Here is a 250,344-nt window from a genome sequence, read left to right as displayed (position 1 = left end):
ACCTATATAAAATATACACAAAGCACTCCGAGAGAGCAGACCTCCGCGCCAAGCCGCCATGATTAAAATAGGCTATTACCAACACAAACATAGAGGTATACGGACATCAAATGTATTTGGTGAAAATCCGATCATCAATTATTGAGTTACTAGAAGATACATTGTAATTCAGTTTATTTTATATCCTTTATGACCCCATGACGTCAAATTTTGACGTCAGAGTCGACCCCATGACCCCAAATTAGTGTTTCTTTATAGGCTACTAGTATACTTCATTAGGCCTATGGAGACATCCCGAGGACATATCCTGCAAAGTGGTGAAAATCAGATCTTGAGTTCTTGAGATTTGCCTATCTTGTACACAAACACACAGACAGACAGGAAAACAAACATTTATGGCCTAGGACCTACACGGAACCGAAAACAGATGGTAGGCCTAATAAAAAAAAAATAAAAAAAAATACGATTTTGTAATATTGTGTGATCCTGCTGAATGAAAACGCCTATAGGCCCTATGTGAGATAAAAGAACGTTTCATGAAGGATTTCAAATTTTCGACGTTGTCACAGTGCCATCAGAAACTTCGTTTGCCCCTTAGGCCTATTTACGAGGTGTGAGAACAAGACCAAAACTGTTTTTTTATTAGAACATGCAACTTTGTTGATGTAGTCAAGACGAAGATGAAATATAGGAAGACTCTGAAAATGCCCGTTATAAGTGCGTCATAAAGAAATGTTGCATTTATCATGTTCCTCTCAGAAAACATGCAGAGTGGAATTTATGGAGCACAGCCACCCATCTAACCCTTCGCGTATATGCTCCTAGGTATATTCCTTTCAACCAAAGACAGATTGTGGAAACGGTATACAATGCCTAGAAAGGTGAGTATGAGAGCGCAGAACTCCAGGGTGCATGTATAGGCCTATTATGTGAATGGTATTTTGAGATACAAGCAGTGGTTCTAGGTGGTCCTTAAGTCTGATTTCATATTTACGTCTCTTTTTTTTTTTCTTTTCAAACCTTATGCAAACACATTATCGACACGAACTACACAGACTTACACATACAGTTTGGCATATTATTCAGATACATACACACATGCACAATGTGTCAGAAACAGGAGCACTCTTCAAATGCTCACTTTTATTCTGTTTTCTATATAATTTCTTTACTGAATTGTTTCTTCAAGCTGATTAAAGTTCATTAATAATGATATTCTTCTTCAAATTTGCATTTCTCATGAGATGAGAAAATGCTTATGATTTATTGCATATGACAAAGTGAAGCGCTTTATGCAGTAGCAAATATATCTCTTAAACACTTTTTTTCTTATGGAATTTGGAAAACTGTCAATCCCAGAAAACTGTACTGTACTGTACTGTACTGGTTTACACCATTCGTCAATCACAGCAAACATAGCGAGCAGTACTTCGCTGTCCTTTTCTATACAGGGGCCGCGGAACGTTTTTCAGTGTGTGTGTGTGTGGGGGGGGGGGGGGGAGGCTGCCGGACCGGGGTGTCAAGGTCAAGCCCCCCCCCCCCCCCCCTTCGCGCTTCGCGACCGGGCCCGAGCGAGCGGAGCGAGCGAGAGGGGGAGGGTGTGTGGGAGGGGGATTTCCCCCCTCCCACGGTGAGAACTCTTTGCATTTTTATGTTGTAAATGGTGCAATTGATGCATGTTTTTGAGTGTTTTATCGACTTGAAACGGCCCCACTTGTTTAAGGTAGTAGGATATTTTGATGTGGATTATTATTGAACAATTTGCCTATAAAGTTGTACCATTTCAATAAACTTCTTGTATTAATTCTTACAATTAATTTCATGGATGCTGTCTGTTAAGCAATCAAACGGAAAAGGCATGTATACACGAGGGTGTAGGCCTACATAAGGGATATTTCTCCTCCCACACGAAGGTGATTTTACATTTTCAGACCTGAAATTCAGCAATCTGATGCAAACTTTTGGTGCAATACTAGGAATTTTTTCTAGCTCCCCCCCCCCCCAAAGGAAATAATTACGGCTTTTTTTTTTCAGGGAAGTGTTAATAGCAAAATCACGACATTTAGCTCTTATTCCGCTTTGTACATCATGTGTGTGTATGTACAAAGTCTAATGAGGTAGAGGGGGAGGGTGTGGGAGGGGGATGCCCCCTCCCGCTCGACGGAGCTTTTGCTTTTTTTTAAATTGAAATAAAGCGATCTGAAGCACACTTTTTGTGGGAAACTCGGATATTGTCATTCCCCAAAGCGTATAGTCTATAGAGGGGACTAATCAATGGGAGGGTGGCAAGATACCTCTCCCACATTCGAGGGAGTTTTTTTTATTTTTTTTTTTATTTTTAGAACTGAAATTCAACAATCTGGCGCACATTTTTCTGTTGGAATATCTGAAAATATTTAAATCAGAGAAGTGCAAGTCTGTGGAAGGAGACAAAGCAAGATGATGCGGGAGGGGATAAGCCCTATTCCCCCTCCTACATGAGGGAGATTTTGTATTTTCTGATTGCAGTTGAACGTTTTGGTGCACACAGATTTTTGTGGCATATCTTTGGAAAACTCGTGTAGCCATAGTCTACTTGTATAGTATATGCAGGGGGGGGGGGGCTGCGAACAGGGAGAAAGCATGGGAGAGTGCTATCCCCACTCCTCCCGTACGAGGGAGCTTTTGCCTTTTTAAAGTTGAAATTGAGATATCTCGTATACGCATATTTGATGGAATATTTGGGAAATTATCCAAACAAAAAAAAAAATGATGGGGGAACTGAGAGAGGAAAGGGTTGATCAAAAGGGAATATTCCCCTTGTACATGAGGGAACTATTGATTTTTCATAATGTAAGTGATAAGTCTTGTGCACTCAGAATTATTCAGAATCTTAAGGGGGCGACCGCCCCCATCACCTCCCCCCCCCCCCCCCCTTGCTACGCCGGTGTCAGACGGGAACTTTATGTAAGGGCAGAATCTTTGGAAATTCAAATTTATGGGTGTTGTGATTTTTTTCTCCGATTTTCCTCTTTTTTTCTTCATTTCTTTTCTCTTTTTTGTTGTTGCGTGAACCAAACGTGTGGGGGCTTTTGTCTTTTTAAAGTTGAAATTGAGATATCTCGTTTGTTATACTCATATTTGATGGAATATTTGGGAAATTGTCAAAAAAAAAAATGATCGGGGGAACTGAGAGAGGAAAAGGTTGATTAAAGGGGATATTCCCCTTGTACATGAGAGAACAATTGATTTTTCGGAATGTAAGTGATAAGTCTTGTGCACTCAGAATTATTCAGAATCTTAAGGGGGCGACCGCCCCCATCACCTCCCCCCCCCCCCCCCCCCCCTTTGCTACGCCGGTGCTTAGACGGGAACTTTATGCAAGGGCGGAATCTTTGAAAATTCAAATTCATGGGTGTTGTGATTTCTCCCCCGATGTTTTCCTTTTTTTTTTTCTTTTTTTTTTCACGAACTAAAAGTGTGTGTGTGTGTGTGTGTGGGGGGGGGGGGGGCAGGCTGCAGCCCCCTCAGCCCCCCCCCCCCCCCCCGGTTCCGCGGCCGGTGCTATACATGTATTTTCAGTAGCAGTTGTTTAGTGGGCGGTTGAAAGAAATGTACCATACTTCTTTAAGTGCAAAATGCCACTAAATCCGAAGAAATACGCATTAGCCAATTAATCAGAAAGATGTAACATTCAAGGGCTATACCTATGGCGAACAAATTTACACAAATTTACTGTGCGCTATACCGCTGCAACTCCTGGTTCTAATAATCATGTCTTTTCATTTAGTCTTGAAATATTAGTATTTTTAATTTTTGGAAAATAAAAACAAACCCAAAATAGAACTGGTAGGATTAGTTCCTCACCGTTGATTATTACCGCTAAGTTTCATATGATTTTCAATATGTTCACTTAAACACAGCTTAAATTTGTTAAAATCAAGAACCTCTTCTTTGGTCTCCATATCCAAACTCTGTTGAAGAGTGGCATAGAGCATGAAGCGGCAAAGCGAGAGAAAATGCTACACATATTTTCATGCTATAGCGGCTTCGTATAAATTTGCACAAACGTATAATAGCGAAGAGATACCACTCACCTCCCTGCGCCACTGGGTGAGGTTAGCATTTCTTTAGTCAAGTTAATCCTTTCGAAAGCTGAATTCTATTCAAGTGCATGCAAACTCTGACCATCTGTTGTGTGTGAGACAAGCTACGGCGAAATTACAAAGTAGCAAAATATCTGCTCTCTGCCTCCGGAACAAAGTTCCTTCTTTTCTTCAGTGATAACAAACCAAAAGACTCGTTAGCATTACGCAACTAAGACAGCTTAAATGACTACATGTGTGTGACATGGGGCCTGTCTAATGAATCCTGCGAAAAATCCAATTCTATGATTATTAGGGCTAAGCGAAGGAATTTTCGGCACCCGTTGCCTTTTAGCTGATATGAGGCACGCTTAAAAATTAGGCAAAAAGAACCAAAGGGACAAGATGTAGACCTATAACATATTCCTTGCCCTCATCTGGCTCATGCAAAAATCATTGTCCTCATCAATTCAAGCAAATGCAGCAGTTTTCCACTTTATCATCTATCATGTGACCCAAACTGTCAGCAGTTATCATTTCAAGTAAATTCGGAAGTTGATTTTCATGCAAATGCATACAGACTCTCGGCGATTATTATCTCACCGGGCTTGAAACTAGTTCGCGACTATAGTTCGCGACTCCAGATTTTGCTAGTTGCAGAGACGTCTCCGCAACGTCTCTGAGACGTCTCCTGAAAATTACAGTCTCCGATTAGTAGCAAGAAATTTAAACATGTTCGATTTTTCGCGAAGTCTCCGCGACGTCTCCGAGACGTCTCCATCAGTTGCGGAGACGTCGCGGAGACTAATCATAATTATCAGCGACTGCTGAGACGTCTCCGCGACGTATCCGCGATGTCTCAGAGACGTCTCAGAGACGTCGCCAAGACCTGCTGGAGACCAGAAAAACTGGTGAGAGGTCGCGGAGACGTCTCCACGACTCTATTTGACGCTGTTTGACCTACTTTAGAAACCACGTGACCCGCATCTGCGTGCTGACATCCTGCCTAGATCAAGTCAGGTGATCCTGCAACGGCTCCCTCATATTTGAAATTTTTTGACACCTGCCATAACTCGTCTCAGTAGACGTCTCCTTAGTGAGACCGCAAGACATTTTTATGTTGGAGACGTCTCCGCGACTGCTGCGACTTCTTAGTTGGAGACGTCGCGGAGACGTCTCCGTTGGTGAGATACTAGCTTTAAGAGGCCTAAGTTGGGCGAGCAATTTGAGTGGAACAAGAAAGTCCATTCCTTTCCCTCATGACTATAAATCCCTTTTCTGTCTTGCTGCAAACATGTGAATCTTTCGAAATCTGTATGTGACAGCAGAAATTCACACAACTGCCTGCAAAATCTCGGCGCCTATTGTACCATTATGGTATTCGAGGCATGGCCTTGGAGTGGTTCAGGAGCTACCTTACTAATCGCAAACAATTTGTTTATATTAATGGTCATAAATCTGTTATGCATGATATCACTTGTGGTGTACCGCAAGGGAGTTTACTTGGTCCACTTTTATTTGTTCTTTACATCAATGATATTGAACATTCATCAAGTATTCTTTCCTTTCTATTATTTGCTGATAATACAAATGTGTTCTTTTCTAGTTCTGATCCTGTGTTATTGATTGATACTATGAATATTGAGATAAAAAAGTTACTTTACTGGACTAGAGCCAACAAATTATCAATTAATTTTCAAAAAACTAAATGTATGCTTTTTAGTAATTCTTTGGAAAAGTTATCTCAGAACATTTATTTGGATAATGTAGTTGTAGAAGAAGTTTCTTCAATTCGATTTTTAGGTTTGATCCTTGATAATAAGCTCACTTGGAATTTGCATATTGATTCAATTTGCCGTACAATTTCTAGAAATGTCGGCGTAATCAATAAAGTTAAATTTTATTTTCCCCAAAATGTTTTATTAATGTTATATTCATCTTTAATTTTACCCTATCTGAACTATGGCATTCTCGCCTGGGGCAACACTTACTCCTCATATCTAGAAAGAATATTATTATTGCAGAAAAAAGCTCTTCGTATTATTTGTAGAGAGTCGTGGAGATGTCATACAAACGATTTGTTTTATCAAAATAATATTTTAAAAATTAAGGATTTGTATTGTTTGAATTTAGGTCAGTTTATGTACAAATTGATAAATAATTCCCTTCCTTTTGCGTTTGATTCCATGTTTATTCAAAATAAAACTGTACATTCATACCCCACGAGACAAATCAATGAATTCCATTTACCACTCTCTAGGACGATTTTTGCAAAGTCTATATTCTCCTCCGCTGGACCTAAATTTTGGAACTCCCTTGACAGAAGCATAAAAGAATCTCTAAGTTTTAACACTTTTACTTTGAAATTAAAGAAAATGTTTATCAATTCTTATATCACTGGGGATTTGCATTTCGAAAGTTGCTAATTGATTTCTTTGCTGTTAAAGTCTTTACTTTGTTTAATCTATTTCATAACTGTTATATATATTACTTATAGATAGTCCACTTCTTGGTAAGACCAAAGTCTCATGTGCCCTGGCGTTGACCCTTGAACTCTTCCTCCTTTGTCCTTTTCTCTCTCTTCCTCTGTCTTCCTGTCCCCCTCTGGCCTTTGACCTCCTATTTATTCTTTCCACGCGTATGTAGGAGAGCAGCTTTGTTTTTGTCTGTGTGTGCGTTTTGTGTGCGTACTTGTTTTATTCTCTGTTTCCCGAGGACTATGTCAAATTGTCTTGCTACATTATTACTATAATTTTCACGACTCACGAGGGGACTGCATTCTACAAGCTTGGCTTTTTAGCAGTCCCCTCCATTTCCGACCTTTTCTTTCTTATGATTCAGTCACATTTTGCCCATGTACTTTTTCAACTAGTATGTTTATTGAGTCATGTAAACAAATGACGTGTATCTAAATTTCATTTGGAAATGTAATAGTTACATTGTACTTAATTTGCTTATATGAAATTGTCATATTGTATGTTTTGGCCGGAAATGAAATAAAAATGAAAAAAAAAATGAAATGAAATGTGAGGCGAGCTGTATACGGCAAACGGGACATGAATAAGTAGTTGTCTCTGTTGCTGCGTAGAGGAACGATGGTGTCTTCACTGATATTGTAACTTTTCATGCCACCTGGTGTTTAGCTATAGGCCTACCCTAAGTTCATTGTAACGAGACATGTGCCTTGTGATTTCAGTCTTAGCATACATTTCCAACATCATGCATGAATACGATTTCTTTAACGTTTATAACATGCGTGCTATATACCATACTCGGTACCCTAGATTCCAGACATGAGGAGTCTGCAAAAACATTAGATTTAAGCAAACACATTCTAATTCTATTCGTCCGTTTTGTTGGCAAACTTTTTAAAGTTCATATTAGTGAATGAATATGCATGTTTCATTAGAGCTAACAAATCATTAATTTCGTTATATTTTCCATTAACAGCCCAAACTGCGCGTATACTATCACAATGATATCAGATAAACCCGTGTAATGTCGAATGTCATGCAAAATCAATGCTCGCTAATAGGCCGTTTTCGTAATATGTGTTCAAATTCATTGATGTTTCGTTCCCGGGAACACAAAGACAAGTGATCCATTAATATGTTAACCTGCTCTTCTTCAGAGGCCGATCCAGGAGTTCCGGAAAGTTAAGAAAAAAACAAAGGGGGGGGGGGGGCGCCTGGTGCACCTCTCCTGGATTCGCCACTGCTTCTTGAACGAAATTCCGTCGCTGGAATCCAGTTTGCATATGTGTATATCGTTGCTATGTCGGACAAGCCTCGGACAAGCTTTCAGGTTGTCAAGAACAACCTCGATCCGTTTTGACGGTGTGCAACATAAAAAAGAGAGAATATGTTACGAAAAACCGCCTATTCTCGATGGCTATGGGATAATGAGGAATTCGGGTGAAAGGAATAAAAAACACTTGCATGGGAACAACGTACAGATACCTCGGCTTGCCTGGGAGGACTTAAATGAATTGCTATACACTCTGTGTTCGGAGTAGCCTAAAAATGTTAAACAAAAATGTAAGACTAAGCAAGCAGGTATTGTATTAGCAGAAATTGAATCCAGAAATTTATGTCGTATTGAAAGGTATTGCATTTTCAAAAACTGCACTGGCCGAAACAAACGATGTCTTCATAGCACTAAATTAAATTAGCTCTATCTAGGGGCCTATTAGGTTCCGTTCTAGTGAATTACGTTATAAAATAATGATAGGAAAAAAAAAAAACTCATAGATTTAGGACTTTGAGCCTCCCCGCGGGAGGGGTGGGGAGGGTGCTCATGAAAAACTTCTTCATGCTTCCTACAAGTTTTTTCAAAATCTGTCAAGGGGTCAATACGTGATGATTGGGATTTCCTAATTATTTTGTTTCTTCACTTCTTCCTCTTCCTCTTGAATCTCTCTCCTCACTGATGACAGAATCATGCATCTCAGACGTAGATGCAGAGACTCCAACCCAAAGCACCTTCTGATCTGGAGATTCTCCCGCCTGAAACCCCTAGCAAACGGGAGACTCCAACTTGATGTGTGCGAAGCGCGAAGTTCCTAGGGTTCTAGATGCTCTCTTGTGCTATCTAAAGGCTTATTTTTTCAACATACGACAGAAATAAGTAAGAAATCCCTTCCAACGGGAGACAAAGAGCCAGGGCGGGAGAAATTAGATCTCAAACGGGAGAACGGGAGATTTTGCAAAAATTGGTTTTCGGCGGGAGATCTCCCGTCGAAAATGGGAGAGTTGGAGTCTCTGTAGATGTAGTGCGACCATTGTCAAAACTTTGAAAATGCTCAACAAATCAGTGAAATATTAGTAGAGGGCCTCTGCTTTGATATCTTTCACATTCAAGGCGTTGGTATATGGCTAGTAGGCCTACTGTTTTGTGTGCCCACGTACATAATGACGTACGTCTCGTACATTTGTTATACTAGTACACCAACTAGTGTGTACGGAGAATCTTTACACGTACCACACACACACGTACACACAGATTCGATAGGGTGTGTGACCACAGTATACGTCAGTATAATTTTTGAGAGTTCAGTTTCTCGAAATTGGTGAGTGAATAGACAAGCAATAATACTTTTATGTGTTTTAAATGCTGTATAAAAAGATTATTCTCAATTTCATCTAAAAGCCAGCGATCATATTGCAGAGTATGGATGTTTCGTGACAAATAACGGTGTACGAGGCGTACTAACCCATTTCAGCGCTGGCTACAGTTTAGTCCCATACGTTTACATTCGTGTTACACACTGCTATAGCTGTCCCAGAGCCACAGGAGGGTTCATGGCAATATATGGCAATCATGCATAGGTCCTACAGCAGTAAATTTACGTCATGGAATATAAAATGCAATGAGTAGGTCCTGAGCTGAGGGATCATCTATCCAAATTATGTATACTTGACGACATGAATCTGAATGTATTTGTTTTTGTATGCTGTGTATTTTCTCTGTTTGTTTAAAATATATGGTTTTATGAAGTATTGAATAACGAGTCGTGTCCTTCAAAACTCACACTGAAAAAGACAGTAAGTGGTCTAGCGCCTAACTTCCTAAGTCAGTAGACAGAAAGATCCGTCTGTCCGGAGGAGTCTTTTATTTTTTTGACGTTATCGCTCTCCTCCGGAGGGGATCCGTGAAGCCAGATGCAGTCTCTGCAGAACATATCCCCAATGACCATCGACCAGATGCAGATCGATCTTTCGGTCAACTAAGTCGGTAGAGTTTGAATAGACTTTTTAGTCTATGATGATTTGAAAGGATGAACTTTTACAATCTAGTGACAATGCAGTGTTCTGATCTGTCAAATCTATCACTTCAAATGTTCCTCCCTGAATGACTAGGTCTTGCTAGTTTTCATGTTATCATTTTGTTTTCCGTGTACTGTAGATTGTCAAACCAATTCCCAATAGCAGCCCTGTGTATGAAGCAGCTGGCAGCCTTTAAACAATCTCTGTAAAAATAATGCTTTTCAGCCTTTTGGGGGAAAAACAAAAACAAAAAACATGTGTAACATCCTGGAAGAAGGAGGCCCTGTATATTTATTTTTAAAATTCTTTTATTTATTTATTCATTATCATCATCATCATCATCATCATCATCATCATCATCATCATCTGGTACAGGAAGAAGGCGTTGGCCTGTCATTCCCGATCACTGCTTCTTGTTTGGCCTGTACTTTACTGAGTACGACATGCGCAGGAGTGGAGTCATGGGAGATCAAAATGATGCTCCCACCAATATTTGTCAATATACATGTATCTTTTAAATTTTTCAGTTGTTGACAAGACCACTATATGTTCCGGCAAGCTGTTCCAGTCCTGTATAGTAAATACGTTTGCTGAAAGACTTGCTTCGAACATCCAATCTGCAATGCTCTCTCTGGATCTTGAAACAGTGCCCTCTTGTGGTTCTACTTGTAGGTTGGGAGAAGAAGTGGTCCTGTGAGATGTTGACAAGTCCGTGCATGATTTGATGAACAGCAATCATGTCTCCTCTTCTTCTTCTGTAGAACAGAGAGTACATATTCAGATGCTTAAGTCTTTCTTGGTATGGGAGGTCCTTGATTTCGCGAACCAATTTGGTTGCCTTCCGCTGGACTCTTTCAATTTTCATTGCATCTTCTTTGTACCTGTTGTGCCATAGAACACGAGTTCCCATATTCTAGGTGTGGTCGAATCATTTATTTATTCATTGGATTATTTGTTTGTTTATATTTAATTGTTATTATTATTATTATTATTATCATTATTATTATTACTATTACTATTACTATTACTACATTGTATTACTATTATTATCATCATCATTATTACAAAAGGACTGCCTGACACATTTTGGTCCTTCTTGGACTTCTTGGATATTTTATAAGTTTATTGATCTATTGATCTAAAGTATGAAATGTGATCTTTTCCTAAAAAGATATAGTATTTTTTTTTTTGTTTACAGTTTTTGCCAATTGAAAAAAAAAGAAGGATGCTAACCCTAAAACACGTATTTTCCCCCCTTGCCATACATAGAGTACGGGGACAACACCTACATTTGCCAGTGCCAGTGGCCACCTAACTTTTCTCAGTATTTCACTTTGTTTAGTTGCCACAGAGGCTAGACTCCATTCGAGATCTCTCTACCAGTGTCTATCTGTGCTCTCTTTTCAGTGAATATATTTGAATATATATCATTATGGGCTTTTTAGGGCTGACAAAAATGATAACTACAGTTAGCAGAGAAATTATTTTAAAAAGTATTATTGTGCACAGGGTAATTTTAGCAATTTTATGATGATGTGACCTCTTTGAATACCAGGAATATGCATGTGTTTGTTATATGTATTGCAGGCATGTACACTGGTTGTTGTGTCTTTATAAGTACACATACAGTAATACATCTCATTCTGCAGCAAACTTTCTGTTGTGGTCTGCTGTCCATATAAAGACCACTAAATTTAGCTGAGTTCATGAATGGGATCTACGTGTACATGTCACTGACTGATGCATCTCTGATAAATTCATCCAATTCTTCATTGTTAAGTAAAGAATGCAAAACTTGTGAGTTGTCATTGCTTAGGAAATGACCACTAAATTAGGCATTGTATTTTTTGAATGTGCATGATAAATGATGCTGTCAGTCATGAAACTTCTTCATGTAATTGCACAGGTTTATAAAAGCATTAGCCTGACCTGGAATATGAGTATTACAGCCCTCTATTTGTCTGTTTGTGTGTGGCAGGATGTTTGAAATATTTATGGGTCAGGTAATTGAATTATATTGAATTTCATATCATATTTTAGTCTAGTATGAATTTTATTTATCATACAGTATTGTATTTGCTTGTCATATTCAAGTTGGCAAACTGCAATTTTGAAAGAAGCACTTAAAGGTAGGGGATACCTTTTACAGACCTCCCAAAATGCAGCAAAACATTAAATATGAACCTCAGGGGACTTGTTTAGACCACTGCTGAGAAATTTGGAAGTCAACAGTTATCTACAATTTGAATAATGCACAAAACTCAACTACTCAGTAGTTTTGTGTGTCAGCCACACTTAAGCCTTTTTGTTGCAGTCTTCTGTATCTTTTATCTGTAAACACAAATCTAAAAGTATAAGAGCTGATGTAATATCATATAGAGTGTGTGGCAAGAATGTGTATAGAAATGTTTGTAATTTTTGATGAACTTTCTTCACAAAATATACATGATGGACACACATGCAGTGCATGGGTCTGCAAAGGTAGCCTAGTAATGTACTGGAATTTACGGTGAGCCCCGAAAAAAATTCAATGCAAAATCTAACGGTCAATAAAAATGTACTAAATGTTACCTTCCACTTTCAATACTTTATGGGAGTTTCTAAAATGATACTCTCTTCAACATACCACTGTATTTATACAACTCTTCATTTAAGGCATGCAAATGGGATTCCCTACCTTTAATGCTCTGTAGCCAACATGTGACAGTAGTGTTTTCAGTTTGATTTGATTTGCAGTATAACGTGTTGTAAATGCCATTTTGCAGTGTTGAGTGGGAAAATCCCAGCAATCGGAGCACCATGGCTGACAAACCAGTGAAGACTGGCTCTCGGGTCGAGATTGTGGGAAAGGGCTGGGTTGGAAAAGTCGGCTTCATTGGAACAACCCATTTTGCCCCGTAAGTACACCTTCTGGACATGATATCCAGACATTTTGAAAGGATTGTGTATGGATAATCTTTCGACACCACAGTTTCTCGTTATCCTAAAACATTTCCTATGTATGCTAACCAGAGCATCTCCATTAGACGTCATTTGCTTGTACAGGATGCCAAAATAGTCATCATTATTTACTAGCAACATAGATTTGAACACTGCTGTAAGATTAAATCTTGAAATCCTCATGCATTTGAGAAACCACTTAATTGTAATGTAGTGAATGATTATTTCTTGTGTCTATCACTCATTTGAATGAAGGACATGTGAAACTGCAAGTGTATCTAACTTGTTACATAAGGCATTCTATTGCCATTCTAACACACCATGATTATACTTATTATGGTGGCAGTTAGATGCTAACCAAATCTAAGCATTTCAGTTGTTCCTAGGGCAATCACCATCATATAGGTAACTGACAACAATTCCAAATGAAGCTGTTTTGATACAGGTCTGTGCTTGTACATTACAGTAGATTAATCTTATTCTTACTTGCAACCAAACAGCATGATATACAGTCAGTGGTAATTTCTAAGGTAGTGTTCCTATGATCAAGATACAGTCATGTAGATGTGCTCTCTCACTTTACCTGATATACAATTGTATGACAGAGGGGGGGGGGGGGGGGGTTGTATTTTCTTCATCATTCACACGCTTTCTCACCACAACTTCAGTCACATGTGTGGTCTGTTGTTTAGAGATATTATTCAAATCTTCAAAGTGAAAAGCTTATACATGGAGTGCATGACATTAAGCTGTATATGATATATATGGAATACATTAGGGCAGCAACATATTCATATATTTTACCATTTACAAATAGCCTATTTGCCACTACCACATGTCCTTGTTTTTCATTCTTTGTGCGCCAGTGGTAAATGGATCGGTGTCATCTTAGACGAGCCCAAGGGGAAGAACAATGGAATTGTGCAGGGCAAGAAATACTTCTCCTGTCCAGACAACCATGGCATACTCATCAGACAGTCCCAGGTAATGTTCTTGGTAGAGACCTGCTAGTATTGTGATCATAACCCAAACACCTCATTCCCCTGAAGACATCCAAGCTGAAAATGCTGCAGACAAGGTGCTTTGGCTGTTTGAATTGGACGTAGGTCAGAAAGAAAAACAATTTCATTGTTTCACATGTTTTCATGAATTTTAATGTTGGTCAAAACCACATATGGAAATTGACTGTTCCGGAGAAGTCAGTGTTTACTTCCTGCATCTCAAGGAATGTATTTTGCAATGATTGAATTAATATGGAGTGCGTAAGACCAACTTGAACTCCAAATAAAGTATGGCCTTGTACACTGTAGGGCAGACTCCTGCACATGGAGTGTGAGAAGTACAATTATTTTTCCCTCTCTTGAAAAAGGTCAATGTCTTGGATGACGGTGATAGGACCCCATCTCCTGTGGCATCACCTGCACCAGCGAGCAGCATCCCAAAGCCATCTGCAAGCAAGGCAAAGGGAGATGTAAGTAGATTGCCCTCTATGTGCCACGAATTGCCTGTCCCTAAGTCCCTCTAACTCCAGCCCAACCCCCTTCCTACAATCCAAAATGACAGCGTATTAACATGCTTCTGAGAAATGACTTACATCCTCCGCAGGTATCTTGCCTACTTTTCTCCCCTGTTTTTATATTAATTTTTTTTTTTTAATTCTCTGAGCAAAACTTGTTGTCATCAAGTGAAATGTTACATGCTTCTGTCTTCAGTTTATTTGTATGCCAAATGCATGAGTGTTTTTCTTGGCTTTCATTGTTGACGAAGCCTTTGTGTGTGTGTGTGTGTGTGCGTGCGTGTGTGTTCATGTACTCGGTCTTTCGTTTTTGTTTTCTTTTGTGGCATTCAGCGAAAATGAAGCAAATGACATACAGTTTGAATGGCATTTTGGATATTTCCAAAGCATTTCATTCATGTGATGATAACAGTGGAATCTTTATTTTTGTACTTGTAGTGGGACTGTTGACCAGCCATTACAAGTAAGGTTGATCATGAACTGTTGACTTCTTGGTGATGAAATAAGTGTTTTAGTTTAAAAAGTGACAGGTTTGCATTATACTCACTCATGCTCCTCTTCAAAGCTTTGTTGTTTGGATGAGAACTGTACCTGCTGCAACTAGCAAAGAAACTGTGTCAAGTTTTCAGTTTTGATTTAAAAAAAAAAAATATAATTCTACATGTCAGCTACAAGGAGTCCTGTTTTACTGCCAAAGTTTCAATCCAGGCACACCAATCCTAAACCAAGTGTGTAATCCTGTCACTGATAATATCTACTTGTCATATGACTACAGACTGTGAAAAGGCAAGAATGGTCTGCTCTAATGTGTGTTATAAAAGCTGGTGGAAATGTTATGCTTTTCTACAATGATGTCTATGTAGAATTGTTAGTTTTATAAAAACGATGAGGCTTAAATGAATACTTTGAAATGTGTTTGTATATGTCACAAACAGAAAGATTATCAGTGATATTTCTGTTCCCCTTTCTTTGGAGGGATGTTTCATATAGGTACATTAATAGTTAAGCTTAATGCAGATCATATTCTGGGTATCTCTTTACCTTTGTTACTGCTCCTGCAAAATGTGTTCATGGATTGTTTTATCGTGGAGAATTCCATTTTGTGTGCTTTTGTTCATGTGTGATACATTGTGTGTTCATTGATTTAGCAAAACTGTCTGAAAGCATATCAGAAAAAAAAAAAGTGTTCTTGCTCCACTGCTTTATTTGCAGCAAAAAAGCGGAAAAATAAAATGTGACTAGGGATCTGAAATATACAGTTAAATTCACATGTAATAATCAGTGAAGGTTTTACATTGGCAACATGGAAAATTATAACGTCAGACAAGTGTTAAAAATTTCCAGTCCATTAGCTCTGGTGGGAAAAAAAAATGCAACTTAGAATATGCATTGTTTCAGTGTAGCTATCACTACGCAGTTAAGAGTTTATGTGGTACAGTTGAACCTCTATTATCCGGCCTCCCTTTATCCGGATCTCTCTATTATCTGGATGCAATCTCGCCATGATTTTTTTAAATCTTTTTTAAAGAATTACGGGAGGAAAGGGGGATTCCCAACTCCTTGAGAACTCCTACACAAACACACATGAATTACATATACTTGATACATTTCTTGATAATGATTTAGGTAAATCATCCCAAGAATTTATAAAAGAAAATTATTTCATTCTTGCAAACACGAATCTCTATTTTGGGGTCTGTTACTGAGTGTAACAATGAAAAGGTTGCGGTATACACATTACTACATGTGGTACTACAATGGGCTACATGAGTCTCCCGTATCCGGCCAAATCCCTTATCCGGATGAGCCCCGGTCCCGACTTGTCCGGATACGAGAGGTTCAACTGTATCTTATTCTTATACTTTCAATTTCCTTAAATCCCACTGAGGATGTGATGGCATTTAGACTTGAACTTAAGTGCCACTACTCACAACAGTGTCATCTAAATTGGCAAATTGTGGCAAGCACTACTTGCTAGCAATAAATGACACTTCGATGATTTATCTTATTAATGATGGCCAGTCAACATACACAGCATGTATGATCTGTTGGAAAGTAAAATCATCATCTAAATGTGTATAGTGTTTGATTTAGTCAACATTTCTTCTCCCAATGATATTATCACAGTGAACTCTTGCCAAACTTTTGAATAGAAAAAAAAAAATGCTTCCTGCTTTCATGATAATACATGAGAATGTTGGTTATTTTTATTTTTATTTTTAAATTTGGTCCGTGAGTGAATTCAATAATGAAATGTTATAGTCACTCAGGAAATTAGTATTTTGAGTATTTGGAGATTTTTAATCGAGTGTGATGCCATATTTCTTCCTCTAAATACCTCCACCCAACCTTCCTAGCTCATAATGCTGTGTGATCAAAAGCTTCTTGATTTGATAGAGTTGCTTGTTCAACCTCCTTCATATTTGGAGAAGAAATGAATCGTTCTAACCAAACTTTTTCACAGAGCGCTCTGGCTTCCAAGCAAGCCAGGGCGAGTTTGTATGCCAGAAAGTTGACGGAGCGTAATCTAGAGAAACAAGTGAGTGGCTCGCTGAATGTGGCACGTGATCAGCAGCATGCCCAGAACCATATGCTCTTTGCATCTCATGGAAAACATGAATTTAACCTTTGACCTTTCACGATAGGTCACTAACATTTGACTGCGCACGTCCACGCAAGTCTCACCTGAAATCACCAGTTGATCATCATACTGTATATTATAATTTACTGTCACTTTTAATTCAGAATCAAGACACTTGTACATTCTACTTTGTAGGTTTATCTTCACTTATTTCCTTCACATGTACAGTGTGATAGATTTTTTTCCACTTCTCTAGCCCAAACCTTTGTCACTGCTTCTAGAAGGCATATGATATCAAAGATTTTAGGTGAGATTAAGAAGTTGTTACCTCTGAACTTGGTACATTGTATGTGTAGCATACCTCAGACTCTTCTTTTAAAAAAAAACCCAAAGAAAACAACAGCAGCAACAGCAAAACAGTTTTAGGATTTTAGAGCTGATACTGACTGTATAGATCAATCATGTATTTATTTGGAAAGTATTGCTGCCATACAATCATTGATATATATATATATATATATATATATATATATATATTTTTTTTTTTAGAATCTTACCTCAAATATATTTTATCCACATTCATGATGTTTATTTCCATATATCATAGTCATCTGTTATAATTGATATTGAAAGGTTTTAGAAAGAAAAAAATAATCATACAGATACATATTTTTATGTATTTCATTTGAAACTATTGCGTATTGGAACCCAGTGTGTCTTGTATACACCCATTAAGATTCCAATATATCTCATGTGGTTTAAACGAGCTCTTGTTGAGCACTTCCAGGAGAAAGAAAATGTCCTCACAAGTAGAAACTGCTACCTGTCATGAAGAAAACATCACAGTGGCAAATTCATGCAATCCATTCATCATGCACAGAGCTTTGAATTTAGTTTTTATAAATTAGCATTGTACTTTTTTTTTTATTCTCAGAAAGTATGATGTGTGCAGCATCCTCAGAGTAAAAAGGAATTGATCTATTTCCCAAAAGAAAGGGAAGTACTATAAATTTTCTATGCAAAAACAAACAAATAAAAAACAAAACAAAACAAACACAAAACAAACATACTTCCAGTATGTATCTATTAAACATGATCTAAAAGAGACTCCAATCGAGGAATTTTCTATGTGTATGAAGTTTAAAAAAAGAAGAAGTAATGAATCAATTAAAATGAAGAATTTGGGAGACTAGAGCTAGATGCGAGATTCATTTATTCGTCCGGACACTTTCCTGATGTCCCTATTCACATGCTTGCAGTCATTTTCTCAGAATCATGCAACCTAATCTGCACAACCACATACAATAATGTCACCTGCAAGTGAGATGCTATTAAAGAAAACATGAAGGTGAATTTATTGATTTATAATATCAGCAATACCATGTTATTCTATTTCATTCTTTGATGAACTTTTGTAATACAGCAAATTGACAAAAACAGGAATACCTTGTGATTTCAACAAAATAAAAACTCCAAGAAAAAAAAAAATGCTTGTACCTGTAATAATACACTGTGTATGTTCACCTTGGCAGCATGTGTTAACAAAGCATTAAAAAAAATATTATTGTTACAAAGCAGTCATAAAGCCATCAGCCATAGTGTTTGCCAATATTATAAAGGTACATAAATGACACCAGCAGTTAGTGTCCACTCTTGGTAACTATGGATATCAAATTTGAACACTTAAAAGAAATAGAGACATATCTCGTGAGCTTGTGGTTAAATGCAAAAATTCCTTCAGTACATCGTAGGTGTTTGAACGTGCTGATGATTCTACAACATTGAGCAATGTTCTGTGCATACATGTACATGTATATGAGTCATATTTATTTGTTCATAACGTACTCCACCATTTATTTGAGAATTAAAGACACCTGCACTGCGCAAGGCAACAGCTCCAGTAGGTTACTAACATTTGTCTGAAAAATCAACAATAAAACATTGCATGCTGCTTGCAGAATGCCATTTTTATTTCTTCTGTTGTTTGGCTTAATTTATCCTCCCAGAATTTGTAATGAAGCATGCTTTTTCATTCTTGTTGATTAATAAGTTAATTAATAAGTTACATTCTTTTTTTTTTCAGTTTGCTAACTGTATGTAAAGGCATCTTTTGTAACCACAGTCAATTTAATAATTATAGTAGTGTGTATAAAATTTTGACATGATATATTGTACATTTGATTTGTCATTGTTTTAAAAAATGTATACTTTGAATATGAGCAAAGGGTAATTGCAGGTAGTATTTAGCCTGTGTACACTTAACTTTATGAAACAGTGGATGTCATTTTAGAAACATTATTTATAACATTTCTCTTCAGACAAAATATGCCCAAGTTGACTCTACAGCATGAATCAAATGTTTATTTCTGTGGAATGGGCTATACATATAGTTTGAAAATTCCTGAGAATACTCCTTTGCTGGCTTCATGCACATTTTTGAGGGGGCATGGGTGTTCCTGTTGGTATTTACAATGTATCCTGCAGAATGATGTATTTCATGTAGATGAAAATAGGGTGGACGGAGTTAACTGTACCCCAAGAAACTTTACTTGGAGTTAGGGCATGAAATTTTAAAGCAATGTTTTCTAAAAACTTGTGAAATATTGAGTGTTGGAGATAAGCAGAATGGTGAGGTGGACGAAATGGGCTGTCATTTGTATGGCTTAAAAATATTCAGATGTCCTCAGTAAGCAACATCATTACCAAATCAATAAATGGAAAATGTATCTTTTGCTGCACAGAGAGCATGAAGATGTCTGTTTATATAATATGCAAACTGGTTCTGTACAGCTCAAACACACTTACCAATCTTAACACATCTTTTTGTTGTAGCATTACGCAGAATGATATGTCTGCAAGTTTACATGTGTACTGAAATCATCTTCTTCATGTGTTGCTATCCAGTTAGGGATCAGTAACGATTAGACACCGTGTGTGTTGTTCTGCACACAATGGCAAAATGATACACAGAGATGTACAATTGTACGACTAGGTGTCACTTTGTTCTGGGTGGGATGGCATGGCTCATCATTTTGGATGTCGTTGCATCGTCGATTGGCATGGGTTTTTTTCCCCCCTTTTTCCTTTCCATACATTCATGTGATCCGTTAGTCATAGACGTAGATGTAGCCTTTGAATGTGATTTTTCTTGTGTGTGCACACCAAACTCCACTAAAACATAAACAGACAGGTGGCGGCGCCCGAAAATCTTCCATTCCATCCTTTGGTCGCAGAACCAGTGAGGCCACAACGCCGAAGAGAGTGAGTTTTCTTTTTACCCCATCTCCCAAACCTCTTATCCTTGACTAACCACCATCACTAATGCCTCAAACGTTAGATATTATGCGAGCCAACGGCTCATGTACATTTGTAATCACTTTATATATTTCAATTTTCATGCAATTAATTTATTGTAACTGTTGCCATTATATTCTTTCATGCTATGATTAAGCACAATTGTACAAGTTAAAGGAGTTATGTTTCGACGAAACATGCTTTTTAATGCAAGTAGTTCAATTATGTGGTGCTAACATGTTCATTTTGGTTCCATATTCTTATTTTTTGGGGGGTCAAAAATTGGATCTACACCGTAGATAGATGCAATATGCAGAGCATTGAGCAGCTTTAGGGTGTTATTGAAAGTTTAATCTGCTTATTTTCTTTGCACTGCCGCTTTAGGAAGAAAGATAAAAAGATGAATTGTTATGATTTCGTGTAATTGAGAGAATGTTGTTTTGTGCAAAACTTTTTGTCAGTGAATTCAGTTGCTTGTTTAATTATTTGTTAATATCATCCATGAATTTGTCAATAAGTTTTTAATGTCCAGTTAATGAAAATGTCAAATTATCCTCTGCAAAAACAGTAAAGACAAAGCATTTTCATGTTGTTTTCTTTTGTCTACTTAGTGCTTACCAGTATGGTGTACCCGAACCATTACTGTAGAACCAGGAATTTTCATGTGCATTTTGATTTCCTGGAATTTCACGAGAGCCAATATTTGCAAAATTAAAATGCACACGAAAGTTCATATCTACACTATTGTGTACATGCATAGAATACCATTAAATGTAGCAATTGGCGAAAATTTCATGCCGCGAAGAAGACCGTCGGCTCCAACTCGCAAAAATGTCTTGATTTAGAGTATGCTGTCACACGTTCTAGTGCAGTTGGACTGAGTCATCAAAATGTCGTATAAATTGCAGTGGAATGATGCATGTACACTGTACTTGTCATATGACTCCTATATTCATATCTGACTACTGTGTTTTAGAGGACTCATAATTGTAGGCCCACAGTTTTCTGCACCATTTGTCACAGAAAGGATTAATCAGGCAGTATGTTTTCTCTAAAAATAAAAAAATATATACGTACATGGTTTTCTTATTTCCTTAAACTTGATGTTGACAACCATTTTTCCAGGCTTACTATATCATACATACATGTAAGACAAGGCCCAAAGTGACTGAAATAGCAATATAACAATAAGACAAGATTAAATGCAAAGTGACGTTGCACAGTTAATTCAGGACTGTGATGTAGTAGATTATATATATCCAGGCAAAAGTTACAAAATTTCTTGATGCGCAATGTAATTATGCTTGGACATTGATAAAGAATTCTAAAACAATGCTAATGAAGTCTTTGGCACAAGTGGTGAATATCAGAGTGCAATGATAGAATGGATCTGAACATCTAGCTGTTTTGTGATCTAGAATGTGATGTGTGATGTCATCTGCTTAGCTCATCCCTAGTCATCTACACGTGTAGGTGGCATATATGCTGTGTTGAAGGTGATGCGTGTTATTCTGAAAGTTTGTTGATCTGAAAATGAAATATGGGTATTCATTTTGAATCACACAAATTCCTTGTTCCTGTAGATGTTTGTTAATCCAAAATAAGATATCAAATGTTTCTCTGAAAATTTGTGGTGTTATTCCAAAGGCTTATTATTTTGAAGGTTTGTCATTATGAATATGAAATAAGATTTGTTATTCCGAAGGTTTGTTAATCCAAAAATGAATTAAGATTACAGTAGTTAGATTCCAAACATTTGTTAATCCGAAAATGAAAAAAAAAAGTTTGTTATTCTGAAGGTTCATCAATCCAATAATGAAATGAGGTTCAATTATCAAAAAAAAAAAATAAACAAAAAGAAAAAGAAAAAAAAAAGGCTCATACTAATGAACCTTCGGAATTATGAACGTTTTTTTTTTTTTTCATTTCCAGATTAATGAATCATGAACCCTCAGAACAATGGACCTTATTTCATTTTCGGAATAATGAACCTTCGGAATAATGAACTGCAACCTTTTGGAGCAGTGGGACTGTGTGCTGGGTGGTGGTACAATGTAGATGCATACAAAATGTAGCTTGTAGAAAATATGACACATAACGCATGCTGCGTACACAGTATGCCATTATACTTCTGCTATTGTTTAGAGTAGGCTTCACTGAATCTGTGTTTGTCTAGATGTATGAATGGACTGTCTTCCTAGGTTCCATAATTTGGTATTGAGGGCATTGATATCTAATAATATGCTATAATTCATTGTAGATCTGATCAATTACTGCAGAAGTGGATATTTTCGTGTGAGTAATTGTTTGTACTCGGCCGGGTTAAGTGAATTTTGCATGCTTTTAATGATAATAATAATATAATCATCAAATTTATAAACTGCAAAACCTATAGGCATATATTCTGCTGCACTGCAAAAGCTTCTGATGTACTTGATAATAATAGACAGTTAAATGAAGAGATGTGTTTTGAGTTGTGATTTAAAGACTGCCACAGTTGGGGATTTTTCTAACTTCTAATGGTAGGTCATTCCACACGTTTGGAGCTGCACAGGCAAATGCTGGGTCTCCCAATGTTTTTTTTGTTTTGCATGTTGGAATTTGTAAAAGAAGAGTGTCCTTAAAACTGTGCAGGTTGTGAGTGTGTTTGTGAGATTTAAGCACTAATAATTCAGAAATGTAACTGGAGGATTGACCAATGAGTGACTTGTATACAATCAACAGAATCTTAAACAATAATTCCGCAGAATCAAAATATGAACTAGTATCACATGTAGGCAGCAAAAGTCTCCACACCATGAAAATTTCCACTTTTCCAGTAAGCATTAATTACAAGTTGTATGAAACAACTTAGAGCTCTCTCCACACTGTCATTTGACATTAATTCTGCCGTTTGCTGTAAATATCAACTGTGCCTGCAAGCTGTAAATATCAACTGTGCCTGCAAGTGTAAAGTACAATAATGATATTAAGTATTTCAAATTGGCCTCTTCGCAGAAAATCAAATTAATCAAACTCTCTTGTCAGTGAAACATTTTTACATTTCTTTGCTGTTTGATATGCACTTGTTACAAAACTTTTGATACCAACATGTATACATGTTTCTGTGTGTTTGTGTGTGTGTGTGTGTGTGTGTTTGGTCTTATGTGCACTTTTATGGGTTTGTGTGTTTTTGCTATTTTCTTTTATATGAATTGAGTAGAAAATAATGTATGGAGTACCATTTGAATTTCCCATGAACTACGCAACATGTCCTCCATGAAATAATCATTACATCACAGATGCTTATCCAAGTGAATTTAAAAACCAACATGCCTGTTGGCATGAATTACTTTTTGCCTATTCATGCCCAACGTTGAACTGCGCACTGGCTTATTGAGTGTCAGGAATTGTATCAAGACATACACAAGTAATGAAGAGACAAATATATGAATATGTACTTGCTTGTATTGCCATCATTGTTTCATTTCATCATTTTGACTACACTAACCTACAAAGGTAGTTAATTAATGTCAGTTTGATACATAAAGTGGAAATTTTATTGATGTGAAAAGAAGCAAGCGGTCATAATCTATAGATAATACAAACATGAGTCATTTTCATTCAAATGTATATTCTTTCACTTTTCATTTTCAGCACTGCTTGTATTATTTGCATAATCCTAGAAGCACAGTTATTGATGTTTTATCGAAGAAGCGGAGCATATGTTTTGCCGGTTATGATTTCTTATTTGTTTGTGTTTTTGAAATGTACAATGTAATTCTTTAGATATGTTGTCACCTGTTTACTTCATAATGCATTTCACTTACAGTTTAGATTTCATCAACTGAGGACTAAAATGCTGGTACACCTGCTTAAAATTCTTGGATTAAATACCCATATGTCTCACAAGATAACAGTGTCTGTACATTTCATTTGATTATTGATTAACTCTTAATTTGTTTTGTTTTTTTCCTTTGAAACTTGTGTTAACAAGATTGTCCAGCAGTTGATTGGCACTGCAGAACAAATGTGACGTTGCAGAAAGGGACTCAGGGAAACCTGTTTCAGAGTTTAATCTGAACAGATCTTATCTAATTGAATTTAATCTACAAACTTGTAGTCATGTTTATTTCTCAAAGACTGGTCATATGTTTTGTGCTAAAGCACACTACAGTATCTGCAGGTTCTCTTAGAACATGCAGCAAGCATCTCTGTAAAGTGAAGTATTATTTGTGTCACACAGCAAAATCTGTGCCCAACCAAGGTCTTTATTGCCATAATGGCATGGTCACATCAGCAGAGAACTAAATTTGGTTTACTGAAATTTACTGTTATATTAAAACCTTGTTTTCTTTTATTTAATGAGCCCTTTAACCATTATCTTTTGTGAACTGTTGTTAAGTGTCATCACTTTATGTTTTGATTTGAATAGATATTGTTTGGTTTACAAAATACTTCACTGCAATGTTCAGCAAATGTTGTAATTGACAGAGACTAGTGTTTAATGACTACATTTACACCATTTGGCATGAATATTTTGTAGCTGTCTGATGATTGCACTATCATGTAATAGCATCTACTTTTCATATCTTCAAAAATATTAAATCAGATTATATACATTCTCCTTTTATTGTTAGAGTAAAGTAAACATTCATATCAGAATCACCATATACTGTAAGATAGCAATAATCCAAATTTATTACATGTAAGCTACAAACATCATTGCTCATATGTCAGTTCTGATTTCTCTGTTCTCGCTTAGTTAGCATTGCTATGATAAATTTTCAGCAACACGTGAACTTTATTAATATTCATTAAAAACTTAAATTTCAGTCTCATGTACAGTGTACATGTAGTCTGATATTTTCTGCTCTAGATCAAAATGAGAGAATACAATGTCCTTACTTTCCAGTAAGAGTTGTTTCAGGATAGTTTGAAAGAGTTTTTGAAAATACATTTTTGTATCTCTTCTGGTCATCATATCATTAGTAACCATGATCAGGTTGATTAACTCCCTTTTTTTTTTTCCTCCAGGGTGACAGAATCACAGTATTAATGACTCGAAAACAAAGACAGAAAGCAGACAGAAAAAAACACGCCTGGTAATATGAAGTCTTGATTCATTACACACACTCCATTTCAGAGCTCCTCTCCGTCGAGCATCCAGCCGCCAAAGTCCATCGGTCGCCCAGCCAAGCCGGGCACCAAGATCGGCAAACCAGCTTCCCCCGCCTCCAAAGACCCATCTCCCGGCTCCGCCCCGGCCCCGTCTCCGCCCGCCGCCAGTGCCGCAGAGCCAGTGGCGGCGGTGTCCGGCGGTAGCTACAGCGAGGAGGCCTCGTCCGAGGAGATTGAAGGGATGAGACTGGAGATCAAAGACCTGCAGGAGAAACTGGAGACGCTGAAGCTGAAACGGCAAGAGGACCGCGCCAAGCTGAAGGAAGGGGAGAAGATGCGTATCCAGCTCCAGCAGGTGAGTGGGATGCGGTCCCAAACACCGGAAGACTTCTACCTAGTTATGTGGAGTTTGGGTCTAAGGTTTTTGAATGGCCAACTCAGTTGAAAAGCTGACTGCTAAAAATAGGTGCAATCATGGATGAAACGCATACTATATGAAGTGTTTGATCGCAAAATGAGTTAACTTCATATAATGCAAGTTAAGCTGCTAAAAAAAACAAAGAAAATGATCAGAAAATATGGGATGTTTTTATCCATCACTTTGAGACAATTCCATGTTTGGATGGGCGTAATGTTAGACACATAACTATCTCCATCAGGCAAGGTGTGATCAATTGTAAAGACTCTTGCAAATATTGTGTATGAATCCTGTGACGTAGTGAGTATATTGAATGACTGGATGAATTCACTGATTGATGTATGTTGAAGGGGTGAAGATACAACTGCGGTGTATCCGACCGTAGATATATTGTATGTAGATGCTATGTCAATTATGGAGACTTCCGTGTCTTAGTGTCCTGGTAAGAATGTATTGTTGCATAAAAGGCACTCCAAATGATTCTTCCTTTTAACAGTTCTTGGCCTCATAATCAATCAGTCATGCCTATTCTCTCTCTGTGTCTGACTCTCTTTTCTTCTTTGTTATCTTTTTCTGGGGACTCTCTCCCATCTCTCTCTGTCTGTCTGTGTTAAACCAATTTCTTTCCTCCTATCTCTGTTTCCCTCATTTTTTTTTCACCCTGTCTCTTGTCTTGTTCATCCTCTCTCCAACCTTTTCCCCTCTTATGTTCGTATGTTTTATTCTTATGTTTCATATGCTCTATTCTTTTGTTGCATATGTTCTATTCTTGTATTTCTTAGGGCGAGTATGTTCTATTCGTATGTTTTATATGTTCTATTCTTATATTTCATATGTTCTATTCTTATGTAGAATATTTTCTCTTCTTATATTTCATGTTTTTATATTTCATATTTTATATTCTAATGTTTGGTATGTTCTATTCTTATGTTTCATAATTTTCTTCCCCCTCCCTCTCTCTGTGCTTCACCTCTTCCACTCCATCAGCTCCAAGAGTTCAAGACCAAGATGATGGAAGCCAAGGTGGACCTGGAGCGCCAGCTGCAGGAGGCTAAGAAGGAGGCTCGGGAGGCGGTGGAGGAGAAGGAGCGCTACCAGGAGGAGATGGCGGGCGTGGCAGAGACCATCGAGATGGCCACCCTGGACAAGGAGATGGCTGAAGAAAAGGTGAAGAATCGATTGTCATCTCTGGGGCAATCATGTCTCAGAAAAGTTCTTCAAGCCAATCTAGTCAGTGACATTGTGTGCTCTGTAGATCTCTCCCTGTCAGTCTTTAATGTTCAGACTCTTGAGAATGTCGTGCATACCACGTATCAATGACGAAACTAAGATATATCTGGTATAGATTTTCTTTAAGTAAGTATTCAGGTCATTTTGTGCTTTAAGAATGATTAATGCATGTCTGTGTATATGGCATCAAGAATGCACTGAATGATACCCTTGTCATACCTTGACTTGTTTGAGGCATGAGCAACAGCTTGCAAAATTGTATGCAGCTGTTTTGTATAATGACAATGTCTTAGTTTGTATGTTGTCCCATTTCCATTCTATTTTCTCATGTCTGTTTGTTTGTTTGTATGTCTGTTGCAGTCTGACTCTTTGCAGCAGGAAGTTGACACCCTCAAGGAGAGGGTGGAGGAGTTGACCCTTGACCTTGAGCTCCTACGCAGTGAAATCGAAGAAGGAGGTAATGAAATCTATGGGTGGTGTTAATTGTAGTTAGTCTCAGGAGTTGATCATTATCAACATTGAATTTAGATGATCTACATTTTCCCTTGTTTTGTTGTTATTTGAAAGGACTTGATGACTCAGTGTATTTAGTTTTAATCACAGTAGATGTAGCATGAGGTGAATACTGAATTCAAATTCAAATTCAAAGTAACATTGATTTTCTTTAATGCCAAATCATTATAATGAATGAGCAAAGATATGTTTGTGACATTCCAGTACTATCGTGGTAGAGCCCTGTTGGTATAAAAAATTTCAGCTATGCACCTGTCTTTGTCCTTCTATACTAGTTCATGCTCAAATGCTTTGATTTAAGAAATATATTGAAGGTTGCAGCAATATGAAGTAATTCAATTGAGGGAAGGGACATCTTTGTGTAGTCAAGTATCATCACTCTATGACAAGGTAGGAAAAAAATGCCATAAAAGTTTTTCCTGTGGTTTTACGTCTTGTTGCTGATAGGCACGGAGGGGGCATCCGCCAACTACCAGTTGAAGCAGCTTGAGCAGCAGAATGGACGTTTGAAGGAGGCCCTCGTCAAGTGAGTACTGCTCAGACTTTTGTGGAAAGTAACATATGCACATTAACAAACCTGCTCATTTGTATGTGCTGCACATTGGTGTGGTGAAATCTGAGATATGAAGATAGAATTATAGATAGAATTGTAGATAGATAAATAGATAGATAGATAGATAGATAGATAGATAGATAGATAGATAGATAGATAGATAGATAGATAGATTTGTATGTGTGGCACATTGGTCTGGTGTAATCTGAGATATGAAGATAAAATTATAAAGATAGATAGAGATATAGATAGGTAGGTAGATAGATAGATAGATTTGTATGTGTGGCACAGTGGTCTGGTGTAATCTGAGATATGAAGATAGAATTATGAAGATAGATGGATAGATGGATGGATAGATGGATGGATAGATAGATAGATGGATAGATAGATGGATGGATAGATAGATGGATGGATAGATAAATACATTGATGGATACACACAGTAGATAGATGGATAGATAGATTGATTGATAGATGGATAGATGGATAGAGATAGTCAGGAAGATTCAGGTAGACATATTAGTAGAAAAATAGACTAACAGACAGGTACACAAAATTCATGTAACAGCAAGAGCAAGAGAACAAGATAGAGATTCAGAGTGAGAAAGCACCTGAAATGTAACTCATAGTGGAATAAATATGTGTTTTTAGATTTTCATTCTTTAAAGATAATAAAAAGTTTCGGTACCTCAAAAGTTTCCCTGAATTTCCGTGTGTCAGGTTAAAGTACCTTTCAAATAACTAACACTGTGAGACTTACTCGCCCCAAAGTGCTCACATTTCTTAGTAATCATGCAATTAACTGCGACCAACAACCCCATACGCATAGCGACCAGCAGCCCCATACGCATAGCGTAATGGGGCTTCGCATTGTAGCATTCATTATCATGACAGATTTAGTATTGCGGGTAAATATCAACTTAAAATCCAAAAATTCTTCAATTTGAAGACTTACCAATTAAGTTGAAGTCTTGTAAACAGGCTTCGGGCAACGTTTGGTTCTGCCAATAGTCCCTTTCTGTTCGAATTGATGACTGAATGTGACTCTGTCGAGAGGACCTTGGGAGAGCTACATAATACACTGATTACTACGGCCAGCGCATACGCACACATCACATGCGAACAGATTTCAAATCCACGAACGGATAAGATGTTTGTGTGCGCATGCGCTGGCCGTCAATTCAGTGTAGCTCTCCCAAGGTCCTCTCGACCGAGTCACATTCAGTCATCAATTCGAACAGAAAGGGACTATTAGCAGAACCAAACGTTGCTCGAAGCCTATTTTCAAGACTTCAACTTAATTGGTAAGTCTTCAAATTGAAGATTTTTTTGGATTTTAAGGTGATATTTACCCGTGATACTAAATCTGTCATGATCCTGTAAGCTACAATGCGAAGCCCCATTTAGCTATGCGTATGGGGCTGCTGGTCGCAGTTAGCTACTCAGTATGCGTATGGGGCTGCACGCTGCTGGTCGCAGTTACCATGCAATAATGGTTTCGTACAATACGTGTGCTACTTCGCCGCCGTACGGCGGCGGTTCTGGTACGAAACCATTATTGCATGATTACTAAGACATGAGAGCACTTTGGGGCGAGTAAGTCTCACACTGTTAGTTATATGAAAGGTACTTTAACCTGAAACACAAACTAAGACAAGGAAGTTTAGGGAAACTTTTGAGGTAATACCAAAACTTTATATTATCTTTAATCCTTCTTTTGCCAATGTGTCTTTTGTCCACAAATTTTACACACAAACCTATGGACAGTAAATTAATGTGGTATGCAAAGGGTTAATTGCCTTCTTTTCTCTCTACCCCTTTCTCTGTCCCTCCCGTTTTCTCTGTCTCATTTTCTGTCTCTCTGTCTGTCTGTCTGCCTGCCTGTCTGTCTGTCTGTCTGTCAGGCTCCGTGATCTGTCCAACACAGAGAAGCAGGAGCACCAGAAGGCAGAGAAAGACAAGGAGAAGCTGACCATGGAGCTCAAGGACATCAAGGCACAGAAGGACAGTACCAACAAGGCACTCAAGGTTAGAGGTCACACCCCTTACTTATATGTGACCTCTACACATTAACAACATGTGTCACATACTCTTTTTTGGGGGCGGGGGTCCTCTATAAATGCTTATATTTTTCATCAATACCACATTTTACTGGCTAATTCATTTAAAAGGGTTTGTTCGACAAAACGGAACACACACACACACACACACACAAAAAAAAAAAAGTGACTGTATGACAATATTCTTCCAGTTGAATTGTAAAGAGTAAATCTAAAATGTTCATGTCAATTCATACAGTTTTGTTGTAGTTAGTCAAGAACATGCCCCCATAATAACACGTGTCCTGATCTACTTTGCCTATATTGTTCATGCTTCATTTTTTCTTCGGGAGTATTTCATATACAAGAGTGTATGACTGCATTAGGAGATTCATTAATCATTTAATTTTGTGGATGTACTATCATGCAGGGTTCGACATTAGTGATGGCCCATTGGCCTGGGGCCATCAAAATAGATGTTGGGCCACCACATTTTAAGGAAAAGTATGTTTTTGTGGCCCGATCAGGCCCACCAAATTTAATTCTCTGGCCACTAGAAGAAAAAAGTTAGTGTACAGCCTTGCATTATGCATTTCCTCTCATTTTTTTTCCTACCCTTTCTACTTTGCCCATAGGATGCTGAGAATACCATCATCGAACTCAAGGAGCAGGTAGGCTTCCGTGTATTCATGACTTTTCTTGAATAATAATAATAACAATAATAATATGAATTTATATTGTGCCAAATCCACTCTGTATAAGAATGCTCAAAGTGCATACATATTTACTTCTATTATCGCGATCTCCGGATACATTATTTTCTACCAGCACTGACAGTTCTCACTCTCCACTCCATTAGGAGCATTCCAGCCAGTTGCCATTTCACATGTATGATATGAGATAATCAAATATGAACATGTACTAGAAAATCATAGTTCAGTAGCATTTTGCTTGTTACATTGCTGATGGACCTGCAGTTCTGGATCTGAATGTTCCAAGGAGTTGCTTTTCCTGCCACAGTACAGGCTTTATTTATATCAGGGGTTATCATTGTGGTTTGTCAGTAATCAATTAACAGAGATGCCAGAGTACTTTCGTGCAATATTTTGTACTGTTTTTTGCCAAAAATATGGCAGGTTTAATGGAAAATACTAATATTCCCAAATAGTATTACTACACATATTTATGGCAGGTATATACCTTTTCAGCCCTCAGAATACTGCACTGCTGATTATAAGGTTGGCATCCCTGCATTCTGCATTTGTAGAAAATATGTAGAAAATGTAGTAGACGTACACTGTATCAAGAGTTTCATGTGGTATGATCTGTCAACAGTCACTTAATCCGTTGAAGACTAGTCCCAAGTATACTCAGGCAGGTCTCTATGGGAAATGTGTGTTATAGCGAAATTAGCTCGTCCTCAATGGGTTAATAATCAGCTGCTGTGATTGTTAATTATTGACTCCTCGAAGGTGGATGCTGCCCTCGGAGCTGAGGAGATGGTGGAGACTCTCACGGAGAAGAACCTGGAGCTGGAGGAGAAGATCGTTGACATAGAAACGACCATGGCTGACCTGGTGAGCTGCGTCAAAAAAATAGGCATGACGCCTACATCGGCACATTGTCTGTTTGCTCATGAGTGGCCTCCAATGAGCAAGCCTGTCTAATTTATGCCAGGGGAAATGTTTAACTTGTTGGGATATGTCCCACGAACTGTATACTCCGAATATTTTGCGAGGTTTTTATTTTCGCGAATTTTGCGAGTCAGGTTCTTTTCGCGAATTTAAAAACACATGAAAATATTGACTCTTATCCTGATATGAATGGGATGTGCACATTTACATTTCTCCGTTTGGTCCAGTACTGTATGATCGCGAATTTAACCACTTGTGAAATCGTCAGGAAGTCCCAATTGGCGAAAATTTAGATGATATGGCGTATACAGTATATGTCAGCAAACAGCCTCCTAGTATATTCATAAGCTATGCTTCTATTTTTAGCAAGTTAGCAACTCACAAACATATGGTCTCGATAGTGGGAATTGCTACATTTTCTCACAAGAAGGGGTAATAATTCTTTCTTTCTCATTCTTCAATTTGGTTCTCAATTGTGAATTCAACACCCTCATAATTGTCAAACAAGTCCCAATGGCGAAACAGATGGTTGTATACACAAAGTCAGATTTAAAACACTGTAATTCATGTTGCCATAACTGGGGAGTTACAACATGAGAAAAAAAAGATGATTCAGTTGGTTGTGCGTTGGGTGCATTGCTATGTCAGTGCATAAATTCACAATTATTAGTTAAGCCTCCCCCCCCCCCCACCAATCCCCATTATGGCTGAAACAAACATAAATGTAAAAAACAGCCCCCAAAATGAATCGGTCTATACAGTACTTCCCTGTGCTTATACCTTCCCTCAAGATACTTAATTCATCAAATGCCAGAAAATGGTGGGTGCTATGCATATAAAGGGAACAGGTTAAAGCAGTAACGCTCAACATCTTTTCATTTTCTGTGTCTGTGTGTGTGTGGCGCCCTCACAGGAAGCCTTGAACGACATGAACGAGGAGCTGCAAGAGAACGCCAGGGAGACGGAGCTGGAGCTGCGAGAGGAGCTGGACATGAGCAAGAGCCAGATCGCCCAGTACCAGCTGAAGCTGTCCCAGGCCCAGGACAACCTGTCTGACCATCAGGAGACCATCGCCAAGTTCAGGCAGCTGACCGCTACCCTCCAGGTGCTGTGATGCTGTTCTGTCTCTTTTTGTGTCTGTGTCTGTGTGTCTCTCTCTCTCTGTCTATGTGTGTGTGTGTGTGTGTCTTTATTTTATCTTTACATGTATATAATGATCTGCTGCCTACTCTTTTTCTTCATGTGTTCTCTCATTTGTCATGTTTTGTTAATAGTTACTCATGAGTTGCGCCTTTTCACTTCTTCCTGTAGAAATGTCACCCTTGTTATCTTGTTAGAACTTTTTTGTGATAATTCTCTCAATTCTTTTGAATATGAGAGTGGCTCATGCCTTTTGCCTGTGTATACCTGTTGGTTTAAATTTTTTTCCTGGAGGTTTTGTCCTCTGTCTGTACTTCTTGATGGTTAAACTGATTTTGTTTTATCATTTTCTGCTTGGTATTCTATTTGGGCATTTTTGCTTCCTTTTCTTGTAATGGTACTCTTGTCTTCAACAATACTGTCTAATATAGTTTTGTCCATTGCCTGATTTTACCTGATATACATTGACTTTTCTTTTAAAGTTTACAAATGTCATCAGCTTAATTCCCTTTTTCTGAAAAAGTTCTTTAAACAATTCCTTCTACCATCCATCGTCTGAAGTTTGTTTAGTTTGGCTGCTCTTAGCAGTCTTTGATCTTGAAGTGCTTATATACATGGCTTTTTTCTGCAAAATTTGATTCTGTTTATAACGTGGCACCTGTGCCTTTTCATCATTAAACATCCCCTTAATCTTTTAAGCTGTCTTCCATGGTATCCTTTTTTTACTTTAACGTATCACTGTTGAGATAACAAAACCTTGTATCTCAAAAATGCCAACTGTTCGAGAGAGTGAAAAAATGTGGCAGCCAAAGGATTGGCTGCTATGGGATCACCTTTCCTTTGACACACCGTGGTGGCTTCATATTACAGTTACTCCAAAAAAGTGGTTTTCACCCAAATTTAGGACATAAGGTCTTGTCATTCCACCAACGATATGCCATTTCAGGCTTTGTAGAGGTACTTGCTGTATTCTACGAATTAAACTGCCATCTGTCAGCGAAATAAGCTCTTCTTTGTCTCTTCTGTTCCCATGAACTTTGCAGGAGAAGAACCGTGACCTGATCAATGAACAGCAGTCAGGTGAGGCATCATCCTCTCCATCCGAGGTCCCTGCATACGACTTCAGCACCAAGTTTGCCGAGGCTAAGGCTCAGTCCAAGGTGAATACTTTGACTCTGGGATTCTTTTCCTGATATTTGTGAATATTTTTCTCAATGAAATTCATTATGCTGTCTGTGTGTGTCTTACTTTTCTTTCATTCCTTCTTTTTTGCTTTTCCTCTGTTTCTATTTCCTGTCTTTTTTCTTTTTTTTTCTCTCTCTTTCTTTCTTTGTCTGTAACTTTCTTTTGCTCATTCTATGTGCTTAAAAGATTCATGATTATCATTTCTGTCACCAGATTAGTGTAATCCTTTGTATTTTCTTAGTGATCACTCAAAAAAAAAAAAAGAAATCAAGAAGTAAAACTGTAATTGTGATATGCAGTCTTGCCGAAAGCTGTACCAAAGACATGTCAGTTTCTCCACATGCTATACATTTGCACAGGCGCTGATGTTATGCAAAGTAAAGTGGACTAGCTCATGTTGGCATGGATGCTTTTCTAGTAAATGAAGTTTATTTGTTAGTGAACATGAGACTGTTTTAACTGGGCTTTCTTTTTCTTTGATTAATTTTGCTCTCCATTTTTGTTTGTTGGTTTTATTTTATCTTTCTTTTTCACCAGGCCATTGAGGTAGAGCTTCATAAGCTGGAGGTAAACCAGGCCAATGAACATATCCAGCTACTGACAGCATTCATGCCCGATTCTTTCCTACGTAGAGGAGGTAAGTCAGGGAATATCAGACCTGCTTAGTCTCCTGACTCTGATGTGGCCTAGCAATCATGGGCCAGAAAGGCCATTGAGGAACATAGATCCCTACACATTGATAGGAGTCAATATCAACATTGGTCAGGGGAAACACTGAATCACTGTGAATAGCAAATTTTTACTGTTTTGCTGACTCCCAGTATTTACCACATAATTTAATTTAAATTCATTTATTACAATTTTTGCCCCAGCTGTTGGAAATGTAACAATTTGTTTTCATAGAGCAAGGTAGAAGGTAGCCAGTTGGGTCCAAAGTTTGGCAGTGTACCTGATCTTATATGTTTGCCTATTGTTTTGCCAACAAATTTCCAGAATTTAGGGGTTTATGTTTATTGATTTGGATTTAGGTTAGGGCGTGGGAAAAGTTTTAAGCCTCAGGATTCTGATTTTGGTCATAGAATGTTAAAGGAGGCCTCCGGATGATTTTCAGCCTTTTACATTTGAACAACTATAAATTAGTTATACCGAGTACAGAGTTTCAGAATTTATTGTTATTGGGTTGAGGAATGAGAATGTTTTCAAAATTTACAACAAATTGAATGAACAAGGATCATGACATGGCAGCCTCACCAAAGAATGCAAAGAAGCAGAACAAAAGAAGATGCCATGCATATATTCTACACAGGTGAACTTGTTAAGCAAGTGGTATCGTAATGGAATTACACTGCTACATTTCTGAAATATGTGAGGCTCCTATGTCATCAACACTGTTCAGTGTAATATGAGATTTTTCAGGGTATTGTTCCTCTGCTCAAGGACCACAATAAATTCCACACATCTATACATGGAGCTGTCGATTTATGTACTTCATGATTTGAAATTGTGAAAATTGTCTGGAATATGAATGTTAGGAATGATATCTGATAGAAAAAATTGAGAAGACATCTTTTTAATCATGCATTGTTATATTGTTGGACATGTGTGCTCAGCACAGCATTTTGCCTTTTAACTGTCAGGTGACCATGACTGCATTCATGTGATCATGCTGGTCTCCAGGATGTTGGCCAAGGCCCAGCTGTTGGTCAACCACATCAAGGACAAGGTGAGTGTTGATACCACATGATCTTTGACACTGGAGGTTACTGAAGAGAGGGGGGGGGGGGGGGGGGGTAAGGGATCCTCTAGAGGTTGACTTCAATATGAGTGGCCCAGAACTTTGCAAAGCACCTGCAGGTTTGTGGAATTAAAGACCTTCGAAAGCAATTTCATCATAAAGCTTTGTAAAACAGAGATTTGCTCACCATTGCATTCTGATGCTTTAGATAGGTGTTGTATTGCTGAGTACGAGTGAGGGGTGTAACAATTATCTCACAGAAATTGCTATTTGTGTGTGCCCTATTTGCTTGTAATTATTCACTGCCATATGAACAAATATCTGTGGTTTATGGTAATCAAAACAACAAGGTATTTATTACAATAAAAAATACAGATGCATCAATGTTCAATCAACAAACTCCACCATTGTGATATGATCAGTGACCTTAAGATGAATGACTGGCAATATTTTACCAAAAATGAAGAAATTTACAATGAGTACATTATGTTTTTTACATCTCAGTGAAAAGGTCCAAAGACAAACTTAGTAGAATTTGTCAGAATGCATTTAGTTCCACCTGCACTGGTATGCAAAACAGACCAAGACAAAACCGTGGAAAGTGTAGTGTGATATTTGTTCATTTCATTTTCATTCAAATTCAACACGGTGGTAAAAGGAACTTGCTCTGCCATTGGCTGTTATTGTGCAAGTCCGTGCATACATTACAATATAGCAGAAAAAAACATAGATTCAGTAGATTCAGTGTATAATGATGATAAAAACCAGCAGACACCTTTTTTTTTATTGCAAGGCAGTTTAATCAACATCTTCAAACATCTTGCTCCCTCAAAGGCTGACATTCCGGAGAACCTGGACCGGGATCAGGTGCTTCGTCACAACCATGGGGAGCAGCTGTCCTTCTTCAACGCCCTTACCTTCCACATGCACAGGCTGCGCACCATCCTCAACAAGTACAACACGTGAGTTGCTCATCTCCATCTTTTTCGCTCTCGTATTTCCAGGCTCTGCATTCAAGTCCAGAGAAGCTTGTCTCAGGCTGACTTCCTCACCGAAATGACATATTGTATATGCTGTTATTTTTGCGTACAGATATTTTTGCGAATGATGGAAGTCATAGACATTTTCGTGAGATATTGTTTTTTGCAAATTGATGCCAACACTACCGTTAATGCAATATTACCAAAGCGCATGGAGACATTTTCGCATGATGTTAAATTCACGATCCAACTGTGATTTGCAAAATTCGCGATAATTAAACCCTTTGCAAAAATAGCAGCTTACACAGTATCAAAACCTTTGCTTTGGAAAAAATTGTTTTGCTTATTGCATCCACTGACTCTCGATATGGATATTTGATATGTGCTCTTGACTTTGAATTGTGGCTTTCTGACAGCAAGAAAATGCTTTCAAATCATTTCTTTCCTAAAATGTCAAATATTGTCACTGTTTGATTGCAGTGCATTAGATCAAATTAGAGAGCAGAGAGGTTTATAGTTTGTATTTTTAGTGAAGTGCACAGTCGGATGAAATTCATTGCCGAGTAGTGGTATTGGCACTGAAACAACTGCCGGTGTAGTGGTCATAGTAGGTTTAGTAAAAGGCAATACTCTGCGATTCCTAATAGTAGATGTTGTTTCTCACAAAAAGAAAAAAAATGTTGTACCATGCATTCTTCTACAGTCTTCATCCCACATGGTTGCAAAATAGCCTTGTTTTCCTCAGGAGCAGGTATTAGATCAATATGTAATCAAGCAGAAAACTACATCTTAATGTGTACAAATTTTATCTGTGGGTGTAGAATGAATTAAACATGTTGAATCAAGTATTACAAATGATAGTGAGTTTGGTTTATGCATTAAGTTTCTTATTGAATGTAGTTTGGGCCTCCTGTGTCTAAATGTAGTGCCTGTGTTTAAGATGTGTGTATTTTGTTTCACATAGTGCACTGAGCACTTGCAGTGTGGAGCTGTTCTGCAAGATTGGTACCCTGTTTCCGGAGATAGCTCCACATGAGCGCTGTGTGGACCACATGCTGGATCTGCTGAAAAAGGATCAGGTCAGTTGCACCAGTCTTGTCTCAGATCAGATCCATGCAAGTTTGGGAGGGTTCCAGGACCATCGTTATGGTTTTTGCGCCTGAGATACAGTTTGTATGGGTAATCTAAATTAGATTGCCTAAAAGCTTGTCGCAAATGCAAGAAAGTTTGGAGAGTTTAAAGTGATTACCTTAGAAAGACCACTTTGTGTGTGCTCCTAGCCCTCTGTCATTCAACACCCCCCCCCCCCCTTGTGTACCACCATCCACCATACTGACCATGCACACAGACCTGTACTGTGTGTATAGACCGATTCAAGCGACTGTTCATGGAAGTGCGCCCTCTTAAGGCGACGCCATAACTGGGGGCCAAACAGGCCGGGTCGGCAAGCGCCCTGCGTGCATGGCAAGGGTGCCAGCGGCAGCCAGTGCTTTTACCACCCGGCGCCAGCCGGCCAGCTAGCTATCTCTGGCGCTGGCAGCGATCGACGCATCTGGATTTGTGACAACTAGAGTCTACATTTTTTTTTTTTTTTTTTTTTTGCGCAAGCTAATAAAAAAAAATAAACAACTTAAATACACCGACTATGAGCGAATGGGTAGATGACATACGGCTGCAGCCAAAACTTGAATTTCAAGGTAAATATCGGTACGATCCGTGAATGTTTGTAGACTGGATTTCTTTGGCGATGACTTGGGTACTCGCGTGTAAGCCCCGTATATTCACATTTGTGTATTAAAAGAGAATAACAACCGCTGGCGAGAATTATTGCTAGGCGCAGGCAGACGTCTTGCTAATAAGCCTAGGCTGTTGACAAGTTAACTGATATAATTAAATACAAATAATGAATCTTGAGCTAGATATGGTGCAATAAATTGCAAGCTATCAACTAACTTAACCTTTTTAGGGCACGCTTTTGCCTTTGTACTCGGGAGTGTCGGGCCAGCAGGGTAGAATCTGTCTAACGTTAGATCTTGTCTAGAAATCTAGGCAAGAGTCCAGACTAGATGTAGACCTATTGACTTCTAGAACCCTACATCCTATATCATTTTCGGTCGTCGATAACTTCAGGCAAGCCTAACTAAGTAAACCAAACGGAATATAAATCTAGGCGTTGCTAGGCCGTATATGCCTACGACTACAACCAAAACTTCGACTGTTTTAGGTCTAAGTTACCTTGCATAACATCACGCTAACGCCTAATACATTGTATTATAATCTACAAAAGTGATTTCTAAATCATACTTTCTTAGTATGATTATGAAACGGATGTTTGTCACCATCCATGGTTTAATATTTATAAGTATCACTTTATCAAAAGTCAAATTCAGAGTTCCAGGCCAAAATTGAATATGCCTATGGTCAATTCAGTGCTGAACATTGAAGAAGTGAAAACAATATAAGAATTTAATGCATCTTGAAACATTTTATTTAGCTGTAGTGTAGGCTGTAAAATGTTTGTCATAATAATAAAGTCTAGCCAGGAAGAGTATTCTAACTTTGGCAAGTAGGACACCAAGGATAAAAAAAAAGTAAATTTTCAAATTCTTTGATCTAAACTTGTCTTCTAAGATGAACAACATATTTTACGAATAATACATTATGCAGTGATAACCTAATTAAACGGAGAATCTAGTAGACATAGTTTGTTTCGAAATCTCTAAATTTTTATACCGTTGTATTTCACTTAATTGTCTTTAATTTTGCCTTAATTTATCATGCGTCAGCGGTGTCTGAATTTCACACACTGCAGCTTCCATTTCCGTTTTTTTTTCTGTTATTTGTGCACCCAACAACTGCACAATGTGTTTTGCTGATCCTTCCTTTGAAGCTTTCAAAGTAGATCAATATGTCTGAATCACTCAATTTGTCCAAAAGAAAGGCATTAAAAGCCGCTGAATGACTTTTCCACAGTGAGTAAACAATCACAATATTAGCGCGGCGCCGGCGGTCGCCGGCCGCGGCGCAGCGGCCGCGCCCGGCTAACTATGCGCGATGGGTACGCTAGGCTGCTGAGCTGCAAGTGCAACTCGCTGGGTAGCTAGCTCGCTGGGAGCTAGCCCCCGCTGGCCCCCAGTTATGGCGACCGTTATAGCGCCGCTAGCGGCGGTAGGTGAATAGGCCATCGAAATTGAATCGGTCTATAGCATGAATGACAAAAGCTGCTTTGAATGGCTCATCTGAGTTGGATAATTCCACTTCTTGAAATTCTCCAAAACTAGGAAAAGATATCTTTATAGAAGACCCACATACGTACATGTATGTAGGCCTGTTGTTTACTGATTAGTTATCTCCAATTCCTCCCTTATCTGCCACATCTGCATCCCCCCCCTAAAAAAAAGAAAAGAAAAATGAAAAAGAACGAGACATGAAAACTCGTCACATTGAGGACGAGTTAGGTGATACGCTTGTGGTCATCAGATGACAGTCATCTGTGATCGACAAAGAAAAGAATGTGATATAGGCACCTTGAAGTTATATTGAGCGTGCATGCGAAACCGTTTCTGTAACCACTCGGCCACGGGTCATCCACGGAAATGGTAAGACAAAAAAACAACAACAATGTATAGATATAACAGGGGGAAAGTCAATGCCCACTCAACTAACGTGGCCGTGTGAACATCTATTGCATTGCTAGACGGAAAAGCGGCCTTGTAACGACTGAGGTCGCTATGCCATTTCTGGCAACTTGGGAAAAATACGTCCCGCAGACATAAAACCTATAATCGGGTGGTTTTGATACCTTGCCTTTAATCACAATTTTCAATGTAATGACGTCATCAAATTACAAAACAATGACATCGTCTTGAAAGACAATTGTTCAAAGTACAACACCTCAGTCGTCGTCATTACATACTATGATCGCTTTGACAAAGTCAACCTGCAAAATTTGCTGCAGTCGAAGCAATGTGGTCTCCAACACACAAAAAAGAGGGATATGGCGTGTGTGTGTATCTCTGTGTGTGTATAGGTGCGTTTATATACGAACGTGATTTCTACATGGACGAATATGTAATACAAAATTGAAGAAAAAAAAAAACAGTAAAGTATCTAAGTATTTTGTTTCGTGATCTTGTGGGGTTCGAACCCGCAACCTCACGTCTCTGAGAAGTCGCCTTTAACCACTCGGCCACACGTCTCGACGGGAAAATATGGGGAACGTTATGGACTTGAAAGACAGTTGTTCAATGTATAACACATTCATCGTACGTTGTCAGTTTGCTACTGACACGACAATCTACCACATGAACATGAGGCAGGTATTAGTACCTGTATGAAATTATTATAGGCATGGTTATCAAATTGCCCTAAAATTTCCTTATAATTGCCTTATTTTTACACACAGTTATGCTATCCCTTTAAACTCGTCACAGTTTAATTAGAATCATTAACATCATACATTAGTACCTTATTCAGTTCCATAGCTGATCACGTTTGCTAATCAATTAAGATTAATTGTCTAGAATGTGTTATATGGCCAACCTGTATACACACGTATATACACACACACAATGCTAAATGTATGTATCAAACATCTGTAACACAACTTTGAACTAACTGTAGGAATTATCGCTGCACTTTAATATCATCCATACTTTTTATCACTATCTGAAACTCCACAAAAACCACTAAATGACAAATAATCATCAATACAGAAGACTGAATACCTTTTTAAAAATGTATAGCTTGTTACATGTATAAATCAGCACAAAGTAACCACGACTACATTGTGTTACTGAATTGATATGAACAAATTTCACTTTGTTAAATATACTATATCAGTTTGAAAAGCCCAGCCTGCAAAATTTTGCAGCAGTCGAAGTAATGCAGTCTCCAACGCAAAACAAAGGTGTACTGTGTGAGTGTGTGCGTATAGGTGTGTTTACATGCAAACGTGATTTCTACATGGACGAAGGTGTAGTACTCCATTGAAGAAAAAAAGTAAAAAAAAAAAAATTATTTTCTTTCGTGCTCTTGTGAGGATCGAACCCGTACGTGTGCAACCTCACGTTTCTAAGACGACGCCTCTAACCACTCGGCCATACGTCTCGACGAGAAAAGTAGAGGAACGTAAACTTATGTACGTGAAAGATGAATCAGGAATCGTTTGGTCCGCATTCCATTCTCATTTTCAGTTTTAAACTGCAAAATTGTCAACCTCATGAGAAGATTTCAAAGAACAAAATGCATGATTACTGCAGCTTATTGTCTCAGCTACAACATACTTAAATTTCAGAGGAAATGAAGCAAAATCAGCTGAGATAAAGGTGCTTAAACGTTGTCAAGTCAATGGATGGTTTTAAAAAAAATCACCTCCCATAGACATAACACGTAAACTTGTCCGATTTTGCATCTTTACTTTCAATCACAATTTAAAGTATGATGACGTCATCAAATTTCAAAACCATGACATAGACTTGAAAGGCAAATGTTTAAAGTACAACATATGTGAATTTGGGATAATATTGAGCTTAAACAACAGAGATACGAGCAAATGAATGTCAGAAACAGTACCTCAAAAAAATCAATTCCACTTTTTTGATTTAAAATGACGATATGATGACGTCATCGCGTTTTCCTGGCAATATTGATACTAGCAATGTTATTTACAATTCACATACTTTTGTAATATGCAATAGAAATATAGGGTCAACGGACGATTTAAAGAGCTATGGCTAAATAAACAAAGACATGTTTTTTCACTATATTTGCAGAAAGACGCGCACGTGGAATTTCAACTTTGACGCCAGTGCATTCCTTTGTTATAGGTCGAAATCGATCGAAAATCAATGGATGTTGTTACTCAAAGTATCAGGAATCCAAATCAGTCAAAAAAATTGCATTTTCATGTTGCTTACGCCCTCTGCGCGCGAAATTGCGCGGACGGACGCGCACGCGAGAAAATGTTTGAAACGCTTAAAATTGTCTGAAACTTCGAGATTTCCCATTGGGAAGTCGTTTTGAGCCTTTTAAAATTTTGACGCGCGCGTACGCGCGCGTAATGAAGACCTGGGTAACTAGCGTTAAAAGGTAAGATAGAGCGTGACCTGAACTTCATGTCCACCGAAAATGATACAGAAATGACATCTAGTTATGAAGTTATGATCGATCATGTGACAAGGTCCGAAAATCACAAAATGGCGCCTAGATGACGTCATAGATATGTTACTGTCATGAAAACCTTATTGTGGCTAGATTTTGTCATGAGACATGTTGACTGAAAATTTCATGTCATTCCGTAATGTCATTGTTGAGATATTGACGACACAAAATTGTCCAGAAAGAAAGAAGAATAAAAAAAAATAAAGAGAGATTTTGACAATCACAATAGGTGATACGCTGATAGCGTATCACCTAACAAGGAATTACCATTTGCACAGACTTATTGTATACATGTGTATGTGGTGTAAAAGTGAAACACATTTACACTAGTTGGTTTGAAGAATTCTTTTGATATTAAAGATGCTTTCATTTCTCCACCAATCTCCCACAGCTGGATGAGAACGTTTCCATGGAGAACCTCCAGAGGGCCATCGAGTACTTTGAGCATCTCTACAGCGTGCACCTCCTCCAGGAAGAGATCGACAACACCGCCCTCATGTCCGACCACATCGCCATTATGTCTTCCGCATCGGACTGCGTCGCCCTGGAGATCAGGAAACTTCGGGTGCTCATGCAGGTACATGTATGACAGGATGGGAAAGTGTGTCTTTCCCAGTCAAAAGCCTGATGGTGATATGGACATTGCATGTGTGGACTTCTTGCTTGGGTCTTCTTATGTGTGAAAAGTAAACAATTTCAGTATTTCTTGACCATTTATTCCAGAGTCTTCTTTCACAAAAGACTACTAAGGAATGTAAATATATCATAATTATCATAATTTATAAACTGTCAGCTGTGTGGATTGACTGGTTACCATTGTATAAATATTTCCCAAACCCTTGATGTGCGCCTGATACCATTTACCTGTGACCTCAATTTGAATTTGTACATTTTCTATTCAGATTTGAAAAAACAACAAAACAAACCCCACCCCACCCCCCAAAAAAAAACACACCAAAACAACAAAAAACAAACCATTGGCTGGCATATTTTATTTCAGTTATTACTAGCCAATCATACTTAAACTCGGCTGATACATTCATTTTTTTTGCCCATTGATATCAAAGTTTTCAAAGTACCTTCTGTACAAGAAATAGTTTCAGTGGCTTCATATCACAGTCCTGCTTTCACCTCTTGATCCTAATAAAGGAGATAAAGAGTGGTATGTGTGTTGAGAAATAATTCAGTCATACAAGAATAATGTTTGAGCATTGTGCATTTTTTGAATAGGCCAATCAGGAGACAGCCGATTTCTCCATCCTTCTCCGTGACATGGACAGCACCAACACTGACCTCAAGCAGTTTGCTAGGATGGTGAGTTTGCATAATGCCAGTTTTGTCTTCTTAAAGGGGAAGTTTCCCCAAGTGTATGTGGGGATTGATTGAATGCAGCAATATTAGTAGAACACATCAGTGAAGTTTACTCATTCAGAAGTTATGAATTTGTGAAGTTTCAATACTGCCATTGCCGGATAAGGAGAGTACGGCAATCATGCTTTTTTATTCATTTATTTATTTTTTCAGTAGGGCAATGATACTGAAACAACAAAAAGGACAATCCAACATATTTTGATATTTCTAGCAAAATGCAAGAGCACTTAACTAACCTCTTTCAAAAGGCAGGGGGAATATGACAGTATTACAGTGGAAGTAATGGTGTGTATTTTTCATAGAACCTGAAGTTTGCATGCTTAATATCCAGCATGAAAACTAGTGCATACTGCGGAAAGATGTGGAATAATTTACATTGTGTATGTTGGGTAAATCCCACATGTTGAGGTAATTTTCAAAGGAATAGACAAGAGACTGCCCCATACGACAAACATTGCATTATATACATGTACATGAGATTCAGTTCAGCAAGTATGTCAGATAATCCAATTCAGTGAATTTTCATTTAAAATCAGGAAAATCGCTTAGCTTGAAAATTTATTTTTAATAAATATGAAAGAAAATGAACCCAGATATCAAATATAATCCATTCAAACTAACAATCAGTTTCAGTATTCAAACTGAGACCCAACATGATTTTAAATGACATGGGACTATTAGAAGTATGGCACAACAAGAGGGAGTAGCATGTTGTACTTACCAATGCACTCTCGTGTTTCATGCTTTCTCCCAAGATCCGGCGACGCCTTCCCAACCAGTCAGCTGAATCCTCCATGGAGGGCCCCACCCCCGGCCCAACCTCCATCTCGTTCGGAGTCGATGTAAGTCGAAATCTGGTGGAGATGTCCCGTCATCATAGCTCTCATCAGCTTCTGTCATGATCACCGCAGCACTTTCATCAAAAAATGGGAAAAAGCCACCACCAAATCATGCTCATTTGGTCACGATAAAAAAAAAAAAAAATACTCCATTGTTTCCCTTGGAATCACTTGATCTTACGAATTTTCCCTTTTTTTTTTTGCTTCCACCTATTACAGCAAGCCCCTCCCATCTCTTTTGGAGTCGACGTAAGTCTTGCCCTACTTTAAGTTTGTTGTATGTTAGTGGTCAGCCAACAATGGTAAGCATTTTTAATTTCATAACAGTGAGAGCTGTCTTCCCAATTCATAAAAAACAAAAGAAAAGTTTGTCACTCTTATTATTCTCTGTGCTATTGCTCCAAATTTTTTCAGCTGGCCACAGTAATGTGAGTTGCTATAAAACTTGTGGGAAAGGTACCGGTCAAAATTATACCAATTTGAGAGCCTTTTTGGTGGCAATGTCTTGATAGAGTTAACATTTGCACATTCATAACTAACAAAATATGCTTTCTGCATAACTAACACCCTTCTCAGTTGTAACTAACCAGTTGATAAAATGCAACAGATGATAATAATGATAGTAATAAATGCGACAATACAAATCAAAAAGATATTTCTTCAATCCATTCGAAGCAGTATTTTCTCTCCCATTACATACCTTCTTAATATTTTGTCAATCCAGTTGATCATAAAAAAAAAAAAAGAGAAGAAATGTTCGTAAATTGTGAAGCAAAACAAAAGCACATCATCAAAATTTCACACTTAATGAAAAATAGCAAAAATTCTGCCATGGCCTATTGATTAAGAGACTTGCTTAGATACAGACTTTCAGTGATAATAGAATGTCAGGTCAGGCAAGTTGTGGTGTACAGATATTCAGGAAAATGTTTTTGTTGTGATACAGACTCTCAGTCTGAGAGGTTTGTTGTAATGTAGATGTTCAGGGTGAGAATGTTGCTGTAATATAGAAATCAGGTTAAGACTTTGCTGTAATGTAAAGTAACAGGATGAAAGGATATTAGTTGTTATTTAGCCTTTGAGATTAGGAGATTTGGTTGTAATACAGATATTAAGATAAACCTTATAAGAATTTTGTTGTAATGTAGATACTCAAGGTTTGTTATGATACCAATATGCCAGTGAAGATTTTGTTTGGTTTTTTTATTTGTTATGTAGAGAGTCATGTTAAGAGTTTTGATTCATATAAATTAATGGTTAGAAGTAGTTTTTGTAATAACAGATTTTCAGGTTAATGGTTTTGCTGTAATATAGAAAGAGGAGTTTTGGTGTTTCTTGTAACAGTATGTATTTGGGTCATGAGTTATGTTGTAATGAGGATGTTCAGGTCTCGTAATTGATGGTTGGATGCAATTGAGCAATTTCACACAAGTGTTATTACTTATCATGCAGATGCAGAACGTATCACAAAGGATAGTATTTGCAGAGCTTTTAACATTGGATCAAACACTAGTTAACTGTCAAAGATGTGTGTGCTGAGCAAGGAGGGGTAATTATGATGCCGTGATGCTATAGCTCAGTCAGTTACCATGGAAACCGAGCCAGAGTGTGACCTCTGCATCTGCCCTTCCCCTCTCCTTTGCAGGTCCAGAACTCGCTGGTCGAGAGTTCTGAACACGTCAAAAAGATTGTGGCGGCTCTGAAGGACCTCGGTCACCACGCCATGAAGCAAGCCAGTTCCCTTGCAGGTCAGGACCGCCTTCTTCTGTTTTCTCTTAACCTACCCAGGAAATTTGCAGTTTAGCATTTGATCTTTACCCCCCTTTACTGCAGTACCATACTAGTCAAATGTCTTCTTAGGTAGGAAGGATGATTAACCCTGTTTGTGCCACATTACAGTTGAACCTCTCTTATCCGGCCTCCCTTTATCCGGATCTCTCTATTATACGGACGCAATCTCGCCGTGATTTTTTTTAATTTACGGGAGGAAAGGGGGATTCCCAACTCAATCTAACAATGGCGACCTACAGTCGACTTTGCCGAGTATGGTTTATTTTCAAGATCTACTTGATACATTTCTTAATAATTATTTAGGTAAATCATTCCAAGAATTTATAAAAGAAAATGATTTCATTCTTGCAAACACGAACCTCTATTTTGGGGTCTGTTACTGAGTGTAACAATGAAAAGGTTGCAGTATACACATTACTACATGTGGTACTACAATGGGCTACATCAGTACATGTGTATGTATATGTACATGTCTAAAGCATTGAGTCTCCCGTATCCGGCCAAATCCCTTATCCGGATGAGCCCCGGTCCCGACTTGTCCGGATACGAGAGGTTCAACTGTAATTCGTTGTCCATAGTTCTGTGTTTGAAATTTGTGCACATTTGACTGATTGGCACAGAAAAAGTTCATAAGTCAGATGTGTAGTTGGACGGGGATGAAACGGTGACATTGTACGAAAGGCTGAAATAGTAGGTCTATCACAATATCTTCATGATGAGGTGCATGTGATTTTCATGTCTACCACCTTGCTGTATGTGATAAAGGTATCAAGATTATTCTGAAGCCAATCTTACTGATGGCAAATTTTGCATCAGTTTTTATTTTGAATACGAGAGCTGATCAGTATGAAGTGTTGGCCTTGTATTCGGCTCTCGAGATTGGCACAAGAAGAGTGAACTCCCAACAACAATAAAGTTTTGTCTGCAAAATATACCCTATGGCTATGCATCTCTGATCATCTCAAAATTTTCATGTTGATTTTTGTGAGGACAACAGTCATATCCATTTTGTCACCCAAAACATGTGTGAAATTCTTTCTCTTTCTTTTTTTTTGGTTTTTTTGTAAGAGTTCTTTTCATGTTTTACGTGAATACACTGCACAAATTATACACATTGTTCAAAGTGTGTAGATTCATGATTTGTCAATGCATACATCCACTACCATATGTCCCCCCAAAAAATTACATCGGTACCTTCCGCAACGATAACTTTAAAAATAGTGAATCAATCCAAACACAATTTCAGGATATGAAACTATATCTCATTGCCCATAATCTTACAGAAAACCCCATTCAATTTGCTTCAGTAGTCAAAGAGAAATGAGGAATTTTGTAGAGCATGTCAGGAATCTCTTCCCTCCAAGTTCTGTCTATTGTGTTCACACATAAAAAAAAAAAAAACAGTTCCAAGAGCATCCAAGTGCTAAACTTGGAAGAATCAGACTCATGACATGCTTTACAACAATCCACATTTTTCTGTGACTGCTAAACCAAATTGAATGGGGTTTTCTGCAAAGTAGAACTAAGATGTTATATTTTAAGACCCTGAAGTAGCATTAAGATATTTTAACCATACTGGGTGTTATCAGTGCGAAAATCCGATTGTAATTTTTTTTGGGACATACTGTACAGGCTTTTTTTTTCAGAGCTCCCGTTGTCATTCCATTCGGTGTGTTTGATGGCATTTTTTTTTTCATTCCCCCCAGCAAGAAATCAAATTTTCGCACATTTTGTATCTGTGTGCTTCAGTTTGGTGACATGTCAACACTTATTTTAAGCGCAATACATGACTCTCAGTGCAGAAGGTGCCAAATTATTTTGCTTGCCGCTGTTTCGGGTACTTTTGAGTGTTTTTTTAAAAGTGATTTTGAAGGTGTGTTTTAATGCTTTAGCTAAAACTGACTTGAATCTGAAACAGACGAGGCCGTGAAGAACCAAGACAAGACGGCGGAGGAGAAGGCCAAAGGTCGGTGACGTAGCAGCCCAACCCAAAAAGCATTCTTTGCATCACGGAATGAATACAGCATGCCTGCCAAAAACTAACCAATCACCATCCACGTACCATGCAGCAAATACAATGGCGAGGGCCACTAACACTAACCAAGATGCGATTTGATTCGATCGTGAATTGCATCTGTTCTTGTTAGACTTTTACAAGGAGATGTCAAATCTATTGGCCAAATGTTTTTCACTCTTTACAAGGACAAAAGAAATATATATCATATAATATATTTATGGAGTGTCCATCCAGGTTACCTAACTATGACCAGCTTGGGCCCATTCCACGCATTCTGTGGTTAATCTCTGCAGCGGTTCTGAACGGATGATGATTTTGTAGGCTGACATGTTTTGTGATGTCGATGAGTTGGTGTAGTATTTATAAATGTGTACGTATGTTGTGCCGATGCTATACCCCTATTTGCTTTTTGACTCTCCCTATTTCCAAGCATGAATCATAAATGCGTGCCCTCTTTTCCCCCCACTGAAAGCTGGAGTAGTGAAAGATTTAAGTGTTTCCCTTCATACATAGAAAAACAGGTACATGCAGGTTATATGTTATTGTTTGTTTGTGTATGTGTGTGTACATGTGTGTATGTGTATGTGTATACGTGTATGTGTATGTGTATGTGTATATGTACGTGTACATGTATGTGTATGTGTATGTGTATGTGTGTGAAATAAAGAGAGAAAGGAGGAAAAAAAATGCTGATAACATGGACACTACCACATCACTATGCTAACCTAGTTACAGAGCATGGGTGTGCTTAGGGTAAAATTTAGATTAGATTTAAAATTCAAGATTACGGTTAGAACTTACCATCAATGACTATTGCAATAGTGGCATCCAACAATCTATATCTTTATGCTAGGCCACCCCCGCCCCCCCCCCCCCCCTCCAGCAAGCAGGAACTTTCGTCAACCATGGATATTTAAACAACCCTTAACTCTTCCATTCCCACAGCCATCCATCCTGAATAAGAAAGCAATCACCTTTTCAATGTACTGGTCCTTTAAGGGTTACTGTATACAATCGTCATGATGCCTCCTACATAACCCACAAAGTCTTCCATGTAGCCTCAGGATCATTTTCTGAGCTTCTTCTCAATTCAAATAAGTAATATGATCAAGACAAAATGGCAATTTCTTGGTTCAACGATCTAACAACACTGAGCTATCGCCCCAGTGATTAGAACCATACTGTGTATATTTCCACAATGCATGTAATTGAGGACATTACCATGGTTCGACAAATGCATAATAATGTTTGTGCTAGATAATAGTCTCAGTGAAACCAGACTTGGGTGCTTTGAGAATGAGAGTGGTAGTAGAAGAGTTTGCAGTCATACAGTGAAATCGAATAATATGAATGAAATGCTGTATGAAAAATTTTGAAAATGATGAGGAGCATGTGTAGAATATTCAATTTTTATGTGCATTTTGCTTTTGATTTGTCAAGTTTGTAAGTTAGAATACTCCTATAAGCTTCATTTGTGATCTTCTTTTGGACTTCCTTTCACTGACAAGCATTGCAGCCTATTGAGGCACTAGTTCTAGTTTGATGACAGTGTTGCGATGCCTATATATTTCAGTCTTCGAATCCTGTGAAGAGTGTGTATGACTTCTGCGAGACTTGTGTAGTATAGATGCTACAACGTAGTGCTCTAAATAGACTACATGTGTTACCCGTATTCACGAAGGTGATTTAAATTTTAGTCCATGGTTTATGTTCTGCATAAATTCGCAGACATATCTGGTACATCAACAGACATCCCGATCCTTTGATAATCACGAATTGATCTCGTGTTTGTGTAAGGTACGCCTTCTTCGTGCTATTTTAGTCCATGGACTAACTTTACACCATGGTTTTGACTATTGACCGATTCTGTGACGCGCTATGTGTATTTTTGGCATGGGCGCAGCCATAGTGGGTGTATCATCCGACCCCCCCTCCGCACTCCCCCACCCCTCTCCCGACATTAGCACGCGCGCAGAATGAAAAACTGCTTTAGCCAATGGGCGTCTCGTACTGAGTGCGCGAATGCTTGCTTAGTGCGCGAACCTTTGTTACAAGTGCGTGTAAACATGTTGCCCCGGGGTGGGGGAGAGCAGGGGGGGTCGGCTGATACACCCACTATGGCTGCGCCCTGTGCTGTAAAATGTCTACTGCCCTCAACGAACCCGATTCGGTCAATACTTAATACAGCATATATTTTGCAAGGTTTTTATTTTCATGAGTTTTGCATGAATTTTTAACAACGCGCGAAAATTAAATCCGAACCTGTCATGATGCAAAGTGCAGGCTCACATTTCTCTGTTCAGTACTGTACTCCACGATTGCGAATTCAACCACTCACGAAATTGTTTGGAAGTCCCAAATCGCAAAAAAACTAGACTCACAAGATATGTGGTGTATACAGTATACCGCCTTCGTGAACGCTGGCCTTTGTGTGTGTGTATCCCCTATCCTGTGTGTGCTACATAATAGGCAATTGCCGCTGCTCAGTCTCGGTGGCTGATTTGAGAATGCAATGAAATCTAGTGTCTTTTGAGAACTTGGCCACTATGTGATGCAAACACAGCATTGCCAAAGCCTAGAGTAGTGAGATGTCTCTGTCATGCTTGTGGAGAATGATGTTAAAATTTTTGTGCGTTTTTGTGTCAAACTTGTCTTGCCAGTTCTACTGTGTACTGTTGTTTGTTGTGTCAGCTTATTGAATTAAGAGACGGTGCCAAAATTTCACTGCTAGCTGTGCTGCCCTGGTCCATTTCGTCATGAATTTGGAAACTGAACGTTAGACTGAGAGATCAGTGGCCATACTTAAAACGATGGTAGTGATGGTGCTGATGTTTTTGTGTCAGATGTTGATGGTAATGACAATGTAAATGTTTATTTTGATCATAATGTTATTGATAGTTATGCTGCTGATGATAATGAAAACAATGATAGAAGAGGAGGTAAAAAAAAAACAACAAAAGTAATGTCTATGACAGTAATTACCACAAAATTTTTGAGGCCCTACTGACATCATCACAGTGTACATTGTCAAACCTGTCTATAGCGGCCCTGTCTATACTGGCCACATGTCTACAATGGCCACTTTTTTCATCTCACTTGGGGTGGCTGCTATAGACGGGTTTGACTGTATTATATTGAGGTCTGGACTACAGACTACAGCCAGCAGGGCGCAAACAGACTGTCTTCATTTCACTTCTTGATCGACATTTCTCTCGCATTCTGGGGGGATTTGTCACACTCCTAATTAGTTTGTCTGATGGGAAAAATGATAGGTGAATGCTTTGAACGGATTGCACTAGAGGGAGACAGGATGCATCTTGTTCCTTTTGCAGCGCAAATAAAAATACTCTGCTTGATTTGTGCAAATATTTCTGTAATTATTACCTTGCAGTACATGATCCCAGGAAGCTCGTTAGATTCTGGGAATGTGTTTTCCAATTAGGTGATTTACCATTCTTTCTGTCTGTCTGTCTGTTTGTCTGTCTGTCTGTCTGTTTGTTTGTCTGTCTGTCTATCCATCTGTCTTTCTTTCTCTTTCCTTGTTTGTATTGTGAAGACTGCCCTCTACAGTTCTGCATTGTCTAATACAGTGCCTTATTTTAGGAAAGGTTGAAGAGCACTCTCTGGGGAGTGCACATGTGCAGCGCACTGTATAATATGCAGGGATATTGGTGGCAGCCTGTCGCTGTCTACAGGCACTGATAGAATCCCAACAGGATGATGCAAGCATCAATTTATGAGCAGAAGCAGTCACATGCATTGTGCGACGAGTGAATACAAACAGCATGACATTTGAAAGTTCTTTACAATGCGTTTGTGTGTTGATGAATGCAATCTGTGTGAATGATATTCTATGAAAAGAGCTGTTACTACGTTGTACTGTGTGATTTACAGGAGAGCATCAGCCATTTTCTGTTTGTTTATTTGTATTTTGACGGGAAGAATCTTTGGGCAAAGAAGACAATCCTCGAATTTCCACGGGTGCTGCTAAGTTGATCTGTGATAACAGCAAGCGGGGCGATTTTAAAGTCCCATTCCATGGACCGGCTCCTCAGCTCAGGTGTTAGGAGGGGATGGCCATGGGTAGAAGAGGGTGCAAAAGAAGAAAGGAGAAAATAGTAAAGTTCTTTCTTTTTTGACTACTAAAAACGCGGCGAAAATAATATGAATAAATTCAAAAAAATATGAGGCCCTCAGACCCGTGGATTTCCACGGGTGCTGCTAGTTATAGTGTAATTCCAGTAGCTGGTGTTGGATCTGGTGTTGAATGCCATCTACAGCACGGATGCTCCACTGTTCTTCGTTGATTTACACACTTATTTTCCCCATTTGGTTAACACTAGCCCCTAGGATTTATCAAATGTGTGATTTCAAGCTCGCTGTTGCTGTTAGTATTGCTATATGGACATCCTACATGTACATATATGTTATTTAAAGTTATGCCTGTATTTGAATTTTCTATTAAACTGCTCACTTTAAAGGACAAGTTCACCTTCATTAACATAAGGATTGAGAGAATGTAGCAATATTAGTAGAACACATCATTGAAAGTTTGAGAAAAATCAGACAATCACCGCTGGATGAGAAGACTACTGCAGTGTATGATGTCAAATGCGTACAACAATATAAGGAAAATATAAAGAGAATTTCACAAAATTTCATCTTTTGAAAAAAGTACACATTCTCTTTACTCGTTACTGACATATGTTATGGGTAATATTGTTCCCATTGCCTTTAGAAAGAGGCAAGTCAAGTGCTCTTTTATCATGCGAAAAAAGTGAAAATATGTTGAATTTTCTTTATATTTTCTTCATACTGTTGTACTCATATGACATCACGAGCCTTAGTAGTCTCCTCATCCAGCGGTTCCAACACAAAAATTTTAAGAATTCATAACTTTTGCATCGATTGTCCAATTTTCCTCAAACTTTCACTGATGTGTTCTACTAATATTGCTGCATTCTCTCAATCCTTATGTTAATGAAGGTGAACTTGTCCTTTAAAGAATATTTACATTAACGACAAACTTATTTCTGATTGAAATGCTTGTGTGGAGCGCAGTTAGAAATGAGGAAAATGCTGATTTTTGTTTCTTTCAAAGTCAGATGTTTTCTCCTTGTTTTTGTGAGTTTGGAGTGGGAAACTAAAGCAAGGAACACAGAGTGGCCGGCCAGTCTTGGAAATGGGTCAAGTTGTGGTTCAATGAATATAATATTCCCCGTGCTATCGTTCCCTCAGGCCACCTTGGCTTTGGAGAGTGGAGAGAGAGAGAGAACGAATGAATGAGTGGATGGAGAGAAGAGGAAACAAACGGAGACAGGCAGGAGCAGCAGTGTGAGAGGAGAGATAGATAGAGGGGGGGGGGGGTAGCAGAGAGAGTGAGAGAGGGAGAGAATATATGTGTGTGTCTGTGTGTTGAGGGAAGGAATGAAAATTGGATGATTAAAACCAGCTCTGAGGTTCCCACACTTCCAATACATTTATTCAGCAGCACACTCCGGAGAGTCAGGTTTCAAGCACCCCTACAGGTCGCAATGGTCATGACCGAGTTTTCCACAGCCTCCCTTTCCAAACAGACAGCTACATTTTATACTGAAGGGGTTGCTCTCAAGTCATTTTGTGCGGAGGGACTTACTAAAGAAGGTAATGACCTGCAACATTATTTTCCCCTCTTCAGTTGGCGTCTAAAATTGATCTTCTGTCTCGGCATTCCTTAAGGGTGTCAAAAATGTCACAGTGCCTCTTTTGCTAGTATCGTATGACAATAATGTTCATCCTAAGGGGTGCTGAAGAAAGTGACAGTTAATTAAAGCCAACTACAACAAGAATTCTTCAAAAACATTTTCGTACTAGTACAGACTTTTGCAGCTACAAATCAGAAACAAAAGAACACGGAAGAGAGCAGCAGATTAGTGGAAGGATCCAAATGTGTCATGGGGATTTTTCTGCTTTGAAAATCATATGCTGTCAATGAACAGAAATTCTTCACAGGTTGTTAAAGTTTTTTTGAACCCTTGATAATCAGAATTAGAATGACGATATGCCAGCAAAAACGAGTGTATACAGTTCAACCATCCCATGTGTGATGACTAGCTGAGGCTGTTCTTGTGAATCTAGAGTACCACTGGTGTCTACTTTTGGCTGAGGATCTTTTTACCTGCTTAGATGAGCACTTGTATCTGTACCTGTCTTACATTTATTTATAATGCCATAGACACATGTAATGACATGAAAAGTGTGATCGCAAAATTGGTTAAACGCTATTTTTAAACATATTTTAACGAAAGTCCATTGTGAGATAGAGCCAAACCAGTGATACCCCACTACATAAAAATGAATTGGATTAAAAGTATCCAATATCTTTTGTCATTTTCTTTATTTTTTTTTTCTTTAGGAGCCCTTATCCCAAATGTCTCAAGTCATCATAAATGAAGTTGAATCCTTTTGCATTCAAACTCTTAACATAGTTTATGAGTAGAATCAATGGAGGTTAGAATGTCACTTTACACACTTGGCTGGATGAAAGCCTTTCCAATGCCCATGCACAAATTTACATGTCCACACATTTACCACCCATCTACCAATTTCCTTATGAGTTCAAATCATAGATATCATATCTTCAGAAGGGTGAGCAATGATCCATTCAGTTTGCCTAGAATTCTATTTGCTGTATTGCAACACTTTGTATTAGGTTTGAAGGTGTTATTTATTGCTATGTCAGGCAAACATCAAACAAGCTCTCTGGTTGTTGTGAACAATATTTCACCTGTCCAAGCCAGCAGGATGTAATCACTGAATTTGTTCGTTACAAACTTGGTATCAGTTCTTTATCTATATGTCTGAGCAATTTGATCTTAGAATGTCATGAAAATACCACTCCAAATATATTGTTTGTTTTTTTTAATCAACTTACTGCCTATTGATGAATTCAAATGTTTTTTTTTTTTTAAATGGTTATTTCTTTTTCTCCTTTTATTGGCGATGTCTTTGAGGTTATGAGATGTTTGACAGTCAACTTACATGAGAAACATTTACATGTGCAATTCAAGTCAGTGAACCATAAAACTCTTTTATTTGTTAAATACTGTATCTATTTCAAATACTAATACAAATACAAATTGAAGGAGAAACTTTTGTATTTGACCGGGAGGATACATTTAGTAAAGCAGAAATGAAGATGGAAATAAAGAAAAGAACAGATGTAAAATGGGGCTCTTTGATTTCTGTGGATTATATTGAAGAAAATGCAGGCATCCCTGACTGTGATCCTCAAATTGCTCTAATTTTCATGTTGCAATGTTTCAACCCCCCCCCCCCCCTTTTACTACAGCTGTAAAAAAAAATGTATGTCACTCTGAAGTAAAATGACGATATACTGCTCCATTTTTTACATTTATGCAATGCTGAGTGCAAAACGGGGGCTTCTATAGGTGTTGCAGGTAATAATTGTCCATATAATTGACAATCTCAGTGGGATCGTTTTCCCTCGTACAATCTTTTTTTTTTCTCGAAAATAATTCATTTCTACCTGACATACATGTCGGTTGTTAACAAAAATCACTGAGTGATAAAGACCTTGACATTGTTGAGTAGTGAATTATAAGAAGAGAGCTCTGCTTTGATTTTCCTCCTTATCTCCGCACCTCGCTCCTCTTGGTCGTCCACGAGATTGATTTAATCTGTTTCCAATAAATATTTATGGGGTTATCTGTCTGACATTTCGTCCCTCGCTTATTGATGGCACCCCACACGAGATTCGGCTTGAGACTGTTGGGTACTTGCGAGAAAAAAGCAATTAGAATGATCGATGTGAACAATTCAGACATATAGTTTTGGTAAAGACCTCCCCCAGTTTACAATGGATTGATCCACTCTGTCACTACCCAGTGCATTAAATAATGTGATAGGGGTCCAACACCTCCAGTTGTAGGGGGAGGCACAACATTCTTCAAAGCAAAGTCACAGCAGTGTGTTTTGTCAAAAAAGTATGAAATTATATCAGTTTTAGCTTATCTACAGAGAACTGAATAAAATGAAGTGAATTCTCCGTGTTATAGATCACAAGTGCAATGCAAACGTCAGCATCTATGGTGCAATAGCTACAGTGTAAAGCCTGTAGATAAGAATACCCCTGAACTTTGTTGTGTGGGCTATCTCTTATATATGCTGCATGCAGTCGATAGCCAAATTATGCAGTGATAGAGCCATCGGCACCTCTCGTAATTACCTACCACTGACATGATTGACTCTGGATATTAGTTGGTATATTCAGGGAGGTGGACCTCCCTGGTATATTCCTGTCTCATATAATGGAATGAACCGGTATCCTGTGCCTAGCTACATTGGCTAAGTCTCTTGTACATGCTTGACTGGTGTTTAACCTCTAGGAATGGAAGTTTCCTCTCAGTTATGTGTGTTTTTTTTTCCACCTTCCATAATAATGTCTAGGGTCTCTTGTAAATTTCATGCAAGGAAGTCTCGTGAATGTCGCAGTCGTGCAACACGATTTAACTTGCAATTGACATCACCCTCAGCCCAGCAATGCTTCTCTCTCCCCCCCCCCCACATCAGCAATGGAACAGTCTGCTTTTGTCACGTCTCTGTAAGGTTTGTTTTGCATCATCCCTGAAAAACATGCATGCAAGGGCAGTTCTAACAATACGGAGGTGTGAACTTAACCCCTTCTCTCTCTCTCTATGCCTGACTGTGTATGTCTGCATTTATCTGCGAATAGATATTTTTTTTGCTTTCCACTCATCAACTGAGAGAGAGAGAGAGATAAAGCTTTTGCATTTTGAGAAGTCTGTGCATGGTCTCATTGTACAGATGCTGCTTTCAAAGGTTAGATCCTTGCATCTAAAATCTTGCGAACCAGGGGTATGATTCTAGCATTTGTAGCGAAAAGGGACCAATGAGTAGTTTCACTAAGCCCAAGTACTGGGATGAGCTTTACTTCCCCAACATGGAAGGCAGTTTTGTCGGTCAAATTTTGGTTTGCACCTCATCTTCCTTCATAGCCTTGAACATCTCCTTTTCCATTACCTTACCCCACCCCCAGCACCACAACCCATGACCCCCTTCCCCCTTCCTTTGATGTTCTCCAATTTAAAGACGGTTAAGGATAGTTTTTTTTTTTTTTTAAATCAACCTTTCATTAGCAGAAGCACACTGGAAAAAAAAGCCAAAACAACAAAGGCATCATTGATATGACTTTCTGTATGTAAGATATTGACTTTTTATTTCTGAAAGAAGTTCAGGATAGAGTATTTAGCCCAGGTAATGTAGATACCTGTTTTGTGTCAGTCGTTTTTGTGTGTTTTGTTTAAACTTTTGATAGTTATCTTATCAAGTGATGTTTGCAGATGGGAATACCACGTACACGAAAAAGCATCTCTTTTAACTTGTGAGAGGACTTAGAGCATTTGAAGTCCTTTAGCGATGGGTGCGTGTCCTCACTCCTCCGAGAAGCGAGAAACAAAGTTTTTGATTGCATGTGGCCTGCTCCACTTTGTGACAAGTCCCCAGAATAATAGAAGAGGCAACGGTGTAAAGTTTCACCGTCCGTCGACCGGCACCGCCAGCAAACTGTGGCTGTGGCCACAGCTGAGAGAAAAAACATCCCTACAACATCACCGCATAGAAAACAACAAAGTCAAAAAATGGAGTAATAAAAATATGAGGGAAAAAAGAGAGGAAAATTAGTAGTAGTTAGAAAGAGTGAAAGGAGGGGGGGGGGGGATGGTGGGAGGTCTGGTAGGGACCGAGCTTTTCTTTCTGGCCCCCGTGATCCGTTGTGGTTTCATGCACCCTGGGAGTTTTGTCTCGCAGCCGGCGTTACTCCATGTCACGCCGGGCTGCCGCTCCGGTTCTTTGAACTCGGCCAGAGTGCAAGCGCCGGACGTTCATTCCTCGGCCGGTGGAGGAACCCGGGGATGTGGCGGACATGTCGGTTCACTGTTCTCTGACGGGGAGTCAACGCACCGTCCGCGGAGATCCTTGCACTCTCATCAGCTCACTCCTCTCTTTCTCTCTCCTTCTCTCTTCCCCAAGCCTTTCTCTCGCTCCCTCTATCACATTTTATGGGGAGCATAAGTGTTTAAGGTGATTAATGCTGGAGGCACAGATGTATACATCTCTCCCGTCACAACAGGATTTATTGCCCGTACACTTCCTCTGCCTGTATATATGCCTGCAGATATTTTTCCTGCCTGTATTGTTCCAGAAATTTGAAAGGCTTCTGCCCCTCCGTGCGAGACCATTCACAAATTAGCAGCCGCAGAGTTTAGCTTTCCATCCTCAATTTTGTCGGAATTGTTGAGAATTTTTCGTGTTGGGGTTCTAAATTTTTGATTGCATGCTTTATGACATTAGAAATATAATGCACTATAGTACTTTAAGGAGTCACCCCTCCACGCATGCACACACACACGTGTACACGTATGTGCAAATAGAAATTGTCCTGCAACTGTGCACTTATGCGATAAGTGATGAATTGATATGCCTTAAATTCTGACTTTAATGTAATATATTTGTCTTCTAAACTATTGTCTGCCATAATTCAAAGGAAATTAAGAAATAAAGTGACATATATGATACATTTTTTTTAGCATGTGCAAGAGTCCATGACTACAACAAAAAAAAAAAATCTCTAAAAAGATTGCAAGTTACGTGCCCCAGTGGATGTCAGCTGGTGTAAGACTTGAATCAAATTGATTGATTGTGTTCAGCCCAGATATTCTTTTTTCCCAGATCATTTAACAGATGTTAAGCAGAACAGCTAGACGTTTGCACTGTTGTTAAAAAAAGAAAGTGGATTATCACACAGAGTGCACTCTTTGTTTGTTTGGTTTTTTTTCGAAGAAGGAAAAAAGTCTTAGAAATTGATTCAAGATAATAAAAAACACCAATGTATTGAAAAACCCAAAATGAATCCCCCACCAAAAAAAAAAACGAAAAAAAAAAACAAAACAAACAAAAAAAACACCCCAGAATTTGAATACCCTTCAAATTGCAAAAAACAAAACAAAACAAAACAAGCTTCAGTGGGATGAAGGAGACAAAAAAATAAAAAGTCAATGAAAAAAAAACACACAAAAAAACAGGCATTGAAGATCTCCTCCAAGATTGCTGTAGTGAATGGTCATGCTTGAACCCAGAACCTGTTTGAAAAAAAGATAACGGTACCAACTCATGAATCACTGGACCATGAACTACCTGTCATTCAAGGGAGGTGCAGGTGACATTATTGGAACTGTTATTCACTTGAGATGCATACATGTATGTATATCAGTAGAAAATAATTTCTGAAATCCTGACAGACAGTGCTTTCATTTCAATTGGAATGTGCTTTCAGTGTCCCTGCCGAACGAGTTCGAGCAGGGGACTATGAAACGGGCTCCGTACGTGTGTGTGTCCGTCCGTCTGTCTGTCCGTCTGTCCGTCCGTCTGTCCGTCTGTCTGTCCGTCCGTCTGTGCGTCCGTGTGTGATCAAAATGTTCAATTTGCTACTTCTCTGTCATTTATGAGCCAATTTTGATTCTGTTTGCTTTATATGATAGCACTACATGGGAGCTTTGAAACTTTTACACAGAATTTCAGTTGTGACCTTTGACCTTGACCTTTGACCTACATTGTACATTTTGCTTCAAAATGCTACTCCTTCGCCATTTCTAACCCGATTTTGATTCCGTTTGCTTTATGTGATGGCACTAGGTGAGGGCTTCAAAACTTCTACACAGAATTTTGACCTTTGACTTCTTTGACCTTTGACCTTGATTTTTGACCTATATTGTACATTGGCTACAAAATGCTACTCCTTCGCCATTTCTAACCCGATTTCGATTCCGTTTGCTTTATGTGATGGCACTAGGTGAGGGCTTCAAAACTTCTACACAGAATTTTGACCTTTGACTTCTTTGACCTTTGACCCTGATTTTTGACGTATATTGTACATTTTGCTACAAAATGCTACTCCTTCGCCATTTCTAACCCAATTTCACTTCCATTTGCTTTATGTGATGGCACTAGGTGAGGGCTTCAAAACTTCTACACAGAATTTTGACCTTTGACTTCTTTGACCTTTGACCTTGATTTTTGACCTGCATTGTACATTTTGCTACAAAATGCTACTCCTTCGCCATTTCTAACCCAATTTCACTTCCATTTGCTTTATGTGACGGCACTAGGTGAGGGCTTCAAAACTTCTACACAGAATTTTGACCCTTGACTTCTTTGACCTTTGACCTTGATTTTTGACCTATATTGTACATTGGCTACAAAATGCTACTCCTTCGCCATTTCTAACCCGATTTTGATTCCGTTTGCTTTTTATGATGGCACTAGGTGAGGGCTTCAAAACCTCTACACAGAATTTTGACCTTTGACTTCTTTGACCTTTGACCTTGATTTTTTCAAGTTTCAAGTTTCAAGTTTTATTCAAAGTTTCCACAATACAAAAATTTACATAAAAACAATAATATGTAACAAGGAATACATTGTTGAATATATGCATTCAAAACAATTTGCAGAATATTTGAATGTAAATTGACAATGCATGTAGATGCATTATACAAATGTAGATGTAAAGTGGAGGGGTCTTAGAAAAGCAAGCTTGTATAATAAGACCCCTGAAAGGCAAGTTAAGACATGTGATATAACAACTCACAAATATATACAAATATATTAAAGCCACAGAATAATTTTAGTGGAATCCCTCAAGAAGCGCAGCAACCACACCCCAGAGACCAAAAAAATTGACACCAAATTTATTGCCCCCCCCCCCCTCGAGTCAATTTAAAAATTTATTTTATCGGTTAGTGATATATGACCACAAGATATGACCGATATTGTACATTTTGCTACTAAATGCTACTTCCGGCGGGGACATATTTTACGCACCGCGTAATTTCTACTTTTCCTTGTTTCACTTGGAATTGCAAGTATTTAACTCGTTCAGCCACAGAAAAAAATAGTTCATGCTCTTATATCATCCCAACTTGACTTTGGTAATGCACTCCTATTTCAGCTACCACAATCTCAACTTTCACGGTTACAAAAATTGCAAAATTCAGCAGCCCGCATTGTTACCCTTACCAGGAGAAATACTCACATTACCCCTGTTTTGTCCTCATTGCATTGGTTACCTGTTGAAACTCGCATTGTATTTAAACTATTACTATTTGTTTTTCATTGCATACACGGATCTGCCCCATAGTACAATGTTAATTTGCTGACATTTTATTATTCTCCCAGATGTTTAAGGTCATCCGATTGTAGATAGCTTGTTGTTCCAAAAATGAAGAAATCATGGGGGGATCGGTCATTTGCACATGCTGGACCTTACCTGTGGAATCAGTTGCCTCAAGCTATCCGTTACATTTCGAATGTTGACTCCTTTAAAGTTACCCTCAAGACTCATTTGATGTAACCATTTTCCAGTAGAATTGTATATTATGATTTTTTTTTCATTATCATTATTGCGTCATTCATTTTCATGTGCATGTTTGTGTAAGGATTTTTGCATTTCATAAGTTACTTCTTCTACTGCGCCTTGAGCATGTTAGCTATGTGGAATTGCGCATTATAAGTACCATGCATTATTATTCATTAATTGGAAATGGGTGAGTTTAAATAAATTCAGAAATAAAATCAGAATCAGAATCACCTTACTGTATGTGTAAAACCAGAAATTTTTGCTAGCATGGAACTTTCCTGAATTTTGTGAGGAGCCAAGATTCGCAAAAGTAAAATGTGAAAAAATGTGAGTGCACTGTAAAACAGAAATTTGTGCATGCTTGAAACTTTCATGAATTTCGCAAGGGGCCAAGATTCGCAAAAACTGAAATGCAAGCAAAAGTGTCTGTTTTGAATACACAATGCATTTCATGCAATTGGCGATTTGCGAGAACTACATGCCACGCATGTTTCTGGTTTTCAGAGTAGTCCCTTTAAAAGAGATCTTCGAGCTATGCGCTGAGAAGAAAGAAGCTAGCGTGATGACTTTAAAATGGTCCCAATACCATCTGCCCTGGCAGTTTTGCGGTGGCGAATTTTGGAGACCCACACACATGACATGCTCGTCTGTTCATTCACTTAGCTGTAGTTGTATGAATCTCTTCCTAATAAAAGTTCACTGACCTCAGTTCCCCCCCCCCCCCGACACCACCACATTCCTATAATTGGAGCTTTCATGTGAATTGTTATGCATTGAAATTCTGTCCTTGTAAGTGGGAAAATTTAACTTACATGAAATTTAACAAAAAGTGTGACAAAGAGGGAAAATATGTGATAAAAAAGTAAAATGGGAGAGTTACAATTCTTTTGTGCCTTGGAAACTGTGCCCAGAAAGATTCCAGTGAATCACATTCCACCCCTATAACACTCTAATATTATCTCGCATGTCACCAAAATTGAGAACAATATTGATTCCCCATTGCTTTAAAAGTAGATAATTGATCATCTGGCAGTTACATACATGGTACATACATTTCCATTGCTTGTCTCCATTGTATGATATCGGCAAAAATTGCGACACACGATGGACTCACATTTCCTGTATCAATCAGGATTTTCAACTTACTTTTTGTCCCTCTGCACACCTTTTGTGAAATCCAAGTGCAGTATATTAAACATCTGTGATGAGGTGCGTGTCTCCTCTGAACCAGGGGGGAATGGGATGTGTGGACACGAAGTGATAACCGTCGTTTAGTCTATGACAGGGCCAATTTATCAGGGTAATTATGATGGGTTAAGCAGGTCAGTGGGTGGTATAATAACAGCTGCTTTGCTTCAGAAAGATCTTACGTGCCCGTTTGATACTCCGCCGCTTGAAGTGGCACTCACCACCCCTCCGACAGCAAATGGAACATCCCGAGGAAGAAGAAATACAATAACAACAAGAGAAGAATCTCAAATTTTGTGTTGCCTAGTCTCAGTACCTAGTCTGTGGTTTCTATCTTGTTTGTGTAGACAGGAAGTTTATCTCACATTGCTGTCAGCATTAGCTATCATTGTTACTGACATTTATATAATATTGACTGGCCTCGAGGGAGATACCAGAAATATTGCCCAAACTGAAAGAATATTGCCCGAGTCGAAGACGAGGGCAATATTCTTTTAGTGCGGGCAATATTTATCTGGTATCTCCCTCAAGGCCAGTCAATATCATAATTATTACCTATCCCCTAGGTAAATTAAGAAAATATGTGAATACAGCTATACACTATGATATAGGTCAAGCCACATTTGACTACCTGTAGATCATCACCAACATGTCGAATAATTGAAAAATTGTTCATCAATGTATATCATTCAACTCCAACTTCAAAGATACATATGTAGTTGTAACAGGCGAACTTCAAACATCTGAACGCTTTTACACTTTATTTTTGCTTCTGTTTCAATTTGGAGAGTTGTAATAACTGATGGTCACTGTGCAGTTTGTCATTGTTTGACGCGTCGTGCTGCTGGAACTTGTGGAAGTGGTCGACCTTGTATGAGTTGATTTATCGGCGTTCTTCTGCGGTGCGTGTAATCGACACGCAGCGAATTCCTTGAATGTTTTCTCTTCGCGGTCGATCGGAATGTTTACATGAGGTGGGAAGAGAAGGAGTGGAATCTCTCTTCCCATCTCCCTGTTTTACAGTTCACTCCCGTTATAACGAACACGCGGTTATAACAAAAATCTGGTTATAACAAAGTAAAAATTTGGGCTGCAATGTCATACACTCTATGTATTTCTATCGTTTATTTGTTCGGTTATAACAAAATTCCGATATGACGAAAGAATAACTGCTGGTCCCGAGAATTTCGTTATAACGGGAGCCCACTGTATATGTAAAACCCCGGATGCTCGTAATATGCTCTAATATCGCCCGCTGAACTCCCGACCCTGCAAAATAACAACTGTAATTGCCTCGCAAAACTACCTCGTATAGGTAATAATTATTGTTATCATGCTAATACAATTTGGCACAAGCATCTGGGGAAACAGCCTATTCATTTTCCAGTCTCTGATGTCCAGAATGCAGCATGTGTGTGTGTGTGTGTGTGTGTGTGTGTGTGTATGTATGTGTTTACATTTTACCTATGAGCTGTCTACTGCTGTGAAATGTTTTTATTTTCTTCCTCCAATATTGGATGTCTGTTATCCAGTCAGCTGGCTAAGATATTTTGTCAGACCAGATTCTTGGTTGTTTTTGTTAGGCTTGTTTGCTTTCTATCATTTCACAGATATATATTGGGGGGGGGGGGGTTTGGAGAGTGTGGTGCAAAGCCCTCTAGAGTTGCGAATATGCTTCGGACGATGAGTATCAGTATCAACCTCTGACTTGCTGTTGTTCTGTCCGACGAAAGATGTTGATGTCTTCAAGCTGAATTGTTTCAGTGAATGTGACTGCCTATTCATAAAAACACATCATATAGAATATAAAATGTAGCAGCATTTTCTCTTTTTTTGGGGGGGGGGTGGGGGAAGAAAAATATTGTGAGTTGATATGCAGACCTGTCACTTCATAATCAAGAACAGGAAATCAAGCAGTTACAAGTATCTCTTATGAGTGCAGACTTCAAAGCTTGTACCAAGATCTTAATCTCCCCTACGCTATTATTCATACAAATGTGTATATTTATTTTGTAAACTTATCATTTTATTTATGTATTTGTTTCTCAATTTCTTTGTTTCTTTGTTATAATCAGCATTATTGTTATTAATTATCATTATTTGGAGTCAAATTGTTCTTTTTCTGTTCTTGTTCTTATTTCTATCATTATTATCATTGCAATTATTATGATTATTATCATTATACCACTTATTGTAGTTCCTAGTTGTTTACTTATTTGTATCCATGGTCAATCTGCATGTTGTAGCCATGAGGAACATAATCAGCTGAAACTGCTGTAACCGTCTATGCTAAGCAAATTGTGCACATATACACGATGCAAATTAACAGAATATTCATATGCAGGGTATATAATAATAAGCAATTTTACTGCAATATTTATTCAAAGTAATACCATTTAAATGGTACTTTTCTGCACAGGGTGTTTAGCAGATGAGGAACAAAATTTACATAAAACAGGGAAGTCCTTTTTTTTTCTGCAGTACAGCAAACTACCCGACTGTGTCAGTATTGTAGAATATGTTTACCTTGCAAACTTTCATTTTGTTGGTAAATGGCTATTTCTGTTTGGCCCATTTAAGCCCATCTTGAAAATGAAAGAAATGGAGTAAAAAGTTCAGATAATTCTCTGAAAAGTATTTATGCTTATCATTTTAGTCTTATTCATGACCAGTGGTAAATATTCAGCATTGTTTTATAGGTTTGCTAACAAGACACTTGAATTTAGAAATGCATTTACATAGTATATTAACATTTGCACAGCAGACTTTATGGTGTATTTGGGTTTTCACATACCACCATAACTTGATCTTGCACACATCTAATTGCAATATGATGTTCCACATACTGGGGAACAGATGATATTAGAAAAACCAAAGCAAAACAAAAACTGCTGATATTTGTACCCCTGTACAATGCAGTAAGTCGCTCATTTCAGCATGAAATATTAACGTGACACTTCTTCTTTACAGTACTTCTCAGTATTCAATATTACATTTATTGTACAATATATTATGCACTAATACCAGAAGACTTAAATCATATTACAATGGTATCCTGCCAGGGATCTATAGAGAGTCATGTATACGTATTTGTATATTAAAAAAAAAAAAAAAAAAATCTTTATTTCTTTTCCCCTTATTCAATTTTGCTGTTCCATAGATGCTTGTAGATGAGACTTATTAAAGGACAAGTTCACCTTCATACACATGTGGATTGAGTGAATGCATCAATAGGGACTTTTCGATTGCGTGGATGTGGCCGCCAGTCTCGTACGAAATCAGCTCGAAATGGCCGCAGTCCACTCAGCACGTCCGCGGTGTTATAACACATTTCAATTTCAGTGCACGCCGTTCGTGACATACTGCTATGACGTCATGGCCCCTGTCTCCTCTAGCGGGCTGGCAATTGGTTGCGCCATGTGATGATGTCATCGCGTCATAAATCTCGGGTGGACGTGAAGTCCCTCGAACACGCGTTAGCGATTCTGGCGTTGGACGTGCTGGAGAACCTTGAGCATGCGCAGTTCCTTAAAATGACGTCATTTCCTCGATGGCCCCGTCCATGGGGTGAAATCGAAAAGTCCCTAATATTAGTAGAACACATCAGTGAACCTTTGGGGAAAATCTGACAATCCATTCAAAAGTTATGAATTTTTAAAGTATCTGTGCAGTCACTGCTGGATGACAAGACTACTTCAGTGCATGATGTCACATGTGTTCAACGATATAAGGAAAATATAAAGAGAATTTCACAAAATTTTACTTTTTGAAAAAAGTGTACATTTCCTCGACTTGTTACTGATGTATGTTAGGGGTAATATTATTCCCCTTGCCTTCTGAAAGAGGCAAAGTCAGGCGACCTTTTGTTTAGTGAGAAATGTGAAAATATGTTGAATTTTCTTTATATTTTCTTTATATTGTTGTACACATGTGACATCACAAGCTGTAGTAGTTTTCTTATCCAGCAGTGACTGTGCAGAAACTTCAAAAATGTATAACTTTTGAACGGATTCTCCGATTTTCCTCAAATTCTCAATGATGTGTTCTACTAATATTGCTGCATTCACTCAATCCACATGTCTATGAAGGTGGACATGTCCTTTAACTAACTCAGGATGGTTAACAAAAATCAAAAACAAAATAAGACCTTCACAATTCTGTACTGTTCATGATTGATTATTATTTTATATTCTATTGACTTCTGTTCTGTATTTGGGTTACAATAAAAAAAAAAATCATAGCACAAGTGACACTGGGTATCATGTGTCAGTATTAGAGAAAGATACTACAACTGGAAAGGATTTATACTGGTAATTCCTTCATCTTTTTTTTTTTTCATTTTATTTAGCGTGTTCATATTTGTTGTATTTCATTTTCATGCTGCTTGAATGCAACGTTTTGATATTCCTTGGCTGTATTTAAGTTGCTCTATTTTCGTTCGCTTGTTTTATTTTGCATGGTTATGTAGTTCATGTTTTTTTTGTTTTATCATGTAAAATGACAATGTTGGACATTGTTGCAAATCAGGCCACCTAAGCTTTTAGGTGAGAAGAGTGGATTTGAAGGTCGAAGGTAATATTTTGGGCACAGTTTTGAGGAGCAATGATCACATCTGTATACCAGTGATGCCTAACCCAGGGGGCTGAATGTATACTTTGCAACATTCAGGCTTTGTACTACACCTCATTTAACACCTTTTTACTTGGAGGCCATGGCAGGTTCAGATGGTTGCAGGCTTATCCACATTTAATTGGCTAAAAGATAAAATGACAAATCCATCCTTCCCTCTGTAACAAATACAAAATACAAAATACAAAAAAGAAAAAAGTTAAACTGATCAGATGGTTTGTGATCAGATGGCTTGTGATTTACATGATAAACACCGAAATGTACTTTGTAAGTATTTAAAAATTGAACATCATGCCAGATGTAAAGAGTTAAGATTTGCTTAGCGTTCCAAATGATACTGAGCCAAAACTAATTGCTGTCTGGGAAGCGGCGCATAAACTTTGCCATGGAGACATTGTGAAGTTTTAGTAAATTATTGATGTTGCCATTGCTACAGGAGTCATGCCCATTCAAGAATGCACCATCCCTAGGCCATGTGAGTTGGTCTCATGAGAGAAGAGGCAAAATGTAGCACATAATAGTAACATTTTCCTTCTTACAGTCCTTATAGTTTAACTTTTGGAAACCAATGTAGTTGCAAGTACAATGTATTTACATATCCAAAGGTACAGTATCAAAGCCTAGTTGATAATTAGATTCTTTTTTTTTTTAATGCTGTGACTCCAAAAGTCAAGCTTACTTTACAAGTTTTCATCGGTATTCCTGATTACTGCTACAACCTCTATTACTTACGCTGCAAATGCATCAATACAACGCTTGTGGAAGTTTGAAAATATTTCACGACAGCCATTGCCTTTTGTAGCACATTCAGAATTATCAATTAAATGCTATGTACCCATGTGAATTCACTAATAAGCATGAGAACCTACACTGTATAAAATCTTTTTTCTTTTTGCATGTTACAAATTCCTCTCCAGGATAGATCAGTTGCATATTGTGATAAGTTAGATCTGATGTTTTAACCGAGTGAGTATTCCGTCAAGTGTCTTCATTTCTCACCCCTTCCTTCACTTTTCCGCTTTCTCTCATCAGACACAGAAGGTGTGCCCATCAAGAAGTTGGAGCAGTTTGCGGACAAGTCCTCCGAGATGGCGTTTGGAAAAGGCGACAAGGGACCATATCAGAGCTTCAGGTACTAATGAGAAATTCCATTCCAGCAGAGTATTATGAATACACTATATACAGTGCACTCCTGTTGATAACAAATATGTGATACCAAAACTCTTGTTACAACAAAGTAAAAATTCAAGTCCTGAAATTATCGTTGATATACATGTACCTTTATGTACAATTGTACTCTGTTGTTCGGCTATAACCAAATTTCGGTATTGTGAAAAAACAAAAACAGCTGTTCTTGTGGTCTTCAATATTTCTTTATATCTGGATGATAGAGTATACAAATCTCCCTGATTTTGGGAAATTATTTTTGCCCATTGAGTTGCATGTAACACACATGTATCTCCCTCATTGCTCTTTGGAATCTCCCTGATGTCGATGGGTGAATGTTTGCAACCCTGGAATAATGTCCACAACCTGTATTATTTGCAGGGAATCTCTGGTGAAGTCCATGGTGGTTCTCAGCAAGATCAGCACGGCCATGCAGGAGGGAGAGTATGATGCCAACCTCCCTCAGGATAAGGTAACAATCATGGGGGCTAAAGTTGAGAAACCTTTCATCTCTTTAAGCAACCTCCACCCCCACCCCCTTTGGAAAAACAAGTAGTGAAATAATGATAATGAACAATTTTGAAAATCCAGCAAAAAGTGGAAAAAAAAAATCAGTAATAGACAACAAATATCTTAAGTTCCTCCCCCCCCCCGAAAGAACGAATGCTAATAATTATAATGAAAATTTGAAGAAAATCAATCAATTGTAACATTAACAATATTAGGAACTATTCATCCCAACCCACTGCCATGTCCAAACAGCAAAAGAAAACAAACAAATAAACCCAAATAATAATGATGGATGCATTTTTTTTTTTCAATCCAATCAAATTTAGCTATATCAGTATTTGGAAAACATTCATTCCATATTTCTCCTTGAAAAGAATAAAAGGTAAGATGATAAATAGATAGATACTATGATGACATTGAAAGCTTTTTTTAAAATGTACTGGTAGTCAAATTCACAATGCCAAGTGAGTGACTGAATGAAACCTGCCCTCTTTGTTTGATCAGATCCAAGCCCCTGTGGAGCGGCGTGCCGTCAAAGTCAAGTCAGAGATCTGTGACGCGGAGGGACTGGGCCACAAGCTGGAGGCCAAGGAAGGAGAGTTGAAGGAGCTGAAGAGACAGCTGAAACAGAAAGTAAGAGTTTAGTGGGAGGAGGAGAAAGAAAAGGAGGAAGAGAGAGAGGTGGCAGCTTGTAGAACTGTGTAGGAAAATGGGAGTGAGCTTGAGAAATTACTGAAATGGTACAATGTAGGTGACAATGGAAGGAAACGATAAGAAAGAAGAGGAAAAAGAAGAGGGGATTGCACGAAGAACTTTGCATGAAATTGGGGGGAATTTGGAACGAACTGGTTGGCCAAATGAGGTAACTTTGTTGGTTGAATGAGTTAACTTGGTTTGTTGAATGACGTGAACTTGGTTGGTTGAATGAAGTAACTTGGTTGGTTGAATGAGGTAACTTGGTTGGTTTAATGAGATAACTACTTGGGCGGTTGAATAAGGTAACTTAATTGGTTGAATGAGGTAACTTGGTTAGTTAAAGGTGCATGGTCCCGGAGTTTTAGTCAAATGCGTACGTGGGCGCACGGCGCAAGTTTCCTATAGAGACCTACGTTATCGACTCCTCTTTGGCGCTTATGCTTTGGCCCACTTCCCCGAGTCCGAAGAAGTCCGATCCACTGTAGTCAGTGGTCCGATCACAGTTCGGCTCATGATTCGGCTGAAGGGGATGACAGCTTTAGCAAACTTCTTTTGTGATGTCATAATAACAAGCACATATGCACGCACCCTGGCATTACTACAGACTGCGCGATGCGCAGAGAAGACAATGAAGGCAACATTTCTTAGCGACACCTACGCACTTTACTCTTGATGACAGCTCAACTTCGGTAATCTCGTATCAATGCTAATGGTGATCGGCAGTATCATCAACAGCGCCCTCTACACTACCGGGACTATGCCCCTTTAAAAGAGGTATCTTGGTTTGTTCAATGAGGTAACTTGGTTTGTCCAATGAAGTAACTTTGTTGTTGAATGAGGTAACTTCAACAATCCCAATCCCATTTCCCTCCTCCCTGTGTGCAGCAAGATGAGGTGAGCACCAGTCAAGTGAGGCTTGGCCTGGTAGAGAAGAAGCTTGAGAATGCTACCAGGGATGCTGAGGACAAGACCAGGAAGGTGGAGCAGAAGCTAGCCGCCAGCCAGGAGGCCATGAAGAAGAAAGAGAAGTGAGATGCTAAGATTTTGTTTATTTTTATTTTTCTGGATGGGGGAAGGGGAGGGGACGGTTATCTAAATACATGAAACTATTAATTTTACCTGTGTGACACCACATGTAGGTGAATGTAGAATTATTAGTATGACTTGAAAACATTTGTCTTTGAATGTTGCTACTAAGAATTCGTATACACCATGTTTAGTGAATTCAGTGTGTATTTTAACAGCCATTTAACATTATAGTGTTGAAAGTGGTGCAGATCCTGATTGTAGAACTCCATTGTTTCAATCAAAAGTCTTGTGAGTGTATATGAAGGGATTTCCGTCATGAAAGCCAGCATTATTCATCTTCCTCCTTGTCTGTTACCATACGTGTTTTCATATTCTCTACATTCATATAATTGTTCTCACCACGTAAAATATCCTGAGAGTTCATTATTGTTTTCATCTTTCCACCTTGTTTGTAGCATTGACTCCTGAGAGAAAAAAAAGTAAATTGAAATAAAAGTAAGTATAAGAGAATTGACATTTTACAGAGTATTTTTTGACCCATTACCCCCATTCCCCATCATTCTCCATTCACGCTTGTCCTCATCAACCCATTACCCCTCCCCATTTCCCCCCGTTCTGCTTGCATCCAGGGAGTTTGAGGCCACCCTGGACCACATGCAGATTGACATCGATTCCCTGGAGCAGGAGAAGAGTGAGCTGAAGCAGCGACTGACCCAGATCTCCAAGAAGACGCTCTTTGAGAGCGTCACCCGCACGACGGCCCCCTCGGGCATCGCCGCCGTCGTCGCTGGAGCCTCTGGCCACGGTTTGTACAAGCATCACTATTGTCACTTTAGAAAGCAGAAGAGCGTTCACTGCCTAGGCATCATTCTGCATCATTGCTCTTTCGTTGTACCCCATTTGGCAATCATACGGTTTGATGACGATACTCTAGCATTCCAGTTTTCCCGACATTGAGTATTTCAATGTTCAGCTACTGTTCTTGAGACTGTTCAATTTGACAGCAGTGTGTGAATAGTAGGATGACAAGTCAAACTGTGTTTAAACCACTGTCATGATTTGGAATGTTTCTTTCTTAATTCACTGTCATCAGAATTAAACCCATCAAGATCTTTTCTCACTAATAATTAATAACACTTTTCTTTTAAATGCCATGTAGTTTTGTTTTGTTTTGTTTTGTTTTTTTTTCAAAATTTCATTTCAGTTTTGAGTAGACCTATGAAGTAAATATTTTTCTCTCCCCCCCCCCCCTTCTGATATGTAGGATCCCCAACCAGTCCCACTGGAGGTGTTGGAGGAGCAGTCATGGTCAAGGACTCTCCCATGTTGCTGCAGCAGGTGAGATTTTTTGACAGATTTTTTGGAGGGACTGAAGGCAGAGGAAAAGTATCTGCGGAGCAATTTGCTGAATTTGATAACATGGCAATGCCGAACAAAGTTATTCGTAGACCTGACCTCTTTCTAATCTGCAAAGGCCATTGTAGCAGGCATTGTGTATACCTTATATGATAAAGATGTCTGAGTCTATTAATGTCCTGCACTCTGCCAGGCTTTACTATTTCTAGGTCAGAGAGAAAAATCTATACATTATTGGAAACAACATGATCATACCATGCAATGTTAGCAATTAGCATTCAAAAAAAAAATTCAAAAAAATCATGATAAACAGGGAATTTACCTACTTTCTGCAAACTGATTTTTTCCCCGTAAAAGTATATATATTTCTGATCTTTTGGTAATGTTTACCCTATGTTTATTCATGTTGTCATATCCGTATATGTTTTGCTCTGCCCCTTATATTTCTTATTTCTGAGGCAGCTTTGCCGTCATTTGGTGAAGTATATAATAATGCCTAGCAACTGCATGAATATTGTATTCACACTATGTTTCCCTTTTGTTCATGCTTTGTCGAAGGAGGGAAGAAATGATATCAAGCGACAGTGAAAAGTTATGTGATACCATGATATCTGGCAAATCCCAGAAAAAGTATGGTGTGTTCATTTAATGTCTCAGTTCCACTTGTTCTCCCCTTTACAGCTGGATACACTCCGCCACGCCCTCCGTCATGTCAAGACAGAAAACAGCCGATTGAAAGCTCAGAAGATGAAGGTGAGATTACAGAGTGCCTTCCTGCCATGAAAATAGAGAAGATGGTGATGATTCATGATAATGATGATGATGATGGTGATGATGGTGATGATGATGGTGATGATGATGATGATGATGGTGATGATGATGATGATGATGATGATGATGATGGTGATGATGGTGATGATGATGATGGTGATGATGATGATGATGATGATGATGATGATGGTGATGATGGTGATGATGATGATGATGGTGATGGTGATGATGGTGATGATGATGAAGATGATGATGAAGTAGGTGGTGATGATGATTAAGATGTTTGTGATGAACAGCATTTATATACAGCCACTTACGTGTGGAATATTCAAAGGCACCTGGCGGCTCCCACAGTATGTCACATATTATTCACAAGCTGCAGAAAGAATTAGGTCTTTAGTTCAGATTTGAAGGCTTGAAGTTTGTTACAATTTTGAAGTGGGATTAGTGGAGAGTTCCACAGATGTGGAGCAACTGAAGAGAAGGCTCAATCCCTGTAAGTTTTCAGATGGGTATTGGGCAGTTGAGGAAGAACACTAGGAATATTAACCCTTCCAAGGCTGCCCATCTTTAAATGTTATAGACTTTGTTCACAGGGAGTGGTTCCTTGGTACTGACTGAGTTAAATTGGTGGGGAGGGAGGGGTTGCATTCTTGACATTGCAATGCCTTGGTCCATACATTATCTCTATTCAGTGTACTGTTCTGTGGAGGATTTAATGCCAAGCTGTCTTTGTGTTTCATTTCTAAATCACTTTCAATTTTTACCTCTGAGTCTGGACTCTGAGTCTGTACACTTTTTGAATTTCATTTGTTAACCATTCTGAGGTCTGGTGACCTGTAGAGATGTTTCATGTTTCCCGAGTTGAGAAAGAAATTGTAGGATGAATTGAAAAAAAAAATATTTGGGTCAAAAACTTTTAACATTCGAATCAGAGTATTCTTTTCCTGACAAAAATATATGCACAGAGAATGCAATACACTTTTGCTTTTGTTTTTTGTTTGTTTGTTTGTTTTTTGTTTTAGCCGACTTGAAGATTTCATATTAAACAGGCAACCAACAGTAAAAACAAACCAGTACAGTCAGTTTGTCAGTAATTTTTGATGAGATAGTAAGATGATGATGTTGGATAACACCTGCATGACATTGGAAATGTACAGGGATTTTGATATTCAGTAATGTATGCATTACATACAGTGTACATACAGCTATGGCAATTCTTTGAGATTGTGTAAATGAAGAATTGTCCTCATTGCAGGCTCTTTATTCCAGATTAAATCCTGGGGCATTTGTGATGAGGTTTTGAATAACGATTAAAAGATGCAAAGTACTGGAACAAGATGAGTATTTGAGAAATGCACATTTTTTTTTTTTGTGTGTGTAGTACTGTAGCACTGTGCCTTTCAGCCTGAGAGGAATATGACCGAAAGTAGTCAAATATTCCTTTGTAATTAGAATCAAGAGAAATGTAAAAATTGGAGTTTGCATGTACCTTGGAACTTTCATTCTCATTTGCTCTCAGGCCATCATGGATGAGCTGCCCCCTCTGACGGTGCCCAACAAGCCAGTGGGTTTGGCCAGCCCTACGGGCTTCATCGCGCTGGAGGCGGGGGAGAGCGGTCAGCAGGCTGACCAGCAGCCGGACGCCAGCAAACTGCCCCAGAAGGAGGTGGCGCACCTGACCAGGAACATGCGGAAACTGTCACAAGTGAGTCCAGTGATATGCATAGGTGGGACTACATTCACTATCATGGTAACGGCATGTAGTTAACACACCATGCAGTAATACTTCCATGAAATGCAGTAACTCCAATTTAGTATTGTTTTGTGTGAGTAAAAGTGTGATCATTTACATTTACCTATACATATACCTTCATCAGTCAGAAAGAGTCATGTGATCAGCCGTGCAAACGATTCAGCTACTCCTTTCTCTCTCTTCCCTTGTCATTGTTGTCATTCCTATATGAGAGTCAAAGAGTAGATCTTTACTGGACAGAGAGTTGTTGCTGTTATCAATTTCACAGCCATTACTTGCAGTTAAAATCAAAATCATCCCTATAATCCAATATGTCAGTATGACGTGATATGAGTGGTTCGTTTCTCAATTGAATTTTGTGATTTGTGGATTTTTCAAAAATTCATTTGTGATTCGAGGAGGAATTGCACCATCCAGTAGCCTGCCTTTGTGCGGTGGATTTCAACCATCGCAAACAAATATCAGGTATACAGCGTGTATATGTTAGTATGTAGCAGAATTAGCAATTTGTTTCTAGATTACGTTTTGTGTTTTATGAGTATTTTGTTTATTCAAACAAAAAAATGTATTTTTGATTTGAGCAGGAATTGCACCATCTGGTAGCCTGCCCTCGTGTGGTGGATATCAGCCACCGCAAGCCTGGTGTCGTGCCCGCCCTGGACAAGGCTACACCCCAGCATCAGCTGGTTGACAGGAGCTGCCAAATTAGGGACGTGACCAATAACTTGGCTCAGGTGAGAAAAGATGAACTCTTAAAGAGGAAATCCACCTCGAAAATAAATGAACTTTCAAAAGAAAGAGAAAAATATTCCCTACAGAACGATACAGAAATGACAAAAATTGGATGAGAAGGTAGGATATTTTGAAGTTTCACATTTCTTGATTCGTCCTAATATGAATATTCAAGTGAGCAACTTGATGATGTCATACCCTCACTATTGTTTATGTTTGTTAAATATCAAATTCAGAAAAATTGTTATTTTTAGCTAATAAAGTAAAGACATGTTTTTATGCCAAGATATATCAGAGTAAACATTTGTTCATTTTTATTTTGGGTGGTTTCAAGACAAATTTTATATTTATACAGCTGAAATATGAGATTTTTGTCATTTCTGAATACGAAATGCATAAGAAATTGTGAGAACATGACATCGTCAACTTGCTGATCTGAATATTTGTAAGGACGTCTCCACCAATACTTTACCTTCCCTTTAACTACACATGAATATATTAACCCTGATCTCCACATGATTGCGATGTGCATGCATACATTTCTCTGTTCATTACTGTACTATGCTAATTAAATCACTCATGAAATTGTCGGGTAGTCCTGAAGTGGGAAAAATCAAGAATCACAAAATATAATAGTGTATACAATTATTCTTCAAATGAGACTCCTTGCATTGGAATACTTGGCCATATAGATACACATCCCAACATCTTGTCTGGTAGAGACCGTTTTGGAGGTTAGCTTGTGATGCGACTGAACACCTGTATGCTTCTGTTAATTTATTTTTTTTTTAATGAAGAATTGATAAAATATAACAACAGCGATTTTGAGGTTTGCTGTTTTTAAGTCAGCTGATATAATTTTTTGTTTCTTCTGAAATCAATATTAATGGAGAAAAGACTTTCCAACATTCACTTGATATAAATTGTGTAATCATTTCATTCATGTCCTTCATTGATACTTCAAATACCATATTTCAACACACTACCAGTATAAATGTTTGCTAGATTTTCTATTTAATCCAGCCTGTTGTTATAATTCTAATCTGTATTTTTGGTCTACCTTATTGTATCTTGCCACTAGTGCGACCTGCACTAAGTGCTCATGTCACAAGGACACATAGTGCATTTATCTGATCCACTGATAATTCAAGTCTATGGATTGTTTGTTTGTTTTTGATGTATGTGTGTGATAGTTGCGACGAGAGGTGCAGAATCTGACGTCATCTCAGAGACCGGGGGCCAAGGTGTCGTCTGCTTTCAGCCAGTTCACCTCCACAGAGTTCTCCAAGGTATTTGAAAACTCTTTAATCTCTACAGTCAGTGTTTGTGTATAGACAGACACATTTTAGGCAAAGTAAATTCATGTTATGGGTGGACAAACCTGGGGGGGGGGGGGGGGGGGGGTGGTGGGGGGTTGCATGATAGTGAACAGCCCAGAATTTTGAAGTGCCCCCTAAAAAAAACGTGTTGATTAAAATGAAAAAAAGATCTAATTTGCTGAGTGCAGCTTTAATCTCATCTTCATATCTTGAATAGCAAGTATTTTAGTGTTCTCTCTATCCATTACTATCCTCTTCTAGGTCCAACAGGAGAAAGTGGAAGCTCCTAGCCTTGGACGGGTCTACATTCCACTGGTTGCCGGGCAACAGGCAGCGTCCTACGACATATGTCTCCAACCCTCGCAATTACGGCAGCTGTATGCCAGAGTTGTAGCCACATAAAAATCTTAAGACTATCTCATCTGCATGATTAATGAAGTCACAATGTTAAACAGTAATTCATACTAGTATCTTATGCTACAACCTGTATGTGCTTTGGAATCATATTATATGAGTGCATGCTTTGTGTTAAGTGCAGTGTAAGATGAGTATTTAAACTGAATTGTTAAACCTTTTCAGTGTAGATGTATTGTGTATGAAAGGTGTAAACTGTTGGTACTGAAGTTTCCCACAGAGTCACTCTCACGCTATTCCCACGTACAATGTATGTCTGAGAAGATCACATAATCATACAATGCTTGGGTTCACATACATTTAACACTATAAACAGCAGAAGGAATCCTACGCTGATAGTGATAGTTGATATCATGTTGGTTTAATAGTGTTTTCTGTCAAAATGAAGATGACATACCCCTTCTGTACAATATATTGTCGGTGTAGTGTTGCTCTACACTTTATGGTTGAAAAAAAAAAAGACCTAGAAAAAGAGAGGAAAACTGTATACACAATATATTGCTTGGTACTTGTATATCTGTTACCACGATTTCTGCAGGTCAAGCTATAATTTGTGAAATTAACAATTTGCTAAAAAATTGCTTCCAATACCAGAAATAATTGTATATGATCCTCTCCAAGATGAGAAAAATGCTAACATTTCTTGTGAAAAGTGATATTTCTTTCTCATTCTATCATTGGGCAATCACAAATTCTGCCACTCATGAAATTGTTTTACAAGTCTTAATTTGCAAAATACAAAACTAATGCAATATATGGTATATGTGACCGTGCACCTCAAAACGAACATAAAGTCGCACACACTGATTTTGCGTGAGGACTGAAAACAAGTGAAATGGGTCAACCTAGCCGAACTTGACTTTTTCATATTTTCTAAAAGAGCAGGTCGTCGTTTACATTATGCTAAAATTTGGTGTCATAAAACGGGCAGGAAAGTGTGTTTTTTAGCAGTTTATCTCGAACATTTTTGATAGAATAGTGTGATTAGGTGTGTCTTCAGAATCCCTTTTTCATTTCTGAAAAACCTTGTCCACACTCTTCACTTTCAACTCTAATGACTTTTGAAAGGATAGTGCTACTGCTTTGAAAGTTGGCATCAATTATGGACAGAATGTGTTAATGAGGCATGCTTAATTTCAGTTTAATCTGATAATCCCTTCATTGTTGTTACTCCAGTGGTTTACTTCCTGTTTTTTGTCCCATTCATCGCATAGCCAGCACGGTTTGGTAAAGATTAAGCGCTTGAATAGACACTGTACTTCAGAGCCTCGTTTCTCAGTTCACACTTTTTCTGAGGTTGTGCTTTCTTTCCAATGTTTAGATAGGTTAGGAGAGTCCATTTGATTTGAGTTATACATCATTTTAAAGCTTAAAGTCTGCTCTTTTAGAATATGGTCTTAACTTAAAATTCATGTCTGGCGACTTTTTGTTTGTTTTGAGGTGCACTGTCACATATATAGTATGCACATCCAAGTAACAAAAAACAATGTCAACAACACAGTTCTGTTGATTAGAATATAAGTTGATTAGAACAGTTTCTCATCTCCTACAAAATTGACTTGGCCCTACAAAATATTGTGGTGTAAGCATCACAACGCCATATTCACTTGGAGGCTGAAATCATTTGATAGATAAAAAAAAACGTCGGCATTTTAGGGAATCTATCATGAAATACAATTGTACGTTGATGTTAGTGTGAATGCCCACTACCCGTACTTGCCTCTGTGTAAATCTGCTATGTACTGAAAAGGTATGTGTATGTGTCTAAAACAAAACTGCTGTTCAAAGTGGTAATATAAGAGCCGATATAAAGGATCTGCATGCTTTAGAATAGTCACTTTATGGCATAATTTAAAATGCGTTTATGTGATAAGAAATGAACAATTGTTAAAAGACACTTCTATATGATATATAAGAGCTAATATAAAGGATCTGCATGCTTTAGAATAGTCACTTTATAGCTGCACAATTTAAAACAGGTTTATGTGATAAGAAATGAATTGTTGTTAAAAGAGACTTCCATGTGAACTTTTGACAGAAATTGTAAGTAAATGAGGCAATGTTGTTTACATAGAGAAGATTTAGAGACAAATGCTTAAACATTATCACTAGTAAAGTACAACTTGCTTAGTGTTTAATTTTTTTTTTCTCCACTCTACAAAGAAGGCAGTTTCACTATAAACTTAGTGATTTGTGTATAATTAATCACAGCAGTCTTTTAGAAAAGCTAACCAGATAATGCTTTCTGTGTTTTGAGGGTGTGAAAAATCCCCCACAGGCAACAGCCAGATCAGTTTGAGACATCTTTGCGTATGCCTAAAAAATGTGCAAAGGTATGATTTATTTTGGTTTTGAAGTTTGAATTGTGCATGTCAAACATATCTATCAATACATGTGTTGTTGAGGTGTAAGAAATATGAAATACACCGTACATGCACATTACATGTCTTGCCACAGAAGAAGAAAGTCTTCTAGGAGTATGGCATTCAAATATGTATTGTTAAGACACATGGTAAGTGTTAAATCGGTAATGCTTGATACCAAGTCAACTTTCATCTATTCACAGTACATTCCAGGGGCGGATCCAGGAATTCCGTAAAGAGGGGGCGCGTTTACAAAATTAAAGGGGCGGCGCACGCTCCCCTCCCCCCATTTTTTTCTTTTTATTTCTTCTGTTTCAACAAAAAAATAAAGGGGGGCGTGCGCCGGTTGCAGTCCTCCCTGGATCCGCCACTGCATTCTGTTATTTGCAGAATGGGTCTAACTTTATCTCTTTCTAAGAGGGAAATATTCTGATCAAGTTGATTACAGTGCAAGGTTGGTTGTTAGGTGCATGAGTGTAACATAAAAATCTAACAGTGTCATGACAGTACATGTAGTTTGGCCCCTAAATATTAGGGCTATTCACACTGCTGTACAAGTCTAGATGTACAGCTGTATTTAACAACCCACCCCTTCCAGGAATATATCATGTGGTTTATAACTTGTGATGTCATCCTATTTATAAGATTATGTCGTCCTGTTGAGTCGCATCTGCAGCGACTCCAACCCAAAGCACCTTCTGATCTGGAGATTCTCCCGCCTGAAACCCCTAGCAAACGGGAGACTCCAACTTGATGTGTGCGAAGTTCCTAGGATTCTAGATGCTCTCTTGTGCTATCTAAGGCTTATTTTTTCAACATATGATAGAAATAAGTAAGAAATCCCTTCCAACGGGAGACAAAGAGCCAGGGCGGGAGAAATTAGATCTCAAACGGGAGAATGGGAGATTTTGCAAAAATGGGTTTTCGGCAGGAGATCTCCCGTCGAAAACGGGAGAGTTGGAGTCTCTGCATCTGTAATGGAGATTACGCAGTGTAACTTGAAATAGACATGTGACCCTATCAATCGCATTGTTTACCCTGTGCCATGAACTGCATTAAAGTGTGACTGCCTACAGTCAGTGCTATAAGTCCAATGCGTACTGTGTACTTGCATTGCTTCTGAAATGTCTGTGATAAAATGAAGGAAACTACATTTGTATGTAAGGTCTCCTGACATTTGGTACATGTTCACTTTTGCTGACATGAATACATGAATAGGTCTACAAATCACATGACTGATAATATTTTGATCAAGATATGTATTACCAAATTTGTATAATTTAATTTTTTATTTTCTCTGCACCCACTAATGCTCTGCCCCTACAATAACAACCCTCTTGCTTTTGTGATGTCATCAACAGTAAAGTCGGGTGAAATAAGCATTGCGATGCATAATGTTACACACCTTCGCTTGTTAATGTACAATCTCACAATAGAAAGACATGTCCCATAGAAGAACCTCTCATGTAGGATAGTCATTGCTACCTAGAAAATTTTCCAGGATTGAGTGTGGCAAGAAAAGGTGTGGAAGTGTATTGTATGAAACTTGTCTTGCTATTGTGAGCTGGTACACCATGGTTAAAGCAAGGTGCACACTGTTAGGTACTATTCTGCTTTACTTCACCTGACTTTCCTGTTGATGACATCACAAGAGGCGAGAAAGATTTTTGAGGGGTGGAGCATAATCAGTATGTGCAGAAAAGTGATTAAAGACATTTGATGCATATACATCTGTATTTCAATTGAACAATTTCTAAATTTGTGATGTGAAAATCTAATCACATCAGCAGAAGCCATCATGGACACAGGACCAGAATTAGATTCCAGGGGGGCCTTTAAGGGTGTAGTAGAACCCTCTGGTTCAATTCATGTGCCACATGTGTGCTATTAAAAACTGAATGCCTATTTCACGTTTACCTCCTAAGTTGGCAACCTGTTGGAGGTTTAGAGGTTTGTGACTCCTGGAAAAGATGCAGACTACTGAATACTGTAAAAGTGGCTATATTTGCGCGATTAATTTTTCGCGCTTGGCAGGGTGAGAAGAGTTTTGTGTGTTTTTAATTCCGCGGAATCAAGACACCAAGTACAGGAACATACGGCAAGCAAAGATATTCGCGTGCTTTTATTTTCGCGCTGGTTTCTGGTTGCGCGAAAATTTCAACACCGCGAAAATTTCCACTTTTACAGTAGCAGGTGAAATATTGACACTACGTATATCCCTTCTCGCATTAAACTTTTTTTTTGTTTTATATTATTTTTTATTTGAGTTTCATTCAATATCAAATCCATATTAACAATGAAATTAATCTTACCAACAACAAACAAGAGACCCGCGGGTCTAGCGCTCACCTGAGTATCGCAAGTTCACATTTCAAGCAGTCACTAATCTAAATTATTCACAGCTCTACTAAAATTTCACCAGGCATTCTCAAGTAGAAGATGAAAATGTATAATAAAAAAAAAGGGCCCCAATTTTTTAAGATTCCTTAATTTGGGGGGGGGGGGGGAATTGGGGCCCCCTGGGGCCCTCTGGGTGGGACATGGTGCCCATTTTGATAAATTGAGATCCTGACCCCCTAGGGATGCTACATGTACCTGCCAAGTTTGACAAAAAATCCATCATGAGGTTTTCAGGAAGAAGATGAAAATGTACAATTCAGGCCCCCATTTGGACCTTCCCAACCCCCCCCCCCCCACCCCCAAGAGGGGCACCCCTGGATCTGCTATGAACAAACTTGAAACTACAGGCATTAATGTACACACTCATAGTATTATCTTAGCTCTATAACTTCTGATTCTAGAGAAGATTTTTAAAGATTTCTTCATTTTGGGGGGTTTCGGGCCCCCTGGGGGCCCCCTGGGTGGGGCATGGTGCCCATTTTAACAAATTGAGATCCTAACCCCCTAGGGATGCTACCTGCCAAGTTTGGTGAAAATGGGTCATGGGGTTCTCAAGAAGATGAAAATGTACAATTTAGGCCCCATTAGGACCACTCCCCACCCCCCTCCCCTGGGTCCCAAGGGGGACACCCCTGATTCTGCCATGAACAAACTTGAAACTACAGTCATCAATGTACTAACTCATAGTATTAACTTAGCTCTATCACTTCTGGTTCTAGAGAAGAAGATTTTTACAGATTCCTTAATTTTGGGGGGTTTGGGCCCCCCTGGGGGCCCCCTGGGTGGGGCATGGTGCCCATTTTAACAAATTGAGTTCCTAACCCCCTAGGGATGCTACCTGCCAAGTTTGATGGAAATCGGTCTTGGGGTTTTCAAGAAGAAGATGAAAATGTAAAAAGTTTACGCACGACGGACGACGCACGACGCACGCCGGACGAAGGGCGATCGCAATAGCTCACTTGAGCCTTTGGCTCAGGTGAGCTAAAAAAAGCTGTATTCTTCTTTCTTGTGCTGCTGAATCATTTTTCAAGCATACAGTACAATATATTTGGTTTTTTTTCCAAATCATACCATGTTTTTATAAGAAAAATGACATGAAATTCTGCATAACTCTCAGAAAAAAGCTATTTTGATCAGCCTAATCAAGCCAATCCAAATGTGCCTTATTACACACCTACCCAAAAAGAAATTGTGCTACTAAATCACTTTTTTTTTAACATAGCTTCCTTATTTTCTTTTCTTTTTTTTGCAGAGCACACGCTATATACATAAATATATCAGATTAAATAAATATATCAAATTAAACACACACACACACACACACACACACACACACACACACATACATACACACAAACACAGAGGAATGTGCATAATAGGTATCAAGAGATGACGAAAAAGGTAAAATAAAAAGACAAACAAAACACTGATTGGTCTCTTAATCTTTGTATCTCCGGTGTTTGTGTTTTTTGTTTTCCTGTTTATTTACAAATGACAATATTTACACATGGAACACTTTGTACAAAGAAGTTATTGATTCTCTCTACAAGGACAGAAGTCATGAAATACATGCACCTCTGCAACATCTTTGTTCGCTTGAATTTTCAGCCAAACTAGTCCTAAAAGTTTTCTGTACATGCATACAATTCACGCGAAACCCTAAGCTACGCAGGGTAATGCAACCATTTGTATTATTTTGCTCTTTCCTATGATTGATACAGATCTAGTCCACTATTACATATCTCTCATACACCTTCTCAATCATACAAAAGCTATGGACAAATAAATTGTACCAAACCTAGGAAAATTGTGACATTCAGATCACAGCACATGATTCGCCATCAACAAGTATAAATACAAAAAAAAAAAAAATGTTCAGGAAAAGAAAAAAGATAAACATCTAAAATACTGCAGAAAAGTACTGAAAACTCTTCATTGAATACAACACATGATCCTTTTGAAAATGGGATAGGTCAAAAGAAGTCTTTGAATTACCCTAGAATGGAAAACATTTTGCTGCTTGACAGATCGTCTTTTCACAAGTCCAATTTAGACATACAGACATAATTCTCTAGAATCCACATCAAATTTTTTGTTCCTTTCCTTTTAAAGTTCCAAAGGCTTTCCTTATTCAACCCTTGCACCTATTTACTCTTGATATTTTGAAGGGACATTCCAGATGATTTATATAACTTCATATCAGGTAGTACATAGATAGTGCCATGTATAGATTTGCAGAATTTATTGTGGTCCTTGAGTAGATAAACCAATACCCTAAAAACTGAAAACGATATGCACTGAACAAGGATATGATATAGGAGGCACATATTCCAGTCATGTAGCAATGCAATTCCATCACAATACCACTTGCTCAACAAGTCTGCCTGTGTGGAATACATGCTAGACAGAAAAATCTGTCTGTCTAGAGGAGTCTTTTACCATATTCTTTTTTTTCTTTTTTTTACTTTTATGGCTCTCCTCCGTAGAGGATGGGATTACGTGAAGCCAGACGCAGTCTCCGCGGAACATACCTCCGACGGCCAGATACGGACTGATCTTCTGGTCAAAATTCATGCATACTTTCTTCTTTTGCTCTGCCTCCTTAAGCACCCAATCATGCCACATTCCATTCACTAAAAAGTCTGAATCTCTGTACCCAGTTTAACCAATTTATAGATGTTAAATTGCAAAAGTCTGAAAATCACCTGGAAGTCTCTTTAAGGCTACTGGAAAACCCTCTTACTCAGTAGACAATGATTAGAAAGTAAATGAGCATTTTCATTTCATTTTCAATTGTTATGTTTCTGCTCATCTTTATAATCTGATGGTTGTTTGAGCAGAACTCTGACCATACACCATTATTTGAACATCTCATGGGACATCTTCAGATATTATAACATTTTGCTGGACTATGGGAGGGATTTTTGAATGGGAACTACCACCTGTACTTGGCATAACCCTAGACCACTGTGGCAGTAAAAATGGCCATATGCTACCGAGTTCACCTCCGCTACCTAATGCAATCTACTCAGACTACAAGGGAATACACACTGTATCTGTAGACTGGGGAAATCATCACTTATGCTCTACTCTTTCAATAAGGTATTACAATTTGAATACCAAGAATACAAAACTGAGAGACTACTATGACTGGTACAAAAAAGTTTGATGTCTCACTTGAAATGAGTGTATAAAAAACGAAAACACAAGCTTTACATATATTCACGACCAAACAAATAAAAACCTGAGTGATGTCAAGTATAGAAGTATAGACAACTGGATGAAATAAAACTGATTTAAAAAAAAAAAATTCTTCAAATAATGGAGTTTCTTTTCTAAAACTGTTGAAGACATTTGACAGAAGACATTGCAGATGCTTATGAAGACCCTTTTTTTCAGAAAACTCAAAAAGTATATGGAGACCAGAAGGTTTTTTTAAAGGATTTCTAACACTAGACAAACTACGCTGCTCCGGTTTGCATTTTCCACAGGGGTGCTCCAAAATTATCCCAGCGTTGCCAGGCACCCCTTCACTCATAAACCTGGGTCACAAGAGGGATGCAAGTCAGTTATTATATGAACCTGTGATATCCTGCCTAGACTCTAGAACCGACACGTAATCCACTAGGCCACGGTGATCCAAAAGATAGTGTGCTCCAAAAGATAGCCAATCTGTATGTCTTTATCCGTACTGTGGGATAGTGCATCACATTTTCCAAGCAAAGCTGGAATAAGATTGTGAGTAATCCCTCAATTAAACAGAAATTACAATCAGACAATACAACTGTATAATGAATTACGTTGGAAAAAAAAATACAATCATGATAGTAATAATGATGGCGATGATGATGATTATGATGAAAATAACATTAATGATAATAATAATAATAATAATAATAATAATAATAATAATAATAATAATAATAATAATAATAATAATAATAATAATAATAATAATAATAATAATAATAATAATGATAATAATGATAATAATAATAATAATAATAATAATAATAATAATAATAATAATGATAATAATAATAATAATAATAATAACAATAATACTACTACTACTACTACTACTACTACTAATAATAATAATAATGATAATAATAATGACAATAACAATTATAATAATAATGATAATAATAATTATAATTATAACAATAATAATAATAATAACAACAACAACAACAACAATAATAATAAGAGTAATAATAATAATATCAATAATAATGCTACAAAATGTAGATGCTCTCAGTAAAGGAAAGAAAGGCTATTTGGCATATCTCCACACCACATTCTTCAAAGGTTTACAGACATCACAACAAACATGCAATTGGTCTAATACTACTGTTTGTATTATGTACATTTGACGCTTATGCACTGCACATTTTGTTTTGTTTTTTGTGGCACCAAAGAAGATACCCTGGTGTACAAAAAAAAAATATGGACATAGTATGATGACAATTTTCTCCTTTATAATAGGTGCTCACACATCCTATACTATACACATCACATACACAAAAAAATTGTCATTCTTCTCTATTATACTCTTGAAATGTGATGCACAGAATGACGTGGTAACGTTATTTACAAAGGCAAATCAAATCTTGGCAAACGAAAAGAGCACCTATCCACACATATGTCCAGTCACTGACAGAGAACATGAATGTAAAGTGTATGCGGACATGCATAACATGTCACGCTTTGATGCTTACTGCACTGTACGATAAAAGCTGTCATTTGGCAAAATTTACAACTGGCAGTAACAGTTTGGTTTTGTGTTTGTCTGCAAATTTTCAGACTAAAAATTTCTGAAGAGTCAATGGAAAAATCTAGTACTTGGTAATAAAAAGCTCATAGCACAGTAAAAAAAAAAAAAAAAAAAGTTGTGAATAAAAAGGAGTGCAAACAAAGTACAACCTGCACAAAGTAGTCACTGTTTGAATTTGAATACTGAAAACATTTGAAGTGTACATAGAGATATAACCTATCAATGGGGCAAGTACATTTTAGTCATATCTGCTGCAGATTGTTCACACTTTGCAGACGATTGAGCAAAGGAAGTTACACTGTGACCAAGAGAAAGAAATGGTGCTTTACTGAGTGAATGCTATCAGGTTCACAAAAGTGTACCAGTCTGTTTTGTTTTGTTTTTATTTCATACAGTCCACATTACAACATCACTTCTCTGAAGCTGCATGATTGTTTGTTTGCGTTTTGATAAAAAAAAATTCAAAATTCAAGGCTTAACTTCTTTTTCTTTTTCTTACAATTATGTGAAAGAAGACATCAACGTAATATTAAAACCAAGAGAAGTTAGGTAATAGGCAAGAGAACCAAGCGAGCACTAATATTGACACAGCTCTACTGATATAGCGTAGCAATAACCACAAAACATAAATGTTGACATTAAATAAGTTGCAAGATTGTGTGCTTTTTGTCACATTCACTACTCAAAATGATCGAGAATACAAGTCCAACCAGTCAGAATACAAACGAAACAAGGTTTAATCCCAAAATACTGTTTTCATGGTCAACACTCTACTGGTACTTTTACAACTACTGCCTAACATACACTCTCTGTACACATTTGGCCCCTTTGCATTGAAAACAAAAACAAAACGTTTGTTTTTTGTGCACTTCAAACTCTGTGTTCCATTAACACAACTACATCAATACATACACACGTTAGCATGCCAGGTCACTATACAATTATGTAAAACGTGCCGTTCTGACATGAGCATTGAATACACAATATCAATATCATACTTTTTACTGTGGTGCTAAAACAGAGATATTGAGGTGAAAAAAATAAAATTGCACTTTTTACCCTGAAATTTCACAAAAGGAAATTTTTGGAAAACACGGGGCAGTTTCTTATGACTGCAAAGCTGATATTCACCCCTTACTGTGCCAGGGACTTTGGACAGTTTATTATGTACAACACTATGATGTCTGATGTGCTAATCAGCACTCAAAGCACCCAAGGGATTAATAGCTACAAGCTAATAGCTCTCAGAGTATCAGGAAGGATCATAACAAGGTCCCAGTGACCTATACTTGTTGCGCTCTCTTTCTTTTCATCCTTTTGAACAAATGCCTGTAAAATGGGAGTGCAGTGTGATCTCTTTTTTCTTTTCTTTTTTCCAATCTAAAACATCAGAGGTTTACAATGTATTCTCTATGTTTGGTGTAAACATTTGAATGTATACCAGAGTACTGTCCAACATGGAGAGCTCCACTAACCAGTAATATCGTACAAGCAATACAATTTTTATCTTTTTCTCTTTCTCCTTCTGGTGTATTTCCTTCACATAGAGTTTTATTTTTGCAAGTTCAATCAGCTATCAAGATGTGAATGTGACTACCCTTCCTCTAAAAAGAAAGAGAAAATACTCTACAGGAAGAGACTTTGCAGGAAGAGGCAGGGAAGTTTGGTATCAGAATAGTTGTAAACTTGAAAGCGCAGTGAGTGCATATGGAAACTACAGTATTTGAAGTATACAGTGGATAAACTCTCCTCAACCAAACATAAATAAGGCCCTCGCTCTCTCTTAAGGATAGGGAAAAGAACATGTACTTTGCTATAGAACTGGTTCATTATTTTATCTTTGTTTTGTTCTACTGCGTTTTATTCTTTGAATTGTAACTGACAGGCACAAACATACATTATCACGATGGATTCGGAATGATTTGTACCAAGACAAAAAGAGAAAGACAATTCGTCTCATCTAAAGGGCATTAGCACATTCCCCTGCCTTGTACAAAGTGGATCTCTCACAATACATGGCCAAAACAGTCGTTGCGTTGAGTTGTTCATAAAATCAGACCAAAAACATGAGTAGCACAAAAATGCTGCATACTGTATACACTGATTATTTTCACAAGGTTTTTATTTTCGTGATTTGTGCGAGTCGGGGGCTATTTGCGAATTTAAAACGAGTGAAAATATTGACTCTCATCCTGACATGAATGTGACATACACACATACATTTCTCTGTTCATTACTGTACTACACAATCCTGAATTTTACTACATGCCAAATTGTCGGGAAGTCCCGATTCACAAAAAATTGTACTCGCTAAATATATGGCGCGTGCAGTAAAAGCTGTCAATAGAATACCGTATGTGTTCATACTCTAATGATTTTGAATACTGCTTATATTCAAGGCATACTCCTTTTGCACAAGCAGCAGCTTTCCTTAGCTTTATTCAGGTAAAACGACTGGCACAAAAGACTAAACTCTTGCGCTGGGAGCAAACTACCCATGTGAATACAACCTAAATTCCTGCAGGCAATTGTAGGTGTGTACATGTACACTCATGCCAATAGTCTGTAAAACGAGGCGTAACACAGGTAATGGACGGTATAGTGAGCCGAAAACAGGAATAGTTCTTTGGGAAATTATCGATCAAACCAATTCCCAGGGCATTGCAAGCACACGATCTCAGAGGAAGAATTATGCAATGATTCACTTCTGTCAATGTCAGCTAGCTCAAATAAATTGAAACATTTTCTAATAGGATATGTCTGAATCTCTTTTTTCTTCAGCTGTATCATGCATGATGGAGATGTCCTGTGATAATGAAATTACTGTACCCAGCTGTCAATTAAGTTCAGCAGATTGCAATGCACACATTCTATGAGTAAAAGAAAGTGATAATTTTGTCCGTACCTTACATAAATCATCTACCATGATGATGCTCCTGTAGGATTCATCTCCTCCAGTTTTTGTGTTTGTTGACCATCCTGTACCACCACAACAGGTTGCACAATCAATAATTGAGGCTAGTTACCATGCCAATAGTGTTTGGTGCACACAGAATGAATGTTGAACCCTCTTGATTCAAGATTTTTTGGCATTCACAGTTGACATTATTCGACAATGGACTATTCAACAAGAAGTAAATACTTTAGCAGCTCATGAGAACAATGAGCCTTTAATATATCATTTATGATACATATCATTCATAAATCACAATTTGTCTCACAGCTCAATTCTTCATGATAATGAGTGAGTCATGCTGAAGAATCATTACATAAAGCAATATCAATTTCGATCAGAACATGATTGAACAAAATTATTTTCCCTTCAATTTTTTGTTGTTGTTCACCACATGAGTCATGTACCAGCGCACTGAAAGTTTTTGAAGGACAAGTTGGCCAGGGAAGAATCAAACACTTGTTTCCCGCTTGTCACCCCCCAGCGCACTCTGTGACACCTGGAAGTCTTTGGAGGAGAGCACTCTGCTATGTTCTGATTCGCTGCAATTGGCAGTCTCCTCCCCAAACTGTCTGCTTCCGCCAATCAGAGACTGGTTCTCAGGCAGGGTGGAAGCCTCCTCATAGGTGGGAGGCTTTGGAGTCCTTTCCAAGAGAGGGTTGGCTTCCGCAGTGGGGTACTCTGCAATGTCCTCGTGACGCGGGGGTCTGTCACGGCCCGAACTCTTTGACAGCGACCCCTTCCGCGACTCGTCTCGCGACATCTGCTTCCTGCGACTTATGCTGCCGTCTTGGGGGCAGTCTATGTAATGATGCTTGACAGGCTGCGGTTGGACGAACCCTGTCCTGTCTCGCGAAAAGCGGTCACTGGACGCCGTGCTCCGTGGAAGCGAGTTCTCCCTGAGGGCGTCCCACGACTGCGTGGTGCAGAGCGCCTCCGGCTGCGAGTTGATCCCCAGCCCAGAGTGGCTGCTGTGGAGTTCTTGGGCGAGGGGCACTGGGCGGGGGTGGCCGCCCATGTAGTGCATGTGTTGAGGTAAGTAGGGATTGCTGGAGGAGGGACTGTGGAGGGCGTGGTCCACATGATGGGTGTGGCTAATAGGAAAGCTGGAGGAACTCCCCGTACGCCCCGCTCCGTTGGCCAGGACTGGCATCATCTGCTGGCTGGACCCTGCCTCCTGGCCATCCCGCGAGAGTTGCGAGTATCGCGAATGTTTGTGGTTCTTCTGCCGGCTCCTGCCTTGCTTGTGGTACCTGTGCGGAGGGTAGCCATTGCTCCGGTGCTTGTCATATGTGTGCACCCTACCAGCATTGTCCTGGGTGCTACTGTCTATTGAGGCATCGGTGCCAGTGTTTGTGTGTGATGGCACATAGTTGCACTTGGAGGTAGTCTTTCGCGAGCCTGAAACGACAGATGGGTAAGAGTGATTGGTATTGTTGGATCGGTTGGTGACGTTGGAGTCCACACTACTGGCAGACTGTCTCCGCTGGACCACGTGCCCATTGTTCTGTGGTGCCGTAACCTGGGTTGACGTCACCGCCACCGTGTACTGGTCCTTGTGGATGCACCCACACGTTTTTTTCCAGTTGTATTTCACGTCGCTCCGCATCCCACAGTTGTAGACAAAGATGAAGAGGCCAAGCCCGACTGCTGAGCCACCGTACAAATAGCAGAAGAGAAGCATCAAGAAGCCATCCTGCGTGACGGCCAGAGCACCAAACGTCCACGTTCCCACAAACCCGAGGAGCATGAGCACCGCTGCCGTGATCTGTTTGGCAAACGTGTACTCGGAGTCCATCAGGCTGGACAGGCCCGACACGCCCGTCCGGTGGGTCATCACAGATTCGTTGTCCGTCCCTGGCTGTCGGTCGATGCCATTCTCCCCGCGGTGGCTCGATCCATCCTTCTGCTCTGAGGCGTGGTCGCGTAGCTCCAGGGCTTGCAGCTGGGCCAGCGAGGGCGCCCTGTTGATGTGCATGGAGGCCCACACAAACATCCCGCAGGTGAGGATCACCATGGCTGCAGCTATGCCAAAGAAGGCTGCGAGGCTCACTTTGAAGTCCACAATCCAGCAGCTGTCAGATAAAGAACACGAAATTTGTTTTTCAGTCCGCCAACTCCTTTACTTTGGTGCATCATTGCTTTTTGCTCCTTTTCATATTTACATGTTTCCAAGAATGGGCACTATTTAGATGAAAATTCTCTCACTAATAACTTTCACACACTTATATTTTGCTAATTCAATCCATGCAACTCTCATACACTATGTACATCTGGACCCTATTAAAGTGTTATGCAGTTACTGATCTCAATATTTTATTCCATGTAAAATACTGTTGAACAATAGGTTCATTCCAAAGTCAAACTGATGGGCAATTAAAAGCACTGCTCTTTTCCAAAATGGTGTCATGTACTTCAGATAGTCAACGAAGTCAAGGTCAACTGTCTGTATTGGTGCTTGGGAAACAAAACAAAAACTAGAAATGTCGCTATGGCGACTGATGCCTCCGCCATAATGCATGATTCTCCCAATAGGTGTATGGTACAATGCCTTCACAATGTGTTATGACAGTTTCACAAAATATTGAAATTACAGGTTTGTCAGAATTATCTTGAATTTTCACTTTCCTTGAACTAGGTTTGCTATAATTGTCTAAGAGTGCAGGTACCTGTATTTGGGGAATTGAGAATTTTTACTTGACTTCTGACCGACCCTTTTATAAGTTTATCCTTTGAGTAATTTTCAAGGTATGAAGAAAGAGTGTAATTACAGTATAAAACATATATTTTTTTTTTGCATTTAAATGTGGCCTTTGACCCTTAACCTTTGACCTTTGACCTTCTGGCTGGAAATTTCCCAGAGAATCTCCATTAGGGAATACATGTATATATCAAGTTTTAGTTTTAAAAATAATAATGCAAGCATTGCATATAATAGTATATGAGGGAAATAGTAAAATTTTGAGGAGTTGACCTTGACCTTTGACCCCCCCCTGACTATTGACCCATGACCCCTACATTCCCTAGAAAATCCCTGCCAGTCAGTACATGCGTATGTACCAAGTTCCATGAAGATACATTGAACCATTTGCAAGAAAAGTGAAATTGTGACATATTCACTTAACCTTTGACCTTACGACATGAAACTCTCTCTGGAGAATCTTCATGCAGTAGTACATGTCTACACTAAGTTTCAAGAAAATACCTTTGGGCATTGCATGGATATGGGGGAAATAGCAACATTTTTAGCATTTGACCTTGACCTTTTGACCTTTGACCTCTTGCCAATGTCACTAAAATCTACTCAACTAATTGCCCCACCATACATCATCCTTGGACCAAGTTTGGTGAAAGCTGCTTCATCCAGTTTTGAGTTATCACGTAAACAGATAAATTTTAGGATTTGACCTTGATTTTTGACCTTTGACCTCTGTCCAATTTCACTCAAAAACCAATCAAGTAATTGTCCTATCATACATCATCCTCAGACAAAGTTTGGTGAAATTTGCTGAATCTAGTCTTGAGTTATCACGTAAACAGATACAATTTAATGATTTGACCTCGACCTTTGACCTTTGACCTTTGGCCGATTTCACTCAAAATCTAATCAAGCAATTGCCCCATTATACTTTATACTTGACCAAGTTTGGTAAAATTCCAGTCAATATTACTCAAGTTATTGCGTAAACGAATGCGGACGGACGTACGGACGTACGGACGTACGTACGGACGGACAGACAACCCGAAAACATAATGCCTCCGGCACCACTTCGTGGCGGAGGCATAAAAAAGGGAAAGGAAAAGGAGAAAAGAAAGGAAATGAGAGTGAACTCACAATTCCTCTCCTCCATAGTTGCTCATGTCTTGAGATGCAGCGGCTGTAATTCCAACAATAATCATGGGAATACCTGTAATGTCAAAAGAAAGCAGTTTGAGTGTGGAGATGTGATTCTTGTACAAGAATTTGATAAGCAAACAAACCCAAATTACCTAAAAATCGCAACATCTCTGGTGCTGGAAAATGGGTACGCAAAAAGAGAGTACATCACGTACCTCACAGTCTTTCATCTTATTTCAGATCCTGTCTATTCATTCCATACAAAGAACACACAGACATCCAGTGAATGGAAGTTGATCCAGAGTAGGTCTTTTTTTATTTATGACAGGGCTTAAAGGGAATGGCTAGTAACTGATCAGTGGGAATCAGTGGGAATGCCGGGGGATGATTGTTCCAATCCTTGTGGGATTCATTCAAGAGTTGTGCTGAAAATTATTTGCTTCAGAATGGTCTCATATTCAAGTAATGTGCAGTTTAATGTTTCCAGGTTGGCATGCCTGTACAGTGACGGGGCGATCGTTAACGGCAGGTTAACATTAAACTGCACATTACTTGAATATGAGACCATTCTGAAGCAAATAATTTTCACACAACAATAGACATATAATGTACTCTTAAATGAATCCCACAAGGATTGGAACAATCATCCCCCAGCATTCCCACTGATCAGTTACTAGCCATCCCCTTTAATCATGTTTGCGCACTTATGACACTCCAAATCAACCCAAAGAAGCTCAACAATTTGATATTGAGTGCAATACAAGTTTGTATCTTTACTTGCAATCCTTCATTGAATTAATAAACCAATGAATCATGTTATATTACTAATTGAATAACGTAAATTAAAAACTCCTTATAACTCATCATACTACATTAAAAAGTAAATGCAGTGTTATCTAGATAACACTGATCTTATTCTTCGTCAACACCCTCTCCTTCAAAAACTCCTCCCCAAAGGGAAACTTGAAAAGAAAAACAATGCCTCCGTTACCCTTCAGGCGGAGGCATAAAAAAATAGATGTATATAAAGTACCAACCCTATTACAGACCAATACTTGAAAGAGCCATTACAAAGTACACACAACATTGGGTAACAGCCCACTTCAAACAATAAATGTAACTCACCCCAGCCGACAAAGTAGAACCGGAGGATGGGGCGGGGCGGAGGGGGCGTCTCACCGGGCGGCAAGGGGGGCCGGTTGCGGCGGACCAGCGCCTTGCGCAGGTTGTTGGCCTGGATGACCATCCACATGAGGGCGCAGACGGTGAAGTAGTGCAGGCCGACGCCCACCACCTGGCAGAAGCGAGGGGGCGAGGTGCGGTTGACTCCGCCCGTGTAGAAGACAGCCAGGAGCATGACGGCCAGACAGATGTTGATGAGGGAGTGCCGACACTTGCGCTTCATGCGGATGTTGCTGCAGGGAAGAGGAGCACGATGACCATGAAAGAAAATGGCCATATAACATCTGTGACATTTCCATGATGAATGTGTCACTATTAAAACAAATATGTTTAGGTTGAACTGTCTTACAATTTGTAACAAATTATGGTACTCAACACAAAAAAACTGGATTGTTTCCTTTTTGTATTCCGTATCTGTTACAATATGTATGACATTTATGTTAGCTTATGATATCTAACAATGCATTGCTGTATGTCAATCTTTCTCACTGGCACTCTGTGCATTGCACTCTTCCTACTTCACGCAAAAAGAACTCAATTTCTTAGTTGACCAAACAGAATCTAACAGAATGGAAGAACCAAGTCATGGACCTTGTATGTGTACTGAGGCAAATGGGATTCTATTCACATCTACCGGCAGTCAGTTGAGAGTCAGAGGAGACTTCCACAGAGTTTGGACAATGCTAATACCCTGGGGCCCGTTTCATAAAACTTGTCATCAGTGACAAGTTGTCATAGATGTGACAAGCTACTGAAATCCTTGCATCTGATTGGCGGAGAGAAAATTTGTCATAGAAATGTGGCAGTTGTCACTGATATCAAGTTTTATGAAACGGACCCTTGGTTTCTATCCAGTAAATCTGCTGTGACCCCTGACCTTTACAGAATTTCACTCAAAACATGATTTCTAATGTAACCACATGGCTCATGGGTGACAAGTCATGAAAATTAACCTACAGAAAAGCACTGCTAAGTTGGGCCTGGGAGAGGACAATGCAGATGCGGAGAATACATTCTGCAGTGTATCTTATATTAGAGGGACAAAATGCGCAACCAGCAAAAAGAACAATTGACAATGCCGTAACAAGTACAACTGGAATCATAATTCCCTGGAGAAGTATGCTAAGGGAGCATAATGAGGACAAAATTCCAATGTTGGAAACACAACAAGAACACACCACTACCACCAACAACAACAATAACAACAACAACAAAATGAACACAAACTTAGATATTTCTTGGCTTGGTGATCATCACCGACAAGGAGCACCTGCTCTGACCTCTCTTTTCTTCATGCGACCACTGCACAAAATTACCTGTGGAAACAGATGTACGTCAGCAGCGTGATGAAGAGGAGTAGGAGGAGGATGAAGCTGCCGATGTAGATGGCGGGGTGCAGGGTGGCCGTCATCCAGAAGCTCCCGATGTAGCGCTCATGGGGGTCACTGAAATCCTGCGATGAGGAAAGTAAGGAAGATAAGGTGAGAAGGAGATAATGACATGTCTGTATTTTTTTTATCCCAAAACGTTATCATCCTCTCACTTTGCGACAAGACTATAATGCTTCTTTGAGATGCTGAATCTTCATGGCAAGTTCATGAGGTGAGTCTGATATTGAAATTTAACCCTTTTGTAAGCTTTGGGTGCCCCATTGTCACAGACAACCTAATATCTTTATACACACTGTCCAAAGCCTAAACCAAAGGATTAGATTTAAAAACAAATGCTCTTGGCATGTGCATTACGACATTCACTCATGAAAAGTACGTAAGGAAGTTAAGACAAGGGATATTTATAACTGCACAGAATACATCATCTTAAACTTCCATATTCCAAATTCCACCCTGATGGTAATTTCCCAAGTATGATGCTGAGTCGGGATGGAGCGGACTGCAAATAATCAATGTACATGTGAACACAGCCAAGTACTATTTACTCAGCCTACTATACCTATAGCCTCAGAGGTTCTCATACTTTGTAAAATAAACAGTAAGATTGCAATGTTTCTTTCTGCAAAGAATGTGAACCCGTTGAGGATGAGTCCAGAGTATACTAGGACAAGCACCTATGGGAAATGCATAATCAAACCGTCATCAACGGGTTAAAAAAAAAACACAACAAAACTATGACTCCGTGCATTTGGAAAATCAGTAGGGTTTTGTCTCTGTGTGTGTGTGTGTGTGTGTGTGTGTGTGCGTGTGTGAGTGTAAAATAGAATAAGAAGGGATAGAGGCATTACATGGAGGCATTACACAAAGTTGATAACTCTCACTGTCGTGGTCAAGCACTGAACCCAAAGTTACCCCACGCCTGGCCCTCTTCAAACTGCCACACATTGGCATCAAGAGATCATAAAACATGAATTTAGCATTACCGATGTTTCACAACACGATGGAAGTCTAAAATATTCATTTCCCGCAGCTTGGTCGCCTGCCATTATCTTCATCAACAAAACATTTGTCAGTCATTAATTGAACTTCCATGCAGTAGCTTGAAGCTGAATTGTAGATTCAGGAAACCAAGGGGGAAACTGAAATTGCTTCGTTCCTATTCCCACACATTCATGTTTGTGTTGGTTTTGAATACATTGGAGCGATTTGTTCTTTTCTTTTCCTCCAAATCTGACGTGATTTCACTGGGTGTACACATACACATACATACACGTGTACACACATAAGGATAAAATGTATGAAATTGCGCACAATAAAGCACCATGATCAGAATTTGAGTTGTTTCTCTCCAAAACATTTTCACATGACAACAGTTCATCTTCGCCTAGAACGACTTATTGGAGCACTGCAATTCATTCCAACCAACATAATCAAAACCACATTATTGATGAGTTGTCAGATGCTGATAGAATTAAAATGTTTCCCAGGCAGCGTACATCAACGTGATAAGATATTAATGATTTCGCCGCAGGCAAAGGTATAAATAATTGATGATGGTTGTCACAGCTTCCCATCAGTAACTGATTTTGGATTTTTCTTTTTTCTCACAAAATTATTTCAGTGGTGATGATGGAGCCTAAAAGAATTGGTTTCAGACATCGACCATGTACAATAAAAACACATAAAAGTCCTATCTTCTGAGGTGATAGAGGTGTATGAATAAAACATGAGGATACACAAAGAGGTATAACTCTGAGACAGTGATTCATCATCGGTTATTAAAAATCACGAGGCACAGAAGTGTCGAAAAGCGGAGGGTACATCATCAACCATGTCTGAAATATTGAGCGAGCACGGAGCTGCTAGGCACGGGGCCCCCTTTCTAACACATCAAACATTCACGCTGGCTAAGCCTCGTCTCCTTAGAAGGGGCCTGGCTGCCATATTTTGGAGACCCTTATCAACACGGGGACACCCCGTAGTGTCCCCTAATATACAGTGCTGCCAAACACTTTTTATAATTGTCTTCATAAAATCACCGAAAATCACCAATACTAGGATTGAAATGGCTTTTGGAAGCTGCTACAAAAGAGACGATACATGCAGTTAATGAAAATCTGATCGCATGAGGCCAATCGAGTATTGTAGAATGCAATCTCTTCTACTGTCAGACTCCATGCCTTCTCATACAAGTTAATACATGAACCTCACAGGATTTCTCTCTGTTCACAGCACAAAATTTCAAATCCAGCATTAAAGTAAGCCTATTATTTCTGTTCAAGTACACTTTTTGATTGATATCCTGCACAAATGTGTGTTAGAGTATATGTGTGTGGAGGGGGGGGGGGGGAGGCAGAGAGGGGAGATATTAGCCAAGTCTTACTCATTAAAGGGACTGTACAGTTCTGGTTGAGGTGAGGATTTTAACGTTTTGCGAGATATTTAGAAACCACTTTATGAGATGTCAAAGAGCATGTAATTCTAAGGGGTATCAAAAGTTTATATGATGAAAATCGGTTTTGAAATGGCTGAGATATCAAAAAACAAGGTGAAACAAAGAGATCCTAATAAAAAACGTGGCCTGTCGCCTTTTATTGTTATCACTTTTTTTGATATCTCAGCCATTTGAAAACCAATTATCATCAAATAAACGCTGAATCCTTCTTCAAATTACATGCTCTTTCATATTGCACAAGAGGTTTCTCATTATCGCACTTATGTAGGGATGTTCAAAACATGAATCCCCACCTCAACCAGTACTGTACAGTCCCTTTAAGGTTGGATGTTCACATGTTTGTTGGTTGAAGCCACTGCAATTCTGTCCATACAATTGTGAAAGGATGTCAAGGCGGCATGTTGGTCATTGCAGCACTGAAGTGAGGATAAATGACACATAAACATCTCACAAACCGAAGGTATTACAGTATTCTGTCATTGTCACTTTTAGGCCTACCTTAAGGATGGCAAAGTTGGTGAGATGATTACACTGCACCGTCGTCATGTTGTCGGTCTCAAGGACGATCTTACAGCCGTCTGGCCTCCACTCACCGTAGGAATCTGGAGAGAGATGATGAATCAAGGGAAGTCACACAAGTCAAATAAATTTTGGGTTCTCCAGAGCTCAGTGGCAGTAACAACAGCTTTCATTAAAGTTCAGGGGCCTGTTTCATAAAGATCGAGCATAAGTTGCAAATCAATCACAAATTGCATTTCATTAACAACTTTGAGATCGATTGCAAGTAAGGCTCAATCTGCTGAAACATATGCCTGATTTTTCTTGAAATCAAGTAGTACCAGTGGCATACAACTGAGTTGTGTTATGTTTATCATTCTATTGTCTAATCTAAAATAAAGGATTCCCCTGTACAAGAAATGCAAATCACGTCATGAAAGGCCTCATATACGACACACAAATGCACATTAAATTGTAAACATGGCAGAAAATTCTGACCATACCTTTGCCAGTGAAATTCCAGTAAGCCGGGACTGCGCTGTGACCCTGCGACGTGGGTCTGAATGTTAGTGTCACTGGATCGGTCAGGTTGACAACATTGTAGTTATCTGTTCGAAAAAGAGAACGGGGAAAGAAACATGAAACAATCTGCCATTTTGCTCCCAACTGCAACTTGAAATTGCACATAAATCTTTACCCACTCATTTTATCATGCTACATGAGCCACCAGAGAAAAGTTAATTTGTGCAAGAAAATCAAAAGGGACAAATTTTTAACCACTGCCCATTAGCTTCCCTAATAAATCCTGCTGGAAGTATATCACTGATAAACTATTTTTTTTTTTTCAGCCATGTACTTTTTCTTATCTTCTTTTTCTTTTGTTATTTAAGTCACGCCCATTCGCAGCTCTCACCAATCTTGCTAGAGACCACCATGGAGGTGACCGCCCTGTCAGACATGACCATCTGGCCCTGCGCCGAGCGTTTGAGGGACGGGAAGAGACGGCCGTTCTTGTAGACAAAGAACTGGAGCACCACGCCCGGGCGAGTCGAGGAGGAGGAGGAGGAGGAGGAGGACAAACTGGATGCCCTTTGGCTTTGGGTGAGACCCTGGAAGATGGTTGGTGGAAGCCGGATGGAGGTTTCTATGGGCTGCCAAAGAGAGGGAGAAAGCGTAGTGAATAAAAGCTTTCAAAGTCACATGTAACCATGTCTGTTAAAACTAGCATTATGATGAAATGTTGCATTCTTTGTTAAATACCTGTATTTGTATTGCAATGCACTTTGAGTGCATAGGTGAAGTAGACACTGTCGGCTCACAAAATCCACAAAAATAAAATGACTGTAAAATACATGGCATAACCAGTACTTGAGGAAAGGTATTAGAAACTTGCTACAATATACACTGTATACGTTATTGTAAAGGCATATATTTTTGTGCATATGGTTGATAGAAAATGGTGCCAAAATAAAAGCAATCAAATATTTTTGCTTGTCATATTCAACATTACTTTGCATATTGATTCTACGTAACTAAAAACACACAGAATTCAAGTTACCCGGCCAGGCGCAAAAAAAAAAAAAAAAATGACTCGCATGAAAATTTCCACTTTTACATTATATATCATTACTTGTTAACACACAACTGTTATTAGAGTGCATCTGAGTTGTACTTCATACCACCATCTGATTTTGCTGTATATCCAGTAACTGGGCTACCAACATTCACATATTAAAATCAGGGAGATTCAAAAGCAATTTCAGGAAGGCAAGTATCATGATGCATCTCAATGATCCAGAAAAACCGCCAAAACAGGGAAGCTTTAATTTTTTTTTTTTTTTTTTAAATCAGGACATGAAGAAGTAAGTAATCTTTCAGGGAGTTTCCCACAGTGTCAAAGAGACTTGGTAAGTCTGCAATACACGCGCAGCTCACCCCTTTCGTCACGTCCAGCTGTGCCGATGTGACGTTGCTCATGTGGCACTTCACGTTCTGCCGCGTGAAGTCTGCCAGCTGCCCCGGGCCAGGCACGAACGCCGCGCACAGCATCCCGCTGAAGCTGTTGGTGGCGGCCATCTTGATGGCTCGGACCGCAATGTTGGGAGCGTAGTGGTCGATGTCGATGCTCCGCCCGACTTTTAGGACGTTGCTGGCAAAGTCCTCAAGTGCCTCCACAATCCTGAAACAAATTTGATAGAAAGATAGATAGGCAGATCAACGAATGGATGGATGGATAGAGATCTAGAAGGATAGAGAGAGAAGATAGACAGAATATCAAATATTAGATGGACAGATAGAGACAGAAAGACAGCCATAAAGACAGACAGATAGAAAGATGACAAAAAGATACGCTAGATACGGATTGTATCAATGGACACACAGACGGACATATATTTGGATATGTAGAGAGATGAATTAGCAGATAGACAGATCACAATCACGATGAAGATTTTTCACATAAGGTCATAAGGTCATTAAATCAGTTCTTATGGATGCAGTTTTTTAATAAATCAAGAAATTGTTGTAGTAGCTCTCCCTCTGCACTCTCACTTCTTACTTCTGCAAACATTTCATAAAAAAGTTAAATCTTGAGTGAGTGATGAATGAAGAGATGACACCAAAAAAAAAAAAAATACATATGGGAGCAAATTCAAACTTTCACCTCTGAACAATGAGAGAAAAAAAAAGAACTTGTTTTTTCCCAAGCTTCATCACCATGCTATTCATAAATCTCCTCAAGTGATATTTTCTGAATGTTCACATAAAGCAACAAAAACTTTGAACAAATAGTCAAACTCCTGAAAAAGATAAGGGGTACTTGCGGTTTGAAATTGCAAAAAAAAAAAACCCAACAACAACAACAAATCAACAAAACCCCAAAAAATAACTCCCAAGAATATTCATGGACTTTTTATTCCTATACAGAACTGTAGGAGCTTACTTTGTGCAGGATCTGTCGTGGGCCTGACTCTCTGCCAGAACACTAGCATTGGCTTCCATCAAATTACTGGCAATGTTGATCATCACTTGACCAAGCTGGTGGAGTCAAGGGAAAAAAAAGAAAGAGAAGTCATGAATTCAGAGCCAGAGACACAGAAACCTGTGCCAAGTTTGCATTAGGTCTTTGTCCCCGTGGTATAACTGGACAGACAAACATGGTCTGACACACGCACCAAGACAAAAGATTTAACATTTCTCCTGGAAACATTTCCTAACACCCAGCATTTAAACTATATTGGTCCTTTCCTACCTCCCTGGCATTACTACATTACTAAGTGTTCATTTGTTCCTATGTCAGGGGGTTGCCGGAGAAAGAGAGAGACAATTCTGCTCATAAATCAAACTTTGCCTCTGGTGTTATAATCAGGGAGAAAGGCCCACAAAACACATGAGCATTCTTCATGTAGCACCCTGGTCACATTCCGCCTGATGAAAAGAAACAGTGGTGCCCCAACCCCTCCATAAATGTTTAAAAAGACAATGACTCTAGCTATCGTAACTAACAATTTTGAAAAAAAAAAAGTAATGCAATGAGTGGCCTGATCTATACCAATATGTAATGAATTAAACAATGCAATTTTCACATTCAGACTCTCTTTAGGGAGAGATGATTTCTTTAAATGATTTTTGTTTCATTTTGCTTATATTTTCAGGGGTTGGGAGCAGGAGTAAGCACTATTTGGCACATGACATCATACTTCAACAATTTGCCTGTTACACACAGTAGTTCGGAAGTAATGATTTTCATCCCAAATGACACAATTATCAATGTGATATCTGTCTACTTTCTGCTACCCCCCCCCCACAATAAAGTGCCAAATTCCCAGAATGATTTTGATATCTCTGCCCCTTGGTAGTTTTAGCACTCCCCAGAGACATGTATCATGCAAGACTAGAAATGTCGCTATGGCGACTGATGCCTCCGCCATAATGCATGATTCTCCCAATAGGTGTATGGTACAATGTCTTCACAATGTGTGATGACTGGCAAAATATTGAAATGACAGGTTTGTCAGAAATATCTTGAATGTGCACATTCCTTGAACTAGGTTTCCTATAATTGTCTAAGAGTGCAGGTACATGTATTTGGGGAATTGAGGATTTTTACCTGACTTCTGACCGACCCTTTTATAAGTTTATGCATTGAGTAATTTTCAAGGTATGAAGAAAGAGTATAATTACAGTATAATTTTTTTTTTTCCATTTTAACCTGGCCTTTGACCCTTAACCTTTAACCTTTGACCTTCTGGCTGGAAATTTCCCAGAGAATCTCCATTAGGTAATAAATGTATATATCAAGTTTTAAAAGTAATAATGCAAGCATTGCATACACTAGTATATGAGGGAAATAGTAAAATTTTCAGTTGACCTTGACCTTTGACCCCTGACTACTGACCCATGACCCCTACATTCCCTAGATAATCCCTGCCAGTCAGTACATGCGTATGTACCAAGTTCCATGAAGATATATTGAACCATTTGCAAGAAAGTGAAATTGTAACATTTTCACCTAACCTTTGACCTTTTGACCTTTGACCTTATGACATGAAATTCTCTCTGGAGAATCTTTATGCCGTAGCACATGTCCACACTATTAGTTTTAAAAAAATACCTTCGGACATTGCATGGATATGGGGGAAATAGCAACATTTTTAGCATTTGACCTTGACCTTTGACCTCTTGCCAATGTCACTCACATCTACTCAACTAATTGCCCCATCATACATCATCCTTGGACCAAGTTTGGTGAAAGCTGCTTCATCCAGTTTTGAGTTATCAAGTAAACAGATAAAATTTAGGATTTGACCTTGATCTTTGACCTTTGACCTCTGTCCAATTTCACTCACTCAAAAACTCATCAAGTAATTTTCCCATCATACATCATCCTCGCACAAAGTTTGGTGAAATTTGCTTGATCCAGTCTTGAGTTATCGCTTAAACGGATACAATTTCATGATTTGACCTTGACCTTTGGCCGATTTCACCCAAAATCTAATCAAGTATTTGCCCCATCACACTTTATCCTTGGACCAAGTTTGGTAAAATTCCAGTCAACATTACTCAAGTTATTGTGAAAACGAATGCGGACGGACTTACGTACGGACGTCCGTACGGACGGACGGACAACCCAAAAACATAATGCCTCCCGCACCACTTCGTTGCGGAGGCATAAAAATTCACACAATCCTTCATCTCAATTTCACAACAAAGCACTAACACATACTTAACCCAAATATTAAAGCTGATAAATCCTTGAAAATGAAATAAAGATTAACCCTTCCAGCACCACAATCTTTCTTGCAATGTTAATGTCTACCCACCACGGGAGGCAGTATACAAATGTGCTTAACTTTTTGTGTGCTTTTAGAGCTGATTGGCACGGAAAACTCCGTAGCATTGTACACATTGTCTAAAGTCCCTGGTGCAGAAAGGGCTACAATGAAAGTGTATCTTTTCATATATTCTTAACAAGGATTTCAACTTTAAAAAAAAAAAGTACTTACAGAGATAAATGTAAAGAGGGTGATACACTACTGACAAAACAGAAAAACAAACAAACAGATTTTTAGACACCCATATCCCACATGCACACACACATTGTAAAGGCAGCTTTTGGTAGTTCAGTGATACTGTACACGCCATTATTTTCGCGAATGACGAGGTCACAGACATTTTCGCGAGATGTTGTTTTCGCGAATCAATGAGGACGCTTACGTTAATGCTCTATTAACAAAGCGCATGGAGACAATTTCATGTGTTGTTAAATTCGCGATCCAACTGCAATTTGCAAAATTCGCGAAAATTAAACCCTCGCGAAAATAACAGCTTATACAGTATTTGAACAGCACATGCCACATGCTCACAAGGGATTAAGAAAACATGAAAGAACAGAGCAATGTAATGTCCAACCGCCATTACATCTCTGCTTTTTATACCTAATTTTGTCTTTCTCTTCAATTTTGTGAGAAGCTATCTAAACAAACAAACTGCTTTTGATGGCCTCTTATTAGGAGGCAGATAAGGGAGTGTGAACTCAAGTCAAACCTACCATTCCCCGTACGTCCCCAGGTCCCTTTAATGCGAAAACGCTGTTATGATCATTCATGCTCTGGAAGAGAGCACATGATTGCTTTTGGCAGTGGCGAGGCGTCAACAGCCGGGGAACTTGATGACACAATACTTAAAAGCTCATAAAGTGAGGATTGAAGTTAAACTGGATAAAAAAAAAACAAAAAAAAAAAACAGACACCAAGTTGGCTTTCTGCCTCTTAAAGCTACACTTCTGGTTTTTCTGTTTCTTTTTTTTTTTAATTAATTCATTAATTTTCAAACTGTATTTTAATATCAATATCTATGATTCAAAGGAACAAATCTTTGATGTAAAAATATCCACTTCCATTTGATTTTCATCAAAATTGTTTTGATACAGAGTGACATATGACTACACATAACTTGCTAGAAGTCGTATCACTGTTTAGCAAATGAAGTTAACCAAATTGTAACCACTGAAGTGATCGAATTGCCAAAATGTTTCAATGAAAGCACTTTAGTACCACATAATTGTTGAGGACATTCTTTGTTTTTTTCTCTCTTTTTTTTTTGTTGTTGCCAGTAATACACAATACATATTGTAGCTCCAACTAGTTTGTATGTCATCCATATTGATCTCCTATAAATATCACACATATCTGTTTGCATCATACTACAGTGAATGATTGCACACAAACACAATAAAGCTTTTCATACATGTTTGCATTGCTATGATCGGATGCCCACCAGAATTGGTGACGAATGAATTTCTTGCCACCTTGTTTGCCACAAACATCTGCTCCTTTGGGATCAAAGTTCCAAAATGTCCTGCATCCACAGCCAAGTGATTCAACCGTTATAACTCAAGACAGGCTCAAACGGCTGCATCCATCTTCATTATGTGGAGAATATTCAATCTCAAGGCCAGATAAATCACTACCCTTTATAAAAACACAAACCACAGCCAGACCGCTTCATCCATCTTTGTTCATAGAGGACTGATCGATATCAAGGCTTGGTAAATCAGTATCTTTATCAAAACCGTAAATTGGCAACACAGCACGAGTAATCACACCGTACTGTTCCAAAGTGAAGAAGATTTGGCACATCAAAGGAACTGAAATTCTGCTTGAGCATACCTCTGCATCAGAGTAATGACATGGTTTGAGCGGAATCGCAGGTACGAGTAGTTTTTTCTTGTCAACGGTTGAATCAACTGAGGACCAATTATCTACTCATTGATCTGCACGGCCAATTTGAAATGTCTACTGCGTGTACTCCTCTATCAATCTCAAGAAAAGATAATATATTTGGGTCTCACCTCTTCACTGGTGAACCTCCGCACTTTCTCGATGAAGATTCCGACAAAACTAACAATCAGCTTGTCGCTAAATGTGTGAGCATCTGCCGTTTGAACCTCAACTTTCCGTGCTGCCTTCAGCGCCATGCTCACATTGTTGTACGAAGCCTGCGAGTTGAGAGAGAAATAAAACAGGCTTTAAATCTTCCACCCTACTAGCATCTGAACTCTTTCAAATATGCTGCTGTGATAGACACTTTCAACAGCTGACATGTACAGTGCAAAGAGTGTGAACTCAATGATAACACTTTTCAGGTAGAAAGCTGTATTTACACAGCTAGAGAAAAAAGAGGAAGAACTCCTAGTACATTGAAATTATTCAGGGAGAGACCATCATGATCCAATAATAGTGCAGAGCAAATACAACAGTAAGTGATGATCAGCACCCTCACACTCAATGACTCAAAGCAGTTATTTTGTCAGAATGTCAGACCATGGGTAATAATGAAATATAGTAGAATATTGAAATTTTCATGATAAAAATATTTTACTCCAGTGAGCCTCATTTCTCATGTTGCCTTTGATTTCTTACATTGTACAATCAATTCTTTTCTGTTTGTGTTTTTTTTCTCATTGTTTTCCTTTGTTTTAGTGGGGGGGGGGACAAAGATGGTTGCAGAATATATGCCAGCCACCTTGTGAAAATACATACCAGGGCAATTTTCTCCAGCTCTATTGTGGTTGGATCAATGTACTGACAAATGTCCGTCTGGGGGTCCAGCCATTCACCTGTGTCCGTGCAGAAGCGCTTCGCAGCAGCCCCGCCGCGATCGCTGTTCTTGTACTGAATGCCGCCCCCATTGGGGCAGCGAATGGAAGCCGTTCGTGTGGGGATGGTAGTGGGCCAGTGAAATGATCCTAGATTATTGGAGGGGGGGGGGAGCACATAACATCAGTTAGAAAAACAAAATGAGGATAACAGGTTCACTTATCTTGGGAAAATATTAGAGGAACTGAAATAGATAAATGTTGGTCTTGTCACTGGAAAAATAGTCAACTGCATCCTATAACACAATGAGTGAAGAGAATGAATAAAGAAGGCTGCTAATAACTTTCAGTATGAATTTTTCTTGAACATGATGTGATTGTTGAAAACCATAATCCACAAACCAAAACTGAAACAAAAAAATCCCCATAAATGCAGATGCCAGCACTATCATCTTGAGTGTTTAGATGGAGCTACTGAATTAATCACTAGCACCAGTCACACTACGTGTACTGGCAAAACCTTTTATTTAAGTTCAACTTTGAAAAACTCTTTGCAAAATTCGCTCGTCCATTCACACTGCCAGCCAAAATTCTCAAAGTTTCTGTTTTCGCAGTTTGGGTCACTGCTGCACATGCGCAACAAAGAAGAAAGCACCCACCATCTGATATCTATTGATAGCTAGGAAGATAAAGCATAAACACACACGTACATATGTACATCCTAATGAGCGCACCCTTTGGAGGCACCACTGCATACAGGAAGTGGACTAGTTGTATGACCAACTTTTCAAAGTTCCAGTTGCAAGCATTCAGACTGGACAAAACTTTATGAACTTACACTTAGAGAACTTAAACTTTGTGAAGTTTTGCCAGTGTGACCACAGCTAGAGTATGTTTAAAATCTATGCTGCACAGACTGTCTGATACTGGCAGTTTTTGACTTTTTTTGAACAATAAAGTGTAATTCAAAGGAGAGAAAAAAAAATTGATTTCAAAGATTTCGTCAATGCATTATCAAGCCGTCAAAATATGTATAAGGACATTGTGTGATTACTTCAAGTTTTGTCCCACATATGTATTCCTGCTAGCGTAATTGGTAGCAAACTCCATGAAGGGGTGATGTTATGAATATTGAACAAGAAGAGATAATTTTGTCATGTCTCCTTTACAGTCAACACAAATCTCTGAAGATAACTCTTGAAATCTTAAAGGTAGGGGATACCTTTCACAGACCTCCCAAAATGCAGCAAAACATTAAATATGAACCTCAGGGGACTTGTTTAGGCCACTGCTGAGAAATTTGGAAGTCAACAGTTATCTACAATTTGAATAATGCACAAAACTCAACTACTCATTAGTTCTGTGTGTCAGCCACACTTAAGTTTTTTGGTGCAGTCTTCTGTATTTTTTTATCTATAAACACAAATCTAAAAGTATAAGAGCTGATGTAATAACATATAGAGTGTGTGGCAAGAATGTATATAGAAATGTAAGTTTTCATGAACTTTCTTCACAAAATATACATGATGGACACACATGCAGTGCATGGGTCTGCAAAGGTAGCCTAGTAATGTACTGGAATTTACGGTGAGCCCCGAAAAAAATTCAATTCAAAATCTAACGGTCAATAAAAATGTACTAAATGTTACCTTCCACTTTCAATACTTTATGGGAGTTTCTAAAATGATACTCTCTTCAACATACCACTGCATTTATACAACTCTTCATTTAAGGCATGCAAATGGGATTCCCTACCTTTAATGACCCCCAAACTATACAACTGGTAACTACTAGCTACAAACAGTCACCTGACATGTGAATTCATCAAATCTTATGAATCCTTCCCCCACCTTTGTTGTTGTGTGTGGTGTCTTCTGAACATTTTTCTGAAAAGTTGCCAAAGACGTAGAGGTCCAGCATCATGTTGCGGTTACCCTTCCTGGTCCGAACCCGACATTCCATCTTCCACAGCCCTGAACTGTCCATCTGGATCTGGTCAATCTGTATAAAAAAAGAACAGAAATAAATATCAAGAAAACAATGGGATCTACAGATTTTAAGAGACTTTTGTCCCGATTTTTTTTTTTTTTACACCAGTACTGCGTAACTTCAAATACAAATAAGTGATTTACAGGTGTAAGTATCCCTGGTGAGTATTTAAGATTCCAAGTTACAGGTTATTCCTGGTTACTGTAAAAGTTGAAACTTTTTTGTGCAACCAGAAACCAGTGCGAAAATAAAAACGCACAAATATTTTTGCACGTCGTATGTTCGACTAATAAATGTCTTGATTCCGCGAAATCAAAAACACACAAAATTCATCTTACACAGCCGAGCGCAAAACATTACTTGCATGAAAATAACCACTTTTACAGTATAGGAAGGGAACCCAAAACTGAGTCTTGAAGGGGAATAGTGTATGGTGAGTCACTAAAAAAGGGTTACAATCTGTCAAGACTCTTCCCTTTAAACACATATGAGGCAGCTGAATGTCATTGTTGCCATTTAACAGTGGTTAATGATGATCGATTTCTAAACTAACAGTATATTCTGCTGAAATTAATTCTATTAATTTTTTTTTCTCCCTCTGGTATCAATTAAAATCTCCCCCACCCCTCTTACAAACACACAGATACAACGTACACATATAATGCATATACAGGTACATGTACAATGTATTAGCAATCACACTCACACATACCGAGAAGCATTGTAATAATCAATTAGGCACTCCCTCATCCTCACTCCCCCCCCCCCAAAAAAAAAAAACAAACTAGAAATGTCACTACAGCGACTGGTTATACCCCCGCCAAACAACATTTCATAAGCTTTGGTCAAAACAACATTTCATAAGCTTTGGTCAAAAAACTGAGGAAGTAGTTAAATCCGCAAGATCTTTCCTTGATCTTCTGCCATTAATATGCCGTTACCATGGCAACGTACTTTCAGGTACTGTCGAAAAATGCGTCTTGCACATCTACAACCAAAGGCACACATCTGTACCAAGTTTCATGGAAATTGGGCAAAAACTGAGGAATTAGTTTGCAACACAAAATTTTCAATCATTTTGGCTCATAATATGTGAGCGTGTTACCATGGCAACATACTTTTTGTAACTGTCAAGAAATGTGTCATGCTGACCTATATCCTAAGACAAACATTCAATATGAATTCCATGAGAATTGGAAGAACACTGATGAAGCAGTTTTGCCATGAAGCATTTTGCCCTATATTTTACCAATAACATGCCGTTACCATGGCAACGCACTTTTTGCCACTGCGGAAATATGTGTCTTGCACATTAACATATTCAGATGAACATCTGTACCTAATTTCATAAAAATTGATCAAAAACTGTGGGAGGAGTTCGCGACGCAAGATTTGTACCCATTTTTGCCCATAATATGCCGTTACCATGGCAACGTACTTTTGGGTACTGTCAAAAAATACGTCTTGCACATCTACAACCCAAGGCACACATCTGTGCCAAGTTTTATGGGAATCGGTTGAAAACTGAGGAAGTAGTTCGCGACGCAAGATTTGTACCCATTCTTGCCCATAATATGCCGTTACCATGGCAACGTACTTTTGGGTACTGTCAAAAAATACGTCTTGCACATCTACAACCCAAGGCACACATCTGTGCCAAGTTTTATGGGAATTGGTTGAAAACTGAGGAAGTAGTTCGCGACGCAAGATTTGCAACGGACCGACCGCCCGACCGACCGACCGCCCGCCCGACCGACCGCCCGACCGTCCGCTGATTCCTATATACCCCCTTCAAACTTCGTTTGGCGGGGGGATATAAAAAGAGACCAAACAAACAAAAGACAATATGAAATGACAAGGTGGGTATACTGTGAATTTAATATTTTGTGAATGGAGAATGTATTGCAAATATAAAATGTGTAAATATTCTCTGTCACAAAAATGATTTCAAAATAAAGTCGATTCATGCCATAAACATAACAATAAATTTAGTCTGTACTGAGTATGATTCATATATCAGGTGATGTTTAACATTTTTTTTTTTTTGGTGCTTGGCAGATAATATTATTGACAAACAGCTCCCCAGTGAGATGGAAATAATCTCTTTAGAGAAAAATGTCCAAGAAAAAAAAAATGGATTTAATCACAGCAGACAGAGTTGCAATTTACTATGCAAATTACAATGGCAAGCATTAAAAAGGCTTACCCAGTAATTAGTTTGAACATCATAATAGGGATCTCACACAGCTTCTACTGGAGGCCCCTGATATAAACATTTTTAAATTTCATGACTGACATATTACTGTGTATGCCATATATTCAGTGAGTCTATTTTTTTTTTTTTTTTTGGTGAATCTGGACTTCCAGACAATTTGCGAGTGGTTAAATTTGCAAATCGTGGACTATAGCACTGAATGGAGAAATGTATGCGAGCGTGTCACATTCATGTCAGGATCAGAGTCAATATTTTTGCGTGTCTTAAAATTTGCAAATAGCACCTGACTTGGGAAAGTCGTAAAAATAAAAACCTCACAAAATATTCACACTAAACAGTAAACTACTCATTTCATTTGAAAAAACACTACAACAGTTTGAACATCGATACATTATCTCACATGTCTTTTACTGGAGACCCTGAGATTTATAGTAATCTTCATTTCTTGACTACCACAAAGCTGTGAAAAAGTGCTCATCTTGTTTGACAAACAAGTCTAGAAGTTTGTGATTTTTCTTGAAACTAAATAAAAAAGGATCAAACTTTTTTTCCCATAGGAATGTGACAGCCATAAGATTTCCTACTACAAATCACAGACAAACACAGACAGACATACACACACACACACATACATACATACATGCAGACACACATGCATACACTGTAATTTCAAGACGATTTTTTAGTGACATTTCACACAGTGAGCAAAGTTGAAGTATCAGGTCTAGAACATCACTAAGAGCATGACTCTTGAAATGCACTGAGCTGTTTAACAACTGCTATGATACGTTAGACAGAGACATTTTGAGCATTTCAGCCATTGCAGCTTGCCTAACATTTGCTGAAATATTCATAGACCTGTTGCTCTCTGCTCCTCAACATTCACAGAGAGCCGATCTCTCCCTGTGGCACATTTCACTTAAATACTTCATGTCCCAAAATGCCGCAGTGCACGAGTCAAGAGTCATCGCGATGAACTGGAGCACGCCAGGAGATAAGGGGAAGGTTCATTTATCTACAATCTGCAGTACGACCTGACGTACAGTATCTTTGAACGGCATGTAGCCAGAGTGACAGATGGGGCCTTGCCGAGATTCTTACTCAAACCGTTTTCGCTTTCTCCCATGCACGTTTTACGGGAGATGAGCCACAGTGAGCATGGCTTATTCATGATGAAGAGTGTAAGGGAGTGAGCCAATTCTCAGCATATGCACACCGCTTGAGCTTTCAGTTTTAAATGCGCACATCCATCACGAGGCAAGCGGCGCGAAGACTCAAGACATCTCCGTCGTGATACGCAAAAAGAGGAAAGGCATTGATCGTAATCTAATGCCCGGTCAATCTTGAGAGAATGGGGGTCCCCCGTCGCACAATGTTTCACTGTTTTAACCCTTGTCATAGCACATCATCAAAATGATGCATGCCCGTACTTTTCTTTCCTTTTTTTTTTTCTTCTAATTCTCAGTTGAAGAAAAAGCTATTTTAAAGAAAGAAACAAAACATTCAAGTAACAAGAAATGACTCAGCCAGTGTTGGTAACACTGTTAGACCAATTCTCGGCAAGATACAACAATCTAAATGCCAGTTTCAGATCATCTAACATAATCTTTTTCAAGTTCCTAAGAATAAGCTGTCCTGATCTCTCATTAACTCACTGACTCTGAAAATTGGTAGCTCCTCATGGATTCAATAACAGAGCTGGCATAGGGTTAATTATGATGTGACTTTTATGATTCTTTTTTTTTTTTGAATGACACTGCACACTTTTGAGGCACAATAAGGTTTTTGACACCTCTAAACTATGGTAAGATGTATGTGATGAATCTTCAGGCACTTGTCAAATAAAAAAAAAAAAAAAGATGGTTTGTACACACAGAATAATCATGGCAAAATTACAACAGCTCTTGACAGCTACTAGCCAAATGTGTGATAAAATCTTCATATATTTTACAGGGATGTACACTTGTAGATAAGACAACACTTTAAATACACACAAACATACCCACACACAAACACACACACAAACACAAGGAAATACATTATATACTTTTGCAAGTTCATTTGTGGCAATACACGGTAAGATAAATATTCTTGGTTTTCTTTTTAGATAAATAAAACAGCCTGAGAAAAATCATCACTGGAACACAACTGTGAACAATGTGGCTTCAGAATGATTCAACGGTATATCAAGGTTTGTTTAAATTATGAGCTATTAACATCCCACAAGAAATCCACCAGAAATTGTGTACGGATTGCAGGGACCAAAAGAGTAAACTTTACATCTGCTGTGCCATGGCCAAGCTCTTAAAAACATTTCTTGGCACAAAATTGTTCCTGGAATCAAATGGCTAATTGTTCATTTTGATCACACACTACCCCTATATGCTGACATCGATGTTAGACTACAAATCACCACATGACCTTGACACTCAGCAGTACTTAGGCATACATGTCCTTGTAAAGAAGTGACTCTGATAAGGATAACTGGCAAAGGATTGGACAGCATAAATTCATCATGGCTTAAGAAAAAGGATGCTGCATTTTATATATGAATTGGTTTCTCATTTTTGGAATAGTTCCATGAGTTGAGGTGAAATTTAGTCTGGCTGCAATGGCGAAAAAAAAGGGCTTCTTGAGATAACATAAGATTGCAACTAACAATAACACATTTAATGCATGAATATGATACAATGTACTTGTCTCATGGATCTTTGGTGAAAACTGTACTCTAGTAGATGGCCAGTGATAACAATTTCCAATGAAATCCACGGCTGGTTGTTGCTGAGTATTTACCTCTTTTTATTTTTTCCCAAAATGAATTGACCAAAGGGTATTTTCAGCTTCAGAAAGATAAATATGTTTTCTTTTTCTTCACTGCTATAAATTTGATTCATTATTTCCTGTTTTTTTTTTCACATACTGTCCCCTGGCATTTTTTGACAAGGAAATTACAGAGTACACAAATTATTCAATGTTTCATATTGAATACAAAATTCCTTTGCAACAAAGCAGCGAAACAGCAGCAAAAGAGCAAATTCAATACTCCCACAACAATTACCCACTCAAAAGATTTTTGTTTGAAATTCTCAATTTCCTGGTAGTAATCTCTTCCGCACACAGAGACACAAACTCATCAGTTCCAATGCTGTCAAAGCATCTACAGCAATGTAACACCACTTTGCATACATATAAGCAGGGCCTTCCCACCTCCCTGATATAAGCAACTCCATACATGCTGCCCAGTGGACATCCATTTATGGCCTGGAATTGAAGTGAATTGAATTGAATTTGTTCAAGGGTGCGAGACAATGGAGAAATAGAGGGAGTGCTGATTGACCTTTAATAGTCTTCCTCCAAAGAATAGGAATTATGAGGCAAGTTTATAGCTCTCCCCGCTTTGATTCAATTGGACAAGCTTTTGATAATTTCCGAGCAGCAAAACATTCACCTGGAACATCATCACTTTTTTACAGAAGGATGGTGAATGGTAGTTCTGGATTAATTTGGGGTAAATAAACCTGCCTCAAATTCCCAAATCGACTAGCATTTCCGACAACTCTGCCATGGAGGGCTTTCAATAAGTGTGGTTAATTTGCCAGTGATAAAACGTCCCCGCTTTAATAACAACATTACTTTTAAAAGCTCTCTCCTCTCATGAAACGTTTGAAAAGAACCAGAATTTGATGATGACCAACCAACTCAATCTGACGGCAATCACTTCGACACCAAAACAGTTTTCAGAAATGCCAGATAGGAGAGGAGAAGGAGCACTGTGAGTGTAAAATTTTATGAGAGAGAGAATGAGGGGGAGGGGGGGGGGGGGAGAGTACAGAAAAGAGACAAAAAATATAGAGTTAAAGAGAAACAGACAGTGAGAATATGACAGCACAGGAGAGATACACTCTGAGAATGAGAGATAATCAGAGAAAGGGAGAGAGAAAGATATATAGATATATATATTTATATATATATATATATATTTATATATATATATCTATATATATATATTTATATATATATCTATATATATATATTTATATATATATATCTATATATATATATCTATATACACTCTCACAGATACTGTAGATACATATATGCCTCCATAAATACGTGATGCAAAAGAGTGTTTACTGCTCTCACTGCTACATTAGAAAACTAGAACACCAATCAATCACATTTCATTGCGCAGCTTCAAAGTGTTTCATTTTGTTGTTGATTTTCTTCTTATGAATACTTTATACCTACAATATAGCACACTTGCGCACAGAGCACAGAGAGAAATCTTCATTCCTACGCTTCAACAGTACTGCAGCCAGCGTACATGATGGAGCCATTTGCTGGTGGAAAAAAAAAATGGTACCTGGTTGTGTCGTACACACGAGTAATGGCACTCCAAGGATTCACAAATGTAGCTCAGTGGTACCATAAATAACTGCAAATCAAATTTATGTCACTTTTTAGCACAAATGAGCACGGGGGGGGGGGGGGGGGGGGATCGGAGGGCGAGGAATGCCTGATACACAGTCTTATGATGCTGGCAAAAATGCTAGCTTTATAATTTTGGAAGGCCATCAAAATATATTGTGCAAATGTTAAACTCCTCTGTAATACCAGCATGATAGAGGATTACTATACAGCGTTTAAGTCTGTTTTCAATCAAGTAATTATTTTCAGAGTTCCTTTACATCAAAGTAAAACAGGTTAGATTACATACATTAAAAAAAAAATGCAAGTAACCTCTCATTTGCCTGAACGAAGAAAGGGTCATAGTTCATCGACATGTGTCAGCTTGAATCAAATGAGAGGCATCATGTAGCGTAACTTGTAAGCATTTGATTTCTCTGACTGAGAGAGTATATACACTGGAATTGAAATACATGTTTTGTGTAAAATTCGTACGTGTGTGTGTGTGTATTTGTACATACATGTAAATTCGTACATGTAAATTTGCATAAATTACTTTGTTATCATGGCCCAGCTTAAGGGCAGCTAGCCTTCCAGTTGAGCCCTTACACTTCTTTAACTTTCTTTTTCCTTTGATTTTTTTTTCATTTGGTTCTCTGTATGGGGTTGTATGGTTGTCAATATGCTAATGTGGTTTTGCTTTGTAAAGCCTTCTATGCATGTTATTTAATGAAAGTGTTAGATAATGAACTTGAAACGTTTTCACGACATTAACAGGTCTTTCATTCTAGTGTACCCAGTACCCTTTAATCATCCCTATTCAATCACATTACTCAACACAAGTCATTACCATTAGCAACTATGCTTAGTGTACATTGCCTTTGTTTGTTTGTTTGTCTTTTTTTTTTCAATGCTGTCTGACAAGGGTTAATTGGAGGGTCATTTGAGTTAAGTATCATGCTAAATGAACATGTGGCACTACTAATTTTCCATTAACATCATATGGATGTAAGTACTGTATGACAGCACAGTCTCAACTGAATGTTAGCTGCACTTTGAGCACTGAGAAGCAAATAGAAGCAATAAGCTCAACGGTTATACTTTCATCAAGGACGCGGACAGATATTGGTATGCAAAAAGCGCCTCGCATAGTACATTCAGGGGAACCATCACTGATTCAAGGCCTTGCCAAGAGCTGCATTTTGATGTGCTGCCCTGCGAGAAACTTGAATGTGGCTGAAAGCTCACATTAGCATATTGCCTGGCATCAGTCAAAGGGTGAACATAAATCACAAAACAGCTCTCCTGAAAGGCAGCAAAAGCACCAGAATCCATCACTACTTCTGTGAGAGAGTTGAAGAGGTTCAGCGCCTTCATGAATAATTCATCACGGTTGGTGTGTATCAACTTGCTGCATACGAATATACCCTTCCCAGCTGGCACCTGATCTGATCTCCAGGGTGTACATTTAAGTAAGCTTTATGAATATTCACAGCAAGATTAAAAGGATGACAGTTTTCTTGCTCCCTGTAAATCAAGCCCACTCTCCCATTCAATAAATGTCACCATTTCCTTCTTAAAACTACCAATTTTCAAATGTGTTGCAATCAGGACAATCTGAGCAAAAGGCAGGACAAGATCTGACATTACGCCGATATCACTACATGGCTCCGCACATCCGGATTTACATCAGAGCGACTGCACGACATTTCAATTTCAGGGACACTCACTAAGGCTGATAATTCTTCTCATTTTGTGGGCCAATTCTTCATCGTCATTTCAGACTGGTGTAAGGCTATGAAGGGCTCACGCAACATGGAGAAAGTGACTTATAAACCTTGTACAAGCTGTGAACCATTCTGAAAGCACCTCTTCGTATTTAAAGGGAAGGATAGGAGCACTGAAGGGAAGACAGAGGAGGAAGAGGTGGAGGGGTAGAAGAGGAGGAGGAGGAGAAGGAGGAGATGGAGTAAGGAATGGAAATGAGGCCAAAAAAAAAAAATTGTTGCATTGGCGTAACATGAGATTTTCAAATAGGGTCGGTCGGGCGGATTTTTTTTTGTTTTTTTTTTGTTTTTTGTTTTGGCTACCTGCATTTTACGTGTATAACTCGTGCTCAGTAAACAGTTACAACTGCTGCACCGTATGCGCTGTGTTCATCTATTCTACAAATCATTTATGAGGCCGATATTACTCGAAGTATACCCCTTCACAGAATTCAAAGATGTTGAAATCCCTATCCTGAATGTTTTCACTTCATATTTTACTATTTTGACTTAGATAAGATAGATGCAAATTGACCCATATGTACGATCTTTTCATCGCACACGGCGATCTCTATTACAGTCCCACATATACAGATTCGTGTAAGTTCTCCACACAAGAAACCTATGGCAAAACTGTGCACAATACATTGCAGTCTGAATGCTAAGTATACACTGTATAAATCTTGATAGAGTACGCGTCCGTGTTGGAAACAGATGACCTACTGATCAAGCGAGGCTATGCGAGGCGCTAGCGAGATCTCTCCACAGAACTCTTACACAGTGTAAGAGTTCTGTGGATCTCTCCCTCGTACATCCGATATCCCCAGAGCCGTTTCCACTTCCGGGTTTTTTGCGATCGCGATCGCAGTCAAGAAGATACTTGATATCGATAGCAAAAAAAATAATAAAAAAACATAGGGTCGGCGGAATTTTTAGGGTCGGGCGGGTTACGCCAATGCAACAATTTTTTTTTTTTGGCCTGAGGAGATGGAGACAGCAGTTCAAGGAGAAATACAAAGGGAGGTAGTCAAGAGGCAGAACAAAACAGAGCAGAAGGAAAAACACAGGAGGGAGAATAAAACGTTAATGCAGAAAGGAGGGGGGGGGGGGAGAGGAAGGGGTGGATGGACAGACGGATGCAAGAATATTCTAGTAAGAGGATAGAAATGTCACACAAGGGAACAGGAGAACAAAAACGAAAAAAAAGAAAAGAGAAACTAAGACAAGGGAGATGGGAGGAGGTAGGGATGAGAGGACAGGATGTAGGAGGAAAAATTGGAGGAGAAAAGAGGGGAGGAAGGAGGGAGAAGGTGGGGGAGGAAGAGGAGGAGGAGGAGGAGAGAGCAGGTGCAGATATGGTTGAAGATGCTTCAGACAAGAAGCAAATGAAGAACAAGGAGAAGAAGAAAAGTGGGGCCCCATTTCATAAAACTTGTTATCAATAAAAAGTTACGACAGTAAATACAAGCTAATGAAATCTTGCATCTGATTGGCTGAGAGCAAATTTGTCATAGAAATGTGGCAGTTGTTACTGATAATAAGTTTTAGGAAACAGGACCCAGGAGGAGAGATACGAGGATGAGAAAGGATAGAAACCAGCAGGAGGATCATCTTTACCGTGAGGGTGCTGGTCATGAGGGACTGGTCCTCCAGTAGCCGCGTGCTGATGCTGATCCCCGCCGAGCTGTTGCTGCGCAGCTCCTTGTTATTCCGCAGCCAGACCAGGGTCTGTGTCTCGTCCTGGTAGCTGGCGATGCACTCCAGCGTGATGGGGTCGCCCTTGAAGACCAGCTGGGCCTGGCTGGGGTGGATCTCAAACCGGTTCAGCTCCAGCGGATGATCTGGCATGGGAAAGGTTTTGCAATGGATTCCGTAAGTATAATTGAAAAGCTCACAAGACAAGTTTTACAGGGGAAAGTACAAATCGATGCTCCAGGCTATGCCAAGGACTCTAATACGGAGAGGAAAGTCTGTGATAAGGAAAAATTGGCATTATTGACACTGACACAAACATAATACATCCACATTTGAAGGAAAACACATCATGCCTCCAAGTGGGGTGGATTCTGTTGTGGAAATCACACTTACAAAAGCACAAGCACCCAATTATGTTTACTGCCACTCATTATCACTATATACCTTGATCTTGTTTCACAATTTTTTTTTTCTTCACAAATTAAGGTCAGTATCTTTGGCCTTGACAATACCTTGACTCGGAAACTGCCGTTTCACATGCTAACAAACCGATCAAGGAACACTGGCTTACTGCAATGGAGTTGCCCCCTCTTCAGACTATGGACGCTATGGTTCCGCAGCGACTTGGGACTGGCACAGGTGGTGGAGTCACTAATCCTCACCCGGCTGTTTTTCTCCCACCTCACCATCCAGCGCAGCTTGCAGTCACACACCAAGAACTCGGACTGGAAATCTCTACAAATGGATTGATGGAAGGAAGGAAATTGAAAGTGCAAATACAATCAGTCCAGTCAGAGGCACATACTGCACTGTTCACTTGGGATATTACATGCCTTTCAAGCATCTGAGAAACTTGGGGGAAGCAACAGGGAGTGTCCACACTGGGGATAATGAGCATTCTCTCCATCCTTTGTTTTTACATGAAATAATTAACCACAATAAATTACTGCTACAGTTCGTACATTTTCATACAATGACATCTTACAAAAATTAAGCCATCATGTCCAATATCAGATGTGAGGTGGTCTCTGACTAGCAACGACAGATACATTGACATTCAAAAATCAAAGAGTAACTAGAGATTGTAATTTGTCATCACTGACAAATTAAGGTGATCCGATTTTTGTTTAAATCAATGATTCGAGTCCTGATACTGCAAAGTCTCAGCTACAACATATTAAAATCTGAGAGAAATTCACCAAAGCATAAGTAAGATAGTGCTCGCTAAAGAGAGTCATGTCAATTTTCACATCTAAAAAATTCCCTCCCATAGAGATAACACGTCATAGCGAAGATAGAAAAAGAAGTAAATATGACCTTTGACCCCACTTTGCACAGACAAGATGGCATCTGAGCAAAAAGTAGTTATTTTATGAAATGATCCATGTAACATGGTCTTTGCGTGTGCAAAATATGGGAAAGATAGGACAGGTATTCACCAAGATACAAGATGAAATATTTATGACCTTTGACCCTAATTTACATACCCAAAATGTTGTCCGATCTAGTAGTTGTTAGTTTATGAAATAATTTACGTGACATGAACTAAACATGTGCAAAACATGGGGGTGAACGGGCGTGTTTTTCTTGAGTTATTGCAAAGAAAGTTGCAGAAAAAAAGAAATATCTCAATACATAGAAGATAAGCTTTAATTTCAACCAAGTTTTTTATCGTGTTCCCGACATTGTATGAAAAAATCATGGGCAACTTAACGATAGCGCAAAGTCTCAGCTACAACATATTAAAATCTGGGAGAAATTCACTTAGGGGTAAGTGAGCTAGTGCTCGATAAAGACAATCATGTCAATTTTCACATTTAAAAAAAATTCCCTCCCATAGAGATAACACGTCATGACGAAGGTACAAAAAGAAGTACATATGACCTTTGACCTCAATTTGCACAGACAAGATGGCATCTGAGTAAAAAGTAGTTATTTTATGAAATGATCCGTGTAACATGGTCTTTGCGTGTGCAAAATATGGGAAAGATAGGACATGTATTCACTAAGATACAGGATGAAACACTTATGACCTTTGACCCTAATTTACATACCCAAGATGGTGTCCGATCAAGAAGTTGTTATTTTATGAAATAATTTACGTGACATGAACTACACATGTGCAAAATATGGAAGTGATAGAGGCCGTTTTTCTTGAGTTATTGCAAAGAAAGTTGCAGAAAGAAAGAAATATCTCAATACATTGAAGATAAGCCTGAATTTCAACCAAAATTTTTGACGTGATCCCGACATCGTATGAAAAAACTAAGGGCACACTTACGGTAGCGCAAAGCCTCAGCTACAACATATTAAAATCTGGGCGAAATTTACCGAAGGGTAAGTGAGCTAGTGCTCGATAAAGACCGTCAGGTCAGTTTTCATTTCCAGAAAAACTGCACTCCCATAGAGATAACACGTAAACTGGTCAAATTTGACAAGATTAATTTCAATCCATTTTTACGAGGTAATACCGTTATCCAATCAAAATGTTGTAATTTTATGTTTGAAAGAAAATTAAATAAGCTACAACATACTTAAATCTGAGTGAAAACTGACAAAGGACTAGTGAGATATGCTTGAATGAACTTGAAATTTGATGACGTCATTTTGAAAATTTACTTTTTTTACTTTATTAAGGAATTTGATGTCTTTTAATCATTTTGTCAGCATTGCCACCCCATGAAATGACATGTACAACTCATCAGCTTTCACAATATGTAAAGAAAATGGGGGGTCACCGTCCATCCTGACGAGTAAAATCGGATTTAAAATTGACGGTTTTTTGGCATAGTTGCACTGTATATCGCCATTGACGCGCGCGCGGAATTTCAACTTTGACGGGCCCGTATGACGTCATATTGAGTCGGATTGACTTGAAACTTGGTAGAAATTTTCCTTGACATTTCAGACATCCGATTCATGTGAAAAAACGGGAAATTTCTATTGCATATGAGCTGTGCGTGCGTATATGCGCGCGCGCGTACGCGTCCGTCCGATTTTTTCAATTTTTCAAAAAATGCTCCAAATGGTCTGAAACGTGTGCAAAAAAAATTTGAGCTCGATTTGAGCATACACATATTTCAACGCGCGCGTACGCGCGCGTTTTGAGATAAAAATGAATTTTGAGAATATGAGTAGAATTCGCATGACTTGAAATATATGTGACGTAAATTTCATTGAAATATTCCATTTCATTAATGAGATATGCATGAAAATGTGTTTTCATATAATGACGTCATAGTGACGTCACGGTCGACTGATCACTATGATTTTACTTGCGCTGTCTTCTTTGCGACATGATACATATATGGTATAAGTTTGACATTGAGAGGCAATGCACTTTCTGAGCTAACCTCTGCACAACTTTTGTCCAGAAATAAACAATCAGTACAGATACAGAAGGTGATCCGAAGGATATTCGGATCACCTAATTCCGAGTTTGGTGTCTTGTTATTCTGCAAAGAGTTTCATTATAGGCATATCACAATTTATCTGATTTTTTTTCTATGCTCACTGTACAGTACCTTGTTGAACAAACAGAAGACCAAACTTTGTAACTTGCACAATCTATTCTGTTTACTATCCTAAATGTTAAACTCATTTTATAGTCCCTCCCCCCCCCCCCCCCCCCCCCCCCCCCGCAACAAAATAGCTTTCTAAACTCTATGCAGCTCTACTTCTTTCTTTCTTTCTTTGGATGACAGCTGGAATCAAAAACAGCAAAGTCAAATCTTTGATTAACTGCCCACTAATTTTGCTACAAGAAATGCATTTAAATTGCCTTTTATGTGGTGGCCATGCATGTATAAAGAATATCTATAAATACTATCAGATGGAAAATTTGCAGTGCTCTAAGAGTTGTGACAGTTGGATTCACAATTCAAATGATGATTCTATGTAGATCAAACACATCAAATTTCATATTTGTATTAGGAGCTCGCTGGGTCATTGACGACCTAGAATGCTTCGCACAAGAGGGCTGCTTCACGATTCTTCACCTTTACCTACATGTCAAAAGAGGGTTTACTCTGCTTCCACAAATATCATCCATTAAAAGAATATTACGTTTTGGTAGACTGCAGACAGGCATAAAATCATCGGCCATAATATCTGATATCTAGGGCATATCAATAACCATGCATCCCTCTATTGGGATTCTGAAGACCTCGTTGCTGACTGGATGAATGATGTCTACCACAATTCTTGATATCTCATGCATGAGCGAGCATCCATTTCACAATAATGTCTGGTTTAGAACATTGATTGATGAGTTGAATGGTAGTCAATGACCATATCTGCTTGCACTGTTCTATTTATTTTTCCATTTATTTTTTCGGGGGGGGGGGGGGGGACGATCAGTCACCTTTTGTACATTCCCCTCACAGAACAACCCAATATTTAACAGAGGGAGGACATTCACACTACAAATGAAAACTATATTACTATGTTCATATGTAAATACATTTTTTTATTTGAATTACCTAGACAGTCATTACATATTCATCTAAAATAACATAGAAACTTAGAACTGAAGATATTTTCTATGAAGATACAATAAAATGGAAATACTAGATAAAATATACACCTGTGTATTAGTGGTGTGTGCTATCTTTTTTCTTTTCCTTTAAAAAAAAAAAATTAAGGCATACAATACCATATTTAGATGTATGGTGTACCAAACAATCTTTTTATCTTACTTAGTAATATCTTACTCTCAAATTGTACACAAAAGGTGTTAGAAGCTAATTTTACTTGAATGTCTCTCTTGAGATGAAGATTAAAATTTTTTAAAGATGATATCACTAGCATAGCTCATGTCCAAGCACAGTGCAAAGAGCCTGAGATTTCATACAGAAATTATAATGCGGCTATGATGCCACGCAGGAAAAATAAATGAGTCACTGAGAAAACAGAAGCTTATCCACTGAAATACACATCAAACACACTCACACATGCACACACACATACACACAATATGTTCCCCAATGCATGAACACAATACAGTACAGAGATCCAAACCATGGTGTCTTCCTCCGATGCCCCCCCCCCCCAACCTCCTGGTATCAACCCCGGCGCCAAACTGTCCGCCGTTCTCCCCATACTGCGTAATGAGGGCTTTGGGGCCGGGGGAGAGCCACCCCATTTCATTCGACTTCGGCACCCACCACCTTGCCCCTACTTATGTACCCCTCGAGAAAGGAGCACAAACAAAAGAATAACCAAAATAGGGTAACCAAAAGAAAAAAAAAATTATACCTTTGGGCCTTTTTTGCCATTTCAATCTCATTCTATTCCTCTTCCACCACAGCATGAGTAATTACCAAAAGAAACTGTCTATTACAATCTCCATGCTGACTCTCAACCCACTCCCTCAACCCACTCCCACCAATCAAACACACACACAAAAAGAAGAAAATCACCCTATGATGACAAAATATGAGGGGATATATTGCAGGGGAAGAAATTCAATGTTTTTTTGCATGTCACTGCCTTCATATAATGCATTATGGAGATTGATGATGGGCGAAAAATCCATCGCAAGTCTCACTGGTGTGTTTTGGGTGACATTCAATATTTGGATACCTGATTAGGAGAGAGATTCCAAAGGGGCCAAGGTTTTGTTGATGCAAACACATTTTGACATAAGGTCTGTGCGTCTGTGATTGAAATACAAAATTGAAACGCACACGCAAACAAGAAATGATGATTCTAAGAACCCAGTTACGCTGTAGGACGGGAAGTCCGGGATCTTTGTTTTTTCCTCTTTTCTTCTCCTTTTTATCTGTCTATCTGTCTCTGTATCTATCCATCTTTCTTTGTATGACTGCAGTTTATATTCCTGAATGCTCTTCAGATTTTTGCAATCTCAGAAGTTCTTCTCCTTTTCCATATTCTATATTAGCAAGAGCAAAATTGTCCGGAGGCACGAACAGCCACCATCCTGTTTTCAAGTACTTTCTCTGGGTACAAATGTTATTTCCACAGGAAATGAGAAGGACTTCAACACATAATCTTAGAGCAATCCTTAACACTTGGCCTCAAGAACTACTTACACTTTAGACAGCTCCGTCAGCCGCTCAAAGGTTGCCTCAGCGATGGTCGAGATCTGGTTGTGCGACAGTATTCTAAAGGGCAAAAAAGAAAAGAAAGAAAACAATAAGCTCATATCATGTAACATCACTTTCCTACGTGTATGCTATAGAACTGACTTTCATTATGTCCATATGGCTAAAGGCATTCAATCACAGGCACAGAATAGATTAATTTCTCGACAACATGTTACTACTTTCACAATATTAAAATGAAATTAAAGATAATAAAAAGTTTTGGTACCTCAAAAGTTTCCCTGAATTTCCGTGTTTCAGGTTAAAGTATCTATCATATAACTAACACTGTGAGACTAACTCGCCCCAAAGTGCTCTCATTTTTTAGTAATCATGCAATTAACTGCGACCAGCAGCCCCATACGCATAGCGTAATGGGGCCTCGCATTGTAGCATTCAGGATCATGACAGATTTAGTATCGCGGGTAAATATTAACTTAAAATCCACAAAATTCTTCAATTTGAAGACTTACCAATTAAGTTGAAGTCTTGAAAACAGGCTTCGGGCAAGGTTTGGTTCTGCCAATAGTCCCTTTCTCTTCGAATTGATGACTGAATGTGACTCTGTCGAGAGGACCTTGGGAGAGCTACATACACTGATTACTACGACCAGCGCATACGCACACATCACATGCGAACAGATTTCAAATCCATGAACGGATAAGATGTTTGTGTACGCATGCGCTGGCCGTCAATTCAGTGTAGCTCTCCCAAGGTCCTCTCGACCGAGTCACATTCAGTCATCAATTCGAACAGAAAGGGACTATTGGCAAAACCAAACGTTGCCCAAAACCTGTTTTCAATACTTCAACTTAACTGGTAAGTCTTCAAATTGAAGAAATTTTTGGATTTTAAGTTGATATTTACCCGCGATACTACATCTGTCATGATCCTGTAAGCTACAATGCGAAGCCCCGTTTAGCTATGCGTATGGGGCTGCTGGTCGCAGTTAGCTACACAGTATGCGTATGGGGCTGCACGCTGCTGGTCGCAGTTATCTTGCACAATACGTGTACTACCTCGCCGCCGCCGTACGGCGGCGGCTCTGGTACGAAACCATTATTGAATGATTACTAAGACATGAGAGCACTTTGGGGCGAGTAAGTCTCACAGTGTTAGTTCTATGAAAGGTACTTTAACCTGAAACACAAACTAAGACAAGGAAATTCAGGGAAACTTTTGAGGTAATACCAAAACTTCATATTATCTTTAAAAACGGCACAGCAAAAGTATTTTCAAAAAATCCTGAGCATATAGCATTTAAGACAGATTTATATTCTTCTTATTTAAGACAGATTTATATTCTTCTTGCTTTTCTTTTTAGCACATGCATTAATAGCTGTTAGTGAGATTCCAAAGAACAATCAGGAATATACTTGTGTGTTATGTGCAACTTGACAGTTGCCCCAAATAAGATCCCAACCAGGGAGGCCTTTGTATTCTATAGTTAACCCACTGAAGACTAGTCTCGAGTATATCCAGGTAGGTGTCTATGGGAGATGCGCATTACAGCAAAATCAGTTCATCCTCAATGGGTTAAGGACATGAAGAGAAATTTCTACTTTCAGGGAGACTCCTGTAAAATCAGTAAAACTTGGCAACTCCCATGATACAGCAAACTTGCAGACATGTCAACAGGTTAAAGAAAGAGGCATTGAACAACATTCTCTACAAGTTAGTGGTAAAGTCTGGCTGCACCTCAAAAAATATAAATAAATTGCTAACTCTCAAGGTGTGTGCTTTAAAGACAATAAGAAGTTTTGGTACCTCAAAAGTTTCCCTGAATTTTCTTATCTTAGTTTGTGTTTCAGGTTAAAGTACCTATCTATCATATAACTAACACTGTGAGACTTACTCGCCCCAAAGTGCTCTCATGTCTTAGTAATCATGCAATTAACTGCGACCAGCAGCCCCATACGCATAGCATAATGGGGCTCCGCATTGTAGCATTCAGGATCATGACAGATTTAGTATCGCGGGTAAATATCAACTTATAATCCAAGAATTTCTTCAATTTGAAGACTTACCAATTAAGTTGAAGTATTGAAAACTGGCTTCGGGCAACGTTTGGTTCTGCCAATAGTCCCTTTCTGTTCGAATTGATGACTGAATGTGACTCGGTCGAGAGGACCTTGGGAGAGCTACATACACTGAATACTACAGCCAGTGAATGCGAACACATCACAAATTTCAAATCCATGAACGGATAAGATGTTTGTGTGCGCATGCGCTGGCCGTCAATTCAGTGTAGCTCTCCCAAGGTCCTCTCGACCGAGTCACATTCAGTCACGACTATTGGCAGAACCAAACGTTGTCCGAAGCCTGTTTTCAATACTTCAACTTACATTGTAATTGGTGAGTCTTCAAATTGAAGAAATTTTTAGATTTTAAGTTGACATTTACCCGCGATACTAAATCTGTCATGATCCTGAATGCTACAATGCGAAGCCCCATTACGCTATGCGTATGGGGCTGCACGCTGTTGGTCGCAGTCAGTGGTTTCGTACAATACTACCTCGCCGCCATACGGCGGCGGCTCTGGTACGAAACCATTATTGCATCATTACTAAGACATGAGAGCACTTTGGGGCGAGTAAGTCTCACAGACAACATACTTTAACCTGAAACACAAACTAAGACAAGGAAATTCAGGGAAACCTTTTAGGTACCAAAACTTTTTATTATCTTTAATTTCTGTTTTCCCTGCCCCAGGGCTGCCAACCTTGAGTGACAGTTTGGCGTGAGACACTGGGAGGGAGCGGAGCGACCTCCTGGCTAGCGCCTGGCGCCCTGCTGTGCGGCTGGCCGTACGTACGTACGTACGTACTACGTACACAGTCAGTGTATGTAAAGCGATGTAAAGCACACGTCATAGCCATACATACTTTGTACATGTACTGTAATTTGCCAAAAGTACAAGCTTCATTCATTTATTCAAGTCATCATTCGCGGCCCCTCTTCACTTCATGGACTGAGCGCTCCAACGAGATTCGCCATTAGTTAGCATGTTAATTCGACCGCGAGGACTGTATTTGTGAGCATTTTGCGCGAAAATTGAATAGTAGTGCATGACCCAATCCCCTTCACTGAATATCAGAATGGACTTATATGTGAGTACATGTACATTCTTATCTCTGTCATTCGTAATATATGTATAATAACTCTTTTTATTTTTTTCATGGTTAAAAGAGACCAAACTGGTTGCTGTGATGCGTGACTTTGAATAAATCTCAACACCAACAAGGTGATTAATGTAATCCAATGTGTACTACATTGTCTTTGTCACTGCTTTGACGCCCACATATTTAGTTTGTTTAATGTTTCTGTGTGATATATCCATTTGGATGAAATTATGTATTCGGGGTGAGAATAAGCCATCCTGACGAGTGACTTTATTCTACACACATACACGCTAACACCCCCTTACATTTGCACACTTGGAAAGATGCAGCAGTAACATCATGACAGAGGGTGTGTTTGAGTGCTCTCCTAAAGCGTACTGTACCATACCATACCTGAGCCAGAGGAGCGCTCAAATGCTATAAAGTGTACAGCACCCTGCCACACGAAAAGTGGACCACTACATGGATCGACATCCACTTCCTGAAGTGCTCCAAAGGCATATTGGACCATGCCAGAAGATGGCATGACAAGAATGCATGTCATATACAGTACGTCATAATACGAAGAGTTGATTCTCTTTGTTAGGGACACCTGTATTAGAAGTGTATTAAAGCTTGCCAGGTGCATGACATTGTTGCTACAAAACATGTGACCCCCTCTGACTCCAGTCCAAAAATAACTCATGAGGGAAGCTTTCTCCAAAGAGTACTCAAATGCTCCAAATCTGTCATGGTATGGTATGGTACGGTATGATTTGGTTCACTTTGGTTCACCTTTGAGTGCTTAAACGCAGTCCAAGTGCTTGCTTCAAGATGCCACTTTGGCTCAAGGTACATTTATTTTTCAAACCAATCATCAAGATATCAGGCAATGAAAACAAGAGCCTGTATGTACATTATACAAAACAACAGCAATAGAAACCCACACGTTGCCAACTAAATCCTTGGATCATATTCTGTCTACTCACTTACAAACAATTCACAGTGATGCTCGGATGGCTATGCGGAAAACCATCAGGTCATAGTCATCCCTAATATTACACTACTGTCTGAACGATATGTGGGTATTCAGCCATGAGCGGGATTAACGTCTTAAATGGAGTGTGCTTGCTGTATTCACATCACAGAAAGATCATACTTACAGAGTTTTCACTGAGCCCAATCCAATGAACATGGTATTGTTGACACTTCCCAGCCGGTTGTGAGACAGATCTCTGCAAAAGAAGAAGAAGACAAATAGACATTCAAATGAATAGAAACAAAAGCAGAATATGTTAAATCAAGCTAAAATGTGCATGCAACATAAACAATCTGGGGAAACACCATAAAGATGGACGCAAACCAGAGATGAGATACTGGTAATTTGACAGGAGATTTCTACAATGAATTTTCAAGGAGAGGCAAAAACATGTGGTGCACATTAAAATACATTATGATGGTTTGTCAATCAAATTAGGATACAGAAAAAAGAGAACACATTTTTTTTTTTTTTTTTGTGCTCTATTTGATCATATTTCCCTGATCTCCCACCACTGTACAAAAACTACACTCTACATGTGCAATGTAAATGAATCATTGGCTGTAATCAAATAAAGACTGTAAAACTAAAAATCTAATTAATAGTTTGGGTGTGGGTGGAAATGTACTAGCACAAGTAGGTGACAACTGTAGATATGTCCACTGTAAATGATAGATTCTTAAACACTAATGTATAATAGTAATGGAAATGTTTTTGCATGCTTAATCAAACAGGTGACACTTTGATATACACATTGCAAGAATTAATGTTGAAAAGGAAGGAACCTTGTGACATATCTGTCCCCAGGATCATTCACACTTACAAAAAATACAAGTTTTCCAATTCTGTGAAGCTTTACTTGATATTTTTCGACCGTACATGCATTGTACAAAACCCTGAGATCTCAACTCCCAACCTGTTCTTTGATTTTGCAAAAATGCATGGAGCTTTCAACACTAAGTTTTCTACTAAAGTGTAAAATCTGGTGGCATGAAATCTCATGGAGTATTGTCCATGTGTCACTACTTGCAAGTTCCTGTGGGACTGAGAAATGCTCACAGCAAGCTGGGGACCAGGGAAATAAGTCAGTTCAACCAGTGCATTACGTGCCCCAGAAATGCCATGAGGTTTTGAGGAATTGCAGTGTTTTCATCGGGTGTGAACATGAGTGAAAACATGCGAGCTCAGAGCCTGTGGCCCTCCCCAAGGAGAACGGCCCTGCCTCTTCAGAAAGCGAAGACGGCGAATGCTTAACCCACGCATTGCTGATGGGGAATACCGTTAGTTGCCGAATGTATTGAATCTGCGAGCAAGTTCCGTATCTTGCATGCAAATTGAGTCGTCGGTGCTTCGTACGTTTCTGAGCAGCATATCATGATAATAACAATAATAATACAATACATTTATGTTTCTAAGTGCAGTTTACCTGAAAATTAATATTCAAACCACAATACTGCACAAATATTTTAAAAAAGGAATTCAAATGACAGATACAGTGTATGAATATGATATTGTAATTCTAAAAATCAAAGTAAGTGTGCACCTCCATCGACCAACCCACAACTGGACCATTCCAAAGGACTATCTACTAAGAAAATAAGTTTTCAGCAGAGTCTTAAACTGATTAACGGAAGTGGCTAGATGTATATAGGCTGGTAGAGAATTCCATAGAGAAGAGGCAATTGTAGAAAAAGCATGATCATCATATTTTGTGGAAGTGCGAGGTCCAGGAGTCAACTGCATTGAAGACGATGAACAGAGGGATCTTGAGGAAGTAGTGGAACATAAAAAATGAAATCTGTGAGATACTTGGGGGCTTGCCCATTCAGAATTTTGTACGTAAGCAGAAGAACTTTAAAGGTAGGGAATCCCATTTGCATGCCTTAAGTGAAGAGTTGTATAAATACAGTGGAATGTTGAAGAGAGTATCATTTTAGAAACTCCCATAAAGTATTGAAAGTGGAAGGTAACATTTAGTACATTTTATTGACCGTTAGATTTTGAACTGAATTTTTTTCGGGGCTCACCGTAAATTCCAGTACATTACTAGGCTACCTTTGCAGACCCATGCACTGTATGTGTGTCCATCATGTATATTTTGTGAAGAAAGTTCATCAAAACTTATAAACATTTCTATATACATTCTTGCCACACACTCTATATGTTATTACATCAGCTCTTATACTTTTAGATTTGTGTTTATAGATTATAAAAAAATACAGAAGACTGCAACAAATATGCTGAAGTGTGGCTGACACACAGAACTACTGAGTAGTTGAGTTTTGTGCATTATTCAAATTGTAGATAACTGTTGACTTCCAAATTTCTCAGCAGTGGCCTAAACAAGTCCACTGAGGTTCATATTTAATGTTTTGCTGCATTTTGGGAGGTCTGTAAAAGGTATCCCCTACCTTTAAAAGATATGCGATGATATATGGGAAGCCAATGGAGAGAATGGAGGATTGGAGTTATGGGCTCAGATTTCCTTGAGAGGAAGACAAGTCTTGCGGCAGAATTTTGTACCCATTGAAGTGGGAGTAAATGTGTATGAGGGAGGTTAGAAAATATAAAATTACAATAATCTAGGTGACAAGAAACACATGCATGAATTAATTTGGCAGTTGTAGGTCAGTCAAATAGTTTCCTTATCTTCCCAACAACTGTATTTGTCAGGTATCCATAGTTCATAATTTCTTTCCGCTACTTTTATTGAAGTTTGTCAAGTACATCCAAAAATTGATCAGCATGCATAGTATTATACATCACCATTTTGTGTTTGCTTGTTTCTTCTCCCCGTTATTGAAGTACCCTTCAGACTGTTTTGTATTCCTGGCCATGACTCTACAAGTAAATATTTTCTTCCAGTCATACTGCTGCATCACGATGCCTTTAGTAAGCCTAACATCAACTATGTGAATTCTTGAGACTACAATACTCCCAATGCTGACATGGCTTTGCTGCGGCGACAGCGAGCGTAAAGATGAGCCACTTTCACACCACCGGTGGGAGAAGTGAAAAGTAGAAATTCATCCTCCTTGCAGGACGTGAGAATGGAGAGGGATTTGAATGCCAGTGGCAAACTGATATGAGTCCGAGCACCGAGAAGACCGCTATATCACGCAAGGGACTTTGATGGGACCTTTCCCACTGCTCCTTAAAACACTGTTTACTTTGCATGTCTATCTGTTCCTCTTCCTCCTCACTCACTGCTTCCCACTCCAATCAAGTACGGTTCTTCTGACTCAAAAAGCAAACTTAAAACCAAATCACTTTTCTTCGAAACACATTTTTCGAATCAAGTGGGGCCAACTGCAGTTTGGAGGTATCTTTTTTTTTACTTTTGAGTTTTGGTTCATCCTGCAGGTGTAGTCTGAATGGCTTGACTACAGATAATGATGCGATTGAGGCAGGGCCTACAACGTGTACATTGACCTTGTAATCACTTGTGCCATAGTGCAGGTACATGGATATGTACCCTTACTAGCTTGTGGATATGTCAAGAGTTGCCTTTGGTTGAAAGCCACTGACTTTACAGCACAGTTACATACTGTAAAACGAGGAATGTTCGCATGCATTTTAATTCTGTGAATTTCACGAGAGCTGAGTTTTGCAAAATTAAAATGCACGCTTAAGATCTTGTCTACACTACATGCATTGAATGTAAGAGGCAACTCGCGAAAGTTCATGCTACGAATAAGTCCCTTGGCAACCATTTGCGAAAATTTCATGCCGCGAAAAATATTGTGTTTTACAGTACTGTCGGGTGGGATATAACTCACAGTTTCATAGGGCTGGCAAGAAGACTCACATTAGTGTCTGAGCACTTACAAACATGATTTAAAACAAGTTTTTTCCATCAGTGTGAAGCATCTGTTTATCTGTTTGTGTTGTGTGTCTCTCACTCTCTCAAGCACATACACTGGAACACACTCAACACTTTCCCCGAGATGAAGCAGCAGTGCTGACACCAATACACGATTCCGTCTCGTTAGTGAGCAGCAGGGGATGAGGACGCAAAGATCAATACCAATGAATTATCCTCCCCGCTTACCTGACCTTGAAGCCGTTTTCACTTCCTCAGGTCTCTCCTCCATCTTTCTCTTCCTCCGCCTCCTCCTCTCCCCCCCCCCCCCCCCCCCTTGCTCCAGAATGCCAAGCTTCCACAGCCCTGGAGTCAATTTTCCTTGGCTTTGCCCCGGAAGAGTTGTGAACATTCAATTCCGTTCCTTTCCCTGTTTGCTCATCACCCTTCCAGGGGCAGAGGGAGGATTTAAAGCCAGAGGCCCTTGGAGCTGGCAATTACATCCTCCCGTTGCCACGGTGAGAGGAGGGGGAAGGTGTGGGACATCTTGGCTCTGATTTTTTTTCTCGCTCTCGATGCATCTCGTATCCGACATCTTGCCCCGTCAATATGTAATCCGACTGACTCATGCTCCTTGCCAAACAATTATTGATTTGTCCAGCTCTGAGGCCTGGGCTGCCGATTGAGCTTTGGGAAGGCATCCAAAAACGACAACATTCTCAGCATCTTCATTCCCCTTTCTTTCTTTCTCTCTCCTCTCTCTATATTTGCCCTCGGCCATTTTCTTCTGTATCGTTATCCATTTCACTTTCAAAACTTACATTTTTTCCCCTCTTTGAATCGTAAAAAAAAAAAAAAAAAAAAAATCTTCGGTCATTTCATTTCATCTATTCCTGATTCACTGGCCTTCCCCTTTAATTGTTTCTAGCTTCTCCTGCTATTTAGTATTCAAGATCATCTTCCCTTGCCTGTCATGTGAAATTCTGTTATATGTAATAGTTCATACCGTCAAGACCAACAACATGACTACATTGTGTATGGGAAATGGGGCTCAATGCTTGTCTTGCTGCCCAATTTTCATATCATGGTCTTGCTGAAACAATTTACTTGCATCCTCTACCTGGGGCCACTCATGGAGAACAAGACATGAGGTTTCCTAAACAAATGTCATGCTACACTACATGTAGCTCCATCAATACCAGATTTAAAAGGAAAACTATTTCCAACTCTGTTGTTAAAGGACAAGTTCACCTTCATAAACATAAGGATTGAGAGAATGCAGCAATATTAGTAAAGCACATCAGTGAAAGTTTGAGGAAAATTGGACAATCGATGCAAAAGTTATGAATTTTTAAAATTTTTGTGTTGGAACCGCTGGATGAGGAGACTACTAAGGCTCATGATGTCATATGAGTTCAACAGTATAAAGAAAATGTAAAGAAAATTCAACATATTTTCACTTTTTTTCGCATAATAAAAGAGCACTTGACTTGCCTCTTTTTAAAGGCAATGGGAATAATATTACCCATAACATATGTCAGTAACGAGTCAAGGGAATGTGTACTTTTGTCAAAAGATTAACTTTTGTGAAATTCACTTTATATTTTCCTTATATTGTTGTACGCATGTGACATCATACACTGCAGTAGTCTTCTCATCCAGCGGTGACTGCACAAAAACTTCAAAAATTCATAACTTTTGAATGGATTGTCCAATTTTCCTCAAACTTTCAATGATGTGTTCTACTAATATTGCTATATTCTCTCAATCCTTATGTCAGGGCTCCACACTAACTTTTATTTTTGGTGGCCTAAAGGCAAACATCCGACCTTTTTTGGTGGCCCGATCAGGCCACCAAATTCTTCATTTCTGAAATTTTGGTGGCCCGACGAGCGTTTTTGGTGACCCTGGGCCACCGGGCCACCGTTAGTGTCGAGCCCTGCTTATGTTAATGAAGGTGAACTTGTCCTTTAATGTTACAGTTAGTGCATTTAGAGTTAGCAACAATAAAAGAATTCTTGTATCATACATAAGATTATCACAGACGCAATTCAAAAGTAGTCATTTTGTTCAAGTATCAAAATGTTCCTCAAATCGACTTTTATTACTTAAAAAAAAAATAATAATAATAATTGACCATAAAGGAGCTTCTGTTCACAATGATGAGGAAACAATAAGTTATATGATGCATGAATAATGTTCATCATGCCTTAATTCCATCACAAGTCCAATATAGTATTTGCTTTGTTTTGTTACCTGTAACTTTCAGAAAACAATCTTATAGAAAACTGTGGCAATCATACAGGCCTCATCTCTTAAAAATTTGATAAGCTAATAAGATTTCCTTATGAGCTACGGCAAAATGATTTTGCTTTGCAATGGGGTCTATGAATAATGGATTTAATTTCTTTGAAGTCTTGCATAGTCTGGGGAGAGTCAATTGAACATCTCCTTTAACCCGTTGAGGACGAGTCCCGAGTATACTCGGGCAAGGGTCTATGGGAAATGCGTGTTGTAGCAAAATCATCCCCTCCTCAACGGGTTAAAGGACTTGTCAATGAGGATATCGGTGACTTGCCAAAGTCACTTGTAACCAAAATAACACTGTAACTTTCAAGGACAAGTTCACCTTCATAGACATGTGGATTGAGTGAATGCAGCAATATTAGTACATTTTGTAGAACACATCAGTGAGAGTTTTAGGAAAGTCGGAGAATCCAAGTTATGAATTTTTGAAGTTTCTGCTCAGTCACTGCTGGATGCGAAGACTACTACAGCTTGTGATGTCACAAGTGTACAACGATATAAAGAAAATGTGAAAAAAATTCAACATATTTCACTTTTCTCGCATAATAAGAGAACACTTGACTTGCCTCTTTCAGAAGGCAGGGGGAATGTACCCTTAACTTACGTCAGTGACAAGTCGAGGAAATGTGCACTTCTTACAAAAAATAAAGTTTTGTGAATTTCTCTTTATATCTTCCTTATATCATTCTATGCATATGACATCATTCACTGTAGTAGTCTCCTCATTCAGCAGTGACTGCGCAGATACTTTAAGAATTAGTAACTTTTGAACGGATTGTCTGATTTTCCCCAAACTTTCACTGATGTGTTCTACTAATATTGCTGCATTTACTCAATCCACATGTATATGAAGGTGGACTTGTCCTTTAATGGTGGCAGCTCCTTTGGTATTCACCTTGATAATGACACACACACACAAATATTCAAAAAAAAAATCACTAAGCAGATTACATTGGACAGAAAATTTCATCTATCAAATCTTTTGATCATGTAAATCTCACAGGCAGCAGAGAAAGCTCAAGATTTCCTAGAATCATAATCAACATTCTTTGTGAGTGACTGCAAGCATCAAGTTATCTTCTGCAAAGAGATAAATGAATATCTGATTTTTTTTTTCATATATGGCAAAATATTGCTTGCGATGTGTTTTCAATGCAAATTATTCATTTGCAGTTAATGGCACGATACTTCAGGATCTCAACTGGGGGAAAAACCCTTTTCTTCTCCCGATCCCATGGTTTCTGGTGAGAATTCCTTTCTCGCTGTGACAGTAATGCATCATCTTCATTCAAAAGAAGAAAGTAATGGAAGACAATAAATCCTATTCATTTTTCAACTGTCATGAACGTGAAAGATAGATAGACTACTAGTATTTGGTAGAACGCATGCAAACATTGCCGCGGTATATTCCCTCTTTTCATCACTCAATGCAGGTCTACATTGGATATGAAACTTTTACTCCACTCCAAAATATAAACCATGATTTTCCAGAAAAAAAAATCTAAAGCCTATGTATAATTTCAAAGGTCAACATTTTATAGTGGTTGCTTTATTCTACAAATGCCTATGTATTCTTGATTGTTGGCTAGCATCAGTAAAGCAAAATTATAAAGATATCAAAAGCCACAGAACCTGAAGAGCACCATGTTTTTCTTTTTTTTAAAGACCATAAACACAAAACTTATATAAACCTTATCCCTGGCTTTTTTTTTTTTTTTTTGGGGGGGGGGGGCTGTAAAATCCTCATGCACAGAACATATTCATGGTTCTGTTTATACATGTAATGCCCATTTGCATAAGTAGGAAAACTGTTGATTTCACTGCCCTCTGTTGTTTTGTAATGGGGGGGGGGGTGATGGGATATATGCAGAATGACAAAGAAGCATGTTATAACATCAACAACATCTCACTTATGTTTCTGGCACAACAGTATATTCAAATTGGACTAGAAAGGCAACTGGAGAAGGCATGTCTTTTTTCTTTCACTACCAATCCCATTAAGATGGTCTGAGATGAATACTGAGCTGAAGCCATTCCAGGGGTAAAGAAACAAAAAGTGATGCCTTGAGATGAAAATTGGTAGAGGTTGTGAGGGGGTTTGGAAGAGAAGGAAACAACTTGGAAAACTAGGTGCACGTATGGTCCACTTTGGGGGGGAAAAAAATCAGCTAAGGGTACAGTGAATACCACCTCCTGACCCAGTTACATTGTCTGACCCAAATAGGCCTGTATGTGCCTCCAGTGGAATTGCTTCTGAGCTTCAGTAAGAAAAGGCAATTACCACTAATGACACTGATTATGCAAACTAACCAGATGCTCCCTTGAGGCCCGTAACGATGGGAACAGTCGTCATTTGGAGAAACAGGGAGAAGGCCAAAAGGCCAGAAGAGAAAGAAGAGGAGGAAGAGGAGGAGGTATAAAGAAAGACAGAACAACCAAACAACCAAAAGTTTTAGACAGAGAAGCATAAAATCAGAAATGAGACAGTATGGATGACAACAATGATGAGAATAATAATGCTACGAAAAGCACTGTCATTGACTCAATAATGGCATCATTTTTCTGCAAATTTCTGCTCATTAACTCTGTATACATCAATCATATACAGCTGTAAGTCTATCATCATTCTTGACATACTTCAACAAACAGGATAAGAAATCTACTGCTGCAGATTTTCTGCTTATTTATCAAACCTGTTTTCCTCCTGTCAAATGCATTTTAAGAATGAAAAGAGTGAAATGTATGAATCAAAATTGTAATTGATTTGGAAATCCTTAAAAGGAGAGAGAGAGTGAAAGGGGCCTAAAATGCGCCACCAAGCTGAAGGATAAAGTGACACATTTCAGCTCAAAACAAGGACAAAGAAATAAAAATGAAGAAGTTTGCCACAAAATATTGAGGTGGCTGGCAGTGGCTGGGAGGAAGATTATTGATCTAGTGAATGGAAATTGAAGCAGTGCATCTGTCAACACGAAATGACTTCTTATGAAATTCATTACAGGGATTGCATCGCACTGATCCTGCCTTTTGCACTCACTGTCTTGTTTTCCTCTTTTTTATATTTCTTTTCTTTTTGGCACACCACAACTGCATCCTGAAACCAGGGCAATATTCTCAACGATGAGCCTCAAATGTCGAAGACCGCCCAGACTTCTGACGCATCTCTACACTACTCCACATTTTATGTCTCCATCTAAATGAATTTCAAATTTTCATCAAAATTAAATCTGATTTCATTTTCTTCTTCTTCTTTCTCTCTCTGTCTCTTTGATATTTGGCAGAGTTCTCATTGTATCTCAACTCTGGACTATATTTTCTGAAAATTGCAAGGAATATCCCAGGCAGCAGAACAATTTGACTCAATCTGCTTTGCTCGGCTTAATCATCATCTTCATCATCCTCATCATCATCAGCATCACGATGGTGTGGCAGCGTTTCCATGACGAAACTTGGCACAAGATGTAGAAATCAGACATGGCCTGAAACAAGCGACACACATTCATCCATGTTAATCGAGCCACAGACTGCTGAGATATTTGATATAAATCATTTCAGTATCATTTGCCCTGGATGAGGAGTTATGACGATGCAGAAAAAAACAATGCAGAGATAGATGGGGAGTAGAATCACTTCCAACAGCCTGTAGGTTATAAACTAAAAACAACAACATTTTTGAATCACCCAAGAAAAAAGAAAAGAAAAAGAGTTTAATCTGTATTTAAAGGTATCCTCGATTTCAGAAAACTACATCTGCTAAACATCACACTGTGCAATGCTCTCTGAGCTGTATACGTTGTTGTTAACTATGCTGTATACACTGTTGTATATGCTAACTACACTAGAACAGTGTGTGCATGATATACACAACACCATACACTATGCTGTTGACTATACTCTACACTACACTGTACACTACACAATACACTATGCCATACCCTGTGCAGTTCTTTGTACACTGTACCATACATGGGCTCTACACTACATGCTGTACAGAATCAATTAAAAACTGAAACATTATTGCCGCACTACATAAACTGACTCCATCTCTGTATCTACTAGTAATAATTGATTTCATTCCATCTGTGATGAAATCATTTTTTTTTTTCTATATAATACAGCATGTTCTTCAGCTCACGTGAGCAAAGGATGACATATTTCCTGTTATCCCAGGTTTAACACAACATACGATCAACCCATGTTTCCATCATAAAACCAGTATAGCAATACAGACTTTTTATTTGTTTGTTTGTTCGTTCATTTTCCATCTGAGAAGATGGCTGGATAGCCCATATTCAGCTATGTTAAGCTGGTCTTCCATGGGGTCCAGTTGGATGTGAGGTGGGACCACTTCACCGGGTTAAACACCCTGCTCTTTGCAATGAATGAATGAAGCGGGATCTTTTACGTGCATGAGTTGTTACTCTCTCATATACGGGACCTCCATTTTATGTCCTATCCGAGGGACAGAGTGTTTTGCCTCTTGCTAGAGGGGACAGTATGCTTACACACAAAATTGCTCAGTCCAGACTCGGGTTCGAACCCGGGCCGCGTGATCGTGAGGCAGACGCGCTACCGACTGAGCCAACTCACCGCCCTACTCAGTACCCTGCTAAATTCTGCCCTTATACAGCAATCACACACACATACACACACACACACACACACACACACACAGATGCTATTCCCCCATACACATATAGGCAGGGTCAAAACAATGACGCTAACCTGCTTTCACAAATTAGTCACTTCGCTGAAAATGTCACAAGTCATTTGACTGCCCAAGCGTCATTACGCAGATACACTCGTAGATGTATATTTGCATCATTTACAATAAAAGGGAGAAAATATGGGGCTGGATTTGAGATGTATCTTTTTCCTATCACAAAATATGCCAATAGAGTTTGAGTTGAAGGTGAATGACTCCTTGTGCACACACCGTGTTCACACTGGAACTGCAGCTGAATCTTTATCGAAGACTGTCGTAAGAAAATGATCGGAATTGTACTGATGTGAACAGTGCTTTGACGAAAAATGCCCTCCAGTCTTTAAAAAAAAAAAGAAAAAAAAGTGCATTATCTCTTATTTTCATCTCTATACCTCTGAGATACCCAGCTTTATCTGGTCGGTGATTCACTGGGCAAATTTGATTTTCTCATTATCAACAGCTTTGCTAGCTGATAAGGAGACCAGTGGCTAGAGCCCCCCTCTTATGGGAGGTTTTAGCGCTCGTAAGACCAAATCCCTAGGAGCACCCCTGGGAAGTAGAGCAGCATTGTAGCAACAGGAACTACACAAACTACATGTGAGAACTAAATGTAAATATTGTGAGCTTTATTCTCCCCCCCCCCCCCCTCCCCAAAGATGAAAATATAATTATAACTGTATCCAGGGAAAACATATAATTTTCTTTTCTTTCTTTTCATTATTAATGCTAGATCATTTCTTTCTTTCTTTTTCTGAGAGAGCTCATTCTGTGCCGGAAGAAGTGGCTAAAGCCAGCAACATTTTTTGGGATAATAATAAATAATAATGACAGTGGCCTCTTATACAACGCTGAAGTCTGTCAAAAATGGAAGGCACCATGAAAGGTATAAGTGTGAGAGTTCCTTCTTCCAGGAACATATGAAAGGGTATATCATACGTGTAGTGGAAGCAATCTTCTTATACCAGGCACAAATGCTTTGCAATCAAATTTCAGACACATGCAAAATAAAAAAGCAAAAATTTGGTAATCAATCTCCAGGATTTCTATATCTGCACCTGCTCTCTGCAAATTCTCAAAAGGGATTTATTGGTAACAGAAATGCACTTAGGCACCATTCCCCTGGTGCACGGATGAAAGTCAAACACTATCCTACACATAGCCCTATTCTTGCCACATAGACACCATTTTTTCTTTCTTTCTTTTTCTAAACATCCTAGCATATAGACCAGAAGATAAGGCATATATCCTGTATCACAAATCAATTCAAACTGGTTATCTATTCTAGCGTGCACGATTGCATTTGATCAAATTGTTATCACCTCCCAAGTGGCTTCTACGCAGACTGGCAAAAACCAGGTGATAAACATACCCCATGCTTTTCATAGAGCTTTCTCTACTTTGGCATCCTTGCCTTAATCATTATCATTTATTTGACCAAACGGAAATAGAAACATGATAAACAAATTGTACATGTTGTAAAATGAGGATACATGCACAGATGAAGAGGAATGGAGTAACATAGATAAGAGTCAACAATGGTGATGAAAGGAATCTAGACTCTTCACAAAATGATTAAAAGAAAAAGACTACTGTAAAATCACAAATTTTTGCAAGCATTTTAATTTCACCAATATGGCAAGAGCCAAGATTCGCGAAATAAAAATGGCAAAACAAAAATGCACACGAAAGTTCTTGTCTATGCTATATGCATTGAATGCCAGTGGTAATTCACTAAAATTTTACGGTTTTTGGATCCAATTTGCAAAAAAAAAAAAAAAATAAATAAAAATTACAAAATGTCTTGCTTTTAATACAGCATTACTTTTCTGCATGTTCCTTCCCCATCACTGCCTACAAAGATTCAATCAATAGATGGCAGCAGACATGGGGGGGGGGATATCTCTGTATATCACATCATCTTCTAACCACTACATGGTAATCTCAATACATTTCCTTGATTGCTGAATATGATGACTGCAACCGTCTCCTGAACCATCTCTGTTGGTCCTCTCAGATTCAGGAATCTGCAAATTACATTACCATGGCAACATTTCGTTTCTCACACAAATATTCACAGAATAACCTGATATCATATGCAATAAAATGTGTTCCTGTGTGTCGCCATCTTAAAACACCAAAAGACATACTGTTGTTATGGCAGGACCATTAGGGAGCTCAGTTTCCACAGAGAAAAGGCCACTCTCGGAAAATATATCTGAACATAAATAACTGCATTAGGGAGACTCGTGCTAAAACTGATTTTGAATATGAAATACATTATGTATAACACACTTGCCTAGACAAACATGGACTGTGGATCAATTACCAAATTTATGTATGGGTATATGAATATGAACGTACTGTAAAACATGATATTTTAGTGGCATGAAATTTTCACAAATTGGAGCCGACGGCCTTTTTCACAGCATGAAATTTTTGCAAAGTGCCTCTGGCATTCAATGCATACCGTGTAGACAAGAACCTTTATGTGCATTTTAATTTCATGAATCTTGGCTCTCGCGAAATTCGCGAAATTATAATGCACATGAACATACCTTGTTTTACAGTACTTGTGTGTGTTACGTGTGCATCATTAGGTGATTGTTTACCACTCAAGGAGGCTTATATTAGTATTATGTTCTTTTGTAAAGATATATGAGCAAAAGTTTGAGGAAAATAAGACAAGCTGCTCAAAGGCTACAGATTTTAACAAGTTTTCATGCCATCATCACTGGATTAGAAGGTTGATGAGTTCAGGATTTAATGGTACAAAAATAACACAGAAAGGTAATTCCACACTATTTTAGCTTTTCTGGCATAATGAATGAAGACTGGAATTATCCCCATCAGATATTGGGGGGGGGGGTAATATTACCCTTCTCATACACAATTGCATATCAGTAATAAGTCATGGGAATGTGTGCTCTTCATAGCAAATGAAATATTGTAGAATTGTGAAATATTATGCTCAGCAACACACGACAAACACAGGAGTGAATATATATTAGTGCAATGCAAAGATAAATATTTGCAATACACTCCACGGGTGGCTTATAAAATACAACATCACCACACAAGTTTCACCACTGCTGTGATCCAATATTACCTAAAGTGTGTGTATGCTTACACGAGTATTCGCATACATTTACTCCACGCTACTGAAGTGGGCTGTGCACAACGGAGTAAGACGCTACAAGGCTTCCCACTGCATCCCTAAATGGGTTTGTCACACGCAATGAAACGGCAATTTCGGCTGACGTCACTCGCGCGGGCCAAATTGAACAATCTCAATTTGCCAGAAATCTCGACCGAAAAAGCAAGCCCCGACTATTCCTCCCGAAGGGGACAACAATTACACCTGTTATCCTTGCCCATGATGGATGCACAACAATTTACGGATATCCGCAGTCGCTGCATCCGTGGCCGCAAGACCCTGACAATGCTTTCTGATTGTTTGTGTCCCATTTGACCTCTCTTTCTCTCTTGTTCTTTTTCCCTTTCTTTCTTTCTTTCTTTCTTTTTCTTTATTGATCAGTATTCTCTCTATTTCTAGCTTTTTTTTTTTGAAAAGCTACATATACCTGATAGCAGAATTTGTCAATACATCTGCAGGAAACAGTGGTAACACAAGAGATATTGAATCTTGCATTGCAGACAATGGCAAATTAAGAATGATTGGAGTATAGCAAAACTATTGCCATCGGTAAGTGATTAACCCCTTTCCATCCTCCCCCCCCCCCCATTTTTTTCCTCTCAATAATTTCCGTGCGGCCAAAGTTTTGATGGTAAAAACTACTGATTATTTAAATCTTTGACTGCAATGTTCAGCAGTTTGGGGATCAGAAAGAATAAATCAAACAGCGCCAACATAAGGGATAGAAAACAGACATAAATTCACTCTTGCCTTCACAGGGAGCTCATCAAGTACCATTTATGACTCAGATTACCTGCCTTCCAGGGACAATTACACCATGACATATATTGCACCTATTTTTTTTTCTTCCCTCTTTCTTTTTTTTTATTCAATGTCTTTGCCCTCTGCTCTATCTCAACTTAAATCAGCATCATTCTCCCAGTGAAGCGTCTCTTATGGTGTCGAGTTGTTGTCAGGAGGATGGGGAGCCCAGTGGGTGGAACTGCCGTCTGAATGACACACAGTGATGAGCACATGGGGTGTAACATAATCTGTCTCATGTCTGGCGCAACAATGTCTTGGGAATTATCTCATCTTTATCCCACGTAAATGAGTGAATCATATTCGGTAATGAACGTATAAAAGAAGCACAATATTTGGAAAAAAATACAACAACAAAATAAGGAGGCAAAGTCTTCGCAGCAGACAAATTACACTCATAGATCTCCCTTGATGTCTGGTACAAAATCTCTCATGCACATGCATTCTCACGTTTCCTCTTCCCGAATGTCCCTTCCATAATGAATGCGATTGGTGACTTTGCAGATATCGATACCGGAATTCTTGCCATATTATCATTCTTGCTGCCATCAATGAGCCTTCCTTTGAGTCTCCCTGTCATTTCTGTACCTCCATTTCTTTCCTTAATTCACTTCTTGTCTTGTTTTTTCCCTCCTCCTCTCTGTTCTTTTAACATGACCTGGTTCCTTACTCTGTGCCTCTCTCACTATACTTACATGACTTTGAATTCTAAATCTCAGTTGTCCTTTTTTTCTCTCCCACCCATCTTGCTCTTTATCCTTCTCCTCCCCGATTATCTCGCTCCTCTTCTAATTTGCTCTCTCTCAGTTTTATTTACTTGTAGCACCTCTCACATTCTCTCATTACATTTCCTCTATCTCACAACTGCATGCATCCCAAAATATCTCTCCTTGCTCTCAAACGTCTCATCACCCCCCCCCCCCCTCTCCTCCTCCCATCTTATCCTTGCCGATAATGCTTAACCAGGCACAATGTTGAATATCATGTCCCTGTGCCCATCTACTCCCATATTGTTTGCTCATCCTTCGGAAAGGAAGGGGGAGATTGGGGGGGGGGCAGGGGTTATTATATTTCCTCTGCTGTCGTGCACTCATCCTCTGTCCGATGACTCATGCTATTAATCTCTGCTCTGTGTGTAACATGTGCAGGTACAGAGCAGTGTATGTGGGGTGGGGTGGGGGGTCGATAGCATCCCTACCACACACACTCATGCTGCTTATCCCGGGGAGCACTTGTTACAGAGCGTGCCAAAAATTTGCATTGCACGTTTCCCCTCTGGAGGAGAGTGATGGTCACAATGCGGCGGGGGGGGGGGGGGGGGGGAGGGTTTAGGATGGTCATAATATCCCGTTCCTATACTTGAAAGGAGCTTACAGCATATCACTGCAAGGCTTCCAATACTGATCAGAAGTGAGGCAGTAATTTCATACATGTGCAGGTACACACTCAGATTCAGATTTATGTATTTCATCCACCATGGACCTGCAATTTCAAACAAAGGAAAGTGGTTATCACAAGATAAACCAACAACAATGTCTGCCACATGCAAAAGAAAAGGTCACAGGTGCAATTGCTGAAACATACACAGCAGCCTTCTTGTGAGGAGTAAACAAACCATTGTTTACATTCTACGTTTAGTCCTTTGTTCTTCTTCAGTTATTGTCAGAGCTAAAAAAAAATGGCACTCCACAGAATCAGTCTTGTCAGGAATTTACAGTTTCAGCTGAATGAATGTCATCCAAAATCAATAATTCATAGTCAAACCTCTGACATCTATGACCCCGTTTACAGTGCAGCCCGGCCTCAATTGCAGAACTCGGTCCCGCAATTTTGTCTGTTTATAGTGCCGGGCTCGGACCGGGCTTTTAATTCAAACCTTTCAATATTTTGTCGTAGTGGCGCTCTGCTTGTAAACAAACACAATTTGGTATAGTCTGGTTTCCAGTCCCTTTGCCAACTGGACTCCACGGCGACAAAGTCGCCCGCCGCTTTTGCCAAAGGCAAACGCCTTTGCAGGACAAAACCACCTTAAACTATACTAGTTTTCAACATTGAGGGCATTAATATCCTGAATAGCGAAATAGTGCGGGCAGAAGGTCTGGAAGCCAAACTAAATTTGGTACCACATTTGGCCTAGTTTGCGTTTACAGTGAGAGAAGGCCGAGATTGCCTCCAGAGCTTGGCCAAATGCGCAGCCTATTTTAGTACTGCATTTGGCCTTTTGCGCGTTTACAGTGAAATGAAGGCCTTTTCACTCACTGCAAACAGGCTCTGAGAGGGTCATTTCCCTTTCTAACATGCTGGTTTGACTAGATGAGAAACCATGTATGGTCCCATTACTGAGTTTATGCTATATAACCTTGAAATCAGTGCAGCATCATAAGCAATTAAAGAGTCAATTTGTGTTTTTCATATTTTTTACTCCAAAATTTTTTTTTATCATTTTCTTTGCTACCGAAAGAAAACAAAAACAAAAACTGATGTGCTCTCCCATCGATGTGGCACAATAATGAATTTTCTCTTTCCAATGATTTCCCATTACATGCTGGGTGTCACGCATGAACTAAACATCTCTGCTCTCACAGGAACAATAGCAGCGACATGCTCCTTGCGAACGGAGGTTCTCTCTCGTCCATCATTCGGTGGACAGAACGAGCAGAATAGTCATCGAAATGACTCAGAACAGCTGCCTGAGGCATTTGACTGCATTGCTGGCAGGGCTTGTGACGTGATCAGCCTAAGATATGAACTCACTGCTCGTAATAGTCACTTTGCGGGAAAAACAAAAATTTTAATACAGAGAGCAAGATGGTAATTGGTTTCTAACATCTGACAGTAAGATAAAGAGATGTATCATAGCATTCTTATCTCACTCTTGTCTCTCTTTCTATTTCTTTATCTCTCCCTCTTCCAATAATTTACATCTCATGAACACATGCACACTCAAACACACATACACACCCACACAGGATTTCAAACAGTAGCCACAAAAAAAGATAATTGCATTTGCAGAGGGACATAATGGCACGAGTGGATTGCTCGAGTCTGATATCTCTGATGCCAAATGCCCACCTTCCATTGTTCCATGCTGTAATACTAAAACTCCATCAAGATTAATCAGCTGTAGTATGTAAAGCAACTTTATCTGCGTGTATTCATCACAATACAATAAAAGATGCATTTTGAAAGCTTGTAAAGGATGTAAAACCACCTAGCTGTACTGGGTGTTGTTGATGTTGTTGCCTCTTTTTCTTCTTCTTCTTTCCTCCTCCTCCTCTTCTTCTTGCAGTACTTATTTTGTACATACACAAACAGCAACACTATTTGATTGCATAACACAAATCCAACTGGACAGAAATTTGTAATGAAACCTGCAGAAGTACAAAGCTAATTTGGGGAACGGTTGAACAAGGTTATTATGTGATCTCTTATGCATTTGGATTGGATTTCTAGTTGATATGTGTTATTACCCTGGACAACATCAGCAATCTCTCTAGCCAACTCCATATGATTGAAGGTTCTCTATTCAGGTATAACTTTTTAAAAGTCTTTCTGTTTGTTGCATTCTGATGAGAATCATTGACTTTGCACATGAAGACTTTTCTTCACAGTGTTTGATCTCTGTTGACTATGTCTTCTCCAATTATCTTTGAGGTTTCTTTATATATTTTTTTTTGTGTGTGTCATTTGAAAACTGCAGTTGAAATGTGTCTTGTGTAATTTACACAATGCATGTTGTGACATGCAGCCAGTGGAACCGGTAATGGGCATCCAAACCCCACTAGTACCCATCAAGAAAACTCTGTAGCATCATGGTTGTTGTTGTTGTTGTGTTGGTTTTTTTTTTTTTTTTGGGGGGGGGGGGGATGCTATTTGATATCACATCTATTTGTCATGGGTTCAAATGAGCGCGACTCCTTTTTTTGTCAATCATGTTTTTCTGCTGACATGCCTAACACTTCGAGTTCTCTAATCAAAAATCCAGCAAGTATTCCTGAGGCATTTCAGTGTTGGTGTAAGCCAGCTTGTTGGTCAAGACTCAAGCAAAAGTGATTGTTCTCCTGATTTTTATACTCTTCACACATCTGTACAGAGAGCAAGAGAAAGAGACATAGCAACGGTGACACAACATTCGCTCCTGCAACAATGGCTCCGGTCTTATTTTGTCCAAGAACTTGGGTTAGGGGTTTGATAGAGTTTTAGGTTTGGTTTGATGTGAGGATTGGGATTAGGATTAGGGTGATGTTTGGAAGTAGAATATTTATGTTTGGTTTAGAGTTGAATTGAATTGAACAGGTTTTATTAAAACTCATGTCTGGCAGCCAAAGGCTGAATTGCACATGTTCTACAATCATAGTTATAAAAACAGACAGATTATTTCGGTGCTCTGTACAAACATTCATATAAAGACATGATACAAAAAAAAAGAACAAATATTACAGAGGTCACATGTGGTAAATCACAAGAAGTGATCAATCTATGAGGGTATCAGCCCAATCAATTCTGAAATTGCTTTTACAAAAATGAAAAAAAAGAGAGATAAAAAAATATCCTGTCAACATGGCAACACTAAATAAATCATTACTATTACAACTGATAATGAAATAAGTGAGGGTACCAGCCCATCAATACTCAGATTACTTTATCAAAAAGAAAACGAAAAAAGAAGAAATGAGGAAAAAGGGAACAAAATTCACTGTTAACATATCATTACACAGCTAGTCATTGAAAAACTGCCGTTACTATTTCATCTACATATATTGATTTTGATTTAAACAAAAAAAAATCAACATTTTTCACACCTGCACATCACATTAATCACATGTGCCAAATTTCAATAAAATGAAAAATATTTCTTTCTTCTTTTTTTTTTTTTAACAATTATCATCATGACAGCTCATCCTTCAACATAAATAAAACATATCTTTTAGGCCTACATATCAAAAAACTATATCCATCAGAAAAAAAAAAAACGATATCTCAAATCAAAATCTGAGATGAAAAAAAAAAAGGTCAACTCAATCCACACTCATTGTTTTTCTTCATAAAAAATGCGGTTACCATAACAACACAATATTCAGAATTAAAAAAGAGAAGCGAAATATACCCGTCTGTGCTGTAACAATCACTAAAATTATAACTGCAGATATGAGTGCAGATATTTCATGAGTGCAGATATTTCATGGAAGCAATTGTCACAGGAGCTAATGTCATGAAAAGAACCCATACACACATGTACTAAAACACAAAAACTAAAAGCAAAGAAAGTGTATCACAACTGGGAAACTTAATTCAGGTGTCCAATCATCATCTCCAGACAAATAGAGGCAGAGGTGTTGATGCAAATGGGTATCAGAGAGACTCTGGAAGTCTGTGACTGATCTGAGATACTTCCATCTTGCGGAATATTCCGTTTTTACATGTAGTCACAGCGATTGATTCTTTTTGATCAATTTTTTTTTTTCTTTTCCAGGGGAAGTCCTCCTGCGGGGTCAACTTCCTGCTCCCACAAGCATATAAAGGAGTCAAATTTCAAGCCCCAGTTCACCCTCACTCTTAATTGTGTTTGCAGCTCCCCATCTCAATCTCTCCCTCTCGCCACTTTTTTTTTTTTCTTTCTTCCTCATCCCAATTTCAGTCCCTTCCTACATGCAAGGCATCTGCTATTCATTCACTAGTTCGGGCCTTCTACTCGGCGATTCCTTCAGTCAGTCCACTCATTCTTTTGCTCCTTCCTTCACAGACACTCTTGAGCATTCCCCATCACGGGATAACACTTCACGGCGAGCAGCCAGATGACGTCGCTTAGAATGGATTACGGGGAGAGTGTTGAGACATCGCATAACAACCACAGCAAATGGTGTGACCAGTCATTAGCCAAAGATGCCGATTCCATACTCAAACACAGCACGGAAACTTCATTGAAACAGTCTTTCTCTCTCAGCATCTCCCTGCCCTTCTCCATCTTATATTTTTCCCTCAACCAACGTATAATCCATAAACAAACGACCACTGTACCCTCAGGACTTTTTAATAACATTTGACACACAACACCCTCCTCTTGGTCTGATAATTGATACATGGCTTGGCAGGCATGACCAAGAATACTAACCTAGACCGTAACAGTGTTTTCACGACATATCTTGTGCACAAGCTACAGAGCACACACACACATTCTAAAATAAAATTCATTTGTGTGCTACAGTGCTGTACATAGCACTTTGATAATATGGTACCTTTTCAGATAAAACTGTTTAAAGTAGCCTGTCTTTGATTAACCACAAATAGGTGAGAATCTGTTCTGTTGTGTTATTTTGTCCCCCTTTATAGCCCTGTTTACTACATTATATTGGGAATAGAATAACAAAGAAGAATTGCTTAGTCCCATGATAATAATGAATTTCATGAATAATCTAAAAATATGAAAACTACTATGTTGGAAATGCAAGCATTTTATCGCAAATATTGCATATTTCATCTAGCTGGTTTTGCATGACAATCGTCATAATGCCAGAAACTCAAATGTTGCTCAGCAAAAAGGGAAAGCAGATAAAGAATAAATGCAAGCTGACCATGTACACTGGGGGTGCCACTCTAAGCACATGTGACAGTTGGATTTGCCTGCTCCACCTAACATCAGGGCATATTGCAGGGCTGCCAACAGATCAAACTGTTATACAAGATGTATATGCCTAACATTTTGCAAATTGGGACTCGTAAGACAATTTTGTGAGTGGCTGAATTTTCAATTGAGAACCGCTTGGACTGACTGAGAAAGAAGCACGGTCACTTTGCAATATAAAAAAAAAAATGTGCTTCCCTACCTTGGATACGATGTACGAGGCAGTTGTGTTATGGGAGGCAATATTTTCCCTGAGCTGTCAATTTTTCAAACCTGGGTCAACTTACAAAACTCGCTACAATAAAAAATACTGTACAATTGCACCACGCATACAGTACTAAAGAGTTATGAAAAACATATTTTGAAAACAAAAATAAAAGATTGTATTTTGGTTCAAAAACGGGGAGAGTGCACATATACAGGAAGAATGCCAAATCAAATTTCAAGAAAAGCATACCATATCAAATTAAAAAATAAACAAACATGTATTTCATTCAAAACACCTACAATGTACTTCCATAATTAGATGAGAAAAACAAATGCAAATTAGAAACATCCGATACTGTGATATTGCAAACGCAAAATGCACCCAACCAGCTGTTTTCCAGCCTCTGCACACACACTCAGTTCTACACATTACGGAGTGGACCAAAAGAAAAGTAGGTTGGAGGGGGCTATGCGTGTAATCCGTGCTTTATTGGGGTGTGGTTAATGAGGGATGGAAAGAAGTCATCATCTTCGGACCAACGACCTGTGACTACCGCTGCCGCGCCGAGGACGGCCTCCCTCCTCGACGGAGGGAGCCCCCAGTTGGCTCCTTTGCGAGCGAAAAGAAAGAGACCCCCACGTCTGCCCCCTGGAACTAATTGGAGGAGAGAGCTTGGGGAAAACAAATTACTTCTCCACACTTTGCTGGCGTTCCATGAAAAACTTCTCTTACTCCGTAAACTAGGATATAGAAGCACAAGTCTAACTGTCTCTCTAGCTCGACACTATCTCCCCATCTTTCTCCTTTTCTCTCTCCATCTTCTGATTCTCTCTGCCAGTAATAAACTCGGTGTGACCTATAAGACATCTTGTTCTGTTTCAAAAATGACGCATCATCTTCAAAGTGACTCACAGCACTTCGATTATGTCCAAAGGAATAGTCCCGATGCCTCAGTGTGTGGAACTAATCATATTTGCGATGCTTGTGTGGGCAAGAGAAGGAAAAGCAGTTATCATAGTAAACTGCTCTGACAATTTGATGGCACCAACAAGGGATTGTGCTAATCGCAGCGCAAAAAAATAAAAATGCACAATCATGAGACAATAAACTAAGAGGTAATTCTCTTGTTTGTGGTAGCATCGTGGCTGTTTGAAAATGCGTCGTCGATGAGAAATCCTCTGTGGAGTGTCCTCTCCATGAATGCTATCTCACAGGACACATTGATGATTATGTGGGAGGACCCACATAACATGTGATGAGCATTACAGCCATATTCTTCCCACTCACATTCTATATCTAGGGAGAGGGTTGGGAACACATGCAGATATTTAGGGTACACGTACATTCCTGTCGGTGGCTATGTATGCACTGTGATATACGCCTGCTGTGACTTACAATCAACTCTGTCATGTATAATCTTACAAGAAAATCTGTTTCTGAGTATACATTGTACATGTAGAGTGTTTGCATTTCATTACCTCCACCAAGGAGGTTGTTTTTGCTGGCGTTGGTTTGTCTATCTGTTTGGCAAAATAACTAAAAAAGTTGTGAACCGATTTGGATGAGATTTTGAGGAAAATTGATTATGACACAAGGGACATACAAATGATCAAATTCTGGTAGTGATCTTGGTCACTATCTGGATCCAGGAATTTTTTTCTAAAACCTTTTTATTTATTATTTTTTTTGAAGGATTCTTTATCATTGGGAAATAGAATAACAAACAAGAGGATTCAAGCTGTGTGTACTTGAGGTGTGTATACGCACACTACAAGCGCACGCTCAAGGTACAGCAAGAAGTTGAGAAAGAGACACTACAAGGGATTCTTTATCACTGGAAAATTGGGCCATTCTTAGCATATAAAATGGGTGGATATGAGCTACTTGGCAGAGGTCTGCACTCTCCATGTGCTTTTCTAGTTCCTACCTTATTTCCTGTTATTGGTGCTGTCTGTAAAAAAACATAGCATATACACATTTGTGTGTGTTGGTTGATGAAAAGACAGTTAAAGAGGGTGAGAGATACCGGTAGATTGACACACACACACACACACACACACACACACACACACACACACACATATACCTGTGTGCAAGTGAGGGTGTGTGTGAGTTTCCTGTATGCACGTTATATCTGTGTACAACGCACACATTCACATTTGTCTATTTTTTTTTTTTTTTTTGATACGAGATAAGTCAAACCTGTCTCAGCGGCACCCGTCTATAGCAGCCACCTGCTTATAGCAGCCAATTAAAAATCCCCCGCACAAAATTTCTGTATTATAGACCCTTTACATAGCGGTCATCTTTCTAACGCGGCTAGCGGCCACTCGTTTTGTATCCCGTGGTGAATATCTAATTGGGTATAGTACCCACAAAAATTCAGCTCAACCGTTAAATCAGCCATGAATATGTTAGCTTTTATATTCACTACTTGAATTCTACCAAGTCCTATCAAAAGAACAGAAGTAGGCTAAAAGAAAATTTAAAATGATGTAAACTGTACCCCAAAAATCCCCACATTTATAGCTGCTCATGCAAACTTATTTGCTGCTTTCTTTTGTTTCCAAAGAATAACATGTGGCATTTTATGCTATTATGCAATGCAAATTTTGACATTCAAAATGGCCACCAACCTATTTATAGTTGCCACCTGTCTATAGTGGCCACTTTTGCCGTTTTCCTTGGGTGGCTGCTATAGACAGGCATGACTGTGTTTGCACAAATTAACCAGTCACACAAAGGGATTAAAGCTAAGGTGCTATACTCACAGTGTTTGGAGGTTGTTTAGGCCATCAAATGATCGGGGCGCAATGTAGCTGATAGAGTTCATACTCAGGTTCCTGCAATACACATAAACGAATAAATAAGAAGATTGTATTTAATTACTCCATTACAGTTGCGGTTGAACATACAGATATGCAATGATCAAAATTATATGGTTTACAGGGAAAAAAAAATGAACAAGTCACGTTGCAAATTGTAACACACCATGTAGTCAATCAGCCGTGGGTTTGTGTGTATAGTGTGGGTGGGGTGTGTGTGTGTGTGTGTGTGTGTGTGTTAATAGCAAACTGGAATTATTATTCCATTTCCTTTCTTTGGTATTGTGGAAGTGAATAAATAACATGGGGGAATTCCAGCAAAACTGATTAAGTGAAAAAAAAATCATATGGCAATATTAAAAAACTGTCTATAAGTATCATGTACACTGACAGACAAAATTCATTCAGATTTTTTAATCAATCAGATATTAAATGATCTCTGTTTTTAATATTGTATCTACAGCTAGGAAAAGATAAGATTTGGTTCTTGATGCTTGATGTAGTGTAGCCTGATTACAGCTACTGGGAGCTAGAAATGTACATATCTAATATCAATCATACTTGACATTTGAATAAATATGTAAAGCAGACTACGTAAGGTAGAAAGGGCACCACTGAATTAGATTGAATGCATTTTTTTGAAACATGCAAAAAAAAAATACAATCACATGCTGGCAAAAATTGATTAAAGTGCAAATCTACCTCATATTTGCATTAACATCAATAATCACTCAAAATTCATGATCTTAATACTACCTTCCTCTGTGTTTGAGAGATTCAAATATCGAGATATTTGCTACAGTTTCTGAACCATCTACTCCCACTCCCACACACACACATTGCATACACAAGGACAAGTTTTCACATGGGAGGTTTTACTCTCTTAAAGGCATAATTTACCATTTGCAGATGAAAGCATTAGTGCTATAAAATAGTTCTAAAATGTGAGTTAGGGATAGAAACAACCACTGTCAAAGTTTGAATCCGTATAATCGATGTTAAGTGTTGTTGAATACACAAAATGTGAACAATAGTTATAATAAAAAATTTTCCAGACTAAACCGTATACAGTTACGGTTTATTGAGAAAAACCCTGATATCTCCTGATATTTTAGGTTTTATTGCAAATATTTCATATGGTAGGATGTTTTATGATACAACAGACCTACACATATGCATCAAATATGATATCTTGAAAATTTTTGAAATCACTGCTCCCAAAGGTAAACTGGACCTTTAAAAGCATACCCACATACATCCAATACAAGAGACAAACTGCATCCTAGTTTTGCAGCCCTGATACCCTGATACACAACAGATTAAATAGAGGGCTTTGCATTTTCCACTTGCACATATATATGCACTATACAGTCACAGGTTATACAGGTGCACAACAGCTTTCGCCGAAGTAGAGGCATACAAATAGTGGACACTAGGGTCGTATCTGGCCGCAAACTAGATTGGATGACCGCTGGGTCTAAATCTGTCGCTCTGTTGCTGCCGTCCCTCTTCTTTCGGAACGTCCCCACTTTTTTTTTTTTTCTTTTCTAAATTTACAATCGCCAGAGTCATATCGAGTTCACTGCGAGGAATGGCTGGCATGGACAAGATTCCATCGCATCATTTAGCGGTTAACAGCGGGAGTGGCGAATTCATTCGGACTTGTCTCTGTTTGAATTCTCTCTCATCCACTCTTCTTCCACTCTCTCTCTTTCTCCTCCCTGACCCCCCCCCCCCCCCCCCCCGTTAGCGACCTAGCGTTGCAATGAGCATGTACTACAAATACATGTATGTATTGTATACATCTACTTTATCAGTCAGATTTACTGCCCACTTTGCAATTGAGAATGCCTCAGTACATACTGCTGTTGATTTTATGAAAGGGACATTGGCATACACTTATTCTAAAATATATCTAGAGAGAATTCTACATATTCTTATATTTAAAGCATAGAGCACTTGACTTTATTTTTTTCAAAATGAAGTGCTGAATGCAAAGTGGTCCAAAAGCATACCACACCAGAAGTTGACATGAGAGGAATATGCATTTAGATACCACATAGTATGCCATCATACGAAAAGTTGATTCTCCTAATTAGGGACACCTATACGTAACATAAGCTTGCAAGGTGAATGACCCCGTTGTTACAAAATATGTGACCCCTCCAACTCAAGTCCAAAACTGACTCATGAGGTATTCTATCTCCCAATCTGGTCGCGTACAATAAGGTACAGTTCAGTTTGCTTTTGAGCACTTGAACATGACCATAGTGACGGCTGCTGTTGTTCAAATATTCTTTGTAACAAGCAGACTTGACTGGTTTTTCTACACTTTGGGCAACAAACTAATGATGTACACGAAGCCTTGACAAATTTCAACGACACAAATGTATAGCACTGAAGTTTTTAAAACAATTACACAAGTAACTCGAGTTATACTAGTCAAATCATCCTCACCACGGTACAAGCAATCTTTATGTAAGGAAGAAAAAAAATTTAAATCACCACTGCAGTATTGAGCTCCATATTGTTGAGGTCCCAAAGTATGCATTACGAATGCAATGGCCTTCCGGTATTGATTCGGTTGGGACGTGTTCATGCAAACGCTAATGATCCTCTCTCAAAACGTGTCAATTTTGTATTGAGAAGCTAATGAAGAGTCATACCCATCCCCTCTCTTTATCAGGTTGAATAATGCAGGGGGGTGTTCACCTGATCAATCATGGCCATTATCACCGCCAATCTCTTATACCAACACCGGTAATGGATTCCCAACTTTCACCCCTGCTGAGTGTTTCCCATATTCCCTTTTCCTCTTTTCAATCTCATCATTGTGGACAGGTTCATTACATTGCATGGACAGGGAAAGTGCTGAGTTGGCATTCTGCTGAGCGCATAAACATAAGCTTGGGTCATCATCCCATAGACCAGTTTACTTCTGAATTAAAAAAAAAATGCCATCAAAAAGATACCATGGCAACCTTATATTACATGACTGTCTAAAGTTTGTTTCAGGCAAATAGCCAAGTGATACAGTACATGTAGCAAGCAAATCATCCAGAGAATTCTAGCTATAAAACCACTTTAAAGATTAGCGGTGGGAGTTTACACAGAGTGCATAACTCTACATCTAATGCGATTGTATACCATAATTATGTGGAGTTTATCTTGCAATGTTTTTATCTTTGTGAATATTTTCAGAGTCCATCAGTCTTTGCGCAAAATCAGTCTTTTAACAAAAAGTAAAAATATTGTCTCTCAGAATAATGATGCATGGTATCTGAGGTGGGAAATTGCTCTTTTCCCTCTTGCAAAGTAACAATATTTCTTTATTTTTTTCATTCTGTCAAAGTGGTTCTTGATCACTATTTCAATCATTCACTAAAGTGTCTCAAAAGTCCAAATTACTCATATTATACTCGCAAAATATATGGTGTATATACTGTATGCAGCAACCTCTTTGCATGATAAAATTATAGATGAATGCATTCCAGACCACAGCTAAAACCACATGGGGAACTTGTGAAAATCTACTCCGGTCCTAAAAAAAGTTTAATGTGTGCCTGTCATGATGCAGGAGGAAAAAACTGCCAAGGTGAAAAAAAGAAAAAGGATGAAAAGACAACAGATAAAATGTTTTGGAGGCCATTAAATGCCATTCACACGTGCACGAGATGAGAGGAGGCGGCCCAGTCGAAGCATTTGGTCGTTTTGTCTGACATTTATGACGATGCATTCAAATGCCAACTTAGATGTAGTTTACAGGCACAGAGCCCCACCCCCTCCCCCCATGTACATCTGCCAGACTCATGGACTAGCTTCATCTGAAAGACAGATTCTTGATTGGTGACAGATGAAACATAAGAATGAGAAAAAGAGGGAGAGAAAAAACAAACAAACAAACAACAACTAATAACCCTGAAATCTTTTATTTCTGCCATTATCATGTCTGGCACCTCTGCTCAAACCTGCATGATGCAACTCTTTCAGCTCTTGCTTTTAATATCAAACTGTCTGACTGTAGGTATACATATTTCATTTGAACCACTGTGGACAATTCCGCAGTACTATACACGCCATATAATAGTGAGTCTAATTTTTGCAAATCGGGACTGCCCACCGATTTCGCGAGTGGTTAAATTCACGATCATGAAGCACAGTACTGAATGGAGAAATGCATGCGTGCGTGTCACATTCATGTCAGGATCAGAGTAAATATTTTCGCATGTCTTTAAATTCGCGAACAGCACCTGACTTGCAAAATTTGCGAAAATAAAAACCTCACGAAATAATCTGCACATACAATAATTTGTTGCCACCATTCTTACGAACAACTCGTGATCAGTTCTTGTGCTGAATCATTGAAATTCCCACAGTAATAGACACCACGCTAATTCAAATGGTAACAACTCATTCATGAAACACCATGGTATTTCTGGTAAGCACTGCAACACATGTATTATCTCCTACTGCAGGGCTGCACGCTAACCCATATTTTATTCTACTGGTTCGACAGACAGCAGGACCAGTACCTACTGGTCCCCCCCCCCCCCCCCCCGGCTGTCTGTCTGTCTGTTCTGAAAAAGTTACTGGTCTGACAGAGATTTTTACTGGTCCTGGGGGGTGTTTCATAAAGCTGCTCATAAAGTTAAGAACGACTTACGAACAACTGGTGATCAGTTCTTGTGCTGAATTATTGAAATTCTGATGAGTATAGCACATCAGAACTGATCACCAGTCGTTCTTAAGTCGTTCGTAACTTTAAGAACAGCTTTATGAAACATACCCCTGGACTGTCGGACCAGTGCCAGTGTGCAGCATTGCCTGCTGGGGTAAGGCAGGCAGTATGTCAGGTCATGTGGGGAAAGATTGGTTGTATTTTGTGACAAGATTCACACTCGAATCTTGCATGCATATTTCATGCAAACTTAGAATTACCACCCAAACTACCTTGGTATATTGCAATGTATTTCAATGTGAATTTGGTTTCAAATTACTAATTAACGTGCAAAATATTTGAAATACTGCCAATATATTTCACTGTCAATGTAATTGATACCAAAGCATCTAGTGCTACAGTGGAAACTCGATATAAAGAGATCTGATATAACAAAATCCTGTATAAGATGTTATTTTTGTGTACAGATATTTTTGTGAATTTAAAAGGTAAAACTGTAAAAGGTTACAGACATTTCGCGAGATGTTGTTTTCGCAAATTGACACGAAGCTGTCATAAATGCACTATTACACCAGCGCATGGGCAACATTTTCACGTGTTGTTAAATTTGTGGTCTAACAGTGATTCGCGAAATTTGCAAAAATTAACCCCCTCGTGAAAATAACAGCTAATACAGAACGTGATATAACAAACTAATTTCTCCTGTCGCGATAAATTTATTTTCTATGTTTTGTAGTGTTTACTGACTACTGATATAACAAAATATCTGATATAAAGAACAAATTGTCTTGGTCCCAAGGATCTCGTTATACTGAGTTTCCACTGTATTTGGGGCTCAATCCTGGTCATGTGTGAAAGAGAGGAGACCAAGCTGTGGTGAACAGGAATAGAGCCTTGATTGAGAGAGAGAGAGAGAGAGAGAAAGACATATTACACAGTACATTCTGTGTGCACATATCTACCAATGTCCACATCTCACTTCCAGGAAGGAAGAAAAAAAAAATCTATATTTCTGTCATCTGAGTTTGGGGTTGGGTGTACTATATCTCTCAGCTCATCCCTGACCTGATAGTCTATTCTTCCTAGACCTTTGATCACTCATCTCACCACCCCTCCCATCATTTTTCTTAAACATTCACAGATCATATGATTTCGTAAGTGATGAAATCAATTAAGATAACCCTCAAACTAAGTATCAATATGACATTAATCTATTACAGATTAAACACAAACAGTTCCATCAGACTTCAAAAGGTCTCACAGCTTTTATGAGCATTAGCAGGAAATTCTTCAAGATGTCCATGTTTCATGTAAGGGGTTTCTTTTGAACTTTGGCAAGGAAAACTTTGGAGTGAGGGAAAGCCTATCCAAATTATAATACTTCAGTGGATTAAAGATAATTTCTTTTGGTTTATTTTCATCAAACTGTTGACTTCTTCTAAGTGAGAGCAGCCGCAGGAAGTACAAACTGTAGGTTAAAATACGACCGACAATATCATTACTGTTAGAAAGCAGCACAAGCAAGTCACACATTGCAAATTACGTGACAATTATGACTAGTCCGCGGGGTACATCAGACTACACAGAAGTCAGCAAGAGAAAAAGCAGTTCTTCAGATTTCATATGCTGAAACAAAGAGCAACATTATGAAAGAAAGCAATGGAGCATCAGGGAAAAAAAAAACACATACAAGACATGGCAAGAAAACATACAAACAAACAAAGTACAAGTGAGGCGACTGCTACGGGCAAAGTACATCATGTTAGGAACTAATGTTCCGTCGTGTAATGAATTGCAAATGTCACCCAAGATGGGATGTGATTGCGATAAAATCAATTTCTGGAGCCCTCCACCTTGTCAGATGGGAGAAGAAGAAGAAGAAGGGGTAGGGGAGAAGGAGGGGGAAAGGATGACGTGTGATATGATGTGGAAATCTGTGACGCGGGAGACGGATGCCGTCGTGGGGTGAACTAAACGGGAAGAGAGTGCAACTAACTCCTCGAGTCAATCCCGCCCGCGCGTGCACTATCCGTCCTCGCCACAGTCTATACGCATGGCTATTTGCCCCACTTAGTGCTAGATGGTGGGGGCGGGGTATCCGCAAGGAATGGTTTCCTATCCGTAGCGTATTTAATAAATTGCTCATGTACGGTACGCATGAATGTGCGTACAGCATCTTTTTGGCAATTTAAGAGGCATAGCAGCAAGCCTGGAAGCATCATTCCAGCCATATCAGACACGCTTAGGAATTGCAACTGTCGAAACACAACAACAACGTTATATCAAACAATGTAAAACAGGACGCGTTCTTCGAACTGAATTTCTGGAGACATATAACACCAATGTCAGGAGAGTACTACATCATGGTCGAGAATTAAATGAGAATTAGCAAAATAACTTTTGAAAAGAAACTATCCTTCTTTCCATTTTCAAATTCAGCCCTGGTCCTTGTCTAACTTGGAAATTTTGGAAAAAGGAGCCTTTTCTGTTTTTATACTTTTGTTGGCAGGACTTTAGTATACACTGACATATAAAAGACTGAAATTATGAGAGAACATCAGAGAATCAGTTAGTGGATACCAGATTTGGCCTTGTCTCGTTGAATGCTTCTACATGTAAATAGATCCCAAAACATGTTGTGGCATTGAACTGCGCAAACAACCCCACTGATTTTCTGCCAGGGCAAAGAATGGCTCATTACTGGCATTTTACAGCTGATTTGATTAGCTTGTTTGACATTCGCACGACACACGACAGGCCCCCACGATAGCACAGTAACCTTTGTAAATGACATTTACAACATTATTAGCGCATGCATCACCGTCATTATCCGAGATATTTCCCATCCGTAATGTACGGTTCGCCGCTATGTTTATTGACAGAGGGGAAGGTAGAAAGCAGGGGGGCCCCCCTCGTACAACCTCACACAGAGTCCTCATCAATACTGTTGGGCCAGTCAGGATTCATGATTTTTCACACGCAGCGGTACATCACAACATCACAACCATTCATTGCATTACCAACTTTCAGTCTTGTAGAATAAGCCTAGTTGAAGCTAAGCATGTCAGAAAGTAGTCGTAACTAAGAGTCTACAATGTCAACACACAGGACAAGATGGCAGTACACTTTAGAAAATTTGGAAATTATCAACAATCTTCCACACTCCATTATATTACCAGATGTTCACAAAAGTGAACATCTGGTTCACTTTTTATAGTTTGTAGATGTTTCAGGTAGCACTTTGCTTATTATTAGCTCTTACCATGATGCCACAGGTTTCCTCAAATCATAATTTGTAAAGTACAAGATCTACAGGCCTATACAGAGACAACATCACTTTCCTCTCTTTTTATGTTTGTTTGTTTGCCTGTTTTTCAAGCAAAGTGTTTGCATAAAAAAGTTCTTTCGAAACACAAACAGTATGAAAGCATACTCTGTACTTTGATTTTAAATCCTTGGCTAACGATATAATTTTTTTTTTTTTCTGGTCTTCTTTGCTTTTTAAGAAAAGATAAAATATATCACATTCTCTACTATAAGCTCCAGAAAAGCAGATGTGGTAAGATATGGATCACAATTACATGACCAGCTCACCACAGTGCTCTGTCCTACTGTGCAGTTTTTGCTAAAACATTCAAGAATATGTTTTGTTTTGTTTTTCTACATGGTGACATCCCCTCTACCATGAAAATTTCTACTGCTTTATATTCAAACTTCCCCTACAAACAGATTGCTGAACATCCCTTGAAGTATTTCCAGAACAAATCTTACAATCAGAACCCTCGATATCAATGCATTGTGCTTCAAGGAAACTTCTTTAAAAATAGTTAGAAGGCATGACTCAGGGAACACACAGAAATATTTCCTCATCATCCAGAAACATTCTGTCAAGAGGCGTTGACGCTTCGCACCGGGGTAAAGCCGAACAATGCGGAGGAGGACTTTTCACGCCTCTGCAGAGTCGCCGCCGTTTGTTGATGTGCAGGGTCGCTCTTGTCTTGGTACGTTAATTGCCAATCATCTCATTCCTCCTTTTATTTGTCCAGGGCCAAACTGCTGCCGCCCCCCTGAACTTGGAGGGATCTGTGATGGATCATGGGGGCTTTGGACTTTGACAGGCATGTTCTTGGGATGCCAGTCAGCTGCTGCACCCACCCCTACTATATGCAAGTGGGGTGGGTAGCAAGAAGTTGAGCTCTTTCAGATTGGTGAAAGAACTTATTACCTCTGATGAGGAGGTTATGTTTTTGTCGGTATTGGTTTGTTCGTTTGTCTGTTTGTAAAATAAGTGGAAGAGTTGTGAACGGATTTGGATGACACTTACGGGAAAAGTTTGATAATGACACAAGAAACAGATGATTAAATTTTGGTAGTGATCCAGAAATGTTTATGAATTTTTGAAGGATTTATAATCTTTTTGCAAATAGGTTCAATGAACTTGGAAGTTCAAGCTGCGTGTAAATTTGAGGTTTGCATACTGGCACTAAAGCATGTGCTCTGTGTGAAGTGCTGTGCAGCAGGAAGCTGATAAGGTAGTAAACACTAGGATTCTTTATCTTTATTATTGGGAAATTGGGCGATTTTCAGCATGCGTGTATGGGGAGGAAATGAGCTGCTTGACGGAGGTCTGGACTCTCCGAGTGCTTTTTTAGTTGATTACGTTGTGGAAGATATATTCCTTCTTAGTTATAGTTGTAGGTCTGAAGGCAAATCTGAATCATTTTCTCCTAACATGTACTTTTCTGAGACTGCATTGGGCTGACTATGGTCTATAGACCATGTGCTTTAAAGGGTGTGTACAGTTCTGGTCGAGGTGAAGATTTAGCTCTTAACGTTTTACGAGATATTCAGAAACCACTCTATGAGATATTAAAGAGCATGCAATTCTAAGGGGTATCAAAAGTTGATTTGATGAAAATCGGTTTTGAAATGGCCGAGATACCCCAAAACAAGGTGAAACAAAGAGATCCTAATAAAGGGCGTGGCCTGTCGCCTTTCATTGTTATCACTTTTTGGATATCTCAGTCACTTGAAAACCAATTTTCATCAAATAAAAATTGAATCCTTCTTAAAATTACATGCTCTTTCATATTTCATAAGAGGTTTCTCATTATCTCACGTAGGAATGTTTAAAACATGAATCCCCACCTCAACCAGTACTGTACAGTCCCTTTAAGGATGCTATATAATTAAGGAGTATACAGTATGTACAATTGTAAAAGTGATCAGCATGGGAAATCATTGGGGTACAAACACTCGTACATCATCATATTGTCAAATCAACAAAGTTCATTTGTTGCCATTTGACTTTTGTCAAGTATCCATCACTTGCTGGTTTGACCTCTAAAACCCATTTGTATACAATTGTAAGAGTGATATTCATGAACAGGCGATATTACTTTATCATTAACATCATCATTATCATCATCACTATTGTTAGCATCATCATCATCATTATCACTGGCCTCTCTCGTCAGGGTTCTATACATGTCATGGTACGAGATGCAGTGACAGTTTGCTGTGATAATCTGAATGTCAACTGTCTGTCACCTCACTTCCTTACATCTCTCAGAAACGAGCCCAAACCCTTACTATCTAATATCAATATCATAATGGAGTGGGCATTATGAACATAGCTGAGTATGCTTTCTAAGACGGTGACACTATCATTCATCCCCATTCTGAGCAGGGAACACTTGATGGTTACAGATTGCCCTGTCAGTTTCATTAGCAATGCAGACTGCTTTAATTAAATACAGGCTCATAGCCAAGTGAAGGGCTTAATTGCATTCTCTCTGCTATCATTCCATGCCTTAACCCTATTTCAAATGCTTCTAGTCCATGGGGCTCGTAGTTTTATCCCCACTCACACACCCAAAGTAAAATATACATGCTCCTGAGCTAAAATGTGCATTAACAGGCGAAATATCACTGACTATTGTAAATATGTTTCATGCTGTCAAATGCCATCTTTGATATTTGATGACCTGACCATGCGGGTATTACTGCAGCGTTCTCTTTTAATCCTAGCCAAATGGTTCAAATGGGAGTCACTCTGCTTTTTAAAGGAAAATATTAGTTGACAGATGTATATGAATATCTTCTCATTTGAGTAATTAACTGTGTCTGTGATCTAACGTATATCACACACATCATCCTCTGTTGGATCCATATCAAACTTAAATGCTTTGGTGCTGGATGAAAAATATCTCATTTAAGTCATCAATAAAGTAGTATGTTTCATCGTCATCAGACAAAAAAAAGAAAGAAAAGAAAAGATAGACAGGGAGACAGAAAGACACACACACAAACAAACAAACGAAAAACAAATGCATGAAAATTGTGTAAAAACATAGCATCATATCACGGTATACATTACAGCTATGCCCAAACAACATTCACAGCATGATTTGGGAATGAATCATTTGAAAGTAAAATTTTCACCCACTTACGCCCTCGCTCCCTCTCTCTCTCTTTCTCCTCTTTTCTCTCCTCTTCTCTCTCATGAGAGATATGACATCAAACATTCCCTACCAGCAAAGCACAAGGTGTTTGTCGAACAGTCACTTGGGAGAGTCCCCGTGTCAAGTATCGCAGCTAAAGAGCGTGTGATGTTGGCAAAAATAAGAAAAGGATATGTTGGAAAAAAAAGTCTGGGAAATTTGATATTCATCCTTCTTTCCCATTATACCTACTGGACTGCTCAAAAATACTCTTCGCAGATCTTCAGAGCTGTAGATCATACACTGCCCTCCTCTAGAAAGGTCCCATGAGTTTGCACACTTTGCCAAGATTTGTTAGACCTACGGTCGGTGGGCTGGGATTCAAACCAACCATCACCATAGTGATGGAAAACTTATCATTAAAGGCATAATTTACCATTTTCAGATGAAACAAAAATCCAGCATTAGTGCTTCAAAATCCTTTCCATTCCACTTTGGCAATAAGCAGCACAAGTGAAAAGATACCAACTCAGACTTACAATTTCACGACTAGATGATGAACATGGCTGGCTTGAACATACTAAAGAATAATCTCATAAATATGGGTACTAAAGACTGAATTCTATACTCAAATCTCAATATAGGTGTAATCTACACAGGCTAATCTGTCCTAAGAATTTACAAAGGGTGGGTCACTTGTTGATGGTTTTAAAAAGAAATGATGAAAGAAAGAATTTATACTTTACCTATATGTAAGTTATAAACTGTTTAAAAAAAAAAGCACACTGGACTGACTCACTCTAAAGCAAAATACTGCAATGTATAGTAGCATCATTTATAATGGACTTACGATTCTCTGTACAGAATTCACGAATAACACTAATTTTTAGCATCTCTCTGTAATTTTCTTCCACTGCAGCATTTAATTGACACAAGCAGAATTCTCCTCCTCCGTCTCTCTCCCTCTCTCTCTGTCTCTCTTTCACTCTCTCACACACATTCAAAGATAACAACAACAAAAAACCAACAACAACAAAGGAAAGGTTTATGACAATCCCACAATGAACATATGGTGTAGCGGCTTACAAACCTCGTGTGACTTAAAAGTGCAACAGTTTTCATCCCTTCGTGACACACCTTCCATACAAGTGTCACACATAATGTCGCTTGATGTATCACACTTCAGTCCCCCTGACAAAACCTTTCGGCCCGAACAGGGAGGACGGCCATCAAAGCCCACAATTTTTCGGACTCCCAAGTGCAAATGTTATCTTGACTTAAATCTCAGAACTCTTTGATACTCAGTGGCCTCTATTCCAACCCTGCTTTGTACTTTCATTGTGACGAGAAATTGTGATATTCCAAAAAGTGCCGACAAAACTCTTTCAAATCAATGGTAATATGCCCCCCCCCCCCCCCCCCCAACTGCATGAGAATGATTTGGGTAAAAAACTTTCATGATATGCAGTAGGATGCCCTAGTTTATCTTGCTCTGTTGTAACTGTCTTTTCTTTTTTTTTAACAACAGTAGGTAAATGGTCTTTTTTACAACAGTAGCTTGGTATATTCCCATCAACATGCAATCTGTAGACCTATGTACCTGTATGGTACACCATAAACACCAACAATACACTGTAGCTTGGTATCTTTCATTTTTTCAGTTTTTTAATCGAAGGTATGATCTTGGCCAGGAATATTTCGAACACAGACCATGCTCAGTCTCTGAGTACTTCAATCAGAAAATAGATGATGGTCTGCATTTGAATCTTCATGTTCATACTATAAAGCTGAAAGCAAGCTTTTGAGCCTCAAACATACATTTGTATCTCAGCCAACAAAACGAAAAAAAAAAAAGATACAAATTTGCAATGCAGTCGCATACAAAAAGAGCACTGCACATGAATCAAACCAAAATCAATCATTTTGCGGTCGAACAATGTTCTTACAAGAAAGCCAACACAGACATTTTGTGGCATTTGACTGGTGGATGGTTTGGAAAGCAACATGTCTGTGAGTAGTTGAAAAGACGACCCCTCCACTGCAACAGAGACGCAGCTACGTTGGCACTGCCTCATGAACAGAATGCGCCTTTAAAAAGTTAAGACCACCACTCTTGCCACAGTAACCATTTAGCCTCCCCACGTCATCCCTTTTTCCTTTCTATAGTCTCCAAAGTACCTCGGGCTTTGAGGCTGTCTCTTGTTGTTAGTCACAATGAGTGATCAGATTCGTGAAATTGCTCCGAAAATGCAACAATGGCCCAAAGTGCAAATGGCTTCACAGGGGGAAAAAAAAAAGAAATACAGAAGGCATGAATAAAAAAAAATAATAATAATAAACTGCATCTATAGCTGACTTGCAAACTGAAGAACAGTCTCCCAATGTATGAATTTCTTCAAGCCACAGCCAAAGTCACAAATTTTCTACCCCCCCCCCCCCCATCATAAATGTGAAATAATTCCTGCTTATTATCAGCATGAGGGAGAAAAGAACATGTCTCTGATGAATGCCCTCATATTGATTCATTCAGAATTTACACACCATGTGACTATACCATTGACATGGGTTATAATATGAGATGATGATATAATGCTTCACAGTTTACTGACAAAAAGAAAAACCCACAAAGAAACCTTGAACTAACAGGTCTCGGTAGGCAGATTCTCCATGAATGAGTAAAATCTAACAGGTGTGCTCTTTCATGAAGTTTGAATGCCAATGACTTTTAGATCAAGTGTCTGATAGTCAGTCATTCATACAGCGATATCATCCATCATTCGCAGAATATGAAGAAAGAGCAAAGAGCAAAATGCTATCTACTCCTCCTGCCACTATACCTACTTTAATGTTAAAGGATACGTTAACCTTTATATACAATTGTAAGCACAGACTAAGTGACTGCAGCCATTTTAGTAGAACACATCAGTGAAAGTTTGAGCAAAATCAGACAATCCATTCAAAAGTTATAAATTTTCAGTGCTGCCATTACTGGATGAGAAGACTACTACAGTTTGTGTTGTCACATGCAAAGAACAAAGAAAATATAAAGCAAATTCAACATGTTTTCCCTTTTTTCGCATGATAAAAGCACTTGACTTACCGTTTTCAGGAGCTGGAGGGTTTAACACAACCTTTAACATAGGTCTGTAACAAGTTGAGGGTACGCGTACTTTTCAAAAAAAAAATTGTGGAATTCTCTTAATATTTTCTTTATATAGGTTATCATCATCAAACAGAAAAAAAAAAAATCTTTTCAATGTTACTGGACTTATTACATAACAAGAACATTTTGTGAAGATAATCACAAAAACATGATGTATACAATGTAGTTTAATCATCTTCTTTGCTTTTCAGCAGATTCAATCTCAAATATCTGAAGTTAGTAAAAATGGATACCTATTACATGTACATGTGTACACATGTATGTTGATTTTTGCATTCATAGACATACATACACATACACACACACACATTAATAAACTGGCAGCATTCTTGATTTCTTGGGAGGTGACAAGAGATATGAAATTAATATAGTAACTGTAAGTATGCATGTACATGTATGCCCACACACAAACAAATACACACACAAACACACGTGCACACGTATCTTATTGCCCTTCTACGCCCTTATACACTGCATCTTAGACAGTTTATTTTTGTTTCAGTGGTGCTTGTAAACATCGCATGTTAACTTCAGCAGAATGGCTGGTTGAAGAAATGTGCTTTAATGCGATAGAGAATAGGGAGAGAAAGATAAAGAGGAAAATCTCCCTTTAACATACTTTTTTCTTTCTCTTTCTCCACCCCCCCCCCATCTCTCTTTCTCTCTGTGATTTCATTCATTGTGACAGCTGTATGCGCACACGTTAATGAATCTGACATTGACAATTTGGCGCGACGCTTTCCCCGCATGCACCGCATCCCGTCTCGCCCCTATTTCCTTGTTTTTAACACGCCAGTATGTTGAGGTATACTGGACGCCTTACATATGCCCCCAATTCATCACACCTCCAAGTATCTCATGCGCCTAGCAATGCACCTTCCTAAAATGTCCCTTTTTCTTGCTGTCTCTACTGTCATAATTGTTGATGCTAACTGTTTGAGGTGCCTCATTGTCAAGTTTCTAGTTGTAATGTATTGCATGGAAACATTAATAAGAGATTATGTACCATTTGTTGTTTTATTTTCTTCCATTTTTTCAACTGTTATAACATAAATTTACAGATAAATGAATATATTAATATTTATTAGATGCTTTTATCTGAATGACGCACTAGCACTGCATACCCTCAACAGCATTGTGAGCATGTAGATGTCATATGGTATATTTCCCTGGGATTGTTTTTTCAAGCCCACAGATATACACAAACACCTCAGTGGGTGTTCTGCATTCTCAGCATCCTATGGCTTGACCATGCATCAGTCAAACCCCCTACCCCTCCCCCCCCCCCTTTTTTTTGTTCATCACCCGTTCTTAATAACACAACCACGGTTCAATAATAATCAGGGGGGAAAAAGCAATGTTTTTAGACAGTCCACTGATCCTGTGGGATGAATAAAAGGTCACAAGTTCATTTGAGAAATAATCCCCACTAAAATGTACATATCGATAATAATGTATTCATATTCCATAAGATGGCTTTCCATCAGAAGACACCAAATAGTGTATACCCATTGGTTTAGAGCTACAGTGTACATACATGTAATATTTGTATTGTATGTATTTTCACAAGATAACTCTCTCACCTTACTACTGGTACATGTCCCACGTACTAACATCCCTGTTGGTGATTTCAGTTGCAAACATACTAATACATGAGTTTAGGCGTCTAACTCTCTGTGTATGTGTGTATGTGTGTGTGTGTGTGTGTGTGTGTCTGTATGATGTATATCTGTGTGTCTATGACATGAGTGAGAGTCACTACTCCAAACTTGTTCCAAATGTACCAGTACTTTCAAAGTTTTGAGTGACATACCAGTATTGTACAACTTGTATGAGCTGCAGGGTGGCCAATGGACCCTGGTGCTTGTATAGCAGCATCCCTCATGCTGACAAAGGTCAAAGGGGGTCATTCCCAGAAAGCATTGGCACAGCACCAATATCCTCCCCTCCCCCTATTCATCAGTGCTTGAACAATCATAAACAGTAGGCATGCTGCATTTTTGTCAGGATGTTTGAGGTTTCTCTCGATGTTCTAAACTCCATGCCACATAGAAGACAGTCTTCACCAAGTAATGTTATGAATAACTTCACAGACACTGCATTTTCTGGAATGATATGTGTGCTGGAATTCATACTAATTGTGAATTCGCACATTACCATTATTGCCAAATTAAAGATATTAAAGTAGTAGAATATCAGAAACATGACATAACTTTAAATGTTATTATCGCAACATTTCTAGCAGCTGAAAGTGCCGGTATGAGGAGACAACATCTTCAAAATGAAATTTGTGATGCTGCGACGCTGCTAACATTTTGAACATCATAATTGGGAAGGTTCAATAAAGGAAAATCAGTATTTACTTGTGTGTTGCATACATCACAGGGAGAAACATAATCCCCAATCATGGAAACATCTATCTTGTCAGAACATGGGGGAAAAAATGTGGTAATGAATGACTAAGAAAGACATGTATATCACATAAAGCTCTCTGCAAATGGCTACAGGTTTGTGAGATGTCCCAATAGTCTTGTTTTCAGACTTTCCTAGGTGTCCATAGTACATGCTGGATGTTGTAACGTGAAGGGATGTATGATAGTCTGTTCATAAATGGTACATTAGGACCCTTGGGTGAGCATCCTCTGAGACAGTTCCTCTACCTACACTGTAAATAACTTACAATTTTTGCACTCTACACACCTCTATATTTGTACATCTACATGCCAAGGTTTATGTGTAACTGTGACATTCAGTGTAACAATGATGATGATGATGTACGCCTAAAATAAAATGAGTTCCTGCAGTGATAATGATAGTAATTATGATACCATTAAATACTACAATAATAATAATCATGGCATAAATGCTGACATGATCACATGTACACTCACTGATTCTCTGATGATGTCAAACTACAAGCCACATGTCTGGGATCACATACAAATGGAACAAGACAGGGTAATGTCAGATGAAGACAAAACATGCATGGGTCTAAACAATGAGACTATGGGATCTCATGGCAAAGAGTGGAATATTTCCTTGTTTTCTACAGCGATGTCTGACATCACTCCTGTTTCACCGAGAGACTTATGGCTGAACAGCTGTAACTTCACATCTTAAGGAGACAAGCTGCAGTATCTATGAAAGGCATGCTAATCTCAAGATAAGCACTAGCTAGAACTTTACCCCCTTCCAACTATTCCATTGCCATACCACTGGCAGCTAATGAGGTGTGGTCAACAGCGGTTATAGGAGATAGTCTATGCATGATATTCCTATATTATTCAACATTGGTGTGTCGTCCTGTCTACCTCCATAAGTTCTTTTACTGTGCAATCTGTATGGCTTGTACACTGCCAGGACATACCTAACTAATATGCAAATTATTTGCCTATAGGCCATGTAATATTGTGGTTCCAGTATAAAATGAATGATGCTCTTTGAATCTCTGAGGAAAAAATATAACATTAACACACATCTTAAGACTATGTATAATATATATCATAAAGAAAATATGATTAAAAAAATACATGTATCTTCATAATCTCATAACAAAGGCATAGCCAGCTATTAAACTGATGCTTGTTGACACTTGGTATTTCACAACAAAGCGGATTTAGTTGAACAAGATTCAAAGAATATCTATTTGAAAGCACAGTTCTGGCACCAAGATATTGCCCTAAAAACTACAAATTGTCTTTGGAGCAATCAAATGATACAGAGGCTTAGGGGCAGACATATATATTTCAATCTAAATTCGTCTCGTGATGGCATTTTGGTGCACATGGTGCACAACCAGTATCCCTATTATTATCCTAGATTAAGTAACTCATTATTTCCCTTGTTTCTTCCACTGTCTGTAAAGGTGTACGTGTATACGTACGCATCTACAAATGCAATAACATTGCTGCATTAACATCTTTAAATCCCTCATTCCAAAGACACAAGATGTTATTTCTGTACTATAAAGCCTACGCACTGCTTATTAAGGAGAGGGCTATGACCTTTGAAAGTAAAGTACCCCTGAACCTGTCTGCAAAGTGTTACATGGATAAACCAGCAGCCAGCAAAAAAGGGGAAAAAATTGAGGCATCATCCACATGGCTGGGCTGGGACCAGTCCTGATGCTCCAGGCACGAGATCAGACATAACAGTCCCACCCCGTGCTTGCTAATTTCTCCCCACTCCCTATACCCCCCACCCCCACCCCCTCCCCAACCAGCCACACATCCTTAGCTCCTCCTGCTATGCTCCTCCTCTTGCTCTGCCAGCCCCAAACTCACATCATCATCATCCTCATTTCTTTCCCCCCTGTTGGTTTCATCGCCATAATTCCATCTCTTCCGCCTGGCTGCATCACCCCTGGAGGGGTTACTATGGGATACTCGACAGGATGGAGCAGACACCATAGGCATCCCGCTTCATCCTCTCCCCAACTCATACAGATATTTGCCATGTTCTACCTCTCCCCCATCCCTTTCCTTTCCTCCCCCCACCCCAAAGTGAGCTATCCATCACCAGGACCTGCACTTTCCAATTTTACTGTTGACAAGATTTCTGCCTTTAAAAATATAATAATAAATGCCATTTGCACAAATCTTTTATCTCATTGAAAGAAGAATGGGAAAAAATTCAAGGCACATCTTATGCAGAAGACATCACACTTCAAGCTACATTGTTTTAATCACTGAAGGAAAAAAAAAACCCAATGACAGTGAGGGGAGCATTTTCGTTATGTAGCCTCGTGTAGCCTCCAGTGAATAGGAGATAGCACAGGGGAACATGGTGTACTTTATATTGCCCTTGAAATATCCCATACCCTACTCGTCCAAGAAAGAGAAAGAAAGATAAGTTGTCTTTTAAATACAAAGGTCTTTTTTTTTTTTTAATGAATGAACAGTCGTCCTCTGCAGGATGGATACACATTTTCTGTCAAACTGTATTGCACTTTAACACTTTGGGTATTACACCTTTTTCTCAGGAAGGAGTTTTATGAGACAGGGCCCTGGATTACATTTACTGCACCAAATGTTATTTTGATATTCTGCTTATAGTAGGCTTCATTCAAGCCCATCTTGAGTTAGAAAGTGGAGTAGGGTACAGCATGATGTAACACTTGAGTACATACCAACAACTTTTGGTTGGCTGAAACTCTAAGGTCTCAAGTATCATGAATATTTACACTAGCATTTTGACGAGTTCTTCTTTCAACCCGTAGCTGGAGGTTTCTGATCCATTTTACGTTAATTTTTTCACCCTAGAATTTTGCTCAACTGTTTCTTCATCTTGACCAAAATTCATCGCATAAAAACAGAATATACAGAGGTCATCATCACTTCATTTGATCAAATTGTCATACGTTCTTCCTCCTTGCTATTGTTATTCTATTGTTCTTACCAGAGGGTTCAAATTCCACTCCTACAGAAGCCCATGGGGTGGGGGAATTTTTTTTTGTGTGTATTGCGCCATACTTTTACAGAACAAAACATACACTGTAGTGATGTTAGCAGAGCAGATGTTTTCTTTAGCAGCAAGGGCACACAGGGTCATTTCTTGTACCAACTTTTTATTCCTTCACTCAGACTGCCAGTTATTGACCTAACCCGCTTCCAAGATAAATACAACTCAACCTGTATAAAATATGCATCAATCACGGTTCTACTTTTTCGTCCCTGCCAATACAAGTCTTTTTTTTTCTCCAATTCATTTCGAGTCCTGTTCCACCTTTTCCATTCTGAATACATAGATGCATAATTATACAAACAAGTAAAGAAAAGATTTCAATAAGACTGTATGATGGCTCAGTGTGCATGTGTGTGTGTGTGTAAGGAAGTGGAAAGTATACATATGCCTTTGAGGTTGATTTGTTCTCTTAACATTTTTGAGAAATTCTCTGGAAATTCTCATCTGTTTTGAGGACCAGAGGGAAAAAAATCCTTCCAGTGAATAGTCTACTTTTTTCTTTCCATAGGTACCTACAATAAGTAGTAATGTTACAACAGTGTCTACCCCAGTGAAATGCTTTCATATTTGTCTTGAAAATAACACTTCCACGCATTCTCTGAAGGAAGAGAAAGTGTATTCATGAACACATGTTTATTTATACAATTCCTGTCTTTCCATTTATAGGAGGAATTATGAAAGCAATACACAAAGAAATCCTACTCATGAGATCAAGGCAGCCATTTTTGGCTGTCAAATCAAAACAAGATAAATGGGCTACTGACATTTAAGATATCTTTCATTTTCCTGTTAGTCATCCCTACCCACTCTAAATTGACACCTACAGTGTATCTACCATTTTCTAATCTTCTTTATATAGCACTTCAGCTCGAAGCTTTCACCTTCTAATTCCCATTGCATATACATGTGTGCACTGTCTTGTAAGGGAATACTTTTATATTCTATTTATGAACAAGAAAGGTATTTGATATCATTTCATATGAATATGGAAACTTAGCATTGAAGGTGAGAGATATATATAGATACATTTAGAAGGTTGTGTGTGGGTGAGCCAATGACAGACAAATGAGCAGATCATGGACCAGAGCGAAAGCATTTGTTGCTTATTGATCACAGCATGATCCATCAATCAATCGTTAGCAGAGCGTGTGGATTGAGAGCGGTAATGAGCGTAGTTGTCCGTGTCAGACTTTGAGGGCTCTCACGGGTATAACGGGGCTCGTTTTGTAAACGTATCTAGAAACTTGCTTCACGCTTGTCAAATTATTTCTGATACTAGAATATGTGTTTGTCTGAAAATGAACTTAACCCGTTGAGGACGGGCTGATTTTGCTACAACCCGCATTTCCCATAGACACCTGCCCGAGTATACTCGGGACTCTCCTCAATGGACTAATTGAGCGTCTCCTATACACACGTATCAAATGACGCTTGACTGGTCTAAGACCACTGGTATTTTACAAACAAGATTCTTATTGTTATTGTTGTTGTTGGGTTTTTTTTTTTGGCAAGATGTTGTAGTTTGCATTTGTTACACAATGAATGATTTGTAATTAATGTCATTTGCAATGACAGTGGTCTGTGAGCTTCTGAGACTCGATTTAGAACATGAGAACTCCATAACTGTACACAGTGTTCAGGAGTGCATTTAAAAAAGTTAACTACAAACATTTCTTAGTCAGGGTGAGAGTAATAAATATAAGTAAACACATACATATGCATCATGTGTACGTGTGTATGCGTGTGTCTATTAGCCAGTATGTGGGTTGTTATGCGAAAAGGTATTCAAAGAACATTCAACACTACATACATTTGTAATACACTCCACCACGCTCTCTGAAAGTACAGGTCACGTGGAATACAACCAGGAATATTACAATACTACATTCATAATACAGCATTATGTTTTATAATATAGCTTTTATTTCCCTCACTTTATTATTGTGTGCCTCCAATTTTCCATCTTCAAGATTTGTCCACACAGCCATGCACTTTGTCGAGTCTCACATTCCTCGTCCGTGCAAATGTACCAAGTATTCTCCTTTTAGTGGAAAGTATTCTCCCATCAAACATTTCTCCTCCTCACACATGTTATGTGCAGATGGAAGATGAAAAGAAGGAGGAGAAAAAAAAAAAAGGGGTGGGGGTATGATCACCATGAATGACAGTGAAAAGGAGGCTGACCTTTTCTCCAGCAGGGCAAACATGCTAATGTGCCTCAGCTCTGTTGACTTAGCCCTGCTCAGTGTCATAACATGACAGGGGGAAATCCGTTTGTTATGTCAATACCTCCAACTGTCCGGGATTGTAGGGTGCTACCTGGGCCAACACTCTTGCTATATACCAATCAATGGATGTCAACACGGGCATAAAGTGCAGAGGGCGGGACTGGTTGCACTTTCTCTGTGTGTCCTGTCAAACCATAATTTTTTGTGAATTTCGTGAGGAGCCAAGATTCATGAAATCAAAATGCATGCCACAGTTCTTCTCTACACTATGCATTGAATGCCAGTGGCAATTCACAAAAATTTCATATTAATTAGGAAAAAGGCAGTCAGCTCCAATTAGCCAAAATTTCTTGCCCTCAATATTTTTAGCTTTATACAAAGTCACAGTTACATTCTCCCTTGTAATTTATAGTCCTTGCTTTAATATTAGGGTGCAACAAAGAGAATAATAATTTCATACCACTTGTACGCCACATAGGCCTATCTTATTTTTCTTCACATTAACCTGTGTGGGGGCAGCTTAAGGGAAAAAAAAAATCAGAAAATACTGTCATCTGTTCTATTCTCTTTGAAAACCGACACTTCGCAATCTACTTATGACAAGAATCTCATTAACACCAATCAAATGCTTGTCTGCAACCATGAATTAAAGTCCTGTAGATCCTTCTAGGGCTGCCAACATTCACTAATCAAAATCAAGGACATTCCAAAGAGCGATCGGAAATATACCTGCATGTTACACACATCTCAATAGGCATATGGGATTTCCAAGTTGTGGATGTTTTTCTTTACTCTTGTCAGGACATGAAGAGATATTGATTTTTTTTTTTTTCAGCAAGAATCCTGCCAATTCAAAAAGACCTGACAGCTCTGTATTCTAAATATATTTCAAAGTAGCAGTCCCTTAAAGCTGCACTGGAAATTTTCGCTTTTTTGTATGCTTCCCTTAACCTTTCAAATTGTAAAAAAAAGAAAAAGAAAAAAAAAAGATATAATCTACATTACAAAAGCCCCACATGGCATTTTTCGAACATCTTTATGTCAAGTTAGCATCTATCACAGTCAACCCTACATTACACTGAAACTGTCATCAAGGGCTAGATTGTCATGCAAAGTGCATGAGGGCTTTCAAACATTTGTAACCCATCATCACAAAACTGCACTTATCGACCACAAACTTGTAATCTCATTTTGATATTTCTTTTCTCTCTAGAATGTACTAAACTTAGACAATCATCACATGATTTGTCCCACTTGGAAAAAAAAAATGTACCCCAGGTCAGGAGTACTCTGAATGCTTGCCACTAGATATAAAATGTAGGCATCTTTGACTATCCCTATAAGATTGGTCATATCTCTTTTTCTCTGTCTCTGTCTGTTTCTCTCTCACACACACACACACACACACACACACACACACAACATACAAATACACACACAAAAAAACCCCTAAGAAATAAAACAAAAATAAAACAAAACAAATTTCTATGTTGTGGGGGTGATGACACACGAGTCAATGACAGGTCAAATGTTTGAAACGCTGGTATCTGAGAATCCTCGTTTGTATGATGGCATCTCTTCAGCTCATCTCATGCTACATTATCTCGCGACAGCATAAAGTCAGGTCTGTGCAAGAAGACTAAGCAGACTGATCTCAAACAGCTGAAATGTTATCCTTCCTTCCCATTACTGTCACTTAGAATTAAGACTAAAGCACATAATGACGAATTAAAAGTGTATGGGTCAATCTTCATACAATGTAAAATCACTTTTGCATGAGGCATACATCATGGGGGAACTACATATGCCTCGAACAAAATCCAGTTAAAGATCAAAAACTTGATTTACAGTTCTCTGCAAATACCCCCCCCCCCTCCCCACACACACACAAAAAAGGAGGAAATACTTTCATATTTAAAAAAGAAAGTAATATTGACTGTAATGTGAAAACACTTGTGGAATAATTGTCTTTGGCACATCTGGGTTTCACCTTTATCAACACAGCGTTCAATAATGTGTTACCCTCATGCAAATACTAGTCACATTTTGGATGTCAATGTCCATATGCCATTCTTGTAGAGTCAAACTTGTTGAAATCAGAGACAGTTTGAGTAAAAAAAAATAAATTTCTGCAAAACTACCAAAATGTTCTGTGAAGCAGGTAATGGGGAAAAAAACTAGCGATCTGCATCTTGCAAACCAACATGACTGTGATTGTGTACATACAACAAACACTAAAACATACATGCACTCATTCCCACACACACACACATGTACACAAACATGTAAATTCACAAACCTACATAACTGCATATATTGCTTTCAATGTTGAGGAGAAACTATTGCAGAAATTTGACTATTTCCAAAAAAAAAGTAAACATTTTGTACCAATATTATAAGCATACAACGATACATTTAGAGGAACAAAAACAAAAAACAACACAGTAAGTGCATGTTACACTACTAGCTATAAGTGTGTTAATCCTTTGTTCAAAGAAATGTTTTTGAAGGGCAGAAGTTTTCCAAAATGTTGATTCAAGTGTATTTCTAAAGTCAAAGTCTTACATGCTAAAATGCTTGCTTGGAGTCACTTGTACATTTCTTTTTTGTTTGTTTTGGGGACATTATTTCAAATACTAAAAAAAAATATAGTTTTGTCACATACTTCCTTATAGTCTTTTTTTCTATTCTTTTTGTTTTTGTTTTGTTTGTTTTTGCCTTGATATTCCTCTGGGGAGCTATCATTCATGTGAAAATTAGATAACCCACATAGATTGCAGAATATGGGTCAATATGGATCGACGGTCTCATTTCGCTTTCCCTTGTGAGATGAGGCGGTAATAAAGTAAAGACTGTAATGAATGTAATATTGAACTCAATGGAGAGTGAAAAGGAGAAGGAGAAAGAGAGACAGATAGAGGTGGGAGAGAGAGAGAGAGAGCACAAAAGTGATAATTAGAATCATATACATGAGGAACATATCAATAATCAATCAATACCGCAGGATATGACGGATGACTAAATTAGGTCACCTCAGAAATGTCTGAACCAATTGAGCCCAATTTTGACTGGAAAATAACTTCTGCCCAGCCTGCATCAATGCTGCTGTCTCGGGAGATTGCATAAATTCATCCAAGAGCACAAAGAACACAAAAAGATAAATAACAAAATAAATTTAAGGTATATAAGCATAAAAAGGTTACATATTTCTTTCTTGAATACCAAACTGGCATTCACGATATGACTGTCCTCAATCATTAGCTGTAGTACGATTACTTCTAGCCTTTAGGATGGGCATTAAGAGTTGTGAGCAACAGCATCATACCAAAACAATAGAATGATGTGGTGTACGCAGCAACCACAAAATAAAAACTAGAGATTGTAATTTGTCATCACTGACAAATTAAGGTGATCCGATTTCTTTTTTAATCAATGATTCGAGTCGTGATAGTGCAAAGTCTCAGCTACAACATACTAAAATCTGAGAGAAATTCACCGAAGCATAAGTAAGATAGTGCTCGATAAAGAGAGTCATGTCAATTTTCACATCTAAAAAATTCCCTCCCATAGAGATAACACGTCATAGCGAAAATAGAAAATATGACCTTTGACCCCACTTTGCACAGACAAGATGGCATCTGAGCAAAAAGTGGTTATTTTATGAAATGATCCCTGTAACATGGTCTTTACGTGTGCAAAATATGGGAAAGATAGGACATGTATTCACCAAGATACAGGATGAAACATCTATGACCTTTGACCCTAATTTACATACCCAAGATGGCGTCTGATCAAGTCGTTGTTATTTTATGAAATAATGTTCGTGACATGAACTAAACATGTGCAAAATATGGTGGTGATAGGGTATGTTTTTCTTGAGTTATTGCACATAACGTTGCAAAAAGAAAGAAATATTTCAATACATCGAAGATAAACTTTAATTTCAAGTAAGTTTTTTGACGTGATCCCGACATCGTATGAAAAAACGAAGGGCACATTGAAGATAGCCCAAAGTCTCAGCTACAACATATTAAAATCTGGGAAAAATTCACCGAAGCATAAGTGAGCTAGTGCTCGAAATAGATAGTCATGTCAATTTTCACTTCCAGAAAAACTGCTCTCCCATAGAGATAACACGTAAACTGCTCAAATTTTACAAGGATACGTTCAATCCATTTTTACGAGGTGATGACGTCATCCAATCAAAAGTTTGTAATTATAATTATGAAAGAACATTAAATACGCTACAACATACTGAAAGTTAGGTGAAAATCGGCAAAGGATTAGTGAGATACGCTCGAGTGAACTTGAATTTTGATGACGTCATTTTGAAAATTTACTTTTTTTACTTTTTTAAGAAATCTGATATCTTTTAATCATTTTTTCAGTATCGCCAACCCATGAAATGATATGTACAACTCATCAGCTTTCAAAATATGTAAAGAAAATGGGGGGTCACCGTCCATCCTGACGAGTAAAATCGGATTTAAAATTGGCGGTTTTTTGGCATTGTTGCACTGTATATCGCCATTGACGCGCGCGCGGAATTTCAACTTTGACGGGCCCGTATGACGTTATATTGAGTCGGATTGACTTGAAACTTGGTAGAAACATTCTTCGACATTTCAGACATCCGATACTTGTGAAAAAACGGGAAATTTCTATTGCATATGAGCTGTGCGTGCGTATATGCGCGCGCGCGTACGCGTCCGTCGATTTTTTCTGAAATACTCCAAATGACCTGAAACGTGTGCAAAACAATTTTGAGCTCGATTGGAGCATGTTTAAATTTCAACGCGCGCGTACGCGCTCGTTTACTATGAACGTGACTAAATTTTATGATATATATCAATAGAACTTGACTTGAACTATATGATATGTAAATTTCATTGAGAAAATCCAGTTCATTAATGAGATACGAATGTGAACGTGTTTTCAGATAATGACGTCATAGTGACGTCATGGTTGACTGATCACAGTGATACATTAGATCTGTCGTCCTTATGACGTGATACATATATGGTATTAGTTTAGAAGTGATAGGTGAATGACTTTTTGAGTTAACCTCTGCACAACATTTGAGGAGAAAGAAATAAAGAAGAAGAAAGAATCCGTACAGATACAATAGGTGATCCGAGAGGATACTCGGATCACCTAAAAATGCTTCTCCACAAATTACTCTATAAGATTTTAGGGCACTTTGCTCAATCAGCTATTTAGAATACCAGTTTGGTAGTTTGCTTTTATCTGGAAAAAAAAAAAACGATACATGCGTTTCCAGTACTCTTATGTACATCATTTATTTATCTCTGATGCCAAGTGAACACAGATTTCACTGATATACATGAGCTTGTGACCTTTGGGATCTACATGCTAGCAACATTCAGTAATCTTTCATGTATTCTCAAGGACAACAGGATTTGTTTTTGCGAAATACACAAACATCTGCAGATTCGAGATACACTTCATCACTTGCATCAGATCTCATCAGTGGGTTTGCTATTTCTTTGGTTTTAAAAATAACACAGTGTGCACGAGGAATGCAGGCACACAAAAGTAGGGAACAGTCGCAAAAGAAGTGTACAAAGAGGACTCAACCTCCAGGGGTTGATTGAGCAAAATGTCAGCCATTCGTAGCCGCGGCTCGGCAGATTTCCGTGGCACCAGGATGTCTTGTTACTACATGCTCTTCTGAAAAATCATAAAACATGATGGGTTTGACACAGAAGATAGAAGAGGCGATCCGAGGAGATGGCATCGTCGTCGAGCACTCGGCAGAGACCAGTTGGCTTTAGACAGACGCTTTTCTGCCTTACTGCTCTCTCATTTTGCTGTAGTTAAGACCATATAAATAGGCCTTTTCTCCTTCCCTTGGTGCCTGGAGTAAGCGGTGGCTGCTTTGATACTGGGCTTAAAGAGGCTCAACGAGGAAGTGGAGTGATTACTCCCAATTCACAAGCCATCAAGTTTGAAGAAGCTTTGCCCAGATACACTGACCATTCTCTTGGGGTTAAAAAAAAGGCAAAAAACAAAATGCAACATCCTCACCAAACTGACCATTAGTCTATATTCAAGGACCTCTACAGAATGTTCACCTGCAGCTGGCATTAAGAAATGAGGCTTTAGATCATTTTTTTTTCTTTTTTTGATCTGGTTTGGAAATTTGTTCCATTTTACAGTACAATATATTTGAGAAATGCTAGCCAACTTTCATCCTCACATAAAGCTGTCAAAGTTGCACTGTTGTTGTCATTTCCACTTTTATCATTTTCATCAAAATTGCTAAAACGTCTCAAAGAAAGACTACTCATCAGAGGAACTAATCAACTTTGTGTTTCATGGCGTTTCAGTTAAAGGGTGTGTACAGTTCTGGTCGAGGTGAGGACTTAGCTTTTAACGTTTTGCAAGATATTCAGAAACCACTCTATGAGATGTCAAAGGGCATACAGTTCTAAGGGGTATCAAAAGTTTATTTGATGAAAATCGGTTTTGAAATGGCTGAGATATCCAAAAACAAGGTGAAACAAAGAGATCCTAATAAAGTTGTGGCATGTCGCCTTTTATTATTAGCACTTTTTTGGATATCTCAGCCATTTGAAAACCAATTTTCATCAAATAAACGTTGAATCCTTCTTGAAATTACATGCTCTTTCATATTTCATAAGAGGCTTTTCATTATCTCACTTAAGAATGTTCAAAACATGAGTCCCCACCTCAACCAGTACTGTACAGTCCCTTTAAACTGTTCAATCTCCCTGCATTATCCCACTGAATTCTAACCCTCTGGTGTGGTGCTCGCTTTTGAGACCATAATTATTATTACACAGACAACTGACTAATTGAGTGTGATGTGCTCTGAATGGGCATGAAAATGTTAAGTGTGTATTTATGAAAATAGTGTTTAGAAGGGAAAAACCATATCACAGCCAGTCATCACAGCTCATCTTTAAACACAAACACACGCATACTTGCCATATAGGTTGTACACAAAATATTCAAAATTGAAATATTTACTCAGGAATAACATTATGTTTGAAACTCTTTAGGGTATGTGTTGTTTTTTTTTAACACAACCAATGGAAAATTGTGAGATGGTGACATCTTTGGCTCACTCATATGCACATTCATATCAACTGTTTGACAACTTTCTGGCAAAACTTTAAAGTAAAAATTCACAATTTCATAACTTCCTTGATTTTGATTCAATTTTGATCATATTTTCAATGTTGTGTAGAACATACAAGTAGTAAGATTTTACTCTTGCTTTTCAGACTAACTTTTAACTGGTCTTCTCCTCAAAGCACAGTTACACTTCATGTTTTCATCCAGAACATAGGGGACAAAATTTATTTTAAATAGTACAAGTTCCAACTGAGTTTATGATCTCTTGCAGTTTTTCAAAATATATTTTTCAAAATCTCTTAAAACTGGTTCAGATTTTGCCCCTACTACACGGGTAAAACTGGGATAGTTTGATTGATATAATCTAATAAATCCTAAATAGCAGGTTTAAATGACAGTCAGATTGTAGTGTTGGATAAAACACCTGATTCAACTCATTTGCATGCAGTGCTGTTGCCCAAGCTGTTAATTGGTGCTCATGACATTACTCTCGGGATTGCACGCTGCAGATAATTGTAGCAGTATAAAGGAACCACATTTTTTTTTTTTAATGCTAACAGTACAATCAGGAGCCTTGGTGTGTGGACAAACCTCATGAAAAAAAGACATTTTTTGCATCACCAAAGATCAGATTTAATTAAATTCATTTGTCAATTTGTGAGAAATCGAGCGGCAAAGCGTTGTGAAGGCATAAACCATCAGCCAAATCAGACATGGGACAGGCATCCCACACTATAATTGACATTCCCTCAAAAACAGAACCCTCGACAGACCACTACTAAGTTGTCCACAGTCGGATATGATAACAGTCAATCAGATCACACTGAATGTGGCAGCTAGCTTTCAACTGCATCTCATCTTCAATAACCACATGTCACTAAACTAGTACCTTTAATTCGTAATTACCTTTGATGCCATCCATAGTGACAGCATTTTTATGTTGCTGTTAGATTTCATCTCTCTTGCTGAACACTGAATCATTAGACTCTTTGGCATCCACGGAAGTGTCTGCTAAATTACGTTTCGCATATCATCTCACAGGCATATTCCATTTGGATTTAGCGATCCCACAGTGATCTTTCCCATGAGGAGGGAAAAAAAAATAATGGATGAGTCATGATATGTTTTGTGATGCATCGTTGAACGGCCCACAACAATGATCAAAACAATATTTATCGCCTGCCCGGGCTGATGTCACGGCCACACCAATTATAACCCCATGCAGGTCCTGACACTGCATCGTCTGTAAATTCTGTATTAGTCCCAAGCATCCCTTTGCTGTATAAATACCCTTTACACACATTTGACAATCCAATCCTTCACAAATATCCCATCACTTCTCTTTCACTCCCCTCATCTTCTAGATGTCAATGTGAATGACCTTTACTCTGCCTATTTATATTAAGTAGTCAAGAATTTAGGTAGACAAAACTGGGATTAAAACGAAATTTGAGGGAAAAGTAGAAAAAAAAATTATCAAATTATCTGTAGATACAAAATCTAAATCATCATACATATCTATCTTACACTTTGTTACGACCAAAATCACTCTGAGAATGATCGCACACAAAAAAAATCAACTAATGTTCAGGCAGTTTATTAACAGTGATATTGTGGGTACAGACTCATCATCGGTTTTCACATCAGTACAATAATGATCGATAGAAACAATTACAAATCGGTAATGGAATCACTTCCATGCATTACAGCCAAATCTTAAATCACAAAGTCCCTACAGTTCCCTGGTAGTGTCCAGATACGATGTTCGATGCACAGATGAATGATCCGCGATGCACTGATGAATGATTCCTCCGACATAAATCCAGAGGCGCAGGTTGCGATAATCCTCGGTATAAATCCGGGGTAAAGATCCAGGATGTACGTCCACGGCGAAATGTGCAGAATCCAACGTTATGACGACCACGTCCAGTCGATGCGTTGAATGATGATTCACTTTATAATGTTCAGCTAGGAATCCAGCCCGTCACAGCTTTGCCGTAGCAATGTCCATTGACAGAAAAATGGAGTCTATCTCCAATGTAGGCAAATTAATTCTCTGCAGGCAAAATGTCTCCCAGGCCTTATCTCCACAACTATAGCAGGTCAGCAGGTAACACAGGACTGACTATAACAAGTCCCTTCAGAGCCAGAAGTGACGTAAATCTCAGAGCAGAGGTGTTAGGTACTCTGCCTACTGCAGAATTTCTCCGGCTTTTATATCAATTCAACCCTTTCTAGTACATTCTGTAATTTTCTCCAACCTGGGGCCACACACTTGAACATACTAGCAAGTCCAAGTTCCAGGAATCCTGGATGACTCACTGCCTAACTATGTGCATAACATCATTGCCAAAAATAACTACCAATCACATTGGGCTACAGGGACAGTGCCTCACTCAGCCAAATATGTAAGCACTTCCTAGAACATTCTAGGTTGGGTGAGAAATCATTCTAGTTTGAGTGAGCTATAATGTATTTCCTGTCACATGCATGTACTGTAGTTACATTGCATACCACCTAGAAAATTCTCCACTGACCTGGTCAGCCTGTATGTACTATATCTATACCAGATAGGATGTTCTCCATTAATCTGGTCAACCTGTGTACATACACATTAAACAACCATGCATGCAGTACATCATACGTGTACATAACTACTAGTGTGTACATTTGTGACAACATCCAGTATGCTTCATCATACTGGTATGCAAGGTTTAAAAAAGTTTTGTGGTTATTTGCTGTCATGTTTGGTCTGTTCACACAAATCAAGAACATGTGACCTGTAAGAACACATTCCCTCCTTCATGCTCTGTCAAGCACCAAAAGTACACCACTGCAGATAAATTTTCTTGCATCACAAACGGAGAAAAGACGAATGTTAAGATGATCCGTTTTTGTTTTGTTTTCATTCCCAGGCCATGTTAGGAAGTTGTCCTGACTGAAAACCCACCCCATGTCAGCTGGGCGCACACAGGAAGTCCCGCTGCTGCTGTCAAAAGTTCCCCCCCTGCTGCTGCTACACCTGAGTCAAATCAATTTACGCAGCACGCAACTAATGAGCACCGATTCACGCTTCAATTCCACGGCACATTATGTGCACCTCTCCCTCACTCACTCACTCTTTCCCCTCTTTTTATCTTATCCCTCCCTTTTCTCCCTCGCTCTGTCAGTCTCTCTTCAACTCTTTCATCTCTCCCTCTCTCTCTCAATCTCTTCAATTCATCTGTTCTTTTTCTCCCCTACTCTCTCCCTCCTTCTCCCCCTCTCTCTCCCAATCTCTCTGATTTATCTCTCCCTTTTCACCCCCACATCTCTTTAAAGAGATGGTGTAATTTTGGTTGAGATGGGAATTCAGACTTCAACTTCTTTCAAGATGATTAGAAACTACTTATATGCAGAGCAAACAATTCTGACAGAAATTCAGTTTAATTGATGAAAATCAATTTTGAAATGGCAAAGATATAAAAGAAACAAAGTAAAATAAATTGATTTTAACAAAAATAAAAGGTGTGTCCTATCTTACATTACAACCTATTTTGGGATATCTCAGCCACTTCAAAATCAATTTTCATCAAATAAACAGTGCATTCCTCTTAGAATTGTATGCTCTTTAATATTTCAAGAGGTTTCTCATCATCTCACAAAAAGTTTGGAAACCAGAAGCCCCATCTCAACCAAAACTATACAAAATTACTGCAAAACGAATAATATTCGCGTGCATGTTAATTTCGCGAATTTTGCGCGAGCCAAGATTCACAAAAGTAAAATACATGTGAAAGTTCTTATCTACACTGTACGCATTGAAAATTAGAGACAACTCGCGAAAATTTCATGCCGCAAAAAAAAAAGCCGTCAGCTCCAATTCGCGAAAATTTCATGCCACGAAAATACTGTTTTACAGTATACTATCCCTTTAATCTATCTCTCCTCCTCTCCTCCCCCCCCCCCCGTCTCTTCCCCCTTGCTCTTTCAGTCTCCCTCATCCAATCCACCTGCTCATCACAATCCACGATACCTAGTGTAGTACAGATATCCTGCTCTTCAACTTGTTACCATATCTTTACAACACCTGACAATGCCTTGCATCACAGACATAGGAATATCGCACTGCGGGGAAACTTTCACTATAGCACACACACACACACACAAAAAGGGGAGAGATTCAAGAGATGTCAAAATATGAACAATATACACATCCCTGAAATAAAAAACAGATGAAACTAGCCCAGTGCCAAAATTACCATATTTGCCAGTGCCTTACCTGCACTGTTTTGTTTGTTTTGTGTTGTGTTGTTTTATTTTGTTTTGTTTTTGTTTTTGCTGACAGAAGAACTTTAAAATACAGAATGGCACTGATACACTTTTCCACTGAGTAACAGCTCAACTTGTATGCCAAACTAAAAACACCTGCATCCAGGGCCAAAAGTATGTGAGAAAGATAGTACTCTGGAGCATGATAGCCGGCAAACATATTTTTTGATAGCTTTGAATCTTATGACGTTCTGCAAAAATGGCAAGTCACTTCTAGTTCCTCCTGGTGATCCTGAGTACTGAAAGAGTGTGTCCGCTCAAGGTTGCAATGATTGAAACTTGGGCAACACAGGACTAACATTGAGTGTAATTACAATTAAAAGTCTTTAGATGTTATTATAGGTGCCATGAATACCAACTTTTGTCCTTATAAATTGTCCTTATATATAAATGAACTGGCAGAACAGTTGAAGGCTGTGAACATACATTTTGTGTGTGTGCAGTCAAAACATACACTGTCACCAATATGGTAAAGTTTCACATTGAGAATCTCATTGACCAGTACAGGCTTTGATGCTCAGATGTACATGTGTGATCACTGGTGTGTAACGAGAGTAGGAAATCAGCAGGACTGATAATGTATGTTGTGTGAGCGTAGTGGTGTGTATGCAAGAACATGAGAGAAAGAGCAAGTGAAAGTGACAAAGAGTACAAGGGCGTGTGAGGGAAGAGAGAGAATGAATACCTAACCCTGATCATCTGTGTTTATGTTATGATGTTATGTTTATGCTTGCCCAGTTTGTACAAAGTCTACATGTCCTGTCATAAGAACTCGTTTTGTAATGTCAGTATTTTACGTGTTTCTTTTGTATGAATATTTATTTTGTAATATTTGTTGTCTCTTTTACGATGTAATTTTATGTGCAATTCAGTCTTTTGACTGCGAGACATGAATACTTCAATAAAATACCATTTATCTATCTATTTATATATCTACCCTCCTATGGTAGTATGCAGGGTTGCCACTTCGTTTGAGAGAGTCACGGATGTGTGTGTATCCTCTGCAGCCGGTGAAGCAGAGATGAGACTTCCATGGTCCAAGGGCACTCAAATCTCTAACCCACACTGACAAGTGAAGTGTGATGGCCAGCCGGCTATCAAGCGCAACATCTTGGAGGTCGTCTTTTCGATCGAGCTTACTTTTAAAGTCGCACCCACGTTGTTGATTATCATGCTAATGAATTACCAGTTGAATCTCCATCCCATTAGATGATTTAAGTGTTTTCATGTGAAAAGTATAATGTTTATGATTGTGCTGATCAGCATATCATCAATGTTTACACAAACTGTTGTGAGAACCAGGAATAACAAGAATTCATATATTTATGGCAAGGCAACCCCTATTCCAGCACTGAATACAATGTCACAGAAATTGAGGAGGGAGATATGCAACGACCTAGCCAATGGACAGAATCCTAAAACAATTGAATGTCACTTCACATTTTACAGTCAACAGTCAAGTAGTAACTGTGCACCATTCTCTGCATGCTGTCCCTTTATTGCTTCGTTTTGTGAGGCACATCTTCCTTAAATTGACAGACCTTGTCCCCCGAATGCCCCGACAACAATGCACCCTTCTTTTCCAGGCGGGGTCGAGAGCATGCACAACACTCAAAAACCACTTTTCCTCCCCTCCCAAGAAAATGAAAGGCAAGAAAAAGAAGAAGGAAAAAAAAAAATACATATAAGAGGGATCAACAAATATCTGTCTCGGCAGTCTGCTAAAACAATCCACTTGAATTGCACGTGAAATTAAACTTGACAGAAGCGAATGGGGACAGCAGATACCACGGCGCCAGCGGTACGAGGGATGCCCCAAGACGCAGGAGACGGAGAAGTTGCTGCTGGAACCCATCTCTGACGACATAAATTTGGCCGAGATCGCCTCCGTGCAGGAGGAAAAGGGGGGAGAACCTCCACTTACACATATACCCTTCAGCCGTCTGACATATTCCCGTTTTTGTGGGGCCAAAGCCATGTCAGAGGATGGAATGCAAGGGGGGAAGTGCAACCGTTCGTGATTGTCTCTATTTCCTAAACTAGCCAAAGCTAAGACCAAGATAGTCTGGCCTCGTGGACGTGCACAGTAGTGATGAGGAATGGGTTATTACTAATGGCTTGTCTGAAAGATCTCCTGTTAAATCCATTCCACATTTAAAAGCTAGCTGCCCTCTTTTACTGGTGTGCACCTTGGGGGAATCTGAAAGAGATATTGGCTCACTGTGCTCAGGGGGAAGTCCATTCCATAGATTTCATAGTTGATTTTCAATTAAAGGATTATGGTGATAAAAACAGAACTGTGAATATGTCATTAAAATCACACAACAAAAATCAAATGAGTTACAGAATTTTTGGAGGTAATGTCAGTCACAATGCCTTTGGTTTAATAGGGCCTACAGTTTCACTCATACTTGTCTTACTACCTATTCCCTCTAGTACTCCCCCCTCCCCCTTTTCTCCAGAGTTGAGGATACGTAATCTGACTAGACATTTATCATATTTGAACCAACTCAAGTTTCCGACGGTTTTCATGTCATATCCCAATGATGAAATCTTCATCATGCATGCTTCACTCCATTCCATTTTCTCAACCCCAAATTCAAATTCCCTTTATTTCATATGCTAAAAAGAATATATCACATTTACAAGAGAAAAAAAAAATACATTGATGCATAGCACATGAGAGATCAGAAAAGGCCATAGGAAGTCTATCGAGGCAGTTCTCCCTTACAATGAATAGGATTCAAATTGCAATCAAACAGAGAAATACAATTAAAGAGTACAAGCACAGGTGAAGAAGTATACACTAAGCAACAAATATGAAAGGAACATCACAACAATGAAAATTTTATGTTTAAATGCTTAAAAGAAGACAGTGCTGGACTGTCTTTAATAACAGTCGGTTACTCATTCCAGCATTCTGCTCCAATGTATCTGATTGTAGTCTTTGAGAACTGTATAAAAAGGTAAACATACCTTATTGGCACATCTAGCGTTGTAAGTGTGGAATGCACTACTTAGGTAGGGCTCCACACTAACTTTTATTTTTGGTGGCCCAAAGGCAAACATCCGACCTTTTTTTGGTGGCCCGATCAGGCTTCATTTCTGAAATTTTGGTGGCCCGACGTGCGTTTTTGGTGGCCCTGGGCCACCGGGCCACCGTTAGTGTGGAGCCCTGACTTAGGATAAACGAATTACAGAACATGAACCTCCCAGTAACATATCTACAAAGCAGAACATCACTACTTCCCCATACTTAGGTGACCCACATCCACCTAAAACACCTGAAAAAGAAAAGAAAATGCAGAGTGACAACACTAACAGACTGGCCTCAATCACTGGTTTAGCAACAATCTGTGTATTCTAGTAGAAGGAGGGTTCTGGGATGACCTGACACCACTCAAACGGAGGCCTGCTCTATTTGGGAGTTGTCTCTCCTTCTCTGTCACTACTGTAAAACATGATATATTCGCAGCGTGAAATTTTCGCGAATTGGAGACAACGGCCTTTTTTGCTGCATGAAATGTTCGTGAATTGCCACTGGCATTCAATGCGTATAGTGTAGACGAGAACTTTCGCGTGCATTTTAATTTTGCGAATCTTCGTGCTCGCGAAATTCGTGAAATTAAAATGCACACGAACATTCCTCACTTTACAGTATCTTTCTAAAACTCTCTGAGGAGTTTCTTTAACTTTGCCAAACACCTGTTTAAAAACATTTTATCAAATGATATTTCTGCCCAGCAAAGTGATTTCAGTATACCCATTTCACGCTAGTCATTCGGGGATCACCTGGGAGAGTCAATGGGGAATCAACTGGGGAAAATGCATCCACGAAAAAAGTCTTTCATACTAGCGAATGAAGTCCTAGGTGAATTTCTCTCATCCCCTCTCTTGCAGTACAAGTACACATTATACTGTATACGCTGCTATTTTCGCGCACAGATATTTTCGGGAATTAGGAAGTCATAAGATATTTTCGCGAGATGTTATTTTCGCGATTGACGCCAATGCTAATGTAAAGACACTATCATCCAAGCGCATCGCGACATTTTTGTGTGTTGTTAAATTCAATATCTAACAGTGATTTGCAAAATTCGCAAAAATTAAACCCTCACGAAAATAACAGCTTATACAATATATGAAGTATACACAACATGGCCCGCAAGATGTTGTTGGTATGCTGCCGACCTTCGCTTTTCACCCAGTAGTTTACATGTACCTGCAGGGAGTTCGCAGGGACATTCATGAGTTAACCAGGGATGGTTTAAAGGCAAGGTTTTTGAAAATCACATCATTTTACCTGGCACTTTACCCATGAGTTTACCCATGATGCCTTTCATTATACAGAGTCACCTGCAAGTTCCGAAGAGATCTCAAGTGAAATTTGCTACAAGCATAAAAGAGGTATTTAATAAATCTGAAGGCAAACTACAATCATGTATATTTTCTGAACATGTTCGGTCAGTAGAGGTGCACACTTGTTTTCCAATGGAGTATGCTCATTTTTTTTTTGGGGGGGGGGAGGGTGGGGTGCATAATACTTGCATTCTGAGAGTTGCACATTTGATTGACGGGCCATGACGTTTCTATCTTTGATAGCTGTTGCATGGAAAATAAGTCATAGTTTTTAAGAGCTGGGCAATAGACGACAACATTTCCTCATCTAGATGGCTCATGATGCTCATCATAATTAAAAGCATGATCCAGAAGCATGATTACGAATGAGAAATTTATCAATTCAGAAACTCCTTCTGTCTGTTTACATGTATCTCTCTCTCTGTCTGTCTCTCTCTCTGTCTGTCTGTCTGTCTATCTCTCCCTTTCCCTATCCATCTCCCAAGAAATCTGCACACTCCCCCTTGGCCCTTTGGCCTGGATGTGACGTCTGCAATTTCTCCCACCAGTGCCAAACTACCGAAACAGCAGCTGAAAATGCGCTTCATTCACTGCACTCACCATCAAATCAGAGTCAATTTACCGACATCAGGGCCATCGTCCCAAGACTCATCCGCACGGTTCTCATTGCAACTGTTGAGGCACCAGCCTCACACACACACACACACACACACACACACACATTTATAATCCAAATGTGAAAGACCGACCGCGGAAAAACCAAGTGACATTATTGCAAGAGTCTTGCATGCAAATCTGTTTGCACACTAGAAAGAGGTACAAAGCTATGGGATATCAACCAAGTTTGGCATAAAATGGCACAATGTGAACCCCCTACATCTTATGCTTTCTCTTCCGCATAACACCAATCTGATTTGTTAAATATGAATGCACAGTGAAAATACACTTTCCCTTGATCATGTGTGTTCATATAATTTGAAGAAACTTACAATTAACTGCATCTGAACATTATATTCTGGCAAAACTGATGATTTTTCTTTTTGTGAATTCTCACAAATAATTCTAAATACAGTCCCTGCACGCAGACGAGGACCCGTTCGTGGGTAGGGCAGCTGAGGTCTTCTCTTTATTTGAATGTCAAACCGTCCACATTGTGTTCAAGTGCCTCTGCAGTATTCACCATGTTGTGTTTTCCTGTTTTGCTTTTTCTTGTTGTTTTCTTTAAAAACAGAAAAGACTTGAAGTAGGATAAATTGACGGATGAAATGAATGACACATCCAATCATAATACCACCGGACCTTCTGTTCTTGTACTCAAGTGCTACGGGCATCCCATTGCAATCTACGGCTAAGAAGAAAAGGAGCTCTTGTTCCCCAGACCCCAGCCTGCATCATACATTCGGTTTTCCACTTTCTCCCGTTTAGCGGCACCAGCCCCTACCTGGCAGCAGGTCATCCTGCACACGAGTGACACCACCCAACAATTAACTGGTAAAACAGCCGAAAAACTGGCGCCAAGAAAACAGAAGAGGAGGGGAGGGGAGGAGGGTAAACGGATGAGGAAGCCAAGTCACGATTAATCTTTCATGGAAGTTCATAATGGACAAGGACGCTATTCTATTGTAATCCTTGAAAAAACATTGTTCATATGGCCAAAAAAAAAAACCCTGTTCATATGATGACTACGTTCCCACATGCAAACAGACTTTCAAAGCAATGTATTCATCTTAAAAAAAAACATGTTATCATTATCCATATTATGTCTGTCAAAATGATGAGGGCATCGAGTTGCCTCGAACACTATAGGCCCGTTCACAAACAACGAAAATCGAAATTTCAATCGCGATCCAAATTTCGATTTTTTTTTCGACCGTTTATACACAGGGAAAAATCGCACTTCGCAGCAAGGAAAGAACGATCAGTGGCCAAACTGCGCATGCGCGAATCTTGCATGACCGAAGACTGACCCCGCAGTCTCAATAGAGTTTCGCACGCGCTACGAACGATGGGACAAAAAATACCGATTTCCGAATCTCGATCGCGCTCACACACACGACGCTTGGCAAAATAATCGCGATTATTCTGAAAAATCGCACTAATAGTGCGAGTTGGATCGCGATAAGGATCGCGGTAATTAGTGAGATTTTTCTGTCCACACTGGAAAAAATTTCGAAATTTTGATCGCGATAAGAAAATCGATTTTTAAATCGCACTTTTTCCCTTGTGTGTGAACGGGCCTTATGACTTTATGACACCCGACGATTTGATATCACTCAATTACCTTATATTTTCGGGCACATCAAGTTGTTGTATGTACATGAGACTGAGCACAGTGGTTTCAATATCTGCACAGGAGGATTCCTTTTTGGGAATATTTAGATATTCAAATGGGGGGGGGGTACACAAGGAGGGATTAATTTTTTGAGTTTGTGAGAATGAGTCTTATGTCATCACTGTACAGTGACGGGCTCCATTCATGGTACAAAGAGATCTGCAAACCTCTGGTCCCTCTCATCTCCTCAGCATCCTCCTCTCCATCCCCTCCCCCTCTGCATCCCTTCTCCCCCCCCCCCTTCTCCTCCTCCTCCTCCCCCCCCCCCCCCCCCCCGTTCCTTCTAGAAGTGATGGTCCTTGCATCACCTAAGCGTAAAGGTGAAAAGAAATTAACCCGCATCAAAGTGATGTGCCTTGCCAAGTCTTGTTATTCCATGGGAGAACATTACCATGGCAACCACTGATGCGAGCTGTTCAGTCCAGCTAATCATGTGGCTCAGATCTCTTGAATGCTAATGGTGTTTCTTTGTAACAACAGGCAAGCATCAATGAGCTGAATGTGGATCCTTCTTCATCTTTTGAGCACTTCTTCAAAGTATTTGGTACTCAATTCACAATACTTCTCTATCAAGCCCTCCCAAATTCATCTTCATCTCCTCTCTAACCCCCCCCCCCCATCTAATTCTCCCTTGGCTTTCTTTTTTTTTTTTTTCTATTCCTATTTTGATCTCTTTTTCTTCCTGTCTCTTTCATTCCCTCTCTGAACACCTTCTGCTCTTCTTTTTCTTCTTCTTCCTCCTCTTCATCTTCTTCATCTTAGCCTTATTTCTTCTTCCTTCCTATTATACTCCTCCCTGCCTCTTTCTGTTTTCTCTCCCTCCCTCCTTCACTCCCTCCTCTCACCCCTCTTTCCACTCCCTCTCTCTTTCCCCTCCCTCTTTCCCCCTCCTCTCTCTCTCGCTCTCTCTATCTCTCTCCAACCATCTATCTCTTCATCTCCGCGTCATCTGAACGTTTTCTCTTGTGCAGTGCAATTCCATTCCACGGGCAGTTGTATTTACTGCCAATCTCGGCTGCCTCATACTCAAATTCCCAAAGTAATACTGCAAGACTGCTAAGTATTTGCTCACTGGTGATGCTCTTCTGGCTTTGCTCTCCGTTTGCCTGCATCACTCAGAGCCTGGATGAAGTCCAGGAGTATGATGTTTAAAGGACAAGTTCACCCAAATACAAGTGTGGATTGAATGAATGCAGCCACATTATAGTAGAAAACATCAGTGAAGTTTGAGGAAAATCAGACAATCCAGTTCAAACGTTAAGAGTTTTTAAAAGTTTCAATGCCGGCCATCGCTGGCTGAGAAGACTACAACAGTTTGTGACACCACTGCAGGAAAACAATATAATAGAAAATATGAAGAGAATTCCACACGGTCTGATTTTTTATGAAAAGTATACATTTCCTCAACTTCTCACTGACACAAATGAAGGGAAATATTGTTCCCCCTGCTTTCTCAAAAATGCTCTTAAATTTTACTAGAAATATGGAATCACGTTGAATTCTGTTTATATTTTCTTTGTATCATTTTCCTGCAGTGATGTGACAAACTGTTGTAGTCTTCTCATCCAGTGATGGCGGCAATGAGACTTTAAAGGTATTAGCCCACATTTGTAAACCTGCAGCAATTGGTCTCATAGTTAGCATGGAGTTTGGGTATGATTGCAGTAACACCTGTGCAAAATTTCGTTCCAATTAGTCCATTACTTTCATAAAAATAAATGAAAATGCACCGTATGCATGCGTATAAAAACGCTCGCTAGCTCCGGTCCACGCACGTACTACATGCATGCGATACATGTGTAAGTTAATGTGCGTAGCTAGCCCGCGCTCATAATTTGATTTTGGGTGGGGTTGACCCGGTTTGAAAATTGATTTTAAAACGGTGATTTTTCTCTCTCTTATCGAATGGTATAGACAAAGAGCAACAGGTGAGGAATGTTACTGTTATAACTTGTACTTGAAGTCATATTGGACCTGTTTTATGCAGTTTTGATTTTCGTGGGTTTGCAAATGTGGGCTAGTACCTTTAAAGAATCATGACATTTGAATGACTTGTTCAAGTTTCCTCAAACCTTCATCGATGTGTTCCATTAATATTGCTGCATTCACTCAATCCATGCTCACATTTGGGAGAACTTGTCCTTTAAGTGTGCCCTTGAGGTCGGAGCAGCCCTTGCCCATCACACACCTACCCCATGCTGCCAGCCACTGAACATCTAGCATAGCTGGATCAAATGCCGATTCAATGACAGGATCCAGTGCAGATTTCCCACTACGCAACCCATTTAAACCCAATCTCCTCTTCACAATCTGCAACCGCTACTGAGATGGCAGAACAACAAGATCAAGATGAAGAGTTTGTGATGATATTCCACAGTGAACAAAGTAGCCCAGACATCAAGCCTAATCACATAGCCCACACCCTAAAATGACATTTTTTTTTCAGATTGATTTAGAAATGAGACGATAAAACTGATAATTCCTGTGTGTGGACACACAAAAAAACAAATCACTAATGATTCCAATTTGCAGCGTGATGCAAGAATAAAATCACTTTATTCTGATTTGAACTTTCATGATATTTGTCTCAGGAAGTGTGTGTATGAAGAGCATGCAAATAAGAAATGGATTTTTAAAAATAATTTCATTCCACGATTCCACTCGCACAATATTAAATAAACTATTGAACTCATGCAATATTAAATAAACTATTGAAATGAATTGCAATAATTGAATTGAACTAAATTTAATTGAATCTATTGAATATTCCTGGGTGTCAAAGATCATTCTTGAGTCATTGTTCAGTAAAGCAGAGTTTGGAGATTTTTAGAGATTTGCATGCAGTGCAAGAAGTTTTCTTTGCTAATGTATGAAAAGCAGCAAACAAAATGACATTGATTTTGGCATCACAATACATGAATTTAAAATGTATTGCAAAAGGGTCTATAATGGATAGTCATCTGCATTGAACATTTATACAAAAACTGAACTCTGAGGTTGTAGACTGCAGTGATTCCCTCATTATGATCTTTGTTTACATAACCCAATTTGATGTTGCCAGAAGCTGAGCTGTCAACAAATTTCTTGGTGGTTACACACAGCTGGTCCTCACATACAGCCTAACGATTCATTCCACAACATCAACATCAAGTTGCCAATTTAACGAGTGTGTGTCTCGCTGATCATTTACATCATAATAGACTTCAAGGTTATTGGTGCACAGAAGATAATTACAATAGGCCCGTTCACAAACAAAGAAAATTAAAATTTCAATCGCGATCCAAATTTCGATTTTTTTTTTCGACCGTTTATACACAGGGAAAAATCGCACTTCGCAGCAAGGAAAGAACGATCAGTGGCCAAACTGCGCATGCACGAATCTTGCATGACCGAAGATTGACCCCGCAGTCCCAATAGAGTTTCGCACGCGCTACGAACGATGGGACTAAAAATACCGATTTCCGAATCTCGATCACGCTCACATACACAACGCTTGGCAAATAATCGCGATTATTCTGAAAAATCGTACTAATAGTGCGAGTTGGATTGCGATAAGGATCGCGGTAATTAGTGAGATTTTTCTGTCCACACTGGAAAAAATTTCGAAATTTTGATCGCGATAAGAAAATCGATTTTTAAATCGCACTTTTTCCCTTGTGTGTGAACGGGCCTAATGTATACAAAGGATACCAAGCCAATATGTGGCGACACGGATGAAATGAGGAGGGGATAAGATATTAGGGCTGAACTAAATTTTCCTTCCAAATTTTGTTTCATAATTGAGAACGGACAAAGATGTGGGAGTTACACGGTTGTAGTAAATCCTCTCCCCCTAGTCTACAGAACCACATAGGTCAATTTGTTGTATGGGATACAGTCAGAACTAAAAATCTGAAACTGGCCTCACATTATGAACATACTGTATATGAATGTGTCCCCATAGGCTAGTACTGATACTACTATAGTAATATTTCAGTTTCAATTATGAATAACGACATTTTGCTGATGAGATATTATTTCAAATATTTACTCACAGTGTGTTGGTCTGCAAAGCAATTTGGTTTGATTTATGCAGGTAATAAATAATGAATATTTACATGTACATTTGTACAACTGTACCTTCACAATGAATTTTGTGGTTTCCCTCAATAGCTGAATGTTATATAGGGTCAATGGTTTCTAACACAGGCTTTCTTTTTTTTTTGGGGGGGGGGGGTGGGGAGGAGGAGGGGATATCTGAAACTACACACAATCCATATCTTCATTAAGAACTACATGTATCACCCGACTAGCTATATCATTCAGATCAAATATTGCTCTACAAATCTTTACAAGAAGTGGGAGGCAAAATGGCAACTACATATGTAGTCAGCGATCTATGAAGTAATTGGTCAGGTGCAAAGCTGGAAAAGAGTTTGGCATTCTGTCCGAGGTTATGTAGGACGTGGGGGTTTAAATGACAAAACTGGTTATTAGAAGAACAACAAGAAAAATAAGAAAATAAGAGCTTGTTACGGTTCGTGGTGAGAGGTTTAATAAATGCGTCTCGGTACACACACAAAAAGGAAAAGAGATACTTACAGATATTTTACACATACGCGGAGCGCTCCTGCATGACAATCAACACAATATTATACATAAGAGAAGTGTCAACTGAGTCCTCCGAGTGGCCACTCAAATTGTAAACCCCGGTCGCAGCTCCAGCTTTGTCCGATATTCTGGCGAGTTCACACGTATCCGGGATCAGGAATGTGAAGGAGACCGGCATCGGGATATGAGGCTCCTTACTTAGTGGCGAAGTGATACATTGGGTTGTTAATTTCGTATTTGTCCAGGGAGGTCCTTCCTCTTCCTCTCTTTGGGTTTCTCTTACAGCTGGGGGACATCCATATAATGCAAACTTATGTGTTGTTGAGGGATATTATAGTTTAGCTCAGGAAGGCGTCCATTTCATATATTGTACAACTTGAGGCTTGGCAAACATCCACATAATCATAACCGGACTCCACGAGGCAAATTGCGACGAAGAGGAAACCCACTCAGCAAAGCGTCCAATTGAAAGTACGAAGTAACTAAAAGCACTTCTTCCAAACTTCAGAATGCAGATAATATCACTCCCCAGACAGCAAAGCGTTCCACTCCAATTAGCTGCAAAGTGTATAGATGGATTCCCAAAACCAACACAGCAGAGCGTCCAGGTGAAAAATTAATAATCTCTTCACTTTTAGTTCAAAATCCCTCTGACATTTGTGAACTTTCTACAAAGCTGTATCCAAAGCAAGAGCTTTGCCAAAACACATCTTTCTCTTCTGGCTCAGTATCAGGGACTCTCCTCCTGTCCCTCTCTTTACTCTGCACAACCCAGCGCTGTCTCCATCATATCTTTTCACTCTCGGGCTTGCCACATCGACAAATCTACATATCTTCTCCTGTTCTACATTCCAAAACTATGACTTATGACTACACAGAATGGCACACATTCAGGCCTTTCGACCCCAACACAAGAGTTGAAAACTTACTATCCCATGTCTGCCTACAAACCACAATCATAGGGTTAACCCCTAAGCCAGGTCGGCTAACGACCACAGTGACCATGAGGGCGGGGATGCGAAGTCCCCATGCCCAGTGAGGGGATCAACCCGATCACCTCATGGACAGACATAGCACAGCAGAAAGAGAGAGAGAGAGAGAGAGGGGGGGGGGGAGGAAAAAGAGGAAAGGGAATGGAGAATAAAACGCACTGAAACAACTAATATGAAACAAAAATAATGGAAAAAGTAATGCCTACCCAAAAAGTTCATAACTTACATATTTCCCGGCCAACTTTGATCATGAATTCCACTTTCATGATAGCCAGTACAAAAAAATCCTTTGACACCTACTTTCCCAAAACAATGGAATATTATGTGCCACCAATACACAAAGTACTTATTCTGTACAGTGCAGACAGGAAAACATACATAACTGCAAATAAGTCTAATGAGATCTACAAATACATGGTAACATAAATGGCAATAGGTCCCTTAAACAACAATCTGACTAACTATACATGTAAGCCTACGGATAAATTTACACAAACCTTGATGAATTCAAGCTGCCGGTGGTTTTACAGAGCCAGTTTATCATTATACACTCTACCAGTGAGCCAGAATGAAATACTCTGTAAAGAATTTACAACACTTACCCATTTATTTAGTGCTTTGTTATCTATACATATCTCTCTTTTACATGACATTGTGATGGATCAAAGAATTTAAGCTCGTATAGTTATGTATGTAGTAGGATCATCCGGCGTCAGCGAATGTCTCGCAAAACATTTCAACTTTTCTATCAAACAATAGACTTGTATAAACAGTAACAAAGCATTGGATTAAGGGTTAGCTTGATTTCAAAAAGGAGTATACACGAATACTTGATGTTTACAAAAAGAGCGCAAAAAAAAAGAAATAATAGAAAATGTATATCATGCTCGTATATAATATTTAAAAGTATACAAGTCAATCGCTAAAAGGATCGAAAACAGAATGTTTGGAAATACAGGGGTCCACATTAAAGCAAGGGCTTGTGGCCTGTGAGCCCCTGTGGAAAACATACACAAGTCGTCATTCCATCAACCATTGAACATTTCACCAATAGATACTAGAATCCTAATTCAAAAAATGTGTTATAACATTCCTAAGGTTCATGACTAAATTTTCAGGTTGGTCTGTGAATCCAAAGTAATCACAGACCTTCATCGTGACTGGTGTAACTCGTCAAGAACTATAACTGAACAAATCAAAACAAACAGCCATATACATACAAACCCTTACAGGATAACACTTGCAAGATTATGACATGTAAAAGCAAACAAAACATGTATATATTCCTTCAAACATGACATATAGTTCACGTGATGTTGGGCGCACTGCCCTCAAAAATATGAGTACAATAGTTAGTCCGTGGTCAGACCCCCGGAAAGTAGGAACGTTGGGGGGTTGCTAAACATCCAATGTGGCCCGGTCTCCAGCCCCATTCTTCCCCCCAAATGAGAATTTACTGGACATGAAACTCAAGCCCCTCCACAGCCAATCCTTTTCAATCTCTGGTGCCTGTTCAGCATGTGACTGAACATAATACGAAGAGGCATCATAGCGTTCAGGGGGTACGCCCCGCGTTGATCGGGAAGAAGTTCGCGTTGGAGGAGGGATGCAGGCTGAGTCTGGGGGTTGCGTAACCTCATGAGTCTGGGGAGGGCTGCCCGCAATACCTTGATGGCTTGACGATAGAGAGGAGGTTTCGCAACTTTCAGGTCCTTCCCCTAACTGGATGTGAGGATCCTGTTGCCCTTGCATATCCTGTCTTCCATTATTTTCTACAGTTGGTGGAGGAGGAATGACCCCAAGGGTAGCTGGTGGGAGCAGAACTGGATACCACACATTCGGTTCAGAGTCTAGGAGGATGCTGGCAGGCTGTGGTTGTGTTGATATCCCGCTTGCCATCTGGTTATCATGTGGCTCACATCTCTCTGATGAAAAATAGCATGGTTTCATCTCGTTTCGGTGCATCACTTTTACTGGGCCCTCCTTTCCTTCCGGTCTAACCTTGTATCCCGGGCTTTCTGGAGTAGGACGGGATACCACCACACGTGGTATGGGGTTCCAGAGGAATCCTGTCTTTTTGGGCCTTTTCGGGTCATGGTTTCGAAGGAGCACTCTCTCTCCTACTGCCAGCGGTACTTCGGCCGCCCGTTTGTCATAATTTGCTTTTTGTCTCTCCGCTGCCTGTCTTGTACTTTTCTGTGCGAGCGTCCGGGCAAAGGCTAGCTTTTGACAATGGTCTTCTACCCATTCGGCCATAGATTGCTTTGGGACACCCTCGCTTGAAGTCTCCGCATGGAATTGGAGTGGGAGGCGGCCATGTCGCCCGTACATGAGGAAGAAGGGTGTATATCCTGTTGTCCGGTGAATTGTATTGTTGTAGGCATAGACTACTTCTCCCAAGTACTGGTGCCATCTGCTCTTCTTCTCTGTCTCCAGCGTTGATACCATGCTAATCAGTGTTCGGTTGAACCGCTCGCAGAGGCCATTACCCTGGGGGTGATATGGCGTTGTGCGGCTCTGGGCAGCACCGTAGAGTGAGTTTAAGTCATGTATGAGCTTGGATTGGAAATTCGCCCCTTGATCGCTGTGGATTCTCTCTGGGTACCCATACACCATAACGAAGTGCCTCCACAGTGCATAGGCCGTTGTACGGGCTGTCTGATCTCTTGTGGGTATAGCTACTGCTAGCTTCGTGAAATGGTCAGTGATCACCAACACATTTTCATACCCTCCTGCGGACCGCTCCAATGCCAGGTAATCCATCATCACCAGCTCCAAGGGATAGGAAGTGGAAATGGTGACAAGTGGTGCTCTTGTTGTGGGGCCACCTTTTCTGAGGCAACAGTTGCGGCACTGTTTGCACCACTCTGTCACTTCCTTTGCCATGAAGGGCCAGTACCAGTCCCGCCTCAGCATGTGTAATGTCCGGTCCGCCCCCAAGTGGCCAGCTTGTTCATGCCCGTACTTGAAAACTTCCACCTTAGCCTCTGGCGGTACAACCATTTGGAAATACTCTTCTTTCTCTCTGTCGTTGAAGCATCTTCGGAATAAGACCCCGTCTGAAACCACTAACTTGGGCCATTCTCCCAGCAGGTGCTTGAAGGTCTTACTGCCAGCTTTGAGGACATCAGGGGACGGGCGTTGCTCATTTTCCACTAGGGACCTCACACATGAAATGGTTTGGTCTGCAGCCTGCAAGTTCGCTACCCTAGTAGAGAGCGGTTCACTGTGTGGTTGCGGGGCTTGTGTAGGTTGGGCACTTATGTTCATGCACTCTCCATCTTCGCTGTCGCTTGTTGCCTCCTGAAACTCGTTTGTACTTAGAGTTCCATTTCGAGGGAGACGGGACAAGGCATCGGCATTCTGGTTGACTCTGCCGGGACGGTAGTGGATCCTGAGCTTGAAATTGGCCAGCTTCGCAGCCCAGCGCTGCTCAACAGCACGTAGATCGGCCTTCTGTAGGTACACAAGGGGGTTGTGGTCTGTAAAGACGTCTACCTCAGATCCCAGCAGATAGTCCCGAAACTTTTCCGTCACGGCCCACTTAAGGGCCAGTAATTCTAGTTTGAATGCACTGTAGTTCTGGTCATTCTTCTCCGAGCCCCGGAGGCCCCTGCTGGCAAAGGCAATCACTTTCTCCTGCCCTCCCTCCTCCTGGGCCAGTACTGCCCCAAGCCCTTGTCCACTGGCATCGGTGTAAAGTCTGAAGGGTTTGGAAAAGTCTGGGTATGCCAGAACTGGGGCTGAGCTGAGGCATTGACAAAGGGTCTCAAATGCCCGGTTGCACTCTTCCGTCCACACAAAAGGGAGGGGCTTAGTGCCTGGTTTCTGCTGTCGTTTCTTCGGCTGGCCCACAAGTGCAAACAGCGGCTTGGCTATTCTTGCGAAATCTCTCACAAAGCGCCGATAATAACCTGCAAATCCTAGGAATCGGCGGGTCTCTTGGGCATTTCTTGGGACGGGCCAGGTTTCCAGCACTCTACATTTTTCTGGGTCGGTTGCGATGCCTTCAGGCGAGATCACATGTCCCAAATACTGGACCTTCTCCTGGAATAGGTGGCATTTATTCGGTTTCAATTTCAGACCAGCATCCTGGAGGCGTGAGAACACCCTGTCCAGATTTGCAAGGTGGGATTGGAAGTCCTTAGAGAAGATGATAATGTCGTCTAGGTAGATCAGCAATGTTTCGTAGTTTTGGTCTCCCAGACATCTCTGCATCAGTCTCTGGAAGGTGGCTGGGGCATTTGAAAGGCCAAATGGCATTCGGTTGAATTCATACAGCCCCATTGGGGTTGTGAAGGCTGTCTTCTGTCTGTCCTCTTCTTCCATTTCCACCTGCCAATACCCACTGGCGAGGTCCAGCGTGGAAAAGTAGGAGGCCTGACCCAAGGCGTCAAGTGACTCTTCTATGCGAGGAAGGGGGAAGGCATCATGCCTCGTCTTTGCATTCAATTTCCTGTAGTCTACGCATAAGCGCAGACTACCATCCCGTTTTTTTACCAGCACGATGGGGGATGCCCAAGGGCTGCAGGATTCCTGTATGATGTTGGCATCTAAGAGTTCACGGAGATGATCCTTGACTTCTTTGTATAGTTGGGGTGGGATTCTCCTGAAACGCTCCTTGTGGGGTGTGGCATCACCTGTGGGTATACTGTGGGTGGTAAGGTTTGTGCAGCCGTAGTCGTCACTTCGAGTGGAAAAGACCTGTGCATGACGTTGTAGTAGCTGCTGGGTCTCTGCAAGCTGCTCTTCATTCAAGCCCTCAGTTCGAATATCGATCTGTGACAAGACTCCGTCTGGTAGGCGGTCGCCCTCAGTTATCTGAACTTGCAGAGTCTCTGCATCCACGTAAACTAGGTCAACATCTTTATGGCGAGCTACATCATCCACCCCTACCAAGGTAAGTACTCCTAGTTGGGTATATCGGGGAAGGAAAAAATCTCGCGGGCTGTGGTTGGCCACTCTTACAGGAACTTGGCCTCTTCTGGCTGTTACAAGGGACCGTCCCGTCAAAATCCCATTAGGAAGCTTACAATCCCGCATAGGTTCCACCATGGCTGATAGTTCCTTGGCGCTCTGGACTTGTTGGCAGAAACCCCGGACTATGACCTCATGCCCAGCCTTTATCTTCACACCAGGGCCAGGGATTCTTACCACATGTGCCTTTTCTTTGTTGACAGCATCTTGGCATTCTGTCACCGTCAAGACCCGACGCCATGCCTCGTCCTTACAAACGGGTTCGGACCTCAGGTAGCCTTCTCCCATACTGCTAAAGAGCTGTTGTCTACATTGTCCGATGACATTCATGCCAAGCAGACAGGGCCCTTTTGACGACGTTGGTTGGTCTACTACTAACATACTGACTGTCCCCAGATCTTGGCCTAGAGCCTTCATCTTCAGCATCACACACCCCAAATAGGGCATGGCTAGTCCATTAGCTCCTTTCAATCTCAACCATGGAACCTTCTCAGGAGTATGCTTGTCCGTTAGCTTTGACAGGAAGTCCTTAGAGATAGTGGACACTTGGGAACCGGTGTCTAAAATACAAGTCACTAAAGTATCCTCTACTTTTGCATTGGTTGTCAAGTGTCCACCTACGAGGGGAGGTATCTGATGTGGTGATTGAAATGTAGTAGGCTTGGGTGGGGGGTCTTTTATTTCCTGCTCCGATTCCCGACCCCCGGAACCGGAATGTTCTAGTTTCCCGGATGTGGGTGGCGTGGGGGGTATCCAGAATAGGGGGAGAAGTTGTTGGGCCGTTCTGGCCTGGAAGGTTGAAACACCTGGGGCATGGGTGGGGGCATTGGTCCCAAGTTGAAATTTTGGGTGGGGTTGTAGCGTCTATCCGGCTGATCACATGCTCGAGCGAGGTGACCTGGTTGGTTGCAGTTATAACAAATGGGTTGCCCAGCGGAATTGTATCCCCTCCGTTGGCCTCCTGTGACTTGCTGGCCCGAAGACAGCTGGTCCACCCTTAGTCTGAGAGCACTAACCTCTTCGGTGAGCTGTTTGAGTAGGTCCTGGGTCTTTCGGTCATTGTCCCCTAGAGTAGTGGACCTGGTTTTCTCTGCCAGGAAGACAGCTGCTTCCATCCTGCTGAAATCGTCCAGATTTCCCTTTTCCTCCTCTGTGGCAATCTTGCAGGCTTCCTCCTTCAGGTCATTGAATGTGCATGCCGGGTTCTGTCGCCAATAGCGCGAAATAGCCACCTTAATCTGACCTTGGCGAAGGCCCTCTACAAAACAGTTGCATAGTAGGTCATTGAGATCGCAGACATAGTCTTTTTTGATGGTCTGGATGCGCCCAGCAATCTCTTGTAGAGCCAGAGCATATTGTCGGATTGGCTCCTCTTTGCCCTGTCTGCGAGAGTGCAATTGCCCCAAGAGGGAAGGAATGGTCTCTCTCTCACCAAATATGTCCTGTAGGACATGGAACACCTGCTCTGCAGTTTTCCTTTCGTCGCTTGTTAGCACTAGGACCTCCCTCTTAGCCAAGCCCCCTAGGTGGTACAGAATAACGCTAGCCTGTTGGTCCTGTGGCGTACGCCACGTCTGGAATGCGGTTTTTACACGAGCGATCCACTCAGTCACTCCGAGGCCTCCTTCTACCCCAGTGAAGGTTGGGATGGAGACGCTCAAAGGGACATATCCAGAAGGAAGAATGGGGCTAGGGGACACATCTTTTGGGCCATCGCCTCCCCCTAGACTGTCAGTCTGGCTTGCCAGATTGCTAGTTGGTTTGGTCGACATTTTGCAGTGCACACAGAACAAAATTTGACTAGAGTGGGATATACCCCTGAACAACTCTAATGTATCTAGAATCAGCTACTACATTAACTGAATGTCCCTAGAATAAAAATAGTATAATTATTCCCTCTTGTGAAACTTGGATTCTAGATAAGCTTGATTTCATTTATGGACTTGACTACAAAAATACGCCCTCTGGTTTTCCCACACAAATGCTGGCCACGGCTTGGGAGCTTGTAATGTTCCCTTATGTAATAAAAAAATGGCTAAGGCGATGCTAGTAATCCAAAGCTTACAGCCTTCTTTCAGTTCTCTTGAGCCCTATGTACACCAAGAACGCCTCCAATCAGAGAATTAACTAAATACGCCCTTTGATTAAAATTCAAATTATTAAGACATTATCTTATATGTATTCTGAATAAACCTCTCACCGAATTCTAATAATGCTATCCCACCGCTGCCACCATTTATGTAGGACGTGGGGGTTTAAATGACAAAACTGGTTATTAGAAGAACAACAAGAAAAATAAGAAAATAAGAGCTTGTTACGGTTCGTGGTGAGAGGTTTAATAAATGCGTCTCGGTACACACACAAAAAGGAAAAGAGATACTTACAGATATTTTACACATACGCGGAGCGCTCCTGCATGACAATCAACACAATATTATACATAAGAGAAGTGTCAACTGAGTCCTCCGAGTGGCCACTCAAATTGTAAACCCCGGTCGCAGCTCCAGCTTTGTCCGATATTCTGGCGAGTTCACACGTATCCGGGATCAGGAATGTGAAGGAGACCGGCATCGGGATATGAGGCTCCTTACTTAGTGGCGAAGTGATACATTGGGTTGTTAATTTCGTATTTGTCCAGGGAGGTCCTTCCTCTTCCTCTCTTTGGGTTTCTCTTACAGCTGGGGGACATCCATATAATGCAAACTTATGTGTTGTTGAGGGATATTATAGTTTAGCTCAGGAAGGCGTCCATTTCATATATTGTACAACTTGAGGCTTGGCAAACATCCACATAATCATAACCGGACTCCACGAGGCAAATTGCGACGAAGAGGAAACCCACTCAGCAAAGCGTCCAATTGAAAGTACGAAGTAACTAAAAGCACTTCTTCCAAACTTCAGAATGCAGATAATATCACTCCCCAGACAGCAAAGCGTTCCACTCCAATTAGCTGCAAAGTGTATAGATGGATTCCCAAAACCAACACAGCAGAGCGTCCAGGTGAAAAATTAATAATCTCTTCACTTTTAGTTCAAAATCCCTCTGACATTTGTGAACTTTCTACAAAGCTGTATCCAAAGCAAGAGCTTTGCCAAAACACATCTTTCTCTTCTGGCTCAGTATCAGGGACTCTCCTCCTGTCCCTCTCTTTACTCTGCACAACCCAGCGCTGTCTCCATCATATCTTTTCACTCTCGGGCTTGCCACATCGACAAATCTACATATCTTCTCCTGTTCTACATTCCAAAACTATGACTTATGACTACACAGAATGGCACACATTCAGGCCTTTCGACCCGAACACAAGAGTTGAAAACTTACTATCCCATGTCTGCCTACAAACCACAATCATAGGGTTAACCCCTAAGCCAGGTCGGCTAACGACCACAGTGACCATGAGGGCGGGGATGCGAAGTCCCCATGCCCAGTGAGGGGATCAACCCGATCACCTCATGGACAGACATAGCACAGCAGAAAGAGAGAGAGAGAGAGAGGGGGGGGGGAGGAAAAAGAGGAAAGGGAATGGAGAATAAAACGCACTGAAACAACTAATATGAAACAAAAATAATGGAAAAAGTAATGCCTACCCAAAAAGTTCATAACTTACAGTTATAAGGGGTCATTTCCTTCTCAGAAAAAAGGGGCTCACACGAAGTCCCTACTGCCCACAGTCCTCTTCCCATCACCCCTCCCACTCCCCCACAAACACACCCTTTTCATACTGCCTTCAACTATAAGTTACAATAGTTAGGTTCACACGCTGTTCCTAAACTTTAACCTGTTGAGGACGGTTTAATTTTGCTACAACACGCTTTCCCATAGACCCCTGCCCGAGTATACTCCTGACTCGTCCTCAACGGGTTAAATTTAGGTCGAAAACTTAACTTTCGATAATTAGCTTGTAGTTTAGCACCGTGTATACACACTTGAAAGTTAGCAATCTTTAAAGGTAGGGAATCCCATTTGCATGCCTTAAATGAAGGGTTGTATAAATACAGTGGTATGTTGAAGAGAGTATCATTTTAGAAACTCCCATAAAGTATTGAAAGTGGAAGGTAACATTTAGTACATTTTTATTGACCGTTAGATTTTGAATTGAATTTTTTTCGGGGCTCACCGCAAATTCCAGTACATTACTAGGCTACCTTTGCAGACCCATGCACTGCATGTGTGTCCATCATGTATATTTTGTGAAGAAAGTTCATCAAAACTTACAAACATTTCTATATACATTCTTGCCACACACTCTATATGTTATTACATCAGCTCTTATGCTTTTCGATTTGTGTTTATAGATGAAAAAATACAGAAGACTGCAACAAAAAGGCTTAAGTGTGGCTGATACACAGAACTACTGAGTAGTTGAGTTTTGTGCATTATTCAAATTGTAGATAACTGTTGACTTCCAAATTTCTCAGCAGTGGCCTAAACAAGTCCCCTGAGGTTCATATTTGATGTTTTGCTGCATTTTGGGAGGTCTGTAAAAGGTATCCCCTACCTTTAAGTTTAGTCGATGATTAGAACCACGAGACATCTTAGGGTTTACCCTCTTTCCACGAGCCACAGGGGGTGGGGGGGGGGGGTGTCTCCACTCTTATAGTTTCGCTTCATGTGGTCAGAATGATCATCGAGCTTGTGAGTTAGCGTGAACCTTGCGTCTCGTTCACTGTGCTATTTTGTATGAGCATAAGACCATCTAGCAAAGACTCTGCACTTCCGTTGTACTCATCGAGTGGGGCTCGCTCTTAAGTTGTAACTTAAGTTGTGAATTAACAAATGGAGCTAATCATAGACAGTTGAGTTTTCGACCTAAACTTCAGGTGTGGCAACTGCGTCTGAACGTAAGTATTGTTTACATGCAACTGTTCTACACTCCAAGGGATGAAACCCTTTCATTACATCACAACCTGTCTAATACTGTATAAAACAAGATATTTTCGCAGCATAAAATTTGTGAAAATTGGAGCCAATGGTCTTCTTCACTGCATGAAATTTTTGAGGTTTGTCCCAGGCATTCAATGCATACAGTGTAGGCAAGAGCTTTTGCATGCATTTTAATTCCCGGAATCTTGGCTCTGGTGAAACTAAAATGCATGTGAACATTCCTGGTTTTACAGTAGTCACACACACTTAAAATTAGCAGATTTTGAAAATAGATGTTTGCAATGAAATGCCCAAAAATGTCAGTTCTCACTTGTGAACAAAGAAAAAAAAAAACACTCAGGATACACATGGCAATGCACAAAATCAGTCTGGCTCCATTTTTTTTTTTTTTTTTGAAGCTCTCCATCTTCTTATTTTTTATAGGGAACTTGAGCGATAATTTGATTCTTTTCTTTAATTAATTCAATTTTTCCTCCCATCATGTAACTTGCTATGCTAGATCCTAGATACTAGGGTGCCCGGGGTCATACTCCCATCATTGTTTAGGCATGCATGGTTTGGAGATTAAAAGTGTTTCGCTTGCAGCCGAATGAATTTTTCTCCTAGTCATGTGTGAACGTTGACAAATAATATTGATTCCTGCAATGTGATCTAAAGACCAATAACTCTCGTGTGTGAAGATTTCAGATAGATTGACGAAATTCAACAAGTGCATGCAAGTGCCACTGTTGAAATCACCTGATCTGAAAAGGGGTAGGCCCTATCACAAAACAGCAGCATGTGATGAGTGGAGTGTATGAAGGGAGACACTGCCTTCTTTTTTCACTCTTTTGGAAGACTGAGATACACATAGCATCTGGAAGTCAAACCAGCCTGTGTGATGAAATTCAGAACTAGTACTAGTATCTGAAATATACATGTAATAAAACTGCTGTAAAACTAGAAGTGTTCGCGTGCATTCTAATTTTGTGAATTTTGCGAGAGCCAAGATTCGCAAAATTAAAATGCATGCTAAAATTCCTGGCTACGCTATATGCACTGAATGCCAGTGGCAATTTGTGAAAATTTCATGCCACACAAAAAGACCGTGGGCTTCGATTTGTGAGAAAATTTTATGACATGAAAATATCTTGCTTTACTGTAAATGGTAGCAGTCTACATTATATCGTAGGCTTTCATCAGGTCACAGGGGAGATAAGGAAAAAACCACAAGAGAATCACTGAAAGCGACTTCTCTTTTTCTTCTCTTTTCCTTGGAATACAACTGAATACCAAATAGTCCTCAATCTATGATGGAAGCTTTAGCGAATACAAGGTCTGCAATGGTAGCTGTGGTTTCCTAATGCAGCATATCCAGATATTGCAGCGTCAAACTGCTATATATCCATTCCATATGATATCTTCATTACTCTGATGGTCGGTATCTTCAAAGGTTGGCCATCTGCGTTGACCACCAGTTTCCACATGGCTCAACAGCCAGAGAAGAGTGCTAAGGACACACCCTCAGCACAAGAAAAAGTATTCTTCGTCAGTCAGGTGCTGGCATCATCCACAATTTTTTCTTTTTTTAAACAATAATCTCTGTTGCTCCGTTATTTTGTGAAGATGTATCCACAAGAAAGAGCACTGCCAAAAAGTTTACATCATAGCTGGACCGCTGCAGGGGCAAAATAGGGTCACAGGTTGAATGACACACAGATTATCTGCTTTACGTAATTTATCATTCAGCTTCCAAAATGATCTCTATTTGCCCCCCTCCCACCTTCTCCAACTTTCCCTAAAGCTGCAGAGACTTTCTTTCTTATTCAAGAGTGCTTCTAGCTTTCTCACTCTCTCCCTCCTTCAAGGGGTACCAAGCTACACAGGCACCCATTGAATGGGTCCAGCGAAGTGGAGTTGTGTGTGGGTCATTTGCGGGGGTGATCTATTCTCTGGGCAGGGCAGCAGAGGGAATTACAATAGGTACTCACTTGAGAAGGGGCATGACTGACTAATTATAATGACCGATCTCAATCAGAGGGGGCCTCCTTTTCTTTTCTTCATCCTCTCCCTCCCAAACCCCACCCCTCCCCCCATCCCCCAACTCATTCATTTCTAACCGGGGTCAATATCACAGAGGTTATAACAGCGTCTACATTAAGTTGACATCATTTAGCCTATGACAGGAAAGCAGGTACCAATGTTTTCATCAGCTACAAACACCTTTCATGAGGTATATGTGGTCGATATAAAATGTAACTAATATAAGAAACAGGTCTGCATATATATGCCAAGACATCTGATTTCTTTTTTTTTTTTTTTTTAAAGACTACAGTTGAACCTCTATTATCCGGCCTCCCTTTATCTGGATCTCTCTATTATCCGGACGCAATCTCGCCGTGATTTTTTAAAATCTTTTTTTAATAATTATGGGAGGAAAGGGGGATTCCCAACGGATACATTTTTTAATAATTATTTAGGTAAATCATCCCAAGAATTTATAAAAGAAAATGATTTCATTCTTGCAAACACGAACCTCTATTTTGGGGTCTGTTACTGTGTGTAACAATGAAAAGGTTGCAGTATACACATTACTACATGTGGTACTACAATGGGCTGCATCAGTACATGTGTATGTATATGTAGACTCTACATGTATAAAGCATTGAGTCTCCCGTATCCGGCCAAATCCCTTATCCGGACGAGCCCCGGTCCCGACTTGTCCGGATACGAGAGGTTCAACTGTACTTCCGCTTCAGCAGAAAGGTTTTGCTCCCCATCCATACTACTGTTATTTTCCAAAATATCAAACAGAACTAAAATGATATGCGTGTGTCATCTGAAAATGAGAAGGAAGCAATCTCTTTCATTTCATCACACACATCCACAAATTTCTTTTTCATTTCCCCATTCAATCACGCATCATATTTAGGAAATGAGAAGTCTCAATTCAATGGGTTTAGATGCCTTACCCAAAAACTAGGTGGGGAAAAAATATTCCACTCACTGGAACCCTACTTTGATCAGAGATGAATATATCTTACCCAATAATACTTGAGAAAATTGCCTTGCTTGAGTGAGAAAAGAAATTCATCCATATGAGCTGATTTCATTTTTTTTTTTTGTACTGTGTAACGTAATGATATAGTGGCCAGAGGCTCGGTGTGAGCGGTCCTCGGAGGGACAGATCAAACTGACCGCTGACTGCAACCTCATTATCGCTCCAATATGAAATTCCACACCTCAGTGGACCCCACGCAATGCTGCAGACTGCAGTAGTAGTCAGTATACCATCAGAACCAGTCACAGCGGCGAAGCACAACTCGGCGGTGAGATATTCCATCAAAATTCACATTTTTTGTGAGTTGATGAGCGGCGCACAGTCGGCACGGGATCCGAGGGCGATAAAAATTCATTGTTGTGATGCCTGCTTTCACTTTGCATCTCTGATGAGTGTCCTCGTTTTACTTTCATGGCAGAGCATTTCGCTGGAAACCGATTGCCTTCATTTCTAAAGGTGCAAAATGCATAGCTTAGAAGTTTCCCTCAGCCATCTCTCTGGGGGTAGATGACATTGTAAATGTTTTAACAAGCAAACAAAAAAGCTGCCCTTGTGGCCAGTTCTAGGTTGTGCTCTCTGTCCATCCTAACACCTGTGGTCACTCTTTTATGATCTCTAGTTAGCTTTCAGTAAGTCATTCTCGTACAAAACCTCCCATTAGACATTCAGAATTGTTTGATAACAAAGACTAAGCCTTTTTGTAGCTGACAACTGCTTAAAAGGAACAAACAAAACTGATTCAAACTTCATTGCAATTTATGGGCACACTGACTCAAAGAGAGAGAACAAAGATCAAAATAATAAACATAAGTGACATAGATTAGACAAGCTTTACAATCAATGTTTATACACATTGAAAACCCATACATATTCACACACACACACACACACACACACACACACACATACACATTGTACTTTTAAACACACACATGAGTCTGTGTGGCTACTATTATGACAATAATCTTATGACAACTATCACAGTCCATATGGATTTTGGTCAGTAAAAGTAACATATGTTTGCCACTTAAGTCTAGAAATGGTATGAAATACATCAATAGAATATACGGACTGTTATTATTTTTTTCTTATAAATATCAGGCCATTCAGTTAAAAGAAAAAAATTTCAATGAGCACTATTCTAACCTTCATAGGTTCGTACAAAGATGCCATTTCAGTGTTGCATACATTTTCCCAAAATTTTTCATTTTGGCATAAATTATAAGAGATGGCTTGTACGAAGCAATTTTGTAGTAAAGTTGTTCTATAAAGAGATCATAATGTATCTCTCATAATATATCTCAGGAAAATGCACATTGAAAACAGAAAATAACCTGGCATCCCTGCAAAGTACCCTTTTGCTATGGAAATACCCAAATGTGATGCAACAAGATTCTGCAAACCCAGCACATTTACTGTATCAAATAATAGAAGTGAGAATAAGACACAAAACTCTGTCTGATTGTACTTACAGCACTTTAACAGAGTCCATGCCCTCGAAAGCTCCCTGTCGCAGCGTTTTTATTCCATTGTTGCTTAGATCCCTGTGCAGGATGAAATCATGAAAGCAAAGATAAGAGCAGATAATATATTTGTAAGACCAAAACACAAATCATGTAAACCTTACAATTTAGTAAGTCAAAGCAAGTGATAAAATCTGCCAACCAACTCTAGGGCAGGGCTGGCACTGCATTTTTCAAAGTGGGGGGGGGGGGGGCAGTTTACATTTCTGGTGCCACTTCTGGGTATATCAGCAAAAATGAAATAAAAAGCTTAAAGGGAAGGTAAACCCAAAAAGCAATGTGGATTGAGTGAAAACAGTAACATTGGTAGAACGCATCAGTGAAAGTTTGAAGAAAATCGGACAATCGATGCAAAAGTTATGAATTTTTACAGTTTTGGTATTGGAACAGCTGGATGAGGAGACTATTAGAGGTTATGACGTATGAGTGGACAACAATATCAAGAAAATATAAAGAAAATTCCACAAAAATTCATTTTTCATCAAAATTACAAATTCCATCATCTTGATACTGACATAATGTGAGGGTAGCAATATTCCCCCTGCTTTCTGAAAGCGGTTAGTCAAGTGCTCTTTCACAATGCTAGAAAAGTGAATTTTTGTTGAATTTCCTTTATATTTTCTTTGTATTGTTGTCCACTCATACGTCATAACCTCTAGTAGTCTTCTCATCCAGCGGTTCCAACACCAAAACTTTAAAAATTCATAACTTTTGCATCGATTGTCAGATTTTCCTCAAACCTTCACTGATGTGTCCTGCTAATGTTGCTGCTTTCACTCAATCCACATTGCTCTTTGGGTTTACGTTCCCTTTAACCACATTTTTCTGGTGCCATTTCCAGGGGTTAAAAAAAAAAAAAAGTGTGTGTGTGTGGGGGGGCTAAGTTGTTAGACCCTAGTATGTATTCCTATGCATTATGCAAAAAAAAAAAAAAAAAAGGTGAAAAAAGTGTGTGTGTGTGTGGGGGGGGGGGGGCATCTCCCCCAGTTGCATCAGCCCTGGTAGGGGGTAGATCGTTACTTACAGATCTAGGATGCTAAAAAGCCTCAAATAGATCACAAAGATGAACAGCTACACTGCAGCTTCACTACAGGAGCTTCCAACAACATCTCAAGTGGTTGAATTCACAATTGGGAGTATGGCAATATGGAAGGAAAAATGTACAATGTGCGTGTGCATGTCACATTCATGTTGGTATCATCTGCATTGATATTTTCACAGGTTGTTAAAAACCTGAATACCGTAGCACCCAACTCCCAAAATTCGTGAAAAAACGTCCCCGCAATATGTTACTGTGCTATGTGGAGTCGAGCAGGCCACTGCAAGGTGTTGAGCTTTCCATCAATACAGGAAAACCTACTAAAATGTGATGTTTACATGAATTCGACACAGTATCCTTTACAACTCATTGCCACCATCTCACTCCTGACAGATCTCTTACATGCCAAGGAGGGTGGGGGGGGGGGGGTGGAGGAGGAGAGATCTGCTGCTGGGTAATTGGAAAATTTTAACCAAAAATGACACTTTAATGAGCCATCTACAAGTAAGTTTGTGATAATACCCATTTCCACACATTATCACTCGGCACTATACCTGTCAAAATCAATTTTCATGAGGCCTATCAATTCTGGCAGAAGCACATTATACCTCCTGTTCTCGCACAAGCCTTCCCTGGGAGGGGAAAAAAAAGAATCAGCTTGAAATAGGCGATATTTTGGACAGCACAGGTAATCATTTTTCCATTAGACAAGTAGGCTTTTCTCCCATCAACAATGATTTAGGGCTGTTTTACGCATAGCCTTGTCACATCCTGCCAGTGGTAAAAATATTTTAAGATGGGCGATAAAATCTGTCTGGAAGTGATGGCACTGTGTCTCTCCAATAAACAGAATTTCTATATTAAAAAAAAAAAAAAAAAATTGATTCAAATCATGATATGCTGCTGCTTTTACAGACAAAAAAAAAGAAGAAGAAAAGGAAACAGTTGTAAATAGAGTACACAGTGTTGATATAATTAAAAAGCTTGATGACAAAATACATACAGTGTATGTACATATTTATGTCTTCTTACATGTACATGTACCACCTACATGTATCCCCCCCCCCCCCCAATAAAAAGCTAAAAAGTTGAGCACCCAACATGTAATGCAGTAAATTGGGACAAATATTTTACATATAAAACAGGCATTACAGGCATCATTCTTATTACAAAACAGTGTTTCTTGAACAGAACTCAAGAACACAAATTTGACATTCCTAATAAGCTTTCCCAAATTAACTTATAACACCTTTTTTCTCGTGCTATTTTGTTTGGATTCTTTAACAGGAACTTCTCAAAAGAAATTGTTTAGAACAATGAGCAATAACGAATGTCATGTACATTGTAAATATGTATGAAATGTATGCATTACTGGTTGTACGGTGATATAAATGTATTCAGTAATTACGTAATGCACACAGTATATCAAAATTGTATTCACACACTGCATGACTACTGTCCTCAGTTTAACAGCACTTTTTAATCTTCTAGTTTATCATTACTGATGATATCAACACACAAATATCATTGAGAAGCAGACACATGTCCCTAATCCAAGGCAATGTGAAATTGCATTATGGATTATCTGTCTACTGCAAAGGGCACCAAACTCGACTTGTATTGATTGGGATAGCAACTCAATAAAAACCCTGGTTGTCAGGATTGATTTCATGCAAACTGTGTCATTTGAACATCTCTTCTGAAACTATGTCCACTGGACGGGCCTCACAATGCATAATCTACGGCACTTGTCATGTCCTTTTTTCTTTTCCCATTCGTTGTTATATTAAACTAATCTATACCCTCTCGAGGCTGGTAGGATTTGTTTTGTTTTCTGAACAAAATCCTGCCTCAAACAGCAAAGAGAAGCAATCCTGCTCTCCTTCCAAAGCAAAGTGTGTTTATGATCTTGATAGTTACTGAAAAACCAGAATTTTTTGTGTGCATAATTCGTTAAAGGACAAGTTCACCTTCATAAACATAAGGATTGAGAGAATGCAGCAATATTAGTAGAACACATCAGTGAAAGTTTGAGAAAAATTGGACAATCGATGCAAAAGTTATGAATTTTTAAAATTTTTGTATTGGAACCGCTAGATGAGGAGACTACTAAGGCTCGTGATGTCATATGAGTACAACAGTATAAAGAAAATGTAAAGAAAATTCAACATATTTTCACTTTTTTTTTTTGCATAATAAAAGGGCACTTGACTTGCCTCTTTCTAAAGGCAATGGGAATAATATTACCCATAACATATGTCAGTAACGAGTCGAGGGAATGTGCACTTTTTTCAAAAGATGAAATTTTGTGAAATTCTCTTTATATTTTCCTTTATATTGTTGTACGCATGTGACATCATACACTGCAGTAGTCTTCTCATCAAGCGGTGACTGCACAAAAACTTCAAAAATTCATAACTTTTGAACGGATTGTCTGATTTTTCTCAAACTTTCAATGATGTGTTCTACTAATATTGCTACATTCTCTCAAGTTCACCTTCATCGACATGTGGGTTGAGTGAATGCAGCAATATTAGTAGAATACATCAGTGAGAGCTTGAGCAAAATCGGACAATCCATTAAAAAGATATGAATTTTTGAAGCTTCTGCTCAGTTACGGCTGGATGAAGAGACTACTATGGCTTGTGATGTCACACGAGTACAACGATATAAAGAAAGAATAAAGAAAATTCAACATATTTCCATTTTTCTCGCAAAACAAAAGAACACTCGACTTCTCTCTTTCAGAAGGCATGGGGAATGATATTACCCTTAACATACAAGTTGTACGTCAGTAGCAAGTCGAAGAAATGTGCACTTTATTCAAAAAGTAAAGTTTTGTGAAATTCTCTTTTTATTTTCCTTATATAGTTGTACGCATGTGACATCATACACTGTAGTAGTCTGATCTTCCAGCAGTGACTGTGCAGATACTTAAAATATTCGTAACTTTTGAACGGATTGTCCAATTTTTCTCAAACTTTCACTGATGTGTTCTACTAATATTGCTGCATTCTCTCAATCCTTATGTATATGAAGGTGGACTTGTCCTTTAATGAAGGTGAACTTGTCATGTAATACATTTTTGCGAGGAGCCAAGATTTGTGAAATGCACACAAAAGTTTTAGTCTACACAAAGCACTAAATGCCAGTGGCAACTCACAAAAGGTTTCGCGCCACAAAATGGGCCTTTGGCTCCAATTTGTGAAAGTTTCACGAAGCGAATGTTTCTGGTTTTACACTTTCTTTTACAGTATATTTTTCAACTTGTGGAGCAGACTGCCTAGCACATGTACTGTACATACAGCTGAAAGTGACAGACAGTCTATTGCAGCATGCAGTCTAGTGGATCTAACGCAAGCATGGCACTGGGTCAGTTTGTGATTTCAGGAATGATATTGGAGAGTGAAAAGAGAAAGAGGTAAATAAAAGATGAATAAAAAAAAAGGAAGAGGAGGAGGAGGAGATAAGGTAGACAGAGGAAGATGAGAAAAATGAGGTGTACAAAGGAGTGAATAGACACCGAGGGAAAGGAAGAGAGCGGACTAATAAAGAATCATCATCATAAATACTGTACGAGCTGAAATTTTCGCGTACAGATATTTTCGCGAATTGCTACATGGAAGACATTTTCACGTGTTGTTAATTTCGCGGTTGCGAGGGTATAACTGAACTTAGTTATTCATTGCGTTGTTATTTTCGCGGTTCAAAGGCGATTCGCGAAATTCGCGAAAATAAAACCACCGCGAAAAATTTCCATTCGTACAGTAGGAATAGGAATGACTGCTAAGCAGGTGTGTCAAAATTCAATACCACATAGGTACACTGTTGGCGAAAGCAAAGAAGCTTGTAAGCATGGATTCTCAATCATTTCCTTTTTTTTTTGACAGAAAAAACATGTACTGTAGGTTTAAAACTGACAATAAACATTGACAACAACAAAAAAACCTTTAATATCTCTCACATATTTGGTATGAAGAAAAATGTACATAAGGCATGTAATATGTCATGTGTAATATGTAACACATGTTGTACACTATGTACATGATCTCAATTATATGATTGTGTCAAATTTTGACTGAAAATCTATATTGATTTCATCAGTAATGCTGGATTTACAGTTTGAAAATGCCCGCAGGGACTATTGGCAAGTTTTCTGAAAGGAGGGGGTTCAGTTTGAACACAGTGTAAAGGTAAATACTGGATGACATGTTATCACAAACTGAAATGTGAAGATAGCACACTAAAAAACACAAAACAGACTTGTTCTTGCTTTAATTCTTTTATTCTTTAATGAAACACCTCCTGAATTACCAAGTTCACCCTACAATCATAGTGTTGTATACATAGTACATTGTACATGGTATATCCTGGAGTAGATATGTTGGCACTTCAGTGAACAGTACAACAGAAAATCAACAGGAATTTAAATTGTTTTGACAAGAAATTAAACACATTATAATGAACAATGACAAATTCTCATTCTCTACATTCTATGGCATGTTACAGTAATGCAGATCTGTAGATGTACAGAAAAATATTGCAGGTGGGGTTGGCTACAGTATGATTTGCAGCAGGGGAGAACAAATTTAATGTGTTTAAAACACAGCAGCCATAAATTGCCATTATGATCAGAACTTGCAAATCAATTTTCTCAGAGTCAGATGTATAACTAGATATCTACCTTTTATTGAAGACAAACGAAAGCAGGTAGAGCAACATTTTGTTTACTCTTCATTGTCTACGAGTCGACTATAAACCCTTAGCATCCACGGTATGCTGCCTTATCGTTTCCGTACCCGTCATAAATCTCTGTTAAAGCGTACATGTGTTAAAAGCCTAGGGGGCCACAAATTACCATGCAGACTTTGTACACAGCATTGTGTTTGTCGCATGAGCTGCTTCAAGTTTAGTTGTTACCACCTGCAACTCTTGGGCTGGTTCAGGCTCTTCCCACCTCCCTGGCTGGTTGTACACAATGTTTACTTGGCATTTTAGGGTAGTGATCTGAGGGGGTCTACTAAAAAATTGACTGTACCTATAAGCAGAAATTACCAATCAATGGCAGCCATGTATCAGTTCTATATCTGTACAGCGCAAGGTAGATCTCGGCAGACGCAGCAGACTCTGAAATTTCTAATCTTTTTTTTTTTTTGGGGGGGGGGGGGAGGGAGGATAGGATTACCAGAGGATGTCCCCATCAGCTTGGTATGTTTTGTGTTGATAGATAGATGGGAAATCTGTCTTCTGTAATTTGTTTTTGTTTGTTTGCTTGGTTTTTATTCATTTGGAGGTCCTACTATTCCAGTTTTCTTTTACGGGGACTAAATTAAAAAACTAGCAAAACAGATAATGATACAGACAAGCAAGCACAAGGTGAACAAATAAAGAAAGTGCTCAAAAACATAAATAAAAAACAATATTATATAAAACCAACCCAACATATGCTGTCCCTCAATTATCCTCTCTCCCCCTTTTACAGGCCTGTATGCAGACACAGACATAAATGCACGCATCTCCTGTGAACACTGGATGGTGAGGGAGATCACCACGGCGACCGAATGCTTGAATGTGGGGCATGCACGCTTATGTGTCAATATTTCATAGCACGGGAGTCACTCTGGCAACATGGAATCATAAATCATGCTGTCTATTGTCACTGACATAACATGCTCTGATGGAGACGTCAATCAAAGAATTGCCTACTCAGTACAATGTGCTTATCTTCATACGCAGCCTGAGCAAAATGTGCAATACTTCCAAGACCACTCCATAATACAAAAAAAAAAAAGAAAAAAGAGAGAGAGAAAGAAAAAAAAAAACAAGTGAGATGAAAAGGAGACATTGTTCCACTGAAAGGGGCAGGGACACATTGCTGCTGTTGTTTAACAAAGGAGATTCTTTTACAAAATTTGCAGAGCATACGCAGACAAACAGAGAAGTCTGACACTAGCACCAGTCAGGCCAAAATTCACAGAATCTATTGAACCAACAGCGTTTCTCTGACAATGTTGACACAACGCACAGCAGAAGGGCTACTGAATTCAAATCATTAAACTGCACAATCTCCAGCCCAGTCAAATGGCTAAAGAATTTCCACATATCGTGCTATGTCAATCTTTTCCAAGTTGACATCCCTGGTCTACTATCTCAAGACTACTAGTAGTTTTGTAAGTATTCTAGAGGGTGAATAACCCAGATTCAGAGTCATAATGGAAGGGGTAGGGTTGACTGGTTTATTTGACAAGGCTTCTGTTACCATCACTGACACACAAAGCATTTTCTTGTGTCTATCGAAGGATTGCACTCTCCCCATACCTACTCAAGACAAGTCATCTCTCCATCTCACATGCAAAATGCAATAGAGGAGTGCCCTGGGATCAGCTACAACAAACATAATGAAATACTAACCCATGGAAAATGAACTGAAAGTTCAGGTCTAAAAATGACTATCATGGAAGCCTATGGCAAAAAAAAAAGAAAGAAAAAAAAAAAGCATAAGTGACAAACATGGTTATGGCGAAATGTGACGTGCACCTCAAAACGAACATAAAGTTGCACACACTGATTTTGCGTGAGGACTGGAAATAAGTGAAATGGGTCAACCTAGCCGAACTTGACTTTTTCATATTTTCTGAAAGAGCGGGTCTTTTTTACATTATGCTAGAGTTTGGTATTATAAAACGGGCAGGAAAGTGTGTTTTTTTAGCAGTTTATCTCGAACATTTTTGGTAGAATAGTGTGATTAGGTGAGTCTTTAGAATCCCTTTTTCATTTCTGAAAAACCTTGTCCACACTCTTCACTTTCAACTCTAATATCTTTTGAAAGGAGGAACTGCTACTGCTTTGAAAGTTGGCATTAATTATGGACAGAATGTGTTAATGAGGCATGCTTAATTTCAGTTTAATCTGATAATCCCTTCATTGTTGTTACTCTGGTGGTTTACTTCCTGTTTTTTGTCCCATTCATCGCACAGCCAGCACGGTTTGTTAAAGATTAAGCGCTTGAATAGACACTGTACTTCAGAGCCTCTTTTCTCAGTTCACACTTTTCCTGAGTTTGCGCTTTCTTTCCAATATTTAGATAGGTTAGGAGAGTCCATTTGATTTGAGTTATACATCATTTTAAAGCTTAAAGTCTGCTCTTTCAGAATATGGTCCTAACTAAAAATTCATATCTGGCGACTTTTTGTTTGTTTTGAGGTGCAGGGTCACAAATTTCTGTTTCCACAAAGCCATTTCCATGCTGATAGAAAAAGGAAAGCGAAACATCATATCATGTTATAAATGCTACTGTGATCACACATGATATAGGGCCTAATTCAGGCATTACAAGGCAAGTGGGAAATAAAATGCTTTGTGATGTCCTGCATTATTCTTGAACCATACCAAGGTGACCTGTTACATGACAGGTGGCCATCATTATTGTGCCCATTCTGCAGTGGTCTGGGTTGTGTGTGAAACCATGGACCTATATAGGTCCATGGTGAAACTGACCACTTCACAAGATTCGCACCCTATTCTCTGCTAGGAGCAGGAAAGGGAAAGGAAGGGGAGCAGGAAAGGTGACATGAATGTGCATTTTTACCAACAAGCATGAAATTTGGCACAGTGGTAGAACATCATGTTTGAAACATTTCCGGGATAGGAGCCACCTGAAAAACTCTGCTCCAATCAGTACAGGAAGAGACAGCCTCTATCATTTAACCTTTGACATTCAAACCTCAATTTAGATTCTTCAGGGTCATCATTTTGAATTGACACAGAAATGCACCTGATTGTTGACTTTGTGGAAGAACATGATACAACTCAATTTGAACAACTTGTGATCTTTTTGATCTTTTGATCTTTGACCTTTGACTTCTTGATACACAAACTCCTAGAATGTATGATGTGGTAGTCATGCTTACTCATGCAAAATTTGACTACTTATTTTCAAAGGGTTCTCAAGATATTGAGGATTTAATGATCGGAGGGGATTTGGTGGCCATTTGTAAAAAATGGCCACCACGACTGACCTTTGACCTTTTCAGGTGGCTCTTATCCTCAAAATGATTCTCATGAACGAGTCTACAGTACAATTGTATCAAATTTAATATTTGTACGTAAAAGTGCATTATTCAAGCCAAATATAGCCGTTATCTGCCTAGCTAATATATACAAAGTATGACTTGTGACTCTCTTACTTTGGCCTCTATAGCATGTCCTTTTAAGAAAATTTAAAAGTCCTAATGTCCTAAAAGAATGTCAGAAGCCCATAAACAAATATATACTGTATCTCGCTTACACCTGTAGTTCTTCGGTTCACAGGGAACACCTGACCATGCATCAAAAGAATTGGAGAAAGCCACTTCTAAGAGTTTAATGTCTAACCACTTCAGTTTGGGAGGTTCAGGTTTACGATATTTTGTGGCAATATTGCTGGTCTAATTCACCGGGATGTCACTAACATACAGTTCAATCGACAGTATTCAATACGACACCTTTACACAATATATTAAAAAACTTGTGTATTCACATTTGTCTTGCCTAACCATTCATAAAGAGCTTAAACATTCGAATTTGCTCTTGTTGATTTCCTATCAGAAAAACCAGTTACACAGACTCCCTACTGACATTTAGGAAATAATTACAGATGGTTTGTGACCCTGGCTGCAACCCCTAGGGTCCCATAACTGATGATGGATGACCCCGCATGAACTTAGATGCTCTTTTTTCTTTTCTTTTTTACCCCAACTCTGCTGGGTGATCTTGTGTGGGAGAGTTGGCACTACCTGGCTTTCAGACTTGATACCCCTTTCCCGCTGCCCCTCTCGGTGAACCACTGTTGGATTCCCCGGTGAATTCACTGGGGAACCTCCCGGTGAAATTTTCACTGCCGTCGTTTCACACCTACAACGATGCTCTCGGTGAATTTTGTTATGCAACTTTCCCCTAGATGTGTTTTCTGCTCGCACAGCGGCCAATCCCAGCTGAAGTGTGTAATAATGGCGCGATTCGCACGCTAATTTGAACATGGTCTGGTGGATACTAGTACTGTACTACAGTGCGTAGTGGTTCGTACTCGTAACTTCTCTATGATATCACCTGTATCGATCGTAATTCGCATTTTCGGAGGGCCTTCATTTCATTGCTCACAGTGTTGAAATTCGCGATATTTGCAGCTCATTATTGTATACAAAAAAAGAGAAAAAAACAGAATGGAATTTGCTATCATTGTGTCACTGATGCTTCTGAATCAACTCGGACTGTTCAGAACCCGAGTGATGTTGCAATCACAGCAGTATAGTCGAGTACAAAGACGGATGAGACTCATCAGCGTACCAGACTGGAAGAGGAATCAAAGAAGAAAAAGACACGGCAACTCGAGTACACTCTAATCAGCTCAGTTTATTTGTATACGGCATGCGTAGACGATACAACACCAAGATGCAATACTGTACAACAATGCCGTCGCGGCTGTGAAAGTCACACGAACGACATACTACTGTAGTCGTGTGTGTATTTACATGGGTATTCACAAATTACGTGTGGATTAATTTGGGAGAACGCGATGGCTAGCGAAAAACGTGTGCATGACCAGAAACAAGACAGGACCTTTGACATAATTTGATATTTTCCCCGGTGTTTCACCGAGACAACCTTTCACGCTGGGTGTTCCTCGGTGAACCACCGGTGGTTCCCCCGTGAACTATCGGTGTTTACCCAGGACGCTTCTAGGGTAAAAATTGCCCAAAATTTAATCGGTGTTTCACCTAGGCTTTCCCTAGGTTTCAACCGAGTTTCCTTTCACACTGCGGGGTTACCCGGGTGCCCCCGGGGGCACCCGGGGAAGAATTCCTTCAGCGGGAAAGGGGTATGAGAGGAGATCCCCATCCTATGTAACCCCCCTTTTAGACTAGAGTGTTCTAGTATGGATATACAACGTATGGATATATACAACGTATAGATATAGGACATTGTTATGTGTCTGAATGCTCTTATATTGAAACGCCATATCAATATACGTTGTATATCGAAACGACGGTTTGAGCGTCATTTCAAGTCATTATCCTATATCCATACGATGTGTGTGTCTGAATGCTCTCATATCCATACACTGTACATCGCATGAGTAGACGGGGCTTATTTGCAGCGCGCGCGCCAAACTCACGTATCCGTGGTGCGGACTTATAACAGGCAGCTGACAGATTGATTGTGACGTAATAATGATCTGGGGCGACCTAGCGAACTACCGGATGAAGTTTGCTTGCATACTTTTGTACATTGTCACTGTGAAAGAAGCAAACACACACAACATGCAACGGGGACCTTAAACAGGTTGACCTGATAGGGACACCCAAGTTCACGCAACTCAAAGGCAATGAAGTCATCACGAAATGGCAACAGCTTGTGGAGAATCTAAATCCACTCAAAAAACAAAAAAACAAAAAAAAAAAAGTATTGTCATGAAAAGGTACTGGTACAATTTGTCCCAGTTTGGCACGTACACATCCTCATGCTGACTTGACAGCCCTTCTGGGACTATGTTAAAAAAAAAAAAAAAAAATCATAAAATGCTGACGTTTCTTTTTACACTTGATTATCACCATTTTCAATACAATAGGGCAAGTTTATCAACTCACTTCTGGTGCAGAATTAAGGTTTCCAAACAACTGTAAGGGAGTTTTGAGCAGTTAGTAAATTTGCAAAGCTGTTTCGATTATGGAGATAGAAACACGTTTTCTAAGATGTTGAAAAAAGTGCAATCGCAAGCTTTCACATTTCTGTATAGTTCTTTGGCATCTTTGGCATCAAACTGTTCTGCATTGTAATTTTGCAATTGTTACTTTTTACAGAGTTTCTTAGTTTCTAGTTGTTTACCACTGACCCAAAAATTTTGTATTTCATACAATTGTATGCATACGTAAACCTATGGGAAAGTTGAGAGGGGATGATATCATAGCCTCATCTAATTTGGATATCTACAATATTTGATTGCAACAGGTAAATTACCATGAAATACTTCAGAATAAACGAGAAGCTCTCCAGTTATGATAACAACTTGATTTGACGATGCAGCATTAAATGTCAATTTTTTTTTATACCAAATGACAATTTGTTAGATATCCTCTTTAAGAAGAGGACAGCTGATGGCATACACAAATGTGTCACCTTCAGGAGATGGACAGAGGCTTTTAACTGTGTAATCTCATGGACCTAAAGGTCCGTGGTAATCTGCAGCGCAGTGTTAAACCATAAATAGAGCCCAAGTATGTGGCCCACAAAGGCAGCAAATGAGTGCCAAGAACAGGCCAACAGTGTGTCCTTTATGATGACAAATGACTCCCGAGGACGAAAAGATACCGAGAAAACTATTGTACCGGTTGCTTTTCCAATAGAATTGCGGGTCTACAGCACTGGACGTTCCTATTCATTCTCTCCCCTAATGCAGCTATGGGCGCCAGGATTTTTTCTTTATTTTTTTTTTTCAGCCAAAAGGACTAAGATTTCTCCAGGGATTTAATGTTGATGAGTTTGATTCATGGGGAGCAAAAGGGGTAAAGAATTGAGAAGAAGTGAAGTTTAGCTAAACAAATACTTTTTCAATAAAAAAAAAAAAGATTTACGCCCGGCAAGAAAATATGCATTTGCTATTTACAACTTACATTGTAAGAGCAATGATCATGAAAACGGTATTAATGCCCTCTCCATAGTACAACAGAAATGACAATAGAGTTCAAAATACATTCTACGAATTTCACTACATAGACTGATGTATATTAAAGAGCACTCCTAAAATGTGACCTTGTTTGATGTACATGTATAACGTACATGCACATGTACAAGTGTAGTTCTTTGCAATTTATGTTCTCCTGTGGCACAGGGATATCTTATTTAAGAAGATAATGTAATTAATTACGGTATTATGGTTGTCCTTTCAAATGAAGCCTTGCACATGTGTCTCTAAACACAGGCATTTAAAGTTAACTTGCCGCTCCCTGTTAAAGTTGGCTTTTAGGAAGTATAAAATGAAACACACAGTCCTAGAGATGTTTCATATTTTACTCTTTTTTTAAACAAAGTCATGGAATCGTACCAGTTTCACATGCCTTCACAAACAGGTCTCCATTACACCTGTACATCAATGCAAGGTACATGTAGATGAAGTTGATGTCATCGCCTTCAAGTCCCAAGTCACCCACATGCACATCATGACTATTTTTTCCTCATACACAGTACTAGTACATACAAGGTACAAGAACTGTATTGTACAGTACACTGATTGATATCACAGGATACATACTGTACATACCAAAATTGTGTAGAGTGTATCTTTGCATTAAACATAAACAGAGAGTTGTTTGACCTTGAGTAAAAACTTTTAAGGGCATAGAGTAAGCCTATACAGCAAGAGTATATGCAGTACACAGGTACATGTATATTTTGCAGTGTTTTTGTTTTCACAACTCTAACAACTTACAATTGTACATTTGTAACTGTTACTTGCAATGTACACGTAATTGATTGAAAGCTCAAGAAAAGCTTGTCAAATGTTTTGCTTCAGGTCTTGTCTCTGAGGTTAGAAATTACAAACTTTTTTCTTATAAGGGAGAACACTTACAACATTTTTCATTCCACCACTGTATAGCAATATTGCCTCACTAGTCTAAATTCATAAAATATCATACCAAATTTATATACACAAAATACACAGGCCAGGCGCGGTGGAGCACCCGAATTTGCATCTCATTATCGCCCCGTTCTATTTGAATTTCCAACGGGCATCCACGGCTGCCCGAAACTGTGTGCATGAAAAAGTCAAATCTTTACCTTCTCCTTGTGCCGCTATGCGTGCCGCAAGTAAACTGAAACTTCCCATACTATCTAAGTTTTTAAAAACCTTCCTTTTGATGAAAAAATTATGAAATTTGCTGCACTAGAACTTGAGATATTAAAGCGTTTTGAAAATCACCTCTCGCAAAACATGCTCTGTTTTTTTCCGACTGGACTATGGCCGGGCTCCAATGTGTCCGAAATTGGCAACATAAGTTTATCAGGCCTCAATCCATTTATGGTGAAAGTTTTCGCTTGGTTCCACCTGTACTTTTTGAGAAATCAACTTGTTTCTACAGGGTTTGGAATAGAAAATTGTAGTCAGCGGAACAATTGAAAATGACGTCATTTCTTTTCCCGTAATATTGGGCATGCGTGGTACGTGAGATTCAGGATTTCGTGCTCATTGTTGGTTTGCATGTGACGCAGTCAATTTTGCTGAGTGTCGCACGGCGGTGACTGCTGAGCTGCTGCCGCGCACGCTGCATGCAGCAAAGCGTTGTGTGTGCTGTGACATGCAACGCTACAGTCACGCGATTATATATACATGGGACCGACCTGTACGCTTTGTGTTCGTGTCATATTTGACATCACCTTCTGTTTTTTTCCGACACAACCATGGCCGGGAATATTACGGTATGACATTTAAAATGCAAGCAGATAAATAAATTTAGATGTACTTTGTTCGAATGGCGCTTTGGTTCCGCAATCACACTTCGTGAATTTTAGGATGATTTTCGAGGCATATTTTTGGTAATTTTGCTCGCCAGGTTTTCACTAAAATTTCACATTTTATCATTGTCAAATCCTTTAATATGTTATATGTGCATATTCGGACATGTTTCCAAATTCAAACTAACTCAATTTTAATCCGAAAATAGGTTTCCTTAAATTGTTATTAGCTTGAGAAGTTGTTTACTTTTTCTCAACTACGCGAGTACATGTTGTTTACTTTATGCAAATGAGGCTCGGCTGCCGATGGATTTCTGCGAGATAATTGGGGTGCTCCACCGCGCCTGAGGCGGGGACAGTAGACACTATTAATTGCCACCTGATGGCATGACTTTAATCAACTGTTAAAACAAAAAAATAAATAAATAAATAATGCACAAGATTGGCAGGCATTGCAGAGGCCTGCAGTTGTATTTCAGTCTTTATCATATATCATAGAAACCTCATGCTGTTGACATGCAGTAAAATGTACAATCTTTACCTCACATCACACGAGATCTGGTAAGCAGATTAGGCCTATAATAGTGCACGAGATAAAATTCTCAGAAGAACATGATGCTCTCCTTTATGATGCAAATGAAAGGCATGAAAAAAAAAAATTGAAAAGAAAAACAGAAATAAATTATGCTGGCACTCCATACAGACGTGAGGCAGACAAAGAATTACATGTAGTTTGCCAGGCACAAGAGATGCAAACATGGCATCTTTTGTTCCATGTAATTGCAGATGCCGTTGCGATTGTGACGTCAAACAATCGTGCGGGGATGTGGACATCCATACTACAATGTAGATGCCCTTGAACTGCTGGGAGAGACAACTAATACATATTTGCAGCCACAGTGGCCACGAAGAATCAGTGACTTACGACATGCATGTACAAAGTAAATGTCTCGTCACACATACATGTACGGCTGTACATTGTTACAGAGGGATAGTAGAATCCATCGCAGTATTTCAAGGAACAGGACACGACACACATTTCACATCCCACACGCTTTCTTTTAGTGTCACTACAGCACGTTTCAAACCTATGTGCATATGATGCATCTCGCGTTACCCCGGGGTACCATAGTACCCCGGGTAACCGCGTTGTGTAGCGCCACCTCATGTCCACTTGAGGACAGCCAGAGAAAAATGCATGCACTGTCTGTGCGTGTACATAGCATTCCCATGCCACTGCATGTTATACTATGCGTGCATGGAAGCTGCGATACAACTAGCGTGTGTTTTAGTGCAGTGCAGTGCAGTGCAGTGGCTAGCGTGCGCTAGCTCCAGCACCAAAATAATTTCCTCTTTTCAGCACCCAGGGTACAACCTTTTTAAAAAAATAAATAATTCAACAAAATGGCTGATTTTTATTTGGTACCCTGGGATACCATTTATGTCATCATATCTTCAGAGATGCATGCAAATTGTAAAACTGAAGGGTGTACACTGTACATTCCCCAGGATGTAAATTTTTTACAGTACTTACGGTACCAGGTACGATACCAATCATACTGCTAGAAATTGAACTTATAAACCTACAACCTCTTGCGATTGAAATAAAAGAGAAATGAGTGGATCAGTGGGTGACTGGTTTTACACTGTATCTTTGAAGGTCTTTGGAATGTACAACGTAGGGGACAATTTGCTGAACCTGCTCTCAAGTCACCGAAGTTCAACTTCTTAGTTCCTTTTCCATTCATTACAAATATCTCACTTTCTCTCATTGCACTGTCCACCGAGTCAAAATCGGAATTATTTTTAACAATACACAGTAAGAATTTTAATCTCTTTGAAGTATCCCCCCCCCCTTGCGATAATATGATTAATAAATTCTTCATACAACTGCAAAGCTTTGACAGTATTTTAATAATAATGAAATAATAATAATAATAATAATAATAATAATAATAATAATAATAATAATAACAATAATAACTAGACTTGGAATTTGTCAAGACTGACAAATTAGGTGATCCGATTTTTTTTTAATCAATGATTCGAGTCCTGATCGCAATAGGCATGACCATATAGGTTTCATCTGTGTTTAGAGACATTGGACGTGTGATATTTGGATTCTCATTTAGAAAAGAGAGTCAGGTCTGCTATCTTTGTTACCAAATTCGGTATACACTATAACGAAGATACAGAATGAAGTATATTTGACCATTGACCCAACTTTGCACAGCCAAGATGGCATCTGAGCAAAAAGTGGTTATTTTGTGAAATGATTCTTGTAACATGGCCTTTGCGTGTGCAAAATATGGGAAAGATAGGACATGTATTCACCAAGATACAGGTTAAAACATTTATGACCTTTGACCCTAATTTACATACCCAAGATGGTGTCTGATCAAGTAGTTGTTATTTTATGAAATAATGTACGTGACATAAATTAAACATGTGCAAAATATGGGGATGATAGGGGCTGTTTTTCTTGAGTTATTGCAAAGAAAGTTGCAGAGAGAAAGAAATATCTCAATACATCGAAGATAAGTTTGATGTCAACCAAGTTTTTTGACGTGATCTCGGCGTCGTATGAAAAAATGGAGAATCACTGATGATAGCCCAAAGTCTCAGCTACAATATATTAAAATCTGGGAGAAATTTACAGAAGAGTAAGTGAGGTAGTGCTCGATAAAGACCGTCATGTCAATTTTCATTTCCAGAAAAATTCCCTCCCATAGAGATAACACGTAAACTGGTTAAATTTGACAAGGTTACATTATATCAATTTTCAAGTGGTGAAGACATCATCCGATTAAAACTTTGATTAACAAAACTTAAAGAGTATTACATTGGCTACAACATACTAATATCTGGAAGAAATTCACCGAAGGGTAATTGAGCTAGTCGTCGATAAAGACAATCATGTCAATTTTCACATCTAGAAAAATTCCCTCCCATAGAGATAACACGTCATAATGAAGATAAAGAAAGAAGTACATATGACCTTTGACCCTACTTTGCACAGACAAGATGGCGTCTGAGCAAAAAGTGATTATTTTGTGAAATGATTCTTGTAACATGGTCTTTACGTATGCAAAAGATGGGAAAGATAAGACATGTATTCACCAAGATACAGGATGAAACATTTTTGACCTTTGACCCTAATTTACATACCCAAGAAGGTGCCCGATCAAGTAGTTGTTATTTTATGAAATAATGTACGTGACATAAACTAAACATGTGCAAAATATAGGGCTGATAGAGCTTGTTTTTCTTGAGTTATTGCAAAGAAAGTTGCAGAAAGAAAGGAATATGAAAATACATGGAAGATAAGCTTTAATTTCAACCAAGTTTTTGGGCATGATGCCGACTCCGTATGAAAAAACGAAGGGCACATTTACGATAGCCCAAAGTCTCAGACAACATACTAAAATATGGGAGAAATTCACTGAAGCATAAGTGAGCTAGTGCTCGATAAAGATAGTCATGTCAGTTTTCATTTCCAGAAAAACTGCACTCCCATAGAGATAACACGTAAACTGGTCAAATTTAACAATGTTACTTTTAATCCCTTTTTACGAGGTGATGCCGTCATCCAATCAAATTGTTGTTATTATATATCTGAAAGAGCATTTAATAAGCTACAACATATTGAAATTTGGACGAAAATCAACTAAGAATAAGTGAGATATACTTGAATGAACTTGAAATTTGATGACGTCATTTTGAAAATTTACTTTTTTAACTTTATTAAGAAATTTGATATATTTTAATCATTTTTCCAGCATTGCCAACCCATGAAATGACTTGTACAACTCATCAGCTTCAGAATATGTAAAGAAAATGGGGGGTCACCGTCCATCCTGACGAGTAAAATCGGATTTAAAATTGGCGTTTTTTTGGCATCGTTGCACTGTATATCGCCATTGACGCGCGCGCGGAATTTCAACTTTGACGGGCCCGTATGACGTCATATTGAGTCGGATTGACTTAAAACTTGGTAGAAATATTCCTTGACATTTTAGGCATACGATAAGTGTGAAAAAACGGGAAATTTCCGTTGCATATGAGCTGTGTGTGCGAATATGTGCGCGCGCGTACGCGTCCGTCCAATTTTTTCAATTTTTCAAAAAATGCTCCAAATGGTCTGAAACGTGTGCAAAAAAAAATTGAGCTCGATTTGAGCATACAAATTTTTCAACGCGCGCGTACGCGCACGTTTTAAGAGAAAATATGAATTTTGAGAATATGAGTAGAATCCGCATAACTTGAAATATATGTGACGTAAATTTCATTGAAAATTCCATTCCATTGATGAGATATGATTGAGAATGTGTTTTCATATAATGACGTCATAGTGACGTCACGGTCGACTGATCACAATGATTTTATTAGACCCGTCGTCTTTGGGACATGATACATATATGGTATAATTTTGACATTGATAGGAAGAATACTTTCTGAGCTAATCGATACACAAAATTTGTCCAGAATAAAGAAAGAAGAAGAAGAAGAAGAACCACCAACAAAGAATCCGTACAGATACAGAAGGTGATCCGAGAGGATACTCGGATCACCTAATAACTAGAAAAGCACTGAGAGAGTGCAAACCTCTGCAAAGCAGTTCATTCCATCCATACAAATCTGCTGAAAATATCCCAATTTCCTAATGTAGAATCCTTTTGTTTATGTCAGCAGCAGCACAATACACACGACAGAATGGATTGGTGAGAATTGGATGCGAGAGTTCGTAACTTTGGAACTGTTAAAACCTATGAGCACAGCAAGTGGGTTTTAGACTGTTTCTAACAAGAGCATCCAATTCTCACTGATCCACAAAATAGGCTTGTGCATCATTTGTTTTATAAAATGGGCCCTTAAATTCATGAAATTCAACCTTTTTCCCCATCATGCATCCAGTACACCTACAACACCATGTATAATGTAGGCCTACAAGGCTTGAGCCATGCATTCAGATTTTACTGGATGCATGGCTCAGTGTGGATCAGTAAAAATCAATGCATGATAACTGACCAATCAGACTACACAGATTCTAAAGCCCATTTTATAAAAACTTTTGGCAAGCATGGGATGGGAACTCCTACATTTTGTACATGTACAATGTACAACTCAAATCAAAGCATCGACGCTCTTCTACTCAACTGATGATGGGGTCTTCTGCATGTGTGTCCCAGATTTTCAGAATAAATCAGGGCAACAAGATCCTGTGTTTATCTGGGGTCAGTTGAGGTCATCAGAAGTCTTTACCCATGGTCTGGCTGAAGAAAGATGATTTATGTACAACCAGCCCCCCCCCCCCCCCCCCCCCCCCCCCCCCCCAAGTGGAAACATGGAGCACAAGACAGGGCTGGACAGGGCTGGGGTGCGTTCACGCGAATTTCGTAGCCAGAATCACAAACATGAATCATGATTCAAAACGATGTTTCAAATCACAGTCTCTGCAGAAGAGCGTTCATGCGGACTTTCGTCAATGCTGATTCTGGCTCAGCTCATCCTCTGCCACTGCACAGCACACTGCGCAGTTTGACCTTGTCTATACAACTCGAGCCTGACCTCCTCTTAAATCCTTCTGCCAACTGATCAGTGAGTTTATTGTATACGTTTTTATTTCGGTGAATGCCGTCCAATTTGCTGTGGCATTCAGAGCGAGGAATAATCTTAATTCTTCGTCTGTCCAATTGGTTCCTTTGGTAGAAGAGCTGCAGCCATTACTATTATCAACTCGATCGGACAGTAATTACATTAAACAGCCAGATACTAGCATAGAATCTGTGTATGGCGTTGATGTAAACAAACTTGTGCAAGTATGGTGCCGAAACACATGATTCATAAAGCGTACACAAGCGCGTGAACAGAGCACAAGGACATCATAGAATCGTGATTGAAATCATGGTTGCGTTTATACCATTTCTGCGATTGTGATTCTGGCAGAATCATGATTCAAAACGCCCTTTTTTTCTGCATTTCAGATCGGTGTTCTCAAACACATTTAAAGGGAAAAATCGCATGAACACAATGTAACTAAACACGTTTAGGGACTAAACGTGTTTAGAAACGCAATTCTAGTTTCGCATGAACGCAGCCTAAATCACTCCACCCATGGCACTACACACACACACACACACACATGCCAAGTGGTGGGTTAGACAGAATCTGTATATGTGATGCTACAGGTGTGTATTGCATTGTACATGTGTATGTCCTGTCTCAACTACATGTAAATTACCGGGTATACATAAAAGTGAAAGCCTGACAGGTATTGAACCACAAACATTTTGCTCCACCATCTGTCATACCAGGCCCAAAACCTGAGGTTGCCCCTCTTCTTGTAACTGTGACAAGCACAATTGATCTGGCAGCAACTAAACTAATCTGACTAAAAATAAAATAAAAACAAAAACAAAAAACACACATATACATGGTATACAATGAAAATAGATTTAAAGAACAAAATGTACAAGATTGCACTGTAGGCCTACAATCTGTACTTATCATTCTTGCTGCTGATTAATCAGGAAAGAACAAGCAAGTACGTAAATCAAGGGAAAGAAGAAAAAAAATGATACCGGTACCTCAATCATTGCACACATCTGCAAGTATTATTCTTAATGTTCACTTTTTCTGGGCATTCTAAACTTTGCTAATATATCTTTAATGTACATGGTGCACTGTAGTACAATGTATTACAAGTAAATAGAAATATTCATATTATGTACACTTTTGCACTGCATGTCTTCAGTTAGAGAAATAGGGGCTGTTTCTCGTGAAGATCAAATTTCAACTTTACATTTTATAACCTGGTAATTTGCGAAACAAAAACTTTTGGTATTAAAAGTAATCACTTGTTTTCCGGAAATATGCAGTCAACCCCAAAAGAAATTTATTTCAGAACAGCATGGATTTGGTGTGTGTGTATAAGATTGTGTATGTATGTGTGTGTGGGTGGGGGGGGGGGAGGGCATTGAGGTTGAAGCTCCTTTGTGTTTGCTATCATTTCAAACAGTCTTCCTTAAAAGAAATAAAGCAAGATGGGCAATTAAATAAACAATGTGGACATTGCCATGCTCTTGCAATTGGAAAACTGGGCATACTTATGTGAATGCTTTCTATTCATAGGCAGATTTTGAGGAGACACCTACGTGTATGTATTGTGCTTTCAAAGGGTCAGAGGCTAGAAAGCCAACATTAGACATTACAACTGTGCGGGACTGATAGCACAGATATTGGGTAGAGATGGTAATCGGAGGGTTACAATTGTAGCTGGAGTCAGAAACGGGGGACATCAGCTCCATTTCACTGCCATTGGTGCACCATGAACCCATCTATTCCCCACGCTCGCTTGGAGTAAAGTATTACGCAGGACCCCTAGCTGGTTTCCTCGCTTTTTTCAGCTACCAGAACCCCCCAGAAAGACAGCTCCATCTATCATCATATTGACTTGATATGCATAAATGGCCGATACTCTTTGGCAGCGGCCATGTCTGCCCTCCTCCCCGAGCGCCGCCAGTTGTCGAGCGAGCTGGTTGAATTGAGCTCATACAAAACAGATGACAGAATATAAGAGGGGGAGGGAGAAGCAGAGACAGAGTGGGAGAGAGGGTCACATCGTACAAACCAATGGAGCTGGGTCCCCATGACTACTATTAAAAGGTTGTATGTATTTTTCCCCTTCCCTCCCCCCTTGACTGCCAGATTTCTAAATACAGCTGTGTGCTACAGTGTTCCACCACCCTGTGACTGTATTGTACCTGTGTGTGTGTGTGTGTGTGTGTGAGTGTGTGTGTGTGTGTATGCTACTGCTGCAGACTACATTGTCCTCAGGACAATTATCATATGCGAGGCTTTACTCCGTTCAATTCTGGGGAAGGGGGAGGGGAGTTTGAAAAAGGGTGAGACTCCCAAAGAGAAAAAGTGAAGAGAGTGACAGAGACAGAATGTATGTAGGGAAAAAAAAAATCAAGAAGCTGCTGACCGGGATACCTTTGTCGTAAACCAATTACACGAGAAGAGAATACGGTATCATAATTTTGCTGATTATGCAAAGGAATAGGGAACAGCAATTCCTCATGCAAGTTACAAAAAGGTTCAGGAGTTGTTTGGACCATGTGAAATTATGTGTAATAGTGTACATACTGTGTGAGTGCATGTACTATATTACACAAGTGTGCATTATGTACTGTAAAACAAGGAATGTTTGCATGTATTTTAATTTCGCAAATTTCGCGAGAGCCAAGATTTGCGAATTTATAATGCACGCGAAGGCTCTTGTCTACACTATATGCATTGAATGCCAGAGGCACTTTGCGAAAATTTTATGCCATGAAAAAGGCCGCTGGCTCCAAACCGCGAAAATTCCATGCCGCTAAAATATGTTTTACAGTATGTGTGCGTGTGCACATGAATGACACAAATTTCTGCTTCTCCATTAGTATCAGTCAACATTGCTGTCATAAAAAGAAGAGGAGAATGCAATTACCTCTGAGGCAACGTGAATCAGTGCAAGATCCATCACCGAAAAGGTGTTCCCTGTCGCTGTGCCAGGAAAATTCACCCCCCCCCCCCACCACTACTGAATGCAACTCTCATAAAGTACATGTAGTCCTGACAATAACATCATCTCACATGGTTAATTATCACAGCCAGCAATGATCGCTCTTCCCTCCTGAACATAACATCAAACAACTGATAGCAAGGTAAGGTAGATTGTGCCACGTACATTTGTATATAGAGACCCAGGAGGGTGGGCACTGTTTTTCAGAAAATGCATAGATCTGCAACACACTGTAGTTCTACATCTTCGGTAGAAAATCATCGAGGAGCATACAATGTATCTGTAGGTCAGTGTGTTGGAGCAGGGAGGTCCCACCTCCCTGGTTGGAGCCTTTCTTGTTTAAACTGAAAATGCAGTTCATCATCATTTCTTCTGTTACATTACTGCAGTAGAATCATGATCCCTATAAAAGTATCTTACTCTTCGTAGTTCAGACAATAGGCCTATCATTTGAAGGGTTTGAAGTACACTGTACAATGTGTACATGCAGGTGCATTAGTGCTTAGCAACATTGTATACCCCCATGCAGCTATAGCTCTTTAAAACACAGAAATATCCTAGTATCATACACACAACTATTCATTCAAATTTGAAGTATACTACAAAATAGCCAGGTACCATGCCGCAAGAAAGGCATACAATGTATAACACCAAGAAGAAAACTTACAGTCTGATAAACGGTGCACAGTTTTCTGAATCATTAATGTTCAGGTTAACATTATAGGAAACATCATGAATCATAAAAACACCACTCCATCATATAAGTATGCACAAGTGGTGGTCAACTTCAGAAGCATCCTACCGGTACTGTACATTGTATAGATGTAATAACGGTCACTGTATTGACAGAACTAATTCTCCTACAGAGTTTATAGAATTGTACGTACAATCTGTAGTGGTTTGTAATTGGGTTAAGTTGTACCAGAAATTGCACTCACTTTTAAATATTGAATCCCATTCCCAAGTCTAAATACAATGTGCAATGTACAACTTGCTGACACTAACTGTCAACTAGCAAGGATTGGTGGCATGTAACTTATTGTAAGCCTTTGCACATATCCTTTCTGTGATTGTTCCTAAGATTTCTGTGGCTGGTATACTGTAAATGTACTGTACAAACAATACCTTCTACACCTCACTGTTACACATCAGTGGGTTGATGTATTATGTAATGTTCGTAAATAACAGGGAGAAGTAAATAGAGTGGCAATAAAGAGAGACACCTTGACAAATTATGCCTACACATGATGGATGCAATGGAGAAGGGTAGCAGACTGCTTTGTGCTTTCTTTGGACTGTTGGAAAGTGCATTTGATTTTTGTCCAGAATGTTCGATAACCAGCCTCTCCAGACTCCATAGAAACATACAAGCTAAAAGTATGAAGAACTAGAATTGCAAGAAAGAAAGAACAAAATAAAAATGTTCCCTGACAAAGTAAATCTGGCTTTCTACAAGTGTACATATTGACTAAAAATGGGTCTTCAAAAAATGCAATGATACATATCAATGTATAATGCAAGCATAGCTGGCGGTTTGGGTTGGCTTCCTGATCACCTCATAATCTGACCACTGACCCCTCATTCTCTCTATTTCCAACCCCCCTCCCCCCACCCCCACTCCTTTCTCTGCTAAATTGCCCACTTTGTTACAATGTTTGAAGTCAAGCCACCCAGATATTCACACAAGCTGACAGCCATTGTGTTCAGTCAACTGAAGTGTAAGGGGCTGAGACAATGGAGCGGGCGGATGTGACCACAATGGTACACAATGGTGAGGGGTTGGACAAGCCATTAGGGGGGCTCTGAGTTGCAAATAGAAAATGTACCCATACCTTCAAGCATACCATGTGGTATGCTCTAAAAACACTAGGAAACCTCTGAATCTGAATTTCTCTCAATATCTTTCTCTCTATTATGTCATAATGTCTTGTGAATAGAGAATCACTTTTCCTTTGCATAAACCTGAGAAAGTATTTCAATGGTTTTACAATCAAACTCACTGAGAAAAAAAAACAAGAGGAGAGTGTAATAAAGAAGAGAGTCATGCATACAGGTTTACATAGATTGCATCCTGGGTCAGCATCGTGCAAGGGCATACAATGTACAAGTTTGTACTTGCTGCACTATGTTTCTTAATTTGGGGCAACATCAACACGCTTGGTACTGGTATTAAAGTGTCAACCCTGTTGCAGATGCATTGTGGGATAGCTCTGTGGAAAAGTCATATCTGGTCTTGCTCGCATGGTTGTTGTTGTTATTTTAAAGATCGAAAGAAGAGAGAGAGAGAGAAATGGGGCCCTATACAAATAATTTGCCCCACAAATTATGTTTATGTCCACTGTTCGCATGGCCAGCTAGCGAACAGTGGACATAAACACAAGAGCAATGTACCACTGGTACACAAATTAAAATCACGTAGCCAACAACTGTAGTCTACAATGTAGGTAATAACAAAGTGCCATGCAGAGCTATGCATTCGGTGCTACATTACATGTACTACATTGTACAGTACAATGTACATGTCATGCAAGTATCGCGATTGCAATGTACAAAACACATCGTTGACTATAGCCTTTGATTCACCTGCCATTCACATGTTATCTTTTTAATTTCTACATGTGTACAACTCTAACTGTAACTTGTGCAGATGGAACACTCACTCATCTTGGGCCTTTGTGGAAATGACAGTCCCTATATGCCTCAGGTACTGTAAAGGCATTTTTGACTGGGAAAGAATTTCTTCCCTCTGGAAAACACAAACATGACCTCGTATCACCGGCTGTGAAAGGAGCTGGAACTACACTGTAGTACAGCGTTGAGCTCAGAGACGCAGGACAGAGCTTGCTGGAAGCTTCAACGAGGTCACATCTTTCATCCAGGGGCATTTTTTGACGATTTCTTCCCTTATCATTGTGTGACCAACAAATTGCAGCTTTGCAGTGATGACTCCAATGGCTACAACTCAATCAAACTGAAAAACTGTACACATCTCTCTTTTCGCCAAATTCAAACAGAGGAAAAGAGTAGTAGAGAATTGATATGCATGCATGACAACTGCAAGCAACAACGCCACCAAGCCATTCCATGGTGCATCTGTGACAGGGATCTTCAACGCTGTTTTGCATATCAGTGGTACCGAGAATTACAAGTCACTTTGGACCACTTTCTTATTTGACCTTTTTTTTTTTTTTTTTTTTTTTTTTGGGGGGGGGGTGGGGGTCTAGTCCCATATCATAATGTAGTACGTCCTATGTTGTATACATTGTATGTTATATCTTCAGTACAATTTACTAAACATTTGTCCTAGACATCTATCCCGAGACTGTTACTTCCCAAATGTAATATCTAAGACATTTATCCACTTGAAGTACAATGTGTACAATGAACATTGTATACCCTGGCCATAACATTTCCTTTCCTTTTCCTTTCAAATCAATTGTTGACAAACAGGACTTCAACACCACACATCAGCAAAAAAACAACAACAACAACAAACAAACAAACAAACAATAATAAATAAATGAATAATAATAATAACAATAATGATAACAATTATGTATATATAGCAAGATGAATAGACACTTGTAAACTATTGGTTTTCCGATTTCAAAGGTTAAAAGAATACAGTGATGATGAATTAAGTATAATTGGTGTTTGGTTATCATAGCTGGTTTTTTTTTTTTCTAGGTAAAAACTGATACTTTGAATCATTTGAATTATTATATCCTTAGAATGCCCGACTGCTCTTTCACCAGATGGTATTTTATATTAAAGGACAAGTTCACCTTCATAAACATAAGGATTAAGAGAATGCAGCAATATTAGTAGAACACATCAGTGAAAGTTTGAGGAAAATTGGATAATCGATGCAAAAGTTACGAATTTTTAAAACTTTTGTGTTGGTACCGCTGGATGAGGAGACTACTACAGCTCGTGAGTCATATGCGTACAACAGTATAATGTAAAAGAAAATTCAACATATTTTCACTTTTTTCGCATAATAAAAGAACACTTGACTTGCCTCTTTCTAAAGGCAGGGGGAATAATATTGCCCATAACATTTGTCGGTAACGAGTCAGGGGAATGTGTACTTTTTTCAAAAGATGGAATTTTGTGAAATTCTCTTTATATTTTCCTTATATTGTTGTACGCATGTGACATCTAAGTTATTCATACACTGCAGTAGTCTTCTCATCCAGCGGTTACTGCACAAAAATTTCAAAAATTCATAACTTTTGAACGGATTGTCTGATTTTCCTCAAACTTTCAATGATGTGTTCTACTACTATTGCTACATTCTCTCAATCCTTATGTTTATGAAGGTGAACTTGTCATTTAATGATTTCCCAGTAAAACTGCTCCCATGGAATAGAGTCCATAATCCAAACTGCTACCAGCATAATCTATGAGCAATTTGCTAAAATCTTATCAACTGCTCATTACTCTTCAAACAGGGATTTCCAACCCCCATCCTCACCAGATATCTATGCCAATATTAGTTTTAGGCCACTAAACAGAAATCAATAATAATATGGTTACATACCAGGTAGTAATACTGAATGGCCATAAGCTGCATGACGGAGAGGTAGCAGTCGACATCTACACATACAGTGTACATGTACATTGCACATTGCTAAATGATGAAATACATGTAGTCCATATTTCTGTTTATCAGCCCCTTTTAATACTTCATTATTTTTCTTTCCAGAGCAGGTCCATTTGATATGGCATTGAAATGTCTTTACAGGGAAATTAATATTCCATCTTACTGGCTGAACTTGTCCCCTGGTACGTGGGTGCAAATATTCCTCAATGCTGTTTTGCAAATGTCTGAATATGGTTTCATATGGGGGAGGGAATGACTGAGGACCAGGTGATATTTTGGTCAAAACAATAATAACCAATTAGGCATCTTCCTATCCCCCCCCCCCCCCCCCCGCAAAATGGATGTGCGCATGTACAATTAAAAAATATGCATGTTGTAGGCCTTACCTTACATGGATACAAAAGTACCCAGTGCCCTCATTCAATTCATTGATATCATAATTTTAGGCATTACAGCCAATATTTTATGTACAATGTACATGTACAATATTCAATAACCAAATATCAAGGAAACAACTAAAAAGCAAGTGGCTTAAAGACTACAATTTTCTTTACCTCTCATGTGTAGGTTTGGTGTTTTGTTAAACTTTATAGTTTTTGTTTTTGTTTTTGTTTTTGTTTTTGTTTTTGTTTTTGTTTTTATGCCTCCGCCAATGAAGTGGCCGGAGGCATTATGTTTTCGGGTCGTCCGTATGTCCGTTACATTTTGTTTTTGTCGATATCTCAAGAACCGTGTGGTGGTTTTACATCAAACTTGGTATGAGGGTATATCCTGGGGGGATAATACTTTGTTTGGATTTTAGGGTCACGGGTCGAAGGTCAAAGGTCACAGGTTATTTTTTTAAATGTGATTTTCAGGGTATTGGTACACTTTAACATATAAATGCACAGGAAGGATAGTACACTGTTAGCACAATTCCCGCCATGGTGTCAATCTTATGGTAGTGCTCTGATCCAGCACCTTACAATGCAGCACGTGTATATGAAGGTCTTGGTTTCACTTTATTCAGACTTCGGGAATTTGTGATGATGCATGCAAAGGAAACAAGCCAAATAGCTCTATCACACACACACACACACATACACACAAATCCAACTCAATAAATTGTTGACGGTTTTGCAAGCTCTGTTTGATAGCCAACTGTATGTTTTCCATCTGAAGAGGGCTGCATACCTCTACAGAGTTATCATAACAAGCATTGAGTCATTGAACTGTACATGTCTTTCAAGTATTGTTCAATGGTGTGATCTTTCTCCACTGGCTGGTTCAATCAAGTAGCATACTGTACACATGAATATATGCCATTTATACACTGGACAGCAAAAGAAAGTACCCACTTCTGTCAAAGGCCGCACAAAAAAATTCACCCCCTAGAAATATACAATTTTTGTACACAGGTGTGCTACAATGCCCCTACTTATCACATGCACATAAGCAAGTGAATGTCTTCATAACAAAGAAGAACTTGACATGTACAGCATCTTGGTCATTGAATCAAAAGTCCCACACAACAGCACTTTCCACCATGCAAAAATGGCCACTGAATGGATAATATTTTTAAACCAATATGTCAAAGTGAACACCTGTTTCGTCAAAATGATGTTAATGAGTGTATTCTGTATTGAGATGCTATCCTTCCTGATTATGCTAATTCTCAGAATAAAATCAGTTAGCTCTTTAGACTGGACTTTACTTTACTCTGGTCTAAGCAAGCTTCCATCAGGAAAATTAAGCCACGTCTTATTAGGCTTGTAAGGCTCATTCTGTTACATTTTGTGACTTTTGATTTAGTGACCAATTTGCTGCGCATGTCATTTTTTTTCTTTGTAATAAAAACAATCACTTGCTATTGGGTATGTGATTACTAATGGATATTGCAGCATACCTGTGTACAAAGAATTGTTTATTTCTAGGTGGTGAATTTTTGTGTGCAGCCTTTGACAGAAGTGGGTACTTTCTTTTGCTGTCCAGTATACACTGTACATGCATAAAATTTGCTATGTATATGAATGACTGCAGACCTGACACCGTATAACAGACATATTGTATATATTCATATATGTTCACAGACATTGTATATATTCATATATTCATATCATCATATATTCATATGGACATGTTGATCATTTGTGATTATTTGTAATTATATGTAATTACAGTATGTATGCAGTTACAGACAAGCCTGATTTCACATAGACCATGTACAAAGTACAGCCGGGCCAAAGGCGGGGCCTATGGCCGGACCCAAGGCCACGGGCCTCAGCCCAGAACCAGGGGCCCAGAGCCCAAGTGGGCCCAGGCCCAGGGGCCCATAGCCCAAGTGGGCCCAGGCCCAGTGGCCCAGGGGGCCCAAGGCCGGGCCGAGGCCAGGAGCCTAAGTGCTGGCCCAATGCAGGGGGCCCAGCCAGGGGCCACCAGACTGAGACCACTAAGAGTACTAGTCATGACTTGCTGTGATAATGATGTGACAGGCCTGTGCATACACATATTATGTAAATACACTGTACAGGGCCGTGCATATTATGTAAATACACTGTACACTAACTATACACGGCCCAGTCGCTGTATAAATCACAACAGGGCTGTATGTGAGCAGCCCACAACACAGAGCAAACACAAAGCAAATTTTATGATTGCATTTAGTTTTGAGACTTGACATCATTTTTTGTCACCTCAAACGCATCAAAGACAATCTTTATTAATGAGACTTCATACCGTACCTGGGCAAGTCCAAGCTATTTGATCACACAAGACTGAAAATTCAAAATGGGTCAATTTACATTATAAACTTGGTATCATTTTAAAGCTAAGAAGTTAAAATACATGAATTTCAAAAAGAAAAAGTAAAAATCCTTCCGCATAACTAGCAATGAATTAATTAATCTGCATAAATTAAAATTTAGAGTAACGCGTGGGACATTCAAAAATTCTGCATTTTAAAATATATCTTTTAATTTTTACAAGTTTTTATGAAAATAAGTATGGTGACCTTAAGTCTGACTAACAAGTTATCATGACTGTGATTTTCAGTTTCTCAACTGATTAAATATGCAAATGAGGGATGGGCCAAAATTAGCATGTCCCACGCGTTACTTTTTTAGGTCATTATTTCTCATTTGCATAAAAGTTAATGATTTAATTGACCTGAAACTTTCAAAAGACCAAATTCACAATGGACCTAATCATATCCAAGAGATAAAAAGTTAGTCTGATAAATCTCATACTTGCAATTTGCAATTAGATTTAGTAACGCGTGGGACGATTTGTGTACAAGTCAATGGAAGTGTACTAAATCTTAGTCTTCTATGGGAAATGTGTACATTATTGAGGGATTTTTTGTAATTTTCTGAATTCTGACTTGAAATTTGGTGAAAAACTCCACTTTGGATAAATAATTCACAAAAGATCATTACATGCTATTTTCAAGGTCACATTCAAAGTCAAATGTCAAAAAATAAAGGATAACACAGGCATTTCATATTTTTTATTATATCTATTGTTTTGGTGGGTCTAAATCATTTGAATTTGCAAGAATTTATTAGAAATACATCTATTTAGATAATTAGTATCCCATATTAAAGTTTCTCTGAGCATATGTGCAATTCACATCACAATATTCATAGTGACAAAAATGTCCCACGCGTTACTATACCTATCTTTCTATAATTGACCTTGAGAGAAAACAGTTTCATGATTTTTTCTGAAATGTTTTGTTTCAGGTACAGTAATTGTTGTAGGAAAAGATGTTTGTAATGATTTTATAGTATACCAAGTATTTTCACAATAATTGAGATAAAAGTTAAAGAAGAAAAAAAGGACAATTTTTATGGTCCCACGCGTTACTGGAGAATAAATTTGCATAAATTGAATACTGAATGCGTGATTCTCATTATTTCTATTGTTTTGAATGAAGATACCTACTAGCTATCAAAAGCAACCCAACATATGAAGTTTCAATCTTAACAGTGCAATATAGGGCTAAATCTTCTTGTGATGTCCCACGCGTTACTGGTGCAAAATAGCTTGGACTTGCCCACCTGTTTTCCTGGGGTTATTTGTGGGAATTCTGCGATCTGGGTACTATTCGCAAATCTAACAAAATGTGAAAATATCAACTCCTGATCATGTAACGTGCATGTGTACATTTCTGTGTTCACTGCTGTATTCCATGAACATGAATTCAACAACTACTGTTATATCCTGTAATATGAGCTGCCAGGACAAAACTCACATACGCTCTGATTCTGTATGGCAATCACTTTCAAAGCAATGTATTGATACATTTCTGCCAGCTAAAAATTCTTAAATGTTGGTTCATGTGAACGGGTACAGAAACTGAAGCCTAGGTGGTGGGTTAAGCAGAATTGCTGCTGTCCTTACAGTCCCACTCATATGTTTTCATGTTAGTCTAATGCTAGTTTGTGGCAATAAGAGAGTGTGCCAAGCAGTTTGCCAAGCAGGGATTCAGCTGGATGTCGAAAGTGATTAGCCATTCTGATACTTGAATTTAACAATACCATTTAACAATTCCATACCACCTAAAACCCCAACCCTATCAAATTCTTTAGAATTTCTGCTATCAAAACAATGATAGGATAATCTGCAGACAAAGTAGATTTTTTTCTGTCACAAATCTGCTGTTACTGTGTTATTACCTCCGCCAAGGGGGAAGGTTATGTTTTCGTTACCGTTTGTTTGTTTGTTTGTTTGTTTGTTTGTTTGTTTGTTTGTTAGTTAGTTAGTTAGTTTGTCTGTGTGCAAAATAACTCAAAAAGTAGGTAACGAATTTGGATGAAACTTGCAGGAAAGGTTTAGATTGATACAAGTAACAGATGATCAAATTTTGGTAGTGATCTGAGAATTTTGGAGGAATTTATGAAGGATTTCTTATATTTTGGCAGGTAGGGTCAATGAACTTGGGAGTTCAGGCAGCGCGTATTTGAGGTTTGCATGCGCGCACTAAAGTGCGTGCTCTAGTTTCTGCTAGGGCGAGGCGCGCCGTGCAGCTGAGGGTTTATGGGTTTTACAAGATGTATTGCAGAGTTCAATTAGTATTAGTAGTAGTAGTAGTAGTAGTAATAGTAGTAGAAGTAGCAATGATAATAATAATGATAATAGTGGCTACTTGTATAGCGCACAGGTCCGCTTTTTAGTGCTCATGGCGCTTCATAAATGAAAAGATAGATATAACACATGTTAAAACATGACAACAGAGAAGAAAATGGCAAATAACAACAAACACATACCAGATAAAGAATACAATTGTTCCGAACATTATAGACTGCAATTATAGTCCTCAGTGTGAGAGGAATACCTTGGGTAACGTTTTGAAGTTTGGATTTGAATGTTTCTGTAGATGACAATTATAGCTGTACACACAGAGAAAATGTTCCAGTTAAAGAGGAACGTAGTCATACAAAGTGTATGTATTTCACATTTTTCAGTATTTTCAATCTTTCATATCCATATGCAATGGGCATAATGGACTCATTTGCATATCATTTGCATAGTATGCTATCATGGGGTGTGAAAGTATGCCGAGTGTTGACATATAGGTCATCCACTCATTGTATCCCCCGAACAGAGTTCGGAGGATACTATGGATTTGGCCTCGTTGCGCCGTGTCCGCCGCAGAGATTTTCTTGTGAGCACTCTACTGGCTGCAGTTCTTCTTAGATCATCTTCAAATTTGGCATGAAGGTGTGTTATGGTAAAACGAAGACGCCTATTGTTTTTGGTGATGGTGCCCTCGCTTGTTCTGTCTTTATACATGAAAAAGTAAATTTAACAGGGTCTGCTTGCCTTGTGTGTGCGACGCTGGCCTTGCTTCGTGACCAATTTTTTTTATGCCTCCGCCAACGAAGTGGCCGGAGGCATTATGTTTTCGGGTCGTCCGTCCGTCCGTCCGTCCCATTTTGTTTTTGTCGATATCTCAAGAACCGTGTGGTGGTTTTACATCAAACTTGGTATGAGGGTATATCCTGGGGGGATAATACTTTGTTTGGATTTTAGGGTCACAGGGTCGAAGGTCAAAGGTCACAGGTTTTGTGAAAAAACAGGTTGAAAATTCATGTTTTTTTCCATACAAGTATCTCGCAAATGGTTCAAGGTATCTTCATGGAACTTAGTATATATGCTTGTTCCAATGGGCAGTGATTATCTACTGTGGGGAAGTTGAGGGTCATGGTTCAAAGGTCAGAGGGTCAAAGGTCAAGGTCAACTCCTCAAAATATCACTACTTTCCTTATATTTATGCAATGCCTGAAGTTTTTTTTTTTTAACTTGATGTATGCATGTATTACCCGATATATATTCTGTGGGAAGTTTCTTGCCAAAAGGTCAAAGGTCAAAAGGTCAAAGGTCAAGTGAAAGTGTTGAATTGCACTTTTTCCTCCATATCTCAAAAGTAACTCAAGGTATCATCATGAAACTTAGTACTGACATATTTATGCATGTTCAACCGAACAGTGATTCTCTTTGGAACTGTGAGGTCAAAGGTCAAAGGCCAGGTTTAGATAAAAAATTTTCCCATTTGATACTGAAATTAAACTTTTTCTCAATACCTTGAAAATTACTCAATGCATAAACTTATAAAGTTATAAAAGGGTCAAAAGTCAAGTAAAAATCATCAGTTCCCCAAATACCTGCACTCTGACATTTTTAATCATTCATCCAATTGAACCTAGTTCTAGGAAAGTGAACATTCAGCACATTTGTGGCAAACCTGTCATTTTAATATTTTGCCAATTGTGTGAAACTGTCATCACACATTGTCAAGACATTGTACTATAGACCTATTAGGAGAACCATGCATTATGGCGGAGGCATATCAGTCGCCGTAGCGATATATCTAGTTTCAAACATAATTTGTAACACCAAATCTCAAGACATTTATTAGTAAATATTACAACCAACTGATGATTTTTTCCGGGGTTTTCAGGAAGTAAATGCGATAAAAAGCTGGAAAAAACAAGCCGATATATCAGCAATAATAAACTCACAATAAAACGGTGTCCTTGGGCACCAAATCGGCTGCAATGGGACTTGTGAGCTCCCTTCCATCGCAGTACACCACGCGCCCTCCAGTGCCGCCGCCTCCTCGACGTCTCCCACCGCCACCGCTACCCCTCCGCCCCTTGATAACATCGCACATGCATATCGGTGGACACGCCTGGCTCAGTTTCGTTAGCGTCCCAGCAATAATTACGAGCACCAAGGCCCTACAAACACTCTCAAACATCATGGCAAAGATTATCTTATTCCTTTCAAACGCGATGCAATGATAATCTCCGCTGCAAGTTTCCCGAACGCCACCGTATTTAATGCAATCCTACATGCAACAAGACTTAGCAAAATAGGCGATCTCCACACTCACGGACAACGTTTTCGAGCCACCACGGATACCGCAAGCATGATCTACTCATACCGTTTGTGGCATGAATGTTTTCAATGAGAAGCAATGCACTGCCACTGAAACTACTACAGGCAGCTTTGTAGTTAAAGTTTCATGCCATCGTCAAATCTAGCTGAATTGCAGTTCCAATCTCGCTGGAAGGTAGGGGATACAATGACGTAAACCTCTAGATCGCTTTCAGATGGAATCCAACCAAATTGCCAGATCGTGAGAAACGTAACGTAACCACCACGTTAACGTTGTCGTTAGATAGATAACCTCACACACAGCACGAGCAAGGCTTTGGGCACGCTTATCCCCCGAAGAGATGCGGTGTGCGAATGTTGTGCCATCCGCGCCGCGCAAGCTCCGTCGTCAAAGTGAACATACAAACGAAGTTTATGACATTATTCCTCGAGGAAAAATCGCCGAATCGGTCTCTGCTCTGTCCCCAAGTTTTTCAAAAGTTGGTGCAGTACACTTGACGGTGATCATGAGGTTAGGGAGAAATGATGACATGCGATCATTCATCACGAGCACCAGAGCCACGGTGAACTGGTACCATCACCATACCATCACACGCAAG

The 250,344-nt window shown here is 39.1% G+C and overlaps 2 protein-coding genes across 3 annotated transcripts; one reads left to right on the top strand and one right to left on the bottom strand.

Moving 5' to 3' along the window:
• Positions 1-12,599: 12,599 nt before the first annotated feature.
• On the top strand, positions 12,600-78,623 carry LOC140242027 (dynactin subunit 1-like). Of its 2 annotated transcripts, XM_072321772.1 has the most exons (32): positions 12,600-12,726; positions 13,636-13,753; positions 14,139-14,240; positions 20,053-20,127; positions 25,286-25,615; positions 26,666-26,845; positions 27,269-27,365; positions 27,869-27,947; positions 29,878-30,001; positions 30,648-30,683; positions 31,485-31,589; positions 32,560-32,751; positions 33,830-33,946; positions 34,509-34,608; positions 35,609-35,694; positions 36,541-36,668; positions 37,651-37,765; positions 43,240-43,425; positions 44,079-44,162; positions 44,975-45,061; positions 46,704-46,806; positions 69,148-69,247; positions 69,664-69,754; positions 70,297-70,425; positions 71,374-71,516; positions 72,147-72,322; positions 72,782-72,855; positions 73,555-73,626; positions 75,167-75,352; positions 75,985-76,134; positions 77,326-77,421; positions 77,713-78,623. In XM_072321772.1, the coding sequence occupies exons 1-32, from the start codon at positions 12,629-12,631 to the stop codon at positions 77,851-77,853; spliced, it is 3,900 nt and encodes a 1,299-aa protein (XP_072177873.1). In that variant the 5' UTR covers positions 12,600-12,628; the 3' UTR covers positions 77,854-78,623. The 2 variants fall into 2 exon arrangements, with proteins under 2 accessions (XP_072177873.1, XP_072177874.1); XM_072321773.1 differs by lacking the exon at positions 20,053-20,127.
• An 11,160-nt stretch (positions 78,624-89,783) lies between these two features.
• Positions 89,784-249,608, bottom strand: LOC140241668 (adhesion G protein-coupled receptor A3-like). The gene is made up of 19 exons (XM_072321411.1): positions 249,367-249,608; positions 214,616-214,687; positions 154,507-154,578; positions 130,261-130,332; positions 125,946-126,017; positions 120,464-120,627; positions 119,815-120,038; positions 109,671-109,821; positions 107,765-107,970; positions 107,074-107,220; positions 102,664-102,758; positions 101,658-101,901; positions 100,636-100,873; positions 100,226-100,330; positions 99,723-99,826; positions 96,695-96,831; positions 95,322-95,611; positions 94,194-94,266; positions 89,784-92,433 (listed from the first exon to the last, which is right to left on the bottom strand). Exons 1-19 carry the CDS (start codon positions 249,606-249,608, stop codon positions 90,810-90,812), a joined length of 4,332 nt encoding a protein of 1,443 aa, XP_072177512.1. The 3' UTR covers positions 89,784-90,809.
• Between the last annotated feature and the right edge of the window lie 736 nt (positions 249,609-250,344).

The sequence above is a fragment of the Diadema setosum genome, chromosome 18, assembly GCF_964275005.1.
Source record: "Diadema setosum chromosome 18, eeDiaSeto1, whole genome shotgun sequence".
Classification (NCBI taxonomy): domain Eukaryota; kingdom Metazoa; phylum Echinodermata; class Echinoidea; order Diadematoida; family Diadematidae; genus Diadema; species Diadema setosum.
The sequence above is the reverse complement of the archived record's forward strand: the minus strand, read 5'-3'. Positions and strand labels throughout refer to the sequence as shown.

Coding starts and splice junctions, on each gene's coding strand:
- LOC140242027 (XM_072321772.1), top strand. CDS start 12,629: ATGGCTGACAAACCAGTGAAGACTGGCTCTCGGGTCGAGATTGTGGGA. Junction 31,590..32,559: donor AAACGACCATGGCTGACCTG/GTGAGCTGCGTC, acceptor GCGCCCTCACAG/GAAGCCTTGAACGACATGAA. Junction 72,323..72,781: donor CGCTGGAGCCTCTGGCCACG/GTTTGTACAAGC, acceptor TCTGATATGTAG/GATCCCCAACCAGTCCCACT.
- LOC140241668 (XM_072321411.1), bottom strand. CDS start 249,608: ATGATGTTTGAGAGTGTTTGTAGGGCCTTGGTGCTCGTAATTATTGCT. Junction 214,688..249,366: donor CCCAAGGACACCGTTTTATT/GTGAGTTTATTA, acceptor CATCCTGCACAG/GGATCTAAGCAACAATGGAA. Junction 100,874..101,657: donor AGCTGGACGTGACGAAAGGG/GTGAGCTGCGCG, acceptor TCTCTTTGGCAG/CCCATAGAAACCTCCATCCG.